General features: G+C 45.6%; 3 protein-coding genes across 4 annotated transcripts; 1 reads left to right on the top strand and 2 right to left on the bottom strand.

Annotated features, from left to right (window-relative positions):
• Positions 1-18,796: 18,796 nt before the first annotated feature.
• On the bottom strand, positions 18,797-43,648 carry LOC142295523 (transmembrane 4 L6 family member 4-like). The gene is made up of 5 exons (XM_075338622.1): positions 43,475-43,648; positions 28,620-28,709; positions 26,906-27,042; positions 21,272-21,461; positions 18,797-18,814 (listed from the first exon to the last, which is right to left on the bottom strand). The coding sequence occupies exons 1-5, from the start codon at positions 43,646-43,648 to the stop codon at positions 18,797-18,799; spliced, it is 609 nt and encodes a 202-aa protein (XP_075194737.1).
• A 19,360-nt stretch (positions 43,649-63,008) lies between these two features.
• Positions 63,009-90,205, bottom strand: LOC142295522 (transmembrane 4 L6 family member 4-like). Its single transcript, XM_075338621.1, has 5 exons — positions 89,954-90,205; positions 81,945-82,034; positions 80,829-80,965; positions 66,246-66,465; positions 63,009-63,157 (listed from the first exon to the last, which is right to left on the bottom strand). Exons 1-5 carry the CDS (start codon positions 90,125-90,127, stop codon positions 63,140-63,142), a joined length of 639 nt encoding a protein of 212 aa, XP_075194736.1. The 5' UTR covers positions 90,128-90,205; the 3' UTR covers positions 63,009-63,139.
• Positions 90,206-123,829: 33,624 nt separating this feature from the next.
• Positions 123,830-260,486, top strand: LOC142296799 (glutathione hydrolase-like YwrD proenzyme). Of its 2 annotated transcripts, none has more exons than XM_075340808.1 (12): positions 123,830-124,152; positions 143,668-143,802; positions 153,200-153,353; positions 160,703-160,856; positions 162,963-163,169; positions 179,353-179,505; positions 201,245-201,332; positions 203,198-203,369; positions 228,123-228,285; positions 246,803-246,973; positions 252,091-252,175; positions 259,196-260,486. In XM_075340808.1, exons 2-12 carry the CDS (start codon positions 143,703-143,705, stop codon positions 259,450-259,452), a joined length of 1,704 nt encoding a protein of 567 aa, XP_075196923.1. In that variant the 5' UTR covers positions 123,830-124,152; positions 143,668-143,702; the 3' UTR covers positions 259,453-260,486. The 2 variants fall into 2 exon arrangements, with proteins under 2 accessions (XP_075196923.1, XP_075196924.1); XM_075340809.1 differs by lacking the exon at positions 123,830-124,152 and adding an exon at positions 124,798-124,879.
• Positions 260,487-288,358: the final 27,872 nt, after the last annotated feature.

The following is a 288,358-nucleotide window of genomic DNA, read 5'->3' as shown; positions in this document are numbered from 1 at the left end:
CACTCGTTAGTCTCGTCACTGGTTTTCCCAGGGGTCTGATGCTGCACGATTTCTTTATCTTTCCTGCAACAGCGTCGTGGACTCAGCTTGGGGTTAGTAGTCAGACTCTTGATGGGTACCGGGACTCCTCTTAATTAGGATCCCAGGTTAACAGTCAATGGTTTGGGGATAAAACTGACAAACCTCCTTGGTTCCGTTATACCGGTGTCGACCTGAACTCTTCAGCCAGCTCTCGCCAGACCTAAAGCATCCCCTTTCCGTCTGGGTTACCCCTTTTCCTGTGCCTTTCTTTTCTTTCGGGGTACCCTCGCTCAGGATGTCGGGCCTATGTTATTTCTAGCCCTTCTTTCAGTCATCAATTTTACTCTTGTCTCTGCTTGTCACTCTTTACTGACTGACTGCTAACTGACTAACTGTCATCCAGTCGTCCTGGCAACCACGTTGTGTCTCACGCTCAGCTTGGCTCCACCCCCCTATAGACCTACTATATAAACAGTCCAAGGAATATGAAGGTAGGGGCTGCTGAGTCAATGTTACTCAATCTAATATAAGACTCTGCATTTCTTCTCTCTTTCACCTGTGACCAAAGAGCACTGCACCTTGATGTTAAGGTGCTGCATTCCCCTGTAGCGCCTAACCACAGGGGCGCCACACATGGTTAAGAGAAGAGACACAAAAGATCATTATAGAAAGATGAATGGCAAAAGCAAAAGGTCACGGACAACATTTGCAAAGGAAGAATGGGCAAGTATTTAATTCTCTCGATGTACAAAACTAATAGAGACATACCCCAAGCGACTTGCAGCTGTAATCGCAGCAAAAGGTGGTGCTACACAGTATTAACTTAAAGGTGACAAATAATATTGCACGCCCCAATTTTCAGTTATTTATATTTTTAAAAAGTTTAAAATAAGCAATAAATTTCGTTCTACTTCACAATTGTGTCCCACTTGTTGATTCTTCACCATTACATTAAAATTTTTATCATTTTGTTTGAAGCCTAAAATGTGGGAAAAGGTTGAAAAGTTCAAGGGAGCTGAATACTTTCGCAAGGCACTGTAAATCACTTGTAAGACCCCATCTAGAATATGGGATCCAGTTTTGGGCTTCACATTTAAAAAAGGATATTCAAAACTTAATTCAAAGGTGAATAACTAGACTACTACAAGGAATGGAAGGCCTCCCATATGATGAGAGGTTGAAAAGTTTGTATTTGTTTATCTTAGAAAAAAGAGATCTCATTTATATGTAGAAATACATGTGTGATTAAAACAAAGGATGGAGCATGACTTATTCCTTCCAAAGACAATACTAAGGACCAGGAGGCACTCACTACAGGTGGAAGAAAAGCGATTCCTGCAGCTAATTAGGAAAGGATAGGTAGGAAAGAGCAGTCAGACTGTGGAATGCCCTACCACAAGAGGTAATAATGGCAGACGCTATAACAACTTTTAAAAAGGGCTCGATGATTTCCTTAGTATTAACCTTTTCCAGAACTTTCTTTAGTAGGTCACGTGTGAGGGACATTTTTTGTAACAATCTCAGTTTTGGCAGGCAAACTACAGCTATTTAAAACTTCTGTGTTCCGGTTTCCTATGTTGTGTGAGAGAAGATTTCTTCAGAGGATCATCGTCCCACCGTCCTTCCTTTCAGTTTGTGCCATGTCGCGGTATTTGTCTGTGGGTGGTCGCCCAGCCAATGCTAAGTGGACAGTGTTTTTAATTATATTTCCTATTTTATTTAATGATATTCTTATGGTGGTTTATAATATAATATATTTATTTGTTAACCCAAAATAAACACAGTGGCCTTTTATTCCAAATTCTGGTATCTTGGTCTTTATTGTTAAGTATTTATTTGGTGGTTGGGGGTGGGCAGCTGTGATGCAATGCGACTGTTCCACATTTTTTCATGTTACACCCACAAATTTAAATGTATTTTATTGGGATTTTATGTGGTATACCAACACCAAGTGGCAAGTATTTGTGAGTAGAGTTGAGTGAACCTCAGGCTCGAGGCTTGTGGTTTGCGCTTGGAAAATTACGTAAAAATCCCCGTGGTGAGTATCATGCTGTGCTTGTGTGTGAGTGATTACCTGCTCTGTGCGCGTTTGCTGCAAGTGTTTGTTCGTGGCAAATTAGGCAATCATTCAGCGTACTGAGCTGTTTTCTTCATGGAGAATTAATTAAAAAAAACACTGCTCACCCATCTCCAGAAGTTTTTGCTTTAGGCCCATAGCAAAACACTTTCAGAGCACTCAGACACAAGCACAGCGCGATACCACAGGGATTGTTACGTCATGTTCCAAGCCCAAACCCCGAGCCTTGAGTCTGAGGTTTCTCAACTTTATTTTGGCAGCATTATGCTTTCGGGGCTGTAAATGGTATGGATAGTTCCAAATATCAGTCAATTTTGCATCAAATCCTTGAGACCTCTGCTAAAAATCTAACTATGAAGAGGATGATAGCATGACTACGACTCTAAGCATACCTTGAAATCAGCAAAAGAATGGCTCCATCAGAAAAAGATCACAGTTTGGAATGGCTCAGCCAAGGCCCAAGCCTGAAAATTTGAAACTCTGTGTGTTGATGTGGCGCCCTGTGCCTAGTTACAAATAATATCATACAAGTACATGTGTATTTCCATCCTTATAACATATATTGTAAGTCTTAGTGAGAGTTTGGTTTTCTCTGCTGCTCACAACAAAACATACAATTGCCCACACTCCCTTACTGGGGTTGTCACTTGAAAAAAAAACAACTCAAGAGTGATGAGCCCTAGAAGGAGAAAGGGAAGGAGCTTAGTTGTGAGGTAAATTTGAGTTGGAGGCAGTTAGTCTGAGTCGGTGTGAGGTGAAGTGAAGAGCGTACTGAGGAAAGGTCCTGCTCTGAGGTGATTTTCTAGAAACCTCTGGAGGGGCCAGCTATACACTTGTCAGGGTATCAGTCCCTAGTTTATTGATGCCTTCAAGGTCAATGACAAAACTGAGATACTGCAGCCTTTTTACAAGGGGCAGTGACATTTGCCTGGGAGCACAGTGGCACGTGTGAGTCTGGAAGCTTCTAGAAGAAGTAGAGGGTTTTCCTTCAGGATTCCAGTCTCCTGCTCGCCAGAAGGGATCAAAAGCCTAGATTGTTCTTGTCTTGGTAGACCAAGGTTACTAAGATACCTACTCCCAGGTAGGGACATAGTAGCAGGAGAAGTACACTACCACCACACAGCAAAGAAACCAAACTCCAATCGGGGCAGGGAAAATCACCATCATTGTAAGGCTGTACAGAACGTTCCAGACTGTTATACAGAGCTTCAGTAAAAGGTAAACGCTCCTTGTCCTGTCTCTGGCTCATTTATTCCCTGCTGCGCCATCCCTACCTCAACATATACCCAAGAGTCTGCCCTAGTTGGGGGGTCAAGAGGACAACCCTCTGGCACTGTGCATCACCACCTAACTCCTGGGGCCCACCAGCAGTGCCCGGCCATACCACAGCCAAACATCACAATTGGCGTCACAAACTCTTTATTTATTTTATTTTTTTTTCTCTCCTTTAAATATTATTTTTTACTCCAATTCTAGATGTGCCAGTCTGAATACTGTCATAAAGTCAAAGGGTACTTTAATAAAGTATTTGTTTCAGTGTGTGCACATTGATGCAACCACGCTGTTAGTTATTGTTCTATTTCCTCCAGAAAAGATTTTAGTTTATTTTTCAGTTTTACAGGTAGGTGACATTAAAGGTTCTGAACAAGTTTTGAAATGATAATTCTTGGCTTGATTTTTTTCCAAGACAAAAACTTGGCACTTTAGCAGGAGCATGTAGACATGTCATATCCACTGTATAAATATGGATTTCTGCTGTCTGCTCTTTATGCACAGTGACTGGACGAGTCTGCACTAAATTTGGCACATAGGTAAAATCAAGAACTTCTGAAGATTTTAGATAAAGGGGTTCTCAACATATTGGCAAAAAATTAGAAATTGCCATGAGAGGACTGTAGATGTTTCATAGCCAACAACGAGCTGATGTAACGCACCAGCAGACTGAGGCACGAGTGCAGTCTCAGCAAGACAGATGAAAAGTGACCACTTCTACCTGTTGCATGGCCGCCTCCAGGCTGACCAGGTGCAATATACTAATCGATGACCTACCTGCATAATACACAGATAAACGGGTGAACAAAACAGACTTGTGTGAAAACGGATAATTACGTGATATCACAATTATGGCATCAATAACCTGCATCCGTCACTAGAGGGAGCTTGCTTCATAGAAATTTAGAAACAGCTAGTATTAATTTGAATGGAAGTATGTGAGTGAATTATAGAGGCATATCTAAAGGTCCAGCACAAGAATATGGGGAGATCCTGAGTGGTTCCTTAGGGGTACTTTGCACACTACGACATCGCAGGTGCGATGTCGGTGGGGTCAAATTGAAAATGACGCACTTCCGGCATCGCATGCGACATCGTAATGTGTAAAGGCTTGATGATACGATTAACGAGCGCAAAAGCGTCGTAATCGTATCATCGGTGCAGCGTCGGCGTAATCCATGATTAAGCTGACGCGACAGTCTGATGTTGTTCCTCGCTCCTGCGGCAGCATGCATTGCTGTGTGTGAAGTCGCAGGAGCGAGGAACATCTCCTACCGGCATCACTGCGGCTTCCGTAGGATATGCGGAAGGAAGGAGGGGGGCGGGATGTTTACATCCCGCTCATCTCCGCCCCTCCGCTCCTATTGGCCGCCTGCCGTGTGACGTCGCAGTGACGCCGTACGACCCGCCCCCTTAATAAGGAGGCAGGTCGCCGGCCAGAGCGACGGTCGCAGGACAGGTGAGTCCATGTGAAGCTGCCGTAGCGATAATGTTCGCTACGGCAGCTATCACAAGGATATCGCAGTTGCGACTGGGGCGGGCACTATCGCGCTCGGCATCGCAGCATCGGCCTGCGATGTTGCAGCGTGCAAAGTGCCCCTTAGTCTAGGAATACACCGTATGCAGAATTATTAGGCAAGTTGTATTTTAGTGGAATTTTTTTTATTATTGATCAACAACTATGTTCTCAATCAACCCAAAAGACTCATAAATATCAAAGCTTAATATTTTTGGAAGTTGGAGTGGGTTTTTTTTTTAGATTTGGCTATCTTAGGAGGATATCTGTTTTTGCAGGTAACTATTACTGTGCAGAATTATTAGGCAACTGAATAAAAACCAAATATATTCCCATCTCACTTGTTTATTTTCACCAGGTAAACCAATATAACTGCACAAAATTTAGAAATAAACTTTTCTGACATGCAAAAACAAAACCCCAAAAAATTTGTGACCAATATAGCCACCTTTCTTTATGATGACACTCAGCAGCCTACCATCCATAGATTCTGTCAGTTGCTTGATCTGTTTACATTGCGTGCAGCAGCCACCACAGCCTCCAGACACTGCTCCGAGAGGTGTACTGTTTTCCCTCCCTGTAGATCTTACATTTTATGAGGGACCACAGGTTCACTATGGGGTTCAGATCAAGTGAACAAGGGGGCCATGTCATTATTTTTTCATCTTTTAGACCTTTACTGTCCAGCCACGCTGTGGAGTAGATGGATGCATGTGATGGAGCATTGTCCTGCATGAAAATCATGTTTTTCTTGAACGATACCGACTTTTTCTTATACCACTGCTTGAAGACGTTGTCTTCCAAAAACTGGCAGTAGGTCTAGGAGTTGAGCTTCACTCCATCCTCAACCCGAAAAGGTCCCACAAGTTCATCTTTGATGATACCAGCCCATACCAATACCTCACTTCCACCTTGCTGGCGTCTGAGTCGGAGTGGAGCTCTCTGCCCTTTACTGATCTAGCCTCTGGCCCATCTATGCCACCCCCACGCCAGCAGTCGGGCTGCTCGGATCCGGATCCGCAGTGGCTCGAGGGGTTTCCGGACCTGGGGGTCGCGCGGACACTCAAATAAAAGGGGACGTATATGTACGGGGATTGCTGTAGATACTTCGTGACGCCACCCACGGTGTGTGGTAATATGGAGTACCACCGCTGCTGTTGGGAAGCACCCAGGGGCGATGGAGTGGCAGCTGGTTGTTTAACCCCTCCGGGGGTAGGGGTGGATTCCCCGGGGCTCAATGTCCAGGACACGGGGAGTGATGTAGGCCAGAGGTGGCGCGCCAGGCCGGACTGGGGAATGTTGGTGTACTCACTGTGGAATATTTGCATATGAGTTTGTTGGTAAACCAAGGTGTCAGGGGCCAGCTGCCGTGTCCGGGTGTACTCGGGTCACACACCCAGCTGGTGTACCGATGTCCCTTCCTTCGGCACTCTGTAATTTTGCTCCCTTCTGGACAACTCCGTATGGAACGGGGAAGTCTTCTCCGGGTATTTTCTGGTTGGGAGACGTGCCCGCGAAAACTGACCCTTGGGATCTCAGTGGGTGTTTGTGGATACCCTATCCCCCGTGGTGGGCTGCCGTTTTGCACTATCTGGGCTAACACTTCTGGTGCAATGTCTGGAACCTTGCTCCCGGCTGGTGAATTAGAGAAGGGGCTTGCAACCATCTTCTAACTAGGGTCCAGGTACCCCGCCTATGCACGGTTTCTGGACTGGATCTCCGCTGTCGGTACCGGCGGACTCCAACCCTGCCCCGGTCCATTTTGGATTTCCCGCGACCGGACTCCCATCGCCTTTGGACACGGTCCACTGCTTGCCACCTAGCCAGTAGACCAGGGCCACTACCCTGGCTACCCTCCACTAGGCTCAGCCTTGACATCCACAGTCTGTCACTGTCACAGACCCCTCTCCACTTGACCTCCAACTTCAATTCCAAACTAGAAACTACTGTGTTCCCGCCCCCGGATCCTCAAGACCCCTAGGTGGGCGCTCCCAATCCACTTGGTCCTGCCCACTGGTGTGTCCTTCCTACCCTGAGGGGGGTGGCTAGGATTTTGTGGCAGATGGTACCTAGTGTGGGATGGTGTTATGTTGGGTGAATTATTCTTCTGTGACCACCTGGCGGCGCCAGGCCGTCACACATCCATCTGGCCCATCAAGATTCACTCTGATTTCATCAGTCCATAAAACCTTTGAAAAATCAGTCTTAAGATATTTCTTGGCCCAGTCTTGACGTTTTATCTTATGTTTCTTGTTCAAAGGTGGTCGTTTTTCAGTCTTCCTTACCTTGGTCATGTCCCTGAGTATGGCATACCTTGTGCTTTTTGATACTCAAGTAACGTTGCAGCTCTGAAATATGGCCAGACTGGTGGCAAATGGCAACTTGGCAGCTTCACGCTTGATTTTCCTCAATTCATGGGCAGTTATTTTGCACCTTTTTTGCCCAACACGCTTCTTGCAACCCTGTTGGCTATTTGCCATGAAACGCTTGATTGTTTGGTGATCACGCTTCAAAAGTTTGGCAATTTTAAGACTGCTGCATGCTCTGCAGGACATCTCACAATTTTTGACTTTTCAGAGCCCGTCAAATCTCTTTTCTGACCCATTTTGCCAAAGGAAAGGAAGTTACCTAATAAGTATGCACCCCCTATATAGGGTGTTGATGTCATTACACCATACCCCTCCTCATTACAGAGATGCACATCACCTGATTTACTTAATTGGTAGTTGGCTCTCAAGCCTATACAGCTTAGAGTAGGACAACATGTATAAAAATTATCATGTGATCAAAATACTCATTTGCCTAACAAGTCTGCACACAGTGTATATGTCTGAAAACCCTTGTCATGAGACCACGCCTCCCTTGATAAAGCATCTCGCGAAACCTGCGTTGGGCTGCATGTGGGGACTTCCACATGGGTGAGTTGTGCACTATATGGTTGCATTAGACGATAAATATATGGATTTCTTGTGCCTGATATATTATATTGATTACTTGCATTGAAACATTTATTCAGTCACTTGTCAATTCATTTTTTGACCGGCAGTACATGTATTTTGAATCACCACTGTCATTTGGTTGGTCCCCCGCTTGGGGTGTACTTATGTACTCCTTGTGGCCTCTATTATATTTATTGTTTGTCATGTGTTTTTTTAACATATCCCAATAAAAATTGGATATATTTTATTCATTTTAGGTCATTTGATCTGGTTGCTCTGGCCGCACATATTGTTTTCTAGTTAACCCATTTAATGATGTGGTGAAAAGGATCAGGCAGGATGCTTTTGATCCTTTTGTTCTTCCAGAGGATAAACTACTGCCACAATTGTGTGACAGTAGCTTACTCATCTTTCTCTATTGAAAACTCACGTATGTTTGGGTGTGAAGAGTGTCCGTATGCATGATGGAATGGTAGCTGAAGGTCAAACAAACTGCTATCTCAAAACTATGTATCATATATGACATTGTGTTTCATGGAAGCGGCTGTGTTGAAATCTCCAAGACATACTCATAAATAACGCATGTACTTATTAATGCACAGCTGCAGTTATTGTGTATTTATTAGATTGTACTACATGTACAATCTTTATTTATTACTATTTTTTTGTACAGGATGTACTGGTGTGACTCAAAGGGAAACTTAATGACAGAAAATCCAAGAAAGACGAAGCAACAAGGTTGTGACTATTTATATAAAAACAAAAAAATATTACTCCAGATGTTCTAATGAGTTTCCCATGTAGAAGACCTCTAGAGAGAGACGTAATAAAGTATCAGCACTGTAAACGATAGATTGGAGTACCAAGGTCACTGTCAGTCAAGCTCAAGCAACTTATTAACAAGCCACTTAGGAAGAAGAACAGTGGACAGATTGTATTCTGCAGCACAGTGTAAGATATAGGCGACTTATCAAATTCCCAATAGACTACAATTGTTTGTGGCTGGCAATGATATGCAGAAGTAGCAGAGCCGGGATTGTTATAACTCACTGGCATATTATAGTGTGTTAAGCAAAATTCATATTTACAGTATTTAATACAATCAGTGGGACAGTTTGCAATGTTTTAAACTAATTTTATACCCAAATACATGTAACTATATGCCTATATAAATGTAGTTGTGAATCTTTGTAGTAGGGTGACCTACGATCTCGTACCCCCACAGGACATCATTGATTTTATGTGTAATGGGTGACATCTTGTATTTGCATGAATAGTTGTGGCAACTTGGTTAAAGGGAAATTGTCACTAGCTTTGTTCCTTATAAGCTTCGGCCACCACCAGTGAACCCTTATATACAGCATTCTAGAATATTGTATATAAGAGCCCAGGCTGCTCTGTAGAACATAAAAAACACCTTTATTATACTCACCTATGGGGCGGTTCGTTCCGATGGGCGTCACAGCTCTTGGTCCAGCGATTCCTCTATCCTGTGCGTTGCCATCCTTCTTCGTAGCCCAGTGTGGATGACGCATCTGTCGCGGGCGGAGGGGACACGCTCGCCACGTTTGGGTCCGGGTTTTCTGCTGATGCTGCTCGGTGGCTCGAGCGGTGGGCCGGACCCGGGGACTCGAGCAGCGCTCCTCACCCATGAGTGAAAAGGGATGGCTTGGTTGGGGAGATTGTTCGTGACGCCACCCACGGGACGTGGTGATGATGGCACCACCGCTGCTGGTAATGGGTATCCCGGGAGAGATGGTAGGGAGCAGCTAGGATGTTGTCCCCTCCGTGGGTAGGGGGGTTGGTGATCCCGGGGCCCGGTGGTGTAACGGGGAGGCTGGATGGCTGGGGTGCAGGGTTGCAGGACAGCGCGGCGCGGTGTCGGACGGCACTGGTGTACTCACTCAGACAATCAATGATAGAGTCTCTGGTAAACCAAACAGCCGGATGGACGGGTCCCGCAGCCGGCTGCAGTGTTGTTGCTGTGCTCTCCCCGGATGGCTGATGGTGGCTGTCTTTCCCTGCACCTTTTAGAATGTTCTGACTCCTGTGGTTGCCCACCGGTAGTCCGCTCCCCGGCGTATAGGTGCCGTAGGAGCCCGTTTTGCCCGCAGGCGCTGGCCCTTGGATCTCTAGCCTGTGGCGGTGGCTGTATATCCTCACGGTGTGAGCGGTTGCCTTCTGTCGGGACTTGGTTGTTGGGAAACCCCTGGGGTCCCTGTCACACTCGGATTTGACTATTGACGGCGGCTCCAAGCCTGGTCGGGGTCCGATGGCCCTGCCTGTGTGCTTAGCTTCACTCTGCTCCCTGGTTCGGTACCGGCGGGCTAACGCCCGACCCCAGTCCTTACGGCTTTGCAGAGTTCTACCAACTCCTGCAGATGGCCACCACCATCTGCCAACCTTGCTGTCAGTGCCTGGGCTCCTACCCAGGCACACGCAGACGTTTCACTCGTCTCACTTTCACCTCCAAAACTAGACTGGCTGCTTTTCCCGCCTCCAGACCTGTGAACTCCTCGATGGGTGGGGCCAACCGCCTGGCTCCGCCCCACCTGGTGTGGACATCAGGCTCTGGAGGGAGGCAACAAGGGTTTTTTGTCTGACTGTTGTTACTGTCTAGGGTGGGGTGTGTGTATGTTGGTATGTCTGTGACTACCTGGCTAGTCCAGGGCGTCACACATCTTACGCCATCAACAGGGGTTGGTATTGCACTCCTGCGCAGGCACACTTTGATCTGCCCTATGAGGACCGATCAAAGTATTGTAGTGCGGGCGGTCTTTGACCTTTCCTCGAGTCTGCGCTTTACAGTACTTGGATTTGCTCTCAGCAGGACAGATCAAAGTGCACCTGTGCAGGATTGTGTGGATAACGTAGGATGCACCATACACACTCGGCTAGAAAATAAGAGGACGGTGATTGCAGCAGAGAGGAGGCGCTGCACCTGCAAGCAGCGACACACATCGGACTGGAGTGCCCCCTAGCTGAGTATAATAAAGGTGTTTTTACGTTATGCAGAGCTGCCTGGGCACTTATATACAGTATTCTGGAATGCTGTATATAAGGGCTCACTGGTGGTAGCTGCAGCTCAAAAGGGAAAAACCTGGCGAAAGGTCCTCTTTAATCCTCTGGCTATGAACGCAGTGCTTCCAGTCACCACTAGATGTCACCAGTTTTCCATTTGTAGGTGAAAGTTGAAAATCATCCCAGCAACAGTCAGTGAGCAAGGACTCACAGGGTTAACTATGTAGACAGCAACAGTGGAGAATAGGTTGAGGAGAGACATGTTCTGGTAGAGTTAGTGTGAAGTATAGCAACCAGAACCAAAAAAATCAACCTATTACGAGGGGCTGCTGATAAGTCTTTGGCTTTGTGATCTTTTTTTGTTTCTATGGTAACAAATTTTACATCACATGAAAGCCTTATGTGTAGGGATGGGCGATCCCGAACTATAAAGATCCGGGATCATACCGATCACATAGTGATTGTGTACACGAGCCCGATCACATAGTGATTGTGTACACGAGCCCGATCACGAGCTTTCCTGAGAAGCTCGTGTTACAGATCGGGTCCAGGGACTGAAAAAAAGCACATTATTAAAAAACATGTTGATCATACTTACAGGTCCCACGATGCGTCCTGCAGACTCTGCCTCCCGGCACTCCTTCTTTCGCGTCCATTCGATCATTGCTGTGCGACCCGGTAACCAGCACTGACTACTAAAGGACCTTCAATGACGTCATAGATATGTGACCCAGTCACGTGTGAATGCTGTATTACCTCATTGGCTACAAACTGGTCACATGACTATGACGTCTCGAAGGTCCTGGTAACTGAACTTTTACAGTTACTGCGCGAGCGTCGCATCGACATTACCTGGTACGGCGGCACACTCTCCTGACAGGAGCAGTCGGCGCTCGTGTCCAGAGAGTGTCAGTTCGTTCGGGGAGATGCCCATGCGAGACTGCACGAGTAACATGTAAGTGGAACTCCGGCCTCAATGTCAGCCTGCATCTCACTCTGTATAGCTGCTGCTGTACAGAGTGATGTAGCAGAGTTGACTTTGTTCATTGCTCTCTCTGCTTCTCACACTGTATAGACTGTCTGTACAGAGTGATGAAGCAGAGTTGACATTGCTACCCTTGTGGATTACGGCGGACTAAGGATTTTTTTTATAATAAAGATGAAGTCTTTAAATTTTTTTTTGTTTTAGTTCTAATAAAAAAAAAAATTCTCTGTGTTGTGTGTTTCTTTTACTAGAAATTCATGGTGGCCATGTCTAATTTGGTGTGACATCATGAATTTCGGGCTTAGTACCATCTGAGAATACAAAGCTGGTATTAACCCCTTTATTACCCAAAGTGCCACCTGGCTCCGGGGCCGCTGGACGAGCTGGGTAAAGCGCCTGGAAATGACGCTAAAAAACGATGCGCCATTTCCAGGGGCAGCTTCGGGCTGCCGAGAATCCCAGCCACCAGCTGCCTGGCTTTACCGGACTGGCGATCAAAATACAGCGGGAGCACACGTATTTATTTTTATTATTTTTTTAAATAAAAAAAATTAATGGGCTTCCCTGTATTTTGATTGGCAACCAAGGTAAAGCCAGGCAGATGGGGGTGGCAGCCCGTAGCCGTCCGCTTTATCTGCGCTGAGAATCAAAAATAGTACTACGTCATTTTTTTTAATTATTTATTTTTATATAACTATATATTGTGTGTGTCTGTGCATATATATATATATATATATATATATATATATATATACACTGTATATATACAGCTCTGGCCAAAATTAAGGGACCACTGCAAAATTTTCAGTTTTTCCGATTTTTCTCTTTATAGGTATATTTTTTGGAGTAAAATGTAAATTGTTCTTTTATTCTATAAAATAATATTTTCAGAGAAAAAATACAAAATATATTGCTTGGAAATTCAGAGACATGTTGTCAGTAGTTTATAGAATAAAAGAACAATCTACATTTTACTCAAAAATATAAAGAGAAAAATGAGAAAAACTGAAAATTTTGCAGTGGTCTCTTAACTATTTCCAGAACTGTATATATTCACACACAATATATCGTTGTATAAAAATAAATAGATCATTTCAGAAAATGGCGTAGCACTCTGCAGTGTTTTTGATTCTCAGCGCACATAAAGCAGACGTCTAGGGGCTGCCACCCCCACTCCCATCTGCCTTGCTTTACCTTGGCTGGCAATCAACACACAGGGAAGCCCATTTTTTTTTTATTTTTTTTTTTTAGTTTAAAAAAAAAAAAAATTAAAAAAAATATGTGTGGGCTCCTGCTGCATTTTCTATTGCTACCTAAGGGTAATCCAAGCAGCTACCTTAAAGAGGGGAGGCTTTGATGGGAAAGTCCGGCCTCAGATGAGATGACCGCATCAGGGAGGAGTCCAGTGGAAAAAGAAAGGCGTGGCTATGAGTGTGATCAGTGTGTCAGACGGGTGATGTGATAGCGCCCGACTGCCGGAAAAGGCGGGGCTAGTGCCGTGCCCCGAGGCAGCCTAGCTGCTCGTATCCGGGCGGTCCGTGGCTCGAGGGATCCCGGACCCAGGGGCACCGTCGAACAGTTTTAAATGAAAAATGAAAAAGAAAAATAAAGTCCAACTACGCCACTCGCGGTTTGGGGCCAGGGATATGAGTTCCAGTGTCTCTGCCGTGGGCCGTCTTCTTACATTCTGGACACTCCCAAGGGGTGGGGAGTTCAGGTTTCGCGCCCTTTTACTGATGGCGCAGCATTTTTACAGTCCAGAAAATGGCAGAAAGTTTAAATTTGGGTGGTAAAGTCCAAAAAGGTGCGCTGTCACCCATTTAGGCAGATCTAGTCTGAATCCTGCCGACTACGCCAGTTTTTAAAAGCTCTCGTGCCCCAGGGCAGCAAAGCTGCTCGGATCCGGGCGATCCGTGGTTCGAGGGGTCCCGGACCCGGGGGCACTGTCAAACAGTTTTAAATGAAAAATGAAAAATAAAAATAAAGTCCTTGCAGATTGCGGCCAGGGATAGGAGGGCCGCCACTGCGGGTTCCCACTGAGGATGATGGATGGGGGCAGCGTGGATGGTGGAGCCCTCCGCAAGCAGGGCTTTTCCCCAGGGGTAGGTGAAGGGTTAACGTGGAGGCGCGCGGCAATGCAGCAGTCCAGACAAAGAGGGCAGTTTGATTGTTGTTACTCACTGGATTCATGCCCTGGGGACATACTGGATCCCAGGTGCGCCCGTGTCCCTGATGGCTGTGCCTACCGACCTGGTGCCACTCTCAACCTTTGCACTCTGGTGTATGTGGGTCCTCCCTGGCGTGGAGCACTTGGAGGTCCTCCTGGTGCCTGGGTCCTGCCGCAGGCAGCTTGGACTATTTAAGGGAATATGTCCCGGTCCCCTCTTTGCTGCTGATGCCTAGGACATTAGTGGTGGCAGATGAGTCCTGAAAACCCAACCGCCTGCCAGAGTTAACAGATGGCTTGAAGTCCTGGTCTGTTCTGGCATCTGCAACCTGTGCGTGCAAAGTACTGTGAGCCCTGAATGTCCACCCCACAGGAGCCCTCTGTCCTTCGAGCTTGCTCTCTCGCTCTGCAGCTACTTTCCTCCTCTGAGTAGCAGATCCTTCTCCTCAGGTCTTTGCAGTGTCTTTACTACCACTCCATCGACTTTCTTACTCCTCACTTTCCTTTCTGGTTCCTTCCACTTTCTCTCTGTGTCTCAAGAGTCTCTGGTCTGTCTTGACACCTTTCTTACAACTCCTCTCCCCACTCACAACCTTCTACTTCCTCATCCTAAACTCAACTTCTCCCCTTCACTTCCTAAATTCTTCTGACTGACTCACTGTCTAACCACACTCCCCAGGTCACTATCTCCTCTCCCAGGTCTGGTCTCTTCCTCCCATTTGGCTCCCTGTTATCTAACAGTGCCCTGTCATCTGGCTAGGTGAGGCTCCCAGCCGGGTCCAGCGATTGTAAATGTCCTGGTGTGTTTATATTGAAAATCATCTATAAAACCCATCCTACGTGATAATATACAGTGTGTCCACCCATATCCTGTCCACCGCCATTAACTTGAGAACGGCGGCAGCTATAGACATAGAAGTGGTGTCTAGGTATAGTAAAGTAGCCATGCACTACGCAATGAAACCACCTGGTGGAAAACAACGGAGTTAGCATTTTCATCTCGAAAATGGAATGAGATAGAGAAAAAAAGTGAATTTAAAAATTGTACGGCATCATCAATTCAGTACGACTCGACACCTTGCATGCAGAAATGCTATGATATGAAACCCATAACCCCCAAAACATTGAATGCTGGTCACGCATATGGCTCTCATTTAACTTTGATGCTCAAAGTGGCCACCGTCAGCTTTAATGCACATCTGGACTCTGGACAGCATACTGTACCTTTCTGCACGTTGTGCAATATGGTAGGTGACACGTTTGCACAAGCATCATTGATACGTCGTCGTAGGTTATGCAATGTTGGTGGGGGGTCGCATACACCTGCTGTTTGATGTGACCTCACAGAAAGGAGTCCAATGGGGTCAGGTCAGGTGAGCGTGGAGGCCACTCCACGCAGCCACCATACCCAATGACTTGTAGGAAGGTCTCCATGAGGTATCGCTTCACATCCGCAGCCTTGTGAGTTTTACACGTTCTAATCATAGCATTTCTGTATGCAAGGTGTCGATTCGTATTGAATTGATGATGCCGTACAATTTTTAAATTCACTTTTTTTCTCTATCTCATTCCGTTTTCGAGATGAAAATGCTAACTCCGTTGTTTTCCACTAGGTGGCACTATAGGTGGTTTCATTGCGTAGCGCATGGCTACTTTACTATACCTAGACACCACTTCTATTCCTATAGCTGCCGCCGTTCTCAAGTTAATGGTGGTGGATAGGATATGGGTGGACACACTGTATGTGAGGCTAATGAAAATGCCTAAGGGTATAGATTAGGAGAGGAAGAACAAATAATAAAATACTGATGGGGATTGTTCTAAATCTCTAAATATAATTGAAATGGCAGAAAATATCCTCAGAAACCAAATAGATGAGGCAATGAATCTGGAGAAGTCATTATTATGGGGGACTTCAAATACCCTGAAATTAATTAGGGAGCAGATACCAGCAAGTCCAGCAAAGAAAACAGTTTTTTGTCAACAATGAAAGACAATTACCTTTCACAACTGGTTCAAGACTCAACAAGAAGTGGGACACAGCTAATCCTAATAATAACCAATACGCCAGACCACATATCAAATATATGGGTTTGGGGTCACTTAAGTAAAAGTAATCACAAAATAATATGTTTTCATGTAGGTTTTAATAAGATGTATGGTAGAGGGGCTGCAAGGAAACTAAATATCAGGAAGACGAATTTCCAACATATAAGAAATGAACTTAGTGCCATAAACTAGGACAATGTCCCGATAAATAAAATTACTAAAAACAAATAGAACACTTTTATAAGCATCCTGAATATGATCTGTGGACAACATATACTTTATGGGAATAAACAAACAAGCAAGAAATAGGAGGAATCCAGTATGGCTACAAAAAGCTGTACGAGTAGCAATAAATGACAAAAAGAAAGAATTTAGAGAATTAAAGCAAAAGGAGGCATTAAATACTTATAGAAAATTAAATAAATTCTGTAAAAAGCAAATCAAAGCAGCCAAGCTTGAGACAGAGAGACTTATTACTAGAGAAAGTAAAAATAATCCAAAATTATTCTTCAACTACATAAACAGTAAGAAACTCAAAAATGACAGCATTGGCCCCCTCAAAAATAGTCAGGGTGAAATGGAGGAAGAGGATGAAGGAAAAAAAGCCAATCTGCTAAACGCATTTTTCTCTACAGTATTTATACAAGAAAATCCCATGACAGATGACATAATCAGGGATACTATAAATTCTCCATTAAATAACACCTTCTTAAACCAGCAGGAAGTATGGCACTACTTCAAAATCACTCTAGTAGATAAATCCCCAGGCCCAGAAGGCATACACACCTGAGTACTGCAGGAATTAAGTACGGTGATAGACAAACTATCATTTTTATTTTTCACTGATTCCATAATAACAGGAACTGTTCAGCAGGACTGGCGCATAGCAAATGTGGTGCCAATATGCAAAAGAGGAAAAAATCAGAGTGTAGAAATTATAGGCAGGCAAATTTAACCTCTACTGGGTGTAAAATCCTTGAGGGTTTCCTAAGAGATGCTATCCTGGAGTATCTCAAGAAAAATAACTTCATGACCCATTCAACATGGGTTTATGAGGAATCGGTCCTGTCAAATTTATCTCATCAGCTTCTAGGTAAGTTCCATACTAGACCAGGGAAATGCAATGGATGTTGTTTATATGGACTTTTCAAATTTTCAAAGGTGTTTAACATAGTGCCACACAAGAGGTTTGTACATAAAATCAAAATAATGAGAATAGATGAAAATATGTGTAACTGGGTTAAAGACTAGCTCAGTGATAGGAAACAAAGGCTGGTTATTATTGGAACACACTCGGACTAGGTCAATTAACAGTGAGGTATTTCAGGTGTGAGTATTGGGTCCTCTTCTTTTTGATGAATTTATTAATTAACTTTTAGGGAACATAGAGAGTAGAATTTCAATATTTGCAGATGATACTCTGCAAGGTAATCAATAAAGAGGAGGATAATTTAAAATTAGACCAACCAATCACAGACGTCGGTGGGCGGGTGAAGCAGTAAATATGCATGAGCCTAATGACTGGCTACGGAAGAAGAATGAGCAGTTGCAGGAGCAGTGTACAGCTGTGTAGGTGACTTGGTAAGTAAATCGTGCTAGCGGTATTATTTTTTTTCTTTAGTTTTACTTTATTTATTTTTTATTTCTCGAGTGTCTGACCCCAGCAGGTGCCTTTGAACACGCAGGGGTAGGACTTCACTGACTGGTCCACCCATCACTATTTTTTCACAAAAAAACGCATCAAATTCAGAATTAACAAAGACATCAAAAACGCACCAAAAATACACCATCATTACAAGTGTTTTGGTTTTTTTTTTACATTTCCAGGCTGTCTTGGACAAGGTGCAGTTTTCATTGCAGTTTTGGTTGCAGTTTGGGTGCAGATAAAACTGCAGCGTGCGCATACCTGTATACCCTATCTTGGCACAGACAGGAACATTTTTTAACACATTCAATTGTGGAGATCTATTACTAAAGATCTATTAATTAAGATGTACTTTGTTTCTTGGACAACCCCTTTAATTCAGGCTGGTATTGGCTTTCTTCACTCTGATTTTTTTTTACTTTCTTATTTGCTAATTTTTATTACTTATGGTATAAATTGAGCCTTATCTGTAATTTTCCCCAGAACTACAGCTACAAACTGAGCTATCTTATCTTACTGGGATATCAGGATGTACAAATATTGCAGCCTCAAAAAATGGCAATGACCACTGAACCGTAGACCTGATATACAGAATCTACTTGTATAACTAAAGCTGGTCATATAAATGTCACAGAAATGAATCACAACCGTAATAACTAACAGTGGTATCACAATAAGGTGTGGGAAATGCAATACCCACTTTATGTATCTCTTCTCTTTCACATTTCTACATCCTGCACACTATCAGTCCTGGATCCTTGTAATTTCACAGGGAATCTTCTTGCATATCACAAAATGTCTTTATTATTAATAGATTAAAGGTACACTTTACAAACACAGTGATAAAATTGCAAATATGTCAAGTCAAGGTCTTACTTTTTATGCAAATAAATACAACAGAGGATGACAGTCTGCCCTTCTGCCAGTTACTTTCTGCCTTTGTAACTGTAATACATTTATACTTTTACAGGAGAATAGTGGGGGTCATATTCTACTGTCTGGGGAGAAAGTACATAAGACATTCAGTCAGAGCGGTGACTATGCTCTTCATCCTTTGATATCCTTGTAATAGAGGTACACGGTTCCTACAGTTATTCTGGAGGTTTAGACCGTTCCTTCTCCCTGCATATTAAAAAAGAAAAAGATAAAACTTATTAGTAAGACAGTGTGGTGTATAGATTGGCCATATTTGGAGACGCTTCTCTTATAGTCATGTTTGCTAGGTATACCAGGAATAAGTACTTAGAATACTGACACCATGAAACGTGGAAGCTCTGGTTACTTGGACTGTCCAGTGTATCATTTGGTGCAATGTTACCTGGGTTATTTCTTACTATAGCAGCTGTTCCAGAAGAACATAATAAGGATTAGGCTGGTCTTACATGTCTATGAAACACACATTCTGCTCAGATCTAAATATCTGTCCTGATTCAAGCGAACTACTTTATATGCGAGGCAGTTGGCTTAGGTCAGGAGGACCAGCATTCAGGCAGGTATTCCGATCCGAGCTCTGTTGATATTTTACAGAAGTGGGAAATGAGCCTATATAGTGCCTGCAATTTATCTGGGTCATGGATGATACCATAACCTACTGAACAATGACTTAACCTTAGAGATGAGCAAACCCGAGATTCAGTGTTCGGTGTTTGTACCAAACACAGACTTCCTAAAAAAAATCAGAGTTCTGGTGCTTTACTGATGAACACTACTTGCTTGAGCATCGCTGTGCATGGTACACTCGGTGCTCAGCCCAGTGCGAGCAGCTTGCAGTGTTTAATCAACTCTCACTAGGGGCAACAACAGCATGATCGGATGTGTGCCGCCCCTGCAGCAGTCGAACTGCTTGGATCCGGGTGTACTGTGGCTTAAGGGTCTCTGGACCCGGGGGCTTGCGGCCACTTCAAATGTAAGGGGTATTTAAAGGGGATAAATGTTCGTGACACCACCTGCGGGTTGCGGTAAGGGGAGTACCGCTGTTGCCAAAGGGAGTACCGGAGCTGATGGTCTGGGGGCAGCAAGGAGTCAGTCCCTCCGCAGGTAGGGAAGGCCCCGGAAAGTGGGGGTTATTGGTACACGGGTGCCTTGGCCTTGGGGAGCAGGGTGCAGGGTCCAGGTTACTCACTGTGGTCGTCGTGGTGTTGGATGTTGTAGAATAAGCAGACACTCACACAGATGGTAAACCAAGTCTCTAGGCACCGCAGTCTTTCCGTGGGGGGGGCCCGTCCAGGTCCCGCTCCCACCAGTGTCACCTGTTATGTCCGGGGCCCTGCCTCCGTGCACAATCAGATTTTTCCAGTGTGGCCCCTCGGCTTGAACCTTTCGGGGCCCTGCTACCCGTGTATGTGGTAGCTGTGCTCTTGGTGGCTGGTACTTGGGATTTTAGTGGGTTGTGTATTTTAGAGCACCCTATCCCCCGCTTTGTGCTGACGCCTCAAATATCTGAGCTCTTGGGGAAAGTTCATAGAGAGACTATCCTCCACAGGTTAATTATCAGGTTGCGTGAAGTTATTCCCCGATCTAAGGTCCTGTACCGCGCCGTGCTCTGTAGTGGTAAGGTAGCTGGGCTTTCTGGTGCCAACAGTTGTCCTAAACTGTGTCCGTTACACTCCTCTCCAGTGTTCCTAATACCGGTCCCTGACTCCTGTCGTCCCGGACCACCATCTGCGACCCAATCGGTCACCTCCCTGGGAGCTCCAACTCCCTCGCTCCTCACTCTCTGATGGCTACCACTGAACTTCCTCTCCCTTTGAGAGCTGACTCCAAACTGACTTGATCCCCTCCCACCAGTCTGTCTGACCCCTAGGTGGGCAGCTGTGCTCCAACTTGACCAACCCACTGGGGTGTCTGTCCAGTTCTGGTGTGAGGTGTGATTGGGATTTGTAGTGCGGATGTTGTGACACTGTTGATGGGAACCTGGAACCATGGGGGGTAGGCCCTGCGCCATGGGGTACAGGATGCAGTTCCCTGTAGCACCCTGATGCAGTCAGAGGCACTACAGATGTAGTGTGCTCCAAACAAAAACACATGGAAAAACCCTGCCCACCCACCCCTAGAAGGGATTAGTTTATGGCTGTTTGCATATGGGTGGGGACCCGAACTACCTAATTAGTGACTTCCATTGGGGTACAGGTCAAGTTCAGGTCCCAAACCGATCTTAATTTAAAGTTCAGTTGCACCCGCCAAACCGAACTTCCACGGGTCCGCTCATCTCTACTTACAAAAAAGAGAAGGGGTTGAAAATGTTTGGTCCAGTTTTCTATTTAAGAACTTCACATTCCCCCTTTACAAGTGGATGGATGCTGCTATGCCTGAAAGCTGGCACTCCCAGGAAGAAATAACTTCATTTTCTCCCGATAGCCACACTTTCAGTAGGCTGGCCGGGCAGCATTGTCACACAATTTACCTGTAGATTTACCCTATATCTGCAGGTAAAATATTTTATAAGGTAACAAGTTCCCTTTAATGTCAGCTGCAAAGAAAGATTCTCCTTCTGAGTTGACTATATACAAACCTTTTCTGAAAATTAACCCAATATAGTTGTCTTTAATATGTAGAAGTGATTTTGTATCCTCCACTTACCCCACAGCATGAAGAACACTTGCAGTCTCCACAAAATGTCCCAATTAGACCATTAATGGCTTGAATGGCACACAGAACAGCCTGCACTGCGCTCATTATCAGAAGCAAGCAGAAGAGTGTCAGGTTCCATGGGACTATGTCCTTAGGGGCTTCACATGTACTCCAGATACTGGGGTTTCCTAAGTAATTTCTGGAAAACAAGAGTAACACAAAATATTTAAGTACCAAAGTGAGTTATTGTTTCTAAGACAATTAATAAAATTCAAAATTCTAAATTAATGGGCTGTTCCAAGAATCAATAGGTTTGGGATAACTTACTGAGTGATTGGGTTTTGACCACTGGGATTTCAAGAGACCAAAGAATGGGTCTCTAGATCCTAAGAATGTGGAGTCCAGTCTTGACTGGAGCACAGGTGCACATTTCGACTTCAGCTCCATTCACTGTCTATTGCACTGCTGGAGAAAGCCGATAATGTTATCCAGCACTCCAATAAATGGAGCTGTAGTTGAGCATTTGCACTTTTTCTCCATTAAAGTCAGGGCTTAGCAGAGCCCCATCCTTGAGATTGATGGCGGCCCAGCAGTTTCACCCCCAGTGATTAGTTAGGTATTTATAGTCGTGTGAAAAAATGTTTGGCCCTTCCTGATTTCTTATTCTTTTGCCTGCTTGTCCCACTTAAATGTTTCAGACATTAAACAAATTTAAATATCAGACAAAGATAACACAAGTAAACACAAAATGCAGTTTATAATTGAAGATCTTTATTACTTCATAATTAAGGGATACAAAAAATCCAAACCTACAGGACCCTATGTGAAAAAGTAATAGCCAGCCTTAAAACATAAATTAACGGTGGTTATCACATCTTTGTGAAGCTGAGTTGAATTTCCCTAGCCACACCCAGGCTGGATTACTGCCACACCTGTTCTCAATCAAGAAAACACAAATATAGGACCTGCCTGACAAACCAAAGTAAACCAAAAGATGCTCAAAAGCTAGAGCTCATGCTGCGATCCAAAGAAATTCAGGAACAAATGGAAAACAAAGTAATTGAGATCTATCAGTCTGAACAAAAGTTATCAAGCCATTTCTAAAGCTTTGGGACTCCAGCAAACCACAGTGAGAGCCATTATCCACAAAAGGTGAAAATATGGAACAGTGGTGAACCTTCCCAAGAATGGTCGGCCGACCAAAATTACCCCAAGAACGTAGCAAGGACTCATCAAAAAGTCACAATAGATGCCACAACAACATCTAAAGTACTGCAGGCCTTACTTGCCTCAGTTAAGGGATGTGTTCATTACTCCACCATAAGAAAGAGACTGAGAAAAAATGACCTGCATGGGAGAGGTCCAAGAAGAAAACCACAGCTGAGCAAAAAGAACATAAAGGCTAGTCTTAGTTTTTCCAGAAAACATATTGATGATCCCTAAGACCTTTGGAAGAATACTCTATGGACTGATAAGACAAAAAATTAACTTGGTGGAAGGTGTATTATGTGCCGCCCCCATGCCAGCAGGCAGCGCTGCTCGAATCCGGGCCTTCTGAGGGGGTGGCTCGAAGGTCTCCGGCCCCGGGGGTCTCGCGGACGCGCCAAATGAAAAGGGGGACATAGATGTACGGGCTAGGCCGTATTAAGTTCATGACGCCACCCACGGTGTGTGGTGAAGTGGGACACAACCGCTGCTGTTGTGGGGCACCCGGAGGAGATCTTGTAGCAGCTAGATGTTAACCCCTCCGTGGGTAGGGATGACCGCCCCGGGACCCAGTGTCTTTGTGCAGGGTATAGCGACGGCAAGGGGATGCTTGATTACTCACAGTCAATGAATCACACGAGTCTTTGGTAAACCAAGATGCTGGTGGCCGGTGTCGCGGCCGGTTGCATTCGGATCCCCTACCCGGGCTGGTAGTCTCTATCCTTTTCCTCTGCACTGACTTTGTGTAAGGTGGACTTCCTAGTCTGAAACTCAGGAGTCCGCTCCCGGCTGGATGTGGCCTAAGGAGCAGTGCCCGCACATGCTGGCCCGTGGGATCTATGGGCCCTGGTGGTGACCTCCTATCCCTATCGGTGGACTGTTGTCTTCTTTGAGAGACCCCTTTGTGCTCCGGTTTCCGGGTTGGTTCCCCGTGTCAGTACTGGCGGGCTACAACCCTGTCCCGGTCGACCTCGGCTCTGCCGAGCCGTCTTCCCGTCTCCCACTGACAGAGACCACCGTCTGCCTCCTAGCCAAAGGCACCAGGGCTCCTACCCTGGCACCGTTCAACCTGAATTTCCTCTGCTGGAGCTACACTTAGCTCCAGCCAACACTGATCTCAACTTGAACTACCAAACTTGTCTTCTATTTTTCCCACCCTGGGCTGCCTAGAGCCCTGGGTGGGCGTGTCCAACCGCCTGGTCCCGCCCACTGGTGTGACTGTCTTTCCCTAAGGGGGGTGACTAGGGTTTCAGGTCGGCTGTGTGTTTCCTAAGTGAGGGAAGGTGTTGTGCAGGGGCCTATCTGTGACAACCTGATTTTGCCAGGGTGTCACATATTACATCTGGAGTAGATGTTACACAGCATTTCACAAAAGGAACATTATACCAATAGTAAAATTTGGTGGTGGTAGTGTGATGATCTTGGACCATTTTGCTGCTTCAGGGCCTGAAAGACTTGCTGTGGTAAATGGAACCATGAATTCTGCTGTCTACCAAATAATCCTGAAGGAGAATGTCTGGTCATCTGTTTGTAACCTCCAGCTGAAGCGCACTTGGATTATGCAGCAGGACAATGATCCAAAACACATCAGCAAATCCACCTCTGACTGGCTTAAGAAAAACAAAATTAAGACTTGAGTGGCCTAGTCAAAGTTCTAACCTTATGCGGGCATCACACAAGACGATCCATCGTGCGATATGTCGTTGGGGTCACAATTTTCGTGACGCACATCCGGCTTCGTTGGCGAGGTCGTCCCGTGTGACACCTACGAGTGACTCCGAACGATTGCAAATCGGTTACAAATCGTGTATCGTGTACTCGTCGTTTATTTTTAAAAAATTGTTTATTCTTCCATGCGCCGGTTGTTCATCGTACCCGGGGTAGTACACATTGTTCCGTGTGACACCTCGGGAACGATGAACTGCAGCTTACCTGCGGCCACCGGCAATACAGAAGGAAGAAGGTGGGCGGGATGTTTACGTCCTGCTCATCTCCGCCCCTCCGCTTCTATTGGCCGGCAGCTGTGTGACGTCGCTGTGACGCTGAACGTCCCACCCCCTTCAGGAAGTGGATGTTCGCCACCCACAGTGACGTCGCTCAGCAGGTAAGTACGTGTGAAGGCGGTTTAACGACTTTGTGCGCCACAGGCAGCGATTTGCCTGTGATGCACAAACGACGGGGGTGGGTACGATCGCTCGTGCGATCGAACGATAGATCGTATCGTGTGACGCCCACATTAGGCCGATTGAGATGCTGTGGCATGACCTAAAAAGGCGGTTCAAATTCGGAAACCCTCCAATGTGGCTGAAGTACAACAATTCTGCAAAGAAGAGTGGGCCAAAATTCCTCAAGAGCGTTGTAAAAGACTTCCAGTTATCACAAACACTTGATTGCAGTTGTTGTTGCTAAGGGTGGTCCAACCAGTTATTAGGTTTAGGGGGCAATTACTTTTTCACAAAGGGCTCTGTAGGTTTGGATTCATTTTTCCATTAATAAGGAAGACCTTCATTTATAAACTGCATTTTGTGTTTACTTGGTTTATCATTGTCTAATATTTAAATTTGTTTGGTGATCCGAAACATTTAAATGTGACAAACATTCAAAAGAATAAGAAATCAGGAAGGGCCAAACACTTTTTCACACCTCTGTAATTAGAAAGCAGTATAAATTTCATTTGTACTGTTTCTGTTTTATAAAGTGCCACTTTTACTAATTCACTAATATAAATAAATTGCTTTGATATTTCAGTGTCTGGCACTACCCATCCATTCAAACAAGAGAATTTGGGACCTTCAGTCTTGCGATCAGTGGGGACCCTTATGGTTAGACCCCTAGCAATCATACATTTATCAGCTATTCTTACGTTAATCCCTTCAATTCTGTCTACTACCAGTGATCTTTTTATTAACCTCTTTACAACCCTAGATTGCCAGGATTACTGATATTAAACCCCTTCCCTAACTTAAGGCCCAGTCACACTAAACAACTTACCAGCAATCCCAACAACGATACAACCTGATAGGGATCGCTGGTAAGTTGCTAGGAGGTCGCTGGTGATATGTCACACTAAGCGACGCTCCAGCGATCCCACCAGCAACCTGACCTGGCAGGGATCGCTGGAGCGTCGCTACATGGGTTGCTGGTGAGCTGTCACACAGGCAGATCTCACCAACAACCCGTGACCAGCCCCCAGCGCTGCGTGGAAGCGATGCTGCGCTTGGTAACTAAGGTAAATTTCGGGTAACCAACCCGATATTTACCTTGGTTACCAGCGCACACCGCTTAGCGCTGGCTCCCTGCACACCTAGCCACAGTACACATCGGGTTAATTACCCGATGTGTACTCTGCTACGTGTGCAGGCAGGAGGGAGCCGGCTTCTGCGGACGCTGGTAACCACGGTAAACATCGGGTAACCAAGAAGCCCTTACCTTGGTTACCTGATATTTACCTTCGTTACCAGCGTCCGCCGCTCTCAGCTGTCAGTGCCGGCTCCTGTTCTCTGCACTCCTAGCCACAGTACACATCGGGTTAATTACCCCATGTGTACTCCAGCTACGTGTGCAGAGAACAGGAACCGGCACTGACAGCTGAGAGCGGCGGACGCTGGTAACGAAGGTAAACATCGGGTAACCAAGGAAAGGGCTTCTTGGTTACCTGATATTTACATTGCTTACCAGCGTCCGCAGAAGCCGGCTCCTGCTGCCTGCACATTTAGTTGTTGCTCTGTCGCTGTCACACACAGCGATCTGTGCTTCACAGCGCGAGAGCAACAACTAAAAAATTGCCAGGACATTCAGCAACAGCCAGCGACCTCACAGCAGGGGCCGGGTTGTTGCTGGATGTCACACACAGCAACATCGCTAGCAACGTCACAAAAGTTGTTCCTTAGCAGTGATGTTGCTAGCGATGTTGCTTAGTGTGACGTGGCCTTTAGACCACCAGAGTGCCTTACATTAACCCCTCCATGGCCATAGACCAGCAGCTCTTCTGCCATTAACTTTTTATAGTCTTAAGTTATTATGGGTAAGGATATTAGCTCTCTTACTGTCGTAGACCACCATAGATGCAGACACTGTGGTAGACTTGCATGCTGTTTAACACTATTTGCTTGGAGGCTATATATAAGGTAATATTTATTTCAAGTGGTTTGGTATTTTTTGACATGATGCTACAAAAGTTAGAGGACCATTCCTTTTGTCTCCTGCTGGCTTTCTCAATGCCATACATAGGACTAATCATGGTTTATAAAATGGGTATTTTGTGGAATACTGAATGTTATTGGATGTAAATAGAGGATATTATCACTTTCATTTGGCTGCTGTATGTTTAGTTTGTTAATTACATTTAGTGGTCTTGTAGAGCAAATCTCTATAATCTGCCTTCTTTAGGCTGTATATACTGTATCCGGGATCTATTGCATGCCTCTATGTACTTACCCCCCATGAAAAGCATATGTCCAGTTTCCATATCCTACATCACACTTTGGACCATTTTGTATTCCAACTATAGAGATGATAAAACTGTATCCAGCGCCAACAAATCCAATGGCGGCAAACAGTATAGAAGATAACATCTTCAAAATCAACAAATACAGAAAAAAAAAAGTGAGTGTCATATCCATATTAAACTGAACTCTGGAGGCAGAATCTTTTATAACTATGCATATATGGATCATGCACACAACACATACAGTGGTTGAAATAAGTATTGAACACGTCACCAATTTTCTAAGTAAATGTATTTCTATAGGTGGTGTTTATCGAATCGAATTGCTACCATGTGTCTAATATGATCCACATCCGAATGTTTCAATTTTTTTATATTTTTTTCATTAAAGTTTGGATTTTATTCATAACATTTTTTTCTGGAAGCTGGATCAATTATTCTCTTTACATAAATTAAATTACACTGACAAGCAAATGGGAAAAAATGTTTGGAAATTTTGACATTTAGACTTCATATCTCACCATCCACCACAGCTTCCACCATGAGATTACCTTCATTTGATAGACATTCATCTTGGCTATCTCATACATAAATTTGAAGTGCAAATATTTACCATATAATTAGTTATACAGATTCTTGGTATGTCACTCCATTGTTACCGTTTTGCTGCTAAAAATCCAAATTAACATTTTAAATATTTTGTTAGTATTTTGTAAATCCACCTTTGGCTTTCATCACTGCTTGAATCCTTCTGGGCATGCTCTCAATCAGATTCAAGCTTGTCTGGACTGAAATCTGATCCCAGGTTTCTTCTACAGTACATGGTCTAAATGTTGATGCATACTGGTCGACTCACTTGGGTTTATATACAGCTTTTTCTTCAACTCTACCCACAAGTGTTCAATTAGATTGAGGTCTGGGGACTGTGGTGGCCACTCCAGCACATCTACTTCATTGTCATTGAATCTTGACGTATGCTTTGGGTCATTGTTTTACTGGATCACTATGTTGTCCTTTTCATACCCATAGTTCTCGAGTTCATGAAATAATTAGTCTCTAAGGATACTCACATAAAGCCCAGCATTGAGACCACCATCGATCCTGGTCTAGTATCCAATGCTTTTGACTGTGAAAACACCCCCATATCATCAGCCTTCCTTCACCGAAATTGACAATTTTTTCAATTTCTCGATCCATTAGCTTTTTTCCCTTTCTTCCATTTGCACCCAACAGACTAGTCTATTGATTTTTGTCTCTTCCCTCTAAATCACCTGTTTCCAGTTTTCTTCTGTGTACTTTTTATATTTCTTTGCAAACTCGAGCTAACATTTCTTATGATAATATTGAACAATGCCAAAGAGCATCATGTGAGTGCCATGCCAGTTGGAAGAATACAAAATGAAGACAATCCATCCATTCAAAAGCCAAGAGGTGGATTGAATTTACTTAGAAAGTTGTTGACACGTTCAATAATTATTTCACCTGCTTATTGAGACTTTTTCATTTCTCTTGTACAGGTATCTCCATATTGTTTCACTTTTAGGAGATCAACTGTCTCATAATACGTAGTACATCATGGAGTGGGAAAGGATTACCGTAATAGGGTATAATTATACACATCACATTTTGATAAAAATCATCAAGTAGGATTGTTAGATTTCCATTAATTTCTAGATGACGTTTAAACAAGATTTTTTTTCTTACAGCAAATCTCTTTCCACATTTTTCATTTCCACAACATCCACAGCAGTCATTATTTTTTAACCCGAGAAATACAAGAGCTGGGAACACCATCTAAAAAGAAATAATTTGATATTTAGCATAGCAGTAGTGAATTAATTGAACAAAAGTGCAAAATGTAACAAAGCACATAGATTGCTAAAGTTATTTTTTTTTTTTCACTTTTTTATGGACAAGTTTTAGAATATACTGGTGGCAACAATAAACTATGAGGAATTTTAGTTTATTATTGAAGGTATTGCTAGGGATGATCTAGGAAGGAAGGTAGGATGGAGATTTTATTATTAATGCATGGGGTAACACCTCAGGACAAAGTAAATCAGTCCTTCTAGACCATCTACGTTCAGTTTCAAAATATAAGGCTATGTGCGCACTAGTGCGTTTTACCCGCGGATTTACCCGCGGATTTGCCGCGGAAATTTCTTGAGAAATGTCTGCAATCTTTGTGCAGACATTTCCCAGCAAATCCTATGGTAAAAAAAAATAGCTGTGCGCACTGGTGCAGATTTTTCTCAAGAAATTTCCTTGAGAAGAATTTCTCGAGAAACTTTCTTGAGAAAATGAACATGTCCATTATTTCCGCAGGTACCCTGCGGATTTCGGCAGTACAGCCTGCAAAAATCCGCAGGGAACCACCCGCGGGAAAATCGCGGCAATTCCGCGGCTATTCCGCGGCTAATCCGCGGCAAATCCGCATGCGGATTTGGTGCGGATTTTTTCCGGAGGTCCGGAAATCTTTCACTCCCAGAAGTTTCTCAAGAAATTTTCTTGAGAAACTTCTCATTTCTAGTGCGCACATAGCCTTAGATTTGATTTTCAAATGACCCTCATCTCTTTAAAAAATGTGAGCATACATTTCTAATGTAGTTATTATACCTAATGATGTCTACTCTGACGCTGCTTCTTCCCTTTCTGAGGTCGATGCCCTGTTCTCTTCATGTCCAAAATGGCAACCTATCTTTCCATTCTTGTGGTACGGACAATTGCTGATGAGGCACTTGTGTAGACTCCAAAGCATAGAATGGTAGGCGAAGAATGATTCAGACTTAATAGTGCTCCCGATGGTACTGCTATTTGGGACATAGAGAAAATGGGGCACTGACCTCAGACATGGAGGGAGCATAGCAAAGTCTATAAGGTATAGTGACTATATATCAGAAATGAATAGTCCTATTTACTATGGCTGGGTGAAGAGTCATTTCAACTAATGATTTAAAAATGTACCTGACATTCTAGGTTACGGTCTAAGTATCATCCTCCATGAAACTTCATTGTCTGGTTTTGAAAACCAAGTCCAATGCCCTATTACAGAATGCTGAGTTAATTCAGAGTGGTTGTTTGAAGCATCTCTAAAGGGTACTTTGCATGTTGCAACATCGCTAGCCGATGCTAGCGATGCTGAGCGCAATAGTACCCGCCCCCGTCACACATGCGATATTTTGTGATAGCTGCCATAGCGAACATTATCGCTACAGCAGCTTCACACGCACATACCTGCCATGCCTTCCTAAGGGGGCGGGTCGTGCGGCGTCACAGCGACGTCACACGGCAGACGGCCAATAGAAGCAGAGGGGCAGAGATGAGCAGGATGTAAACATCCCACCCACCTCCTTCCTTCCGCATAGCTGGTGGAGGCAGGTAAGGAGATGTTCCTCGCTCCTGCGGCTTCACACACAGTGATGTGTGCTGCCACAGGAACGAGGAACAACATCGTATCTCCTATTGGTGCGACATTATAAAAATGACCGACGCTACACAGATCACCAATTTTCGACGCTTTTGCGATCGTTTATCGGCGCATCTAGGCTTTACACGCTGTAACGTCGTTACCGGCGCCGGATGTGGGTCAATTTCGATTTGACCCCGACGATATCGCAGTAGCGATGTCACAGCGTGCAAAGTACCCCTTACTCTGAACGTCTTGCATGAGCATAAATCATAAAATTAGCCATCCGATTCTAATATGAAGGGTGTAATGCCTTATTTCCCCTGTGGTGGTGCTGCAGAACAACTTAATATTTGCTGCCAGATTCTTCTACAGATAGCACCTTATTTCTATGGTCCTTGCAGTGCAATATAGCGATCAACTTATCAACACGGTCCTATCTAATAAGAAAGAGATGTTAAAAGTTGACACCATTTAATGATACTAATATTTTACTGTTTTCAGTTAGCTTCTTCTAACTAAAATGAAGGGATGTGATATTTTGGAAAATATGTATTATTATGCTTGTTTATAACGCACCAACATATTGCATAGTAATAGAAATAAAAGCAATAGTGAAAAAAATCTTCCACACTACTTTACAAACACTGCCATCAGAGTCCACTCTGGGGCTCACAATATAAATTCTCTATTCTGACAACTAAGGGAATTTTTATGTGGGAGATGAACTGTTCTTAATTAGGCCAGACTTATTGTTCCTTTGTTTGGTAAATCAAGAGAAGTTAGCCAATGTTTCATGTCAGACTGACCAGAGCCCTACTGTCTTTTAAGTGTGGTTTGACTCAGCTCCTTTGACTATATCAATCAGTGGAAGATTATGAAGTTAGATTGAACTAGCGACCAATGAGAGAACAGCCATCTCCCAGCAATCCTGTAAGACCCAATACCCTAAAATGAGAACTGAGTATTAAAAGGATCTTGCTCATGTTACCATATTCATTCTACAGGACTTCAGTCTACGATCCACAGTTCCAGTTGGAGGATCACAGAACTGCTTCACTGCTCAATGCTGAGCCCAAAAATTTGCTTGGAGAACCCAGGTTGAGACAATTCGGTAGTCTGACTACATATTTTGCTGTGTGCTGCTAGCTTCCTAATCTTGCCGTTACCTCCTCTCAGTGGATGCCCAACCAAAAGCGTGGTGCTGAAGTCACAAAGAGTCTTATCTATGGTGAGCCAGTAGAAGGGTGAGACTCTGTCACTTTTACCATCTTGTGTTCTTGCTGGGAGTGTACAATATGTTTTTGCTGGTTAGGGAATCAATAAAGTCTTACCAAGGTGTGGTTCTCTCATCCTGTGTTGCCTGAGAAGTGTTCTGCCCACAATGAAGGACTGCGTTCATTCGGTGGGATGAGCTTTGGTCTGAGTAGACTTTGTGAAGACAACCAAGCTAGTAAACAAGAGCACCCACTGACTCTTATGTCTTCACAACTGGTGGCAGCCGTGGGATACTACTCAACCAGGCTGATCCGGGAGAGCTGAGGGGACTGGTGTTCTTGGACATTGCCTAAGTGCTCCACAACCAGGAAGGCATATAGGCATACACATCAGCCTATAGGTGAGGCATACAGGTTTTGGATGCATTCATATCCAAACCCACCAGCTCAGCCTTGGGAAAAAGATCAGTGTGGATGTACAGGCTGAAAAGGAAATGACCATTACAGGAGCTGTGCCAGATTCGACATATTGACTACAAGAACACCAACAGCTGATCAGATTTGATCCAGGAATTGGTCCATTGGGATGCCCAGAACATCATGGAGGATGATGAAGATCCAGGTGAGGATGACACAGAGGACTTAGGGGTACTTTGCACGCTGCGACATCGCTATCCGATTGTACCGATGCTGAACGCGATAGTGCCCGCCCCCGTTGCACATTCGATATCTTGTAATAGCTGCCGTAGCGAACATTATCGCTACGGCAGCCTCACACGCACTTACCTGCCCTGCGACGTCGCTCTGGCCGGCGACCCGCCTCCTTCCTAAGGGGGCGGGTCATGTGGATTTTTATTATGATTATTATTATTATTATTAAGAATAAAGGATTTTTGTGTGTTTGTGTTTTTTTACTTGAGGGTTGGTTTTGGGAGTCTCATAGACTTCTCTCCATTACTAACCCAGATCTTGATGGCAGCTGTGATATTTCACAGCTGACATCAACCCCATATATTGACCTGATTGCTACCATACAAGGGCAATCAGGAGGAGCTGGGTAAAGCGCCACAATTGGCACATCTAATGGATGTGGCAATAGTGAGGCAGCTGCAGGCTGCTATCTTTAGGCTGCGGCCTGCTATTTTTAGACTTTCCCAGATTGAAAATACAATACCCAGCTGTCTGCTTTATCTGCGCTGGTCCTAAAAAATGGGCAGGCTCCCTTTTTTATTATTATTGACTGATTTTTTTTAAAAAGTTGTCTCTATTTTTGATAACCAGCCAATATAAAGAACACAGATGGAGCTGCAGCCCACAACTGTTTACTTTACCTGTGCTGGATATCACAAATGGACTGGTTACCGCACATCAAAACGGCATAATACTCTGACAACATTGTTCCCAGAAGTGACTTGCGTTTCAGAGGAGCATCAATGCATCTGTGTCGCCCCCGTGTCAGCAGCCGGGCTGTTCGGATCCGGATCCGCGGTGGCTCGAGGAGCATCCGGACCCGGGGGTCGTGCGGCCACTCAAATAAAAGGGGGATTATTTACAGGGGATAGTATTTAGAGTTCGTGACGCCACCCGTGGTGTGTGGTAATATAAAGTACCACCGCTGCAGTTGGGAGTACCCAGGGCGATGGAGTGGGGCAGCCAGATCTTGAAACCCTCCACGGGTAGGAGGGATACCCCAGGACTCGGTGATGGTGTTTGGGGAGTGCCGGGGGCCACTTGCGTACTCACTCAGTCAAAAAAGCTGTTACCAACAACTGGATAAACCAAAGTTCTGGACACCACTGCTGCTGAGAGGAGCTAGTTTGGATCCTGTCCCTGATGGTGTTGCCTGGTGATCTGTGACCTTCCTCCTGGCACTAAGTTCTCTCTTCTTTTAGTCCCATTGGCATAAAACTAATCGGGTCCCGCTCCCCAGTGTGGCTAACTGTGGGAGCTTGCTCTCAGGGTTCACGCTTGGGATTTTCTGGACCGTTTTGGTGGAAAGTCCTATCAGCCTCATTGCACTAGTACCCCGATTATGGAGCGGGTGGAGAGCGGATCTTGAAAGCTCCGTTCTCGTCGGGTAAATTGTCAGGTTGCCTGAAGCTATTCCCTGACCTAGGGTCCACGTACCCTGTCGTGCCCTGGTTCCAGCACAGTGATGGTACCAGGCCACCAGCTGTCCTTCTCGACAGTTTCGTGCCCCTTGTCATGATCACCTGCAACCGGGAGTCTAGCTCCTACTAAGCCCAGACCACTGTCTGCCACCTAGTTGCTTCCAAGGAGCCCGGCTACTGACCTCCTCTCCTCTCTCCTTCACTTCCTACACTTCACGACTCACTGACTGACTGACTGACAGTCCTGACCTCCCCTTAACCAACCCCCCAAGTGGGCTACCCTATTGCACTCAGGCCATCCACTGGTGTGTCTGGTGAGTGTGGTGCAGAGTGTTCCAAGGACTTTAATTGACTGATGTTGGCAACACCAAGTAGTTGGGGACCCGTAACCAAGGAGGAGGTGGATATTGCACAGAAGGGCAGCTTGCACAATACCCTTTGACGACCCGATAGTCCAGGGGCGTCACACATCTTCCCCATGCTGTTCCCATTAAATTTCATCATTTTTCCATCTATTTCAGCATTTTTACAGCCCCGTCAGACATCCTGGGAGGGTTCACCAAAAAATGATTAGTTTCCCATTGACTTGCAGTAAACTTATACATGACGAATACATGAGTAATACGAAATATTCGAAACAAGTAATCTGAACCCGATTATTTTGTATTTGCCCATCACTACTCATTAGAAGAAATACCTGTTGTCAAACAAGACAGAAAACGTGTCTAAAACTTAAAATAACTCATGTACAAGAATTTTGAGAGCAATCAGAGACGGACTTCTTGCACATCTTGCTTCATAAATCTATCTCAATTGTAATGTATGAACTGTGGTAACAATTAAAATATAACCTTTATTGGTTAATAGTTAAAAATATCAAACCACACAACAGTTACGGTTGTAGAAAACAACCCAATAAAAAAGGAGCAGATGTAGAGCTCCTAGAATCACCAAGGAAGTACAAACTTCACACGGGGGGAGGGGGGAAAAGACTCCTCCCACCGCGTTGATAAAGTAGAAGACAACAATCAACAAGTTGTCAGACACATTAAACAAATCTATGTACCATAGACAATAGAGTCATATAGAGAACACTCACTGTAGACTTATTCAAAAATATTAAGAAATCACAGTTGTCCAAAATATAGAGGGGGGGGGGCAAACCATTACAGCCTCACAATACCCCTCAATTGGCAACCATCTGACCTGATATGCTCTAAGACCTTCCAACGCGTTTCATAATATGCTTATTCCTCAGGGGATTATGGTCAAAGGAGAGCTGCAAAAATAAACAAGAGGGGGGTCAGGATGCTATTCAAATGCAAATAAACCAGAAGAAAATCGTATATTTCCAAAGAATCCACATGTTTTTACCTTCAGTATAGTAGACCTCCAGCATGTTGTGTCTGGGCCTTGGCATATAGCACCAGACTTTCAAACCTCCCACCCTTAAATATCCTGTGGGTGTATAGGGGGACGCCCCACTTAAGTTAATGAAACTAGTGACAAACACAAGGAGAGGAAGGGGACTACCCGTGGGATCTTCAGGTATACAGAAAACTGGACCAATTAAAGAAAGGAAAAGAGGTATACCAAACAAGGGATCACCACATTATCAAACAATTAAGAGTAAATTTTATTGTACACAAAAAGCCACATGTCCGCACCGGAGGTGTGGCACACACAAAAGGTAATAAAAACACTTAAAAGCCCATGGCATAAACCAATCACATTGGGAAACAATATATATAGTATATAATGTATATAACAAATAACTATATAGATACAATATGCATAACCTCTCCTTAGTGCAACAGACATATATTATAGATAATATCTACACATTGCATAGCTACAACAATAGTCCTAAATATTGGATCAGTTGGATATACCGCAGATAATAATACAACAGTTTACAACACTATATGCAGTTTGAAGAGGCCTAGGCCTCCAAATATCCAGAAGAAAAAGATGCTAAATGAACATCAGGCTGCGATATTGACTCTTAGTGTGACTGGCTAAAGAATCTTATTTATATGGGGACAACATCACCAAACACCAGTGTAGCCCAAGAAATCAGGGCAGTTCATCTACACCAAGCCTTCAGGGTCCCTTGGGTCTATACTCACTATCGGTGAGAAGCCAGAAAAATACCAAAAGAACATGCAAATGGAAGTCGCATCAGGAGAGGGTTTCCCAAGGGATAACCCCACGCGTATCGCCACCTCTAAGGGTGGCTTCCTCAGGGGAAAAAGAGAAAGCTTTGTCATAAAGCTTTCTCTTTTTCCCCTGAGGAAGCCACCCTTAGAGGTGGCGATACGCGTGGGGTTATCCCTTGGGAAACCCTCTCCTGATGCGACTTCCATTTGCATGTTCTTTTGGTATTTTTCTGGCTTCTCACCGATAGTGAGTATAGACCCAAGGGACCCTGAAGGCTTGGTGTAGATGAACTGCCCTGATTTCTTGGGCTACACTGGTGTTTGGTGATGTTGTCCCCATATAAATAAGATTCTTTAGCCAGTCACACTAAGAGTCAATATCGCAGCCTGATGTTCATTTAGCATCTTTTTCTTCTGGATATTTGGAGGCCTAGGCCTCTTCAAACTGCATATAGTGTTGTAAACTGTTGTATTATTATCTGCGGTATATCCAACTGATCCAATATTTAGGACTATTGTTGTAGCTATGCAATGTGTAGATATTATCTATAATATATGTCTGTTGCACTAAGGAGAGGTTATGCATATTGTATCTATATAGTTATTTGTTATATACATTATATACTATATATATTGTTTCCCAATGTGATTGGTTTATGCCATGGGCTTTTAAGTGTTTTTATTACCTTTTGTGTGTGCCACACCTCCGGTGCGGACATGTGGCTTTTTGTGTACAATAAAATTTACTCTTAATTGTTTGATAATGTGGTGATCCCTTGTTTGGTATACCTCTTTTCCTTTCTTTAATTGAAACTAGTGACAATTATCCACCATATGCAGGGGGACGATCCTACCATTGAAATGTGAACACCCCTAGGGTGTGTGGGAGGAGGTGCATATTATTCCCCTATCATTTCCATTATGGAGAGCAAAGCCCTCCCCGCGATCGCGTCATAGGGGCACTAAATACCCCTGACGCGGTCGCGCCAACATGGGAGAAACACCCACAACGCGGCCGCGTCACAAGGCCTGCAAGCCGAGGGCGTCGCCGGAACTCCGCCCACCGCACTGACGCTCAGACAGCCGCTTGTTGCTAAGCGACGTGCCTGTTGTGCAACACCCATACGGTCGCCTCATATGACCTCATATCCATACCAGCAGGTCACATGTGCGGTCAGCGCAATATCCGGTCACATGATCGCACAGATGATCCGGTGACCATGGAAGCGCCGGACGCACATCGGGTCCCACCTACCCATGATGTGTACAGCCCCACAATAGTCACGTGGCCAAACAAGGAGGCCACGTGATACTCCAGAAGGCATAGGATACATAGGGGGTGCCGCCCCCAGCAGTGACCCGTAACTAACAACGTGGAAACCTGTTAGTACATGTAAGGGATGCCCATGGTTACCGAAAAGGGTAGTTTACAAAATGCTTGGCCACTATCAATGGCCCATGCTAGGTGTAAAACGCACATTTGTGCTACACAGCAGGACACATCCATAACTATATGTAGCACACAAATACATTAATATGGTAAATGGCTATGGTTGTATATATCAATAAATCTTCCAACCAGTGCAGAACACCCCAGGTGTGAATGGTAACGGCCCATGATTACGGCAATAGGTAGTTTGCATGGCCACTATCAATGGCCCATGCCAGGTGTAAAACCGCACATTTGTGCTAGAGAACAGGACGCAACCATGACTATATATAGCACAGAAATAGCGCCATTGTCCATTAGTATAGTAAATGGCTATAGTTCTATATATTAATAAATCTACCAACCAGGGCAGTAAACCCCAAACATGAATAGTAATGGTAAATGGGGTCAGAGGAGGGTGGGGGTGGGGTAGAGGTAAAGTGGGGGGAGAGGGGGGGGGCAATATCTAACAAGCCCCATGTTGTAGAGGCTAGAGGGGGTACAAATCCCAAAACGGGGAGAAGGTAAAAAACGCTAACTAAGGTTGTCCAACCAACAACACCCATATAGGGTAGACACGTAAAATCGGATTAAGGCAGGCATCCCCAAGAATACCGCAACCAAGGGCACGGGGAAAGAGGCTAAGGAAAGTTGAAAGTGAACACAAAAAATCAATGGGTAAGGAAGGCCATGATTCCTAAAGATGTCCCTATGTGACCCTGCGAGGCTCCTACCTACCGACGGAGTGTAACAACACCTTAAAGTACCGGGTGCCCCCGTTCCACGGTGGCTGTCCCTGGAGTCCCTAAAGGACCCTAAAAAACTATAAAAAACATCCGAAAGTAAGAATCTCATTAAGGCCTAATGGAGTCTGTGTCTTGAGAGTATGGATCCATCTACATTCCCGTTGAAGAATCCTACGATCCCAATCCCCACCCCGGGCCGGATAATTAACGAGATCAATGCCCATAAATGTAAGGCCGGAGATATCCCCATTGTGTACTGTTTCTACATGTTTGGCCAAAGGGGTGTCTCTTTTGTTGGCTATGTCACGAAGATGTCCCCCGACACGCCTCCTAAGCTCTCCCCCCGTGTGAAGTTTGTCCTTCCTTGGTGATTCTAGGAGCTCTACATCTGCTCCTTTTTTATTGGGTTGTTTACTACAACCGTAACTGTTGTGTGGTTTGATATTTTTAACTATTAACCAATAAAGGTTATATTTTAATTGTTACCACAGTTCATACATTACAATTGCTTGGCTGTATATACATATTTGTGAAGCAAACGACACTTCTTAACATAAATCTATCTCATTTGCATTTATTATAATGAAAAATTTCCCTTGAAGGTATTCAAGGAGAGAACAAAAAGTCAAATACCCTTTTAAAAAACAAGGTTTTTTTTTTTCTTATAGCCTTAACAAACTATTCAGGGTTATTACGTACTGTACCTATTTGTCTTCTTGAATTAGCTGATTTTTTTTTTTATAATATATACAGTACTTCTAGATATCTACATCTTACAGAATCTATTCTGCATGAGAGGGAATATTGCTCGTTGTATGGTAACAATAGCGCTAGAGAAACATACAACTCCAACAGTTTTAGTAGCACTGTAGATAGAAGTGTTAGAGAAATAAACCTAAAAATTCTCATGACCCTGCTTCAACCATCTGGTAAAAATGTGCGATATGAAAAGAATTGATAACTATTTCCTACTCCAGATTTTTTACCTGTGTCTTCTAAACATATAGGTAAGGTCAATAACCTTCAGTATGTACCAAAGAAGAGGTCATTACTACTGAGTAGAATGACCTGAGTATTTTTGCTGATGGTACAGAAATTTGGATGCTTATCTCACATGGCCTTTGTGAAATAATATGGGTTTGCTTACAAACTGTGCTAATTTAATTTTAGCTAATGCTGTCTGTAATCTTTACGATGGATAGACCCTGTTGACGTGTATGTGGCAGCCGGACTGTGGTTTCCCTTGTGATCATGCTACCGTAGGTCAAAGATCTGATCCAAGGACCAATATGATCATTAAACAGTCTACTACTTCAACAACATATTGTTTGAAATGTAGTAATACTTACTATGTGTAAACCCAGGAAAGCCAAAAGTAATTGAGAGACACTGAAAACCTATTAATACCAGCTAATTTTTCCAATCTAGACAACCCCAAATTTAAGCCTCCTCAGCAATCAACTTATCTACTGGTCAAGCTTCGCCAACCATGGCTATAATGGCCATTTAGGAACCTCTATGTGGTTTCTCATTTCCCCTGCATCAGGCACTGTAAGGCAAATATATTACATTTTTCTCGATCTCATCTATGACAACCTAGCAGGGCAAATAAAAAGAGGATCTTGAGCTTCTTGAGTCTTAATTCTTAAAGGGTTTTTCCTTTAAAAACATTTTATTTCCTATCCCCAAGTTGATTGGTGGTGGTGCAACTGCTCGGACCCACAGCATTTGATAGAATGGGGAGCTTTTTTCCCTGTTAGAATATAGCGGCAGTGCATATGTGGAACCGCTGGTCTATTAATTTCCTATAAGGCAGCAGAGTGCTGCTCTTGGCTTTTTTCAGCAGCCTCAAAGACAATGAATGTTGCCAGGAATCTGACCTCCCCATTATGTAGACGGGATAAAAGGACGCATCTGGGATAACAATTCTCCCTTACCAATTAGTTTTACTATGTAAGCAAATATACTAACTGACAGCATTTTGTTTATGTTAGGTGTAGAGTCCAACAACTTTATATTCACGGACCTTTTAAAGGGAACTGACATGTGAAAAAATGCTATTAATCGGCAGATATGGGGTTAATCTGCAGGTTAATAGCATTCTAAACCTGCCCAGCGGCTGCACATTAAACCCAGCTGCTGGGAAGAAATTAACTTTATTCCTCCTGGCAACTTTCGGATTTCAGTCCTGGGGCGGCGCCGGCATAGGTTCAGTTACTGCTCTGTATATCAAGAGCGGCAGCTCTAACCACGCCCCTTGCACTGACTGACAACCAGTTCTAATGCTTAACAGCTGTCAGTCAGTGTGGGGGGTGTGGTTACAGCCGCCTCTCTTGATATACAGAGCATTGATTGAAGCCGCTTCTGCGCCGCATCCATAACTGAAACTCAAATGCTGCCAGGAGGATTAAAGTTAATTTCCTCCTGGTAGCGGGGTTTAATGTGCAGGCACAGGGCAGGTTCAGAATGCTATTAACTTACAGATTAACCCCATTGATTAGAGGACAGAAGGCCTGAGACATTAGTGCACAATTATATTGGAGATGTTTATGCAACTTTTTTCTGAGAAAAGTACAATAGTGTTTGTGCAATTGATGTTATTATATAGAGTTATTATATAGATTGGGTGTTATATCTATGCCTTCTCATGGTATTTATATCATTTTCTGTCATTCCTACAAGTAAAAACGGGGCAAATTTATTATATGATGTTTTGTTTTCTTATAAATGTGGCCCTAATAACCCCAATATTACTATGTAAGGAATAAAACAGTAGTGTTACTTAATTTGGGACATCGCCTCTAATGATACATAACATACAGTACATAGTGATTGTTCCTGTGGGTCTATTATCAAGACTCAAGCTAAAGCCAGCCATAAACAACACATAACTGTCAGACAAATCCTCCCACCCCTTAGCCTTTCCCGACCTGCTGATTTTCCATTTTTGCATGCTCATTTTCCCCTCCCTTTATTCCAAGAGCCATAACCTTTTTCATCCCTCCGTTGCCATTCCTGTGTGGGCTTTTTTTTTTTACCAAGACGAGTTGTGCTTTTGAATTGCAGCATACATTTTATTGGGTGATGTACTGGATAGTGGGAAAAAAAATTCCAAGAGTTGCGAAATAATGTAAAAAGCACAATTACGCTAATGGTTTTTTTTATATATTAAGCAGGTTCAATATAAAGTAAAACTGAACATACACTATGATTCTCCAGGCCAGTATGAAAATGCAAATACAAAACATATATAGTTTTTGTTTTATTTAAGTGGTGAAAAAAATTCAGAAATTTGTAAAAAAAAAAATTTCACTTGTGTCCCCATGTTCCATTAGCTGTAACGTTTAGAATTTTTGTGATTTGTAGCTGTGTGAGGACTTGTTTTTTGCACCCCAAGCTGATGTTTTTATTGATATCACTTTGGGATAGATACAATGCTTCACATTTCATTACATTTTTTTTGTGTTGCTGTGGTGTCTAAAAAACTTGCAATTCTGGAGCTTCAATGTGTTTTTTCGTTACACCGGATTAATTTATTTTATATTTTGACAGATTGGAGATTTATAAACACAGCAATACGAAACCTGTATTTTGTATATTTCTTAATTTTTATGGGGGAAATGGGGGTCATTTCAACTTTTTTTTCCATTTTTGTCAGGGACTGACATGACCATTTAACAAGTTACCAGCTGCCGGCAGATGTCCGCTCCACCCAGAGCTGTTAGAGGCAGATGATGGCTCGATAACACAGCCATTATCTGCCAGCAAAGTTGCGGGCTTGCGTGCAAATTCAGGGAGCTGGCCTATGTCTGTAAAGCATTATGTTTACTCTGTCTGATCCTTCTCTCTCCTGACATCATCTGTCAGGGGAGATTGTGCAGCTCCAGTAGCAATTGTCAGGTTTGGACAAATTTATTTAAAGTGAATGGGGAACTTTAGAATATTGTTAACGGTAGCCTGTCAGGTCCCATATGCACCCAGTACCACAAGCAGTTCTGGGTGCAATTTCCTAATCTCTGCCTAACTGTCCCAGCCTATACTAGCATATATAAAGGGATCTTTAGAAAAAGTATTTCTAAAGATCCCTTTATGAGTGCAGGGACTAGTTGCAAAGACAATTATTTGCTCTGACTAGCTAGTCCTCTTAGCATGTTAGCACATGCTAACATGCTATTCAATGCCCAGTGTCATTGGCATGGACGCGCATACCTATCTGTTGTCCCCGCCTCCGATGCTGGGTTTAGGCACATGATCAGAAATCACGGCACAACGCCCTTGCAACTAGTCCCTGTGCTCATTAGCATCTCATAAAGGATCTTTAGAAATAGTTTTTCTAAAGATCTATTTATGTATGCTTATATATCCAGGGACAGTTAGGCAGGGATTAGCATTATGCACCCAGAACTGCTCGTGGTTCTGGGTGCATATGGGGCCTGACAGGTTCCCTTTAAAACACAAGTCCTGATGTAGTCTATAAAGAAACATTTGCGTACTTATTTGGAGGCAACAATAAGCCAATAAGCTAGGTTTTAGTTTTTAAAGGAATTTTTCTTTTCCTGAACAATTTCTTGGAGATATTTTATGAGGTTTTGAAGAGGCTTTTGAAGCATTTTTTTTTACCAAACAATTTTTTTTGAGCTTATTGAATTGACAATGTCCAATTTGGAGTAGATTTCCACAAGGAATTAATGTACCAATTTTTTACTCCAAGGCATGGTTGTCAAAATCTCGTATGAGCAACAAAGTGAATTTTCCAATAAAATTAATAGGAAGAGCATTGAAGGAGCATATGAAGCGTTTTTCAATGCGGATTTTGGAGAGGATCTGCTTCAAAATACACCACAAAAACTCTGAACCAGATTGAAGGTAAAAGTTAATAGCTTCATATTGTACATTGTATTCCTAAAGGAACCCTGCTGTCCCATGAGAGACATAATAACGTAAAACTAGAGATTTCAATAAACATTAAAAAAGACAATATTTCCATACTGAAGTGTGAAAGTGTTTGACTTACAAATATTTTAATACAATTCATAGTTTTGAGATGTTTCATACCATATTCTGTGCTGTTAAAGGGGTTGTCGGGTGAAAAAAATTGTGATAAGATAGGTGATAACTTGTAGATCGGTGCGGATCAGACTTCTAGGACCCGTACAGGTCGGCAGAGAGGGGCAATTTTATCCCATTTAGAATGGAGGGGCTGTGTGAGTGTGCCTGTTTGACTGCCACTCCATTAATTCTCTATGGGATTGCCAGTAAAAGGAAAGCATGGCACTCAGTAATCTCCTAAAGAATGAATGATGCAGCTGTTGGGGCATTGCAGCTCCATTCGAAAGGGAAAAAAGTGCCTTAATCAGCCGATGAGTTGAGTTCTCATCAGTCTGATCCAGTGGAGAGGTGATAATAATTTTTTACTAGACAACCCCTTTAAGGTAACATAGACAAATAGATATGTAAGTTATTTTTAAATTCCATAAGAGTTGTTACTCACCAGAACCCCAGACCCCAATATTCCACCAAAATACCAGACTTCATCTGAGATGTGTCCATTGTTCTTTGCAACCTTCCCTCCAGGAAAAAACAGCAGGGTGTTTGCGAGAATGCACAGGATAGCTAAGGGGATTAGAGCAATGCCCAGGCACTTTGCGCAGCCCCCAGAACACATGATGGGAAAGTACAAATGTTCTGCTCGTTACTGGAGTGTCTTGAGTGGATCTTGTGATTTCAGTACCAGAATAATCCTGGCTGGTCTGATGCTCCCCTCAAAGTGATCTCACAGTCGCCTAGTCATTTGTATGACCACAGTCAATGGAATTCCATTAAATACATTACGCATGTGACAGCCTTAAATTTTGCCATGTCGACTAATATTCTCTGTTAATATTCTACTTGGAAGAACAGGATGCTTTCATTGATCGGTCTTTCTTGCACTGAAACAGATATTAAAATACCTCCCATGTTTCAGCCCAAAATTTCAACATACAAAACCTTCACTTACCTTTCACTCTTCTAATGATTAACTATTGATTGGACCTTGAAAGGGGTTATCCTTTCTCTAATGAAAGTTAAATCATCACTGGTGTTGATTCTGGGATTTTTTAATTTTTGGATAATGGTAGTTTATTCTTCCCTGAATATCAATATGGCCATGACAAGCATGTCATCCTTCTGTGTTTCAGGTTATAAGACATTGACCTCGATTTCAGGCTATTTTCTGTTCAGATATGTGCCACATTCAAGAATATGCTGCTTTCATATTATTTTGTTTTATATGTTACAATGGGTGATAAAGTAAGGATATAGTGGCAAAAGATCAGCACTTTCCACATTTAGCTTTAGTTATACTGTAGTAGGGTTATAAGTTGCTCAAGTGCCTGCTAAGGTGCCCCATTTCTACTTATACATAGACTTAAGGCCCCTTTACACACTGAGACTTTCTAGCGATCCCACCAGCGATCTCGACCTGTCCAGAATAGCTGTAAAGTCTCTAAAAGTTCCTGGTGAGCTGTCCAACTGGCAGATCTGGCCAACGACGCAGTAGCGATACGGACCTGCAGAACGACCTCGCTGGAAAGGGAACGCTAGCACGCCTATGGGCTGGGTCGCTAACGATGTTGTTGTAACGGTGTCAAACACACCAATACATGCTGCGCAGCGGGAAACAAAGGACCAGAGAATGGTCCTGATCCTGAACGACTTGTAGCGATCAGCAACTTCACAGTGGGGGCCAGGTCACTGATGCGTTTCACACACTCAATGTCGCTGGGGAGGTTGCTATTGCGTCACAAAACTGGTGATGTTACAGCGATATCGCTAGTGATGTTGCAGTGTGTAAAGGGGCCTTTAGTTATTAAATACTTTGTGTTTTGGAAGGGGAGGGGATGTGGATACTATAGAGCCCCATTGGTATCACAGCAGCATGCATACTACTTTTTCAGCTGCATTATATTACTTTTTGCATTATTTCTGTCCAGGGCCAGCTGGGACTAAAATTCAGCCCTGGTATTTGAAGGTACACAGGCCTATTTTTCGTGTGGTGAATGTGTAATATATTTGTGCACTTGTAGGTTACAAAAAGTGAAGTAAGTTTAACACGACCATGTAACATGTGGCCACAGCTACATCTAGTATTACAGCTATGTCCTATTTCCTTTAGACATCATTTGCTATTTATATTGATTATACTCTCCTTTAGTATATGGTACTGACATCCTGAGACCATTATTATACACTAGACTAGCTCTACATATTTCCCCTCCCCTTCTTTGGATATTTCATCATTAATCCTTGCTGGTTACACAGCCTATAGTGGCCACATAAGCTGTTTACATTTTATTATATTGTATCCATCATATTATTGTATCCTTCAGAATTTCAGATTTTTTACATATGGTTGTTACATTTATCATCTGCATGGGAATTGTGTGTCTTTTTTTGACTATTATGTTGTCACATTATCCCCACATTCCTCACCTAGCATAAAAAAGTTCACCTTTTTGCATCAAGGATGTCTGATCGCTTCTTTTTCCTTTGTTGTATTTTTACCACAAAGTATAACGAAGCTGCTACAATGCAGAAGAGACCTCTTAGTATACAGCATATGTGGGGCATACACTAGGAATTTCAGGGCCCCATATTAACAAAATTTTGGGCCTCCTTGAGACTCCGCCCAGGCTCCACCCCATCTCCGCCTCCACCCCGCAAACCTTTCACACGCTCTCTGCCATTCTTGGAAAAATGTATATATATATATATATATATATATATATGTATACTGTGTATGTATATATATATATATATATATATATATATATATATAGATATATATATCTATATATATATATATATATATACACACAGTCATGGCCAAAAGTGTTTGCACCCTTGAAGTTGTTCCAGAAAATGAAGTATTTCCCTCGGAAAATTAATAATACACCACCTACATCGCCCCTCTCCATAATACACCCTCCACACCTCCCCTCTCAATAATATCTCTTCCACACTTCCCCATGTATAATATCCACCCCATACACACTGCCCCTCTTTATAACATACTCCCACACAATGCCCCTGTGTATAATATTCCTAAACACACTGACCCTCTGTATAATATCTCTCCCACATACACTGCTCCTCTATATAATATCTCCCCATATACTGCTACTCTGTATAATATGCCCCACACACATACTGCTCCTCTGTATAATATCCCCCACACACTGCTTCTTTGTATAATATTCCCACATGCACACTGCTCCTCTGTATAATATTCCCCTCACACACTGCCTCTCTAAATAATATCCCCACACACTACCACTCTATATAATATACCCACACACACTGCCCCTCTGTATAATATTCCTCAAGTACACTGCCACTTTGTATAATATCCCCCACACAAGCTGCCCCTCTTCTATACTGTATATATCCTCATACACTGCCCATCTGTATACTATCCTTCCCCTCCCCCCCACACATTTCCCCTCTGTATAATATCTTCCTTGTATATATATGTCCTCCTCTTAGTATACATTTCCACTTCCTGATATATATGTGCCCATCCTGGTATAAATATCCCCATGCTGGTCCCTTCCTGGAATGTATGTCCCCATCCTGGGCCCTTCCTGGTATATATGTCCCTGGTTTATTGCCCCCTTCTTAGCATATACGTCCTCCTCCTAGTATATATGTCCCAATCCTAGGACCCTCCTTGTATATATGTCCCCATTCTGGTTTATTTGTGACCCATCCTGGTATGTATATCCCCTCCTGGGCAGATTCTGGTATATATGTCCCCATCCTGGTTTTTGTCCCCTTCTTGATATATATGTCTACCTTCTTGTATACATGTCCCCTTTCAGGACTCCTCCTAATGTACCCTCCTGGGTACATTTTGGTATAATGTGCCCATCCTGGTTTTTGTCCCCTTCCTGGTATATATGTCCTGCTTCCTGTATATGTCCCCTTCCCGGTCCCCTCCTGGTTTATATACTGTATATCCCCCTCCTGGGCACATTCTGGTATATATGTCCCCATCCTGGTTTTTGTCCCCTTCCTAGTATATATGTCATCTATATATATATATATCCCTTCTGGGCACATTCTGATATAATGTCCTCATTCTGGAGCTCGACTGCAAGAATCATACAATAGCTGAGCTACTGCAGCCATACATATTTTACTCTGAAACGATGCAGCATTTCAGAGAGACATACTTTTAAAAGCTGGTTCTGGACTATGTCGGGTAAGTAGTACCAGAGGCGTGTGCCTGGTGGCACCTCCTTTTTCCACTTTGCGAGGGTGAAATGTCTCTCCCCACTGTATGTGTGTATAGGAAGAGACCAGTTAGTCTAGGTTAGTGGGACAGGGACATACCAGGGACCTCCCCCTTGGACCAGTCACCCAAGATAGATAATCCATAGCTGGTTGCAGCATTTCAGAGTAAAACACAACACAGCCAGTATCTAATTCATGCTGTCTGCAGTTTGGGGAGCATGAATCTTCTGTCGAATTCCCTTTAAAAGATCCCTGTGTATAGTGATAGCTTGCAGATCACTAGGGGACCGACCATTGAGACATCCACAGATGCTAAGAATATGATCTGCAAAGCCTCGACTGTATAAAATTGTGGCCGCTCATTCACACCACAGCTTCATTCATTCCATATGGAACTGTTTGAGATAAAATACCCAAGTACAGGCCTCAGCTTCTACCAATCAACTGGGCACTGTAGACAACAGACAGTTCTAGGATCAGTGGTAGTCCCAGTGGTTGAACCCCCACTGATCAGCAAGATATCACCTATATATCTTCTAGAGGTGGGAATAACCTTTGAATGTATTATACAGTAGCATTCCTGGGATGTGTTACAAGCCTGGAGTTGGATTCATGTACAGTACAGACCAAGAGTTTGGACACACCTTCTCATTCAAAAAGTTTTCTTTATTTTCAGGACTCTAAAAATTGTAGATTTACTTTGAAGGCATCACAACTATGAATTAAAACATGTGGAATGAAATACTTAAAAAAGTGTGAAATAACTGAAAATATGTCTTATATTCTAGGTTCTTCAAAGTAGCCACCTTTTGCTTTCATTACTACTTTGCACACTCTTGGCATTCTCTTGATGAGCTTCAAGATGTAGTCACCGGAAATGGTTTTCCAACAGTCTTGAAGGAGTTCCCAGAGATGCTTAGCACTTGCTGGCCCTTTGCCTTCACTCTGCGGTCCAGCTCACCCCAAACCATCTTGATTGGGTTCAGGTCTGGTGACTGTGGAGACCAGGCCATCTGGCGTAGCACCCCATCACTCTCCCTCTTAGTCAAATAGCCCTTACACAGCCTGGAGGCGTGTTTGGGGTCATTTTCCTGTTGAAAAATAAATGATGGTCCAACTAAACGCAAACCGGATGGAATAGCACGCTGCTGCAAGATGCTGTCGTAGGAATGCTGGTTCTTTATGCCTTTAATTTTGAATAAATCCCCAACAGTGTCGCCAGCAAAGCACCCCTACACCATCACACCTCCTCCTCCATGCTTCACGGTGGGAACCAGCCATGTAGAGTCCATCCGTTCACCTTTTCTACAAAGATACGGTGGTTGGATCCAAAGATCTCAAATTTGGACTCATCAGACCAAAGATAGCAACAAAAAGAGGAGATAAAAACTCCCCCAAAAATGTATTATAAAATATACTCACAGCAGAAAACAGGGCAACCCGACCAGCCAGCCCAGGCCAACACATCTAATGCACAAACAGGATGCAGACAAACCTCTCAACATGATGGACACTTCACAGGTGCAAGGTAAATTGCACATTAGTGGCGTGCATAGGGCGCTGTTTACACTTGTATGCGCATGGTGTCCAGCCAGCAACCTATTACCATGCCTTACTATTAGATTAGGCGGGTTACTCGGACACTACTCACTGCAGCACACAAGGGACAGAGATTCCACTATGCACGGCCGTATTAAGAGACCTGGCTTCACCCCATATAAAAAAGTGCAAAAAACACATCAGATGCAGTATTTTCGTTCCATTATTTTGGAACATGTCCTATTCTGTTCCGTAATTGCGGACCGTGGCTCAATACAAGTCAATGGGTCCGCAAAATCCCTGGAATCTGCATGGAAGCATTTCCGTGTGACCTCCGTTGGGTGCCCGTGCAGTCTGTGTCCCGCTCCCTGCCAGCTCCGCAGCTGCTCGCACTGCAGTGTGTCAATGTCTGCCCGCACTGCAGTATTAGCAGCTTCTCACACTGCAGTGTGGGCAGCCGCGGGGATGACGAGCGCTGCTGTCAGGAAGTTAGATGAGATAATTACCTGCTGTGATGATCTCCTGCACTCCTTTCGTCAGCACTGTCACTGCCTTCCATTGTCCGCCGTGTTCTCATATCACGTCTCGCGGGTGGCCCGAGACTGTCACTAGCGGTGACGTCACGGGCTCCTGCGATTCTTCGCTGTGAACGCGGTGGACAATGGAAGTCAGTGACAGTGCTGACGAAAGGAGTGCAAGAGATTGTCAGAGCAAGTAATGATCTCATCTAGCCTCCTGGCAGCAGCGCTCATTATCCTCTGCAGTGACCTGGGATGACCTATTGATGTTAGCTCAGGTTACTGCACTACTCTCCCAGCCAATGGGGAACATTCTGTTCTTCATTGACTGGGACAGTGACTATGGTATGGATTGTCGTGGGACCCCCTTATTGGATTACGCCGGACCCGGATTTGATTGTTCTTTTCAATAAATAGGTGAAAGAGGGAATGTTTTGGGGAGTATTTTTTCAAATAAAACATTTTTGTTTTCTATTTTTTTTAATTACTGACTGGGTTGGTGATGTTAGGTATCTGATAGACGCATGACATCACTAACTCCACGGCTTGATGCCAGGTGACATTACACATCTGGCATCAACCCCATATATTACCCCACCATATTTGCCACCACACCAGGGCAACGGGATGAGTTGGGGTGAATCGCCAGGATTGGCACATCTAATGGATGCGCCACTTCTGGGGTGGCTGTGGCCTGTTATATTTAGGCTGGGGAGTGTCCAATAACTGTGGACCTCCCTAGTCTGAGAATACCAGACCACAGCTGTCCGCTTTACCTTGGCTGGTGATCCAATTTGGGGGGACCCCACATTTTTTTATTTAAATTATTTATTTAATTTAAAATAACAGTCTGGGGTGCCCTCTATTTTGGATTATCAGCCAAGGTTAAGCTGCCAGCTGTGGTTTGCAGGCTGCAGCCATCTGCTTTACCCTAGCTGGCTACAAAAGATAGGGGGAACCCCACGTCGTGTTTTTTGCAAGATGCTGTGGTAGGCATGCTGGTTCTGTATGCCTTCATTTTTTAATAAATCCCCAACAGTGTCACCAGCAAAGCACCCCCACACCATCACACCTCCTCCTCCATGCTTCACGGTGGGAACCAGCCATGTAGAGTCCATCCGTTCACCTTTTCTACAAAGACACGGTGGTTGGATCCAAAGATCTCAAATTTGGACTCATCAGACCAAAGCACAAATTTCCACTGGTCTAATGTCCATTCCTTGTGTTCTTTACCCAAACAGGTCTCTTCTGCTTGTTGCCTGTTCTTAGCAGTGGTCTCCTAGCAGCTATTTTACCATGAAAGCCTGCTGCACAAAGTCTCCTCTTAACAGTTGTTCTAGAGATGAGAAGGTGTGTCCAAACTTTTGGTCTGTACTGTATAAAGTCAGTATTACAATTCTTATGAGCTACAATGCCTAACTAATATCATTGTATGTTTGTCTTTACATGACCCATAATTATCAATCTCTTATTATTTGGAGGTTTATAATCAGGTAAAATCTATTATATGATTGGTAAATATTTACTATACTGTGAGAACATACTGTTCTCCAACCTGCGGCTCCCCAGTGGTTATGAAAATGACAACTCCCAGCATGACATGGAAACCTCAGTTATTACAACAGCGCAAAAGCAATAAAAAAAACAATGGTGTTTTATACTGTTCTAGTTGTGACTTTGCCCCAATTGTGGTCACATTATAAAATAGGTCCTTTTGCTTCTCAAACAGCAACTTCAATGTGGCAAAACAGTGGCACATACATCATGTGCACACGTGGTCAAAATTGTTGGTACCCCTCGTTTAATGAAAGAAAAATTCACATTAGTAACAGAAATAACTTGAATCTGACAAAAGTAATAATAGATTGTTTTTTAATCTATGAAAATGAACAAATGAAAGTCAGACGTTGCTTTTCAACAATGCTTCCACAGAATTTAAAAAAAAACACTAAAAACTCAGAAATGATGGTACCCCTGAAAATAATGTGACAAAAGGGACATGTTAAATCAAGTTATGACCACTAATTAGCATCACAGGTGTCTACAATCTTGTAATCAGTAAGTGGGCCTGTATATAGGGCTACAGATACTCACTGTACTGTTTGGTGACATTGTGTGTACCACACTCAACATGGACCAGAGAAAGTGAAGGAAAGAGTTGTCTCAGGAGATTAGAAAGAAAATTATAGACAATCATGTTAAAAATGAAAGTTATAAAAAGTTATAAGACCATTTCCAAGCAGTTTGATGTTCCTGTGACTACAGTTGCACATATTATTCAGAAATTTAAGATCCATGGGACTGAAGACAACTTCCCTGGATGTGGCCGCAGGAGGAAAATTGATGACAATTTAAAGAGACAGATAATACGAATAATAACAAGAGAGACAAGAGAAACCTCTGAAGAGTTTAATGCTGAGCTTCAAGCTCAAGTAACATCAGTGTCAGATCGCACCATCCGTCGTTTTTTTGAGCCAAAGTGGATTTCATGGGAGACAACCAAGGAGGACACCCTTGTTGAGAAAAAAAAAAGAAGCCAGACTGGAATTTGCTAAACTACATGTTGACAAGCCACAAAGCTTTTGGGAGAATGTCCTATGGACAGAGGAGACAAAAATGGAACGTTTTTGCAAGGCACATCAGCTCTATGCTCACAGATGGAAAAATGGATCATATTAAGAAAAGACCACTGTCTCTACTGTGAAACATGGAGGAAGCTCTGTTATGTTCTAGGGCTGCTTTACTGCATCTGGCACAGGGGGTCTTGAATCTGTGCAGGGTACAATGAAATATCTAGACTATCAAGGGGTTCTAGAGAGAAATGTGCTGCACAGAGTCAGAAAGCTTGGTCATAGTCGCAGGTAATGGGTCTTGCAACAGGATAATGACCCAAAACTCACAGCTAAAAACATCCATGAATGGCTAAGAGGAAAACATTGGACTATTCTGAAGTGGCCTTGTATGAGCCCTGACCTAAATCCTATTGAGCATCTTTGGAAAGAGCTGAAACATGTCTGGAAAAGGCGACCTTCAAACACCAGACAACTGGAGCAGTTTGCACTTGAGAAGTGAGCCAAAATACCTGTCGAGAGGTGCAGAAGTCTCATTGACAGTTACAGGAATCGTGTGATTGCAGTGGTTGCCTCAAAAGGTTGTGCAACAAAATATTAAGTTACAGAACCATCATTTCTGTCCAGGCAGATTTCATGAGTTTTTTTAATCAATTATTTTTTATTGATTTTCATTTAAACACGGTTGAAAAGCAATGTCTGACTTTCATTTGTTCATTTTCATAGATTTTTTATTTATTATTACTTTTGTCAGATTCAAGTTATTTCTGTGACCATTGTGGGTTTTTCTTTCATTAAACGAGGGGTACCAACAAATTTGACCACGTATGTATATAGATGCGTTTTGTTTGGTTTTTGCTATGTTGTAATGGTGCAGATTTAGGTCTCCCTAATACTACAATATATCCATATACTTTTAATCAACCTAAAATTTCTGTTCACAGAAGCTGAAAAACTCTTTATACCGAATTAACTTTTCCACATTTTTTTCATGTTACTGACACGCCCACCGGGGCCTGGGGCACTCGTTACCGGGCCGTGGTTCTCTTTGGGAAGATCACTGCGGTAGGGTCCGGTTCTGTGACCCCGACAGTATTGTTTTAAGATGATGGGGGAATATTTACAAGGGAAGATGTCGTGACGCCACCTGTGGTATGCGGCATGATAGGTGCCGCCGCTGCTATTTAGTTCACTTGGGGTCGGTGATGATGCAGCTGAGTTGGTGCTGAGTTGGTATAGCTCTCCACAGGTAGAGGTGGGTCCCAGGGGCTGTTGTGAGTAGTAGTCTTTACAAATGATGACGAGGTAAAGGCGGGGTGCAGGACCGGAGGCGCAAGCAAATAACTGGGCAACACAGGGATGCAATCTCAACATTTTATTCACTGTTGAAAGATCCTGGTTTACATGACCGGTCAAATGTCGCCCCCAGAGTGCTGAGTCCTGCTGTGATGGGCTCCAGCCAATCCCTGGATAGTTCAGAGACACAACCCGGCACACCCTTCTGTGTTTCTTCCCTGGTCGTCTTTCTGCGCTGGCCTCTCCCGCCTGCCTGCGCCTACATACACAGAGCCCTGAGCCGGTGTCCGCGGACACTTTCGGGTGGCTTGAAGCTTTATCCCTTGGCCCTATGTGATCACCTTTTCACTGGATGTGTGTGGATGTGGCTTTGGTATTTGCAGTATCCTTAGCCTCCAGTTTGCTATCTGAGCCTTGTAGTTTTCCACTAGTTGAGGGGAGGTCTCCTTTGCGGCCAAGTCCCTCCACTCCGGTATGCCGTTCGTGCAATGAGACCACGGGTGTATGGCGCACTTCCCGCAGACTCTAGGACCCCTTCTCTCCTGATTCTGGGCTGAGCTGCTCCAGCTCCAGACCACAGGTCTTCACTCCTCCGCTCCTACTTTCTGACTAACGTTCTACAGTGTGCTCCCACTAACTAAACCCCACCTCTCAGCTGGCCGCCATAACCCTGGTCTGATGGAGTGTCGCTAAATAAGAGTGTGTCTGTGTTTGTGTGTATACCGATTTCTGACCTCCTCCTTACCCGGGAATGGGATACCACACCTCTGGCTGAGGTGCAGTACCTCTGTGGCAACTGGAGTCTCAAGGGACCCACATTACAACTAGAGATGAGCGGACCTGTGGAAGTTTGGGTTCACTGGGTTCAGATGGACGTTAGATAAAGTTCAGTTCAGGACTCAGATTTGACCTGAACCACAATGGAAGTCAATGATTGGACAGTTCATCTCTCTGCCCACGAGAGGAGGGAAAGGCTTTGTTTTTTTTTGTACAGACTACATCTAAAAACGCTTTTATCTCTAGTAAAAGCCATTCAGAGACTGCAAGCGGCTTTCACTGGGCTGAGCACCGAGCCTACCCGAGCAACCCAATGCTAGATTCAGTGGTTAGCATACGTAAAGCACCCAAACTCAGACACTGAGGTGTTTTTAAAAGCCTGTGTTCAGTACAAACCCCGAATTTTACAGTCTGGGTTCGCTCATCTCTAGTGACAAGCACAAACTTAAATGTCTTTTATTGGGAATTCAGATGATATAGCAACACTAACAACACTAATGCCGGCGTTACACAGGACGATCTATCATGCGATCGCACGAGCGATCGTACCCGCCCCAGTCATTTGTGTATCACGGGCAATTAGTTGCTCGTGGCGCACAAAGTCGTTTTCCCCCGTCACACTCACTTACCTCCCGGACGACCTCGCTGTGGGCGGCGAACATCCACTTCCTGAAGGGGGAGGGACGTTCGGCGTAACAGCGACGTCACACAGCGGCCGCCCAATAGAAGCGGAGGAGCGGAGATGAGCGGGACGTAAACATCCCGCCCACCTCCTTCCTTCTTTATTGCCGGCGGGACGCATGTAAGCTGTGTTCATCGTTCCCAGGGTGTCACACAGAGCGATGTGTGCTGCCCCGGGTACGATGAACAACCGGCACAGAGAAGAAATGAGGGACGTGTCAACGAGCAACGATAAGGTGAGTTTTTTTTGCTCGTTCACTGTCGCTCGTAGCTGTCACACACTACGATATATCAAACGATGCCGGATGTGCGTCACTTACGACGTGACCCCGCTGACATATCGCCCGATATATCGTACCGTGTGACGCCAGCATAAGTAGCAAATACTTGTGAAGTGTAAAGGAAATGATGCATGGTTTTCTAAATGTTTTAAAACTATAAATCTGAAAATTGTGACGTGCATTTGTGTTCAGCCCCCGAGTCAATACTTTGTAGGACCAATGAAATTTTTGCCCATTCTTCTTTGCAAAAAAGCTCTAGTTTATTGAGATTGGATGGAGACATCAATGAAGAATAATTTTCAAGTCTTATCACAGATTTTCCATGGGATTTAGGTCTGGACTGTGACTGGACCATTCGCACACATGAATATGTTTTGATCTAAACCATCCATTGTAGCTCCTGCAGTATGTTTAGAGTCATTGTCCTGCTGGAAGGTGAACCTCTGCCCAAGCCTGTGGGGATGCTTTTGTGACGCCCCGGACTAGCCAGGTAGTCACAGGTAGACCCCCGGCACAAACAGCAGCCCCTAAAAAGGTGTAACCAGCCAACCTAAAAACCCTGAGTCACCCCTCTGAGGTCTTGACGTTCACAACCGGGGGCGGAGTCAGGCGGTTGGCCATGCCTTCCGAGGAGTTCGGATAGCCTGAGGCGGGAAAAACAGAGAGGAGTTGAGTTTTAGAGGTGAAGGAGAGTAGTAGCAGTGTGTTAACGTCTGTCAGGGATCTGGGTAGGAACCCAGATCCCTGCCACCCTGTGACCAGGAGGCAGACGGTGGTTGCCGCCTGCAGGAGCCGTGAAGATGGCTGGTGGAACCGTAAGGAACCGGGACAGGGTAGTGGCCTGCCGGTACCGAACCGGGGAACCAACTGGAAACTGGAGCACCAGGAAGGGTACTCAGACCCAGAACGATGTCCAGAAGCCACTGGACCACGTCAAATTCACTGATTGAGGTCTGGACCTTAGGTCCTTTCCCGTCCCAAGACCCGAAAGATGGAAACAGCCCACCGAGGGGGATAGAAAGCCACCACACAGGCAGATAGATCTCACGGGCCAGCGCCTGCAAGCAAACGGGTTCCCTGACACATATAAAGCCGGAGAGCGGACTACCGTTGCTGATGCATAGGCAGTCAAGTTCTACCACAGAGGTGCATGAGAAAGGCGGGAGCCACCAACCTGAAAAAGGGGCAAAGCGCAGCCGGCTGCGGGCACCGACCACCGTCCTTTTTGGTTTACCAGAGACTCCGGTGTATCTGTCATAGTGAGTACAACAGTGCCCTCGGGCCGCGCACCGCACCACACTACCCGCACCTCGCAACCACCGGGCCCCGGGACCATCACCCCCTGCCCACGGAGGGGTCAACACCAGGCTGCATAACACCATCCCCGGGAGCCTAGTTAATGGCAGCGGTGGTGTCCACATTCACCACAACCCGTGGGTGGCGTCACGAACTTACACCCCTAAACTCCACGGCCTCGGCCGTGAACCTTCCCCACCGAAATTCCTACACGTAGCGCCAGCTTCCCTTCAGAGCGACATGACCTCCGGGTCCGGGAGGAGCTCGAGCCACCCACCGACGAGCACGGACCTGAACGACTCGGCAGCCGGCCGAGCCCCGGGGCGGTACACTTTTCTTCAGCAGGGGCAGGGTAGCTGGTCAGAATTAATGGTAAGATGGATGGCGCTAAATACAGGTCAATCTTGGAGAAAAAACTATTAGGTCATGTGCATGTGTTATTTTTTGGTCTCGTTTTTTGATGCATTTTTCAGTGCAGATTTGTCTCAAAACCTGAAGGGAATCCTGATGCCAGCAAAGTCAATGAGAATCCATAGTGCACACGTTGAGCATTTTCTGTTTGCAGATTTGGTGCAGAAAATAAACTGCAGCATGTTAACTCTTTCAGCATTTTTGCATTTGCTTCGCCCATTAACCTCAATAGATTAGCATAAAAAAACGCTATAAAAATCCGGTTAACAAAATAATTGTGGATTTGCTGCAACTTGGTAGTGTTTTTCCTTGTGGGGTTTTTTTTGCACGATTTTTTTTAATATAGATTTAGACAGACAGACAGACATATAGACAGTCAGACATATAGACAGACATATCAACATATAATTGCAACCTGCACAGCTTATTGGACAACTTTTTATAAATAAATAAAAACAACCTGAGGTCCTCCCATTTTTGGTAATCAGCAAAGTTAAAGCAAACAACTGTGAGCTGATATTATCAGACTGGGAAAATCAATGGTTCTTAGGGCTCTTCCCACCATAAAAATAGCAGCCCGCAGCCGCCCCAAAAGTGGCGCATTACATTAGATGCTCCAATTCTGGCGCTTTTCCTGATTCCCCTAGTGCATTGGTAATCAGTGTAATGGTATTTGGGGTTGATGTCAGCTGTGAATTGTTCCATAAAAGAGCTGAAATCAAATCCTGGTCTAGTAATGGAGAGGTGTTTCACCGTTAATAATTAACACATGTATCTTCAAAATCTTTGTCATTCAACGTCTGTACTGAATAGGAGTATTAAATTATAATTTAACTTTTAATATAGTCATCTAAAATTCCTATAGTGTCCAATCTGTGAACACTACTAGTGATAAAATGTGTCTAACCAAACATGAATAATAAAATATGAGCAAAAATCTGATACCGGCCACAATCTATAGAAATAAAGGGGGTATAAAAAAAAGCCACGCAGGTGCAATGTAGTCCAGGGATTATGACATAGTCCCCAAATGGAAACCTGCACCTCACTGCTTGCGAGACCAGGCGCCTCTGCTGAGCGGTGACGTCAGCTCTTCAGACGTTCCTTGCTCACTCTTTGCTCTGTGTAACAGGTTGCACAGTGCTGCAAATGCTGACATTCCTGTGTGTGTGACTTCTTGTGTGTGGAGAGAGCTGTGGGAGCTAGAGGACCTGAGAAACTCCTCCCTGACAAACATAGGGGCCAGATTATGAAGGAGGATAGTCTCTGTGCTGAGAAGAGGGACGCGCAGGAAACAGAGCAGGAGGTTTTCCCGTAAGGCTGCTTCCACACTACGTTTTTTTAACATGCGTCATGAACGTTTTTTTGCTGTAAAAGCGGATCCTGCTTTTACAGCAAAAAAACGCATGCAAACGCATGTGTTATTTTGCAGGATCCTGTCACTTTAGGTTTATGGGCGGGTATTGGAGTCATGTGATCGGGAGTCAGTGGAACTGAACGTGATAGACTGGGAGCCGGCTTCTGACAGCTGCGGAGGCTCGTAACCAAGGTAAACATTGGGTAACTTGCTTGGATACCCGATATTTACGTTGGTTACGAGCATCTGCAGGTGCTAGGAGCCGGGCTGCCTGCTCCCTGCACACGTAACCAACGTAAACATCGGGTAACTAAGAGAAGCGCTTTGCTTGGTTACCCGATATTTATCTTGGTTACAAGTGTCCGCAGCTCTCAGGCGGGGAAGAGAGAGGAGAGGGAGAGGGAGGGAGAGGCAGAGAGGGAGGGGGAGAGAGATAGAGAGGAAGGGGGAGAGAGGGAGGGGGAGAGAGGGACTGATCACCCGAGGCTGGTTTCTGTGCATGCTCAGTAGAGCAAGCAGGATCCTGTCTATCAGCAGGCCAGCGTTCACATGCGTTTGCATGAAGTATAGTCAGGATCCAGCAATTTGCAGTATTTGGACGAAGCTCAACAACGCTACAAGTAGCGTTTTTGAAAAATGTTAAAAAACTGCAACTCGCTGGATCCTTACTATAATGCACGCAAACGCAGGTGAACGCATGTTGATGCGAGTCCATTGCAAATGCATTGAAATGAAAACGCATTTGCACTGGATCCGTTTTTGCGTTAAAAAAACATTCATGACGGATGTTAAAAAAACGTAGTGTGAAAGCAGCCTAAGGCGGGCTTTGGCCACTACGACATCACAGGTGCGATGTCGGTGGGGTCAAATTGAAAGTGAAGCACATCCGGCATCGCATGCGACATCGCAGTGTGTAAAGCCTAGATGATACGATTAACGAGCGCAAAAGCGTCGTAATCGTATCATCGGTGCAGCGTCGGCGTAATCCATAATTACACTGACGCGATGGTCTGATGTTGTTCCTCGCTCCTGCAGCAGCACACATCGCTGTGTGTGAAGCTGCAGGAGCGAGGAACATCTCCTACCGGCGTCACCGCGGCTCCCGTAGGTTATGCGGAATGAGGTGGGCGGGATGTTTACATCCTGCTCATCTCCGCCCCTCCGCTCCTATTGGCCGCCTGCCGTGTGACGTCGCAGTGACGCCGCACGACCCACCCCCTTAATAAGGAGGCGGGTCGCCAGCCAGAGCGACGGTCGCAGGGCAGGTGAGTGCATGTGAAGCCGGCGTAGCGATAATTTTCGCTACGCCAGCTTTCACAAGATATTGTACCTGCGACGGGGGCGGGGACTATCGCGTTCGACATCGCATCATCGGCTTGCGATGTCGCAACGTGCAAAGCCCGCCTAAGCCTAAGGGACAGTCTCTTGTTTTTACTTCTCTCTTTTTATGTTTTTCAGGTATCCATTTGTGAACTATGTCGTAATCCGTGGACTATATCATAGTTGCATGTTTTTTTTTTATATAAATTAGTGAACCAGTAAAAAAGTCGGGGAATGCTTTTTGAAATAAACTATTTTGTGTGTTTTTTTTTCTTTTTACTTACTGGGTTAGTAATGAAGGAGTCTGATACTTGCCTCTCCATTACTAACCACTGGGCATGATGACACCTGACATTACAGAGCTGACATCAACCTTTCAAAAAGGTACCCCAATTGCCACCGCTCCAGGGCAATTGGGAAGAGCCAAGTCAAAGTTCCAGAATTGTTGCATCTAAAGTGATGCACCACTGGGACAGCTGTGGGCTTTTATTTTTAGGTTGAAAAGGGCCCAAGAACCTTGGACCTTCCCTGCCTGATAATATCTGCTTGCAGCTCTCTGCATTACCTTTTCTTGTGACAAAAAAATTGTGGGGAAAGAGAGAGACCCCATGTTTTTTTTTATTTATTTTTTTATTTAGTTATTTAAAAGTAAACTGTCAGGTCCCCTAGGCTCTCCAACCCATCAGTATTTATACCTGTATGGGCAAATTCCCTGTCTAATCAGCCTTGTATGACAATGTTCACTAATATGAATGTTTAAAAGATGAAGTTATAAACTGTGCTGTTACCATGCTAATTAAGTCTTTAGCTACTCATAGGGGCGTTGTTTCCCCAGGGTAGTCAGCACTTTTTCCGTTTTATCCCACCCCCAGCTCATGTAAATTTTGTGCATATGCGTGGCTCATTTTAGTCACGTCAGTGCACCTTTGAAGCCAGGCATATGCTTCCCTGCTTCAGTAGGTGCATGGCTGGAAGTTCAGAAGACATGAGCCCTCTTCTGAAGTTCTGATCCTGCGCGGTGGGCCTAATGAAGCCAGGAAGCATACACCCAGCTTCAAAAGTACACTGATGCGGCCGAAATGAGCCACACGTGTGTGCGAGATTTCCATGAGCTAGGGGTGATTCCGGTTGTGGAAATCATGTTTTCATGCCCACACTTATATTTCCTTTACACTTCACAAATACTTTCGTCTTAGTCTTGGTATATCATATGAAATCCCAAAAAAATACATTTAAGTTTGTGGGTGTAATGTGAAAAAATATGGAGACGTTTTGGGTTATGAATACTTTTGAAGGCAAATTGAATTTTAAGGGGAAATTTAGCAAATTTGAATTTCAAATGCCTGCGCATTGGGATTTGCTTGTAGCAGGGCCAGGGCCGGCTCCAGGTTTTTGTGGACGAAAGAGTTTCAGTGGGCCCCGTCCAAAGATAGACATGCACAGATACATACACATACAGGCATACGTACACATACATATTTAAAGAGAAATTAAAACCCCCCCACATATAAATAGACATAAATCTAGGCACAGTCATATACACTGACATACATAGATATACACATCATACACGCACGCACAGACACATTAGAGATATTTCTAATATTGGGTAGCCGGCAACAGCCTCATTCACCTCCCCCACTTGTCTCCATCCAGCTTCTCCAGGGCATGTGTCTGTGCCACGCGGATTGGTGGCCGTCACTAATAGACATGGCCCACACATAGAGCACACTGACACTGCTGTAAATACATCACAAGAGAGGCTGGGGACACACACATTACTGGGGGGCATACATATTACTGAGGAAAGGGGTATACAGCAATGGGGGGCAGACAGCTCCAGAGGTGGGCATACAGCTCTAGAGGGGGGCAGTGGCTCTCGTGTGTGGGAACAAACAGCTCTGAGGTGGGGAGATGACATGCAGGTCTGGGGGTATACAGCTCTTGGGTGGGGGGGGGGATATACAGCTCTGAGGGGGTACATAACACTGGGGTAGAGGGAACATACAACTCTGGGGGTATAGTAGTATGCAGCCCCCATATTCCTCTATATAGTGTTATGAAGCCAATATAGTCATCCATATAGTATTATGTAGCCCCCATGTAGTATAATGCAGCCCCCATATGGCATTATGCAGCCCTCATATGGCACTATGCAGCCCCCATATGCCACTATTCAACCCCCATATGGCACTATGCAACCACCATATAACATTAAGCAGCCCCCATATAGCACAATGCAGACCCATATAGCATTAGTTACTCTCATGTAGTATACAGCCCCCATATGGCAGAATGCGGAACCAGATAGCATTAGGCACCCTCATGTAGTATACAGTCTGCATATAGCACAATGCAGACCCAGATAGCATTAGGCACCCTGATGTAATTTAAGCCCACATATAGCACAATGCAGACCCAGATAGCATTAGGCACCTTCATGTAGCATACAGCCCGCATATAGCTCAATGCAGACCCAGATAGCATTAAGCATCCTCATGTAGTATACAGCCCGAATATAGCACAATGCAGACCCAAATAGCATTAGGCATCCATATGTAGTATACAGCCCCCATATAGCACAATGCAGACCCAGATAGCATTAGGCACCCTCATGTAGTATACAGCCGCATATAGCACAATGCAGACCCAGATAGCATTAGGCATCCTTATTTAGTATACAGCCCGAATATAGCACAATGCAGACCCAGACAGCGTTAGGCATCCTCTTGTAGTATACAGCCCACATATAGCACGATGCAGACCCAGATAGCATTAGGCATCCTCATGTAATATACAGAACCCATATAGCACAACGCAGACCCAGATAGCATCAGGCATCCTTATGTAGTATACAGCCCATATATCGCACAATTCAGACCCAGATAGCTTTAGGCACCCTCATGTTGTATACAGCCCACATATCGCACAATGCAGACCCACGTACAATTAGGCACCTTCATGTAGTATACAGCCCGCATATAGCATAGTGCAGACCCAGATAGCATTAGGCACCTTCATGTAGTATACAGCCTGTATATAGCACAGTGCAGACCCAGATAACATTAGGCATCCTCATGTAGTATATAGCCCCCATATCATTTAATGCACCCCCATAGTTGTCTGGCCACCGTGATTGAATACATACTCACTTCTCCTCGTTCCCCCGCTGCTTCGATCTCCTCAGCACGTCCACTGCTGTTGCTCTGACCTCACTGCAGGCACGCAGTGTTGACGTCACCGCGCTCCGCTGTCAAAGCGCCGACAGACACAAAGGGAGAATGATGAGAGAGGGAGCGCGCCGCTCCATCTCATCATTGCTTTCAATTGTATCGGCAACTGCGATACCGATACAATTGAAAGTGCGATCCTCGGCGAGGGAAGGGGCCGGTGACAGCTCGGGCACCGGACCCACCTGGCCTGCCACTGCGAGTGCGCCCCCCCAGCAGCCCAGGGCCCCGTCATTTGATCGGGTTTGCCGGGTGCTGACGCCGGCCCTGAGCGGGGCACCCATTTATTAGCCAGAGCAGATAACCAGCAGAAAGTCGCTCTTGTTTAGAGGAATGAGCACAGCTTTGTATTATCCAGACGCTCATTCACTTTGAGTTTTACCTCTAATGCAGGTTCTGCAAAGAAAAGATAATGCCATCTGCAGCCAACATTGCTTATGCAAAAGAAGAAACTTGTGTTTTTGTTTGTTTTACTTTTTTTTATTTTGATTTTATTTATTTTTTTACAAAAAGAAAGCACAGTCAAAGTTATCTGAACTCTTCATTCATCTTCCTTTTGGTGGGTCATGTTTTTTTTTTTTCGGAGTGATGAAATATAATTATGTTACACAGGTCCATCATTCTGTGAAAAGAACAGACAAAGTTAATATATAAAACTTTAGTGCTATATAGCTCAATAAAATCTGCAGCATTTAGGGCACATGTATCTAATCTGCAGTCATAGCCTTAACCAAAAAATTAGCGTTTCAGATTTCCCAAATGTCAAGGAACAGTCAATGGAGAGTATGTTCTACACTTACGGTAACCAGTATGGCTCGTATTTAGCATACTTGACGTGGCTAATATTCTTGCATGGGATCAGTGGACAAGTCTATGGACATCATGTAAGTGCTCTGTACAATCCATTGCTGTATTATGATCATGTATATATAGCCTGAAGCAATTTCACACTTTACATGCAACTGTAGGGCAGCAGGTTAGCTCGGTGGTTAGCGCTGTTGCTTTTCAGTGCAGAAGTCCTGGCATCAAAGGCAACATAGATGGATTTTGTATACTTAGCCCTTGTTTATGTATTTTGTTTTTTTTTACCACTCTGCAAAGACCTAGTGATAGGGAATTTTGATTATCACTGTCCCTATTGGGGCTCACAATGTCGGTAAAGAGCTGCAAATAAACCGTAGCCTGAAACACCTTACTTTATACCTGCACTGGCTGGGAAAATGAGAGCTGCAGCTGTACATCCTACATGTTCTTAAGCGGGCTTTACACGCTACGATATTGCTACCAATTGCTAGCGATATCGTACCCAAAAGCACCCGCCCCCGTCGTGCATGCAATATCGTGTGATCGCTGCCGCAGCGAACATTATCGCTACAGCAGCGTCACACGTACTTACCTGGTCGGCGCCGTTGCTGTGACTGCCGAACAATCCCTCCCTCAAGGAGGAGGGACGTTCGGCATCACAGCGACGTCACCGCGACGTCACTAAGCGACTGGCCAATCAAAGCGGAGGGGCGGAGATGAGTGGGACGTAACATCCCGCCCACCTCCTTCCTTCCGCATTGCAGCCGGCGGCAGGTAAGAAGATGTTCCTCGCTCCTGCGGAGTCACACACAGCGATGTGTGCTGCCGCAGGAGCGACGAACAACATCGATAATCAACCATTACCGATTTTTGGTTTTGGGACGACCTCTCCATGGTGAACGATTTTCACCATTTTTGAGGTCGCTGGTCAGTGTCACACAATGCGATATCGTTAATGACGCCGGATGTGCGTCACTAACAACGTGACCCCGACGATAAAACATTAATGATATCGTAGCGTGTAAAGCCCCCTTTACTGTGGTTGTAATAGTCCTTCTCTTTTGAAAAGTAAGCTTCATATTTTCAAGATTTAATTTAAATACTAATTTTGGAGACTCAAAGTATGGTGCTATATGTTTAGACCATGAAAAAAAACCTTAATTGCAATCACATATCACATATACATATATATATATATATATATATATATATATATATATATACAGTTAGGTCCAGAAATATTTGGACAGTGACACAAGTTTTGTTATTTTAGCTGTTTACAAAAACATGTTCAGAAATACAATTATATATATAATATAGGCTGAAAGTGCACACTCCCAGCTGCAATATGAGAGTTTTCACATCCAAATCGGAGAAAGGGTTTAGGAATCATAGCTCTGTAATGCATAGTCTCCTCTTTTTCAAGGGACCAAAAGTAATTGGACAAGGGACTCTAAAGGCTGCAATTAACTCTGAAGGCGTTTCCCTCGTTAACCTGTAATCAATAAAGTAGTTAAAAGGTCTGGGGTTGATTACAGGTGTGTGGTTTTGCATTTGGAAGCTGTTGCTGTGACCGGACAACATGCGGTCTAAGGAACTCTCAATTGAGGTGAAGCAGAACATCCTGAGGCTGAAAAAGAGAAAAAATCCATCAGAGAGATAGCAGACATGCTTGGAGTAGCAAAATCAACAGTCGGGTACATTCTGAGAAAAAAGGAATTGACTGGTGAGCTTGGGAACTCAAAAAGGCCAGAACACTCTCAGTGAAGTAGGTGTATCTGTCTCTAAGTCAACAGTAAAGAGAAGACTCCATGAAAGTAAATACAAAGGGTTCACATCTAGATGCAAACCATTCATCAATTCCAAAAATAAACAGGCCAGAGTTAAATTTGCTGGAAAACACCTCATGAAGCCAGCTCAGTTCTGAAAAAGTATTCTATGGACAGATGAGACAAAGATCAACCTGTACCAGAATGATGGGAAGAAAAAAGTTTGGAGAAGTTTGGAGAAGTTTGGAGAAGAAAGGGAACGGCACATGATCCATGGCACACCACATCCTCTGTAAAACATGGTGGAGGCAACGTGATGGCATGGGCATGCATGGCTTTCAATGGCACTGGGTCACTTGTGTTTATTGATGACATAACAGCAGACAAGAGTAGCCGGATGAATTCTGAAGTGTACCGGGATATACTTTCAGCCCAGATTCAGCCAAATGCCGCAAAGTTGATCGGACGGCGCTTCATAGTACAGATGGACAATGACCCCAAGCATACAGCCAAAGCTACCCAGGAGTTCATGAGTGCAAAAAAGTGGAACATTCTGCAATGGCCAAGTCAATCACCAGATCTTAACCCAATTGAGCATGCATTTCACTTGCTCAAATCCAGACTTAAGACGGAAAGACCCACAAACAAGCAAGACCTGAAGGCTGCGGCCGTAAAGGCCTGGCAAAGCATTAAGAAGGAGGAAACCCAGCGTTTGGTGATGTCCATGGGTTACAGACTTAAGGCAGTGATTGCCTCCAAAGGATTCGCAACAAAATATTGAAAATAAAAATATTTTGTTTGGGGTTTGGTTTATTTGTCCAATTACTTTTGACCTCCTAAAATGTGGAGTGTTTGTAAAGAAATGTGTACAATTCCTACAATTTCTATCAGATATTTTTGTTCAAACCTTCAAATTAAACGTTACAATCTGCACTTGAATTCTGTTGTAGAGATTTCTTTTCAAATCCAATGTGGTGGCATGCAGAGCCCAACTCGCGAAAATTGTGTCTCTGTCCAAATATTTCTGGACCTAACTGTATATATATATATATATATATATATATATATATATATATATATATAGTGCTTAAGGATGTCCTCTACAACCATGGACATAATTGTACTATATCATCTTACCCCACAGCATCCACAGCACTTGCAATCCCCGCAGATTGTCCCGATCAGGCCATTGATAGCTTGAATTGCACAGAGAACACCTTGTGCCAGACCCAATATTAGGAGAATGCAGAAGAGGGTCAGATTCCAGGTGATGATAACTTCTGTGTCAAACTCATTTTTAGCACCGGGATTCAATATTGTACAGTTCTTCCAAAAGTCATGATTTCCTAGATAGTTTCTAAAAGAAATAAAATGGATATATAATTTTATTATTAATTTGTATTTAGATAATAACTATCTGCATTTCAGTTTTAACCATCTGCATGTAAAAGGTTGTGGCATGCACTGCTCTGATTGATCTGTGTTTCAGATCACACTCGCCCATTAAACTAAACAAGTATGAAAAAACCCAGATGTCATATGGATACCATCCATATTTAATGGATTCACTGTAATTATTATAAGGAAATTATATTTGTCCTTGTAAATGTTTTCAATTGTTCATTTAGAAAATGGCTGCCATGGGGAGGACAAGATACAGATAACATATTGATGGTAAACGGGTTACTATACAAATGGGAAATCTGACAGGCCCCCTAGTAGGCCTCACCTGTGGGAAGGGTTCGGATAGATGATACTGAAAAGACAAAAAGGCCCAAACCTGGCGTCTTATCCTGGTGGAACCAGTATAAGGGGGTACAGGAATCATTCACCGGGGTAATTTGTGCAAGTCACAACTACTATAGTGCGTTTAATTAGTGTACATCCAGCAAACCCATGAGTTGAAGTGTTGATCATTATAGTAGAAGTGAAGGGATTCAATGCCACACTGTCGGATAAACTCAGGAGGAATATCAATGATGAGCAGCAAATTTTATTGTTCACAGTTCTAGGCGTTTCGGAGCCAACATGCTCCTTCTTCATGAGGTATTGTTGTTGTTATTGTTGGGTCTTGAAGAAGGAGCCTGTTGGCTCCGAAACGTGTAGAACTATGAACAATAAAATTTGCTGATCATCATTGATATCCCTCCTGAGTTTGTCCGGTAGCGCGGCATTGAAACCCTTCTTTTCTGCTATATTGATCAACACTGTGGGAAGGGTTGTAATGAATGTAGTTAAATGGGCAGATATAGAGTTCATTCTGCCCTGTGCTGCCATATCAACTCATTGGTACTCTGTGAAGTGGTGAATGAGGAATCACCTTCCCACCATAAACGAATTAGATACTAAGATATTGACAATGACATCTAAATCCTTGAATAGACAGGATCAGAGTTTTCTCTCATCCTGGCTGTTGCAGCAAGAGCAGATGCAGTGGTGCAGTTTTTGAACCTGTGTCATGGCAATACTGTAAATGTATGACAGTTGTCCATAAGAAAAAGGCCCATCTAATCTAAAGGTTTGGTGTTAAGGGGTAATAGAGCAATTATATGTAATATTCAATAATCTCATATATCAGTGAAATTATCTATATAAGGCCTGTTTCACACGTCAGTGATTCTGGCACGTTTGTGCTTTTTTATATATATATATATATATATATACATACCAGAATCACTGACATACGCAGACCCATTATAATCAATGGGTCTGCTCACACATCAGTGATTTTTCACTGAACGTGTCTCCGTGCGGCGTACCTGCGTGTCCGTGATTGCCACACGGAGACATGTCCATTTTTTTCTGGCATCACTGATGTCCCACGGACCACGCAGTGGTGTGATCCGTGAAACACGTGCCAGAAAAAAACGTGCATATAAAATAAAAATCCTTTTTACTCACCCGGCTCCAGCGACGCTCTCTGCAGCCTGTTCTGCCTGCTGCTTCTGAGCCGGCTCATTACTGTCGTGCATATTCATGAATGCACGACACAGCCGACCCGGAAGCAGCTGCTGCGGGGGGTCAGCGCCGGCCGGATGCTGCACCGCGGGAGCGTTCAGCACCATGGAGAGCGGGAGCGGGCACAGGTGAGTTAATCTCTAAGTGCAATCACGGACCACGGAGAACGGAGCCCGGATTGCACTTAGACAACCCACGTGTGCTGTGAATCACGGCACACGGAGGGACATGGGCGTGTTTTACACGTCAGTGAAGAACGTCTGTGTTTTTCACTGACATGTGAAACGGGCCTAAAATGTAACAATTTAACTGAAACTAAAAGTTTAAGAAAACACTTTGTTTAAACTAAATTTTATAACAAATGAATGAATTACATATATATAGTGCCAGATCATGTATATGAAACTTTGTGGTAACTATACAGTCATGGCCGAAAGTGTTAGCACCCTTGAAATGAAATTTTCCAGAAAATGAAGTATTTCTCCCAGAAAATTCTTGCAATTACACATGTTTTGTTATACACATATGTTTTTTCTTTGTGTATATTGAAGCAACAAAAACAAAGAAAAAAATACATATTTTCATAGAAAACCCCGATAATGGTCTGGACAAAATTGTTGACACTGTTAGGCTGGCTCACTGAATGTATTGGGGGACACTCACTTGGCTGCTATAACTGAGTAACAGAGGAACACACAGTATATTAACAATCCAAACAGTTTATTACATCCTCCATAAACCGCAGTTTAAAAACATAATGTGAGCCTCTTCCGACTTTACTGGCAAAATAAACAAAACAATCATGGAATACAGTCCGTTACCTTCACGGTTCGCCCGCACAGGTTTTGGATACAGTCCTACAGTATCCCACTGACCCCAGTCTGCATATATACTGTTTTCCAGTCCATTATATTGTGGACTCACTCACAGTGATCACACTGACCCCGGTCAGGGTTAGTCCACGGAATCCAAATCCGTTATCCTCAGGAGATTTAGCAGTCTCCTCACACATTGACTCCTTTCAGTGTATGCACTGCTCTCAGAGTCATCTCCCAGCCACAGCCTCTTTAGAGTCAACACACTTTGACATGTGCCAAACAACAGACTCCATTAAAAAACCATGTGGCCAGTCAGCAACATGTCAAACACACCCATGGGTGGGGTATGTAGGTGACCAGACCCACCCATTTCTTTAGCCACCTGTGAACCTGCCTTGTAAACACTATACAACATTTGTGGCACTACAAATACCAGAACGGAACTCCAGGTTCACACCACTTATGTGGCACATACCGGCCATTAGCAATGTAGCCGGTCGCAATCTTACATCACATTTCACAAAATTGTGAGTAAACAACTTTGTTTCAAGCATGTGATGCTCATCCAAATTTACTGTGGCAAGTAACAGGTGCTGGCAATATGTAAATCACACCTGAAACTAGATAAAAAGGGGAGAAGTTGACTCAATCTTTGCATTCTGTGTCTGTGTGTACCACACTAAGCATGGAAAAGCGGAAAAAAGAATTTGAGAACTTGAAAACTAAAATTGTTGAAAAATATCAACAATCTAAAGGATACAAGTCCTTCTCCAGAGATTTTGATGTTACTTTGTCCATCTTGCGGAACATATTCAAGAAGTTTACATTCCATGGCACTATAGCTTATCTCCCTGGCCGAGGACAGCAGGGAAAAATTTATGAAAAGTGGCACCACAGAATTGTTTGGATGTGAATAAGCAGCCCCAATCAAGTCCCAAAGAAATTCAGGATGTCCTACAGTCTCAGGTTACATCAGTGTCAGCACCGCGAACAATCCATTGACATTTGAATGAAATGTAAAGCTATGGCAAGATACCCAGGAGGATCCCACTGCTGACACAGAGACATAAAAAAAGCTAGACTGCAATTTGTCAAAATGTACATGAGTAAGCCAAAACCCTTCTGGGAAAGTGTCTTGTGGACAGATGTGACCAAGCTTTTTGGTAAAGTACATCATTCTACCATTTTCGAAAACGGAAAGAGGCCAACAGAGAAAAAAGACAGTACCTATATTCTAATATGGTGGAGGTTAAAAGATGTTTTGGGGTTGTTTTGCTGCCTCTGGCACTGAGTCCCTTGATTGTGTTTAAAGCTTCACGAAATCGGAAGATTACCAAACGAATTTGGGTGGCAATATGGTGCCCAGTGTCAGAAAGATGGGTTTACACCCTAGGTCATGGGTCTTCCAGTAGGACAATGACCCAAAACATACTACAAGAAGCACCCAGAAATGGATGGAAACAAAGCACTGGAGAGTTCTGAAGTGGAAAGCAATCAGTCTGGATCTAAATCCCATTGAACAAGTGTGGAGAGATCTTAAAATTGCAGTTGGGAGAAGGTGCCCATCAAATGGGAGAGACCTGGAGCAGTTTGCAAAAGAAAAGTGGTCCAAAATTCCAGATGAGAGGTGTAAGAAGCTTGTTGATGGTTATAGGAAGTGATTGATTGTAGTTATCTATTTTAAAGGTTGAGCAACCAAATATTAATTTGAAGGTGGCAACAATTTTGTCCGGACCATTTTTGGAGTTTTGTATGAAAATATATCGATTTTGCTGTTTCTTTGTGTTGTTCCAATACACAAGAAGGAAATAATTATGTATATAACAAAACATGTGTAATTGCAAAAAATTTCTTTTGAGAAATACTTCATTTTCTCGAACAATTTCAATGGTGCAAACACTTTTGCCATAAAGCCATGTGCGCACGTTACATTCTATTCCGCAGCGTGTAAGTTACTGCCTGTGCATCTCAGAATGCAGCCGAAAAAGCTGCGTTCTGAGACGCATTCGGCAGAACGCAACGTGCGCACATTCCTGTAGAATTCATGCATTCTGGATGCTTTCTCTGCCATAGACAGAGCATCCAGAGCGCACATTTTTGACAGTGCGATCCTACTCGGCTCTGCAGCATCCCCATAGACTTGCAGCAGAGCCGAGTGGGACCGCACTGTCAAAAACAGCATGGCTGGCTGCAAGACAGAGCCGCGCGATCAGTATGGACTCGGATGAACTTCACCCAACTTCATTGTGATCGCGCGGCTCTGTGCGTGTGCCGTGGCTTGATTTGCGGTCACACGTGAAGGACTCACCGCTCCTAGAAACCACTATAGATATTCAATAAGGTGATATTACTAACAAAACCTGACCAAACAACACCTTATATCAAAAATGTCTTTATTAAGATTCACTAAAATAGCATGAATAAAAGGTTCATATAAGCTAATCAACAAAGTGCAAGTGTCAATTAACATACATTCCAATTAGTGGAGCACCCAGGACAGTAGTTGGTTATAGATTAAAGACATATATATATGACGACAGTGAGAGGGGGATGGGGGAGTCAAATGTGCCTTAATGACTAGTTCTCCACCCTTACTGTCCCTTCCTAACAACGGAGGAATCGTAATTTAATGGATAACCCCTGTTCCTCGACGGCTGTTCCTGATTAATTATATTATGATAATCAGGCACAGCAGTCGAGGAACGGGGGTTATCCATTAAATTACAATTCCTCTGTTGTTAGGAAGGGACAGTAAGGGTGGAGAACTAGACATTAAGGCACATCTGACTCCCCCCTCCCCCTCTCACTGTCGTCATATATATAAATGTCTTTAATCTATAACCAACTACTGTCCTGGGTGCTCCACTAGTTGGAATGTATGTTAATTGACACTTTCAGTTTGTTGATGAGCTTATATGAACCTTTTATTCATGTTATTTTAGTGAATCTTAATAAAGACATTTTTGATATAAGGTGTTGTTTGATCAGGTTTTGTTGGACTCACCGCTCCTGTCAGCTTCCGAAGTAGCAGAGGTGAAAGCGTTATGGGACCTTGCGTGGATTACGTCAGACCTGGAGGTGCTTTTGAGAGGTTAATAAAGTGGTCAAAGAGGGTGTTTTTTTGTCTTTCATTCCAAATAAAGGATTTTTTGGATGTGTGTCTTTATTTTCTTTAACTTACAGGTTAATCATGGAAGGTATCTCGAGGAGATGCCTGCCATGATTAACCTAGGACTTAGTGGCAGCTATAGGCTGCTGCCATTAACTCCTTATTACCCCATTTGCCACCGCACCCCTGCAATTCGGGATGAGCCGGGTAGAGTCCCGGGATTGTCGCATCTAATGGATGCGGCAATTCCGGGCGGCTGCTGGCTGATATTGTTAGGCTGGGGGGCTCCCCATAACGTGGAGTTCCCCATCCTGAGAATACCAGCCTTTAGCCGTGTGGCTTTACCCTGGCTGGTATCCAAATTGGGGGGGACTGCACGTTGTTTTTGTTTAATTATTTATTCATTTTTTTAACTGCTGGATATAAACACGCCCACCGGCGGCTGTGATTGGTTGCAGTGAGACAGCTGTCACTCAGCGTGGGGGCGTGTCTAACTGCAACCAATCATAGCCGTCGGTGGGCGGGGGAAGCATGGAATACAAGATGGATTAATGAGCGGCCGGCATTTTCAAAAGAGGAGAAGCCGCCACAGTGTGAACGCCGGGCAGCGCCGCGCCGGTGATTGTGGATCGGTGAGTATGAGAGAGGGGGTGGGAGGGAGAGACCGACATGGACAGAGAGAGAGATAGAGACATAGAGAGAGAGAGACCGACCGACAGACCGACCGACAGAGAGAGAGAGACGTCATACCTGCCTTTGTTATGTAAAAAAACCATGTGGATCGCAACAAAAATGCTGTGCAAATGCACTGCTTAACATTTTGGCAGCGTTTTTCTACAACTCATTGATTTCAATGGGTGTAGAACGCTGCCAAAATGGACAGAATAATTGACATGCTGCTTTTCTAAACGCAGAGATTTTGTCAAATTTTTGACAATCAAAACGCTGCGTTTCAAAAAGCATCATGCGCACAGATTTTGCATGATTCTCATAGACTTTGCTGTGGAAGCAGAACGCATGCTTTTTGTCAATGACACAGTGCAGTTGTAAACGCAGCCAAAACGCAGAAAAAAACGCAACGTGCGCACATGGCCTAAATGTATGTACCTGTGTGGCAACCTACTGACTCTGTTCTATGGAGCTGTATTTTGCAAACTTTGGACTCTGCCTTAATATGTGCAAAGGCTCCATCAAAAGAACCATCTGAATTACATTTTTCAGGGATTCAGATGCAACACCAAAAGGTACATGGACGTGCAGCCAAATATTTATGTGCACCCATGAATGTATATGCTTTGCCAAAAATCCACATCAAAGTCAAACTACAGGAGAAATCTGCAGCAAAATAGAGAAATAGGCTGTGATCCATCATTGCCTTCGCATCTGATTTTGTTTAGATTTGTGTGTTTTGTGCAACCAAAACAAGAAGAAAAGGAAAGTGACTTAAAAAACCCAAATTATGAATTGAGGCCGCATTTTTAAAATGTGCTAATTCATTGCAGTTTTACAAGTTTGGCAGCTAATAAAAGAAAAATGGCAACGTAAGATCCCATCTTTATACTTTTTGTTTTAGGGGTTTTTTCTCTATCTGTTCTCATTTTAGTCCCCCTATACGTCCGTATAAAAACATGTATGTGTGGCATGGTCCTTTTTGACCATCTGTATTTTATTTTTAATAACCCATCTGTGTGTATGTTTTTAACCCCTTCAGCCCCCGGGCGCTTTCCGTTTTTGCGTTTTTGTATTTTGCTCCCCTTCTTCCGAGAGGCGTAACTTTTTTATTTTTCCATCAATCTTGCCATATGAGGGCTTGTTTTTTGCGGGACGAGTTTTACTTTTAAATGAAACCATAATTTTTATCATATAGTGTACTGGAAAACGGCAAAAAAATTCCAAGTGCGGAAAAATTGCAAAAAAAGTGTGATCGTACAATAGTTTTTGGGATATTTTATTCACTGTGTTCACTATATGGTAAAACTGAGATATCTATGTGATGCCTCAGGTCGGTGCGAGTTTGTAGACACCAAACATGTATAGGTCTACTTGTATCTAAGGGGTTAAAAAAAATTCACAAGCTTGTCCAAAAAACGTGGCGCACGTTTTGCGCCATTGTCCAAAACCCGTAGCGTTGTCATTTTTCAGGATCTGAGGCTCAGTGATGGCTTATTTTTTGCGTCTCGACCTGACGTTTTTAACGGTACCATTTTTGCGCAGATGCTACGTTTTGATCGCCTGTTATTGCATTTTGCGCAAAATTTGCGGCGACCAAAAAACGTAATTTTGGCGTTTGGAATTTTTTTGCCGCTACGCCGTTTACTGATCAGATTCATTGATTTTATATTTTGATAGATCGGGCATTTCTGAACGTGGCGATACCAAATTTGTGTGTATTTTTTATTTTTTTAACCCTTTAATTTTCAATGGGGTGAAATTGGGGTGATTTGAACTTTTAGGTTTTTTTATTTTTTTTTTAATTTTTTAAAACTTTTTTTTTTTATTTTACTAGTCCCCCTAGGGGGCTATAGCGATCAGCAATCCGATCGCTCTGCACTATCTGCAGATCTCAGCTACAGAGCTGAGAACTGCAGATTTGCTGCTTCACTTTCAATGCCGGCTGTATTCCGGCATTGAGAGGAAGTGAGTCATGTTAGCTACAGGCGTCATCACATGACCCTGTGCTACCATGGCAACCACCGAAAGTCACGTGATCATGTCACGTGACTTCCGGTGGGGGCGGGGTAAGTGACTGTCATGGCGGCGCCCATATACATATCGCTGCCAAGATTTTGGCAGCGAAATGTAAGGGGTTAATGGCCGCGGGTGGAAGCGATTCCACCCGCGGCTAGCAGGCACACATGTCAGCTGTTGATAACAGCTGATATGTGCGCGGCAGTCGGCGGGGCTTACCGGCACACGATCCATGACGTACCCAGTACGTCATGGGTCGTTAAGGGGTTAAAAATGTGTGTCATGCTTGTTTTTCTGGTATGAATATAGTAAATGAAATTACAAAGCTCCTCCTATACTTTCAATGTTAAACGAGTACAGCAGGCAGACGGCACGCAGATGACATCCATGTGCTGTACTTGTTTTTCATGGACCCATAGACCTTGTACTGTCAGAATAAAACAGACATGTGAAGATCACCAGAGGTTATAATTGGTATGTGTGGTATCTCAATTCATAGGTAAAATCTGTTTTCAGTGCATACAGACTTTCCTCTTTAAGTGAAAAAATAAATTTGAAAACTTGTGTGAACTAGGCATCACAGTTATTGACTTTTGTTTAAGTTTTACAATATTTTTATTCCAGTATACCATGTTGGCTTTTGTTAAGTATCAGCTTGCTTATTTGCTTACACAATGAATTTTAGGAAGGCACATACAGAAAAACGGTTAATCAGAAAAAAAAGAGTAGTTGTTGAGTATGCATTTTTTTTCTACATATTTGTGGTTAGCAAATCTAAAACATAACTAAATAGTAGAGTTGAGCGATGTTTGAGTCGAACGGTTCGCCAAATTCTTGTTCGCGTGATTTTGGGGGGTGTTCGAGTCGTTTGACGAACTCGAACGATTTGCTTAAAGTTCGGCAGTTTGAGTTCCGTTCGAGAACGGTTCAATCACCAAAAGCGTGGCTTTTCACAGTAAGTATGTGCGCACGTTGCGTATCTGCATTCGTCCTGCGTCCCCAGCACAATCCCTCTCTCTTTCCTACTCACCGATCACGGGCGCCTCGCTGCACAGCTGTCACAAATCTCCGGCAGCTTTTCCTGTTTTGAAAATGGCTGCCGCTTCATTATTCAATCAGGTATTCCGTGCCTTCCCCGCCCACCGGCGCCCATGATTGGTTGCAGTCAGACACGCCCCCATGATGAGTGACAGCTGTCTAACTGCAACCAATCACAGCCGCTGGTGGGCGAGTCTATATCGTGCAGTAAAATAAATAAATAATTTAAAAAAAATGCGGTTCCCCCCAATTTTGATACCAGCCAGGATAAAGCCACATGGCTGGAGGCTGGTATTGTCAGGATGGGGAGTGCTACGTTATGGGAAGCCCACCACTCTAACAATATCACCCAGCAGCCGCCCGGAATTACCGCATCCATTAGATGCGGCAGTCCCGGGACTTTACCCAGCTCATCCCGAATTGCCCTGGTACGGTGGCAATTGAGGTAATAACTGGGTTAACCATGATCATCAAGCGTCTCCCCGAGACACCTTCCATGATTAACCTGTAAGTGAAAGTAAAGAAACACACAGCGAAAAATCCTTTATTTGGAATAAAAGACAAAAAAACCCTCAGTTACCTCTTTATTAATCCCCAAACAACAATCCAGGTCCGGCGTAATCCACACGACACTGTCAGCTCTGTTATATGAAGATGACAAGGAGCGCTCTGTGTCCTCTCCACACAGCACCTGAAGTGAGCTGCGCTGTCACCAGAGACTTCACTCTGCAATGCAGAGGTCAAGATAACCAAATCGTCCTATGGTTCTCATTAGAGGCAGTCGCTCAATGGTTAGAGCTACTGCCTAGGGAGCATTAGTTCACGAGTTCAAGTCAATTTATTTTTAATTTTAAATTATAATTATTATTTATTTATAAATTTAATTTAATTTAATTATGCACTGAGGGGAGGAGCCGGACATCAGCTGTGAGCCGCAGGCCACACCTCTAAAATCGGAGCAGTTCACGGAATGAGGCTGCATTGCTCTCTCCTCTCTATCTTCTCTCTTTCGCTCTCTTGTTCTCTCTCTCTTGTTCTCTCTCTTGCTCTCTCTTTCTCTCTTTCTCCCTCTCTCTCCTCTCTCTCTTCTCGCTCTCTCTTCTCTCCTCTTCTCTATCTCCTCTCTCCTCTTCTCTCTCTTCTCTCTCTCTTCTCTCCTCTCTCTCTTCTCTCTCCTCTCTTCTCTCTCTCCTCTCTCTCTTCTCTCCTCTTCGCTCTCTCTTTTCTCTCTCCTATCTTTTCTCTCTCTCCCTCTCTCTCTTCTCTTTTCTGTCTCTTTTCTCTCTTCTCTCTCCTCTCTCTCTCTTCTCTCTCTTTTCTCTTCTCTCTCTTCTCTTTCTTCTCTCTCTTCTCTCGCTCTCCTCTCTCTCTTCTCTCTCCTCTCTCTTCTGTCTCCTCTTTCTTCTCTCTCTCTTTTCTCTCTCTCAGACCTGGCGATGATCAGCTGATGCGGTCACCTGATGGAATCAGCTGACACTATAAGTCGAGCGGTGATGCCGACTTTTTACCGCCTGGCTGGCTAAACTATCAGCTGCTGCTGTTGGACAGGAGACTGCACAGAAGTGTGTAGTTTGTTTGGGTTTTTTTTGCACTGATGTATCAGCTGATTGTATAAAAGCCATTTATACAATCAGCTGCTGTGTCATGTGATTCAGGCCCTTGAACCTGACACATCATCTGATCGCTTTGCCTTCCAGCAAACCGATCAGATGATATTGGATCCGGATTGGACGGCACAGGACCCTTGACCCAGGATTACTGCGGAGGGGGGTTCTTTATTTCAATACAGATGGAGTCACTAATTGTGTTGTGTTTTATTTCTAATAAAAATATTTTTCTGTGTGTTGTTTTTTTTTATCTGTACTAGAAATTCATGGTGGAAATGTCTAATATTGGCGTGACACTATGAATTTCGGCCTTAGGGCCAGTTGATAATATACAGCTATCCCTAACCCCATTATTACCCAGCTAGCCACCCGTCATCAGGGCAGCTGGAAGAGTTGGATACAGCGCCAGAAGATGGCGCTTCTATGAAAACGCCATTTTCTGCGGCGGCTGCAGACTGCAATTCGTAGCAGGGGTGCCCAGAAAGCTTGGGCACCATGCGCTGTGGATTCCAATCCCCAGCTGCCTAGTTGTACCTGGCTGGACACAAAAATTGGGCGAAGCCCACGTCATTTTTTTTTTTAATTATTTCATGAAATTCATGAAATAAAAAAAAAAAGGACTTCCCTATATTTTTGGTTCCCAGCCAGGTAGAAATAGGCAGCTGGGGTTTGGGGGCAGCCCATAGCTGCCTGCTGTACCTGGCTAGCATACAAAAACATGGCGAAGCCCATGCAATTTTTATGGTGGGGCAAAACACTCCTGCATACAGTCCTGGATGGAGTATGCTGAGCCTTGTAGTTCTGCAGCTGCTGTCTGCTGTCTGTTTGTATGGAGGAGAGCAGACAGCAGCTGCAGAACTACAAGGCTCAGCATGCTCCATTCACTAGTGTATGCAGGAGAGCAGACAGCAGCTGCAGAACTACAAGGCTCAGCATACTCCATCCAGGACTGTATGCAGGAGTTTTTTGCCCCCCAAAAAAATGACGTGGGCTTCGCCATATTTTTGTATGCTAGCCAGGTACAGCAGGCAGGTATGGCTGCCCTCAACCCCCAGCTGCCTATTTGTACCTTGTGAGCAAGGATGGTTGACCTTAGGGAGATCAACATCCACCACTGCGGAGACACCATCACGTGTTTCTCAACGCAGTGATTCTAGAGCAATGCCCCCTGGGAAATATTCAAAGCAAGAAGGCCTGCGGAGACACCATCACATGTTTCTCAACGCTGGCAGGAAACTAGCCAGGTCTTTCACCGGGAAGGAACAACCACGGGAAGGGCAGTCTCCAGTCAAGGAGACCACCTATGCCAAACATGGTATCCATCCACAGACAGCCGTTTCGGGTACCAAAACGGCTGTCTGTGGATGGATACCATGTTTGGCATAGGTGGTCTCCTTGACTGGAGACTGCCCTTCCCGTGGTTGTTCCTTCCCGGTGAAAGACCTGGCTAGTTTCCTGCCAGCGTTGAGAAACATGTGATGGTGTCTCCGCAGGCCTTCTTGCTTTGAATATTTCCCAGGGGGCATTGCTCTAGAATCACTGCGTTGAGAAACACGTGATGGTGTCTCCGCAGTGGTGGATGTTGATCTCCCTAAGGTCAACCATCCTTGCTCACATAGTCTTTTACTAGGCAATGTCCCACTAGCCAGATTCCTACTCCACACTGATGAGGGGCTAATACCCCGAAACAGCTGTCTGTGGATGGATACCATGTTTGGCATAGGTGGTCTCCTTGACTGGAGACTGCCCTTCCCGTGGTTGTTCCTTCCCGGTGAAAGACCTGGCTAGTTTCCTGCCAGCGTTGAGAAACATGTGATGGTGTCTCCGCAGGCCTTCTTGCTTTGAATATTTTCCAGGGGGCATTGCTCTAGAATCACTGCGTTGAGAAACACGTGATGGTGTCTCCGCAGTGGTGGATGTTGATCTCCCTAAGGTCAACCATCCTTGCTCACATAGTCTTTTAATAGGCAATGTCCCACTAGCCAGATTCCTACTCCACACTGATGAGGGGCAAATACCCCGAAACGGCTGTCTGTGGATGGATACCATGTTTGGCATAGGTGGTCTCCTTGACTGGAGACTGCCCTTCCCGTGGTTGTTCCTTCCCGGTGAAAGACCTGGCTAGTTTCCTCCCAGCGTTGAGAAACATGTGATGGTGTCTCCGCAGGCCTTCTTGCTTTGCCTATTTGTACCTGGCTGGGAACTAAAAAAATAGGGAAGCCCTTTTTTTAATTATTTCATGAATTTCATGAAATAATTAAAAAAAAATCGACATGGGCTTCGCCCCATTTTTGTGTCCAGCCAGGTACAACTAGGCAGCTGGGGATTGGAATCTTCAGCACAGGTTGGCCCGAGCTTTCTGGGCCCCTCTGCTGCGAATTGCAGTCGGCAGCCGCCCCAGAAAATGGCGCTTTCATAGAAGCGCCATCATCTGGCGCTGTATCCAACTCTTCCAGCAGCCCTGAAGGCTTGCTGGGTAATAATGGGTTAATACTAGCTTTGTTTTACTAGCTAGTATTAAGCCAGAGATTCTTAATGTCAGGCAAGTTTGACCCGGCCATTAAGAATCTCCAATAAAGGGTTAAAAAAAAAAAGACACCACACAGAGAAAAAATACTTTAATAGAAATAAATACACAGACACACTTAGAGACTCCATGTTTGTTACTCCCTCTCATCCCTCCACGATCCTGGTCTTCTGTCTTCTTTCTCCTTCAACCCATGCAGCTCTGCTACATTAGACAGCACTGCATGGGAGGAAGACGCTGCTGCTCCCCGTGCAGTCTAATCACTCAGTGAGAGTGAGCAGAGGCTGCGGGCTGAAAGTGGTGATGTCACCGCTGGCACTGTTGCTAAAGTAATCTGACAGGCGGTTACTATAGCAACGGTGCTCCGATCACGTGATTCCCGGTGCCGCAATTCACCGGCTGTGGCAGCCAGTCCTTGCATGTGGGCTGACTCTGTAAAGAGCGCCCACATGCAGGAACGGGGAAGCCAACCATGTGCCAGAGCATCTCGCCAGTACATGGAGATGCTGGAACGAGCACCGCGTACCGGAGAGATGCACTGACAGGACCAAGCATGACGTCTAGCCATGTTACCAGTCTGTAGCCAATGAGATAATAGACACGTGACTGGTCACATGCTATTTTGACGTCACGGAAGGTCCTATCATCAGTGCTGGTTACCGGGAGGACGCAGCGATTATCGGAAGGAAAAGCGGCGAGAGAGACAGAGTGCAGGACGCGTCGCGGAGACCTGTAAGTTTAATAACAATGTTTATTAACTATATGTGTACATGTATAATGTGTTTTTATGTGTTTGTGTTTGCCTGCCATTGTTTTCAATAGGGTTCAAAGGGGTTTGTCGAACGTTCGCCGAACGGAGCGTCCGTTCGATGAACCGAACCAAACTCGAACTCTAGGGGGGTGGCTCATCTCTACTAAATAGCCCAAATTAAACGCTATCTTCAGATTTATGTTTGTAAAATAATTTACACCTACCCATCACTGAAAGGATAGGTCCAAGTTCCGTTAGTCAAAAGACATATTGGCCCCTTATTTATAGCAACTGCAGAAATAATGAAATTATATGCAGCTCCAGCGAATCCAATGGCAGCAAAAATGATAGAAGAAAACATCTGTAACAAAAAGCCACAATTACTTGCAAATTTAGTATAACATTTTATGTTTGCCTGAGTAGCCACAATGTATAAAACTAAGGTATGTGTGGTCTTGTAAAAAATCAAGGTGCAGATAAAGAATCAGTACAGGGTGGGTAACAGATCTACACTCAAAATTTGGCAGAATTCTCTTCTGCTTTCTTTTTTTTGTTATATTGACTCATCAGACCACAGGACATCGTTCCAGTAATCCATGTCCTTAGTCTGCTTGTCTTCAGCAAAGCTTTCTTGTTAATCTTTAGAAAAGGCTTCCTTTTGGGATGACAGTTATGCAGACCAATTTGATGCAGTGTGCGGGATATGGTCTGAAAACTGACCTGCTGACCCCAACTCTTTAACTTCTGCATCAGTGCTGGCAGCACTCATATGTCGTTAACTCATATGTGCACTCAACTTCTTTAGTCGACCATGGTGAGCTCAGTTCTGAGTGGAACCTGTCTTGTTATACCGCTGTATTGTCTTGGCTACTGTGCTGCAGCTCAGTTTCAGGGTGTTGGCAAACTTCTAATTGCCTAGGCCATCTTCATGTAGAGGAACAATTTTTTTTTTCAGATTCTCAGAGAATTCTTTGCCATGAGATGCCATGTTGAACTTCCAGTGACCAGTATGAGAGAGTGTGTGTGAGTGATAACACCAAAATGAATAAGACACATGACACGGGGTTGGCTAATTGGGCACAATTTGGCCATTTTCACTTAGGGGTGTACTCCCTTTTTGTTGACTGTGGTTTTGACATTAATGGCTCTATGTTGAGTTATTTAGGGGACACAACAAATTTACACTATTGCACAAGGTGCACACTGATCTTACATTGTATCAATATGTCATATCTTCAGTGTTGTCCCATGAAAAGATATAATAAAACATTTATATAACTGTCAGGGGTTTACTCACTTTTGTGACATACTGTATCTACTGCTTCCATTTGTATACTTACAGCAAATCTCTTTCCACAACTTTCGTTACCACAGCACCCGCAACAGTCATTTTGCTTCATGCCCAGAAACACTAGAGCTGGAAAAATCATCTACATAAATGAAAAAAAAAACATGTTCTTTATTATTGTCCATTTTGTCAAACTGTGAATTTAGATTAAGTGGTTTAAAGAATTTGCGCTTTCATCGGTTAAGTGCAAATCAAAAAAGTCCGTGGAGCCTCTGTTAGGAGTCTCAACATAGAAAACAGACAGATATCCCTCCGGGAAGGGCCCAGTCATCGGTTAAGTGACAGTATTCATCCATATTATTTCTTCACACATCACACAAAGAAAACTAAACACTAGTTTTCATTGCTCTTAGAAGGTCAGAATAGTCCAGCCTGTAATCCTTCCATACAATAAAAGTGATTGGAAACCTGGCCAAACTATTCCAAGTCAATGGGATCCATTGTGTAAAACTAAAGCCATGACATTAGAGGGCAACGAGTTTTACATTTCCCATATTTTTCGTTTTATAAGATGCACCGGATTATAAAATGCACCCCAAATTTAGAGATAAAAAAATGTAAAAAAAAATATGGGGTCCGTTTTATAATCTGGTGGTGTCTTGCCAGGAAGGTTGGGCGGTGGTGGAGCAGGGTCAGAGGAGGCAGGGGCGGTGCTGGAGTAAGGTGATGCTGCGGGCAGTGCAGAGGGAGGCCCAGATGCGGGCGCTGCTCTGTGCTGGGGCATCCGGCGCTGCCCTGTCCTGGGTCATCTGGCGCTACTCTGTGCTGGTGCTCGCTGCGGGTGGTGAGGCACTGGCCGTTCTGAAGATGTCAGCTGTGCGAGCTTCAAAGAAATGGTGGCCGGAGGCGACATGTGTTCAGATGACAGCTTGAGCCAAGAGCTCCATCTGCACACGCGCCGAATCTGGGCGCCATTATTTGAAGCCCTTACCACCGACATCTGCAGAATGGCCTGTGCCTTGCTGCTCGCCGCAGAGAGCTGTACAGAGCAGAGCTGCCCACCGCACAGAACCGCACAGAGCAGGGCTGCCCACCGCACAGAGCCGCACAGAGCAGGGCCGCCCGTCGCACAGAGCAGCACCGCAGAGAGCAGTGCCCGCAGCACAGCACACAACATTTCCCTGCCTCCTGTGACCCCTCTCCAGCACCCCCCGAAGCTACATTCAGATTTTAAGACGCACCGCTCATTTTCCTCCCAACTTTTTGGGAGGAAAAGTGCATGTTATACTCCGAAAAATACAGTATTTAGTATTCCCTAAAAAGAAAACAGCAGCACTTGACATGCTTTATTAATTGTTCACAAATTGCAAAAAAATGAGGATAATGGCACATTCAAAAACATTTTTATTAACCCTTGTCTGATACCATAAAAAAAAATCACTAGTTGTATCAATATGCATGGAAAGACTATGTTTGGCAGTCTCATACAAAATGAATTGAGCTCAGGAGCACATCGCAGCCACTGTTTTTTTCTGACGGGCAATTTAGAGCAATGTTCTCAGGATCTGTTGGGGTTCCAGTAGTCCCCCATTTATCCCCGGAATAAACAAAAAAAACCCCTGCATCTTCACATAGCATTTCTTTATTGGAGATGTAGACAGCCTCCTATTCTGACCGTGCCCTCCGCCCATCAGCCACAGGGTGGTTTTAATTAGTGCCAGATCCTATCTGCCCACATCTTTGCCGACTTTTGGTCCAGAAGAGGCTTGACACTAGGATAAAAATAAAAAGCTCACCTTGCCGTGGTTGATGGGTATACAAGAATTGGCAAATTTTTGAGCAAAGAAACTTCATTTTTCTAAGTATATTCCATATCATATACCATTAATGCAGTTTAAATTTCATATACTTGTATTCTATGTCTGAATATTTCTTGGCGCTTACAGAGTGTTACTGTATCCCTTTGTGTTCTCGACTAAACAACCAAATAAAAGGATAAATGCATAAATGCAACATAATTTCAATTATAATAGTTGCACCCTGCATACCCTGTGTCACACCACTTAAAATTGTCCCTAGGTTAAGGTCCTAAGGTTTAGATTCTGTAAATATACAGTCTCCACGCCTGTCTGACCACCACATGGTAAACATTTCTGTATAAGATATACACAGGTACATTGAAAAGCTCATTTGAATTTTCAGTACCGTGTGGGTTGCACAATCTGGATATATCCTCACAAATGTAAAGAACGGTATGACAAAATTAATTATCTTTACCCTATTAAAATATAGGGGAACATCAGCATGTATGTTGGGAAATTTAACTTTTATGCCAACAATGCTACACAAGTATTGTGTGAATCTAGCCTCATGTGGATTGTCACACTGAGATGAGCCATGCCATATGTCCTGCTTGAGCATAAAGATGTCATATAAGGGTCAGAGAGCAACGTTTATACTGGATTTCCATTTCAGGCACATTTTTATATATATATATATATATATATACATGTATATATATATATATATATATATATATATATACATCAGATACAATTTAATAAGAGCTAATTCTTTTTTTACTGTTAATTTTACTAAACTGTCAATTTTTTCTTATAATGTATAGTGTCATGTACACATAGAATACTCCACAAGTATCGAAGAATGGTTCTTGGGCTTTTGTAAGTCCCACGGCTGTGTTAAAAGAAAAACTTCCAACCTAGGGATTGAAGTGGCAGGGCAATAAGTGGGGTGAACCTCATTAGTTGATGTTTTGATTTCTATTTTGTAACTTGCATGATTACAAATATCTATGAAAGTATTCCAAACAATTCTTTATTAAAGCTCATGAAAAGAATGAGAAAAATAAATGATTAATAGGGACTCCTCTGCTGGGACCAAATCGATCAGCAGAATGGGGACCCTGAGTCTCCATCGTGATGTATATGGGCTTGATGATTAATGAGGACTCCTCTGCTGGGACCTGATAGACCTGATAGACCAGTAGAATGAGGATCCTGTTTCTCCATCGTGGTGTATAAGGGCTTTATGATTAATGGGGACTCTATTGCTGGGACCTGATAAATCATTAGAATGAGCATCCTGAGTCTCCATCGTGTTGTATATGGGCTTGATGTTTAATGGGGACTCCTCTGCTGGGACCAGATAGATCAGCAGAATGGGGACCCTGAGTCTCCATCGGGGTGTATAAGGGCTTGATGTTTAATGGGGACTCCTCTGCTGGGACCAGATAGATCAGCAGAATGGTGACCCTGAGTCTCCATCGTGGTATATATGGGCTTGAATGGAGTTATAGTTGAGCATCAATATTGTTGCTCAACTCAAATCTTTGGGGTCGACGACATCTGGCAACCTAAACATGACTGATGCAGTAGAGCAAAAATACTGCAGCTTCATTCATGATCTACGGTTCTGCCAGAACAATCCAAACATTATCTCAGCAAATTTTGTCATCTTTACAAGTTTTGAACAGACTCACAGTACACATCCACTCCATTCATGACCTCCTTATTTCCACTCCTCCTCAGTGCAGTCGTCTGGTGAGGAGGAACAGGGAATTTTGTTCTAGTTATTTCAATATAATAAATAAGTCAATGGAAATATCATATGTCCAGTTTGCTGTAAGCATCCAGTTACAGCACCATGATATACATGAAACTGTAGCTGTTGCTATAGGACGAGTTCATTGTCGGCAAAATTGCTGCAAACTTGTTTTTGCATGTGCTCATTAAAATGTGAGCTAAATCTATGCCAATTACCATAGTAAAAAGACATTTACGGGCTTGTTCATGCGGTACAACCTTTAAATCCACAGCATGTCAATTATTTTTCACAATGGATTTCTCCTATTCCAATATAAAGGGACAATAAAATCCACATGTATTACATTCTGCTGTGAATCTGTAACAAAATCCGCAACGGATTGTTTCTGTGTAGACATATTCTATAAGGACACAGACAATTTTCATTTTTGCCCTTTTTCCTTTCCACCATTTTTTCAAACTTTTATTTTTACATGGACGTAGATGTATGAGGGCTCATTCTTTGCTGGGCAAGTTAAGACACCGTTCATTTTACAATATACGGAACAATGGGAAAAACAAAAAGTGTAGCGAGACGATGAAAATAAAAAAATGCAATTTCGACATTATTTTCTGAGACTCATACATTTTTTTTATTTTTCTGTCATTGAGGTCTTTTTTGTGTGATGAGCCGGTGTTTTCATTGATACTACTTTCGGGTACATAATATATTTACTATACATGTTTTGTGGGATGTGCGGCAGCAGAAAAAGGTTATTTTAATATTTCAATTTATTTTCTTATGACATTTACCGTGGGCAATAACCAGTTTTATATTCTCAAAGATCAGATTTTTTAAAATACTGTCTTTCCAAATATGTGTATTTTTTACACTTCTTTATTTTTAACTGAGGAAAAGGGTCGATTACATTTTTTTTTACTAATTTTTGATTTTCACTTTAATTTTCAATCCCCAAAGGGGACTTGAATCTACAATCATTTGATCACTTGCACTATATACTAGACAACAACGCTCCAATATTACAGCATATTTTAAAAATCGCAGTCGCCTATGAAGCCCAGCCTGTGTGTAAATTTAACAGAAGAATAAACACGTCGACTGCCATAAAAACCCATCGGCACCTTGCGATCACATTGTGAGGGGGCTAATCAGTGCCTGCAGAAACACCACAGCTGGAATGCATCTTTTAAATGCTGTTGTCAGTGATTGACAGCTGCATTTAAGGGGTTAATAGCAGCAATTGGAGGTAGCTCTGGTTGCTGCTGTGAGGGTACGGTTCCACTTGCGTACAAATAATCACTCTGATACTCATCCCAAAAAGTGGGATGAGTGTCATGGGTATGGTCTTGTGTATGTCATGCGAGTGCATGTTTTTTTTTCTCGTCTAGCATCCGTATGTCATGTGAGTGCTGTGCAAGTGATGTGCAAGTGCTATGCGAGTGTGTAGGTTTTTCTCACCTAGCATCTGTATGACATCCGTATGACAGCTGTATAACATCTGTATGCCATCCATATGACATCCGTATGTAATGCCGTGCAATATTTTTCTGGCACCCATAGACTTGCATTAGCAAGTCAGGTGCGATCTATGCAGCCATACGCAGCATGCTGCAATTTGATCTTCAGCACGATTTGAGCTGAGGAAAAAATAGTAGGAGGATACTGCCTGATTGATTAACACTGGTGCGAGTGTAATCTGATGTTTTATCGGATTGCACTCATCCGTGAAAATCGCAAGTAGAACCGAAGCCTTAGATAGAGATGCCGGTTATCAAACACAGCCAGCATCTGCCCTGTGTGAAGTGGGTTCAGCCTTCCTCCTTGACTTATTTATCTGTTATAGAGCTTTAAAGGGTAAGCATACAGGACATACTATATTTTGTAATACATTTTGGTTACATTTGTAGAATTTGCACACACCCAATGATGATGAATATCCTACAGTCCAATAGGCTCATTATTAACCCCTTAATGCTGCACGTTAATTAGTGCTCCATGACGGATATGTACATCATGGTGATTGATGGCTACTGCTTGAACTAGAGCAATCAGCTGCCGGATCCCGACCGACATACAGACCGATCATGACTGTGTCACATCAAGAGTTTGACGGAATGAGAGTGCTCCCTATGGCAGCCCATGAGCCAAACTGCAGTGCAATTATGAGTTGCAAGTGGATTGGTATGAGAACAAAAAGGCTAACAATCCAAAGGCTATTGGTTCCCGCCAGAGGCAGACAAGTTTATTACGCATGCATTCAAGGGATCAAGTGTCCTTTGCGGGAATAATTAATATTGAATAAACAAAATAGAGGCATTTTTAAGTGTTTAAAACAAAAAAGGTAAAAGAGAAACCTAACTTTAGTCAACAAAAAATGGTTTATTTGTGAAAATACTGTATATTTATTGTTCAAAAGTAATAAAACTATATGAATTTGGTATTTCCATAATCGTACTGACCCACAGAATAAAGTAAACACTTTTTTTGTTCAGCACATGAATACCATAAGGATTAAAATATTAAAACACAATTGCTACCTTTTCTCCCTGTAAAGAGTAAAGGCCCTATCACATACACAGATAAATCTTTGGCAGATCTGTGGTTGCAGTGAAATCATGGACATATTGTTCCATTTGTACACAGCCACAAACCTGGCACTGATTGTCCACAATTTCACTACAACCACAGATTTATCTGTGTGTGTGACAGGGCCTTTAGGCTCTGTGCCCACGTTGCGTATTTGCATGCAGTTATGCTGCGTATTGCACTGCAGCATAACTGCATGCGTCCTGCGTCCCCAGCACAATCTATGAAGATTGTGCATAATCCATGCGCATGTTGCGTTTTAGAACACAGTGATTTATATGCTGCCAAATCGCTGCGTTCTAAAAAGCAACATGTCACTTATTCCGTGCGCTTTGGATGCAGCTCCCACTCTGTCTATGTTGGGGGCTGCATCCAGAGCGCATGAAATCGGCTTTTTTCACTGCACTGTTTCTGCAGCGATTTGAAGCGCACATGTGCTGTCAAATCGCTGCAGAAATTTCTGCAGGGGCACTACGCAACGTGGGCACATAGCCTTAATTACATTTAAGTAATACTTATATGCCCCCCAACATGGTACAAATACAACTGGTCTTGGAAAAAACAAGATGTAGTACAGTTATATAAAAAACACAAGAATACTTTGACACTTGGAATGCAACCATAATGGTTTAGAATGACTCAGCTTAGGAACGCTTGCACTGTAGTATAACTGCCTAACATAGATGGCACCAAAGCAAAGATTTAATCACCTTCAAAATTAAACTTTTTGTTTGTGGGGTGTAATTAACCCCTTGGATCATATGGATGAAGCAGTATGTCCTCGCCAGGGTGCACATATATAGAGTTGGCTTATACAGCCGTCATCTTTTTATAACAGCAGCAAGCAAAAAGCTAGCTCTGATCGCTGCTCTTTACCATTTAGTTGCCACTGTCAATCACTGACTTGATTGCCAGTGCGAATGTGCAGAAGCTCTCATACCCCTCACACCAGTGATGGTATTTCAGGTTGCCGATGGTCGGCCATGGCCACAGTTGCTGTCAATTTGCTTTTCCTATAAAACCTAGCTTACATCAATTTCATTATAAACGATATACCGGAACATTACAGTTTATAGAACCAGTAATCAAACTGCTGTAAGTTCAAGTTAAAAGTAAATTTGTTTTTAAAAAAATGAGAAAAAAAGTCACTCGAATTAACCTTCCTTAACTACTATAAAAGTAAAGAAATAAAAAGAAGCATATCAGTGTCATCATATCCGAAAAAGTCAGATCTTGGAAAATATTAAATTATTTAACTTGTATGGCAAATGCCGTAAAGTAAAAACAATAACATAGAAACATCAGAAATGCCATTTTTCAGTCCCTACATATTCCGCCAAAAAAATGCAATAAAGAGACATAAATGGCATAAATAAAAACTACAAGTCACTACACAAAAAACAAGTCTCTAAAAACTGATTTCACAGAAAAATTAAAAAGTCACGAGTCTCTGAAAATGGCAACACAAATCGATTTTTTATTTTACAAGTTTCTCCGTTTTTTTCTCACTACTTATAAAAAGTCTATATTAGCTTAGTGTCGTCTCAATCATCACACCCGAACAATCAGGTTTCGAAGTTGTTTTCACTACAAAATGAATGTAACTATTAGGAGTATTTAGTAGTGGAAGCCATATATCCTATTACTTCTATTCTTTAAGATTCATTTTGAGTTATTCATTTTTTCCATAATAATATTGACTGAGTGGGATTTTAATCCAAATTCCAGAAAAAAAGAGAGAAATAAAAAAGTTGCATGTTAATATTTTGAGGACCCAAAATTATTGAGAATTATTAATATTTATTCTCACAATGCTATTCCGAGGACAATGCATATTTAACAGATGATCATGAATGGCAAATGTCCATATAAATTTTAGGATTCACATACACTCATAGATTGTGCACTCACCAAAACACCAGAACCCAAGAGTCCCCCGAGGTAAAAGACTTCTCTTGAGATGTGATCATTGCTCGCTGCAACTTTACCAGCTGGGAAAAAAAGCAAAATATTTGCCAAAACTGACAGAATAGCGAGAGGGATGAGGGTAATGCCCAAGCACTTTGCACAGCCTCCTGAACACATCTTTGGTTACTCCTTCACCGATGGTCGTGAGAATTGAATGTAATGTAATCCCTCGGAGGTACGACTACTTTGTGTGGTTTTATGGTGACCAGAGCATTTATATGATGCATCCTTAGTCTAAAAATCTATGAGATAATGTTTAGGGTAATAATTTGTCATGACAACTAATAACCCTGTTAATATTCTACTCAAGCACACAGGACACTGGGAAGGAGTTCCTTATTCACCAGATGAATATGTGATAATATTAACTCTACAGATCCATATAACGTTGATGTAACTTTCATAAAGGAATCGTTTTGGAGTATTTTTATGGAAAATTGTCTTAGCGTTCTCTAAATTAAATAGTTTTGTTCTGATGCATTTCCAAATATTTTACCAAAATGTAAAAATCTAAGAGCCTATTTTTAAGTAAACAACACAGGAAAATATGAGTTTTTCGTCACAACAAGATCCGGTCATTTTCACTTTAAAGCCCCTGTCACACATGGCGATGTCGTTAGCGAGATTGCTGAAACGTCACAGGTTTTGTGACGCAACAGCGACATCGCTAGCAATCTCGCTACCTGAGACTCATAGCAGCGACCGGCCCACCGCTGCGATATCGCTGATCATACCTGAACGTCCTGGTTCATTTTTTGATCATTGTTGTCCCGCTGGGTGGCATGTACTGTTGTGTTTGACACCATAACAACAAGTGACCTCATTGGCGACTCAGAACTCAACGTTCTATCGAGGTCTGAGTCCTCAGAATAGCTGCTGTGTGACAGGGTCCCAACGACCGCTGAGGTCGTTATACGGATCGCCATATCGTTGCTGCGTCGCTAATTAGATCTGCCAGTTTGACAGTTCACTAGCGACGTACCAGCGATCCTGACCAGGTCGTATCGTTGTCGGGATCACTGGAACCTGGCTACATGTAACAGGACCCTTAGTCCTTCATTATCAGGAATAATCAGACAGTTTTAGATGTAAATTTTATACTCTGTCCAATTGACTGACCGAGTTTTGCTCCAACAGGGGCCAAATAAAAGGTTTGGAAGAACATTCTTTGAATTTTTGGATGCATTTCAGTTTTTCTCCTTTATAATTTTAAGAAATAACAGACCACTGAGGGGTTGTTAAAATTAGATTAATAAAATTTAACATGAATTTTTAAAAAAAGTTTTAATTTCATCTCCTAGATTGCATAAAATATCTATATTTTAATTAGTATAGCTTTTTTTTAGTACTTTATGTAGTGTATTTCATATCATTATCTGAGTTTATCATATTTAAGAAACTTCAATAAATAGTGTTTTATATATATATATACATATATATATATATATATTGATTCAAATTTAATATGGGTAATGGAGGTGAAATATTTGAGTCTAAATAATTATATATACAGTGTTTTAATGAGTTATTTCAGAAGTGTGAATAAAGGCAATGGCTGGTATGGGTTTAGAAGGTAGGTTAATTGTGGGGAAAGGATGGAAGGCAAGTGACAGAGGAGGCCTGGCTGGGTGAGCGGACGTTTTTTGTGTTGAAAATCAGCACATCACACTGCAGAACATAGGATAAGAGCATTGACCATCTCCCTCACACTCTTTGTACCTTCAGAACTTAGAGGAACATAAGACACTTCCGATATATGCCGACATCTCCTTCAATGCCTTATTGCAAGTAAACAGAGACTGTTAGTGATTAGTGCTGGAGAATCAGGGGAGTCAACCTTTGCTTATTCTCCCCATGTATGTGTGGGTTTCCTTCAGGTTCTCTGGATTCGTCCCACACTACAAAGACATGCTGATAAGGAATTCAGATTGTGAGCCCTGATGGGGTCAGTGATGATGATGTCTGTAAAGCCCCATGGAATTAATAGCGCTACACAAGTGAATAAAATAAATAAATCTATAAAGTTAATGACACATTCAGATAAAAGTTAAAAAAAAATCTCACATGTGAGTGTACATGGGGAAAAACAGTATTTTTGGCCAGTATATCCTTTTCATCCTATTTTGTGTACACTGCCTTTTTTCTCCCTCCATCTTCTCCACCCTCCCCTTTTTATAGATTTATAGGCAAATAATGTGCACTTCAAAAAAATATATTGACCCTCCCAAAGCAGTATAATAAAAAGCTGTTTATTGTCTTTGCATGGTCAAGAGGTATGGTCAAGGACATTATTCAGAAGGGCAGCGACTAATGATCGTTTCAGCGCTTTCCCAAAGTACCATGAGAAATTTTCCAGCTATTGTGCACCACACATGTGAATGCCACCTCTATCCCAGCACGTTTATCCTGTTTCTGGGAGTAGTGTGAAACTTATTTTCTACTGTACTCTATGGTGTCATTTTATTCCTCATTGAAGACAGATTTGTAGACAGATTTAGGGTATGTGCGCACGTTGCTTTTTACCTGCTTTTTACCTGCTTTTTTTGCTGCTTTTTCTTCTGCGCTGTTTAATGCCAAAATGGATGTGTTCTTCTATTCAAGCAAAGTCTATGGGAATTTGGGTTTCTTGTTCACACTATGTTGTTCAAAATGATGTCTTTTTGTGGCAGAACTTTGGTCAAAAACTCAGCTTTTCAAAGAAGCAACATGTCAATTGTTTTTGCCATTTGGGTTTTGCACTGCAAAGCTGAGTTTTTGACCAAAGTTCTGCCACAAAAAGGCAGCATTTTGAACAACATAGTGTGAACAAGAAACCCAAATTCCCATAGACTTTGCTTGAATAGAAGAACACATCCATTTTGGCATTAAACAGCGCAGAAGAAAAAGCAGCAAAAAAGCAGGTAAAAAGCAGGTAAAAAGCAACGTGCGCACATACCCTTAAGCAGTTTTTGAGAATTAACGATCAGCATAGGAGACTAGAAGTAACTGATAAGTGGGGAGGTAAGTATATTTATATATTTGGTATTACAAAATTCCTTACTTTCGTTTGTACTATTGATTTATGCAAGAAATAAAAGGTGGTTACTGTTTAAATTTTTGCCTAAGTAAGTTGACAATTGATTGTTTGAATGGGAGTGAGACATTTATCTATGAGTCATCAAAAATTGATCAACGCACAGTTCAACAAAGTAAAAGATTAACTTAATTTGTTTATCATAATAATAGTGGTGAGAATATAAAAATTCTGTTAGCAAATTTGTATCACGCAAGAAGTTGAGATTGTACCATTGTGGTGGACAATGGGCAGGGACTAGAAACTCACAGTAGTGGTAAGCATGTGCTACAGTCGTAGGGGAAAGGAAGGTGTGATGGCGTTCAGTGAGGAAAATTGAAGATATTTAACATATGTTAGGAAAAAAAGTCTATATAAATGACAACCTGAAACTTAATCCAACCTATGGTTTACCAGCCATGCATACAGAACTATTTCCTAAAGCACAAATTTTAGGCCTTGTGCCCACGGGACTTTTTTTCTTGCTTTTTTCCTTGCTTATTTTAACCGATAAAAGGCAAGGAAAATGCATTCCAGCAAAGTCTATGAGAATCGTGACGTGCTGTGGCCACAGTGCTTCTGTTCTCCTTGCTTTTTTGTTGCTGAAAAAAGAAGCGACATGTCAGTTGTTTCTGCTTTTTTTCATCTCAATACATAAGAAAAAGCATGAAAAGAAGTGTGCAAACATGAAAAAAAGCATGAAAAGAAGCATAAAAAAAGCATGAAAGCATGTAAACAAGCAGCTTTTTTTGTGCTGAAAAAAGCACTGTGGGCACACAGCCTTAAGTTTCACTAGCATAAACAAAGAGTTTTCCATCAAGATAAAAGTGTGTGGCTTCATTACTTTACTTGACGTTCTCAAAGTAGCACGAAGGTCATTGATCATATAATACATGATCTATATCAAAATCTTGATAAGAGGAACTTGTGACATAGGAGGCTGATGCGACCAGGCACCTGTTAATATAAAACATTATATTGTCTTATCATGCATGAAATGTGAACCAAAGAACAAAGTAAGATTCTGGGCTATCATTATTCTTATTAGCATTATTATTATTATTATTATTACTATTATTATTATTTGAATATTACTTGCCATCTGAGGAGTTTCATGAATGCATTTTGGATACAAAAAATAAAACTTAAAGTCAATAAAAATAATGAGGATGAACTCAAATTTACAAATGCACATATGAACTGGGGCAAAGGAGAACCATCAAGGGTGTTTGAATCCCCACCAAGCAAGATGGTGGCTGTTCATTACCCATTTTGACTTCGTCCTCCATTTCCAGCAGGAAAATAAGGATGTCATGGTGGAAGGACTTTCAAGGTCCTTTCTTCCCACCGATCAAGAGGAGGAACCTCAGCACATCATCAATCCTTGCAAGATGATAACTGTGGCTCCGCTGAACTTGGCTCAGATTTCCCCCCAATAGTACCTTTAGGCTATGTGCGCACGTGTGCGTATTACATGCAGTTACGCTGCGTTCTGCACCGCAGCGTAACTGCATGCATCCTGCGTCCCCTGCACAATCTATGGAGATTGTGCAGGGGCCGTGCGCACGTGGCATGTTAGAACGCAGCGATTCGGCTGCTTGCCGAATCGCTGCATTCTAAGAAGTGACATGTCACTTCTTTCGTGCGTTCTGCATGCTGTATGTATGGAGGGGCAGCATGCAGAGCGCACGAATCTGCCGGCACCATGCGCTTCAGAACGGAGCTTTTCAGCTGCGCTCTGAAGCGCACATTTTCGGTGCGGTGCAGAGCGCACACGTGCGCACATAGCCTTAGAATCATATTTACTTAGAAAATGGGTGACATGTTCAAAGGTTATTTCACCCGCTGTATAAAACAAAAGTAAGCACTGTTTACACTGCAACGTAAAAATAAAAGGAGAATGACTGGAGACACAATATGATAGATCATAATGAGCATTTATGCATAATAAGAATGTCATAAATACGTAAAATATGCATTATGCTATGGAATAAGGGCAAACCCTATGAAGCCTGTAAGATCTAATAATACTCAGCAAAATCCATTCCATTCTTTCTTTGGAGAACATCTGTAGGGACAAAATAGTTTGTAGATGAATTCTAAGGGTGCAATTTCCAATATGGTCTTATTTTGAATTTTTTGCTGTAAAAATTTGTAGCTATTGGAATATTTTAATGGAAGAAATGCAATTTTTCATTTCAACAACCCAATGTATAAAATTCTGTGCAGCACCTGTAAGTTCAAAATACTCACTACGCTTCAAGATGCATTCCTTAAGGGGAGCAGTTTCCAAAATGGGGTCACATGTCGCAGATTTCTGCTGCTTTGCCACCTCAGGAGCCATGCAGGCATGACATTGCATCCACATTGTATTCCAGCCAAAATTGCATTCCAAAAGTCAAATAGTGGTTTAAACCTTCCAAACTCTGCTATATGATCAAACAGTAGTATCCAACCATGTATTAGTATAACAATGAAAGAGGTGTTTGGAAGAAATTGTGTAACAAATGGAAGCATAATTTTCACCTATCTTATTTGAATAAAAAATTTGACAGTAGAGTAACATTTTAGCAGAAAAAAAACTAATTTTTGGTATTCAAGGGTCAATTTTACAAACTTATCTGAATCACCTCTAAGTTAAAAATGCACACTACACCCCTAGATGATTTCCTTAAAGAATTTAGTTTCCAAAATGGAGTCACTTCCAAGTGTCTTTTTTATTAGCACCTCAGGAGCTCTGCAAATCTAACATGTCATCCGCAATCTGTTTCAGATAGATTTATGCTTCGACGTCCTGCCATGTGCTCAAACAGTGGTTTTCAGTAGGGATGATCGAATACCTCAAATATTCGGCCTCGCGAATTTTTGCCGAATAGGTCGCCACTATTTGACTTTTCGCGAATATTCGATGCACAATTTAAGTCTATGGGAAACACGAATAACAACTATTCAGAACTATTCGGGCTTCATATAGACTTACATTGCACATCGAATATTACCTATTCGTTGGATATTCGCGAAGCTGAATATTTGAGGTATTCGATCATCCCTAGTTTTCTACAAGAAAAAAATGTGAAGCACCTGAAGGGTAAACAAACTTTTTGATAAGAGTAATTTGAGGCTTGCAATGTTTAATATTTATATTTTTATTGAGAGGTTTCAATACATAGGCTCTTTACAGTCTCTTCAGAACAGAATAGGTTGGTTAAACAAAATAGGTTTTGCATCTTTCCTTGAAAAAAAATGACTGCCAAACTTCTAACATTGTAACAATATAAATGGGCATTTGACAAATGATGCTGATATAAAATAGACATATGGGAAATGTTACTTATCAACTTTTTGTGTGGAAGCATTGCAGAGTTATTCGCACATAAAGTGACACATCAGAATTCAAAAATTGTGCTTGGTTTCGAATGCAAAATTGGCGGCATCACTAAGTTACTCCTTAGTTACTCCTGAAGCATTCTTATACTTTACACAAAACTTGTGAAAAACACAGAGACCCCGATTTATCAAAGTGTTTCTGCCATAAAACTGGAGTAACATTTTTGGCAAGGCGGAAGGAGGCTGATAATGCACCTCCTAATCAATATGGCATAACCAACCTCAAAACGCTCATCATTAAGACTGACATGTACATCATCAGTCTTAATGGATTGAGGCCATATTCTTGCTGCCTTTTAATCCACAAGAAGTTAAAATTGCTTCTGATGCAATGGTTGTCTCTATTCATGAGATAACAATTCTTGGGAGTCCTCAAACACCTATAAACAAAAACCAGTACTCAAATCTAAAAAATAACTTTTACTAATTCCTCTAAGGCTACATGCGCACGCTGCTTCTTTTTCGTGTTCACAAACTGCAGCCAAAACTGCAGCCAAAACTGCAGCCAAAACTGCACCTTGTCAGAGAGAGCCTGGAAATGTCACAAAAAATGTAGGTGCTTTTTTGGTGCATTTTTGCTGCTTTTTTGGTGCGTTTTTGGCTGCAGTTTTGTCAACAATTGTTCATGTATTTTTCAGTTCAAACAAGCCCATAAAGCTTGTTGAATTGGAAAAAAAAAAAATTAGAAATAAATAAATAATTAAAAAAAACTGGCGTGCGGTCCCCCCCAATTTTAATGCCAGCCAGATAAAGCCATACGGCTGAAGGCTGGTATTCTCAGGATGGGGAGCTCCACGTTATGGGGAGCCCCCCAGCCTAACAATATCAGTCAGCAGCCGCCCAGAATTGCCGCATACATTGTATGCGACAGTTCTGGGACTGTACCCGGCTCTTCCCGATTTGCCCTGGTGCGTTGGCAAATCGGGGTAATAAGGAGTTATTAGCAGCCCATAGAGGCCACTAAATCCTAGATTAATCATATCAGGCGTCACCCCGAGATACCTTCCATGATTAATCTGTAAATTACAGTAAATAAACACACACACCCGAAAAATCCTTTATTAGAAATAAAAAACACAAACACATTCCCTCATTACCAATTTATTAACCCCGACAAAGCCCTCCATGTCCGGCGTAATCCAGCATGCTCCAGCGTCGCTTCCAGCTCTGCTGCATGGAGGTGACCGGAGAAGCAGCAGACACCGCCGCTCCGGTCACCTCCATGCAGCTAATGAAGAGTGCCGCGCGATCAGCTGAGCTGTCACTGAGGTTACCCGCGGCCACCGCCGAATCCAGCGGTGGCCGCGAGTAACCTCTGACAGCTCAGCTGATCACGCTACAGCGTGGAGCCGGCGGCAGGAGCGTGGAGCCGGCCGGCGGCAGGAGCGCGGAGCCGGCCGGCGGCAGGAGCGTGGAGCCGGCGGCAGGAGCGTGGAGCCGGCCGGCGGCAGGAGCGTGGAGCCGGCCGGCGGCAGGAGCGTGGAGCCGGCCGGCGGCAGGAGCGTGGAGCCGGCCGGCGGCAGGAGCGTGGAGCCGGCGGCAGGAGCGTGGAGCCGGCCGGCGGCAGGAGCGTGGAGCCGGCCGGCGGCAGGAGCGTGGAGCCGGCGGCAGGAGCGTGGAGCCGGCCGGCGGCAGGAGCGTGGAGCCCGGGACTTTCAGCGGCGGCGGCGGTGGCGGTGAGAGGGGTCCATCATCTCCCCTGTGCGGGGACCGCGGTACTTCGGGGAACACGGGGAGGACAGCGGCAGCAGCGAGAGGGGGATGGACGTTGGCAGCTGAAAACATTGATTTTTCCCTCTCGCTGCCGCCGCTGCTGATTGTCCCGTCCTCCACATCATCTCCCCTGTGTGTGCACGCTGGGTACAGTGGTACTTCGGGGAACACGTGGAGGACGGGACTACCAGCGGCGGCGGCAGCAGCAAGAGGGAAAAATCAATGTTTTCAGCTGCCAATGTCCATCCCCCTCTCGCTGCCGCTGCTGATAGTCCCGTCCTCCACATCATCTCCCCTGGGGACAGCGGTACTTCGGGGAACACGTGGAGGACGGGACGGGACGGGACCACTTGCCTGACCTCACTTCCTGACAAATCACCTGCGTTTTTGCTAGCAAAAACGCAGGTAAAAGGCAGGTAAAATGCACCACTTTTGATTAGCATGCATTTTTCCTGCGTTTTTGATGCCCTCATTGATTTCAATGGGTGACAAATGTTGACAAAAACGCAGGAAGAATGAACATGGTGCATTTTTTTTGTCACAAACTTTTGACAAAAAAAACGCTGACAAATAAACTGCAATGTGCGCATGACAAATCTGACTTCTCATAGACTTTGCTGGGAAGTCAGATGTCAGAAAGTTCTGCTGACAAAACTGCAGCTAAAAAAGCAGCAAAAAAGCAGCAAAAAAAGCAGCGTGCGCATGTAGCCTAAAAGAATACACCTCAGTGATATCTATAAAAATATTTAAATATAGTACATGCAATCATAGCACGGATGATTGTACACATACAGTGCCTTGCGAAAGTATTCGGCTCCCTTGAATTTTTCAACCTTTCCCACATTTCAGGATTCAAACATAAAGATAAAAAATTTAATGTTATGGTGAAATATCAACAAGTGGGACAGAATTGTGAAGTTGAATGAAATTTATTGCTTAGTTTAAACTTTTTAAAAAATAAATAACTGAAAATTGGGGCGGGCAATATTATTCGTCCCCTTTAAGTTAGTGCTTTGTAGTGCCACCTTTTGCTGCGATTACAGCTGCAAGTCGCTTGGGGTATGTCTCTATCAGTTTTGCACATCGAGAGACTGAAATTCTTGCCCATTCTTCCTTTGCAAATAGTTCGAGCTGAGTGAGGTTGGATGGAGAGCGTTTGTGAACACCAGTTTTCAGCTCTTTCCACAGATTCTCGATTGGATTCAGGTCTGGACTTTGACTTGGCCATTCTAACACCTGGATACGTTTATTTGTGAACCATTCCATTGTAGATTTTGCTTTATGTTTGGGATCATTGTCTTGTTGGAAGACAAATCTCCGTCCCAGTCTCAGGTCTTTTGCAGACTCCAACAGATTTTCTTCAAGAATGGTCCTGTATTTGGCTCCATAAATTTTAACCATCTTCCTTGTCCCTGCTGAAGAAAAGCAGGCCCAAACCATGATGCTGCCAACACCATGTTTGACAGTGGGGATGGTGTGTTCAGGGTGATGAGCTGTGGTGCTTTTACGCCAAACATAGCGTTTGGCATTGTGCCCAAATAGTTCGATTTTTGTTTCATCTGACCAGAGCACCTTCTTCCACATGTTTGGTGTGTCTCCCAGGTGGCTTGTGGCAAACTTTAAACAACAGTTTTTATGGATATCTTTGAGAAATGGCTTTCTGCTTGCCACTCTTCCATAAAGGCCAGATTTGTGCAGTGTACGACTGATTGTTATCCTATGGACAGACTCTCTCTCTCACTTGTCGATCTCTGCAGTTCATCCAGAGTGATCATGGGCCTCTTGGCTGCATCTCTGATCAGTCTTCTCCTTGTTTGAGATGAAAGTTTGGATGGACGGCTAGGTCTTGGTAGATTTGCAGTGGTATGCTACTCCTTCCATTTCAATATGATCGCTTGCACAGTGCTCCTTGGGATGTTTAAAGTTTTGGAAATTTTTTTGTAACCAAATCCAGCTTTAAACTTCTCCACAACAGTATCACAGACCTGCCTGTTGTGTTCCTTGGTCTTCATGATGCTCTCTGTGCTTTCAACAGAACACTGAGACAATCACAGAGCAGGTGCATTTATATGGAGACTTTATTATACACAGGTGGCTTATACTTATCATCATCAGTCATTTAGGACAACATTGGATCATTCAGAGATCCTCCCTGAACTTCTGGAGTGAGTTTGCTGCACTGAAAGTAAAGGGGATGAATAATATTGCCCGCCCCACTTTTCAGTTATTTATTTTTTAAAAAAGTTTAAAATAAGCAATAAATTTCGTTCAACTTCACAATTGTGTTCCACTTGTTGTTGATTCTTCACCATAACATTAAAATTTTTATCTTTATGTTTGAAGCCTGAAATGTGGGAAAAGGTTGAAAAATTCAAGGGGGCTGAATACTTTTGCAAAGCACTGTATATGTATACAGCAAGATGTGTAATAAATAATACAAATAAGCTTGCCTCTCCCTGGAATATTCCTAAGGCAGAATACCTTCCTGTCAGCGGAGGTGACCCTAGGGTTCTTTTCGCCTGCCCCCCCCTTTCCGAAGAATGGTGGCTGACCCTAATCTCACCCTATTAAGCCCGATACAACTAACCTGGATGAAAGGTCTAAAAGGAATTGGTTATAGACTTGTCGGTTTTATTAAGTCAAAATGGGAGTCAAAAGACAGGATAGTCAATCCCAAGCTGTCAAGTGAGGGTCACATTTTCATTTGTCATATAATGTCCGTAGTCTGGGGATTGCAAATATAGATTATAAAAAATCAGACTTCTGTCAAAATGCAATGATAAGTTCATTATTCCCCATTCAGGGTGACAGAATAAATTGAAACCATATTCCTCAAATAGTTACTTTAAAGCTATAAAAATACAAGGAAAGAGGTTATGTATACATAAATGACCACAGGTAACATATGGCCCTATCCTCAATTTCTTCGGGTGCAAAGAGCCACATTAGGGTAAAAAAAGAGACAATCTGCCACAAATGTCCAGAGATACTATACTTACAAGCTGGAGGACATCAGGGGGTATTGTTCTGTGACGCCCTGGTCAGGCCAGGTAGTCACAGATAAGGCCCCGCATTACACCTGTGCCTCATAGGTAACACACAGCCAAACATATAAAACCCTAGTCACCCCCCTCAGAGCTTGATGGACACAGCAGGGGGCGGAACCAGGCAGTTGGAAGACGCCCATCGAGGAGTTCAGATGGCCTGGGGCGGGAATGTAGAGAGTTCGAGTCTAGAGTTCGAGTGGAGAGGTGTGTGGGCTGGAGCTGTGTGCAGCTCCAGCGTAGGCAAGAACCCAAACTGAGCAGGTGCCGAGGTAGGAGCCCTGGTACCTATGGCTAGGAGGCAGACGGCAGTCTCCGTCTGCAGGAGCCGGGAAGACGACTTGGTGGAACCGTGGTGGACCGGGACAGGGTAGTGGCCCACCGGTACCGACCCGGGGAACCGACTCGGAAACCGGAGCACAAAGGGGGGTACTCAGAGACTGAAGCTAGGTCTAGAAGCTACTGGGAGCTAGCTAATTAACTGATTGCAGCCAGGACTAGAGGTCCTGTCCCACCCAAAGTCCCGACTGAAGGCAACAGCCCAACAAGGGGGATAGAAATCCACCGCCACGGCTCAGAGATCCCATGGGCCAGCGTCTCCGGGCAAAGGTCTCCTCAGGCAACCACAAGCCGGGAGCGGACTCTTGAAGTTGCAAGTGCAGGTAGTCCACCATCACAAACAGGTGCGGGAGAAAGACAGAGACTACCAGCCGGGTGGAGTACCAGACTGCAGCCGGCTTCTGGCATCGACCACCATCACCTTGGTTTACTAGACACTCGTGTGTTTACTAATAGTGACTACATCAGTGCCCTCCGGCCGCCCATCTCCCTGCACCGCCAAACACCATAACGGGTCCCGGGGACAACATCCCAGCCCATGGAGGGGTTAACAACTTGCTGCGCAACATCTCCCCGGGTGCCCCGTAACTACAGCGGTGGTGTCCACCTTCACCAAATCCCGTGGGTGGCGTCACGAACTTAACACGGCTCCGGCCGTACAACTACATCCCCAAACCACAAACCCCCTTTTGATTGGAGTGACCGCAGGACCCCCGGGTCCGGAGACCCTCGAGCCACCCACTGAAGGTCCGGATCCGAGCGGCTCGGCTGCCGAGCACAGGGCGGTACACCTCCACTAATCAAGCTGCATTTTCTATATCAACAGAATGCTTGGTATTTCTTGTCGTGGTTTTTATGATCCCATCATCATCTCATCCCAGAAAGCAGAATGCCTCAATGCCTCGACACGTTTCCCCCCTGAAATGGGGTTCATCAGGAAGCTTCCAATCTCAAAAGAGGTTCAGAAAATATTAATTTCCATAAGTGGATAAATATTATCTCTTCATATAGGTTCCAGGGTCTACCATAAGTCATTTGATATGATACATCCTTATACTAAGGCGGGCTTTGCACACTACGACATCGCAGGTGCAATGTCGGTGGGGTCAAATTGAAAATGACGCACTTCTGGCATCGCAGGCGACATCGTAGTGTGTAAAGGCTCGATGATACGATTAATGAGCGCAAAAGCATCGTAATCATATCATCGGTGCAGCGTCGGCGTAATCCATGATTACGCTGACGCGACAGTCCGATGTTGTTCCTCGCTCCTGCGGCAGCACACATCGCTGTGTGTGAAGCCGCAGGAGCGAGGAACATCTCCTACCGGCGTCACTGCGGCTTCCGTAGGATATGCGGAAGGAAGGAGATGGGCGGGATGTTTACATCCCACTCATCTCCGCCCCTCCGCTCCGATTGGCCGCCTGGCGTGTGACGTCGCTATGACGCCGCACGACCCGCCCCCTTAACAAGGAGGCGGGTCGCCGGCCAGAGCGACGGTCGCAGGACAGGTGAAGTCCATGTGAAGCTGCCGTAGCGATAATGTTCGCTACGGCAGCTATCACAAGGAAATCGCTGCTGCGACGGGGGCGGGGACTATCGCGCTCGGCATAGCAGCATCGGCCTGCGATGTCGCAGCGTGCAAAGTACCCCTAAGGCTTGTGGCGATGTCCAGGTGCTAAGAAGCTCTTTAATGTCCCATAAGTCCTCCAAAAACGCTACACCCTTGTACCAGAGCCTACGGCAATGTCCAGATGCTGTGAGGTAAGCTTATTTGTATTATTTAATACACACCATGTTGTATACCTACGAGGGGCTGCTGATAAGTTTTTGGCTTTGTGATCTTTTTTTGTTTCTATGGTAACGAATGTTACATCACATGAAAGCCTTATGTGTTTAATATATGTTTTCAAAATTTTGGTTTTGTTGCTTATTATAACAGTGTTCTACGCACGCGGGGAAGCAAAATGGCGGAGTCTAATACGATATTCACAGCAACTGAGAGCAGAGGAGTGATAAAATTCTTGTTTCTGCAAGGAAAGTCCACGAAGGATATTCATGAGGATATGTCGCAGACATTGGGGGATCAATGCCTTTCGTATTCCACAGTTAAGACCTGAGTTGCCAAATTTAAAATGGGCCACTTCAGCTGCAATGATGAGGAATGTCCTGGATAACCGAGAGTGGTTGTTGTTCCGGAGACCGTCGGTGCTGTGCACAACCTCATACTGGAGAATCGACTAATTTCAAATCAATAGCAGACATCATGGGGATTTCCCGTGAACGTGTTTGTGTCATTATTCATGAACATTTGGACATGAGGAAACTATCTGCAAAGTGAGTTCCCAAATGTTTAACAACAGATCACAGAAACATGCGAATGAAAACTTCCCGGTCCATTTGTCAGCGTTTTCGTACTGATAAGAACTTCCTGGATCAACTGGTTACTGTGGATGAGACCTAGATTTATTTGTATGACCTTGAAAACAAGGAGCAGTCAAAAGAGTGGAGACACAGTGGTTGCCCTTGTCCAAAGAAGTTCAGGGTGCAAAAATCAGCCACTAAGATGATGGCATCTGTGTTATGGGATAAGGAGGGCATGCTGCTAGTGGACTACCTTCAAAAGGGTTCCACCATCAATGCAAGGTATTACATTGAACTTTTGGACCAATTGAAGGCAGCTCCAAGGGCAAAAAGGTGTGACAAGCTGTCCAAAGGAATCTTGTTCCTGCAAGACAACGCCTCCGCTCACACTGCACAAGCAACCACGTCAAAATCGTTGACCACCCACCTTATTCATCAGATCTAGCTCCCTTCGACTGTCAACTATTTCAAAACCTGAGGAAACACCAGAAGGGTACCAAATTTTACACCATTTCTGATGCCATGGCTGCTACAGATGCCTGGTTTGAGGCACAACCGAAATCCTTCTTTTTGCTAGACTTCCAGAACTTGGAATATCACTGTAAGAAATGTGTTGACATCGGTGGGGAGTATGTGGAATAAATGTAAAGTTTCATCATCTTATATCGTTTGTTTCTGGGTAACGCCAAAGACTTATCAGCAGCCCCTCGTATATGTGTACAATCATCCACGCTATGATTGTGTGACGCCCCTGAACTAGTCAGGGTGTCACAGGGTACTGCACCCTCTTTATTCTGTGGTGCAGGATTCAACCCCTCTTGGTTTTGAGTTCCCAACCTATGCTACTGCCTCCATCCGCATCCAAATCCCAACCACACCTCCCACCACACCCTGTCAGACACACCAGTGGGCTGCTTAGCTGGAATAGGGCCGCCCAGAGGAGTCGGAGACCCAGTCGCAGGGTATTGAGGCTGGGTGCCTAGACCCGGTCTTGCAGGACGGACAGCGGCTCAAGCCTAATAACCGGTCCGGGAACGAAAGCATGGCGGGGTACAGGACCCTAGGTTGGGGAGTAGCTTTAGGCAACCCGGCAATTAGCCTGTAGAGGATAGTGTCTTCACGTACTGTCCCCAAGAAACTCAGAGATCGGGGGCACTAGCGCAACGAGGGGGAGAGGGCTTTCCAACCCATGCAGCTTGCAAAAATCCTAAGCGTGAGCCCCTGAGAGCACAGCTCCACTACTAACAAGTAGGGAGCGAGACCCGGACAGCTTTACGCCAACGGGCCACCAAAGCATTCTAAAATTAGTTCACGGAGGCAGGCTCCAGACCATCCGGCAGTACCAAAGGAGACGGACACCCGGACTGGCTCTCCCAAGAGGGCAGCGGCACGCAGAGGCTTGGTTTACCTTTGTGTCTGAGTTTGCTTTGCGGGCGCAGCACTGCCAACACTACCTGAGTAAGTACACTGTCCTACCCTGCTTCCAATCTGCACCACGCTCCCCACCTCCTCCATCATCCAGAGTCCCAGGGCCTCCCCTACCCATGAAGGGAACGTCATCTGGCTGCCCCACTCCATCTGCCCCGGGTACTCCCATCAGCAGCGGCGGTACTCCACTTACCGCAAACCACAGGTGGCGTCACAAACTCTTATCCCCGTAAATACCCCATTTTCATTTGAAGTGGCCGGGAGCCCCCGGGTCCGGAGACCCTCGAGTCACAGCAGCAACCCCCGGATCCGAACAGTTCAACCGCTGCAGGGGAGGCACACCTCAAATTTCTGGCGTCACAAACAGGATTCGGACTGGGCCCACTAACCTGGGTGACGTGCGCCTTGAAAATCCAAGCTGCGGTGTTAAAATTCCATTCCTGCCATTTTCCTCCATCTTTGGCGCCAAAAACGCTATCTTCCTGACCAAAAGAGCGCGAAACTGAAGCTCCGCCACTCGTCCAGAGAGCGCAGCCGTAAGCTAGAGAGCTGGCTGCTGAAAACCAAAGGGGTGTGATGGGATGCAGCAGCGGAAGTGGAGCAGGGACGCCAGGACTCTGCCCATAAAGTTCCTGGACACCGCCGAGGCAAGATGGCGGCAGCAAGAGACTGATCACCGGAGCGCGCTGCTCTTGGGATCGCGACCTGGATTGAACAAGAGACTGAGCAACTCAGCAGGAGGATGCGGACACAGTTCCTGTACATCCTGGACCATTGGAGAGAGGAGATGAGGAGTCTGGCAGTGGTGGTGCGGGCCCGTGAGATGGAGGTCCCATGCGAGGAGCAGGTAAGCATCTTCCCAGTCCCGGTTGACCCAGCCTACCCGGCCATGGGATCCGGTCTGCCCCCGGCCATCGCAAAACCCCAGCCAGCACCAGCCCTGCCCTCAGTGGACGCCGAGCCACTACCCCTGACACCGGCAGTGGAACCTCCAGTCCCAGTCTATAGAGCGCACGCTGCAACATCTCCAGCTTCACCACCGGCCAGACCAGACCAGGCCGCTACACAGCTAGTCCCAGCACCGCCCCGACCAGACCCAGCCGCATCATCGGGTCCGTACCTCGGTACGGAGCACCCCGGCTCTGCAACCCCGGCTGCGGAACAGCCGGTTCCTGTACCCATCATAGCGGAGGCGGAGCCTGAGATGCCGATTCCGCCGCCGTGTGGCATCCCAGTGGCTGCCGGGGCCGTAGGAGTCTACTTGCAACCAGAACCTGTAGGGGAGGCGAGGTCGGACGCTGACGCCCCCTATTGGGAAAGACAACAGCAAAAGCTGCACCTGGAAATTACTACCCGAGAACAGCGACAACGGGAGATTGCTGCCCACACCAATTGAGAAAAAGATCACCTGAGGAATGCCACTTACCGGGTCAGAGGGCTGCGGTACCGTTGCCTAGTGGATCGATTTGACCCCGTTAAGGGATGGGGTTTACTGCAGAAGCAGGCTTCCCAGCTGGGGTGTTCATCTCCCGGAGAGATGTGGAAGAACACCTCCCAAAGGGACACCTGGGCCATAACCTAGAGCCAAGAGACATGGTGTCCTATTGCCGGCACTGTGGGGAGCGGGGCTGGTATGCCCTGAAGGTAAAGCGGCACGTCATGATCGATGAGAAGGTCATGCCAGCCTCCGCAGTGAATTACCAGCAGTGATGGTAGCAGAACTCGGCTATCATAGTTAAATGTTGTGTTTTTCTAATGTTTCCTAATGTTTCATCAGCTGCTATCAATGACAAGAAAAAAGTTTACAAAAATGCTGATTTATATGTTTACTAATTGGCCGAATACCTAACCTGATTAATGTTTACATTCAGTGAATGGACCTGGTTTTATCTTTATTTTGTGCTAATTAATATGGACCATGGCTGCGGGACTGGCAGCAGCCAGCACGAACTTGTGCTCTTGTACATAGTTGCGCCTCGTGTGCCAACCAGAGTCGTCTTTTACACCTCCAGGACTTCAACCCCGTCACAGACCCCAATAGGAAGCGGCGTGTTATAGGTTGCTTGGGTGGCGGGTTGAAGGGAGAGGGACAATGGGAATGGACTGTTGCAGGAAGGGGCTACAGCAGAGTAGGCTGAGCCACCGGCTACCGCTACAACCGGTAGCATTCCCCGCTCTTTTTTCAGTTAAACAAAAAGAAATCTCTGGGTGTCCTGTAGCTTGGGGATGAGCTACATTTAACCAAGGGGGAATGTGACGCCCCTGAACTAGTCAGGGTGTCACAGGGTACTGCACCCTCTTTATTCTGTGGTGCAGGACTCAACCCCTCTTGGTTCTGGGTACCCAACGTATGGTACTGCCTCCATCTGCATCCAAATCCCAACTTCACCTCACACTACACCCTGTCAGACACACCAGTGGGCTGCTTAGCGGAATAGAGCCGCTCACCTAGGAGTCAGGTAGGCTGGTGGGAGGGAAGTGAGAGAAAAGTGTGTTAGCCCTCGATAAGTGAGGGGCTGAGGGAGTAATGGCTCCCTGTAGGTACTTGGTTGGGTCGCAAACAGTGATCTGGGCCCGAAGGAGTCGGAGACCCGGTCGCAGGGTATTGAGGCTGGGTGCCTAGACCCGGTCTTGGAGGACGGACAGCAGCTCAAGCCTAATAACCGGTCCGGGAACGAAAGTACAGCGGGGTACAGGACCCTAGGTTGGGGAGTAGCTTCAGGCAACCCGGCAATTAGCCTGTGGAGGATAGTGTCTTCATGTACTGTCCCCAAGAAACTCAGAGATCGGGGGCACTAGCGCAACGAGGGGGAGAGGGCTTTCCAATCCATGCAGCTTGCAAAAATCCTAAGCGTGAGCCCCTGAGCGCACAGCTCCACTACCAACAAGTAGGACAGCTTTACGCCAACGGGCCACCAAAGCATTCTAAAATTAGTGCACGGAAGCAGGTTCCAGACCATCCGGCAGTACCAAAGGAGACAGACACCCGGACGGGCTCCCACAAGAGGGCAGCGGCACCCAGAGACTTGGTTTACCTTTGTGTCAGAGTCTGCTTTGCGGTTGCAGCACTGCCAACACTACCTGAGTGAGTACGCTGTCCTCCCCTGCTTCCAATCTGCACCACGCTCCTCACCACCCAGGGGGGGGGATTCAGCCGGTTCTGTCCGGTTCGGGAGAACCGGTTGTTAAAATAGCAGCCAATTCCCCAAACCGGCAAGAAACAGCTCCGGCGATCCGGTTCACTGTATTCATTTGTGTTAGTGTCTCTTTAAGAGTCTAACACAAAAGAATCTCCGTTCCTCCGCGCCACACTTCCGGGTTCGGTGGAGCCTGTTTGCTCCCTGACCCAGCGTGCAGCGACACGCTGACGCTACAGAGTTCACGGCAGTGTGAGGAGGTAGCTCCTCCTACTGCCGTCTGTCAGCGTCAGTGTGCCTGCAGAGTGCCGCGGAGGATGGAAGACGGAGGAGAAGCTGCCGGTGCTTGCATCAGGTAAGCGCTCAGTGAGCTGAAGATGCAGGGGGAAAGAGGCCATAATGGGATGGGATCTGCAGGGGAAAGAGGACACATGGGATGGGATCTGCAGGGGAAAGAGGCCACATGGGATGGGATCTGCAGGGGAAAGAGGCCACATGAGATGGGATCTGCAGGGGAAAGAGGCCACATGGGATGCGATCTGCTGGGGCAAAGAGGCCATAATGGGATGGGATCTGCAGGGGGAAAAGGAGCACATGGGATGAGATCTGCTGGGGAAAGAGGCCATAATGGGATGGGATATGCAGGGAGAAAGAGGCCATAATGGGATGGGATCTGCAGGGAGAAAGAGGCCATAATGAGATGGGATCTGCAGGGGAAAGAGGCCATAATGGGATGGGATCTGCAGGGGGAAAAAGGCCATAATGGGATGGGATCTGCAGGGGGAAAAATGCCATAATGGGATGGGATCTGCAGGGGGAAAAAGGCTATAATGGGATGGGATCTGCAGGGGGAAAAAGGCTATAATGGGATGGGATCTGCAGGGGAAAGAGGCCATAATGGGATGGGATCTGCATGGGGAAAAAAGCTATAATGGGATCGCATCTGCACGGGGAAAAGGCCATAATGGCATGGGATCTGCAGGGGAAAGAGGCCATAATGGGATGGGATCTGTAGGGGGGGAGAGACCACATGGGATGGGATCTGTAGGGGGAAAGCAGCCACATGGGATGAGATCTGTATGGGGAAGGTTGTCCGTTTCAATTTTAGCAGGGCTCCTTTAGTAATAATTTTTAAAAATTGTAGAAAAACTGTTTAATACATTATGACTGACAGTGACTGGAACAACTGGTAATGGACTGGGGAGTGAAGATAGAGGAGGGTAAGAAGGGGAAAGAGATTATAGTTTAAATTACTTGGATTTTTGGTTGAGGAAAGTGCGTGAAAATGGGTGTGGCTAACAAAATGGGTGTGGTTTTCAAATGGGCGGTGTTTACAGAGAACCTGTTGTTAAAAATTTGAATCCCACCCCTGCCACCACTGTGACGCCCTGGACCCCAGGGGTCACAGGTTACAACATCATACACACCTTCCCTGGACAGGTCACACCAGTCACACATTAAACCTTTGTTGCCACCATCCAGGGTTGATGTCCACACCAGGTGGGGCGGAGCCAGGTGGTTAGCCCTGCCCACCAAGGAGTTCACAGACCTGGAGGCGGGAAAACACAGCAGTTGAGTTGAGTTGAGTTCAGGGCAGTGGAGAGTAAGGAGCAGAACTGTTGGTGTCTGGGTTGGAGCCCAAGCACTTCCAGCAAGGTCGGCAGATGGTGGTGGCCATCTGCAGGAGTTGGTGAAGGTCAGCGGAACCGTAGGACCGGGGTCGAGCGGTGGCCCGCCGGTACCGAACCGGGGAGCCGATTGGAGCCAAGCACCAGGCTGGGTACTCAGACCCCGACTAGGCTTAAAGCCAACCTTTAGTCAAATTTTCTGATTGCGGTCTGGACCTCAGGGGTTCATTCCCACCCAAGTCCTGATTGAAGGCAACAGCCCAACCATTCCGGATAAGTGCCACCGCCAAGGGCCAGAGATTCAAAGGGCCTGCGTCTGTGGGCAAATGAGCTCCTCCGGCACGTATACGTCAGGGAGCGGACTCCCGGTGCCCAGGCATCGGAGTCAAGACACAAAACACAGGTGCAGGGAAACGACAGTCACCATCAACCCATCCAGGGAGAACACCGCAGCCGGCTGCAGGCCCCGTCCATCCAGCCGTTTGGTTTACCAGAGACTCTGTCCATCTGTGTCTGAGTGAGTACACCAGTGCCATTAGGCACCGCGCTGCGCTGCACCGCAACCCTGCACCCTGCCAAAACCCATCCTGCGGAACCCCACCTCCTACCGGGCCCCGGGACCAACAGCCCCTAACCACGGAGGGGTCGACAACTAGATGCTCCCCGCCATCGCTCCCGGGAACCCCGTCACCAGCAGCGGTGGTGCCCATCATCACCACAACCCATGGGTGGCCTCACGAACACTCTCTCCATTCCAAAAAAATCCAACTCCCCTCCCCCCTTTTCACTCGTGGGCGAGGAGCGCTACTCGAGCCCCGGGTCCGGCCCACTCGAGCCACCAAGGAGGAGGCACCGTATCCGAGCGCGATCTCTCCGAGCAGCCCCCGCGATGGGGAAACCGGCCCCCGCCCTCGCCACCACCTCCATCATCCAGAGTCCCAGGGCCTCCCCTACCCATGGAGGGAACGTCATCTGACTGCCCCACTCCATCTCCCATGGGTACTCCCATGGGCAGCGGCAGTACTCCCCTTACCGTGAACCACGGGTGATGTCAATCTCATCCCCTGTAAATACCCTCTTTTCATTTGAATTGGCCGTGAACTCCTGGGTCCGAAGACCCTCGAGCCACAGCAGCAACCCCCGGATCCGAGCGGTTCGACCACTGCATAGGCGGCACAATTTCATGTTCTATATTTAAATATTTTTATAGATATCACTGATGTGTATTCTTTTAGAGGAATTATTAGAAGTTATTCTTTAAATTGGAGTATTGGTTTTTGCTTATAGGTGATGCAATGGTTGTCTTATATCCCGGAGCTGTCCCAACTCTCATGCTCAGTAACTTGCCATCCACTCTTTTACAGTGGGTGGTTTATTTTCATCAGCATTCTGCCAGCACGATAGATGATGGAACCACCTTTCGTTCACATCCCAGCATGCATTTCTCCTACCATTATCCAATAGCTGGCCTGCCAGAACAGAAAGCCAGCCTCTCTTTTTCCTATTATGGTATGGTTAAGAGAGACAAAAAGCTACACCAATGTTACTTTATCTGTCTCGGCTTCTCTGCCGCTAGAGACCACATCACTTGACAACAGGCAGATAACAGCAAGTTAGACAGATGGAAAACACCTAGCATTTTACAACTTTATAAGTCACCAGATGAGTCCAAGTTTGTTAAAATGACAATGATCATTTAAAAGGGTTTCCTGGGGATACCAAGTTGTGATCAGGCCACAGGATAGGTGATAACTTATAGATCGGGGAAGTCCAGATTACAGAATGAGGAATTTTTATCCCTAAAAGAGCACTTTTACCAGCCTCTCTGCTGCTCCATTCATTTACTATGGGGCTACTGGAAAAACCTAAATGCAGTGCCTGGCTGCCCCAAAGAAAATGACTAGAGCAGCAGTTAGGCATGTTCCTTGCCGCCCATTCTAAAAGGCGATAAAGGGCCCCAATCTGCCGGTCAGTGGGCTCCTATAGTCAGAGCCCCACTGATCCATAAATAACCTCTAAGTGCCTCACCTGCCTGTTTCACGATTTGAGAATGAACTGTAATAAACAGACTGATTGTTGGTCTTCTGGCCTGAAGGCGACACCCTTATATATGGAACTGTCCAGTATGGATCAGGAGAACCCGTGTCCTATTCATACATTGCAGTTCATACTTAGGCAAGATTCATACATATGTCGCGGGTGGAGAGGGGTTTTTGGGGGAACGCTGCTCGCCTGGGGAATCTTTGGCGCTCGGGTCCGGTGCTTCTGCTCCTCGGTGGCTCGAGCACGGGGCTGGACCTGGGGGCTCGAGCAGCGCCTCCTCGCCCACGAGTGAAAAGGGGGGAGGTTTGGTGGTGGGATGTCGGTTGTGACGCCACCCACGGGGTTGTGGTGATGGTGGCCACCACCGCTGCTGGTGACAGGGGTTCCCGGGAGCGATGGCGGGGAGCAGCTGAGGTGTTGGCCCCTCCGTGGGTAGGGGCGGTTGGTCCCGGGGCCCCGGTTGGGGGTTTGGATGGATGTATGTTGGTGGGTAGGGGCTAGATGCAGGTGCCGATGCGGGGAGGCAGCGCGGATGCGGGGCAGCAGTGCAGCGCTGTGCCGGATGGCACTGGTGTAGTCACTCAGGTAGTCAATGACAGAGTCTCTGTTAAACCAAACGGCTGGATGGACGGGGCCCGCAGTCGGCTGCGGTTTCTTCACCTTTCCCCGGACGGTTTGATGGCGGCTGTCTTTCCCTGCACCTGTGTGTAAGTGCTTGACCCCTATGGATTCCCATGGGTGGTCCGCTCCCCGGCTTGTACGTGTCGGGAGAGCCCGTTTTGCCCGCAGGCGCTGGCCCTTGGATCTCTGGTCGTTGGCGGTGGCTTTTATCCGGACGGGTTGGGTTGTTGCCTTCTGACAGGACTTGGATGGGAATGAACCCCTGAGGTCCAGACTGCAATCAGAGAATTTGACCGTTACGGCAGCTTCCGAGCCTAGTCGGGGTCTGAGTACCCTGCCTTGGTGCTTAGCTTCAATCCGCACCCCGATTCGGTACCGGCGGGCCACCGCCCGACACCGGTCCTACGGTTCCGCAGACGTCCACTAACTCCTGCAGACGGCCACCACCGTCTGCCGACCTTGCTGACTGTGCCTGGGCTCCGACCCAGACACACACAGTCTCTCCACTTCAACCTCCTGAGCTCCACTCCTCCACTCTCCTCCTTCACCCAACGCTCTCCAAACTCCAAACTGAACTACTATTCCCGCCTCCAAGCCTGTGAACTCCTCGGTGGGTGGGGCCAACCGCCTGGCTCCGCTCCACCTGGTGTGGACATCAGACACTGGAGGAGACAACAAGGGTTTTGTTTGACGGGTGTTCCCTACCAGGGGAGGGGGTGTGTGTGTATGTGGTGTTATTCTGTGACCCCTGGGGTCCAGGGTGTCACACTCCCCCTTGGTAAAATGCAGACTGTCCGCGGGCTGCCCGTCCACCACCGGTTTTATTTTTCTGAAAAATGTAAATAACAAAAACACTATGCATTTTCAAAACTTCCCTTACGGGAGGCATGTCACTTAAATGTTGCAAACATGAATAAAAAACATTTTTAATAATAACGGACGGGTCCCATTTCTTCCGCTTCCCCACCCAAACAACCTAAACCTTGATGCTGCCCCTAAGAAACGGGCAGCACCCCTTTTCCCCAGTCCGGAAAACAGAACCTGGTTCAGGTTGTCCAAGTGGGAACGGGTACGGTATCTCGCACCCGACTGTCATTCAGGGGGCTCCACGTCCAGGGGGACTCCTGACCCCGGAGGATGGTCACCGGTCCTGGTGGTGACCGGACCCCAGCCTACTCTGCTGCGGGACCCTCCTCCAACCTGCCTCTCCGGAGGCGGTCAACGGGACACCTGCCCACAATTATTTACAAACCCACTAGTTCGCGGGTGGCCTGCGAGTTCTCGGCCATGTTTATGAGTAGTTTCTCATGTGGGCATGGTATCTAAAGAGACACGTGACTTAAGGTCCCAACGGGGGCCAAATTCTTCATAGCCAACAGGCTACCAAACTGTGGGTCCCAACAGGGACTTTTCGCTGATTATTTGAGGATGCCATCGTTGTACTCCTCCTCTAGCTCAACCTCGGGACTGTACGGCGGGGGAGGAGACTGGGGCCGCTCAAGACTGCTGTGGCTCACCCTTCTCTGGATGTCTAGGGAGAACCAGCCTCTCTCCCCATAGTGGCAGGTGTAAGTGACCAACTCACCAGCACGTAGGTCACGTTCCGGGTATCCCAGGGGCAGCTGGCTGTGCACGTCCCTCCTGGAAAAGAAGGCCTCGACCTCTAGGCTTGGCTCATAAATGAACCCCCATCCCCGGCGGGGGCAGAACTGCCGGACCTGGCCTGCGTAAGTCGGGCCCCGGGCTTCAGGGGGGGCCTTCCGGAGGGCGTCCTTCGCCTCAATAGTGCGCGCCAGTGTTGCAGCCTTTTCTTTCTCCCGGGCCTCTATCTCCCGGCCCATCGGGTTTGGCTGCCGCTCCCAGAATGGCAGCTCCTTTTGTGCGGGGGTTAGGCCCAGCAGGCACTCCCTGGTGCTGGCCACGACCGGCACCATCTGGGTCGGGGAGCGCCGCTGTGTCTCGGCCTGTCCCGCTGCCCTGCAGTGGCAACCCACCGCAGCCTCAGCCGAGGCCTGGAGCTTGGGGGCGATCAGCATCACCTTTCGGGCCTTAGACGGGTCGGCGCTCACCTCCGTGCTGGCCGGGCGGATTGCCGGGGCCTCTTCGGGCGTGGCCGCCTCTGGGTTTGATGGCTGCCCTTTGGGAGCGGGCACCTTCCAAGGGAGTAGGATCGGTGCTGGCCGGGCAAGCTGTCGTTCACGGGCAGCGTCTGTGGACGGATCTTCGCGGGCGGGGATGATGTCATCTGTTGCCGGGTTCGGGAGCAACGGGCCGGCTGGCGGGGCGGCGATGACCGACACGGGCGGCGGGGGACGCAGCAGGGTGAGCGAGGGCAGGCCGGGCCCCTCAGCCGCAGCAACTGGTCCCTCCGAGACACAGGGGCGTGGGTCACTCACCCGCTCCTCCAATTCTGCCTCCTCCTCAAGGGCCCGCACGGCCGCCACCACTTCCACCATACTAGCCTCCCATTCTTGCATGAGGAGCTAAAGCCGGACTTTCAGCCTGTGGCTTAATTGCGCCACCCGGGCTTCCACCCACGCCGCTGTTCCGGGCGTGGGCCTGCTTGACGGAACGGACATCTTGCCTGCTCGGCCTCCAGGAACAATACGGGTGGCAGGGTCCTGGCATCCCTGCCTTTTATCCCTTCAGTTACATCAGGCAGGCTTCCACCCGCCTCCCCCCCCTTGGTTCTCTCCTGCACTTTCTTCTCCTGGGGCGGGGTTTCACTTTCGCGCCTTCCCTCTTCGGGGTAGATGGCTTGAGCAGGAACTTTTCACGCCCAAGATGGCGGAATGTCAACTTTTTCGGACGGACACCGCCGGTGGGGACTGCAAGGCGCACTTCTACTGGTAAGTAGATGGGTAGGATCCTGTTTGTGACGCCAAGTTGTCGACGGCGGAGAGGGGTCTTTGGGGGAACGCCGCTCACCTGGGGAATCTCTGGCGCTCAGGACCGGTGCTTCTGCTCCTCAGTGGCTCGAGCACGGGGCCGGACCCGGGGGCTCGCGCAGCACCTCCTCGCCCACGAGTGAAAAGGGGGGAGGTTTGGTGGTGGGATGTCGGTTGTGACGCCACCCACGGGGTTGTGGTGATGGTGGGCACCACCGCTGCTGGTGACAGGGGTTCCCGGGAGCGATAGCAGGGAGCAGCTGAGGTGTTGGCCCCTCCGTGGGTAGGGGCGGTTGGTCCCGGGGCCCCGGTTGGGGGTTTGGATGGATGTAAGTTGGTGGGTAGGGGCTAGGTGCAGGTACCGATGCGGGGAGGCAGCGCGGATGCGGGGCAGCAGTGCAGCGCTGTGCCGGATGGCACTGGTGTACTCACTCAGGTAGTCAATGACAAAGTCTCTGGTAAACCAAATGGCTGGATGGACGGGGCCCGCAGTTGGCTGCGGTTTCTTCACCTTTCCCCGGACGGGTTGATGGCAGCTGTCTTTCCCTGCACCTGTGTGTAAGTGCTTGACCCCTATGGATTCCCACGGGTGGTCCGCTCCCCAGCTTGTACGTGTTGGGAGAGCCCGTTTTGCCCGCAGGCGCTGGCCCTTGGATCTCTGGTCGTTGGCGGTGGCTTTTATCCGGACGGGTTGGGTTGTTGCCTTCTGACGGGACTTGGGTGGGAATGAACCCCTGAGGTCCAGACTGCAATCAGAGAATTTGACCGTTACGGCGGCTTCCGAGCCTAGTCGGGGTCTGAGTACCCTGCCTTGGTGCTTAGCTTCAATCCGCTTCCCTGTTCGGTACCGGTGGGCCACCGCCCGACCCTGGTCCTACGGTTCCGCAGACGTCCACTAACTCCTGCAGACGGCCACCACCGTCTGCTGAACTTGCTGACTGTGCCTGGGCTCCGACTCAGACACACACAGTCTCTCCACTTCAATCTCCTGAGCTCCACTCCTCCACTCCACTCCTTCACCCAACTCTCTTCAAACTACAAACTGAACTACTTTTCCCGCCTCCAGGCCTGTGAACTCCTCGGTGGGTGGGGCCAACCACCTGGCTCCGCCCCACCTGGTGTGGACATCAGACCCTGGAGGAGGCAACAAGGGTTTTGTTTGACGGGTGTTCCCTACCAGGGGAGGGGGTGTGTGTGTGTATGTGGTGTTATTCTGTGACCCCTGGGGTCCAGGGCGTCACACATACGTGTGTTACCATCTGTGCAAAAGGGACCTATTTTTCTCAGGTGTCATCCTACTAACATTATTTTTTTTTCTTATTTTTCACTGAAGTAGGTAGACTCTGAGCTTTTTTACCTGTAGACTCTTAATAATATATCAGTTAAAAACTGATGAAACTCGGACGTAACTCTGAAGTAGAAAGCCTGTCTTTGTAGATTCATTCGTGTCTTACAGATCCACATAGAGTTTATTGGCCAAGTCACAAAAGTGATGGGAATAGGACATATTTTGAGTATTATGGGCCAGAAACATGGATCCAGTTTTAAAACTTACGTAAGTATGCATGTTTCAATGAAACTGTATGGGGCCGATTCATCAAAAATGGCGTAGCTCAAAGTGGCTCTACACCAGTCTTGAGAGAATACACAGAGCCAAATTAATAAATTGAGCACCTCTTCTAAGTAGTGCGCGCCTCTAAGGCTAGTTTCACACTTGCGCTGGGTGAAATCCGATGGGTCCGTTGCTGCATCGTTTTGACGCATCCGTTATTTTTGTGGTGTCAACGGATGCGTTATTTCACAGGAATCCGTTAGCTGATTCCTGTGAAATAACGGACCCGTTGCATCCGTTTGGCGTCCGTTAGGCGTCCGTCTAATGGAATGCGTCGGCTCCGTTTTTTGTTTTTTTTTTCCATTTTTTTCATTCTGGGCATGCTCAGTAGAAATTAGTGGAATCCAGTGGCGGATTCCGTTGTAAAGCCCTTTGCAACGGAATCCGCTACCATAGGGAGCCATTATAAATTTTAACGAAAGCAACGGAATCCGCTGCTCGGCGTCACTTAAACGCAAGCAATTAACGTTACATTCAGCGTTGCTTCCGCAGAGCGGAAGCAACGCAGCATCGGCCAGCGGAAGCAACGCAGGTACTTTTGGTACAATCCGTCATCCATACAAGTCTATGGGAAACAGCGGAGTCCGTTAACGGAGTCCGCTGTTTTCCAAAAGGTCGGATTGTGACGGAAGGTAAAAAACGCAAGTGTGAAAGTACCCTTACACATTTGACGGACTGCTGAAAACTACCATATTGGTACTTCTGTGAATACTGCCACAAACATAACGAGGCTGTAATGAAATTAGTGGCATAGTCTCCCCCATATGGCCATCACTGTCATTTACTATAGAGCTATTAATATTTGTATACAATGGCATGTAAAGGTTTGGGCACCCCTGGTAAAAATTAGTTATTGTGAATAGTTAAGCAAATTGAAGGTGAATTGATCTCTAAAATGTATAAAGTTAAAGATGACACATTTCCTTTGTATTTTAGGCAAAACAAATATATTTTCATCTTTTACATTTTAAAATGAACAAAAAAGGAAACTGGGCCAATACAAAAGTTTAGGCACCCTGCATGATTAGCACCTAATAGCACTCCCTATGGCAAGTATCACAGCTTGTAAACGCTTTTTGTAGTCAGCCCAAGAGTCTTTCAACTCGTATTTGAGAGATTTTAATCCATTCTATTTTAAAAAAGCCTTCCAGTTCTGTGAAATTCTTGGGTCGTCTTGCATGCACTGATCTTTTGAAGTCTAGCCACAGATTTTCAATGATGTGCAGATGTTCAAACCTTGACCTTGCATCTTTTGAGATAGTCTACTGTGGATTTTGACATGCATTTGGGATCATTATCTATTTGTAGAAGCCATCCTCTCTTCAACTTCAGCTTTATTATAGATGGTGTTATGTTTGCATCAAGCATTTGTTGAATTTCATTGAACCCATTCTTCTGTCTACCCGTGAAACGTTCCCCATGCCATTGGCTGCAACACAACCCCAAAGCATGAATGTTCAACCCCCCCTTGCTTAATAGTTGACAAGATATTTTTTTCCTGAAATTCTTTGCCCTTTTTTCTCCACACATACCTTTGATCATTGTGGCCAAAGAGTTCTCTATTTAAACCTCATTGGACCACAGGATTTATTTCCAAAATGCACCATTTTGTTCTTTTGCATACTTCTAATGCTGTATTTTATTTTGAGAACGCAGAAGAGGTTTTCTTCTGATGACTCTTCCATGAAGGCCATATTTGTGTAAGTGTCTCTGAGCATTAGAACAATGTACCACAACTCCAGAGTCTGCTAAATCTTTCTGAATGTCTTTTGCAGTCAAGTAGGTGTTCTGCTTTACCTCTCTAGCAAGCCTGCAAGCAGCTCTCACAGAATTCTGCTTGGTGTTCCAGACCTTATCTTGATCTCCACTGTTCCTGTTAACTGCCATTTCTTAATTACATTTTTAACTGAGGAAAAGGAAACTTGAAAATGCTTTGCTATCTTCTTATAGCCTTTTCCTGATTTGTGGGCCTTACTAATTCATTTCAGAGTGCTAGGCAGCGCTTAGAAGAACCTCTGGCTGCTGCTTTTCGGCACAAGGTTAAAAAAAGCTGGGTTGTCCTTTTTATAAAGCTGTAAAATCTGCATTACCTGGCTTTTCCTAATGATGAAAGTGAACAAGCCGTAACCCTATCAGCTCTACAGACAATTCCAGACACGCTGAGCAGCGGCAGAGACTCAGTGCTGGAAAAGGTGAACAAAGAACAGTTGGGGGGGTTGTTATAAACAAACTGGAGGTGGGTGAGAATCCCTTTAACATATTCACTGAAATGCAGTAACACTATTAGTCCTGTGTACATTGTTTAACCACTGACTCTCAGTTCTTTTAAACAATTTTTTTTTTACAGTATAGTTGTGAAAATACATTCCTGCTCACTCAAATTGCAATGTGCTCAGTCACATGCACTCTGCACATTCCTCTCAAATAGCAGGTTGAACCCCACTTCTAAGAGACTGGCCATACACATTACAGGGGAAATGGGAGATAATGTGCAAAACATTCATCCAGCTATTGACAAGGTGGGAGGGATAAATAGCTGGATGCACTTTTTGCACATAATCCACATAATCCCCTATTTCCCCTGTAATTTGCAAACTGTGCATCAAGCTATTTACGAGATGGTGGGGGAATAGCTGGATGCACGTTTTACACCCTTTATCCTGTAATGTGCACAGTTTACACATTACAAGGAGAAGGAAGGATAATGTGCAAAAAGTGCCTCCAGCTAGTTACCCCCCTCACCTAGTAAATACCTCGATGCATTTTTTGGACATTAGCCCCCGTTCCCCCTGTAACGTGCAAACTGTGCATCCAGATACTTACAAGGGGGAGGGGATAATGTACAAAACATGTCACTCCATGTCACATCATACCTGTATGCCTCATACAGTGAGGAAAAAAGTATTTAGTCAGCCACGAATTGTGCAAGTTCTCCCACTTAAAAAGATGAGATTTGCCTGTAATTGACATCATAGGTAGACCACAACTATGAGAGATAAAATGAGAAAAAAATTACAGAAAATCACCTTGTCTGATTTGGCAAGATTTTTTTGCAAATTATGGTGGAAAATAAGTATTTGATCAATAGCAAAAGTTCATCTCAATATTTTGTTATATATTCTTTGTTGGCAATGACAGAAGTCAAACGTTTTGTGTAAGTCTTCACAAGGTTGGCACACAGTTGGTGGTATGTTGTAGAGCAGTGATATTTTGGGCCTGTCGATGGGCAACATGGACGTTCAACTCCATCCAAAGGTTTTCTATGGGGTTGAGATCTGGAGACTGGCTAGGCCACTCCAGGACCCTTATATGCTTCTTACAAAGCCACTCCTTTATTGCCTTGGCAGTGAGCTTGGGATCATTATCATGCTGAAGACCCAGCCACTTCAATCTTCAAAGACCTTGCTGATATAAGGAGGTTTGCACTACTCAAACTCTCATGATACATTCATTCTTTCATGTACACGGATCAGTCGTCTTGGTCCCTTTGCAGAGAAACAGCCCCAAAGCATGATGTTGCCCCTCCCCATCCTTTCCTGTAGGTATGGTGTTCTTTGGATGCAACTCAGCATTCTGTCTCTTCGAAACATGATGAGTTGTATTTCTACCAAACCATTCTACTTTAGATTCATCAGACCATATGACATTCTCCCAATACTCTTCTGGATAATCCAAATGCTCTTTAGCAAACTTCAGACGGGCCCGAACATCTACTGTCTTCAGCAGGGGGACACGTCTGGCACTGCAGGATCTGAGTCCCTGGCAGCGTAGTGTGTTACTGATTCTAGCCTTTGTTATGGTGGTCCCAGCTCTATGCAGGTCATTCACTAGGTCCCCCCATGTGGTTCTGGGATTTTCCTCACCCTTCTTATGATCATTTTGACCCCACAGGGTGAGATATTGCGTGGAACCCCAGATCGAAGGAGATTATCAGTGGTCTTGTATGTCTTCCTTTTTCTTATTATTGCTCCCACAGTTCAAGCTGCTTGTCTATTGCAGATTCAGTCTTCCCAGCCTGTTGCAGGACTACAATTTTTTTCTGGTGTTATTCGACAGCTCTTTGGCCTTCACCATAGTGGAGTTTGGACTGTGACTGTTTGAAGTTGTGGACAGGTGTCTTTTATACTGATCTGATCAGTTCAAACAGGTGCCATTACTACAGGTAATGAGTGGAGGACAGAGGAGCCTCTTAAAAAAGAAGTTACAGGTCTGTGAGAGCCAGAAATGTTGCATGTTTTTAGGTGACTAAATACTCATTTTCCACCATAATTTGCAAATAAAATCTTGTAAAATCAGACAAGGTGATTTTCTGGATTTGTTTTCTCATTTTGTCTTTCAAAGTTGTGGTCTACCTATGATTTCAATTACAGGGCTCTCTCATCTTTTTTTTAAGTGGTAGAACTTGCACAATTGGTGGCTGACTAGATACTTTTTTTTCCCCTCTGTATCAGATGCCTTCTTGTGGAAAAATCATCTTTTATCCCTCTATGTATAAAAGGTCTTCCAGGCTATGGGGCAGATGCTGTATCCTTACTTCATTAGATTAGCTGTTGTCTCCTATCAGCATCACTCTATCCTTGTGGCGTCTAGTTGTGGTCCTGAAATCCTGTGCGTGCGCATTGCAATTGCTGAAGTTTTATTTGTATTCCGCCTTTCTATGGGCAATGGCTTTAGGTTTCATCTGCCAAGGCGTTGGATCACTGGAGCGGAAGTAGCAGTGACTCTCTGGCACCTTCGCAGAAGAAACAGGAAACCAATGCCAACAGAATGGGGAAACACACATGGAATATCGGCATTTTCGGTGTGCACACGCGGGATTTCAGGTTCACAACTAGACGTCACAGCGATACTTTGATGCTGATGGGAGACAGATACCCTTTAATGTAAAAGTATATATATGTGGCACCCCTGAGGTTCAGGTCGCCACAGGGTACTGCACCTCAATTAAGGTGTGGTATCTATCTCAGGTAAGGAGGGTGTTAATCACCGGTGTTCCACTTTTACACAGTACATATAGCTTAGGAGCCTTCACAAAGGGTGGGGTTGCTCAGGGTAGGCAGGGTGGTGGTCATACGGTCATGGGACTTCCTGGTCACTGAAGCCAGCCACCTGGGGGGCGGGTTCCACTTAGGGGTAGAGGAAGGCGCAACACACTCACACAGTTAGTAATGTCGGGACCATAGTTCTGGCAAGAAATCTCTGGAAAACTTGGACTTTCACTGGGCTCGGTAGCTTGGAGCGGGAGCTTAGCCAGGGTACCCAACTGCGGACGGGGACACCCTAGAAATAAGACACTCTCTCACTCTTTTCAAAACACCAATGGTGACCCCCTTACCGGATCTGGGATTAACCTGAGCCCATCACAGCAGTGACCAGTGTGACCGGGCTGGCAGCTGAAGTTGTGAGTAAACTACACCCTGAACACGCAGAGACTATGTTGGCTCGTCCATACTGGCGCCACCACCCAGCGCTTAGGCGCCAACTGCCATTACTACCCTCACAATCAACCTGGGGCCCGCTTCGCCTGTGGGGAGTGACACCATCCCGGCTGTCTTAGGCTATGTGTCCACGGTAGAATGTACCTGCGGACTTTTCTGCCTGAAAATCCGCGACTTTCGCGGCAAATCCGCACCTGCGGATTTGCCGCGGATTTGCAGCGGATTTTGATGCGGATTTTTTTTTTTTTTCCCCATTCTATACCTAAAATCCGCACCAAATCTGCAACAAACAATTGACATGCTGCAGATTTTTCCGGATCAAAATCCGCAGCGGAAAAATCCGCAGCATGGACACAGCATTTCCAAAATGCCATTGAAATGGCTTGGAAGTGCCGCTGCTGCAGATTTTCGGCAAATCCGCGGCAAAATCCGCGGTAAATCCGCAGCGTGGGCACATAGCCTTATACTCCTGCCCCAGAGAGGAACCCTGCAGCGGCGGCTACTACTGGCCGCATACCACAGGTGGCGTCACAAAAAACTTTCCCCATTACCTCGCTTCCATCACCATTAACTGTATGCCTTGGGGCAACGTTACTGGGCAAAGCCAGCCAGTGACATTGCCTGACCTGACCCGAAACGGCCTGGCGACAAGTAGGCTGACCGCCTGCCTCGTTGGGCGCTACACATATACCTGCCATACATCACCGGGCACCTTTACTCATTGGACCACATAGCAGTGTGGCCTGTCGCCATTGGCGGTACACCACTGGGCAAGCAGCGCGAACGGTGTCCCCGATGGCGAGTGGGCACTTTCCTTGGTGCATTGGATGGTGAATCCAGCCCTGGCCCATAGGAGCCCACGGGTCACAGACTGCATAGCCTCTGTATAATGTGTATGTGAGCAGCTTTTCGCAGCATATATTGGAAAGGGAGTCTGTGACCCTGAAAACTAAATGAAACGATTTTTAGATATATGTGCAGGGGAATTCACCTGTTTATAACTTCTACTCCTGTGTGAAAACCATTATATTAGATACCCAAATGAAGAGTCCCCAGAGCAGCGTCCTGCTGCTTATAATATAATCCCCCTCTCCGCCCTTACTGTGACTGACAGTTCCGGGCAAATGAACGCTGCCTGAGCTCAGTCACCCGCCTGCACGGCTAAAGGAAATCTACGATTCAGGAGCCATCTTTATAGGGGCAAGTCTCCTGTACGAACAGTGGGAGTTTTGGGGTGACGGACTCACTTTAAAAGGTTATTTAAAAACAAAAACAGATTCTTCCATGGACAGGGGATAACTCGATTGTTTGTGGGGTACAGCCCTCTAAATGGAGACAGAGCACTAGAAGTGTCCTGCACTATAAGGACGCGGCGGAGACGTCAGTCTGCAATACAGCGATAAGAAAGGCGGAAGTAGAGACCGTCCAGCGCCGCCCGCCCTCTGCAGGTACGTGCCCTCCGCCAGTGACCGCAAGCGGAATGGACGCGTCCACGTCTCTGTGCAGCTGACGTCACGCACCAGCTGACCTGGCGCCGCTCGGGTGACGTCACGCATGAGCTGGCTGGTCGCCGCACGGGTGACGTCAGCAGCAGCTGGCCTGTCGCCGCTCGGGTGACGTCACGCATCAGCTGACCTGTCGCCGCTCGGGTGACGTCACGCAGCAGCTGATTGCTGAGGCCGCGGTCTTGGTGCTCTGCAGTCCTGGAGGTCCTGGCCGCGTTACAGCGTTGTAATACGTCACTATTACCGCAGGGACTGGTGTTATCAGCCTGTGATAGAACCGCAGTGTGTGCATACAGTCCTGCCTCCAGTAGTCAGCCAGGTGTCCCAAGCTCATAGGCCCCGCCCAGGGATGTAATATTATCAGCAGTGTCTTGTGATTCTCTGTGGGGATAATAATGGAGGAATACAAGTATGTTTAGTAGAGAATTGTTCCTCCACCGTGTCAGTAGTGTGAGGCTGCAGTCCAGCATTGTGTGACCTCCTCGACCCCTGGTGCTTGATCTGGTCCCAGCGTGACGTCATAGTGCAATGATGACATCACACCCTCTTATCAGTAGAGGCCCTGGGACCCTTGCGGTTCGGAGAGTGTGCTCAGGGCCGCCGGCCACGGACTACCGACATGACGGCCGGACCAGGGTCCATGAATTGTTTGGATCATCTGTAATATTCGGTGAGGTTTTTTTGCACATCTCCATTTTCAGATAATCCGCTGCTGTTCCCATCACAGAGGGGGAAATCAGCGGGAACAATGCACAGCTGCGGCACATTCACTGTTCTGCTGGATTTCTCCAGTCTGCTGGATTTCGGCATGGAGCACACACGCCTACATGATTACAGATCACTGAATGTATAAGGAGCCATTGTATTCCCCACTGACTCCCAGGACTCAGTATAAGGGCTCGCTCACACCACCGTATAAGTCAGACAAATGCTACCCGATGTATTGTCAGCTCTGACCCATGTTATCCCATGTACCAGCCCCGATAAGTGTTTTTTAATCTCATCATGAGAATACAATGCAGCATAAATTGGAGGGCGCTCTCCCATTCGCCTGTATGGGTGCATGGAAATTATTGGACTGCACTCAGGTGACATCCGAGTGCCGTCTGATTTCCACGGACTCACAAAATGGAGAAGATGGAGAAATTTTGTTCTTCATCTTCTCATGACGTGCTGCAATTCTTTCATGCGAGAGAATCGGATCTCACTAAGCTGACACTGCGATCATACTCCAATCAGATCGTCATTACCATAACTGATCCGAATTGATCGCATGAGAGGATTAAAGCTCATGTGACCCCGGCCTAAGGCCTCATTCAGACATCCATGTGTCATGTCTGAGTTCTCTGTTTTTCAGGGATATAACTCGTATCCATTATTAGTCTATAGGGCTGTTCACATGATCGTCTTCTACCCGCAGACCGAATTTGAACAGTATTATCGATCAAACTTGCCAATGCATCTCTGAGTATGTGATAAAGACTCCGCACATGCTAACTCATCACTAATACTGACCAAACACTGATGGAAACTGGTCAGTTTTTTGCAGACAATAAAAAAATCACTGATGTCTGAATTCGCCTTAAGTCTGTAAAGTAAAAATGCAGATCAGCACTTTCCCATTGAATAACATTAGTCCGACTTCTAGCTGATAAAAAATTGGATAGCACTCGTCCGGTTTGTACAGTGCTGTGAGCGAGCCCTAATACTGCAAGGTGCAGGGGGTTCATGGGAATGGAATGTAGCTCACAGTGATCTAAGTGTTTTCCTTTAGAAAAAAAAAACCCTTAGGCTATGTGCCCACGCTGCGGAAAATGCGCGGATTTTGCTGCGGATGTCTCGTGGAAAAGCCGCGGATTTTCCGAAAATCTGCAGCAGCGGTACTTCCCAGCCATTTCTATGGATTTTTGGAAATGCTGTGCCCATGCTGCGGATTTTTCCGCGGCGGATTTGGTGCAGATTTTGATCCGGAAAAATCTGCAACATGTCATTTATTGTTGCGGATTTTGATCCGGATTTTGGCTTCAGAATTGGGAAAAAAAATCCGCGGCAATTCCGCGGTAAATCCGCACCTTTGAAAAGGTGCGGATTTTGCGGGAAAGCCGCGGATTTTCATGCAGAAAAATCCGCAGCAACATTCTACCGTGGACACATAGCCTAAGGCTCTGTGCGCACTAGTGCGATTTACCCACGGATTTACCCGCGGATTTGCCGCGGAAATTTCTTGAGAAATGTCTGCAATCTTTGTGCAGACATTTCCCAGCAAATTCTATGAGAAAAAAAAATAGCTGTGCGGATTTTTCTCAAGAAATTTCCTTGAGAAGAATTTCTCGAGAAAATTTCTTGAGAAAATGAGCATGTCAATTCTTTTCCGCAGGTACCCTGCGGATTTCGGCAGTACAGCCTGCAAAATCCGCAGGGAACCACCCGCGGGAAAATCGCGGCAAATCCGCATGCGGATTTGGTGCGGATTTTTTCCGGAGGTCCGGAAATCTTTCACTCCCAGAAGTTTCTCAAGAAATTTTCTTGAGAAACTTCACATTTCTAGTGCACACATAGCCTTATACTATCTTCAAGCAAGGAGTAAGAAACACGAGTCTTCATAAATCAGGGCCTATATGTTTGCCTGTTTTGTTGAAGTTAGGGCACACTCATACGAGCGTATAAATCAGACGAGTACAATGCGAGAAAATCTCACGTTGCACTCGGCCCCATGTAAGACAATGCTGAAGCTCAGGTCAGCAATTTTTTTCTCAGCCCTAAATGGACTGAGGAAAAAATCGCAGCATACTGCGATTTTCTGCGAGAGCCGTATTACTCGCGCCCATTCAAGTGAATGGGTGCGAGAGAAACATCGGACGGCACTCAGATGTTATCCCAGTGCAGTGCGATATACACACAGGCTGACAATGGAGGAGATGGGGGATTAACTCCTCCCTCTCCTCCTCAGCACCCACCCTCAGCTTCACAGCTGTGACCCTATCGCAAGATCCGGTCACAGTCGCATGACACTGGGCTCACGCTCGCAGCAGAGCCTGAGCCGGGGGTCATTAGAATATGGCATCCGATGCAGTCGCATCGGATGCCATACGCTAATATGTCTGCAGCCTAAGCAGGATAATCCAATGTTATTGGAATGTGTATTGCAACCTCATAGCCGACAACATGTGAAATTGGACAACGTGAATCCATAGGAAACGCTTGCATTGATGTTTTTTATATGAGCTGTATGTATCAGTTGAAATATAGTTAGTAACAAGTTGGGCTCTGTTCACATTAGTATTATAGATTTGATTCATAACATTTCTTTGACAGTTACAATTGATTCAATGTACAGTATATCATAAAGGTAAGTACACCTGTAAGCTCTCACGAGCAGGGTTGTATTTTTTTCCCCTCTAAATATTGTATTTCTATAACTGTTACTTGTTTGTATATGATCCTCCTGAATTGTAAAGCGCTACGGAATATGTTGGCGCTATAGAAATAAAGATTATTATTATTATTATTATTATTATTACACCTTTCACATTTTTAAAAATATTTTATTTTTTCATTGGACGACACTGAAGATATGACACTTTGATCCAATGTAGGCAGTGTACAGCTTGTATAACAGTGTAAAAATATTGTGTTCCCTCTAAGGCTACTTTCACACATCCGGTTTGAGCCGTGCGGCTCAATCCGGCTGTGAAACCTATGCAACGGATGTGGCGAAAACACCGCATCCTTTGCATAAGTTTTTACATGCGGCCCATCCGTTTTTTTCCGGATGTGGCACGCTACTGAGCATGTGCAGTGGAAGAAACCGCATGCGGCGTCCAGATGCGTTTTTTTCCGCATCGCGCCGCATCCGGCGTCCATAGGCATGCATTGAAAAATGCGCCGCAGCGGCCGCATGCGGCGCGATGCAGTTTTTTGCAACGTTCCATCCGGCCGCGGCATCAGATAAATCTGCCGCATGCGGCAAAAACCGGACCGAACGCAAGCCCATGCAGCACAATACGGCACTAATGTAAGTCTATGCAAAAAAACCCGCAACCGGCGGAAAAAAAAACGGTTGCGGTTTTTCTGCAGAGCGCCGTATTGTGCCGCAGAGCAAAAACCGGAGGTGTGAAAGTAGCCTTAATAACTCAAAACACAGCCATTAAAGGGGTAGTTCACGCCTTTTCATTACTGGCCACATCGATATTATGTTGAGAAACAATGTTTCTCTCAAATACCTTATGTTGCCAATAGTTCCTTTGTGTCTCATTATCAGGGTCCAGTCACCCCCTTCGTGTGACTCCCCCCCGGGCTCCGTGACCTCGGGGATCCGGTGACATCACATCAGCTGAGGCAGGCCACAGTGTCCATGAGTGACTGAGCTGTGGGTGGTATTTAATTGCTCAGCACAGTCCAGTGTCACAGCCCAGCATCTCCCTGCTCACTCCTCCTTCACTGCAGAGCACTGCAAGCAGGAGATACGCTGTACGGTAACGAGCGGTGAAACTCCGCCCACAGCCCAGTGACTCAGGGAGACTGGGGCCAGCTGCGGTCATATCACGTGATCAGGAAGTTGATGTGACATCAATAGATCGCCGAGGTCACGGGGCCCGGGGTCAGGAGATGGGGAAGAGTGGACTGCAATAGCGCCACTCACAGGCACTATTGGCAGCACAAGGTATTTGAGAGAAACATTGTTTCTCAATATAATATCGATGTGGCCAATAATGGATATGGATACTTCTTTATATATCAATACTGCTGTCAACAAAAGGGAGTACACGTCTAAGAGAAATGGACAAATCATTCCTAATTATAATAATATAATAATAATATTTATTCATTTATATAGTTCTATTAATTCCATAGCACTTTACATACATTGGCAACACTGTCCCCATTGGGGCTCACAATCTAAGGTCCCTATCTGTATGTCTTTGGAGTGTGGGAGGAAACCGGAGAACCGGAGGAAACCCACGCAAACACGGGGAGAACATACAAACTCCTTGCAGATGGTGTCCTTGGTGGGAATTGAACCCAGTACCCCAGTGCTGCAAGGCTGCAGTGTTAACCACTGAGCCACCGTGCCATCTTCTCTCTCCAATGTAATGTGACTCATTAGTATTAAAAGATCTCAGGTTTGAATGGGGAGCAAGTGTGGTAAATTTGGTGTTATCACTCACACACTTTCTCATACTGGTCACTGGATGTTCAACATGACGCCTCATGCAAATAATTGTCTGAGGGTCTGAAAAAAAGAATTGTTGGTCTACAACCAGCCTATAAGAAAATTGCCAACACCCTGAATGTGAGCTGCAATATGGCGGCCAAGACCATACAGCTGTTTAATAAGACAGGTTCCAATCAGAACAGGCCTCGCCATGGTCGATCAAAGAAGTTGAGTACACGTGCAAAGTGTCATATCCCGAGGTCGACTTTTCAGAATAGACATATGAATGCTGCTAGTGTTGCTACAGAGGTTACAGGAGTGGGGGGACAGCTCATATACCACACACTGACTATATACCGCACACTGCATCAAATTGGTATGCACGGCTGTCGTCCCAGAAGGAAGCCTCTTCTAAAGATAACTAGAAGGTGGCCCGATTCTAACGCATCGGGTATTCTAGAATTTATTGTGTAGTTAATGTATGATTTTTGTTTTATATATATATATATATATATATATATATATTAGATGTTATTGTGTGTAGTTGGCAAGTGTTTGTGTAGGGCGCTGTAAATGTTCTGGGTTTTGTCTGGGTGTGGGGGTTTTTGAGAGCCTTGTTGTTTGTGTGTTGCGCTGTGTGTGTTACGTTGTTTGTGGAGCGCTGTGTGAATGCAGCGTTGTGTGTGTGTGGTGCTGTGTGTGTGTTGCAGGGTTTGTGTGGGGTGCGTGTGTGTGTTTTGGGGGAGGTATGTTTTGTGCAGTGTGTATGTGTGTGTGTTGCGGTGTGTGTGCGTATATTTGTGTGTGCCACGGTGTTTGGGTGTTGTGTGTGTGTTTGGCGTTGTCTGTGTGTGTGGGTGTCTGTGTAGGTCGGTGTTTGTGGTTCCCAGTGTGTGTGTGGTGTGTTGTGCGGTGCGTGTGTGGCGGTGTGTGTGTGTTTTGGGGGGAGGTGTGCACCCCATCGTGCTCCATCCCCCATGCTGCGCACCCCCATCATGCTCCATTCGCCATGCTGCACACCCCTATCGTGCTTCACCATGCTGCGCACCCCCCATCGTGCTCCATCCCCCATGCTGCGCACCCCTCAGAGAGGACTATAATAGGAGGACTATAATAGGAGGAGTATAATAGGAGGAGTAGTCCTGGGGGAAGAAGAGTATAATAGGAGGAGTATTCCGGGGGGGAGAGGAGTATAATCGGAGGAGTTGTCCTGGGGGTTGAGGAGTATAATAGGAGGAGTAGTCCGGGGGGAGGTGTCTAATAGGTGGAGTAGTCCTGGGGGGAGGTGTCTAATAGGTGGAGTAGTCCTGGGGGGAGGTGTTTAATAGGTGGAGTAGTGCTGGGGGGGAGGTGTCTAATAGGTGGAGTAGTTCTGGGGGGAGGTGTATACGTGCCAAATGTGTGGCGCCAAGAGGCCAATGTGTGCAGGGGGCGGGGATGAGTGGCCAATGTGTGCGGGGGGCGGGGCTGAGCGGTTAACGTGTGCGGGGGCGGGGGCCGAGTGGCCAATGTGTGTGGGGGCGGGGCCAAGCAGAGCTGAGTGGCTAATTTGGGCGGGGCCGGGCCAAGCAAAGCGGCCAGTGCGGGGGGTGGGGCTGGGCCGAGCGGCCAATGCGTGCGGGGGGGCGGGGCTGGGCCGAGCCGAGAGGCCAATGCGACGGTTGTCACTGTAATGACGTCATTTTGCATTTTGGAGCAAGACAGACAGACAGAATAAGGCAATTATATATATAGATGCTCAAGAAAGTCCGCTAATAGTTTGCTGAAAACTAGGAGATTGAGGACATGAATTACTGAAATCACATCGTGTGCTCTGATGAGACCAAGATAAACGTATTTTGTTCAGATGGTGTCAAGCATGTGTGGTGGCAACCAAGTGAGGAGTACAAAGACAAGTGTGTCTTGCCTACAGGCAAACATGGTTGGAGTGTCATGATTTGGGACTGTATGAGTGCTTCTGGCTGTGGGGAACCACAAGGAAACCATGAATGCCATCATGCACTGTGACATACAGAATCAGAGCATGATCCCCTTCCTTTGGAAGCTGTGCGACAGGGCAGTATTCTAACATAATAATGGTCCCATACATACCTCTACGAAGACAACTGCCTTGTGAGTGAAATTGGGGGTAAAGTTGTGAGTGAAATTGGGGGTAAAGGTGCTGGACTGGCCAAGCATGTTTCCTGACCTAAACCCTATTGAGCATCTGTGAGGCATCCTCAAACAGAAGGTGGGGGAGCACAAGATCTCTAACATCCACCAGCTCCGTGATGTCGTCATGGAAGTGTGGCGCCCTGGACAAGCCAGGGGCCACAGAGCACAACACCCACACACCCCACACTACCAGCAGGCACACCAAAGCCGGAGCACAAAACCCTTGTTGCCTTCCTTCAGGGGCTGATGATCACACCAGGAGGTGGGCCAGGCGGTTGGTCCCGCCCACCGAGGAGTTCACAGTCCTAGAGGCGGGAAAACCAGGCAGATGAGTTTGAGAGGTGAAAGTGAGCAGAAGGAAGTAGTAGTTGAGCAGCCTGAAGTTGGTCCGGGTGTGTGGCCCGGACAGATCAGCAAGGTTGGCAGACGGTGGTGACCCGGTCTGAACCCTCTCGCCCTACTGCCTCCCTCGCCATCCGTCCCGGCTGCCGTGACCCCGCCACTAGGCCCGCTACCACCGCAACCGGTAGCGATACCCATCATGTCCGGTCGGGCGTACCGACCTGTAGCCGGAGCCCGTAGCCGACCGGAGGTTCTACCTTGGAAAGCCCCGAAACCCGAACTGGAGGCATCCCCCGAGAGATTCCCCGAGCTGGAGCCGATAGCCCACTTCGTGCCGAAGGCCCAGCGGAAGAAAACCCATGTGCCCATTCCCTACACCTCGGCTGAGGTTGCGCCGGGTTGCCGCTGCAAGGCGGCGCCCAAGGCCAAGTCACCGCGGGACCTTCCGCCCAGATCACCAGCAGTGGGCAGTGTTCAACAGGTCTCGCGGGGCCCGACCCGTGTGCCGGAGCTCGCAGCAGCACCGTACTGGGATAGGGAGCCGGTACCGTTGGGCCCAGAAATCGAGGAGAGGGAAAGGAAGAAGGCGGAGTTGGTGGCCCGTGCAATCCAGGAGAAAGAGAGCCTGACACAAGCGACCTTCCGTGTCCGGGGCCCGCTGTATGAAGGGCAGGTGAGGCGGTTTGATGTCCGCCGGGGCTTTGGCTTCATATATGAACCGGGCCTGGAGGCCGAAGTATTCATAGCCCGGCGGGATGTTAATGCCCACCTGCCGGAAGAGCACCCAGGCCGTAACCTGATGCCGGGCAACCTGGTGCAGTACACCAGGCACTGTGGGGAGAGGGGATGGTTTGCGCTGGATGCCAAGCTGAGGGGCAGCCAAGAGGCCCGGGTGTCCACCGCGTCCCCTCCCCCAGCAGACACCGAAGAGTCGGAGTAAAGGGCAGCGGAATGCCGTTGTCACCGTCCCCGTTGGGACCACAGTGTGTGTTTTAAAGTTTGAAAGTTTAAAAGAATGATAAGTAAATGATTAACTGAAGATTCACCTGATTTGCAACCTTGATTTGGAACCGGTCGTAGCCGGCAGCCCTTTACCACCTTTCATAAGAAACTACTTATGAACAAGCCCGAGAACTTGCAGGGCAACCACAAACTTAGTGGCATGTAAATAAAAATGTTGTTACAGCTTCCACCGTTACCGCCTCCGGAGAGGCAGATTGGAGGAAGGGCCCGCAGTGGAGTAGGCTGGGGCCCAGCCACCACCGGAACCGGTGGCAATCCTCTGGGGGTTTCAGGGGTTCCCCATGGACGTGGGTCCCCTGAAAAGGACAGAACCCGCTCGGGCAACTTGTGCAGGACTGGGGTCAAGGGGTGCTGCCTGTTTGCTTAGGGGCAGCATCAAGGCCAGGTTGCTTGGGTGGGAGAGAGCGGAAGCCGTAACCGTTTACAACCGTTAGTAACGTTTAAGTAAGAGTACCTCCCGATGTGGGAAGATGTTATTTTACTTGTAATCTGTGTCTGTTACCGTTTTTTATCTTTTTCAGTTGGTGAAAATAAAACCAGTGATGGACGGGCAGCCCGCGGACGGTCTGCATTTAACTAAGGGGGAATGTGGCGCCCTGGACAAGCCAGGGGCCACAGAGCACAACACCCACACACCCCACACTCCCAGCAGGCACACCAAAGCCAGAACACAAAACCCTTGTTGCCTTCCTCCAGGGGCTGATGATCACACCAGGGGGTGGGCCAGGCGGTTGGTCCCGCCCATCGAGGAGTTCACAGTCCTGGAGGCGGGAAAACCAGGCAGATGAGTTTGAGAGGTGAAAGTGAGCAGAAGGAAGTAGTAGTTGAGCAGCCTGAAGTTGGTCCGGGTGTGTGGCCTGGACACATCAGCAAGGTTGGCAGACGGTGGTGACCGTCTGCAGGAGTGGCCGATTGGAGTCTACCGTAAGGACCGTGGACGGGCGGTGGCCCGGCGGTACCGGACCGGTACACAAAGAGAAGCCAGCACCAACTGGCAGGGGCTTTTCGGACCCCGGCAAGGCTAGGAGTCGCCGTGAATTTGCCAAATCCGTTAGTGAAGGGGACCTCCTGGGTTTCCAAACAGTCAAGTCCCGACAGAAGGCAACCGTCCAACCGAGTGAGAGAGACACCTCCACCGCCAAGGCAACCGTTTCTCAGGGCCAGCGCCTGCGGGCAAAAGGGGCTCCTCCGGCCCATATGCAAGCCGGGGAGCGGGTTACCGGTGGGAACCCATTGGAACCATACCGATATCTTAGGTGCAGGGAAAGGCAGTTGCCACCAACCCGCTGGGAGCAACAACACCGCAGCCGTCTGTGGGACCCGTCCATCCAGCCGAGTGTTTTACCGAGAACTGTGTCTTCATCATTGGGCTGAGTGAGTACCACAGTGCCGTGCGGCACAGCGCTGCCCCCGCGACCCTGCACCTTCCCAGGCCCCCTAACCTGCCTGCCATCCATCCCTACCCCATCATCGGGCCCCGGGACAACCAACCCCCCTACCCACGGAGGGAAGAAATAACAACAAAGCTGCTCCCAGTCACCGCTCCCGGGATCCCCGTCTAGAGCAGCGGTGGTGTCACCAAAATCACCACAACCGTGGGTGGCGTCACGGACAATATCCATAATCAAAACCCCCACAACCAATCAACCCCCTTTTCACTCACGGGCGAGGAGCGCCGCTCGAGTCCCCGGGATCCGGCCCACCGCTCGAGCCACCACCGAGCAGCAGCCGCAGCAGCGGCGGCCGGACCCGAGCAGTGAGAGAGCACAGCGTCCCCTCCGCCCGCGACAGAAGAGTGGAAGAGGATCCAGTAGCTCCTTTGACACTCTTGCGAACTCCATGCCCAATAGAGTTAAGGCTTGAAAATAATGGCGGTCACACAAAATATTTACACTTTGGACACAATTTGGCCATTTTCACTTCAGGGTGTATTCACTTTTGTTGCCAACCGTTTAGACATTAATGGCTGTGTGTTGAGTTATTTAGAGGGCACTACAAATTTACACTGTTATACAAGCTGTACACTGACTACTTTACATTATATCCAAGTGTCGCGGGCGGAGGAGGGGACGCTGCGCTCTCCCTACTGCTCGGGTCCGGCTGCCGCTGCTGCTGCGGCCTCTGCTGCTTGGTTGCACGAGCGATGGGCCGGATCCCGGGGACTCGAGCGGCGCTCCTCACCCGTGAGTGAAAGGGGGTTTGGGTGTGGGGATAGTTTATTGTCCGTGACGCCACCCACGGTTGTGGTGATTAGGTGTACACCACCGCTGCTCTGGCTGGGGATCCCGGGAGTGATGGTATGGAGCAGCCAGTTGTTGTGTTGCCCCTCCGTGGGTATGGGTTGGTGATCCCGGGGCCCAGTGATGGGGTTGGATGGTGGACAGGCGGGTATGGGGCCTGTGGAGGTGCAGGGGCAGCGCTGTGCCGCACGGCACGGAGGTACTCACTCAGCCAGTAAACACAACACAGTTCTCGGTAAACAAACGACTGGTTGGACGGGTCCCTCAGACGGTTGCGCTGCTGATATCCCCTGCAGTTGACGGTGACGGTTTCTTCCCTGCACCTATGTGTTGTTGTTTGGTAGCGATGGGTTCCCACCGGTAACCCGCTCCCCAGCTTAGATATGAGCCGGAGGAGCTCCTCTCTTGCCCGCAGACGCTGGCCCTGGGAAACTGGTGCCTTGGCGGTGGCGGTGTCTCCCCTTAACGGTTGGACTGTTGCCTTCAAACGGGACTTGGTTGTTGGGAGACAGTCGTCCCCTTCACTGACGGATTTAGCAAATTCGGCGACTCCTAGCCTTGCCGGGATCCGAAAGGCCTCTGCTCTGGTGCTGACTAATCTTCGTATACCGCTCCGGTACCGCCGGGTCACCACCCGTCCACGGTCATTTCGACAACCTCCAATCAGTCTCGCCTGCAGACGGTCATCGCCGTCTGCCAACCTTGCTGTCTCAGTCCGGGGCACACACCCGGACTAACTTCAGGCTTCTTTCTGTCACTTTCTCTGTTGCTTTTCCTTTAGCTCCTCTACCACTTCCTCTCACTTTGAACTTCCACTTCTATCTCTAGCTCTGCCTGAGCTCAACTCCACTCTAGCCCTCAGCTAGACTTCAACTTCCACTCCTTCCACTTCCTCCTCCAAACCCTATCTCTCTCTGATCTGCCTGGTTTTCCCGCCTCCAGGACTGTGAACTCCTCGGTGGGAGGAGCCAACTGCCTGGCCCACCCCCTGGTGTGGACACCAGCCCCTGGAGGAAGGCAACAAGGATTTGTGTTTTGACCTAGTGTGTACCTGCAGGGAATGTGGGGTGCGTGTGGTGTTGTGACCTTTGACCCCTGGCTTGCCCAGGGCGTCACACAAGTGTCATACCCATATCCATTATATCATAGTGTTGTCCCATGAAAAGTTATAATAAAGAATTTACAAAAATGTGAGGGGTGTACTCACTTTTGTGATCTACTGTAAAATAAATGCCTGAATTGTCTCCTCGATCCAATAGATTTATGAATCCAAATATTTTCTGACAAGTAGAATAGTTTTGCAGATAACGTTATTTGTGGTGTCAAAACACAATGTAATGATTAAATCTACTAATTTAAACAGCCAAAGTATGGGTGCTATACTTGTTTCCACTTTGTTTTGGACATTGTTCCCCTATAAATTATTGCTTTTTGCTGATTACAAGCTCCCATATTCAACCCCTCCACGATAACCTGTTTTGGACGTACTGTACAATGCAGTAGAATATCACCCAAATTATAGGGCTTGTCCTAACCCGGACAGCCATCCCAGTGATCAGCTGATCCTCCTGGTCTACTCTTAAGGCCCCGTCACACTAAGCAACATCGCTAGCAACATCGCTGCTAACGAACAACTTTTGTGACGTAACAGCGATGTTGCTAGTGATGTCGCTGTGTGTGACATCCAGCAACAACCTGGCCCCTGCTGTGAGGTCGTTGGTTGTTGCTTAATGTCCTGGGCCATTTTTTAGTTGTTGCTGTCCCACTGTGAAGCAGAGATCGCTGTGTGTGACAGCGAGACAGCAACAACTAAATGTGCAGGCAGCAGGAGCCGGCTTCTGCTGAGGCTGGTAACCACAGTAAACATCGGGTAACCAAGAAGCCCTGTCCTTGGTTACCCGATATTTACCTTCGTTACCTGCCTCCGCCGCTCTCACTGTCAGTGCCGGCTCCTGCTCTGTGCACATGTAGCTGCAGGACACATAGGGTTAATTAACCTGATGTGTGCTGTAGTTAGGAGAGCAGGGAGCCAGCGCTAAGCAGTGTGCGCTGCTCCCTGCTCTGTGCACATGTACCTGCAGCACACATCGAGTAATTAACCCGATGTGTGCTGTAACTAGGAGAGCAGGGAGCCAGCGCTCAGTGTGCGCTGCTCCCTGCTCTCTGCAAGTGTAGCTGCGTGCGCTGATAACTAAGGTAAATATCGGGTTGGTTACCCGATATTTACCTTAGTTACCAAGCGCAGCATCTTCCACGCGGCGCTGGGGGCTGGGACACTGGTTGCTGGTGAGCTCACCAGCAACTCGTGTAGCGATGCTCCAGCGATCCCTGCCAGGTCAGGTTGCTGGTGGGATCGCTGGAGCGTCGCAGACTGACATCTCACCAGCAACCTCCTAGCAACTTACAGTCAGGGCCAGAAATATTTGGACAGTGACACAAGTTTTGTTATTTTAGCTGTTTACAAAAACATGTTCAGAAATACAATTATATATATAATATGGGCTGAAAGTGCACACTCCCAGCTGCAATATGAGAGTTTTCACATCCAAATCGGAGAAAGGGTTTAGGAATCATAGCTCTGTAATGCATAGCCTCCTCTTTTTCAAGGGACCAAAAGTAATTGGACAAGGGACTCTAAGGGCTGCAATTAACTCTGAAGGCGTCTCCCTCGTTAACCTGTAATCAATGAAGTAGTTAAAAGGTCTGGGGTTGATTACAGGTGTGTGGTTTTGCATTTGGAAGCTGTTGCTGTGACCAGACAACATGCGGTCTAAGGAACTCTCAATTGAGGTGAAGCAGAACATCCTGAGGCTGAAAAAAAAGAAAAAATCCATCAGAGAGATAGCAGACATGCTTGGAGTAGCAAAATCAACAGTCGGGTACATTCTGAGAAAAAAGAAATTGACTGGTGAGCTTGGGAACTCAAAAAGGCCTGGGCGTCCACGGATGACAACAGTGGTGGATGATCGTCGCATACTTTCTTTGGTGAAGAAGAACCCGTTCACAACATCAACTGAAGTCCAGAACACTCTCAGTGAAGTAGGTGTATCTGTCTCTAAGTCAACAGTAAAGAGAAGACTCCATGAAAGTAAATACAAAGGGTTCATATCTAGATGCAAACCATTCATCAATTCCAAAAATAGACAGGCCAGAGTTAAATTTGCTGAAAAACACCTCATGAAGCCAGCTCAGTTCTGGAAAAGTATTCTATGGACATATGAGACCAAGATCAACCTGTACCAGAATGATGGGAAGAAAAAAGTTTGGAGAAGAAAGGGAACGGCACATGATCCAAGGCACACCACATCCTCTGTAAAACATGGTGGAGGCAACATGATGGCATGGGCATGCATGGCTTTCAATGACATAACAACAGACAAGAGTAGCCGGATGAATTCTGAAGTGTACTGGGATATACTTTCAGCCCAGATTCAGCCAAATGCCGCAAAGTTGATCGGACGGCGCTTCATAGTACAGATGGACAATGACCCCAAGCATACAGCCAAAGCTACCCAGGAGTTCATGAGTGCTAAAAAGTGGAACATTCTGCAATGGCCAAGTCAATCACCAGATCTTAACCCAATTGAGCATGCATTTCACTTGCTCAAATCCAGACTTAAGACGGAAAGACCCACAAACAAGCAATACCTGAAGGCTGCGGCTGTAAAGGCCTGGCAAAGCATTAAGAAGGAGGAATCCCAGCGTTTGGTGATGTCCATGGGTTCCAGACTTAAGGCAGTGATTGCCTCCAAAGGATTCGCAACAAAATATTGAAAATAAAAATATTTTGTTTGGGTTTGGTTTATTTGTCCAATTACTTTTGACCTCCTAAAATGTGGAGTGTTTGTAAAGAAATGTGTACAATTCCTACAATTTCTATCAGATATTTTTGTTCAAACCTTCAAATTAAACGTTACAATCTGCACTTGAATTCTGTTGTAGAGGTTTCATTTCAAATCCAATGTGGTGGCATGCAGAGCCCAACTCGCGAAAATTGTGTCACTGTCCAAATATTTCTGGACCTAACTGTAGCAGCGATCCCTATCGTTGTTGGGATCTCTGGTAAGTTGTTTAGTGTGACTGGACCTTTAGTGATTGCTGATAGTACAGGGGGAAGTTGCAGATGGCTTTAAATATTGTAGGTAATGGCATGCTTGGCTTTCTTTGGTCACTTCTTTTGGAACTCCTGTGGAAGAGAGTGAAAAGAGACTAGAGCACGGGATGCCTCATTACTGTTTACAGTGGAAGGGATGAGACCCCTTTCATTATCTACCTGGGGCCTGAGACATTAGACATGTGAATGACATGATCATTGGGTGTTTATCGGACATAGTGGACTTGCTGGTCTTATCAGACCAAGATCAGCTGGGCTACTACAGGGAGGTGTTTTTTTTATGAATGCGGCTCCTACATTGCCTTGAAAAAGTATTCATACCTTTGTGATTTTTTTTTTTTTTTTTTCGCATTTCTCTCTCAAACTTAAATGTGTTTTATTGGGATTTTATGTGATATTCCAACACAAAGTAGCAAGTGAAGTGTAAAGGAAATTGTATGTGGTTTTTAGGGACGAGTGGACTTGTGGATGTTCGGGTTCGCCCAGACTTTGGTTAAAAGTTCGGCTTAGGACCCAAACGCCGAACCTCATATGTCTATTGGAACCTGAACTTTGGTGTTGTAAAATGGCTGAAAAATAGTCGTAGTAATGGCTAGGGGGCTGCAAAAGGAAGCAAAATGGTACTAAGAGCAGGACAATTGCCCTGTAAACAAATGTAAAAAGGGAATTTTTTTTTTTAAAAATGACGTGGGGTCCTCTCCTATTTTTGATAACCACTGTAGGTAAAGCAGACAGCTGGGGGCTGATCAGGCTGGGAACTTTGAGGATTTTTAAAAATTAATAAATTGTTTAATGAGGGAATATGAGGGAGTCTTTATTTTTTTTTAACTCTACACTTGCTGGGTTAGTAATGGTAGTGTCTGATAGACTCATATCCATTACTAACTCCTGGGCTGATGCCAGCTGTCAATTCAATTCACAGCTGACATCAACTCCTGGTGGACTGCGACTGAGCCATTCCCACACATGAATATGCTTTGATCTAAACCATCCATGGTAGCTCTGTGGTAGGTTAGGGTCAGTGTCCTGCTGGAAGGTGTTCCCAGATATGCTCCTTCCCAGTAATCCTCCAATGTGAATGCAAACTTAAGTTCACTAGTTGTCCCTTTGGTCAGTCCGTCTGTTTAATATCTAATCGATATCCCATCCATGTCTAAAATGGAAAATATTTAAAGCATAACTGTTGTTTTAATTTTTATTTCATAAATCAATAGTACACATGAAAATAAGCAACTTACAATTTATATCTTATGGCCAAATTGCAGGGTTTGGATTACTTTTATCAAATGAGTATGTAGAGGACTTAAACAGGTTGTCCGGGGAGCTCCTGAAGTAATAACATGAGATCATTCCTTCACAGGTTGTACTGTTAATACAAGGGATGACCTCTCCTTAGGCAAGGTGCTAATTTGCTTATTTGTGGATGTTTCACTGTTGGAGCTGCACTGATCGATGGATTGGGGAACTTTTATCCCTGACGGGACACTTTTATCTCCATTACAAAATGGAATGGCAGGTTGGACCGTCGCGCTATTCTTTTTCTATGGTGGAAAAAGCTAAGTGCAGGGTTCGGCAGCCCCATTGGGAATGAACTGGCTCAGGTCAGCCTTATACACTTCTGGTCCATTCTTAAGAATAGATAGGATTTTTAATAAGAAGGTAAATTACAAAGTTGTTTGTTTTTAAAATCACTTTACAATTTTAACCATTTAAGAATATAACGATCAGTCCAGAGGTGGATCCACGGGACTGTGAATCGGACTCCCCCAGAGAGACAACCAGGAGCGAGCCCCTATACAGGGACTGTCTGGCGGCCCCCCCAGGGGGCCTAGATGCACAGCAGCCGGGACACAAGTGAGTTTGGGTTTCGTGTCCTTCAGAAGTCCGTACAGGATACGGCTGTTAGTCCAAAGGTAGACGTGGGCAGGACAGATGACTGGAACCGGTGCCGAGTGGTAACAACAGACAGAGTCCGAGTCCAGTGAGGAGTGCAGGCTGATGTTGCGAGATGGAATCCAGAACCGGCGACGGGTACAGGCTGTCGGAGATGACAGGATTCACAGCTGATAGTCACCGGGGCAACTCCTGGGAAACCGGAAGGCTGGACACACTCAGGTTAGCAGTCGGACACTGGGCAGAGACAGGGTTAACCTGGGTATGAAGTACAGAGGGACCTGAACACCTAGCACAAGAGGCAAGCTACAAGAACATGTTGAACAGCACCGCCCACAAGAGAAAAAGGAAGTCTTATATACCCTGTACCTGTAATCAGCCATATCCTGTTTCAGCGATGCTGGCCCTTTAAGAAGAGGTGAGTGAGCACGCCCTAGTGCACATGCGCGAAACCCGAGCACCGGAGACTAGTGCAGGACGCAGAGGAGGAGGAGATGCAGGGGAGCCGGAAGCAGATTCCTGGACCGCAGAGGGATGCCGGGACCGACGGGCAGGGAGCACGGAGGACGCACAGGAGGGAGAGCGGGAGCAGCGGTCAGAGCGCCCGGGGACCAGATCGGTGAGTGACAGGTGGCGCCGGGAACCTGAGAGCGTGACAAAGAACTAGAGACAAAGCCTTTTCATCCTGAAGTGATTACATGGCTTTCCCTAACTTGGGTCAACAATGAAGTTTATGTACTATAACTACCAAGTCAGATTGATTTATTGCCGGCCAGTAACCAAACACATGCCCTCCCATCACCCTCCAACAGTAGCTATGCCCATGGATCTCTTCACCTTAGGGAAAAGCTTGTTTAGGCCAGAAAACAAAAAGTCACACACATGTGAAGCACAGGGCCTAGGTAGCGGCCTATTACACGCCCCTATTTGATTTGGTGGGCTGCCCGGCACTCTCTCACTGCGCCACAGAGGGACAGGCTGTTGGGCATTGTGCTTTACATATCTGTGACATGTGCCCTATTACAAGCTTGATCTATGTGCAATTCTAATTCTAGGCAATCACCCCCCATGGACTGGTGGGTTGTGAGTGGTTGTGCCATCAGTAGTTTGCATCTGTGTTACATCCATCTTTATTAAGGGGGTATGCTGCATCCAGCTTGTGCATTCATTTGTGTGACCTTGGCTGGTAAATTACCTGTGCCTTTTTTGTTATATTTATCATTGAATTCTTTGGGAATTTTTGAAAATTCTTTTTACTTTTTTGGCTATGCCTGTTTCTTTAGTGTAGGGACTTGCAAGACAGTGAGGACCCTTGACGTGGGTTGCGAGCTTGCATATTTTGCCCCAATTATTGACCATTACCTCATTTTTATATTCTATTTTTCTGCACATTTTATATATTCTTACAGTGTGCAGCCAGGCTCATCAATGTTGACCCTGTATACTAAGGGCCTGTCCCTCGGTGCTCCACTGAGAGAGTGTTGGGCAGTCTGCCTAATCTATTAATATGTGTGTGTAATTGGCTGGTAGCTGGGCATCATGCTTAACATGTCTGTGACTTGCGCCCTATTGAAGCTTCATCTATGTGCAAATCTAATCCTTGGCAGCTACCCCCTCCATGAACTGATAGGTTGTGAGTGGTTGTGTCATCAGTACTTTGCACCTCTGCTGCCTGCATCTTGACTAAGGGGCTGCTGCATCCAGTTTGTGCATTAGTTTCTGTAACATTGGCTGGTAAATACCATTATCTTTTTTGCTATATTTATAATTGAATTCTTTGGGAGCTTTTTAAAGTTCCTTTTATTAATTATTATTATTATAGCGCCATCTATTTCATGGTGCTTTACATGTGAAAAAGGGGCATATGTAGACAAGTACAATAATCATGAACATTTCAAGGCACAGACTGGTACAGGAGGAGAGAGGACCCTGCCCGCGAGGGCTCACAGTCTACAGGGGATGGGTGAGGGTAGAGCAGGTCGTGCGGTGCTATAGTGGACTGAAGGTTGGAGGCTTGTCGGAAGAGGTGGGTCTTCAGGTTCCTTTTGTTTCCACGATAGGTGAGAGTCTGATATTTTGGGGTAGAGAGTTCTAGAGTATGGGGGAGGCACGGGAGAAATCTTGTATGCGGTTGTGGGAAGTAGAGATAATCTTTATAACTTTTCCTATGTTTTTGTTAAAAAAAAACAAAACAAACAAACCCTCGACTACCTTATTGAGAACGATCAAACTGTCGGTGACATCTTCAAGCTGCTGCTTAGGTATTACAGCGAAGTATGCAAAAATTGTTCCACGCCAAGACCAGAGACAAAGTTGTATTCGTTCATTTACAAGAAATGTTAACACTGAGCCATGGCGCAAAGGACTCATAGCAAAATCATTGCTTCGAAATCGAGCCATTCTAAAACATTTTATATGATTGTGAGAATGCAGCATAAAGCAGATATTTTACAAATTCAATAACACCTTCATGTTCTGTGTGTAATGTGAGAGGATTTCTATTGTCTAACTTTAATAGTATGTTTTCTTTTCTTTAGGATTAAAACTTGACAAGACAGCGAACTGGCCAGAAATGACTAGCGTGTTGGACTTCATTTCCAGAAGATCACCCATTGTCTGCACCGGAGGATGTGTAGCCAGCAGCCAACCATTGGCCACGCAAATTGGCTTAGGTATTACTCGAAGATTTCAGTAAATATAAATTGTCAAATTGCCCTGTTGTGTCACGCTGTTAAAATTGTATTATAGGTGTCTCCACTACCTGGATAATCCGTTTTTAAATGAAAAATGAAGTAGGCTCCCATCTATATATATAATTGCCTTATTCTGTCTGTCTGTCTGTCTGTCTGTCTGTCTTGCTCCAAAATTGTGTTACGGTGACACAAAGCTGATTGGCCGCTGGGCTCGCCATGGCCCCGCCCCCCCGCACGGATTGGCCGCTCGCCTCGCCTCCGCCCCCCCCACGGATTGGTCGCTCGCCTCGGCCTGGCCCCGCCCTCCGCATGGATTGGCCACTCGCCCCGGCCCTCCGCACGCATCGCCAGACATAACCTTGCGATGCTGGGATCGTGACGGAGCCGGTGAACGCTGGTAACCATTATACACATCGGGTAACTAAGGTCCCTTAATTACCCGATGTGTATCATAGTTACCAGTGTACACCGGCTCCGTCACGATCCCAGCAGCGCCAGACATAACCTTGCGATGCTGGGATCTTGACGGAGCCGGTGAACGCTGGTAACCATTATACACATCGGGTAACTAAGGTCCCTATGTACCCGATGTGTATCATAGTTACCCGTGTACACTGGCTCCGTCAGGATCCCAGCAGCGCCAGACATAACCTTGCGATGCTGGGATCTTGACGGAGCCGGTGACCGCTGGTAACCATTATACACATCGGGTAACTAAGGTCCCTTGGTTACCCGATGTGTATCATAGTTACCAGTGTACACCGGCTCCGTCACGATCCCAGCAGCGCCAGACATAACCTTGCGATGCTGGGATCTTGACGTAGCCGGTGAACGCTGGTAACCATTATACACATCGGGTAACTAAGGTCCTTTAGTTACCCGATGTGTATCATAGTTACCAGCGTACACCGGCTCCCGGTACACATGTGCAGGGAGCCGGCATTATACTCCTCTCCCCCCAGGACTACTCCTCCTATTATAGTACTTCTATTATATTCCTCTCTGAGTATAATAGGAGAACTATTATAGCATGGGGGATGGAGCACGATGGGGTGCGCAGCATGGGGGATGTAGCACGATGGGGGGTGCGCAGCATGGGGAGTGCGCAGCATGGGGGATGTAGCATGATGGGGAGTGCGCAGCATGGAGGATGGAGCACGATGGGGGGTGCGCAGCATGGGGGATGTAGCACGATGGGGGGTGCGCAGCATGGGGGATGTAGCATGATGGGGAGTGCGCAGCATGGAGGATGGAGCACGATGGGGAGTGCGCAGCATGGGGGGTGGAGCACGATGGGGGGTGCGCAGCATCGGGGATGGAGCACGATGGGGAATGCGCAGCATAGGGGATGGAGCACGATGGGGTGCGCAGCATGGGGGATGTAGCACGATGGGGGGTGCGCAGCATGGGGGATGTAGCACGATGGGGAGTGCGCAGCATGGGGGATGTAGCACGATGGGGAGTGCGCAGCATGGGGGATGGAGCACGATGGGGAGTGCGCAGCATGGAGGATGGAGCACGATGGGGAGTGCGCAGCATGGGGGATGGAGCATGATGGGGAGTGCGCAGCATAGGGGATGGAGCACGATGGGGGGTGTGCAGCATCGGGGATGGAGCATGATGGGGAATGCACAGCATAGGGGATGGAGCACGATGGGGGGTGCGCAGCATGGGGGATGTAGCACGATGGGGGGTGCGCAGCATGGGGGATGGAGCACGATGGGAGATGCACACCTCCCCCCAACACACACACACAACACACCACACACACACTGGGAACCACAAACACCGCCATACACAGACACCCACACACACAGACAACGCCGCACACACACAACACCCAACACACAAACACCGCGGCATACATAAATATACGCACATACCGCGCAACACACACATTGCACAAAACATACCTCCCCCCAAAACACACCACACCCACACAAACCGCGCAACACACACACACACAACGCGACAGACACACAGCGCTCCACAAACAACGCAACAGCAGCTAATCAGTGGGCACTATTGGTGTGTTCCTACTCCTTCCGCTTTGCTAAAATTTGTTTGAAGGCATGACTACCTAATTTAAAAAGAGGTTATTGCTTACTTAAAGAGGAGCTACCACTATCACACATACTAGGATATATCACAGTACGGAGGCTCTATATAGAAATAAACAGTAGATTACCTGTGGAAGCATAATGGCTATAATTACAGGAATTTGTCATTCGAGAATCCCAGTTCATGTTAGCGGCAATCTTGAGATTGGCCTCCCAGCCTATGTTGTAATGAAATACCCTCAGATTCCAGGCTTGTTACTAGCCAAAGCTGAGCAAAGAACTACACAGTAGGAGTATGTGCACTCGGCATCTTTTTCAGGTGGATTTTGCCCCCATGAAATGAACATAGTGCACAGCAATGACAAAACAATATTGCTGTGCACATGCTCCGTCTTATGTCACTCTTTTTAACCTCTTCAGGGTTCAGAATCCCTGAATTTGTTAAAAAAAAAGTGACTTGCTCGTTCCTCGAGAGGCTTCCACCAGGAAATCACCCACTCTTAATGTACAGAGTGAAAGCCATTAGCAGCAGAGCCACCACAAGGACGACAAAATACTATGCATCTTGAGGAAATGACACAGGCAGATCAGGAGAGCATGGGAACGTCCAGGAAGCAGTTTCGCCCGAAGTTGGCTCAATTGCATGTTGTACTCAAGCCATGAAAAAGATTTTTTCTCAATCTTGGTATATCCTTTGCTAATGACTTTTTTGTTAAAGGGAACCTGTCAGCAGACATTTCGCACTAAAACTAAAAGATTCCCCCTCTGCAGCTCCTGGGCTGCATTCTGGAAAGGTTCCTGTTGCTATTGTGCCCCCTTTGAGACCTCAATAAAGACTTTATAAAGTCTTATCTTTTTGTATGCAAATCTTTTTTTATAGTCACGGGGGAGGGGTGTCTTGCGTCCGTTATTCTCCCTCCTGCCGCTTTACGCCGTCCCCCATTGCTCATTTCCATACCTGAGGATGCTGCCCAGTGCTCCCGAGGTCTCGCGCATGCCCAGTGCCACTCTCGCGGGACTGAGCACTGTGCACAGTGTGACCGCTGGTGATGTGATTGCGCAGGCGTGAGATTATGGGCGGCGCTGTGATTGGCATCAGCAAGTACCCGCCCATAATCTCGTGCCCGCGCTTCTCACTCTGTGCAAGCGCTGGCCATATGACCCCACGTCACTTCTTACCCATCTATTTCCTGCTCCAGGGAAAGATGGGTAAGAGATGACATGGGGTCATATGGCCAGCGCTTGCGCATAACGATGGAGGCAGAGTGAGAAGCGCGGGCACGAGATTATGGGCGGATACTTGCTGATGACAATCACAGCGCCGCCCATAATATCACGCCTGCACAATCACGTCACCAGAGGTCACACTGTGCACAGTGCTCAGTCCCGCGAGACTGGCCCTGGGCATGCGCGAGACCTCGGGAGCACTGGGCGGCGTCCTCAGGTATGGAAATGGGCAATGGGGGACGGCGAAATCCGGCAGGAGGGAGAATAACGGATGCAAGACAGCCCGCCCCCGTGACTATAAAAAAAGATTTGCATACAAAAAGGTAAGACTTTATAAAGTCTTTATTTAGGTCTCAAAGGGGGCACAATAACAACAGGAACCTTTCCAGAATGCAGCCCAGGAGCTGCAGAGGAGGAATCGTTTAGGTTTAGTGCGAAATTTCTGCTGACAGGTTCCCTTTAAATAAGGGGTGGGCATATCATTGGTGCAGCCTGTGCGGCTGCACAGGGGTCCAAGAGGTAAGGGGGCCCATTTCTACCTCCACCGCAGGTGGAATTGTGCATTTTGATGAGCTCTTGGACTGGAAAGGGCCCATATATTGTTCTTGCATAGGGGCTAACTTTTGTCTGTGTCCATCAGTGTGTTAAATCAATAATTTTATTACAGCTACCGTTAAAATAAATAATAAAACTTTTAGTGATTGGTCCTCTTGAAAGTTGCGTCATGATGGCCATAGTTAATGACTTTGGAATTACTCAACAATTTTGACAGAACTAGCCAGACATCTTATGTCTCCAGACTGCAGATTTCAGGGCAAAGTAGGATGATGCTGTTAGGGGTACTTTGCACGTTGCGACATCGCTACTGCGATATTGTCAGGGTCAAATCGAAAGTGACGTACCTCCGGCGCCGGTAACGACGTCACAACGTGTAAAGCCTAGAAGAGAAGAACAACGAGCGTGAAACAGTCAAAAATCGGTCATCTGTGTCACGTCGGTCATTTTCATAATGTCAGTGCGTCCGCAGGTACGATGTTGTTTGTTGTTCCTGCAGCTCCACACATCGCTGTGTGTGAAGCCGCAGGAGCGACAAACATCTCCTTACCTGCGCCCGCCGTCCACCGGCAATGCGGAAGGGAGAAGGTGGGCGGGATGTTTACATCCCGCTCATCTCCGCCCCTCCGCTTTTATTGGCCGGCTGATTAGTGACGTTGCGGCGACGTCGCAGGGACGCCGAACGCACCACCTCCTTGAAGGAGGGATTCTTCGGCAGTCACAGCGACATCGCCGAACAGGTAAGTGCGTGTGAAGCTGCCGTAGCGATAATGTTCGCTACGGCAGCTATCACAAGATATCGAATGTGCGACGGGAGCGGGACTATCGCGCTCAGCATCGCTATCATCAGCTAGCGATGTCGCAGCGTGCAAAGTACCCCTTAGAATTCAACATGCACCATACTATTGCTTTCAGGGAAGGTAAGCCTCAACCAGAGGTGTCTCGCCTTTCTCAGAATATACAGAATATATTAACGCTCCGCCATGTTTACTGTCATGCGCTTTCCTGAGACTATTCCTGAAACTCCTGAAAATATTACTGTAATACTCCTGCATAACTTCATATCTAAATGTCATAATTATAGTTGATAATTGATCTGATGATTATTAGACTATGCAGTGTAATGAAGTGACCTTTTCTTTTTTAACAACATTGCTCCAAATAACCAGCACTTGTATTTAGCTGGGTACTATTGTAGCAGATAATACTTTATGTTGTAGATTACCATAGTTAAAGCAGCCTTTCAAGAGATAGGAAATATCTATTAATCACATTCATGGTCAAATAGAGGAAGCCAAAACACAGATCCCTTGTCGAGCTGTTGTTAACATAGTTGTAAAATTTTCCTACCTCAGTTATGTATTGTATAATGATCACTTTAAGGGGCTGTTAGACTGCATGAAAAAAAGAGAAACGGAAGATGCTCCAAAGAAAACCAAAAGGGAAATAAAAAAATCACTCTGTAGCATCTGTTGTAGGTCAGTAAATAATTGAAGATTGGAGTGCTGTTTTGTTTTTTTTGCTTTAGGGCATGTGCGCGCGTGTGTTTGTAATTTCATGCATTTACGCTGCGCCTAGCACTGCAACGTAAAGGCATGCGTCCTGCGTCCCCTGCACAATCTATGAAGATTGTGCATAATCCGTGTGCACGTTGCTTTTTTGAGTGCAGCCATTTGAGTGTCAAAAATTTGACAAAATCACTGCGTTTAAAAATGCAGCATGTCACTTCTTTCATGCGTTTTGGATGCAGCTCCCACTCTGTCTATGGAAGAGGCGGCATCCCGAGCGCATGAAATCGGCATCTATTCTGCAGACACACTGCATCCATTACGCAGTGTTTCTGCAGCGATTTGAAGCGCACATGAGCTGTCAAATCACTTCAGAATTTTCTGCAGTGACACGACGCAACGTGCGCACATAGCCTAATAGTAGTTACCATTCGTTGTGTCATTAGATAAGCATCAAGCTGACTGCTATCAATCCGAGATCTTGGGCTGCGGCAGTTCATAGATTCTCTACCCCAATTTAAAGAACTCCTTCTTAGGCCTCATTCCAAAATCGTTTTTTTTCTCATCTTTGATTTCCATCACTCTACTGGAACAGATTTGTGTCATCTGTTTTTGGTCAGTGTTTCAGTTTTTAGCATCGGTGTTTATTTTTACAGATGAAAAAAATGGATAGATGTTTCTCAAGCACACAGTCAGTTCACGTGTCCTGTAATCATTCGTTAGAATGGATCCGGTTGGCAAATTTCTTCCAGATTCTTTTTTTTTTTAACGTGGGAGTCTATAGAGGACAAGTCCGTTAACGGATTGCGATTTATCTTTCATTGGTAACAGATCCTGTAAGAAAAAAATGGATCCGTTACAAATACAAGTAAAACGGACGGCTAAATAATAATCCGGTAATGGATCCGTCCTCCATAGACTCTCATGTTAAAAAAAAGAAAAAAAAAACAGATCCGGCAGACATCAGTTATTTAACAATGGACAAAAAAGTTGTGTTTGCAGAAGTTTTTTGCCAATGGAACTTCTAATGGCTGATTATATTGGACATATGAACTTAGACAGATAGCGCTAGTGATCAGTCAGGATGCCATGTGTGTGCTGAACAAGTGTTTCACAGATCCATAGACTTGCATTGGCAAAATTGAACCGTGACCATGGTCCGAAGTAGAGAATATAATTGCAATTGTCCTTTCCAGAATGTGAACTGTTTTCTTGAACTAAGAAGACAATTCAATCAATTATGTATACATTGAAAATCCTATATACTTTGTCTCTGCTCAATATCATCAATGATGGAAGCGTTCGGTTATAGGTTGTATAGAGTAGTACAGAGATGCTTCTAAGGATCTCAGGAGGATATTGATTAGGTCCGAATGTCAGAATGGGGGTAACAGTCTGTATATACTTTAGTTAGTTAATAAAGTTAATAGTTTTCATGTTTGGGATTGGAACCAAGGTCACTATTCTGTGTTGTAGAGATTTGTGTCTGTAGATTACAATGGACATTTGTGGTCTGGGTAATAATTCTAGAGACGGGTATGTGGAAAAGCCCCATACAATGAGATCCTGTGTTACAAGAGAACAGATGGAACTTTCCTGTAGTTTCTGTAGCAGAGCCATGTGACAAGTCTTCTCTATACTTGTGTCACTTATCCTTTCTTGTATATTCTTCACATTCACGTTACTGTAGATATAACATATATGCATCTTTTTGAGATTTATGATTGTTGTTCTTTTTTGACAAATTCACAATAATAATCTTCTCTGGTTATTGCATTTTTGCTTTACTTTTTTTATGCCTTGATTCCTTATTTGATGTGTTTTGGTTCAGAAGTGAAGCAGCACTTTTAATGTATTTTTTATAGTGTTCCATCAAAGCTTTTTGGTACTGTTAAAAATCTGCTTCAAATCTGTATAGAAAATGCATCAAATTGGGAGGAAAAGGTATCAAAAACTCAATAGTCAGAGAAGATTGTTTTTGTCGTGCAGACACCGTCAGAAAACCTGCAGAAAAAACTTAGCCTTTATGGCTCATGTGAATATGGCCTCAGCAATACAGTTTTATTACATTTTTTTGTTTTGTCAAACAAAGGATCATACCGGGAGAAGTCATCCGAGACGTATGACCCCCAGCTTGCTGTGCAAAGTATCCCTGGCTGCAGAGTCCCGGCCAATGTCGGATTCATGCTGCTCATTGTTCGGGAGGCATGAATCTAATGACAGGTTCCCATTAATATGCTATCTGTATTATCAATTTATACAAGACCTGAAACTAAATCCTAGCCTGGGATAATAGTGCTACTTAATAATCAAGTTATATCATTAAATATTTTGTCAGCATTTCCTTTGAAGGTTTACCTTCCTTGCAAACAGGTCAAATATATCTTTTATAAATACAGCTCTGGCAAAAATGATGAGACCACTGCAAAATGTTCAGTTTTTCAGATTTTTTTTCTTTATAGGTAGATTTTTTTGAGTAAAATATAAATTCTTCTTTTATTTTATAAACTACTGACAACATGTCTTCGAATTTCCAAGCAATACATTTTATATTTATTTTCTGAAAATGAGAAATGGTCAAAATAACAAAAACATGCATTGCTTTCAGACCTCAAATAATGCGTCTTGGCGCCATGCCACACAGCTAGGAAAATCAATGTGAGGATGAAGGACCACCACATCAAAACCCTGTCATGGCCAGCCCAATCTCCAGACCTGAACCCCATTGACTTACTTAAGGGTATTTTACATGCTGCGACATCGATAGCGATCTCATTAGCGATGTGAAATTTTAGATCGCAAGTGCGATCTTTCGAGATCGCACATGTGTAAAATGACCTATGTGCGATCTCGAAAGAACGTACTTGCGATCTAGAATTTCACATCGCTAACGAGATCGCTAGCGATGTTGCAGCATGTAAAGTACCCTTTAGTGTCTCAGACGCACTGGTGAAAGTGGTGCTCATTGCTTAGTGCGGTTGTAGAGTTTACCCCTATTGTTCTGTAGTGTTCTTCCTGATCTTGTTTTTCCTCCTGAACCGCTTACTGTCTTTACCATTTGTGTATGCACGTGCTGGGTGACAGAGTTTTGTTTTTTCCCTTGTTTGTCTTTATCTGTGGGTCTCATCACAGTCCTGTCCTATCCCTCCCTGGGGGCAGGGGGAATCGGATCAGGACTGGTCAGGAACAGGGCCAGGAAAGAGACTCAGGCCTCTCCACCATCAGACGTATTTGTGAAATTAGGCTAGCTTGAGGGACAGCTTAGGAGCCCTGGTTCCCTGCTATCCCATAGTCATTGTGACCGTGACACATTGCTGAAATCAAGGTCTCTGCCCCTACATTATGCTGCTCTTCGCTTGGATGTCATAAACCTGGTGATAGTTTCCCTTTAACCCTTCAATTCAATAGCTTTGTTTGTTTTGTCGTTTTTGACTGTTAGTTTCTGTATACTCAAGAAAATTATCAAGTTCAGGTCACAGGAATGGGAATGTTTTAAAGGTCAGTATCGGGAAAGTGACCTACATGACAAATATACTGTAAATATGATAAGTGGACTGGTAAACCAGTATCCTCTATATACACCTTGTAACACAGTCACAAATTATTATCACCGCACAATAACTTTGGAAAGTGAACACAAATAAAACACCATATTGAACTACTACTGACAACTAAGGAGGATGCTCCAGTATAGTGAGTGGAGGTAATACGTGTGCTATTGTGCTACATTTTCGAGTACTTTGTGTGTAAGGAAATAATGCGATTTGATATAAAGCAGCTGGTGCTCCCGGAGCTTCACATGGAGCCTCATACATGGTGATTAGATCAATATCACTGTATTTGCTTTTCCAAAGGTCAGTGAGAAGCTGGATTTTCACCAGAAAATGTTTGCATAATTGTTTCTAAGTATGAAATGATGACTGAACACTGAGTCGTCTATTCTGTATTTGCGTTCTGAATAAATGATGTGTTCCCATTACTGTATTGTGGTTGTTAGTTATTAACCTTTGTGGTCTTTATTTGCAGATATTCTGAAGAAAGGTGGGAATGCGGCAGATGCAGCAGTGGCTGTGGCGGCTGCCCTTAATGTCACTGAACCCAACAGCACAGGGATCGGTGGGGATTGCTTCTGCTTGTTTTATAAAGCAGAAACTAAGAAAGTCTATGGACTGAATGGGAGGTATGATTTAGGTCAATATTTCTATTTTAAAATTAAAATTATATCCAAGTTTAAATAGGAGATTTCGGACATATCCTAAATATGCATAAAGCATCCAGAAAATGAATGAATTTGTTACCGTTTGCAAATTGTTTCTTGTACTAAAAAAAAAAAAAAAGGTTTATCAAGCTGCCTTTTTGCCTTTTAACTAATCATAAAATACCAGTTCTCACCGCTCTGCTATGACTGCTTGTAAACTTTTTTAACACTTAACCTATTACGAGGTATCCCTCTACTCATAGGCCCAGTGATCAGCCGTTATATGTAGGGAACATTGGCAATATGTACCATTTTCTTGTAGTACTTCCACTGGGGGCATGAACTATGACACAGCACCCATTGGAATACATTATAAGTACATCTTAATAAATTAGAATATCATCAAACGTTAATTTATTTCAGTAATTCAATACAAAAAGGGAAACGCAGATATTATATAGAGTCATTACAGAGTGATCTATTTCAAATGTTTATTTCTGTTAATGTTGATGATTATGGCTTACAGCCAATGAAAACCCAAAAGTCATTATCTCAGAAAATTAGAATAATTACCACAAAACACCTGAAAAGGCTTCCTAAGCATTTAAAATGGTCCCTTAGTCTGGTTCAGTAGGCTACACAATCATGGGGAAGACTGCTGACTTGATAGATGTCCAGAAGGCAGTCATGGACACACTCCACAAGGAGGGTAAGCCACAAAAGGTCATTGTTAAAGAAATTGGCTGTTCACAGAGTGCTGTATCCAAGCATATAAATGGCAAACTGAGTGGAAGGAAGAAGTGTGGTAGGAAAAGGTGCACAAGCAACTAGAATAACCGCAGACTTGATAGGATTGTAAGAAAAGGCCATTCAAAAATTTGGGGGAGATTCACAAGGAGTGGACTGCTGCTGGAGTCAGTGCTTCAAGAGCCACCACACACAGACGTATCCTGGTCATAGGCTACAACTGTCGCATTCCTTGTGTCAAGCCACTGATGACCAATAGACAGTGCCAGGAGCGTCTTACCTGGGCCAAGGAGAAAAAGAACTGGACTGTTGCTCAGTGGGCCAAGGTGTTGTTTTCAGATGACAGTAAATTTTGCATTTCATTAGGAAATCAAGGTCCCAGAGTCTGGAGGAAGAGTGGAGAGGCCACAATCCAAGCTGCTTGAGGTCTAGTGTGAAGTTTCCACAATCAGTGATGGTTTGGGGAGCCATGTCATCTGCTGGTGTAGGTCCACTGTGTTTTATCAAGACCAAAGTCAGCGCAGCCGTCTATCAGGAAATTTTAGGGCACTCCATGCTTCCCTCTGCTGACAAGCTTTTTGGAGATGGAAATTTAATTTTCCAGCAGACATGGCACCTGTCCACACTGCCAAAAGCACCAATACCTGGTTTAATAACCACAGTATCACTGTGCTTGATTGGCCAGCAAACTCGCCTGACCTAAACCCCATAGACAATCTATGGGATATTGTCAAGAGAAAGATGAGACACCAGACCCAACAATGCAGACGAGCTGAGGGCTGTTATCAAAGCAACCTGGGCTTCCATAACACCTCAGCAGTGCCACAGGCTGATCACCTCCATGCCACGCCGCATTGATGCAATATTTAATGCAAAAGGAGCCCTAACCAAGTATTGAGTACATTTACTGTACAGACTTTTCAGTAGGCGCCAACATTTCTGAGTGTAAAATCATTTTTTTTCAGTTGGTCTTATATAATATTCTAATTTTCTGTGATAATGACTTTTAGGTTTTTATTAGCTGTAAGCCATAATCATCAACATTAATAGAAGTAACACTTGAAATAGATCCCTCTGTGTGTAATGACTCTATATAATATATGTGTTTATCTTTTTTGTATTGAATTACTGAAATAAATTAGCTTTTTGATGATTTTCTAATTTATTGAGATGCACTTGTAGCTGCATGTGTAATGCACCAAGATACCATGTTCTGAATAGCAACTTATAGCTGAATGATGAACATTCTGAACTTTGGAATCCCAATAATTATTTAGAATTCAAAAGACGGGTAAATAGGTATGGGTTTACATTAAAATAAAAAAGACTGCCCCTTTAATTCACTAACTGGTATCTTCTAACATCAGACGTCTTAAAAGTTACATCTGTTTGCTGGCTGGGTTCACATTGGGTTTTTGACACACATCAGTAGCTGTGTGGTGGTGTCCATCAAAAGACCTGAAAAACAGGATTCAGGTGCTATCCTTGACCTGGGAATTTAATTTAATGAAGCAGGTGGGTCACTCTGTGCTCTGTCTATTCTCCATTTGGGCAGTGTCCACCTTCTTGCATAGGGCACAAAAGTTACAGTTGACTACATTTTTGTGCCCACCTCAAGAAGTTAGATACTGGCCAAATGGAGATCAGACAGATCACAGTGACTCCGCTTGCCTCATTAAAGTCAATGGCCCTGTCTGGAGGTTGCAGTTGAATTCTGTCTTGCAGGTCTTCAGATGGAGGCCCTGACAGAGCCACTGACATGAGACAGCAACACAATATCTGTATAGCCTCAGCTGTACCGATAGGACTACACAGACAGCTGTCCACACGTGGCTGCAGCTTCACCCGCCCTGGGATGTCTAAAGCTGCTTTCACACATCTGGTTTTTCCTGTGCGGCACAATCCGGCGCTTTGCAGAAAAAAACGCAACCTTTTTTTGTGCCGCTGGTTGCGTTTTTTTTGCATAGACCTACATTAGTGCCGTATTGTGCCACATGGGCTTGCGTTCCTTCCGTTTTTTGCCGAATGCGGCAGATTTAGCCGATGCGGCAGCCGGATGGAACGTTGCCTGGCACGTTTTTTTGTCCGGCAAAAAAAAACGCATCACGCTGCATCCGGCCGATGCGGCGCTATTTGCAATGCATGCCTATGGACGCATGCGTTTTTTTCCACTGCGCATGCTCAGTAGGCTGCCGCAAGCGGCAAAAACCGGACGAGCCGCATGTAAAAAAACTTATGCAAGGGATGCGGTATTGTCGCCGCATCCGTTGCATAGGTTTTAGAGCCGGATTGGCCGGCTCTGCTAAAATCGGAGGTATGAAAGCAGCCTAATACTGAATCATTTTAATGGTTACACACGTAGATACATGTTTGACACTATAGGATGGCCCTGTCCTAGAGTAAGAATTTCTGGATCAACTCTGTCATTTGAAATATTTTATACCTTGAGTGACCGGGTGGTATATTCATTGCGGAGCAGCTCCCTCTTAGTGTCGGGTTCACTTCTAAAAATACTGAGTATCTGCTTGAACTTTGTACGTTCACTTCCTAATCATTCAGGTTGCTGCTTTACTTTCCTAGTAAATGTCACACAGGCGATCGATTGTTATTTCCAGTGCTGTACACTTACTGTTACACGTCTCTTGCATTGTCAGAACATTGATTATAAATTAGCTAATACTAAACTCCCATACTGTATAGTTTTATGGGAATCAAACCGATGCCAAATTGAATAATCGGTTTCCATGTTTTGTATGGAAGACTTACATTTGTGGTAATTTAAGAATATGAAATTAAAATGTCATCTACTTTACTTCTACTCTATGTGACAGTGGATCATCCACCCTTAAAACAGGTAATCTGCCGCATTTTGGACTATGGAGACCATTGTTTTATATCTCATTCTAGGCACATTCCCACTTCAGAACTAAAAAATACTTATTTAAGGTCTCTTTCACATGTCAGTGATTCTGGTATATATGCGCTAATTTTTATAAGTACCAGAATCACGGACATACGCAGACCCATTAAAATCAATATGTCTGCACACACAGCAGGGATTTTTCACTGACCGTGTATCCATATGGCGTACACGCATGTTCGTGTGCTCCGAAAGGAGACATGTCCGTTTTTCTTCTGGCATCACTGATGTCTCACGGACCACACTATGGTGTGATCCGTGAAACACTTATCAGAAAAACACGTACATTGAAAATAAAATGATTTTTATACTCACCTTCTCCAGCGACACTGTCTCCAGCCTCTGCTGGCTGCTGCTTCCTGCCCAGCTAAATACTGTCATGCATATTCATTTATGCACGGCACAGCCGACCCAGAAGTAGCTGCAGAGGTGACACAGTGGCAGCCGGAGGCAGCATCCGGGAGAGTTCAGCACAACGGACAGCAGGAGCGGGGACAGATGAGTTTATCTCCATGTGTAATCACAGATTGCACATGGACAACCCACATGTGCTGTGAATCACGGCACATGGAGGGACATATGCGTTTTTTACATGTCAGTGAAAAACGTCTGTGTTTTTCACCGTTGTGTGAAACAGGTCTAAAGGGAATTTGTTAGCAGACTTTCACCTCCCCCTTAGACGATTTATATGTTCAGATAGTCTTTTCAAAGGCAAGTCCAGCAATAATTTTACATGGCCTGTCCATTGCAATGTTGCTAAGAAATTAGCATTTGAATTGATATGCAAATGAGGTTGTAGATCTGAAGGCTCTGTCACTCCAGCTCTATTCCCTACTCAATGCCGCCTCCTCCAGTCTCTATGCTGTGTGACTTCAGACAAAGGAGCTGTCAGTCAGTTAGGAGGAGGCGGCACTGGATGGAGAATAGAGCTGGAGTGACAGAGGTTTCAGGTCTACAAATAATTCTTTAGTTTCATTTGCATATCAATTCAAACACTGATTCCTAATTAACAGGGGAATGGACTGGCCATTTAAAAGTTTTGCTAGACTTGTCTTTGGAAGAGGTACATACATATATAAATAGTTTGTGGTGTGAAATCTTGCTGACAGATTCCCTTTAATTGCTGATGGTCACTGGCTGTCTCCCTTGCTGTCACTTTTCAGAGAATGTTGTTATTTCTGTAATGAAAAATGAGGACAGGTCCTCCAATAGTGATATACTGTTATTTTATGTATAATAAAATCCAACAGCAGAGAATTAATATACTCCCACCCTGATTCATAGTTTCACCATTTAGGCTTCTTCTGGAGCATCCAAGAGGAAGACAAGATTTTTATGAAAATTATAAAATTCTAGACACCTGATCTTTGAACTGTGCATGCGGCTTCTGCCTGATGCATCCACATTAAATGGACATAGGGCACCATGTTATACAGAAGCAGTTTCTGTGAATGCATTTATAAAATAGGATTTCTTCCCTCGACTTCTCAGAATGTGGGAGTAAAAAAGGAATTCTAATCTCTCTTGCGCAGAAATCATTACTTTTCGTCCTCATTCAAAAGTTTGGAATTAAGCAAGTATGTGAGAAAAATGGTCCTGGTGTCATCAGTGTTTTGCATCAGTGTGCGTTCCTTGTGTCCATTTTTATCATCAGTGTGTAACATTTTTATTTTTCACAGATGGCTAAATAAATGAATAAATTACACAGCTTCTCCTATGCTTTGCAGATTGCATCAGTGTGATGAACGTGTTTTTACTGACCCATAGACTTGTATTGGCACTTGTCATCTGCTGCCGGAAAAATAACGGGTGTCTCCATGTGTTTTGCACACCATTGTAATGGGTACATGTTGTATCTGTGAAAAAAATGGATACAACACATACATGCAAGACGGACGTTTGAATAAGGCCTTAAGTTGGGGAAATCCGTTATGACTTCAAGAGCTGAAATACACAAGCAAGTAGAAGCCACTTCTCGGCTGCCTTTTCTGAAAGACTAATTACACATTAGTGCAAAACTATGGGGCGGTGTCCATCTGCGATTAAGTTCTCATGCCATATCGACCTGTGAAATGAATCGCAGCATGCTGCATTTGGCAGCGAGTCTCATCAAACGCACCCCCATACAAGTCTATGGGAGCTTGTGAAGCATCGCACTGCACTCGCATGTCATCCGACCACAGTGCGATGTACGAAGGGACAAGCAGTGGAGAAAGTGCTTCCTCCCTCTTCTCCGCAGCTGTGACATGATTGCAATATCGCATCACAGTCGCATGACCCTCAGCTGATACCCGCAGCAGAGAGTCATTAGCATATCGCTTCCGATGCTCTCGCATCAGAAGCTATGCGCAAGTGGAACCATACCCTATGTGGGAGGCACAAGTGCTTCTGCTCTGCACCTTATGAATGAAGTGACAACAAAAAAAGGCTTAAGGCCATGTGCACACTAGAAAGTGCCTTTTTCTTAAGAAAAAAACGGACCCTCTGAAAGAATCCCGCACCTGCGGTATAAAATCGCGGGAAAACTGCTCCGCGTTTTTGCCGCAATTTTCTGCGGTTTTTCCGCGGATTTACCACGGATTTACAGCGGATTTTCCACAAATTGGTCCCCACGGTTTCTACCATTATCTATGGCAAAAACCGCAGGTACCTGCGGAAAAGAAGTGGCATGCTCACTAATTCCGTAGCGGAAAATCCGCAAGTAGATCCGTGAGTATGAAAAAACACAGTGTGCGCGCAGCATTTTTTCAAACCCATAGGATTTGCTGGGGAATGACTGCAGCAATGTTAGACACATTTTCTGCAGCAATTCCATGGCAAATCCGCAGCAAAATCCGCGGTAAATCCGCAGTGTGCACACAGGACCTAAGGCTATGTGTGCACGCTGCGGATTTACCGCGGATTTTACAGCGGATTTGCTGCAGAAAATGTGTCTAACATTTCTGCAGTCATTCCCCAGCAAAAACCTATGGGTATAAAAAAATGCTGTGCACACACTGCGTTTTTTTATACCTGCGGATTAAGCTGCGGAATTTCCGCTGCGGAATTAATGTGCATGTCACTTCTTTTCTGCAGGTACCTGCGGTTTTTACCATAGATAATGGTAAAAAACCACAGGGCTCAAACCGCCGCAAAAATGCTGCAAATTGCGGCAAAAAACGCGAGTGCGGTTTTACCGCAGTTTTTGCCGCGGGTGCGGTATTCTGCCAGAGGGTGCGGATTTTTCTTAAGAAAAGTCTATTTTCTAGTGCGCACATAGCTTAAAAGTGTTTTACTTTACAAAAGTAGTAAAACATGACAAATGCCATATGACTGGGCATCTTGGCTGTACCTGAACCTGCACAACAAAGTTCATTTTTCATTGAGATTGTACTGTGAAACAAATCTCAGCCAAAACACCTATGGTGGAATTTTTTTTTTTTTTCTCCACCCCACTCAGAAAAGTAAATCAATATGCGCTAACCCAAAATGGTGGTTTTAGAAACTCATCGAGGGGGGAAAAAAATTCTTGAGGAGGGAATAAAAACCTGCCAATGGAAAATTTTAAGGCTATAATTTGAACATTATAATGTGCTCATCTGTTGGTCATATTTCTTTTGCATCTTACTTATTATTGTCTTATTTAAAAATCTCTAAAATCAGAGATGTATATATCCCTTTGCAGCGGCAGATGTCCAGCGGCATTCAATTTGGAGCTGTTGAAACAACAAGGGTTTGATGAGGAAAACCCGCTGCCTCCCACACATGCTCACAATGTGACCGTGCCGGGGGCTGCCGCTGCGTGGGTGGACACAGTTACTCTGTTTGGAAGTAAGAAGGTAATCTACAATTGTATCTTATGTAATATTGAAATGCAGACGTATGGAGCGTTGCTCGGAGTGCTAATTTTACAGCAGCAGGAGCTGCGGCTACTTATTGAAGTACACTGTATTCAGCAGGTATTCTCTAAAGGCCACTTTACACACAGAGATAAATCTTTGGCAGATCTGTGGTTGCAGTGAAATTGTGGACAATCAGTGCCAGGTTTGTGGCTGTGTACAAATGGAACAATATGTCCATGATTTCACTGCAACCACAGATCTGCCAAAGATTTATCTCTGTGTGTGACGAGGCCTTAAGTGCAATGCCGGAATCAGAAATGGTGCAAGTCTAGGATTATAGAATTCGGTTCAGCAATCACATCACTAATCTGTTGCCCTGTGAACTGCCTCTTACCTGGTGGCATCCCCAGCTCTTTTTTGGATTAGTCAGCCTGGTGCGACATCATCGTTGCGAGGTTTCGCATATGTGATGTCACGCAAGGCTGGTTAATAAAAAGAAAAGCCATTGATGCTGTCAGATAAGCTGTTCACTGGGCACCTGTCCGGTGTCAACAGATGAATGACCTGACCTCTGGACCAGGTCCTGTAAATGAATTTGTGCCAACGCTACACATAGTATTCCTTCTGGTATTAGCCCACTGTTGCTGTGTAAAAAAAAGTTACCTAAGTTTGCTATTAAAATGCCTTACCACAATCTGTAGTGTGGGTCTAGGTACAGTGTTGCATTAAAGGGAACCAACCAACTGGATTTTCCCATACAAAAGTACAGGCAGTGCCATAGTGGCACTAGAGTGGAGAATCAAATCATACCTTCAATTTAGAGATTAGATGTTTGATTGACAAAAAAAACATTATCAAAGGTCCAGAAATGAGTGCATTGGTTGACTGGCATGTGCATTGGGCAGAACTTTGTGGGTCGGGTCTTCAGTAATGCTTCCTACCCTGGCTGCCTGCCACCAAGATTGCTCTCCTCTGCCGCCGCAATTTAAACTATGGCCGGCGAGTGCGCAGTATTATGTTCAAGTTTTTTTCCAACTCTTCAATTAAATGGCGTCAGAATCAGCACATGTGCGCACCACGATCTTCAGCGCCATTTTCTTGAAGACACTGTAAAGACGAATATGAGCAGCAGAGGCACATGTACAGATTTTTTTTTTTTTATCAGCGCATGCACCATCTCCGTTCATAGTCATCTCCACAGTGTCATCATTAAAATGGCACTGGAGAGTCCAGTGCACGCATGTGCTGATCGTGGCGACATTTTATTAAGGAGTTGGAGAAAAATGTGAACATAATACAGAGCACGTGATGGATATAGCACTAATCGCAGTGGCAGAAGAGAGAAGTTTAAACAGAGGGGAGGCAGGCAGCCAGGGGAGGAATCATTACTGAGGACCTGACTCATAAAGTCCCACCCTGATGCACACAGTCACTCAACCAATGCACTCGTTTCTGGACCTTTGATAAAGTTTTTTTCTGCTATCAAAAATCCAATCTCTAAGCTGATGGTATTATTTGATTCTCCATCCTAACACCAGTATGGCACTGCATACACTTTATATGGGGAAAATCCTGCTGGTTGGTCTCTTTTAACTCATCAGTCACCACTGTTATTCCTTTTGATACCTTCATGAATATATTCTTTTGAAGCACAAAGGTAAACTTTTACATAAAAGGTACAAAAATACAGAATCATATTGTAGCGCCTCTCCAAAATACATAAGTCACTTTATGTTAGTTTGCATAGACACTGAATGAACTAGTTATTTACTGTGGTTTTGCCACTTTCACTGGTATTGTATATGAGTGTATTATGAAAGCGCTCTCGCACTATCAGTGGAAACACTGGTATCGTGGGCACTCTGGGGGTGTCATTGAGAAGGTTTGTCTGGCTCTGTTAATAATGGCACCCTAGGACTTCCAAGTAGGGCATTCTGGCTGGCACTGTGATTGGGGGGCTTTGTCTTTCGTAGTTGATGGCAATGTTTCTGGTGGCACAGTGTCTTGTTATGGTACTGAGATCATTATATCAATTGGAGCTGATAAAGAAACAAAGCACTGAATTAATCATCTACCTTCCCTTATATCATAAACTTTTAATAGATGAGCCTCGGAGAAATTCTGCAACCAGCTATTGAATTAGCAGAGTCTGGATATCCTGTATCTGAAGTGACAGCTTTTCAGTGGAAAGTAAAAGCCCATAAGCTCCAGTGTCCCAATAACAAGTTTGGGGCAGACCTGCTGATCCATGGACAATCCCCACAACACGGGCAGCTATTCAGAAACCCATCACTGGCAAGCACATTTAAGGTACAGGCGGGCACGAAGTTATAGTAATCCTATACTAGTGCTATATGGTGTAAAATGTTTTATTACTTAAGATTTCCTTATAAAACCCAGAAGATGATTAATCACAGCATGGTATTGGAAAACCATACTCCTGAGCTTAATTGTACATATTGAAATCTTTCCTTACCTAATTAAGGAATATTGCAGCCATGACAGGTTGATATTCACTACAAGGGTTCTGAGCACCTTTTATAGTTTTAACATAATTAAATTAAAAATAATAAGGCTCTCATCATATCTGTTTTATGGCTTTAGTTTATAACGAACACTGTGCCAGATCCATTGTACAAAAGATCTCAGCAGTGTCTGACGGAGCATATTAACTAATGATTAGATGGAATACCACATTTGCACACTTTCTAGCTGGTGATATCCTGATTCTCATCATGGGGAACTTTTACATCCCTATTGATGATCCTCTCTCCATCTGTTGCTCATCTTTTATCTCTAACCTCCTAGAAATGAGGAAGTGATTATGCTGGATCTGATCTTCTCCCGATTCTCCTCAATGTATGATTTTACTAACTCCCCTCTCCCACTCTCTGACCACAACTTTCTTTCATTCTCTGTGAAGAACTATCGCCCCACTGAGGACACCCCAACTTGCACACATACAGGAATATATGTGCCATTAATACCAAGAAATTTAGGAAGAATTTGCAGTCATCATTGGCCCCAATCGCCTCCCTCTCATGTCCTACCTCTGCCCTGAAACATGATAACAAAACACTGGAAAGTGCCCTGGATGAAGCTACACCTCCTACACAGAGAACAACTCAAAACAGATGGCCGAAGTCCTGACACATGCTGCAAACATGTTTTCTCCAGCAATGTTCCAGGTGCACTGAATATCTGTGGAGAAAATTAAATTTCGCCAAAAATTTTAACCATTATAAGTTTATGATTAAAATTATTCAACTCTCCCCTTCACCTCAGCAAAGAAGCTTACTTCAACACCCTAATCACCTCACTATCCAACAATCCTAAACAACTCCTTGACACTTTTCATTTCCTCCTCGGTCTAAGAGCACAGGCCCCAACAACCAACCTAAACACTGACAATCTGGCCAATTATTTCAAAGGAAAAATTGACCATGCCAAACAGGAAATTTTCTCCCAATCTCCTCCCAACCATCAGTAGATTCGGTTTTCAACCCCATCTACAGTTAGGTCCAGAAATATTTGGACAGTGACACAAGTTTTGTTATTTTTAGCTGTTTACAAAAACATGTTCAGAAATACAATTATATATATAATATGGGCTGAAAGTGCACACTCCCAGCTGCAATATGAGAGTTTTCACATCCAAATCGGAGAAAGGGTTTAGGAATCATAGCTCTGTAATGCATAGCTTCCTCTTTTTCAAGGGACCAAAAGTAATTGGACAAGGGACTCTAAGGGCTGCAATTAACTCTGAAGGCGTCTCCCTCGTTAACCTGTAATCAATGAAGTAGTTAAAAGGTCTGGGGTTGATTACAGGTGTGTAGTTTTGTATTTGGAAGCTGTTGCTGTGACCAGACAACATGCGGTCTAAGGAACTCTCACTTGAGGTGAAGCAGAACATCCTGAGGCTGAAAAAAAAAAAAAAATCCATCAGAGAGATAGCAGACATGCTTGGAGTAGCAAAATTAACAGTCGGGTACATTCTGAGAAAAAAGGAATTGACTGGTGAGCTTGGGAACTCAAAAAGGCCTGGGCGTCCACGGATGACAACAGTGGTGGATGATCGCCGCATACTTTCTGTGGTGAAAAGAAGAACCCGTTCACAACATCAACTGAAGTCCAGAACACTCAGTGAAGTAGGTGTATCTGTCTCTAAGTCAACAGTAAAGAGAAGACTCCATGAAAGTAAATACAAAGGTTCACATCTAGATGCAAACCATTCATCAATTCCAAAAATAGACAGGCCAGAGTTAAATTTGCTGAAAAACACCTCATGAAGCCAGCTCAGTTCTGGAAAAGTATTCTATGGACAGATGAGACAAAGATCAACCTGTACCAGAATGATGGGAAGAAAAAAGTTTGGAGAAGAAAGGGAACGGCACATGATCCAAGGCACACCACATCCTCTGTAAAACATGGTGGAGGCAACGTGATGGCATGGGCATGCATGGCTTTCAATGGCACTGGGTCACTTGTGTTTATTGATGACATAACAGCAGACAAGAGTAGCCGGATGAATTCTGAAGTGTACCGGGATATACTTTCAGCCCAGATTCAGCCAAATGCCGCAAAGTTGATCGGACGGCGCTTCATAGTACAAATGGACAATGACCCCAAGCATACAGCCAAAGCTACCCAGGAGTTCATGAGTGCAAAAAAGTGGAACATTCTGCAATGGCCAAGTCAATCACCAGATCTTAACCCAATTGAGCATGCATTTCACTTGCTCAAATCCAGACTTAAGACGGAAAGACCCACAAACAAGCAAGACCTGAAGGCTGCGGCTGTAAAGGCCTGGCAAAGCATTAAGAAGGACGAAACCCAGCGTTTGGTGATGTCCATGGGTTCCAGACTTAAGGCAGTGATTGCCTCCAAAGGATTCGCAACAAAATATTGAAAATAAAAATATTTTGTTTGGGTTTAGTTTATTTGTCCAATTACTTTTGACCTCCTAAAATGTGGAGTGTTTGTAAAGAAATGTGTACAATTACTACAATTTCTATCAGATATTTTTGTTCAAACCTTCAAATTAAACGTTACAATCTGCACTTGAATTCTGTTGTAGAGGTTTCATTTCAAATCCAATGTGGTGGCATGCAGAGCCCAACTCGTGAAAATTGTGTCACTGTCCAAATATTTCTGGACCTAACTGTATATGCTGATGATACCCAATTATACATATCTCTCGACATCAGCCTTGCATTAGTACAAAATACCAGTGATTGTCTGTCTGTTGTCTCTAACATCATGTCCCTCATGTATCTAACACTGTATTTGTCAAAAACTTAACTTTTTGTGTTTCCTCCCTCTACTAGTTTTATTAAACCCAATATTGCCATTTCCATTTGTGGCTCAACATTACCTCCACAATATCACGCCCGCTGTCTTGGCGTTATATTTGATTCAGATTTCTCATTCACTCCCTACATCCGATCACTCGCTCGCTCATGTCACCTACACCTCAAAAACCTCTCTTGAATTCAATCTTTCTTACAGTTGACTCTCCAAAAACGCTTACTGTTGCCTTTATTCATTCTCATCTGGACTATTGCAACTCTCTAGTAATCGGTCTCTCTCTTACTAAACCCTCCCCTTTCCAATCCATCTTAAATGCTGCAGCTAGAATCATATTCCACTCCAACCGCTACACCAATGCCTTTGCCCTGCACCAGTCAATGCACTGGTTCCCCTTCCGCTACAGAGTCCAATATCAACTTATCACTCTCTCCCACAAAGCTCTCCACAATTGTACAGTGCCCTATATCTATTCTCTCATCTCTGTCTATCACTCTACCCATGTCCTCTGTCCACTAATAACCTAAGGCGGGCTTTGCACGTTGCGACACCGCAAGCCGATGCTGCGATGTCGCACGCGATAGTCCCCGCCCCCGTCGCAGGTACAATATCTTGTGAAAGCTGACGTAGCGAAAATTATCGCTACGCCGGCTTCACATGCACTCACCTGCCCTGCGACCGTCACTCTGGCCGGCGACCCGCCTTCTTATTAAGGGGGCGGGTCGTGCGGCGTCACTGCGACTACACAGCACGGCAGGCGGCCAATAGGAGCGGAGGGGCGGAGATGAGCAGGATGTAAACATCCCGCCCACCTCCTTCCTTCCGCATATCCTACGGAAGCCGCGGTGACGCCGGTAGGAGATGTTCCTCGCTCCTGCGACTTCACACACAGCGATGTGTGCTGCCGCAGGAGCGAGGAACAATATCGAACCGTCGCGTCAGCGTAATTATGGATTACGCCGACACTGCACCGATGATACGATTACGCCGCTTTTGCGCTCGTTAATCGTATCATCGAACCTTTACACACTACGACGTCGCATGCGATGCCAGAAGTACGTAATTTTCAATTTGACCCCACCGACATAGCACCTGCGATGTCGTAGTGTGCAAAGCCCACCTAAGACTAATATCCTCGATAATCCAAATATCACACTCAAGTCTCCAAGACTTCTTGCGAGCTACATCAATTCTTTGTAATGCACTACCCAGTACAATTCAATTAATTCCCAATACCCAGTTTTAAGCATGCCCTAAAAACGCATTATTTCGACTGGCCTGTCGCCTCACTTCACTTAAGTAAATGTTTATGCTTTGCCCTCACAAAATTTTCATCCAAACTGGTCACTTGTATCACCTGATAACACACCTTCCATGCACTTAATAGCACTGTGTATCTGTACTGTGCACATACTGGCTGGTGACCGGGTCATGCAGAGTTATTTGAATCCCCAATGTATTACATTGATGGCTGGACCCTACAATACAAGCTCTTTTTACCATTTACCTTTTGTGCCTCCCCTATTTCCTCATAGATTGTAGCTTGTGAGCAGGACCCTCACTCCTCTTGGTATTTGTTGAATTGTGTTCCTCTGTAATGTCTGATATTGTTTGCATATGTCTCCTCTAAATTGTAAAGTGATGCAGAATATGTTGGCACTTTAGAAATAAAAACAGATATTTTTATTATTATAAATGGGTTCCAAATGGAGCCTCTAACACAAGTGTGATCATAGCTGTTACTTACTGTATATTATATACCATACCATGAACTTCTTTGAGTTTTTGTATTCTTGAGTTGTAACTTTGCCTTGTTCCTCAATAGCATTTAAAGGGAAGCTGTCAACAGGTTTTCTGGATCTAAGGTGCTACCAACTTCTGTGTCGCTTTAAGGATCCTAATGATGCTTTCCTTACAGCCCTGCATCCCGACGTACCTGCAGAAATGTACCATATTTTTCGGATTTAAGACACACCGGATTATAAGACACACCCCAAATTCAGAACGAAGGAAGGTGAACAAAACAATGGGGTCCGTCTTATAATCCGGTGGTGTCTTGCTGGAGGGGGCAGCAGTGTTGGTGGAGTGGAGTCACAGGAGGCATATGCATTGGGTGTCCCAGAAATTCTGTCGGCTGTGCTTGGGCTCGGGCTTTGGCATCTGTGCTGGGGCTCGGGCTGCGGTGGCTAGGGTAGCTGTGCTGGTGCTGGGGCAGCCGTGCTGGGGCTGAAGCAGCTGTATTGGGGCTCGGGGTGTGGCAGCAGACAGTGTGAGCTTCAAAGAAATGGCACCTGTATTCAGCGCAGATTGAGCTCTCGACTCAATGGCAAGCCGAGATCTCACTTGTCAAAGCGCCACCTCTGGGCACCATTTTCCTTAAGTCTGCTACTGGGAAATTAATGGGCCGGAGGCGGCGCAGAAGAGAGCTTGAGCCGAGAGCTCCATCTGCGCATGCGCCGACTGCAGGTGGCATTATTTGAAGTCCTCACCACTCGCCCCACAGTGCCAGCCTAGCACCAGCCGCCACAGACCCCGCACAGCCACACCAGCTGCTGCAGAGCCTTCACAGCCGCCCCAGCACCAGACGCCGCACTAGCTCCCACACTGCCGCACTAGCAGCCACAGACCCCGCCCAGCCTCCGCAGCACTAACCCAGCCATAGAGCCTCTGCACAGCTGCCGCAGCATTCCCCTGGCCTCCTGAAACCCCCCTCTACCAATCCCAGTAAGCTACATTCAGATTATAAGACGCACCCTTCACTTAACTTCCACATTTTTGGAAGAAAAAGTGCGTCTTATAATCCGAAAAATACGGTACTTTATATACTTCTCTCCCTGGTAATTAGCACCAAGCGGTCTGATGGGTTTGTACAGACTAACCTGCGAAAAAGGAGGGGAATGACCCAGCACCAATTCACGGAAAAATAAAATCCAAAGCTTTATTAGGTCATCTTAAAAACAATAATTTTACAAAAGGCTCCATAATATACGCCAAAGCATGAAAACTTGACGCGCTTCGGACTAAAAAATAAAAACAAAGTCCTTAATTGATTAGCATATGAGTTGAAGATCAGATATCCCCCATTCAGGCTTAGGGTTAACTCTACACAGGTTGAGAAGCCTCCTGGGCCGTCAAACACCAGGTTTCTGTTCTGCAACTCTGTAAGGCAGCTATCTAGTCATCAGTTCACACCCTTTCTAAGTTTAACAGGGTTCATACCTTTGCATCAGCACATACAAGTCTTAGCAGGAAGGTGTTGCAGAGAGCAGTCCCCCAGGCGGCGGCCTAAGCGTGGATTATTCCTTCTGTGGTAATAGTATGATATATTTTTTTTTATCGCCACCCCTGGGACAGATTTAGAATATTCAGTGGTTCTTGTGTGTTCCAATAAAGTGACCAAGAAATGAAGATTTGTGGTACTCACTTAAAATCTCTTTTTCACAGCCTTCATAAGTGGAAGCCGCACCCTCCCTCAGTTGCCTGTTCGGATGTGCAATTAGGTTTTTTTTTTCCCATTCATTCTTTTACTTCTACTACCGTTTTATGACTAACTGACGTGTTTGGTAGATTAAGTATAGTTTGCTAGGGAGGAACCATGTTTTTTTGTTAAGGTGTATTGTTCCTGTCAGCCTCCAGGTGGCAGCAGACTTAATCCATGGTTCCTGCGTCCCCCAGTCACTTCTCTGAGAAAGAGAGAGATTTTACAGTGAGTACCAAAAATCTTCATTTCTCAGTTGCTTCATTGGAAGACACAAGAACCATTTCGGCTCAGTGGCTAGCACTGCAGTCTTGCAGCGCTGGGGTCCTGGGTTCAAATCCCACCAAGGACACCATCTGCAAGGAGTTTGTATGTTCTCCCCGTGTTTGCGTGGGTTTCCTCCGGGTACTCCGGTTTCCTCCCACATTCCAAAGACATACAGATAGGGACTCTAGATTGTGAGCCCCAATGGGGACAGTGTTGCCAATGTATGTAAAGTGCTATGGAATTAATAGCGCTATATAAATGAATAAAATTATTATTATTATTATTATTTTGTTGCAATGAAAAGCTACATTCTAAAACATTGACTTTTTTTTTCTTTTTTTGATGATTGTTGTTTATTTTCAACATTTTTAATCTGAGCACTTTCATAGGTTTCTTTGCACCCTTTCTCTCACGCTCCCATATTATTTACATGGTTCTTTCAAGGTCTCTTGAAAGTATAGGAATTCTTTCAAAGTTTTCTTTTCTGCCTTTGAATACATCTTCATTTTGAGCTCTTTTACTCTCAGTGTATGAACATTACTAAGCAATATGTAGAGTAAGTATCTTGGCTTCTAACAATGTAACAGGCTTATCAACAGAAAGAAATGAACACAAGTGACCGTCCCTTGACGCATGTAATGACTGTGGTAAGGTGATCATTTGTTATGTCATTGATTGCACAACAGAGCTAATCTTAGCTCAGCCTCGTGAACGGCTAATAAGCACTTCCTTGTGTTTCCTTTTTTGGCCTTCCACATTCTTAATATGCTGAAATCGATACTAAGAATTGCGCATACCGTGCATATACTGTATGTATGTATGTATGTATGTATATATATATATATATATTTATTTACAGTGCCTTGCGAAAGTATTTGGCCCCTTTGAATTTTTCAACCTTTTCCCACATTTCAGGCTTCAAACATAAAGATAAAAGTTTTCAGTTTTATGGTGAAGAATCAACAAAAATGGGACACAATTGTAAAGTTGAATGATATTTATTGCTTATTTTAAATGTTTTTAAAAAATAAATAACTGAAAAGTGGAGCGTGCAATATTATTCGTCCCCATTAAGTTAATACTTTGTAGCGCCACCTTTTGCTGCGATTACAGCTGCAAGTCGCTTGTGATATGTCTCTATCAGTTTTGCACATCAAGAGACTGAAATTCTTGCCCATTCTTCCTTTGTAAACAGCTGGAGCTGAGTGAGGTTGGATGGAGAGTGTTTGTGAACAGCAGTTTTCAGCTCTTTCCACAGATTCTCGATTGGATTAAGGTCTGGACTTTGACTTGGCCATTCTAACACCTGGATACATTTATTTGTGAACCATTCCATTGTTGGTTTTGCTTTATGTTTGGGATCATTGTCCTGTCAATTTTCGATTTTTTATTCTTTACAAAAAATTGAAAATAAGCAATAAATTTCGTTCACCTTTACAATTCTGTCCCACTTGTTGATTCTTTACCATAACATATATATAAAAAGTAAGTGCAGCCATGAAACAACCCAAAATCTGTTTTACTCTTCTTCTACTCTGATTTGCTTATAGTGTATAACCAATTATATGGCTAGTTAAAGTGGCCAGCCTGTAGTTAAAATGTGATGGCTAGATTGGTGGGGTTCAACACTCCCTAATGCAACTCCTTGAAACATTTGTCAGTGAGCCTGGTAATACATAGTATAGAAATAAGGTAATTCTCTTGGTAAGGTAGATGGCATAGAAATATAGTGCAGGATGTCAGAAGCAAAATAGAAACAAATTTAGGAAAATATAATGACTAATGAATTGAAATGTTAGAGAGTGGACTGTACCCAGTTTTTAAATAACTATTCACAATACAGTATGATCTCCAAACTGCTGGATCCATAATACTGGTATTAGGATATCTAGGCTGCTGTAGTTTTGTAAGAGGAAGGCGCTTCTGGAAAATGCCAGCAGTAATGTTTTATTTTTTTTACTAAAGCGTTGTCCAGTTTGTTGTTTTTTTTTAACATTATGCATACAATGGTGAGAGTCTTCCAAAGGGAAACTGCCAATTCTTTTAACTACTTTGCAGCTTTCAAAGCCTGAAGCAGTTAAAGGGGTTATCCGGCTTATTTTGCTTTTTTTTTAATTATTTACACTATTGGGCTACATTGGAGCAGGTAAGTAGATAGTGACCACTTACCTGCCCTGCTGTCAGCCCCTCTCCCCAGGCTCAGAGTGGTCATGTGACTGCTCCTGCTGTGATTTTGCTACTTCCGGTCATTTCATGGCAACATGGGCAGGACTATGTTGACTTGCAAATCTGCCACTGCATGTTGCCGCCCTGCTGGGCGGGTACAGTGCGATGAGCCCTGCCCCCCCTCCCTGTGCGCTGCTATCTGTGCTTTGTATGTGCTGGACAAATGTCGCGGGCGGAGGAGGGGACGCTGCGCTCACCCACTGCTCGGGTCCAGCTGCTGCTCGATGGTGGCTCGAGCGGTGGGCCGGATCCCGGGGTCTCGAGCGGCGTTCATCGCCCATGAGTGAAAGGGGGGATTGGTGTGTGGTTTGGGGAATATTGTCCGTGACGCCACCCACGGTTGTGGTGAGGTTGTGACACCACCGCTGCTCTGGACGGGGATCCCGGGAGCGATGACAGGGAGCAGCTTGAATGTTGGTTCTCCCCTCCGTGGGTAGGGGGGGTTGGTTGTCCCGGGGCCCCGGTGAGGGTGTTAGGGATGGCAGGCGGGTTACGGGGCCTGGTGAGGTGCAGGGTCGCGGGGGCAGCGCTGTGCCGCACGGCACGGTGGTACTCACTCAGCCAGTAATTCACACAGAGTCTCTGGTCAAACAAACGGCTGGATGGACGGGTCCCACAGGCGGCTGCGGTTGTTCTCCTCCCGGTAGGTTGATGGTGACTGCCTTTCCCTGCACCTGTGTTGTGTTTACGGTTCCAATGGCTTCCCACCAGTAACCCGCTCCCCAGCTTGGATGGATGCTGAGGGAGCCCCTTTTGCCCGCAGGCTCTGGCCCTGGGAATTGTAGCCTTGGCGGTGACTGTGTTTCCCTCTACGGTGTGAGCTGTTGCCTTCAATCGGGTCTTGGCTGCTGGGAAACCCCGGAGGTTCCCTTCGCTAACGGATTTGACCGGTTTTACGGCGACTCCTAGTCTGGTCAGGGTCCGTAGGCCCTGCCGAATGGTGCTGGCTTCTCTTCACTTCCCGATCCGGTACCGGCGGGCCACCGCCCGTCCCCGGTCCATACGGTTCACTTCAATCAACCTCCCCTGCAGACGGTCACCACCGTCTGCCAACCTTGCTGTATGTCTGGGCCACACACCCGGATACGGTCAGTCTCCTCTACTACCACTTCACACTCCAAAACTGATCTGAACTCTTTTCCCACCTCCAGGACTGTGAACTCCTCGGTGGGCGGGACCAACCGCCTGGCCCACCCCCTGGGGTGGACATCAGCCCCTGGAGGAAGGCAACAAGGATTTGTGTTTGACTTAGGTGTGCCTAGCCGGGGTGTAGGGTGTGTTGGTGTAGTACCTGTGACGTCCTGGCTTGTCCAGGGCGCCACACAAACACAGGGTTGCCCTCTCTGTCTAGGACACCATGAGCGCTGTTTTCCCAACAGTGTCCTCAGCTCCTTATGTTGTATGGTGTCTGGGCAACTGTGACCCCCCTCCCCTGTGCGCTGTCTCTGTGATGAATGCAGCCTCCCGTGCTCCTCGCTTCTGAATACAGTCAGAAGCAGGGATGTCACCTGACACCAGCGAACAACAGCACTGAGCTTTGTATCGCTCAGCTGTAAGGACACTGCAATCATCACAGCACGGAGGAGAAGAGACAGCATGCTGCATGGGTGAGAAGAGAGAGCGAGCAGGAGGGGGCAGAGAAGAGCGTGCACGGCTGACAGAGTTCATGGGGGTGAGAGACAGGGGAGTTCTGGGGGGCAGAGGAGACAGTGCAGTGGGAGAGAAGAGAGTGCATGAGGGGGCATCATGTATAATATATTATATAACTGTGTGTGTGTGTGTGTGTGTGTGTGTGTGTGTGTGTATCCTATAGACTTACATTAGGGGCTATATATAATTTTCATTACATAGTACTCATTTATCTGTCAGGTGCTGAGGCAGAATACTGACAGGGAATGTGTGTGCAGAGGGCGGGCAGAGGGTGTGGCTGGACACTGAGGACGGGCGGTGCCAGCTGTTACTGTGGGTTTGGCAGTCAAACATGTCATGTTAGGTTGTGCTGAATGTAAACAAAGAGCTGCAGAGAATAAAGTGAAAAATCAAGAGAAACAAAAGTTAGAAAACAAAAAAATAATGTAGGGGGTGTTTTATATGACAATACAGCACAGATTAACTTAAATTTTTTTTGGAGTTTATGTCGGACAACTCCTTTAAGTCATTTGACATTACGGTGCAGATGTTAATTCGTTTTTAGCATTTTTTTAAGCAATTATTTAAGCAGGTTACAGATCAAACCCCGTGGAATATACCTTGTGTGCATATGCAGTAATAGTGGCTGCCTCACTTTATGTCACCATTGGCCGCACATGTCACCAGTCAATCTCATATGCTGCCTGAATACAGATCTTTGCAGGTCCTTTCGCTAGATTACCAGTGACTGGGCCCCACCACAACTAAGGGGCACAGTGTCATTGAACTTATTGATAAAGTAACTAGGCATTGCCCATTGGATGTGCCAAGCACTGCTCATCAATCACCTATGCGTTGAGTGTAGTCCACATTTGAAACCCCAGACTATGTCAATTTGACCACCCCTGTCCTAGAGAAAGATCGTCTTTTAGAAATATCGGCCCCAATTCCGCAAATAGTTTCTTCTACTTTGCTGACATAAAACTCATTGAAGTGTCATACAGTTTTGCTTCAAAGTTGAATGCTGGTCCCAGCTATCGCTGCCAAAATGAGCAGCGCTGGGATACGAGATGGTGACTCCCGCCTGTCAAATTTATTGTAATTTGCATTACATTGGTGGTCAAAATTATGCTACAGATATGCACCAATGCCAGGCTGGAGTAACATTTCTGGTTTATAGAGATCTGAGAATTTGTATATCTGAGCAGATGAAACAGTGATTTTATCAAAACTGCTGCAAGCAGCCCAGTAAGTGACACATCGCTGCAGTCAGGGTCTCTGTCCCTATATAATTCTGTTCTCAGATGCACGGTTGCCAACTTGACTTTTTATTTTTTTCCATAATCAGCTTATGAAAAAATGACAGACAATATTTTTCCGGAAACATTGTGAAACCACAATAAATTATGATAATAAGTGATATTTATGTTCAGTCTAGAATTCTAATATGAAGACATTAGCTGCATTTACTGTAACACTGTAAAATATTGATAATTACAGTCCAAATAATCACATACTCTTTAAATTTTTTTTTTTTTACGGACAGGGCAAAAAAGTGCTGTATTTTTACATCTAATATATCAAGCTGAGTGTATGTATGTGTGTGTGTGTATGTCCGCTAAAGGAATCCACACTGTTGCATTTACAATTATGAAATTTTGCACAGCCACCACATTTAACTCTGGTAACGTCATAGACTACGTTTTGAGCATAAATGTTAACCCCTCGCTTTACAGTAACTAAAAAACCTGCTTACATTAAAGTCAATGGAGCTGGGAGCTACAGGTCATTAATAGGAGCTGTGATTGGTTGCTTTAGGCAACGAAGGACATTTTTAGTATCAGAAGCTTATGTGTGAGGTAATATGATATCGGTAGAGACAGAGACACGCAGAGACAGACACTAAAACACACACAGAGACAAAGATAAACAGAGACACACCCACACAGACAGACACACAGAGACTAATACAGAGACAGACACATAAAGAGAGACAGACAGAGACACACAGAGACAGACACACACAGACTAACGCACAGAGACAGAGTCAAGCAGAGACAGTCACGCAGAGACAGAGTCACACACACAGTGACAGTCACACAGAGACCGAGAGACACACAGACACACACAGAAACAGAGAGAAACAGACAGACACAGAGACTGATACAGAGGCACACACAGACACAACACAGAGACTAATACAGAGACATACATATAAAGAGAGACACACAGACAGAGACACTCAGAGACAGACACACAGACAGACAGAGGCACACAGAGACATAGACACACAGAGACATAGACACACAGAGACTAACGCACAGAGACAGAGTCAAGCAGAGACAGTCACGCACACAGTAACAGTCACACAGAGACCGAGAGACACACAGACACACACACAGAGACAGAGAGAAACAGACACACACAGAGACTGATACAGAGGCACACACAGAGACAGACACACAGAGACAGGCAGACACAAACACATAGACAGACACAGAGACAGAGACACACACAGAGAGACAGAGTCACATAGAGACCGAGACACACAGTTACCGAAAGACACACAGAGACAGACACAGACACACACATACAGAGACAGAGATACACAGAGACCAAGAGACGCACAGAGACCAAGAGACGCACAGAGACCAAGAGACGCACAGAGACCAAGAGACGCACAGAGACCAAGAGACGCACAGAGACCAAGAGACGCACAGAGACCAAGAGACGCACAGAGACCAAGAGACGCACAGAGACCAAGAGACGCACAGAGACCAAGAGACGCACAGAGACCAAGAGACGCACAGAGACCAAGAGACGCACAGAGACCAAGAGACGCACAGAGACCAAGAGACGCACAGAGACCAAGAGACGCACAGAGACCAAGAGACGCACAGAGACCAAGAGACGCACAGAGACCAAGAGACGCACAGAGACCAAGAGACGCACAGAGACCAAGAGACGCACAGAGACCAAGAGACGCACAGAGACCAAGAGACGCACAGAGACCAAGAGACGCACAGAGACCAAGAGACGCACAGAGACCAAGAGACGCACAGAGACCAAGAGACGCACAGAGACCAAGAGACGCACAGAGACCAAGAGACGCACAGAGACCAAGAGACGCACAGAGACCAAAAGACGCACAGAGACCAAGAGACGCACAGAGACCAAGAGACGCACAGAGACCAAGAGACGCACAGAGACCAAGAGACGCACAGAGACCAAGAGACGCACAGAGACCAAGAGACGCACAGAGACCAAGAGACGCACAGAGACCAAGAGACGCACAGAGACCAAGAGACGCACACAGAGACAGAGACACACACAGAGACAGAGACACACAGATACAGACAGAGAGGGAGATAGAGAGGGGAAACAGACAGACAGAGGGAGACAGACAGAGAGGGAGAGGGAGAGAGTGGGAGAGATGGAGAGTGAAAGAGACAGCGAGTGAAAGAGACAGAGAGACACTTAGTTTCTATCCCGTGCAACACCGGGTACTACAGCTAATTACTTGTAAGCATCCATTGCTAATCTCCTGCATACATCACATCAATTATTATAACCTGATTCATAAGCTTCTAGGAGCTTGATGAATAAGTGAAGTTGCTGATTATTTTTATGATATGTCATTTCAAAAGAGCAAGTCTGTCATGGTCATGTGAATGTGGTATTATCATTATACACCTCACTCAGAAGATGGACTGTGCGTGTTTAGGTTACTTTTATGTAGGAGTCCTTTATCTCAGAAGATGCCTAGTAAGATTACAGTAGACACCTGGAATTTATGACCGATAACACAGGCACAACAGTATAACTGGATTCTAGCTGAATTTCAGGAAACACTTTGTCTTCTGGCGTCAGGATGCATTGTATGCAATATAGCTAACGCATGATTGCTGGTAGATAACTCTTATCTGTTTCGACTTTTTATCAAGCAACCTATTATTTTCCACAATTTAAAAAAAATGTGTCTACGAAGTTCACTTGCCTAAAACATCAAATCAGATCAGTATATCTCTGAATATTTCCCATGGAATAATAATTCTGAAGGATATTGTCCCGCTCTTGGAAAACCTCTGGCGAGTCTGGGACTAGAAGGTCCCAACTCCTTATTTTGCTCAGGTCTACCACTTGTATTTGAATGAATATACTTTCTTTTAGTGCTGTAGGGGTTAAGGACGTTCCTCTCTAAGCTGTCCTTTGTAGCCTTAATCTGAAGTGCAGATTTTTTGTGACCACTCCCTTTTGCTATAAAAAGTCATGTGTCTTACCATCTGACATTGGTTATAGATTCTCATTCTATGCTGACCACTTCGGAAGCAGCCTGTCTCTGGAAGAATCTGAGGAGTCATAACTTTTGCAGCTGTGGTGTTTAGCTGCATTGAAGGAGTTTGTAATGTTTTGCTTTTTGTGTCTATTTTTCTTTTGTCTATCTCCCTTACCTTGTGTTGTATTATTGCAGTGGTGAGACTAGTGTTCTCGCCGGCCTTCTCACTAGTCAGGGTGAGTTCAGGGCAAGCGGGGGCCTAGGCATGTGAGGGCGACAGGGGAAAGGACCCATGTAGGGATGTTAGGAAGCGAAATGTACAGATTCAAGTGAGTTGCAAGAGGTGTCTTCTATTGCCAGGGCCTTCTTTCTATACCATTCCTTCCCTCCTAGAAGTGTAACAATAAATTGCCTTTCTATAATATGGAGGAAATTTTCTCTTCAATCAACTGGACATATACCACAGAATATTTCTGTGACATTTTGCTCTTTCTCTTTTGATGCTGGCCAATCAACACACAGCCTCCCCCACTGAGAAGTTCTGCATTATACGCCCAGTTTGTTAAAAGGAAATTTTGCACCATTATTACCGGGGACATAACTTTGGAACATATGGACAAGGAAGAAAAAAAATGGTTCCAGAATTAGTGGAACAGCAGCAATTGAAGGAGGTACTCTGATTAAATTAAAAATCCATTAAAAAAGATTCATTTTAAACTATGAAACGATACATGCTCATTGCCTAAGTTAGTATAGACATACGAAAAATAGCACCAAATTATCAATTTATTGTTACATTTCTAGAAGGCCTAACACAGCAAGGTGTCTTCAGGAGACTTATCAGGAATTAATACTTCTTGGGAATAAAGGATGCAAATTAGATCCAATTCAGGGGCAGGAAGCTGTCTCCTTTGCGTCTCTAGGTCTCACACCCACTCAACCAGGATCCTGCTTTTCCCTAACAAGGAGCAAGACCCCCAAAACAGCTGGCAGTGTATGGAGGGCTTTACTTTTTTTGGAGGTCTCTAAGTATTCTAAATTGTGGCAAGTCTTGTTAAACAGTCATACATTAATTTATATATAGGGCACCTATCTTTAATCCATAGCACTAAAGAGACAACTTTCTTCCATCAGTGGGGAAGATGCCTCCAGGAAAAGAGGAGCATATATTAGGGTCAGTTCCTCCTGGAAAAATGTGATTGTAATAGTTAAATTGTGCAAATATGTACTTAATATGCATAACTCTCACTCTTTGCTTTCTATTGACAACTATACCATATATTTTACTAATTCTCTTATTGTCACTGTAGGAGCTGTCTAAGTATGGTAAGAAAGGTTTCTATAAAGGGAAAATTGCCCAAGCCATTGTCAAAGTTGTACAGAATAATGGTGGACTTTTGGACCTAACTGACTTGTCCAATCATGTGACTGAAGAAGTACAACCAATTTGCACAACGTACAAGGTATGTATATGGCCAAATATTACACATTATGGCATTTGTGATCTTGAAGATCTGAAAGTCTTCAGGTTTTAGTGAAGAACAGCAGTGCCAAACACAGCCGAGGGACAGCAGTTGGGCTATTACTGGAAAAAGCAGACCCTTTTTTCTAAGTGTGAGTGTGTGTGTGTGTGTATGTCCGCTAAAGGAATCCGCATCGTCGCATTTACAATCACAAAATTTTGCACAGACACCCCATGTGACTCATGGAACATCATAGACTATGTTTTGATGGAAAAATGTAACCCCGCACATTATAGTTACTCTCCAAAAAACCTGTCTCCGTTAAAGTTAATGGAAATGCTACCTATAGGTTATTAATAGCAGCTGTGATTGGTTGCTATAGGAACAAAGCGCATTTTTAGTATAAGAAGCTTATGTGTGAGGTAATAAGATGTCGGTGGGGAGACGGATAGATAGAGACAGATAGACATAGGTACAGACAGAGAGAGAGACAGACAGTCAAAGACACAAACAGACACAGACAGACAAGGAAAGAGACATACAGAGACAGGGAAAGAGACAGAGACAGGGAAAGAGACAGAGACAAGGAAATAGACAGAGACAGACTGGAAAAGAGATAGGGACTGACGGGGAAAGAAACAGACCGGGAACGAAACAGACCGGGAACGAGACAGACCGGGAACGAGACAGACAGACACAGAAATAGAGAGAGAAAGACAGACACAGAGATAGATAGCGAGAGACAGACAGACACAGAGACTGATACAGAGACTGATACAGATACAGACACAGAGACTGATACAAAGCCAGACACAGAGACTGATACAGAGACAGAGACTGAGACAGACACAGACAGACAGACAGAGACACACATGGATAGAGACAGAGACAGACCCACAGAGACAGACACACAGAGACAGACAGACAGAGACAGACACACAGAGACAGACACAGACTAGGGGAGAGACAGAGAGACAGTTGCTCTAGCATATTGCTCTAGCATATAGGCAAAATATTTCTTTATTTTACTAGCTTATATAGTGCTATTAATTTCCACATCGCTTTACAGATATCCTCAAAATATATGATTATTACATACTGATTGTTGAAAGTCAGACCTTCAGGAAATCTCACCAGTCCTACAAATGATTGAACAGAGGACCCGTCTGCACTGTGCAACTCCTGACCAATCATTCACGTGGTTTTGGCTCTGCTTTAGTCCTCTGCACAGCAGATGGCGGGAAGTAGTCCTATGTAGGGAGACATTGTGAAGAAGTAGTGGTGCCTAAAAAGACCATCCACTCCTGAGGCTAGTAATGAATTAGTTAACATGTATATAAATGTACATTCTGTATTTAATCTCCGGTGTTATAGTTAACATTTGATATAGAACAAATAGTTTATCACCGCTTGCCATACCCACAATAACTAGTAGCAGCAGCCAAATCTAACCTTGGTATCCAGCCAAATGAGACAAACACACCTATCTTGATTGCTCTGAGAACAGAAAACCATTGGAATGTATGTGAACGCAACATAGCAACTAAGCGCCATTGAATAATATCCCAGGAGAATAACTCAAGGCCAGTACTGACCGGGAGAAAAAGACTCTGATTACAGATTTGGATTGGGTGCAAGTCATGTGAGTCACAGTATCACCTACCTCTACAAAACAAACTAATTAGTCACCAGTCATGTCTGTAAAATAGAATCTAAACAATTAGGACATGTTCTACAACTTTACTAAACTTAATTCTGCAGTATCATACTTCAATGTCATGTTGACAAGCCTTAAGGTGCATTTACATTGCATGATTATCAGGACCTAGCATTCATAGAAAGGCTCATTTTACGATAATCTTGTAGTATAAACTGGCTGCCAATCTCAAGATGTAGTAGCTATAATGAAATGATCTTGTGACAAGCCTGAAAACATCATCATTCTAGGCAGTGTATCATCCACTGTAAACAGGACCTGCCCTAACTGCAATAATGGCAGCGTAAGGGCACCGAGCAATCTAATATAGATCATTCAGTGCACATCTGAAGCAGGACTTTTTTTGCATTGCTTGTTTTTTTACGGCATGAATTCATTTAGTCTATCGAATAGTCTACAGAAAATTAATATGCCATACATAGGTTTTTTTTTTACTATTTTAATGACTTAAAATTTCAGAACTTTGTAAAAAAAAAAAAAATCCCTGCAGTTCAATCCCTGTGCTTCATGCAGAATGATTTTACCTGATGAAGCTCATCGCACTGTTTAGCAAATTTGACAGATTGGTTGTCTGGAAAAGAAAAGATGAGCACTACTGTGAGTAATGTGGCATGCAATCAGTAAAGCAAGTGTCCTGAGTAGAGATGAGCCACGCCCCTTGCGTTCGAGTTCAGTTCGTCGAACGGAGGCTCCGTTCAACGAACCGTTCGACGAACCATTCAAACCCCATTGAAAACAATGGGAGGCAAACACAAACACTTAAAAACACATTATACAAGTACAGTTAATAAACATTGCCATAACACTTACAGGTCCCCGCGACACGTCCTGCACTCTGTCTCCCGCTGCTTTTCCTTCCGATAATCGCTGCGTCCTCCCGGTAACCAGCACTGATGATAGGACCTTCCGTGATGTCAAAAAAAGCATGTGACCAGTCACGTGTCTATTATCTCATTGGCTACAGACTGGTCACATGACGTCATGCTAGGTCCTGTCAGTGCATCTTTCCGGTACGCGGTGATCGTTCCAGCATCTCTGTGTACCGGCGAAATGCTCTGGCACATGGTCGGCTTCCCCGTTCCTGCATGTGGGTGCTCTTTACAGAGTCAGCCCACATGCAAAAACTGGCTGTCACAGCTGGTAAATAGCGGCAACGGGAATCACGTGATCGGAGATTGCCGTTGCTATAGTAACAGTGGCAGTGGTGATGTCACTGCTTACAACCCGTAGCCTCTGCTCACTCACTGAGTGATTAGACTGCACGGAGCAGCAGCGTTCTTTCTCCCATGCAGTGCTGTCTGATGTAGCAGAGCTGCATGGGTTGAAGGAGAAAGAAGACAGAAGACCAGGATTGTGGAGGGCTGACGGGGAGTAATAAACATGGAGTCTCTAAGTGTGTCTGTGTATTTATTTTTATTAAAGTATTTTATCTCTGTATGGACTCTTTTTTTAACCCTTTATTGGAGATTCTTAATGGCCGGGTCAAACTTGCCTGACATTAAGAATCTCTGGCTAAATACTAGCTAGTAAAACAAAGCCCATTAACCCATTATTACCCAGCAAGCCACCTGGCTTCAGGGCTGCTGGAAGAGTTGGGTACAGCGCCAGATGATGGCGCTTCTATGAAAGCGCCATTTTCTGGGGCGGCTGCGGACTGCAATTCGCAGCAGAGGGGCCCAGAAAGCTCGGGCCAACCTTTGCTGCGGATTCCAATCCCAAGCTGCCTAGTTGTACCTGGCTGGATACAAAAATGGGGCGAAGCCTATGTCGATTTTTTTTTTTTTTTTTTTAATTATTTCATGAAATTCATGAAATAATTAAAAAAAGGGCTTCCCTATTTTTTAGTTCCCAGCCGGGTACAAATAGGCAGCTGGGGGTTGGGGGCAGCCGTACCTCTCTGCTGTACCTGGCTAGCATATAAAAATATGGTGAAGCCCATGTCATTTTTTTGGTGGGCAAAAAACTCCTGCATACAGTCCTGGACGAAGTATGGTGAGCCTTGTAGTTCTGCAGCTGCTGTCTGCTCTCCTCCATACAGACAGCAGACAGCAGCTGCAGAACTACAAGGCTCAGCATACTCCATCCAGGACTGTATGCAGGAGTTTTTTGCCCCCCAAAAAAATGTGGGCTTCGCCATGTTTTTGTATGCTAGCCAGGTACAGCAGGCAGCTACGGGCTGCCCCCAACCCCCAGCTGCCTATTTATACCCGGCTGGGAACCAAAAATATAGGGAAGCCCTTTTTTTTTTTAAGTTATTTCATGAATTTCATGAAATAATTAAAAAAAAAAAAATGACGTGGCCTTCGCCCAATTTTTGTGTCCAGTCAGGTACAACTAGGCAGCTGGGGATTGGAATCCGCATCTCAGGGTGCCCAAGCTTTCTGGGCACCCCTGCTGTGAATTGCAGTCCGCAGCTGCCCCATAAAATGGCGCTTTCATAGAAGCGCCATCTTCTGGCGCTGTATCCAACTATTCCAGCTGCCCTGGTGACGGGTGGCTCGCTGGGTAGTAATGGGGTTAGGGCTAGCTGTATATTATCAACTGGCCCTAAGCCTGAAATTCATGGTGTCACGCCAATATTAGACATAGCAACCATGAATTTCTAGTACAGATAAAAAAAACACAACACACAGAAAAATATTTTTATTAGAAATAAAACACAACACAATTAGTGACTCCATCTTTATTGAAATAAAGAACCCCCCTCCGCAGTAATCCTGGGTCAAGGGTCTCGCGCCGTTCAATCCGTATCCAATATCATCTGATCGATTTGCTGTAAGGCAAAGCGATCAGATGAGGTGTCAGGTTCAAGGGCCTGAATCACATGACACAGCAGCTGATTGTATAAACGGCTTTTATACAATCAGCTGATGCATCAGTGCAAAAAAATCCCAAAAAACTACACACTTCTGTGCAGACTCTTGTCCGACAGCATCAGCTGATAGTTTAGCCGGCTGGGCGGTAAAAAGCCGGCCTCACCGCTCAACTTATAGTGTCAGCTGATTCCGTCAAGTGACCGCATCAGCTGATTATCGTCAGGTCTGAGAGAGAGAGAGAAAGAAGAGAGATGAGAGAGAGAGGAGAGAGAGGAGAGAGAAGGAAAAAGAAAAAAAGCGCGAGAGAGAAAAAGAGAGAGGGTGAGAGTGAGAAAAAAGAGAGGAGAGAGCGAAAGAGAGAGAAAGAGAGGGAAAAAGAGAGAGAGAGAGGAGAGAAAGAGAGGGAGAGAGAAAGAAGAGAAAGAGAGAAAGAGAGAAAAAAAAGGGAGAGAGAGAGGGAAAAAGAGAAAAAGAGAGACTGAGAAAAAGGGAGAGAGAGAAAAAGAGAGAGAGAGGGAAAAAGAGAAAAAGAGAGACTGAGAAAAAGAGAGAGAAAACGAGAGAGACAGGAGGGGGAGAGAGAGAGAGAGAGAGAGAGAAGAGAGAGAAAAAGAGACGAGAGAGAGAGAGAGAGAGATAAGGAAGAGAGCAATGCAGCCTCATTCCGTGAGCTGCTCCGATTTTAGAGGTGTGTCCCGCAGCTCACAGCTGATGTCTGGCTCCACCCCTAAGTGCATAATTAAATTAAATTATAATTATAAATAAATAATAATTATTTAAAATTAAAAATAAATTAAATTCTTTACCGGCCGGGACTTGAACTCGTGAACTAATGCTTCTTAAGGGCGCTTTACATGCTACAATAAATCTTACGATGTGTCGGCGGGGTCACGTCGTAAGTGACACACATCCGGCATCGTAAGTATGATTGTAGCGTGTAAAACCTCCGTGCAATTGCGATTGAACGAAAATCCGTTCATCGCATGCACGTCGTTCATTCCTCAAAAATTGAACGTGCGGTTATGCAATGTTCCCAAGGCAGCACACATCACAGTGTGTGACACCCCGGGAACATTGAACGACAGCTTACCTCCGTCCGCGGCTCCCGCCGACAATGCGGAAGGAAGGAGGTGGGCGGGATGTTTACGTCCCGCTCATCTCCGCCCCTCCGCTTCTATTGGCCGGCTGCCGCGTGACGTCGATATGACGCCAAACGTCCCTCCCACTCCAGGAAGTGGACGTTCGCCGCCCACATCGAGGTCATATGGACGGGTAAGTACGTGTGACGGGGGTTAATCGTTTGTGCGGCACATTCAACAAATTGAACGTGCAGCACATACGATAGAGGCGGTTACGATCGCATACGATATCGTATGCGAAATCATAACATGTAAAGCAGGCTTTTAGGCGAGAGCTCTTACCACTCAGCCACTGTCTCTAATGAGAAACATAGGCAGATTTGGTAATCTTGACGTCTGCATTGCAGAGTGAAGTCTGGTGACAGTGCGGCTCACTTCAGGTGCTACGTGGAGAGGACACAGAGCGCTCCCTGTCATCTTCATGTAGCAAAGCTGACAGTGTTGTGTGAATTACTTCGGACCTGGATTGTTGTTTGGGGATTAATAAAGAGGTAAATGAGGTGTTTTTTGTCTTTTATTCCAAATAAAGGATTTTTCGCTATGTGTGTTTCTTTACTTTCACTTACAGTTTAATCATGGAAGGTATCTCGGGGAGACGCCTGCCATGATTAACTCCTTATTACCCCGATTGCCACCGCACCAGGGCAATTCGGGATGAGCTGGGTAGAGTCCCGGGACTGCCGCATCTAATGGATGCGGCAATTCTGGGCGGCTGCTAGCTGATATTGTTAGGGTGGTGGGCTCCCCATAATGTGGCGCACCCCATCCTGACAATACCAGCCTCCAGCCATGTGGCTTTATCCTGGCTGGTATCAAATATGGGGGGAACTGCATCTTTTTTTTTTATTTATTTATTTTACTGCAGTATATAAACCCGCCCGCTGGCGGCTGTGATTGGTTGGAGTGAGACAGCTGTCACTGATCGTGGTGGCGTGTCTGACTGCAACCAATCATGGGCGCCGGTGGGCGGGGAAAGCACGGAATAACTAATTGAATAATGAAGTGGCAGCCATTTTCAAAAGAGGAAATGCCGCTTGAGATTTGTGACAGCCGTGCAGCGAGACGCCCGTGATCGGTGAGTAGGAAAGAGAGAGGGATTGTGCTGGGGACGCAGGACGCATGCAGATACGCAACGTGCGCACATAATTACTGTGAAAAGCCACGCTTTTGGTGATCGAACCGTTCTCGAACATAACTCGAACTGCCGAACTTTTAGCAAATCGTTCGAGTTCGTCGAACGACTCGAACACCCCCCAAAATCACTCGAACATGAAATTGGCGAATCTCGATCATCGCTCATCTCTAGTCCTGAGACCATTCTTGCGTGGAGGGGCTTCTCATCCATGGAGGGGGCTCACTCACAGTATTGCCTAAGAACAATGCCATGAAAAACAATGGTATCTAAACATCCTTCTAGAGAAACTTCTCCCAGTAAACCCGAAACAGTTTGGTGATGAACAATGTTTTTAAAACTATAATGGAGCACCATGGCACAAGTCAAACGCAATAACTAAATGGCTCGGTAAACAAAACATTGAAATGTTAGGTCCATGGCCAGGAAACTCCCCAGATCTTAATACATTGAGAAGCTGTGGTCAATCCTTAAAGAGCAGGTAGAAGAAAACACAGAAATTTTGATAAACTCAAGGCACTGATTACGCAAGAATGCATTGCCATGAGCCAAGACTTGACCCAGAAAAAATTTAGTTTTTGGATCGATCACGGAAGAGTATAGCTCACATCTTTGCAGCCTTTCTTTCATTGCACCCATAAAGTGTGATGCCAACAAAAGTGCCCCTCAATCACGATCATCAATGTATGATCCCCCACAGTGAAATAACTCCACAATACCCTTCACGCACACAGTATGACGACCCCATTGTACCCCACCCCTCAACTACTCCAGCAAATTGTGGTGATCACGTGTTAACAAACGAGCAACGATAAGGTGAGTATTTTTGCTCGTTAACAGTCGCTCGTAGCTGTCACACGCTATGATACGGTATGTCAAACGATGCCGGATGTGCGTCATGGAATCCGTAACCCCGACGACATATCGCCCGATATATCGTAGCGTGTAAAACCCCCCTTAGTGTGCTTTATGCGCATTTTCCGAATTAGAATAAAAGTTACCAGACTGCAGTGCAAATAACAAAATGTCACCATGGACCAAACCAAATATCTCCTCTCTGAAAGAGCAACTTTGACCACCCATCTTTAATATCAGGATTGTAATAAAATAGCACGTACACTACTGTTCAAAAGTTTGGGATCACCCAGACAATTTTGTTTTTTTCCATGAAAAATCATACTTTTATTTATCAAATGAGTTGCATAATGAATAGAAATTATAGTCAAGACATTGACTAGGTTAGAAATAATGATTTTTACTTGAAATAATAATTTTCTCCTTCAAACTTTTGCTTTTGTCAAAGAATGCTCCCTTTGCAGCAATTACAGCTTTGCAGACCTTTGGCATTCTAGCTGTTAATTTGATGGGGTAATCTGAAGATATTTGACCCCATGCTTCCAGAAGCCCCTCTCACGAGTTGGATTGGCTTGACGGGCACTGTTTGCGTACCATACAGCCAAGCTGCTTCCACAACATGTAAATAGGGTTGAGATCTGGTGATTGGGCTGGCCACTCCATTACAGATAGAATACCAGCTGCCTGCTTCTTCCCTAAATAGTTCATGCATAATTTGGAGGTGTGCTTTGGGTCATTGTCCTGTTGTAGGATGAAATTGGCTCTTCATTCAAGCACTATCCACAGGGTATGGTGTTATGAACTGGTAACAGTGGACAATCACAAAAAATCCCATTAATCAGGAAAAAACAAAAAACACAAGAGTAGTTGGAAACTAAGCTGACCACAATCACCTATCTATTGGACAACACTAGACGTAGCAGTGGGATGTTCCTAACACACCTAATGTAATACTACTGTATGTTCTGAGGATTTCGATAGCGTAGGGCAATGACAACAGAGACGAGTTCTTGGTACAAGATGTTATATAATATGTACACACGGTAGATACACAACGGGAATAAACACAGTAAAACAAACACACAAAACACTTTTACGCAACGGAGCGAAGGGGATTCCCGGGGCCACGCACCGGACTCCCCCAGGGAGACCACCAGAGCGAACCCCTGGACAGGGACTGTCCGGCAATCAACCCCGGAAGGCCTAAATGCGCAGCAGCCGGTACACAAGGGGCAAGTGGTATAGTCCAGGAGTGTCCGTACGGGATGATTGTCCAGAGTGGTTACGAACCGGGCAGAGTGCTGATCAAGACGGCAGACGGAGTCCGGGCACAGCTTGACGAAAACCGGGTATGGTCCAGAGTCGGTCGGTAGATTTCCAGGAGAATCTAAGGCAATCAGGAAGTAGAAACAGCAAAGCAGGAGCACACAGCAAGCAGTATACTCAGGCACTGGACTGGGCTGAGAGGCGGCCTTTTAAGCAGCTGGACAGGAAGTAGGGCAACAGAACCTTAAACTCCATGTTAACTGAGGGCAAGCTCATTCAAAAGAGAACTGGAAAACCTGGAAACCTGACATGACTCCCCCCCCCCCAGAGACGGCCTCAGGACGGATCAGGGCCCGGCTTGTCCGGGAACCGTCGATGAAACTGAGCGATCTTCCGGGGTGCCCGAATGTTACCCACCGGTTCCCAGGAATCGTCCTCGGGGGCGTACCCCTGCCAACGTACCAGATATTGAAGCCGACGACGATGGAGCCGGGAGTCAATAATGTCCTCAACCACGAACTGCTCCTCGCCGTCGACCATCACAGGCGGAGGAGGAGGCACAACACGACCACGAAACGTATTAGGGGAGACAGGTTTGAGGAGAGACACATGAAAGACCGGGTGTACCTTTAGATGGTGCGGCAACCGTAGCCGACAGGCCACAGAGCTCACGATCCCGGTGATCTTAAACGGACCGATGAATTTTTGTCCCAGCTTCTGCGAAGGAACACCCAATCTCAGGTTTTTGGTGGATAACCATACAGAGTCCCCTACCTTATACATGGGTGCCGGTTTCCGGTGAGTGTCTGCCGACCTCTTGTAACGCTCCTGGGCCGTAGCCACAGTGTCCTTTAGAACCTCCAGATTCTGTCGAAGCTCTGTCAATCTGTCCTCCACCGCCGGCACCGAAACCGCAACCGGTGACCTAGGCAAAACATTCGGATGATAACCCAAGTTAGCAAAAAAGGTCGTTACCTTAGTGGAGCTGCTCTGAGTGTTGTTATAGGAGAACTCCGCCAACGGAAGCATCTTCAACCAATCGTCTTGGAGATGGCTGACATAACATCGAAGGTATTGTTCCAGGGTTTGATTCGTCCGTTCGGTTTGCCCATTTGTCTGAGGATGGTATGCAGAAGACAAACAGACATCAATCTGGAGTGCCGTACAAAAGCCCTTCCAGAACCTAGACGTGAACTGCACGCCCCGGTCAGAGATGATCTCGTCTGGTACCCCATGCAATCGGAATACGTTCTGGATAACCAAATCCACTGTCTCTGCGGCTGAGGGAAGACCGGTACACGGAATGAAGTGAGCAGCTTTAGTCAATCGATCCACCACCACTAAGATGGTATTGTGCCCGCCTGAGACTGGCAACTCCACAATAAAATCCATGGAGATAGACCCCCAAGGGCGAGATGGCACGGGTAACGGTTGGAGGAGTCCCGTAGGAGCCACACGAGGGACCTTGCACCGGGCACAAACCACGCATGAGTGGACATAGTCCTTCACATCCTTTAGACAGGTAGGCCACCAGAAAAAACGGCTCAGAAATTCCTGCGTCTTCTGTACCCCCCTATGACCAGCCAACACGGAGTCATGGACCAACTTGAGAACCCGAAGTCTTACGGTCTCCGGGACATAAATGCGTCGCTCTCTCAACCACACACCATTCCGAAGAACAAGAGTTACATCATTCGGGGGGGCAGCAAGAAATACGTCACCATCATAGGCCAGCTTGATGTCCTTCCACAAGTCCTGGTCCTGGATTACTCCAACGAAATTGGCATCCGATAACACGGTCTGAGACGGGGTTCCAGGCACGGAGTCCACGGCGTGGATTCGGGACAAGGCATCGGCTTTCCCATTACGTGAACCTGGACGGTATGTAACGATAAAATTGAATTGGTTAAGAAATAGGCTCCAACGGGCTTGCCGTGGAGACAGGCACCTGGCAGACTTAAGGAATTCCAAATTACGATGATCTGTGAGTACTATCACTTGCTGCGCGGCTCCCTGTAAGTGGTGTCTCCATTCCTTGAAAGCGGAAATAATCGCCAATAATTCCTTGTCCGCAATGTCATAGTTCCTTTCTGCAGGGGACAACCGTCGGGAAAAGAAAGCACACGGATGTAAGAGACTCTTGTCCCCAGTCCTTTGAGAAAGGATGGCCCCTAATGCGTAGTCGGAAGCGTCGACTTCCACGATAAAGAGAAGTGCGGGATTCGGATGTACCAATATAGGCGCTGAGGTAAAACAAACCTTGAGACGATGGAAGGCTTCCTGGGCCTGGGCGGACCACACAAACTTCTGTCCTTTCTTGGTTAACAGAGTGATGGGACGAACGATCTCTGAAAAATTACGGATAAAACGTCGGTAAAAGTTGGCAAAACCGACAAAGCGTTGTACCTCTTTGACGTTACCCGGTTCCGGCCAGTCCAGAATTGCTTGTATCTTGCCAGACTCCATGTTCAGTCCCTGAGGAGAGATGACATACCCTAAGAATTGTATCTGTGAGCAATGGAATTCGCATTTCTCCAGTTTAATGTACAGGTGATTTTCCCTCAGCCGGGTAAGTACGGTCTTGACGTGCTCCTGGTGTTCCTGTAGGGAATCAGAAAAGATTAGGATATCGTCCAGATAAATCACCATGAATAGGTCCATGATATCCCTAAAAATATCGTTAACTAGATGTTGGAAAGCCGCGGGAGCGTTACAAAGTCCAAAAGGCATCACTAGGTACTCAAAATGTCCATACCGACATCGGAACGCGGTCTTCCACTCGTCTCCGGGACGTATGCGAAGTAGATTATATGCCCCACGGAGATCCAATTTGGTGAATATTTTTGCCTGTTGGACCCTCTCCAATAGCTCAGGAATCAACGGTAACGGATACCGGTTCCGGATGGTTATTTTATTCAGTTCCCGGTAGTCAATACAGGGTCTCAGAGTCCCCTCTTTCTTTTTCACGAAAAAGATGGGTGCCCCTGCTGGTGAGGTAGACGGGCGAATAAATCCCTTGGCTAGGCTCTCCTCAATGTATTCTTTTAGTGCTTCTAGCTCAGGTGCCGCCAACGGGTAGACATGGCCAAACGGAATCTCCGCCCCTGGGAGTAAGTCTATGGGGCAATCATACGGTCTATGCGGGGGAAGCCGATCGGCTTTTCTTTTGTCGCATATGTCAGCAAAGTCATCATAAACCGGGGGTAGAACAGGTACCTGTACAGTGCCCTCCGCATTCGGTGTTACTGGAACCGGAACAGTTGGACTAATGGTCGGACCACTCTGCGGTGGGAAGGATATTTCCTTAGTTTCCCAATCGATGACCGGATTCGTAGACCGTAGCCACGGAATACCTAAAATAATCGGAAAATGAGGAGAGGAAATTATCATGAAAACAAGGGTCTCCTGCTGACCTGGCTTCATCACGCATTCTAGTGGTACTGTTTCCCGATCCACTGGTCCAGAGATTAACGGAGATCCGTCTACCGTCTCCATGGTAACCGGTGAGGATCTTTGCTGAGTCCGGATACCGTGTTTCCTGGCAAAAGAGGAGTCCATGAAATTTCCCCCTGCCCCAGAATCTATCATTGCAGAGGTAGGTATTAGATGCCCCTCCCACCGGATCTGAATGGGGAGCGAGCAATGGGTATATTTCCCTTCTGAGTCCTTCGGTGAGGTTGACATTACAGTCAAGGGAAATACCGCATCCAAGTGCCCACTTGCCTCAGAGATATCGGACTCTGCGTCCGTGTTGTCACACTCTGCCATGGCTGCCAATACCTTATTTGGGCGATTCGGACGTTTCGGGCAGTCGATCAAGAAATGATCCGATTGACCGCAATAGAAACACAAACGCTCACGGAGCCGGTGTTCGCGACGTTCGTTGGTCTCTCGCTTTTGCAGAGAGTCCACTTGCATAGGAACGTCCTCGGCCTCCCGTGGTGTCCTGAGAGCGGGTTCTCTAGAAGGAAACGCAAAGTTGTTTACACGGTTTACAGCTGCCCATTTTTCCTGTCTACGCTCCGTCAAGCGGGTATCAATACGCACACAGTGCTGGAGAAACAGTTCAAAATCCCCTGGAGATTCGGAACGAGCTAACTCGTCCTTGATGGTACCGGACAAACCTTTTCTGAAAACAGACAATAATGCATTGTTTCCCCAATCGGTGTCTACCACTAACCTCTGGAACTCAGTGGCGTATTCAACGACAGAACGCTTTCCCTGACGTAAGGAAAGGAGAGCCGATTCAGCGGTAGCACGGCGATTCGGATCATCAAACATTTGCGCCATTGCGTTCAGAAAGTCATCCAGGTGATTTAAATGGATGTCCCGATTCTCTATCATAGGATTAGCCCAAGCCAGTGCTCGTGAGGTTAATAACATGATTATACATAACACTTTGGACCGGTCAGAACGGTAATAATCAGCATGTACATCAAAAAACAGTATACATTGGTTCACAAATCCACGAAACTGACTACGATCACCATTGAAACGGAATGGGGGTAACCTAGGCATACCGGCAGCTGATACGGACGTAGTGGGGACGGCTTCCTGAGCCTCCACTCTGACTTGCAAATCCTGAATAGCCGGACCCAGTACCTGGTGATCATGGCCCAGCTGTGCCTCCACATCTCTGAGTTTAGTTTGCACCGCCTCCATCTCCTGCTGCAAGGAGTTGATCATGGAAAAGAGCTGATCTACTCGTGTCTCAGTCATTGCCCCAGCGAAATCCTCTTATGGCCTGAGTATAATGTAATACTACTGTATGTTCTGAGGATTTCGATAGCGTAGGGCAATGACAACAGAGACGAGTTCTTGGTACAAGATGTTATATAATATGTACACACGGTAGATACACAACGGGAATAAACACAGTAAAACAAACACACAAAACACTTTTACGCAACGGAGTGAAGGGGATTCCCGGGGCCACGCACCGGACTCCCCCAGGGAGACCACCAGAGCGAACCCCTGGACAGGGACTGTCCGGCAATCAACCCCGGAAGGCCTAAATGCGCAGCAGCCGGTACACAAGGGGCAAGTGGTATAGTCCAGGAGTGTCCGTACGGGATGATTGTCCAGAGTGGTTACGAACCGGGCAGAGTGCTGATCAAGACGGCAGACGGAGTCTGGGCACAGCTTGACGAAAACCGGGTATGGTCCAGAGTCGGTCGGTAGATTTCCAGGAGAATCCAAGGCAATCAGGAAGTAGAAACAGCAAAGCAGGAGCACACAGCAAGCAGTATACTCAGGCACTGGACTGGGCTGAGAGGCGGCCTTTTAAGCAGCTGGACAGGAAGTAGGGCAACAGAACCTTAAACTCCATGTTAACTGAGGGCAAGCTCATTCAAAAGAGAACTGGAAAACCTGGAAACCTGACACCTAAACTCCTTGTCACTGACGGAGAAACTTGCTACACCTCAAAGATAGAAATGAGGAATCCTAACTTGCCTCGGAGCAGTCCCCAAAGGAATAGCAAGCCCCCAACATGTAACGACGGTGATGTAAGAAAACACAATACACAGAAAATATAGATTAGCAAAGGTGAGGCCCGAATTACTAGATACAACAGGAGAGGAAAGATAACTGATTGCGGCCAGCAAAAAGCCCTGCAAAAAATACCAAACTCCTGATAGAAAAAAGGCCCTAAGACCACATGGTCTTTCCTCCACTATATCAGGTACTCTTGTGCCAGACACTTTAAAAAGAACTGCAGATATAATGAGAAGAAACAAAATCACAGAACAAATAATATAAAGTGCAAATAATCCAAATCAGAACAGGGAGAAACTCCCTATCTTGCTGAAGGAACTGCCCTCCCAAAGTAGCAGGGAGCCAGATCCTCACATACAAGAAAACAAACCCAGAACAAAATGGAGAAAAACCCCAGAAACACCCATTAGGTGCAAAACCAGCAATTAGGCAAAGATAACCTGAAGACTTATCTGGAGTGAATTCTGGCGCAGGTAAGTTGAGGAAACTGAAGGACAAACTTCAAGCCATCTTCATAGTCGGAAGGAAACATTTATCACCGGCGGCAGCTAAGCAAGAACTGCTCTCTTATATACACCAGGCTGGTCAGCAATAGAATTTCCTGGATTCCCAATTAATACCAACACCTGTTTGAGTCACAGATTCAGACTCTGCTTCATTATCATTCCTGGCCACCAGAGGGAGCTCCAAGCCAGCACCCACTCGGATGACATTCACAACAGTATGGCATTGCATTGCAAAATGGAGTGGTAGCCTTCCTTATTCAAAATCCCTTTTACCTTGTACAAATGTCACTCTGGTTTCTTTCCAGTGAGACTCGTCCTCATTTAATTGGATGTTTTTTCCTTTTAGCATCTGAGGGGTTAATGCTTCTCTTGCAAGTCTGCTTAGAGGCATTCCCTCAGGTGCTCTAAGTTATTCATTAGGCTGGAACTTTAAGGCTATGTGTCCACGGGAGAATGTAGCTGCGGATTTTTCTGCATCAAAATCCGCAGCTTTCCCGCAAAATCCACACCTTTTCAAGGGTGCGGATTTGCCGCGGATTTACCGCGGAATTGCCGCGGATTTGATGCGGATTTTGGTGCGGATTTTTTTTTTTTCCCCAATTTTAAAGCCAAAATCCGGATGAAAATCCGCAACAATAATTGACATGTTGCAGATTTTTCCGGATCAAAATCCGCACGAAATCCGCTGCGGAAAAATCCGCAGCGTGGGCACAGCATTTCCAAAATGCCATAGAAATGGCTGGGAAGTGCCTGAGCTGCAGATTTTCGGGAAATCCGCGGCTTTTCCGCGAGAAATCCGCGGCAAAATCCGTGCATTTTCCGCAGCGTGGGCACATAGCCTAAAAGGTTCCAGCATCCTTCACACAGTGCTGGTTATTTTCGCTCCACAGTTGATAGAGACAGCCTGTCTGTTTGGTCGTGTTATATGCTAGTTCCTTTAGCCTTCTGCAGACTAGGTGAAGTTTGCAGAAGCTACATTATTTTGTTGTTTTTCTTTATTTTATTTTTTTGTGCTGTTCCTTGGAGTTGTCCCGTTGAACAGGTAGGGGGTCTCTAGACCAGGGTACGTGTAGGAGACAAGGACAGGTCGGAGGGTCACGCCCCGCTATCTTCAAGTGTACCCGTGGCTTGAGGGCAAGTCAGGGTTCTTCAGCTTACAGGGTCAGAGCAGCCCCTGGCCCTAAATAGCGGTCTATACGCGTGACATAATAACCAGCCCACCATTTTTTTTCCTTGGTTCCATTATAGATCCTGCTACACCTGCTTTTGCTGACCTTGTGCTGGTGGTGATCTCCCTGCGCACAGCATTTGTGCAGCAAATGCAGCTCATCTCAGGGCACTTAGTAGTCGAGCCCCAGATGGCACTCCCTGACAGGTTTTCGGGGGGTCGGGACAAATTTTTTCGTGTTTTGGGAGTCTTGTAAATTGTATTTTAGACTCCGTCCCCGATCGTCAGGGAGTGAAGCCCAGCAGGTTGGGGTGATAATCTCCCTGTTGCAAGGGGATCCCCAAGCCTGGGCTCTCTCTCTGCCAGCCGATTCCCCGACTTTGCGGATGGTAGAGGAGTTTTTCATGGCTCTGGGGTTGGTGTATGGCAATCCGGAGGGCGTCTCTTTGGTGGAGTCTAAGCTCCACCAACTCCACCAGGGAGTGCGACCAGCGGAGGAGTACTGCTCAGAGTTCCGGAGATGGGCCACAGACACCCACTGGAATGACCCAGCGTTGAGGAGTTATTTCTGCCGTGGGTTGTCTGGTAGGCTCCTGGACTCCATGGCGCAGTACTCCGTCCCTGAGTCTTTGGAAGCAGCCATGTCGCCTGCCATTTGGATCGACAGGCGCTTTAGGGAGCATCGGACCCCTTCCCTGCTCCCTGTACTCCCTATGGAGGAGGCCCCGCAGGTGGAGGAGGACGAACCCATACAGTTGAGGGGGATGTCCTCTCGTACTCCACCTTTAGTCCAGCATAGGTCTGGAGGTTGTTTCTTCTGTGGGAGCAGTGGGCATTACATCGGGTCATGTCCTGCCATCTCCGCTCTGTTACCATCTAGAGAGACGTGTCCCCCTGGTCGTGTGGGAGGTAGCAACCAGGGCATCCATTTGTCCTCCGTGCTTCCCTCTCTCCCGGTTCATTCCCCACCGGGGCGGAGTAGGGTTGGTGATCCCACTTCTCGGAGTAAGGTCCGCCTCCCCGACAGTGCGGTTCCCAGGCCGGTTTTGCCTAGTGTTCCCCTGGCTGGAAGACCACCCCCTCCTGGTCGTGTGGAGGATGGCATCCAAGGAGTGTGTTTGCCCTCCATCTTTCCCTCTCTCCCGGCTGCTTCCCCTCCGGGACACAGAGGGGGTAAGATTCCCTCAGGCTCCTGTCCGCCTGCCTGAGTGTACGGTCCCTATGACAAGTTTCCCTGGTGCGCCTTGCTCCTTTGCGTCTATGGTGGATTCGTCTCCCTCAGGTCCAAGGGAGGTGGGTGGCCTGAGTGTAAGGGGCACTTTGCACACTACGACATCGCAAGCCGATGCTTGCGATGCCGAGCGCGATAGTCCCCGCCCCCGTCGCAGCTGTGATATCATGGTGATAGCTGCCGTAGCGAACATTATCGCTACGGCAGCTTCACATGCACTCACCTGCCCTGCGACGTCTCTCTGGCCGGCGAACTGCCTTCTTATTAAGGGGGTGGGTCGTGCGGCGTCATAGCGACGTCACACGGCAGGCGGCCAATAGAAGCGGAGGGGCGGACATGAGCGGGACGTAAAGATCCCGCCTACCTCCGTCCTTCCGCATAGCCGGCGTGAGCCGCAGGTAGATGTTCCTCGCTCCTGCGGCTTCACACACAGCGATGTGTGCTGCTGCAGGAAAGAGGAACAACATCATAACATCGGTCCTTCCGAAATTGTGGAAATGACTGACGCTACACCGATGATACGATTTGGACGTTTTTGCGCTCCTTAATCGTATCAAAAAGGATTTACACACTGCGATATCGACTGCGACGCCGGACGTGCGTCACTTTCGATTTGATCCCACCGACATCCCAGCTGCGATGTTGTAGTGTGCAAAGTGCCCCTAACTTTCTCCTCTGGTGCTCCTTCACTTCCGGGTAGTGAGTTTATGGGGATGCCTGTGAGTATTGTGTCTGTGAGTCGTATGTGCCGTTGCAGACACCGTGGCCGTACTATTAAACGGACAGGTCCAGCCCTGAATATGGGTAACTGTGTGTGGCTGCCCGCTAGTGCCATCCAGTGGCGTGGTCAGGTTGGGGAGGTTGGCTCGGGGTTTCTGTGTCCATATTGTGTGGGTGATGTGTTGTGCCCCCCAACGGTCCGGTTGGAGTTGCCCCCTATGCTTGGTTCCCGTGCGGTTTTTCCGGTCTCCCGAAGGTTTTTGTCTCTTCAGAGTCTCCATTTTCTTCTGGTCCTCTCTAGTCCTCCCCTTCTTGGTCGGGTGGTTGTGCCTGATCTTGAGTGTCAGGTGACCACTCATTACTCATTATAGGGGGGAATACTGTCAGGCTGGTTTCTTTCCAGCGAGACACGCCCTCATTTAATTGGACGTTTTTTCCTTTTAGCACCTGAGGGGTTAATGCTTCTTTTGCAAGTCTGCATCCTTCACACAGTGCTGGTTATTTTCTCTCCACAGTTGATGGAGACAGCCTGTGTGTTTGGTCGTGTTATATGCTAGTTCCTGTAGCCTTCTGCAAACTAGGTGAAGTTTGCAGAAGCGACATTATTTTGTTGTTTTTCTTTATTTCATTTTTTTTCTGCCGTTCCCTGGAGTTGACCCATTGAACAGGTCTCTAGACCAGAGTCCGTGTAGGAGACAAGGACAGGTCAGAGGGTCACGCCTCCCTACCTTCAAGTGTACCCGTGGCTTGAGGGAAAGTAAGGGTTCTCTAGTTTACAGAGTCAGAGAAGCCCCTGTCCCTGGGTAGCGGTCCATACGCGTGACAACAAATCTCCCACTTCACCAGCACCGAAGCAACCCCAGACCATCACATTACCTCCACAATGCTTGACAGATGGCGTCAGGCACTCTTCCAGCATCTTTTTAGTTGTTCTGTATCTCACAAATGTTCTTCTGTGTGATCCAAACACCTCAAACTTTGATTCGTCTGTTCATAACACTTTTTTCCAATCTTCCTCTGTCCAATGTCTGTGTTCTTTTGCCCATATTAAACTTTTCCTTTTATTAGCCAGTCTCAGATATGGCTTTTTCTTTGCCACTCTGCTTTGAAGGCCAGCATCCCGGAGTCACCTCTTCACTGTAGACATTGATACTGGCGTTTTGCGGGTACTATTTAATGAAGCTGCCAGTTGAGGACCTGTGAGGCGTCAATATCTCAAACTAGAGACTCTAATGTACTTGTCTTTTTGCTCAGTTGTGCAGCGGGGCCTCCACTTCTCTTTTTACTTTGGTTAGAGCCTGTTTGTGCTCTCCTCTGAAAGGAGTAGTACACGCCGTTGTAGGAAATCTTCAGTTTCTTGGCAATTTCTCGCATGGAATATCCTTCATTTCTAAGAACAAGAATATACTATCGAGTTTCTTTTTCTGGCCATTTTGAGAGTTTAATGGAACCAATAACAAATGTAATGCTCCAGATTTTCAACTAGCTGAAAGGAAGGCCAGTTTCACAGCTTCTCTAATCAGCAAAACTGTTTTCAGCTGTACTACTGCAGTACCCCACTGGGCAGGTGGTTAACCTATTCGTTGCCGGGTTGTTGCGGGTCGGGTCAGGCGGTGTCACGGGTGGCCTTGCCCGGTTCCGTTGCTGCGAGGCGTGCAGTAAAAGGAAGGGAAAGCGGGGGGATTGGGAAAGTTTGTTGTGATGCCACCTGTGGTACCTGACCAGGGAGTAGCTGCCGCTGCAGAATTCCTCACCGGGGCAGGTGTTATGGCAGCTGGGATGGTGTCGCTCCCCACAGGTGGAGCAGGCCCCGGGTGTATGACGAGGGAGATAATGGCCATTGGCGCCCAAAGCACCGGTCGGCAATGCGAGTATGGAACCCCGGCTGAGCTCCCGCTCCAAGCCCTAGGCCCTGTGTAGATCGAAGAGTTCCAAGGGTGTCTTGTCAGAACTATGGTCCCGACTCATCTGCTTTGTGTGAGTGCATTGCGCCTAATTCTACCCCAATGGTGCCCACCCCCGGCGGTTGCCCTAGCGACTGGAAAGTCCCGTGACTCTATATGGCCACCCTACATCTGCCCCAAGACAGCTCCCCAGTGGGAAGCACCTGACTGTATGTGAGATGAAATATGGTGACACCGATGGTTAGCCACCCTTACCTGAGATGGATACCACACCTTAACTGAGGTGCAGTACTCTGTGGCGACCAGAGCCTCAGGGGTGTCACATTAACATACTTGCACATGGGTTTTCAAGGGATTTGTTTTCTAAACAACCATAAGCCTTCTAACACAGTTTACAAACACAATGTACCATTAGAACACTGGAGTGGTGGTTGTCGTAAATGGGCTTCTACACACCTATGTAGATATTGCATTAAAAACCAGACATTTGCAGCTACAATAGTCATTTACCACATTAACAATGTATAGAGTGTATTTCTGTTTAATTTAATGTTAGCTTCATTGAAGAAAAAAAAAAAAAGAAAAGTGCTTTTCTTTCAAAAATAAAGAAATATCTAAGCAACCCTAAACTTTTGAACTGTAGTGTAATAACCAAGAAAAGGTTTTTCTCAATGATTGTGGAAGCATCATTACATGTCTGGGTAAGAATATGTTCAGAACCATTTTACGCTATTAGCAAACTATTTATTTTATTTTCTTGTACCTCTTGTATTCTTGTTACTTTAGCTTTCAGAGGTGATTGATTTACCGAGACACTATCACACTATATGGTGACAGAGTATGGATAAAAATATCTTTAAAACGAGAATTCTCATACTGTTATCTATAGACCTTTAGGCTATGTGCGCACGTTGCGCAAATACATGCAGTTACGCTGCGCTTTGTAGCGCAGCGTAACTGCATGCGTCCTGCGTCCCCTGCACAGTCTATGGAGACTGTGCAGGGGCCGTGCGCACGTGGCGTTTAAGAGCGCAGCGCTTCGACTACTGCCGAAGCGCTGCGTAAAAAGAAGTGACATGTCACTTCTTTCCTGCGCTTTGCCGGCAGCTCCTGCTCTGTCTATGGCAGGAGCTGCAGGCAGAGCGCATGGAATCGGCGCTCACTACGGACATTTCTGCAGCGATCTAAAGCGCACATGTGCTCTTCAGATCGCTGCAGAAATTTCTGCACGGCTAGTACGCACGGTGCGCACATAGCCTTAGAATGTATTACAGCCATGTTTGTTCTAATCTATAGGGGTATTCTATTCTCTGATAGTATAGATTATCAGAAAACTACCATAAAGATAAAATATCACAGGAAGAATGTTGTAGTCATCAGAAATGACAACGACATAATAACAAATCTTCACACGATATTTCTTACTGGAAAACCTAGCTTTATAGCAATATATTAGAATTGTTAAAGGAGTAAATGTCACATAGAGATATTCTTACATACTGGCTTATATATGGTTTTTGTATGGAAAGATTTTACAGATTTGTCATAGGAAAGAGATAAAAGTGACTTACACTACAACTGCATGGGGCTGTAATGGACCCTGATGAACAACACCTTGTAGATAACATGGTACTAAGCCAATATCCATTTTAATTGGAATACCATGACTACATTATTCAGTCCTCTTAGTTTTCACTGTGTGACCTGTTTAGTATATCTATCTGTCTAATTATTGTAATTCCATTTTGTAATATTTACTTCTTTTTTTTCTTTCTTTACATTTCACTAGAGTGTAAGAGTTTGGGAAATCCCACCCAACAGTCAAGGAATTATTGTCCTCATGGCTTTAAATATGTTGGAAAGTATCTCTATGAAAGGTAGGTCATAGGTAAATATATCCTCTGTCTATATTTATATGTACAAAAAGCAATGGCCCAGATAAGTGACTTGATGTGGCTTATACTAGCCTTCTTGTCTGCAGGCATTAAATGGACTGTCTGCACAAAATGACTGTTCAAACCAAGCACAGACACTCAGTGGAACATGGCAGGGCCAAGCCTATAAGTGCATCTTCCCACATACTTGTTTTCCTTCAATTTCCACACTCTTTTTAGATTGACAGTGCTGGTGTCATGTGTGCCATGTTCTGATGTCACCTCTGGAGGACCTGGCGTCTGGAGGTCTCAGCATCTCAATCAATTGCAGTCCTTCTGTACAGCTCACTTGACTGTTTTCCTGCATATGTACTTTTCCTTCTGTGCTGAAGGGGATAAGCACCCTTTCCCTGCTGGTTGAGTATTATCTTAACCTTCAGTTCAGCTGCAGCCTGTGATTTTTTTTTCTCCTTTCTGCTATAACTACTTGCCCTTGGCTTCACTCCATGCCGGATATAGAATCTATTTCTGACCGCAGTGGAGGAGCTCGATTCTTTTAGCAGCAGCTCAACGTCCAACTGGAGAAGATCTTGGAGCCCTTTCATACCTGTTGCCTTGCCAGAATTGCCTGTGTTTCATTGCTCGTTTGCTCCTTTACTTCCTTGGGTAAGGGGGGACATTTGGGTGAGTCGCATTCAGAAGTATAGCAAGGTACGAAACTCAGGCATCTCCACCTTCAGAACTAATCCCGAGGACAGGGATTAGCCTAGTGACTCAAAGCTTGAGTGACCGCTCAGGTTCACTGTCCCTGCTTCCTTACCGTCACTGAATTCACATTTGGCTTGATAGAGGATGGAGATGGAAGGAATTACATTCACAAAGGACTTTTGCACAGCAGAACATCAGCAGTGAAATAGTCTCAGGAAATTTGCACGACAGAGGGTGAAATCTGCTGTGACGTCCACATTGTAAATAAACATTCGGTGCATGTTAAGTGGGCAGCGCTGGTCCATTTACTCTGCAGCTTTGCTTTGCAGCATGCTCATAACTATTTGTGAAATATAATGGGAAATAATGGTAATGTGTAACAGGCTTTTAGCTTGCAAATCCGCTGAAAAAAAAAATCATCTGCATATATACCCTAAGGGAACATACTCTACAAATAGTGAAATGGTGACAGCCTAACATATGAATCTTTCTCATTTCCAAAACTAGATGTGCTCCAGTCATTTAAGGTGAGTTAGGTATATTCATGCAATAAAGTAAATAGCATTCATTAGGATATCAGGCACTGGCTAGATACAGGCCTAGGTGTAATTCACACGACCTTATAGCGGCTATATTTTCTGATCCATATTACAATGGGATTTTGCGGCCTGATTATGGGTCTCAAGTCCTAAGCTATCCACATCGGGTCATTTATGACTCTTAGGTTGCATATATGATGCTGTTAGTTCAGGTCTTTTTGCGCTAGGTCATTCCCATACCGAACACAGCTCCTGATTGTTAATATTCAGTATCAATATCACAATAGCTTTGCAAACATGAAAGATTGTTTTCCCTATATTTGTTGGACTCAGTGGAGCATAATCTGCACTTCTGATAATGAATGTGGCGCAGATACTAAGCTACATGTGGTTTCCCTGGTCTTACCTCCACTAATCTGAGGGAAAATTGGAAATATTTTTATAGTGTTTGGGGCTTATATAATATTCAGCCTGACCTATTGTTTTCATTGTATTTGTTCCACTACGATTGAACAATTACATCTATTATTAATAGGAATCAATGTGTCAGACTAATATGGCTTTATTTTTCGTGCTACTACCTATAATATTGCCTAATTTTTACATAATTTTGTCATGCAGTTATGGGTCATAACAAAGCAGATTACATCCATACTGTTACTGAGGTCCTGAAACGCTGCATAGCAGACGCGAGCTGGTTTTGTGCGGACAGTGCAATTGTTCCTGTACCCACAGAAGAACTGCTTAGTAATGTGTACTGTGCTCAGCGAGGCAGCGATATTGATATGAAGAGGTAAGGGTTAACTGAGTCATAGGTAATATCGTATATAAAAAGTAATTGTGACACTTAATCTAATCTGTGCCCAGATTAGTACCACAACGTATAATGTAAGACAGGAAGAGGAATGTCAGGTGAAACGTGAATCATACAAGATGATGCAAACCAGTTTACACTCAATATCACTAATTGGTGCATAGTCTTAAATTAATCAGTTTTGTGGTAGTCAGGATTATATGTACATGAGACATATTCAGTGACTGCATATCACTGTGAATATTTGAGAATACAGAAGGGGAAGTTGGAAGGAGCCTTTGAGTAGACTTGGAGAATTACTTTATGAGAAGAGCAATCTGATGGGTGATTGTGGTTATACTATCCCAAAGCGTAAATGGAAATAATGTACATTCTCCATCTCTCCAGATTTGTGAGCTTCTCCTCTACAGTGCCTTGAACGACAAGGGATCTGTGGGTTATCTTCCGATATATGACCATGTCCAGTGCCTTGCAAAAGCGTTCACACCCTGTGAACTTTTACATGTTACACTCACAAACATTAAGGCTGTGTGCGCACGTTACGTTTTTTCCTGCGTTTCCACAGCGTTTTGAGCTGCAGCGTTTTCATGCCAAATTGCATGCGTTTTGATTTCCAGGCATAGTCTATGGAAAGTAGGGCTTTCTTGAGCACACAATGCTTTTAAAAACGCAGCGTTTTAGGTACGTAAAATTTGTCAAAATCTCTGCGTTTGAAGAAGCAACATGTCAATTGTTTTTGCCATTTTGGCAGCGTTCTACACCGATTGAAATCAATGAGTTGTAGAAAAACCCTGCCAAAATGTTGAGCAGTGCATTTGCATTGCATTATTGTTGCGATCCGCATGTTTTTTTAACATACCAAAGGCAGGTATTTCGTGTTTCTCTCTCTGTCGGTTGGTCTGTCGGTCAGTCTCTCTCTCTCTCTCTCTATGTCTCTATCTTTCTCTCTGTCCATGTCGGTCTCTCCCTCCCACCCCCTCTCTCATACTCATCGATCCACGATCACGGGCGCGGCGCTGCACAGCGTTCACACTGTGGCGGCTTCTCTTTTGAAAATGTCGGCTGCATATTAATCCATGACGTATTTCCTGCTTCCCCTGCCCACGGATGCCTATGATTAGTTGCAGTCACACTCCCCCACAGTGAGTGACCGCTATCTCACTGCAACCAATCACAGCCGCCGGTGGGCGTGTCTATATCGAGCAGTAAAAAAATAAATAAGTAATTGAAAAATAAACGACGTGCGGTCGCACCAATTTGGATACCAGCCAGGGTAAAGCCACACGGCTGAAGGTTGGTATTCTCAAGATGGGGAGCTCCACGTTATTGGGAGCCCCCCAGCCTAACAATATCAGCCAGCAGCTGCCCGGAATTGCCGCATCCATTAGATGCGAAAGTCCCGGGACTTTACCCGGCTCATCCCGAATTGCCCTAGTGCGGTGGCAAACGGGGTAATAAGGAGTTAATGGCAGCAGCCCATAGCTGCCACTAAGTTCTAGGTTAATCATGACAGGCGTCTCCCCGAGATACCTTCCATTATTAACCTGTAAGTTAAAGAAAATAAACACACACATCCAACAAATCCTTTATTTGGACTGAAAGACAAAAAAACCCCTCTTTCACCACTTTATTAACCCCTCAAAAACAACTCCAGGTCCGACGTAATCCACGCAAGGTCCCATGATGATTTCAGCTCTGCTACAGCTGACAGGAGCAGCCGTAGAACACCGCCGCTCCTGTGAGCTCCATGCAGCAACGGAAGTGAGTCGTGCAATCAGCTATACTGTCACTGAGGTTACTCGCGGACACTGCTCTCAGGTGGAGGACTGCAGCTGTGGCCGCGAGTAACCTGAGTGAGAGCACAGCTGATCGCGTGGCTCACTGCAGTCACTCAGGGGATTTGTGATCACAGGTGAGTCCTTCACGTGTGGCCGCAAATCAAGCCGTGGCACACACACAGAGCCGCGCGATCACAATGAAGTAGGGTAAAGTTCATCCAAGTTCATTCTGATCGTGCGACACTGTCTCGCAGCCAGCCATGCTCTTTTTGACAGTGCGGTCCCACTCGGCTCTGCTGCAAGTCTATGGGGATGCTGCAGAGCCAAGTGGGACCGCACTGTGAAAAATGTGCGTTCTGGGTGCTTTTCCCACTCTGTCTATGGCAGAGAAAGCATTCAGAATGCATGAATTCTCCAGGAATGTGTGCACGTTGCGTTCTGCCGAATGCGTCTCAGAACGCAGCTTTTTCGGCTGCGTTCTGAGATGCACAGGCAGTGACTTACACGCTGCGGAATAGAATGCAATGTGCGCACATGGCCTAATGGATATTATTGGGATTTTATGGGATATAGCAACTCTAAGTGGCAAGTATTTCTGAAGTGTAAAGGAAATACTTAAAAAATATAAAACCGAAAATTGTGACGTGCATTTGTATTCAGCCCTCTGTAGTTTATGCTTAAATAAAAATTAATTAGTAAATTGAGTCTGGCCTTTATGGAAGAATGGCAAGAAGAAATACAATTTTGAAAGTAAGACATAAGAAGTCCTGTTTGCAGTTTATAAAAGCCCATGTAGTGGACACAGTTAGCATGAGAAAGAAGGTGCGCTGGTCAGATGCAACCAAATTAGAACTTTTGGGCTAAATGGAAATTTCTGTGTGTGGCGGAATGCTAACACTGAGCATCACCCTGAAAACATCATCCCCACCATCAAACATGTTAGTGGCAGTAGCATACTGTGGGGATGCTTTCCTGCAGCAGGAACAGGAGAGCTGGTCAGAGTTCATGGGAAGATGGATGGAGCTAAATGCAGGGCAATACTGGAGGAAAATCTGTTAGAGGCTACAAAAAACTTGAGGCTGAGGACAGCAGGATAACAACTCTAAACATACTTCCAGAGCTACAATGGAATTGTTCAGATCAAAGCACATTCGTGTGTGAATGGCCCAGTCACAGTCCAAACCTAAACCCCATTAGGAATCTGTGGCAAAACTTGAAAACTGCTGTTCAGAAGTCTCCATCCAATCTCACTGAGCTAGAGATATTTTGCAAAGAGGAATGTGGAAATATTTCAGCTTCTAGATGTATAAAGCTGAAAGAGACATCCCCCACAGACTTATAGCAATAATTGCAGCACAAGGTGGTCCTATAAAGTATTGACATAGCGGGGATGAATACAAATGCATGTCACAATTTCCAGATTTATATTTTTAAAATATTTAAAATACGTTGTATCATTTCCTTTCCACTTCACAAATATTTGCAACTTATTGTTGTTATATCACATAAATGCCTAATAAAATACATTTAGGTTTGTGGGTGTAGCATGAAATAATGTTCATAAGTTCCTGGGGTGTGAATAATTTTGACTCTGCGTGTTTTTACTGTGTAAAAAATGCAGCGTCTTACAGATTTGCTAAGTGTGGATGGGATTTATATCTCCTGCCGACTGCGCTTCTTTTTTACTCTGTGTAATCTGACCTGCTGTGCGTGTTTCAAATCCACAACATGTCAATTTCTCTTGCGGATATGACTCGCCCACCCCAGGGCTATGGGACACCCGGTGCCGGGCCGGACTAGTCCGGGGGTCGTCAGTGGTGGCGGGGCCCAGCTCCGTGGCCCTGGTGGGTGTCAATTAAAGGAGTTATCCGACATACACTCCAAAAAAAATTGTAAGCTAATCTGTGCTGTATTGTCATATAAATCACCCCTACATTGTTATTTTTAGTTTTCTAACTTTTGTTCCTCTTGAATTCACCCTTTATTCTCTGCAGCTCCTTGTTTACATTCAGCTCCAACAAACATGACAATTTCCTGTATTCTTGGTTGCCAAACCTCAGTCAGAGCTGGCACCACCCAGCCTCACTGTCCAGAAACGCCCCCTGCCCAGCCTCACTGTCCAGAAACGCCCCCTGCCCGGCCTCAGTGTCCAGAAACGCCCCCTGTCCTCCCTCTGCACATTCAATGGCTGTCAGTATTCTGCCCAGCACCTGACCTCTCAGCATGTGACAGAGCAGAGATCCAGCTTCTCTCATCTGTGACTCAGCAATCAGCTCACATCCCATCCACAATGGTAACAGAAAGAGTTGTTACATGTTCCTCACCCCTTATAGATAAATGAATACTGTGTAAGGCCCCTTCACACGTCAGTGATTCTGGGACGTTTGTGCTTTTTTTAAACGTACCAGAATCACTAACATACGTAGACCCATTATAATGAATGGGTCTGCTCACACGTCAGTGATTTTTCACTGCACGTGTCTCCGTGCGGCGTACCCGCGTGTCCGTGATTGCCGCACGGAGACATGTCCATTTTTTTCTGGCATCACTGATGTGTCACGGACCACGCAGTGGTGTGGTCCATGAAACACGTGCCAGAAAAAAAACGTGCTTTTAAAATAAAATAAAAAACATTTTTACTCACCCGGCTCCAGCGATGTCCTCTGCAGCCCGTGCAGCCTGCTGCTTCTGAGCCAGCTCATTATTGTCGCGCATATTCATGATGCGCGACACAGCCGACCCGGAAGCAGCTGCTGCGGGGGTCAGCGCCGGCCGGATGCTGCACCGCGGGAGGATTCAGCACCATGGAGAGCGGGAGCGGGCGCAGGTTTGTTGATTACTAAGTGCAATCACGGGCCACGGAGAACGGAGCCCGGATTGCACTTAGACAACCCACGTGTGCCGTGAATCACGGCACACACAGGGACATGTGTGTGTGTTACACGCCAGTGAAAAACATCACTGTTTTTCACTGACGTGTGAAACGGGCCTAAGGCAGACTGTATATAGATATAGTAGATATATACGCCATGTATGTATGGTACATGTGTGTGTGTGCGTGGTTTGTGTCATATAGTTATATGTATATATATATATATATATATATATATATATATATATATATGCACATAGATTCTCCAGGCTTATCCCTCTATGTGTCACTATATGAATTGACACATTGGGCTCCGAATGTAGAGTGTGCAGATTGCATACGAGTGGTCACATGACCATTCATTCTGACTGTCGACAACTGTGTCTGCTGCATGTGATGTGAGGATTCCCATATCTACACTGTGTAGCAGCAAGCAAGAAATAGTGCGATAATAATAATAATCATCATCATCTACAATAAAATATAGTTAGGCTATGTGTGCACGTGTGCGCTCTGCACCGCACCGTAAATGTGCGCTTCAGAGCGCAGCTGAAAAGCTGCGTTCTGAAGCGCATGGTGCCGGCAGATTCGTGCGCTCTGCATGCTGCCTCTCCCTATAGACAGCATGCAGAACGCAGGAAAGAAGTGACATGTCACTTCTTAGAACGCAGCAATTCGGCAAGCAGCCGAATCGCTGCGTTCTAACATGCCACATGCGCACGGCCCCTGCACAATCTCCATAGATTGTGCAGGGGACGCAGGACGCATGCAGTTACGCTGCGGTGCAGAACGCAGCGTGACTGCATGTAATACGCACACGTGCGCACATACCCTAACTGCAGATTTTTGTGAAAAATCTTGACCACTATTTCTTTTCTTGGGCTACATGATATTTTGGTCATGCTGTCATACATCACAGCATGCCTATGTCACTACTAGCATGATGCAGGTCTGTGAGGTGGCTTTCATTTCCACACTGTCTCGTTCACCGTCTGTCTCGTTCACCGTCTGTCTCTGTCTGTCTCTAGCTTTCCGTCTCTTTTCCTTCCCTGTCTGTCTCTCTCTATCCGTCTCCCCACTGACATCTTATTACCTCTTATACTAACACTGTCCTTTGTTACTATAGTAACCAATCACAGCTGAGATTAATAAACTGTAGTTCCAGGCTCCATTCACTTTAATGGAGTCATGTTTTTTGGAGAGTAACTGTAAAGCGCAGGGTTAAATTTTCCTGTGAAACCGTAGTCTACGACGTTCCCTGGGTCACATGGGTCATCTGTGCAAAAAAACGTTATTGTAAATGAGATCTTTAGCGGACTCACACACACACACACACACACACACTCAGCTTTATATATTAGATTTTATATATATATATATATATATATATATATAAATAATATTTATTTAAAATTGAAAGATATATACAGTTGTGTACCGCTCATGGCGGCAGACCACGTTGCTACTAAGGGACCTGTGAGTCAGGGGGCCAGTTCCAGGGTCTGCACTGGACCCTCCTCCGTCCTGTATTGCACGTTCAACTGAACGATAAATGCCAATATAATTGAAAGCAATGATCTGACGGCTCCCTCCTCCATTATTCTCCCTGTGCTTCTGAGCTTTGATGTCTCAGTGCAGAGGGCACAATGATGTCACTTCAACGCACCCTCTGCAGACCAGTGCCGAACATTCAGGACACCTGCTGCGAAGATTGGAGCAGCGGGAGAATGGGGAGAGATGAGTAATTTTTTTAATCATTAGGTGGGGCAGCCATTATACTGTTTTGATCTGTGTAGGGGCCACAATATAGTTTGCTGGGCTGTATGAGGGGGACATTATAGTATTTGGATGTCTATGTGAAGCGCATTATACTGTGTGTGAGCCATTATAAAATGTGGTGGGTTGTGTCGGGGCTATCATACTGTGTTGATGAAACTGTACTTTGTGGGTTGTTGAAAATGGAGGTTCACGAAACTTTGCGTCATCTTTTCAGAGTAGCTACTGAAAAAACTCGTTCTATCAGTCAGCGTAGGGGTAAACAGCACTCTTTTCAGAGTATCAGAGGCTATTGTTGGGCAGAACCAGGACCTGGATTCCGGATGTGTGATCAGGATCAGGCACTTGTGAAATTGAAAATTAATAGTAAAGTAAAAAAAAAAAAAAGAAGAAAGCTCTTCATACTGACCGAGGCTCCGTTGCAGCTGTACACTGCTCCCGCGGCTTCTCCTTCACTTGCTGGGCCGCTAATTACTGCTCATTCATATGCACTGCTTTCCCCGTCCTCCGGCTGTCCTGTCTCCTGTGATTGGTTGCAGTCAGGCGCACCCTTAGCGTATGTGACAGCATCTGCCTACAACCAATCACGGGCGCCAAGACGGTTGATGAGCGGGAAAGCAATTCAACTCTGCGGATCACTATTGTGGTATAAAACGCATAAAATTTTTCACTGTGTTTTTCTCCCATATTATGACACCAAGAACAGAAAAAGCATATGGCTACAGTATGCAGCCCCCAGCCGTGCGCGTATCTTGGCTGTGTATCCAAATAAGAGGAACTGCATGCGGCTTTTTTCTTGATTTACAAAAATAATTTAAAAATAAACGAAATTCAGTCCCCCCGAATTTTGGTACCCAGGCATGATAAACCACAAAAGCTGGGGGCTGGTATTGTCAGGCTGGGGAGACCCCTATTTATTGAGCCGCCCCGTGCCTAAAAATAGCAGCCTGCAGCCACTCAGGATTGTCACATCCATTAGATGTGACAATCCCAGCACTTTACCTGGCTCTTCCTGGTTGCTCTGGGGCGGTGGCAATCAGGCTAATATGAAGTTAATCACAGCCCACAGCTGCCTCTAAGCCAGATATTAATCGTCAGGGTCTATGAGACCCCCCCCCCCTTAGTAATCTGTAAGTGACAGTAAATAAACACATACACCAAGAAAAAACAGTTTTTTGTAATTAAATACATCACCCTCATAAGCCTCTTGATTAGGCTACATTCACAGGACTGCCCCGTTTTTGTGGTCTGCAAAAAAAATGGTCATGTTTTTTCACGGATGCAACTGTGTGGCATCCGTTCCGTTCTGTATATGGTCCGTGTGTCATCTGCGTACCTTCCTATTTTTTTCATACTGCAAAAAAACGGAAGCAGCTAGATAGATACAGTACCTACAAGTAGTATTCAACCCCCTGCAGATTTAGCAGGTTTACACATTCGGAATTAACTTGGCATTGTGACATTTGGACTGTAGATCAGCCTGGAAGTGTGAAATGCACTGCAGCAAAAAAGAATGTTATTTCTTTTTTTTTTTTTTTTTTAAATTGTGAAAAGTTTATTCAGAGTGTCATTTATTATTCAACCCCTCAATCCACCAGAATTCTGTTTGGTTCCCCTAAAGTATTAAGAAGTATTTCAGGCACAAAGAACAATGAGCTTCACATGTTTGGATTAATTATCTCTTTTTCCAGCCTTTTCTGACTAATTAAGACCCTCCCCAAACTTGTGAACAGCACTCATACTTGGTCAACATGGGAAAGACAAAGGAGCATTCCAAGGCCATCAGAGACAAGATCGTGGAGGGTCACAAGGCTGGCAAGGGGTACAAAACCCTTTCCAAGGAGTTGGGCCTACCTGTCTCCACTGTTGGAAGCATCATCCGGAAGTGGAAGGCTTATGGAACTACTGTTAGCCTTCCATGGCCTGGACAGCCTTTGAAAGTTTCCACCCATGCCGAGGCCAGGCTTGTCCGAAGAGTCAAGGCTAACCCAAGGACAACAAGGAAGGAGCTCCGGGAAGATCTCATGGCAGTGGGGACATTGGTTTCAGTCAATACTATAAGTAACGTACTCCACCGCAATGGTCTCTGTTCCAGACGAGCCCGTAAGGTACCTTTACTTTCAAAGCGTCATGTCAAGGCTCGTCTACAGTTTGCTCATGATCACTTGGAGGACTCTGAGACAGACTGGTTCAAGGTTCTCTGGTCTGATGAGACCAAGATCGAGATCTTTGGTGCCAACCACACACGTGACGTTTGGAGACTGGATGGCACTGCATACGACCCCAAGAATACCATCCCTACAGTCAAGCATGGTGGTGGCAGCATCATGCTGTGGGGCTGTTTCTCAGCCAAGGGGCCTGGCCATCTGGTCCGCATCCATGGGAAGATGGATAGCACGGCCTACCTGGAGATTTTGGCCAAGAACCTCCGCTCCTCCATCAAGGATCTTAAGATGGGTCGTCATTTCATCTTCCGACAAGACAACGACCCAAAGCACACAGCCAAGAAAACCAAGGCCTGGTTCAAGAGGGAAAAAATCAAGGTGTTGCAGTGGCCTAGTCAGTCTCCTGACCTTAACCCAATTGAAAACTTGTGGAAGGAGCTCAAGATTAAAGTCCACATGAGACACCCAAAGAACCTAGATAACTTGGAGAAGATCTGCATGGAGGAGTGGGCCAAGATAACTCCAGAGACCTGTGCCGGCCTGATCAGGTCTTATAAAAGACGATTATTAGCTGTAATTGCAAACAAGGGTTATTCTACAAAATATTAAACCTAGGGGTTGAATAATAATTGACCCACAGTTTTATGTTGAAAATGTATTAAAATTTAACTGAGCAACATAACTTTTTGGTTTGTAAGATTTATGCATCTGTTAATAAATCCTGCTCTTGTTTGAAGTTTGCAGGCTCTAACTTATTTGCATCTTATCAAACCTGCTAAATCTGCAGGGGGTTGAATACTACTTGTAGGCACTGAAGAGGGATAGAGACAGATAGCTAGAGGGATAAATAGAGGGATGGATGAATGAATCAAGGGATAGATAGAGGGATAGATAATAGATGAGAAAGACCAATATAATGTCCTACCCCCCCCCCCCCCCCGCATATTCTAAGCTGGCACCCTTTAGTGCCTTTCATGTGGCACTAAAGGGTGCCTAGCCTTGTATTTAGCAAATAAATAAATAAATAATTAAAAAAAAAAACGACGTGAGGTCCCCCCATCTTTTGTAGCCAGCTAGGGTAAAGCAGATGGCTGCAGCCTGCAGACCACAGCTGGCAGCTTCACCTTGGCTGGTAATCCAAAACAGAGGGCACCCCACGCTATTTAAAATTAAATAAATAATTTAAAACAAAAAACGTGGGGTCCCCCCCAAATTGCATCACCAGCCAAGGTAAAGCGGACAGCTGTGGTCTGGTATTCTCAGACTAGGGAGGTCCACCGTTATTGGACACTCCCCAGCCTAAAAATAGCAGGCTACAGCTGCCCCAGAAGTGGCGCATCCATTGGATGTGCCAATCCTGGCGCTTTGCCCCAACTCATCCCGTTGCCCTGGTGCGTTGGCAAACGGGGTAATATATGGGGTTGATGCCAGATGTGTAATGTCACCTGGCATCAAGCCCTGGGGTTGGTGAGGTCAGGCGTCTATCAGATACCCGACATCACCAACCCAGTCAGTAAGAAATAAAAAATAGACAACAAAAAAAGTTTTATTTGAAAAAACACTCCCCACATTCCCTCTTTCAACAATTTATTGACAAGAACAATCCAATCCGGGTCCGGCGTAATCCAATAAGGGGGTCGCACAGCGATCCATACCATAGTCAATGAGACTCCCAGTCAATGAAGAACAAAATGTTCCCCATTGGCTGGGAGAGCCGTGCAGGGACCTGAGCAAACATCAATAGGTCAGCCCAGGTCACTGCAGGGGATGCCGAGCGCTGCCATCAGGAGGTTAGATGAGATCATTACCTGCAGTAACGATCTCCTGCTCTCCTGACGTCAGCGCTGTCACTGACTTCTATGCCCGCCGCGTTCTACGCAGTATCGCGAGAGCCCGTGACGTCACTGCTAGTGACAGTCTCGGGCCGCCCGCGAGACGGGCAGAGAAGGCAGTAACCGCGGTGACGTCAGGAGGCAGGAGATCGTCACAGCAGGTAATGATCTCATCTAATCTAACCTGCAGCTACATGTGCAGAGAGCAGGGAGCCGCGCACACTGAGCGCTGGCTCCCTGCTCTCCTAGCTACAGTACACATCGGGTTAATTAACCCGATGTGTACTGCAGCTACATGTCACAGTGCAGAGAGCAGGGAGCCACGCACACTGAGCGCTGGCTCCCTGCTCTCCTAGCTACAGTACACATCGGGTTAATTAACCCGATGTGTACTGCAGCTACATGTCACAGTGCAGAGAGCAGGGAGCCGCGCACACTGCTTAGCGCTGGCTCCTTGCTCTCCTAGCTACAGTACACATCGGGTTAATTAACCCGATGTGTACTGCAGCTACATGTCACAGTGCAGAGAGCAGGGAGCCGCGCACACTGCTTAGCGCTGGCTCCTTGCTCTCCTAGCTACAGTACACATCGGGTTAATTAACCCGATGTGTACTGCAGCTACATGTCACAGTGCAGAGAGCAGGGAGCCACGCACACTGAGCGCTGGCTCCCTGCTCTCCTAGCTACAGTACACATCGGGTTAATTAACCCGATGTGTACTGCAGCTACATGTCACAGTGCAGAGAGCAGGGAGCCGCGCACACTGCTTAGCGCTGGCTCCTTGCTCTCCTAGCTACAGTACACATCGGGTTAATTAACCCGATGTGTACTGCAGCTACATGTCACAGTGCAGAGAGCAGGGAGCCGCGCACACTGCTTAGCGCTGGCTCCTTGCTCTCCTAGCTACAGTACACATCGGGTTAATTAACCCGATGTGTACTGCAGCTACATGTCACAGTGCAAAGAGCAGGGAGCCGTGCACACTGAGCGCTGGCTCCCTGCTCTCCTAGCTACAGTACACATCGGGTTAATTAACCCGATGTATACTGCAGCTACATGTCACAGGGCAGAGAGCAGGGAGCCGCGCACACTGAGCGCTGGCTCCCTGCTCTCCTAGCTACAGTACACATCGGGTTAATTAACCCGATGTGTACTGCAGCTACATGTCACAGTGCAGAGAGCAGGGAGCCGTGCACACTGAGCGCTGGCTCCCTGCTCTCCTAGCTACAGTACACATCGGGTTAATTAACCCGATGTGTACTGCAGCTACATGTCACAGTGTGGAGAGCAGGGAGCCGCGCACACTGCTTAGCGCTGGCTCCTTGCTCTCCTAGCTACAGTACACATCGGGTTAATTACACGATGTGTACTGCAGCTACATGTGCACAGAGCAGGAGCCGGCGCTGGCAGCGTGAGAGCGGCGGAGGCTGGTAACGAAGGTAAATATCGGGTAACCACCTTGGTTACCTGATGTTTACCTTGGCTACAGCTTACCGCAGCTGCCAGATGCCGGCTCCTGCTCCCTGCTCGCTTCATTTCGTCGCTCTCTCGCTGTCACACACAGCGATCTGTGCGTCACAGCGGGAGAGCGACGACCAAAAAATGAAGCTGGACATTCAGCAACGAGCGGCGACCTCACAGCAGGGGCCAGCTCATTGCTGGATGTCACACACAGCGACAGCGACGGGACGTCGCTGCAACGTCACAGAAAATGGTGACATAGCAGTGACGTCGTTGTCGTTGTCGCTGTGTGTGACACCACCTTTAGCAGTCAGTGTCCCGCTCCCTGCCAGCCCCGCGGCGTGAGAAGCTGCTGATACTGCGGGCAGACACTGACATTGCAATGCGGGCAGCTGCGGGGCTGGCAGGGAGCGGGACACAGACTGCACGGGCAGTGATGACAAGCAGCGCTCGTCATCCCCGCGGCTGCACGCACTGCAGGGTGAGAAGCAGCTTATACTGCAAAGGGGGGCAAACACTGACACACTGCAGTGCGGGCATCCGCGGGGCTGGCGCGGGACACAGACTGATGCACATACACAGGTGACCCATGATGACACAGACAGCGCGCACGGGGGAGGGGGGAGGAGACAGTTCCCAGGGCGTCAGGCAGTAAACATGATAAAGCGCTGGGGACACAGCGCTGACAGTGTATCTGACAGCACGTGTTCCTTGCCTTATTGAACTGGACACTGAATCGGCTGGAATTCAGGGCGCACGTAGCTGGGCACAGGAGGTGGGGGAGGGAGACTACGGAGTGCGTGGGAGGTTGTGGGCAGAGTACGGGGTGCAGGGGAATGTGTGGGAGGGTGCAGGGAAGGGGGCGGTTACTCCACGCACTGTACAGCCCAGCAGGGAGGCGACATGCTGTTTCCAGATTTGCATGTCAACATGGCCCTGCCCATGTTGACATGAAATGACCGGAAGCAGCAAAATCACGGCAGGAGCGGTCACATGACCACTCTGAGCCGGGGGAGAGGGGCTGACAACAGGGCAGGTAAGTGCTCACTATCTACTTACCTGCCCCAATGTAGCCCAATAGGGAAATAATGAAAAAAAGTCAAAAGAAGCTGGATAACCCCTTTAAATATGGCTGGTGACTTGGGGTGAATAAAGTTTGTATTCGTGACTCCACCTGTGGTATGCGGCTATTAAGCCGCCGCTGCTGTATGAGGCCTCCGGGGTGATGGAATGGCAGCAATGATGGTACTGCTCCCCACAGGTGGAGTGGTACCCCGGGGCACAGTTGGTGCTTGTGAGAGTCTATGGTGTGATGGAAGTCTATGCAGGCGACAATAACTGAGACAACACCAGAGGGTGCAATTCCAAGGTCTTTGCTCACACTTCCTGGGCTTAAGCACACTGGTGCCTCTGGACTGCTGAGACCCACTGTCAGGGACCTCCGTCGATCCTGGGTAATTTCTGGAATGAAAGCCAGTACCCTTCTCTCAGGTGTCTCTGTCTGCAGCTGTCTCCTTAAACCTTGCCTTTGTAGGATGAACCTGGCTCGGCCTCCACAACAGCCTCCGGGCTGGGAGCTCGCCTGTCGGTTATTTGCCCCCTTTCTAGAGGTTCTGCTGTGGGCTGTGGCCCTGGGAGTTTCCAACTTTCCCTGGGCCTCGGTTTTTACTGTTGGAGATGATTTTTCACTCCTCCGGTTTCTAGGGACCGTCCCCTGTTGCAGCTTGATCCCTCCACCGATGTTCCTGTGGAACAGGCCACCAGCTCAAAAGCTATCTGTGGCCCTGGAATCCCTTCTCTTCCTCTGCTTGGTGTCACCTGGACCATCTGAGTCCCAGGGTCTTCACCAGGAAGCGTCACTCTCTTCTCTTAGCTCCTGTCTGACTAGAGCTTTCTTTCTGCTTCTCCTTCTCGTCTGCCTCCCGCAGACCTCCTCCTCCTTCCTCTCTCTCCAACTTCAACTTTCTCACTCCCTAAACTTGACCTTCCTTTCCCTGTCTGCTCTCTGGTGGCTCCTCCCACCTCCCCAGTTGCTAAGCTGTACCCTATAGGAGCAGGGATGGGTCTTACGGCCCCTCCCAGCATGCAGCATGGGAGGGTTACTGCCACTGTCCCTGGTCCCAGTGTGTACCTAACAATGGGTGTTGTGTAGATTTGCCTGGGGACCGGCGTTCACTCCTTTCCTTACCCAGAATGGGACATCACACCGCTGGATGGGGTGCAATGTTCCTGTGGCGACGGAAGCCTCAGGGGCGCCACAGATATGCTGAGATTTAGGTGCAGTTTTCCCATAGAATTGCATTAGATATGGCAAATCTGCAGGTAAAAAATGCATATGCAGAAATACTACAGTAAAAACACGTGTGATCCACACATAACCATATTAATAGTTTTGTCAAAGCCAAATAATAGTAAGTTTAGAAAAGAAAGCAGCTTTATTTAAAGGGTGACATACAGTTAGGTCCAGAAATATTTGGACAGTGACACAATTTTCGCGAGTTGGGCTCTGCATGCCACCACATTGGATTTGAAATGAAACCTCTACAACAGAATTCAAGTGCAGATTGTAACGTTTAATTTGAAGGTTTGAACAAAAATATCTGATAGAAATTGTAGGAATTGTACACATTTCTTTACAAACACTCCACATTTTAGGAGGTCAAAAGTAATTGGACAAATAAACCAAACCCAAACAAAATATTTTTATTTTCAATATTTTGTTGCGAATCCTTTGGAGGCAATCACTGCCTTAAGTCTGGAACCCATGGACATCACCAAACGCTGGGTTTCCTCCTTCTTAATGCTTTGCAAGGCCTTTACAGCCGCAGCCTTCAGGTCTTGCTTGTTTGTGGGTCTTTCCGTCTTAAGTCTGGATTTGAGCAAGTGAAATGCATGCTCAATTGGGTTAAGATCTGGTGATTGACTTGGCCATTGCAGAATGTTCCACTTTTTTTCACTCATGAACTCCTGGGTAGCTTTGGCTGTATGCTTGGGGTCATTGTCCATCTGTACTATGAAGCGCCGTCCGATCAACTTTGTGGCATTTGGCTGAATCTGGGCTGAAAGTATATCCTGGTACACTTCAGAATTCATCCGGCTACTCTTGTCTGCTGTTATGTTATCAATAAACACAAGTGACCCAGTGCCATTGAAAGCCATGCATGCCCATGCCATCACGTTGCCTCCACCATGTTTTACAGAGGATGTGGTGTGGCTTGGATCATGTGCCGTTCCCTTTCTTCTCCAAACTTTTTTCTTCCCATCATTCTGGTACAGGTTGATCTTTGTCTCTTCTGTCCATAGAATACTTTTCCAGAACTGAGCTGGCTTCATGAGGTGTTTTTCAGCAAATTTAACTCTGGCCTGTCTATTTTTGGAATTGATGAATGGTTTGCATCTAGATGTGAACCCTTTGTATTTACTTTCATGGAGTCTTCTCTTTACTGTTGACTTAGAGACAGATACACCTACTTCACTGAGAGTGTTCTGGACTTCAGTTGATGTTGTGAACGGGTTCTTCTTCACCAAAGAAAGTATGCGGCGATCATCCACCACTGTTGTCATCCGTGGACGCCCAGGCCTTTTTGAGTTCCCAAGCTCACCAGTCAATTCCTTTTTTCTCAGAATGTACCCGACTGTTGATTTTGCTACTCCAAGCATGTCTGCTATCTCTCTGATGGATTTTTTCTTTTTTTTCAGCCTCAGGATGTTCTCCTTCACCACAATTGAGAGTTCCTTAGACCGCATGTTGTCTGGTCACAGCAACAGCTTCCAAATGCAAAACCACACACCTGTAATCAACCCCAGACCTTTTAACTACTTCATTGATTACAGGTTTGCAGCCCTTAGAGTCCCTTGTCCAATTACTTTTGGTCCCTTGAAAAAGAGGAGGCTATGCATTACAGAGCTATGATTCCTAAACCCTTTCTCCGATTTGGATGTGAAAACTCTCATATTGCAGCTGGGAGTGTGCACTTTCAGCCCATATTATATATATAATTGTATTTCTGAACATGTTTTTGTAAACAGCTAAAATAACAAAACTTGTGTCACTGTCCAAATATTTCTGGCCCTGACTGTATCAAAAAGAGACGAAAACTGCAGCATCAAAAATGAGATCAAAAGTCATGCAAATAAATGCAGTGGAAAAAAATGCTTAATTTGTTTCATTTACATAGTAAGTGCAAAAAAGCTGTGGAAAAAATTGAAACATCATAAACTCACCAAATACTCGTAATGGGAATGTAACCTAAAGCCTGCTTTACACCTTTCAATTCTGCATACGATATCGTATGTGATCGTACCCGCCCCCATCGTATGTGCGAAACGTTCAATTTTGTTGCCCGTGTCGCACAAATGATTATTTCCCGTCACACGTACTTACCCGTCCATACGACCTCGCTCTGGGCGGCGAACATCCACTTCCTGGAGTGGGGGGGATGTTCGGCGTCACAGCGACGTCACGCGGCATCCGGCCAATAAATGCGGAGGGGCGGAGATGAGCAGGACGTAAACATCCCGCCCACCTCCTTCCTTCCGCATTGCCGGCGGGAGCCGTGGGACGCAGGTCAGATCTGATCATCGTTCCCGGGGTGTCACACACTGCGATGTGTGCTGCCCCGGGTACCATGAACAACCCAACGTGCAATTTTTAGGAAATTAACGACGTGCATGCGATGAACGGTTTTACGTTCAATCGCAGTCGAACGTAGCTGTCACACGCTACAACACCACTAACGATGCCGGATGTGCGTCACTTACGACGTGACCCCGCCGACACATCGTTAGATTTGTTGTAGCGTGTAAAGCCCGCTTTAGGCTATGTGCGCATGTTGAGTATTTGGTTGCAGAAATTTCTGCACCATTTCTGCATCTCTTGGCAGGAAAAACGCAGCTCGAAAAAGTTCTTTTTTTATGTGTTTTTGATGCATTTTTTGCTGCTTTCAATGCTAAAGAATTGACACGCTGCAAATTATTTCCTGCACCAAATCTGCAAGGAAAAAATCATAACGTGCACAACACTTCAGGTTTCTCATTGACTTTGCTCGCATAAAGATTTGCTTGCAGTTTTGTGACAAAACTGCACCAAAAAAACACAATAAAAATGCATTGTGTGCATACAGCCTTAAGGTATTTTTATGTACAGTGTTTTGGGTTTTTTTTTTGCAAAAAATGCCATATTCTGAATGTTATTTTACTGCTTTTTTTGGCTGAGCGTTAAAGGGATTGTTATTGTTACTGTATATTTCTATACTACAGTATTCCAGTACGTAGAATAAATGACAACAGGTTTATGTCCCGTATTGGGGCTAAAAAATAAAGTACTAAAAATACAAAGTTTTTTAAAAAATAGTTTAAAAACGAGTTTAAAATGAAAAAAAATATATAAATATAAAACTAAGCATAGTTATTGCCGTGACTATAAACGTTTGAGCTCTCAAAATATAAAATTATATAAACTACAGTAAACGCAATGCAATTGCTGTTTTTCGGTCCCCGAATCTCTCCAAAGAACAATCAAAATGTTGTATATATACCCTAAAAGGATATCAATAAAAACTAAAGCTTGACATTCCAAAAATAAAGCGTTCACAAAGCTCCATCAGTGGAAAAGTATAAAAGTTATTTCAAGTTTTTTTTCAAGCCATTAACACGATAAAAAATGATACAAGTTTGGGAATTGTACTGAATTGAAGAATCATATTTCCAGGTCAATATTACTGGTGAGTGAATGCCATAAAAACAAAACTCCTCGAAAATGGCAGCATTTTAATTTTTTCATTATTTTGCCCTACTTGGAATTTTTTTTTCTGTTTTTCACTACATTGAATGGATTATAAAAAAAAAAGTAAAGTGAAAGGTGTCATTCAAAACTACATCTTGTCCAACAAGTTTTCATACATCTGTGTCAACTGAATAATGGAACGTATGGCTCTTAGAAGAATAGGAGGGAAAAAAATAAAACATAAAAACAAAAATTGGTTGCTTCCAATATAGATCCAGATATACTTTCTACTATTTAGAGACATACTGTAGTTAGAAGTGTGGGGGAAAGCCAGTGTGGACACACCATTGATTCATGTGCATATGGGGCACAGGGGCCAGAGAGGTTAGAGGGGCCCATTTTGACCTCCAAAGTAGGTGGAATTTTGCATTATGATGTGTTTTTGGACCGCAAAGGGCCTCTTCTGTCTGTGTCCCCCGGAGGGGGGAGAGTGCATGGACCATGGAGGTAGCCTCAACGGCCAAACACAAAGTGTAGAAAAACTAGACCTAAATGAATTCACAGGTGTAAATGCACTGGGGCTGTACTACAGAACAAAAAGATCCAAAAACATTTGTAATAAAACACAAGAAAATCATAGCTTTTTTTAGAAATGGGGAAAAAAACACTGCAAAAAATCCTCAGTGTGAATGAAGCCTAAAGACGACAATTTTGGTTGATAGTAATAATGTGCTTGTAGCCCCTACTCTGTCATATTGGACCTGTGCTGCGTGTCTGCTATTAGAAACAGTGAACTATAACAGAACATGTCTATTGTATATACTGCTGTGTAACTGTGTCTCATATTATTTATCAATTAATGTAATATGGTCATGGCAGCGTCACTTGTTATTAAAGAGGATCTGTCACCAGGACAAATGTAGCTACTAAATGCTCTTATTTTATTCTTCCTGCTCACCTGAGTATTCAGGTTTTTCTTCTTCAAAAATCCACCATACGGTTTTAGTGATATGGGCCTTTTTTGTTTAGCGCTAATACTTGTGGTCTTTACTAACGGGGCGAGGCTCGCCGAATACTATGGGTAAAGATGAGCGAACCTTTGGAGGTTCAGTTCCCTTGCAGCAATTGTACCGAATCTCCACTGGTTTGTACATTACCAAACCTGGTTCAGAATCACTGATTGGCAATTTGAGTCTCTGCCCACATACAGCCAGCCATAAGCAGATCACTTCCAAAGGGAGGGTGGGCAGGTTTTTTCAATTTTTTTTCTTTTTGTTACACACTACATCAGATCACGCTGTTACCCCCAGTGTGAGTTGTTCAAACACTGCAAGCGGCTCGCATAGGGCTGAACTCTGAGCGTACCAGAGCACAACACTGCTCGCACAAGTCAAGTTCGCACATTAAGCATCCAAACTACGAACCCGAACTCTGATTTTTAAAGTCGGTGGTCAGTTCGAAAATTGAACCTCGGGTTCGCTCATCTCTAAATATGGTGTTGTGTCTTTGGGCTGGTCTCCATTACTACCGTATGAGCCATGCCACTTCATAAAGACCATAAAAATAAGCACTAAATAAAACATGGAACCATGTGGTAGATTATAAAAGAAAACAAAACACAGGGGAGCAGCAGAAATAAAATAAGAGCAAATGGTGGCCACTTTTGTCCTGGTGACAGGTCCTTTTAAATTTCTTTCATATAAATAATGCTGTGATCTTCAATTGCCGATGTCAGTGGCGTACTGTCAATAGAGGCAGACCATGCCACTGCTACAGGGCCCATGAGCTGGAAGGGCCTGAGGCGGCTGCCCGCGGTGTCTGCTTTTCACTTTCATGCATCATGCCCCCGGGGTCATCACCAATCAGCTGATTAACACCACTGGGTGCCGGCACTGCTTGTATAGCTGCAGGCTGGCTAACGCAGAGATGCAGACGCTCCCACACTTCACATAGTGCGGGGCCTGTGCTGAAGAGGAGGGAGTGGCCCGGCAGTAGATTCTTCCAGTCAGAGAGCAGTGAAAGATGCCAGGAGGAGAACAGCCAATCAGGAGAGGGGACGGAGCTTGTTCAGTACAGCTGTGGGAGAATGAAATGATGAAAAGGAAAGCAGTGATGGAGTGGAGGAGGAGTAGAGACCACAGAAAAGACAAAAAAGCAAACAGAGCAGAAAAAACAGTGAGCAGCGGAGAACAGAAGGAATAGAAAGAAAAAGCAGAAGACAGGAGGAGGAGCCAGGAGGACTGACAGTGCAGCAGAGAAGCCGGAGCCAGTAATTATCTCTCGCATCGCAGGAGCAGGTGAGTATTATAATGTACAAATATCTGCCTGTAACACTACAGAAAAACTGCCATGTGCTGTGCCATCACTGTGTGTGTGTGTGTGTGTGGTGTGTGTGTGTGTGTGTGTGTGTGTGTGTGTGTGTGTGTGTGTGTTGCCCCTGTGCTGTGCCATCACTGTGTGTGTTGCGCCTGTGCCGTGCTATCATTGTGTGTGTTGCCCATGTGCTGTGACATCACTGTGTGTGTGTTGCCCATGTGCTGTACCTTCACTGTGTGTGTGTGTGTGTTTGTTGCCCATGTGCTGTGCCATCACTGTGTGTGTATTGCCCATGTGCTGTGCCATCACTGTGTGTGTGTTGCCCATGTGCTGTGCCTTCACTGTGTGTGTGTGTGTGTGTGTTTCCCATGTGCTGTGCCATCACTGTGTGTGTATTGCCCATGTGCTGTGCCATCACTGTGTGTGTGTTGCCCATGTGCTGTGCCATCACTGTGTGTGTGTTGCCCATGTGCTGTGCCATCACTGTGTGTGTGTGTGTGTGTGTGTGTGTGTGTTGCCCATGTGCTGTGCCATCACTGTGTGTGTGTGTTGCCCATGTGCTGTGCCATCACTGTGTGTATGTTGCCCGTGTGCTGTGCCATAACTGTGTGTGTGTTGCGCCTGTGCTGTGCTATCACTGTGTGTGTGTTGTGCCTGTGCTGCGCCATCACTGTGTGTGTTGTGTGTGTTATCCCTGTACTTTCCAGAGTTTTACTATAGATCCTAATGCTATAAAGAGGTCATAATCGTTACCATTATATGGGGGAGACAGTAGTGAAAATGTATATTGTGTGTGCGGTGAGGGGCACGAAGAAGGACATCGCTACTTTAGGCCAAGTTCACATATTGCAGATTTTTGGGGGATTTGTGGTGTGACCCCACTGGTCTTGGTGTAGTGGCCTTTGCTCAGTAACAGTACGGTTGATATAATCAGACTCTATGTGGTGATATTTGGTCATGGAGTGGTGGTATTATTTTGCAATGTATTATAACATGTATGATGATTATGTTTAATATTTTATTGGGGTTTTTTTTGTTGTTTTTTTTTATCAGGGAGGGGGGTGGTCTCATTCAGACGTTTGCTATGGGGCCCCATGATTTCTATGTACGCCCCTGGCCGATGTAATTCATAGAAGTGTACACAAGTTAACTTAGTCTCATTAATGATGGCTATAGTCATGCCCGTTCTAAGCTTTTCTATTTCTTTTGGGGCTAGTTAATGAATAGGGTTGATTTTCTAATAAAGAGTTATTCCGTGCTTGATTTATAAAGAGCATTTGGAGCGAAGTCCTCGCATATTATCCTAGAGTCAATTGTTAGTGAAGCTTTTGCCCTTAGGGCTGTAAAGTGATGATTTCATATCCACAGTGGGGTGTGAGACTGGTACCAGTGTGTGTAAGGTTGCTTTGTGTGCTTTAGATAAAACTGTTTACTTAACTTGCTGGCTGCTCCATGGATATTATGGCCATAAATCTATTGCAGACTTTGGAACCTTCTCCTGTTTTGGGATGAGACACAAGGTGAGATAGCAGTGCCACCTAGGAAACCCCTACACATATATCTTTTTTTTCCACTGTCCTTGCCCTTAATACTATGATAAAAAAAAAAGTTAATGTGTGTTACAATGTACTGATTTCTAGTGTCATGGTATGAGAACATACATACAAGTACTCCTTGCACATGTTGTCCTTAGTGGAATTTAAAATCAGGACCCGAGTGCTACAAAGCAACATTGCTAACCACTGAGCCACCATGCTGCTCTCATTACCATTCTCTCTACATTATTTAGACTAAGGGGTACTTCACACACAGCGAGATCGCTACTGAGATCGCTGCTGAGTCACGTTTTTTGTGACCTCATTAGCGATCTCGCTGTGTGTGACACTGAGCAGCGATCTGGCCCCTGCTGTGAGATCGCTGCTAAACACACAGCCCTGGTTCGTTTTTTTATTGTTGCTCTCCCGCTGATAAGCACACATCGCTGTGTGTGACAGCGAGAGAGCAACAATCCTGAATGTGCAGGGAGCAGGAGCCGGCATCTGACAGCCTGCGGTAAGCTGTAACCAAGGTAAACATCGGGTAACCATATTTACTTTCGTTACCAGCCTCCGCAGCTAAGCTAAGCGGTGTGCGCTGGTAACTAAGGTAAACATCGGGTAACCATACCCGATGTTTACCTTAGTTAACAGTGTCCACAGCATCCAGACGCCGGCTCCGTGCAAGCGCAGCGTCGCTTGCACGTCGCTGCTGGCTGGGGGCTGGTCACTGGTCGCTGGTGAGATCTGCCTGTTTGACAGCTCACCAGCGACCATGTAGCGATGCAGCAGCGATCCTGACCAGGTCAGATCGCTGGTGGGATCGCTGCTGCGTCGCTAAAGTGTGACGGTACCTTAAGATAGAACAAGAATCCCAGGAACAACTTGTCAATAAGGCTATGTGCGCACGTTGCATTTTTTCCCACATTAACACTGCGTTTTGAACTGCAGCGTTTCAGTGCCAAATTGCATGCGTTCTGCTTCCCCAGCAAAGTCTATGAGAAGTTCCGAAAATTCAATGCGCATGCTGCGTTTTTAAACGGAGCGTTTTGGATGCCAAAAATTGTTGCGGAAAAAAAAGCAGCATGTCACTTCTTTTGTGCGTTGTAGCTGCGTTCACCACCCATTGAAATCAATGATGTGGGTCAAAACGCAACCAAATTACACTTGGGCTGCATTTTTGTTGCGTTTCGCATGCTTTTTTGACAAGCAAAACTCAGGTCTTTTCAGTCTCTCCCTGTGGATGTCGGTCAATCTCCCTCTGTCTGTCGGTCGGTCTCTTTCTCTGTCAGTTAGTCGCTCTGTCTGTCTGTCTCTCTCTCTCTGTCCATCGGTCCCTCTCTCTGTCCGTCGGTCGGTCTCTCCCCTCTCTCATACTCACTGATCCCCGATCACCAGCGCGGCACTGCACAGCTGTCACACTGCTCCGGAGGCTTTTCCTCTTTTGAAAATGCCGGACGCTCATTATTCAATCTCGTATTCCCTGCTTTCCCCGCCCACCGGCGCCTATGATTGGTTGCAGTCAGACACGCCCCCACTCTGAGAGACAGCTATCTCATTGCAACCAATCACAGCCGCCGGTGGGCAGGTCTATATCGTGCAGTAAAATAAATAAATAAATATTTTTAAAAAATGACGTGCGGTCCCCCCCAATTATGATATCAGCCAGGGTAAAGCCACACGGCTGAAGGCTGGTAGTCTCAGGATGGGGAGCTCCACGTTATGGTGAGCCCCCCAGCCTAAAAATATCAGCCAGCAGCTGCCCGGAATTGGCGCATCCATTACATGCGACAGTCCCGGGACTCTACCCGGCTCATCCCAAATTGCCCTGGTGCAGTGGCAATCGGGGTAATAATAAGGAGTTAATGGCAGCAGCCCATAGCTGCCACTAAGTCCTAGGTTAATCATGGCAGGTGTCTCCCCGAGATACTTCCATGATTAACCTGGAAGTTAAAGAAAATAAACACATACACCCAAAAAAATCCTTTATTTGGAATAAAAGACAAAAAAACCACCCTCTTTCACCACTTTATTAACCCCCAAATACCCATCCAGGTCCGGCGTAATCCACCATACATCCCACGAGACTCTCAGCTCTGCTACATGAAGCTCACAGATGCGGTCACAGACCAGACCACTCTCTGTCAGCTCCACACAGCAACTGAAGTGAGCCGCACGATCAGCGATGACGTCAGTCAGGTTACCCGCGGCCACCGCTGGATCCTCCAACTGTGACAGCAAGTCGCCCGAGTGACTGAAGTCAGCTGCGCGATCAGCGATGACGTCACAGGTGAGTTGTGGTCTCGGGTGGAGGACTCCAGCTGATTGCGGTTAACCTGAGTGGCGGCAGTGTTGATCGTGTGATTAGCGGTAACCGGTGAGTCCTTCATGGGTGACCGCTAATAAGGACGCGACACACAGACAAAGCAGCGGAATGACAATGAATTTGGGTGAGGTTCATCCGAGTTCATTCTCATCAAGCGACTGTCTGTGTCTGCTGTCAGCGGGCATGTAGCAGAGCTCAATTGCCGTGGGACCGCACTGCAGAATACATGCAAAATGCATCCAAAATGCATGTGTTTTGGATGCATTTTTTTGACAAACGCAGTGTTTACAATTTAGAGGGTGCGTTCTTTTCCACACTGTTATGAACACAACGTGCGCACATACCCCAAGATCACCACAGATTCCAAGAACAGGGCCCTCTTCACTTTCTGCTTGCTTCCAAGTCTAGGTGCGATATAGAGAATTACAGCCTACACCTATCCAAATAAATGCCGTTCCATACATGCATTCACTGCCTCATGTTCAGTGCTCACTTCCCATCAGCCCCTAGTACTGGATCCTATCTGCCCATACAGTTGTAGACTTTAGGTCCAAGAGAGGCATGAAATAAATTTGAGTCCCAACAAAGAAGGTTCTCCTTGTCGCGGTTGCTGGGCTCACATAAATTTACCAATTTATGCACTAAGTACATTCATTTTTCTTAGTATATTCCATATCATACAGCATTAATGCAGTTTACATTCCATATATTCTATGTTTGTATCTATCTTAACAGTTACAGAGTGCAGCTGTATTCTTTTATTTGTGTTCCATTCTATACATAGTTTCCTATAAATTTAAGCCTGTATTCACCAATCACATCTAAAGATTCAGCATTAATATCTAGATAATCTGACTTTTCTATTGATTTCCTTAATCTAGGTTTTCTAATAATAAAGCCCTTGTCCTCTTAGCATTTTTCGATTGCAATCTTCTTTTTTCTTAAGGGCCTCAGAAGCTAATATCCATGGCAATCCTTTTGAAATGGGAAGTGACACCGTTTACTTCACTGTTGTGGACGAACACGGCAATGCCTGTTCATTTATTAATAGCAATTACATGGATTTTGGCACAGGACTTGTACCAGAAGGTTGTGGGTTCACGTTGCAGGTTAGTAATTATTTTATTATATCTTTCACTTTGGAAAAAGTCCTTATAGTTGACATTATGTTGACTGTTAGTCCTTAGTCCAATTTGCCAGTGTTCTTTGAGACAGATTAATACAGCAAAGTACTTACAAAAGCAGCAAATCAAGTTAATTATTACTATATTATTACTTCTTTAGCTGGCCATACACATCCAATACTGGGTATCACCCAAACAAATTAGGTGGTCGGCCAATCCCGCCAATATTCTGATGTGTATGGGGCCTTAAAGCCATATTCCCATCTCACCCTGTTTCCCCAAAAATAAGACCTACCCCAAAAATAAGCCCTAATAGGATTTTTGGGGCCTTTTGAGTATGCTTAAAATATAATCCCTACTCCAAAAATAAGCCCTAATTGATGTTCCATAAGGAAGTGTCCACGCAGCTAAAAAAGTTAAAGAATACAGCAGAACTCTTCATCAAAGAAAGTAGACACCCCCAAAAGAAACCAGAACCCCCATGCACCCCACAAAAAAATGCACTCACCAGACCGCAAACATTCAAACATTTACCAGTGGCAAGTACCGATGGTGGATAGGCTCTCACACAGAGATCTGCATCGCTATGAGGTCCCTCGTCATTCCAACTGCATTGCACTGCAGCTCTCACAAACAGATCGAGTACCAGTATTACTCCACGTGAGTGATATGGCCTCCAATCACCACGCGGTGCCAGCTGCTATAAAACGCAGTGGGACCTGACAGCAAAGCAGATTTGTATGTGAGAGCTTATTCACATGCCAATTATTTAGGGTCTGGTAAATCTGATTCTTTTTGGGGGTCTGCTTTCTTTTGGTGGTAAACTTCGCAGTTTATAGAGAATAGTACATTTAAGCATCTAATTTAAACCATGGTAAATACGGTATGTACCCACCACTATTGAACTGGTTCTGCACCATAAGAATAGCAGATCAAATAAGAAAACATGCATCTGAACCAGTAATAGGTTTAACATAAAATGCTGATGTTCCAGAATGTAATGACATGATTGTATTTGAATAAATTTAGATTTATTTTTTTTTGTTCAATAATAAATATGGATTGTTGTTCATGAGAAAATATAAGATATCCCCTGAAAATATTCCCTAGTGCATCTTTCAGAGCAAAAAATAATATAAGACCCTGTCTTATTTTTGGGGGAAACTCGGTAGTAGATGGGTGTGTTCAATTAGTGCACTTAACCCCTTCACGACCTTGGACGGATCTATCCGTCAAGGATCGTGTCCCGTTAAGCCCCCCCTGGGCAGGCGGCGGCTGTCGGCACACATATCAGCTGTTTTCAACAGCTGACATGTGTGCCTGCATGTTGCGAGTGGAATCGCTTCCACTCGCAACATTTAACCCCTTAAATCTCACTGCCAAAGTCTGGCAGCGAGATCTATATACGCGCGGCCATATTTTTTACTTACGTGACTTCCTGTGGGGGCGGCGGTGAGTGATCACGTGACGATCGGTGGTTTCCATCGTAGCACAGGGTCATGTGATGACGCCTTCAGCTACGAAGTTTCACTTTCGTTTTTCCTCGGCACGCAGCAAAGGGAAACCGGAAGTGACTGTATCTGCTGTTTACAGCTGTATAGCTGTGATCAGCAGATAGATAATAGCGATCGGATTGCTGATCGCTATAGCCCCCTAGGGGGACTAGTAAAATAAAAAAAAAAAGTAAAAAAAAGTTTTAAAAAATAAAAAAAACAAAAAACCTAAAAGTTCAAATCACCCCCCTTTCACCCCATTGAAAATTAAAGGGTTAAAAAATAAATAAATATACACATATTTGGTATCACCGCGTTCAGAAATGCCCGATCTATCAAAATATAAAATCAATTAATCTGATTGGTAAACGGCGTAGTGGCAAAAAAATTCCAAACGCCAAAATTACGTTTTTTGGTCGCCGTATGTTTTATGCAAAATGCAATAACAGGCGATCAAAACGTAGCATCTGCGCAAAAATGGTACCATTAAAAATGTTAGCTCGAGATGCAAAAAATAAGCCGTCACTGAGCCATAGATCCCGAAAAATGAGAATGCTACGTGTTTTGGAAAATGGCGCAAAACGTACGCCACTTTTATTGGACAAACTTGTGAAATTTTTTTAACCCCTTAGATACAAGTAAACCTATACATGTTTGGTGTCTACAAACTCGCACCGACATGAGGCATCACATAGATACATCAGTTTTACCATATAGTGAACACTGTGAATAAAACATCCCAAAAACTATTGTGCGATCACACTTTTTTTGCAGTTTTTCCACACTTGGAATTTTTTTGCTGTTTTCCAGTACAATATATGGTAAAACCTATGGTTTCATTTAAAAGTACAACTCGTCCCACAAAAAACAAGCCCTCATATGGCAAGATTGACGGAATAATAAAAAAGTCACGGCTCTCGGAAGAAAAGGAGCAAAAAACAAAAACGCAAAAACGGAAAGTGCCCGGGGGCTGAAGGGGTTAAAGCAAAGCAACTTTGCAACTGACTCTTATTAAAATTTGCCCCTGTTCTCCTGTTAGCTTTGTTTTTCTAGAATATTATTTACTCCTTTGTGTGCAGTGCTTACAAGCTCTTACCTGCTGTGCTTGCAAGCACTGTAAATAATAAATGACAATATAAAAAAGGTAATGGTCACATTATGTAAGCGTATTGCATATTCTGCAGTTAGTAATCCACAGCAAAGCTTTGTTAAGTTACCTTAATATAATAAAGTTAACTTAATATAATAATGGTTAACAAATAACAATATCCAAGGCCGTTTTGAAGTACAGTGCCACCACCATGCACCACAAGTAAGATTTATGGAGTTGTTGCACTATATAAGGAAACTTTATATACAACTATAATAACAATACATTTCTTTATGAGCCAGAAGTGATATAAAAATTGAATAGAAAAGTCGGGGTAAATCCCAGGAAAATATGGATATCACGTTGTCTATTGTGCCGTAACCATAATTCATGCTGTTGGAAACTACAGACCATCCCAATGGCAAGATTCTACTCTGTTTTAAAATGGCAGCTTGTACATGATGATTAATGATGAATTGTCCTTCTGGTTCACATTGACGGTGTAGTGAAATATTGAAAAGTATAAATGTTTCTTAAAGCTTTATTCCAATCTCATAAAGCAATGGCACATCACTAGGCTGTGCTGTAACAATAGGATTTGTTGGAGTCTGCCCTCTGATACCCCTCGAGCTGCAGCACAGATTCAGCACTGTGGCTCCTTCAAGGTACATGCACATAGTGTTATTTGGATACCAGCAATTGTTTTCCTGATTTAGCTTCGCCAGCACCTTTGCCAATGTTTTTCCAGTTGCTCCGCTGCCGACTTTCACTTTATGTTGCTAAGTATAGAGAGTGGGCAATGTCCGAGCAGAAGCCCCCCAAAAATGAGCATGTCACTTCTTTTAAATACTCCCAGGTTTCCAAACCCTGAAGCGGTTAAAGAAGTGACATAAGATAGAACATGTCCACAGCAATGTTGTTTTGTCATTTCTGTGCACTATGTTCATTTAATGTTGCCTTTTTCCTTGTATCAGTGTTTCTGTCACCTGCTGTGCAGCAGAACTGCAACGGTGCTCAAGTGAATGTGGTTGTTCCGTAAATTGCGGGAGTCTGGGGTGCAACCGTGGGGAGAAATATAGCGAAGGAGCCGCAACACTCAGTCAGCACTGCAGCCTCATCTCTCATGACCTTTTTACCCACATTGATCATAAAATGAGGGGCTAGCCTAGAGATATACCGTGACTCTATAAGGTGGGAATACAGTACATGTGTAAGAGTCTTGGACTTGTTCAGATGTGGCAAGATCTACTTCTCTTTATTCCAGTGCAAAGGGGTCTAAATATCCTCATCAAACCTGCAAAATCGAATCTGACCCCTCTTTCTCCCTATCCATTTGCTCTGTAAATTAGATATCCCCTTAGAAAAACATGTTTATTGTGATTAGAAAAAACTAAAATAATCTTTGTAAAATTTCTTGTAGAATACACTGCACTATACTGCCTTATTTCTTATAGAATACTAGCTGTACTACCCGGCTTCGTCCGGGTTAATAACTGTGTACCGCCCCGGGGCCCGGTGGTTGTGAGGTGCGGGCGGGATGGTGCGGTGCGGCGCGCGGCCCGAGGGCACTGTTGTACTCACTATGACAGATACACCGGAGTCTCTGGTAAACCAAAAAAGATGGTGGTCGGTGCCCACAGCCGGCTGCTCTTTTCCCCTTACTCAGGTTGGTGGTTCCCGCCTTTCTCCTGCACCTCCGTGGTAGAACTTGACTGCCTATGCTTCAGCAACGATAGTCCGCTCCCCGGCTTTATATGTGTTGGGGAACCCGTTTGCCCACAGGCGCGGGCCCGTGGGATCTCTGCCTGGGCGGTGGCTTTCTATCCTCCTCGGTGGGCTGTTGCCGTCTTTTGGGTCTTGGGACGGGAAAGGACCTAAGGTCCAGACCTCAATCAGTGAATTCGATGTGGTCCAGTGGCTTCTGGACCTCGTTCTGGGTCTGAGTACCCTTCCTGGTGCTCAGGTTTCCAGTTGTTCCCCGGTTCGGTACCGGCGGGCCACTACCCTGTCCCGGTCCCTTACGGTTCCACTAGCCGTCTTCCAGGCTCCTGCAGGCGGCAACCACCGTCTGCCTCCTGGTCACAGGGTATCTTGGCTCCTACCCAGATCCCTGACAGACGTTGACACACTGCTACTACTCTCCTTCACCTCTAAAACTGATCTGTTTGTGTTTTTCCCACCTCAGGCTATCCGAACTCCTCGGTGGGCGTGGCCAACTGCCTGGCTCCGCCCCCTGGTGTGAACGTCAAGACCTGAGAGGGGTGACTCAGGGTTTTTAGGTTGGCTGGTTACACCTTTTTAGGGGCTGGTGTTTGTGCAGGGGGTCTACCTGTGACTACCTGGCTAGTCCAGGGCGTCACAACTGCTGTTAACAAAATAGAATGTATTAACAAAAATGTATTCTGCATACAAAAACCACAAAACAAATAGATAGAAATGTAATTATTAAAAGGCAAAAACTAAGCTAACAGAAGCATTTCACAACATATATTTCAACACCACAGATATTCCACACAGATTTAACTAAATTGGCCAAGTAATGAGCTCCGTTTGTCTTTTTTCAGGTCTGTCTCTTCCAGGTCTGTCTCTTTCCCCATCTGTCTCTGTCTGTCTCCTTCCCCATCTGTCTCTTTTCAGGTGTCTCTTTCCTTGTCTGTCTCTTCCCCCATCTGTCTCTTTCCCTGTCTGTCTCTGTCTGTCTCTTTCCCCATCTGTCTCTTTTCAGGTGTCTCTTTCCAGGTCTGTCTCTTTCCCCGTCTGTCTCTTTTCAGGTGTCTCTTTCCAGGTCTGCTTCTTTCCAGCTGTCTCTTTCCCCGTCTGTCTCTTTCCCTGTCTGCCTGTCTCTGTCTGTCTCTTTCTTTGTCTGTCTCTATCTCTCTGTTTCTTTCCCCATCTGTCTTTTTCCAGGTCTGCCTCTTTCCCAGGTCTGTCTCTTTCCCCATCTGTCTCACCGTCTTTTTGTCTGTGTCTTTTCCTGTCTGCCTCTTTCCCTGTCTGCCTGTCTCGGTCTGTCTCTTTCCTTGTCTGTCTCTATTTCGCTGTCTCTTTCCCTGTCTGTCTCTATCAAGGTCTGTGTTTTTCCCCATCTATCTTTGTCTCTCTGGCTGTCTCCTTCTTCCCTGTCTGCCTGTCTCTGTCCCTGTCTGCATGTCTGTCTGTCTCTTTCCCCATCTGTCTCTTTCACCGTCTGTCTCTTTCCCTGTCTGTCTCTATCTGTCGCTCTCTCTGTCTGTCTCTCTCTGTCCGTCTTCCCACCGACATCTTATTACCTCACATATAAGCTTCTTATACTATGAATGTCTTTTGTTCCTATAGCAACCAATCACAGCTCCTACTAATAACCTGTAATTCCAGGCTCCATTTACTTTAATGGAGGCATGTTTTTTGGAGAGTAACTGTAAAGTGCGGGGTTACATTTTCCTGTCAAAACATAGTCTACGACGTTCCCTGGGTCACATGAGGTGTCTGTGCAAAATTTCGTGATTGTAAATGCAACGGTATGGATACACTTTTTGTTTCACTATTTCCCCATTATGTAGATAGGGGCAAAATTGATTGGTAAATTGGAATGCGCGGGGTTAAAATTTCACCTCACACTATAGCCTATGACGCTCTCGGGGTTCAGACGTGTGAGTGTGCAACATTTTGTGGCTGTAGCTGTGACGGTGCAAATGCCAATCCCGGACATACATAGACACATTCAGCTTTATATATTAGATGTGGCACCCCTGAGGCTACCGTCGCCACAGAGGTACTGCACCTAAGCCAGAGGTGTGGTGCCCCATCCTGGGTAAGAAAGAGGCCATCTACCGGTTCACACACCAAAAACCTGCAGACACCCAATTGTTACCCCACACACTAGATCAGAGCCGGGGCAGGTCCCATTAATGCTTAGGGACCAGTAGTCTGGTTATGGCACTTAAGCCCCATGCACTGTCTCTAGAACCAGCTAGGGGTTGGAGCTTGGTGGGTGAACTGTTTGAGGTAAAATGGGTGGAGCTAAGTTTGAAAGTTGACCGTTGACAGAGTCAGTCAGTCAGTAAGGAGCGGGGAGGAGACCAACTAGGGGTCCGGACCCTGGGGGTTCTTCCTCAACCCTGGTGACGTTGAAGGGAGAATCCTATAGAATTAGGGCATGGGTGTCAGACTCCCCTAAAGTCTTGTTCCACAAGCAACATCTCCCGGTGGAGGGATTTGATCGCAAACTGGGTCCCAGTCCACAGGCTAGGAAGAGACTTCAGGACTTTCTAGTAACACCGGTGGCCAGGGTGGCTGTACGCACCTTTCAGGCTACAAGCAGCACACAAATCCGCTGAAAGGGGGTCACAGAGGATCAGGGAGCCAAGCAAGCAGAATTCCCTTTGAGGGTCCGCAACCCCTGGATCAGGGCACTGTGTGTGGAGGTGCAGGACCAGCGGGGGAGAGTCAGCGCAGACAAGACGACCATGAAAGACAAACAAAGGAGAACCGGTACTGGCCTCAGACTTACTCGGGATCAGCGGATGCCCATCACTGGGGAACCCAACGTTCCGTGGTTGACTAAAATGGCTGTCAACTTGGAACCGGTACAGTGAGTAAAGACTTCTATTGCAAAGCCCCTGGTGTGGTCTCCATTCCTCCTGCGTCACAACCTGCCCTCATAGACTCTTCATATTTCCAATGGTCGCCCCGGGGTCTCACTCCACCTGTGGGGAGCAAGATTACCTCAGCTGCACCCTCATCACCTGCATCGGGGAACACAGCGCAGCGGCGGCCCATATAGCCGCAAAACCACAGGTGGCATCACAAACTGTAAAATCTCTATAAATATAACTCCCATCATCATCCCCTTTATTACTGAACAGACACCGCCAGGGCCACAGAGCCAGACCCCACCACCGCTGACAACCCTGGACTAGTCCAGCCCAATTACGAGTAACCCCGGCCCTGGAGTTGGGCGTGTCAAATACACTGCACTATACGGTCTTATTTCTTATAGAATACACTGCACTATACAGCCTTTTTTCTTGTAGTATACACTGCACTATACAGCCTTATTTCTTGTAGAATACACTGCACTATACAGCCTAATTTCCTGTAGAATATACTGCACTATACAGGCTTATTTCTTGTACAATACACTGCACTTTACAGCCTTATTTCTTGTACAATACACTGCACTATACAGCCTTATTTCTTGTACAATACACTGCACTATACAGCCTTATTTCTTGTAGAATACACTGCACTATACAGCCTAATTTCTTGTACAATACACTGCACTATACAGCCTTATTTCTTGTACAATACACTGCACTATACAGCCTTATTTCTTGTACAATACACTGCATTATACAGCCTAATTTCTTGTAGAATACACTGCACTATACAGCCTTATTTCTTGTACAATACACTGCACTATACAGCCTAATTTCTTGTACAATACACTGCACTATACAGCCTTATTTCTTGTAGAATCATTTTACTATCACCTGAAGTCTGGTCTATTTTACATATTTATCATGAAGCGCTGAACTTTCTCAGGAGACTGTTAGTCTATCCAAGTCCTGTAGGAATATTGATAAAACATTATGAAAGCTAAGTAAGCACGATAAGCTCGGACCTGGGAGCGGTCTGATAATATCTAGCTGCTCTACCTTGTGATGTCACTGAACACGCCCTAAAAAGAACACACACAGCTTCTTTGTTCAGTCATCCTATTGCGTTTATTTCACGCATTATATAAACTTTGCATGACATTTAAGTGAATCTGACATCAGGACTGACCCCTGTATCTGCCCTGTTTTCTACATAATAAAAAAAAAAATAAGCCGATAGGAGAACAGACTCATGAAATGAGAAATATAAGAAGATTACTATCTCTGACCCTTCTAGTTCATATCTAATTCTAGAGCCACATTATGAATGGCGGATGTTATGGGATCACTGAGCCTCATAGCAACTATTTGGCAGTTTTCTTTTTTCTAGCTGATAAAATTGTATTTGCCGTATGCACCCGACCAACACAGCAATTACTGTGCACTGGGTCAAGCCTAGACCAACCCCAATGAACTAAAAATAACACAAAGTAGTTCTAATGTATCAAACACGTGCTTCTACTTCTTAAAGAAAAACTATAACTGGTAAATAGAAAGGTATACAAACACTAAAAATGTGGAAGGCTCCCAGGTTACAGCCATTGCATGCAGTGCCCCAAGTAAATACAGCATACAGAATCTAACCACGGGGACATCCCACTGACTGCACAATGCCTAAAAGCTAAAATTGCTTGATGGCAGTGCCTCTCCATTCACTTTCTATGGGACAAACCTCTTCAGAGTGGAAGAGAACGGGAACACTAGTGCCACCTATTAGATGTACCAATCCAAAAAGTTAAAATTAAGCCTTTAAAAGGGCCTTACCACTTGACTTAGGATAAGAAACCAAACCATAATTTACAATTGCAGACATGTTTTTCGAGGAGTTTGTACCTCATCAGTTTAAAGCAGGAGATTTGGTTTGGCTGGGTGAGAGGCCTCTAAGTATTACATGGCCTATATAACTCTCTCCACTAAGTTGTCTCTCTCCAAAAGGTGAATTTTCCCCCTTGGATCCTATGGCACTGATGCTAATAATGTATTTTACTTGGCTGCATACACATCCCCACAGACTTTGAATAAAGCAGCACCACTAAGTTAGGAGGTACCTGCGGATGGACTCTTAGTAATTTATATCTGTTGTGGAAATATCTAATAGGCTTATACTGGGGGTTCAGACATAAGCCACTGAACATAGTAGCAAATGCAGTGTGAACCCAGCCTAAGGATTTGCATAATTTTTAGATATTTTGTGTTTTTTAGCATTACAATGTCAGTATCTAGGTCTTAGGTTTTGTACTTTCATTTTTTTCAACCTAAAACGTCAAGCATGTTTTTGTTGCAGTTTTGTTTTATCTTCATTGTAGGTCTACAATACTAAATCATGTGTTTTTGTGATGTATAACGTGAATACCTTTATATTACTGCTTATCGGTCAATGTTTCCCCAAATATTTGGTCTTTTGACAAAGTCAGTGCATGTCTATGGTTTAAGTCGAGGGTACGCAAATAGCCTTTTCAAACAGGAAAAGAGAACAAGATCTCTGGTGCCACCTATTGGAACTAACAATTCTAGAAGCCAATATTGACCATTTAAATAGCCTTGCAACATGACGATATACTGTTATGGACAAAAGTGTTGGCACCCTTGAAATTGTTCCAGAAAATGAAGTATTTCTCCAAGAAAATTACTGCAGTTACACATGTTTTGTCATACACGTGTTTTTTTTTTCCTTATGTGCGTATTGGAACAACACAAAAAACTAAGGGAAAAAAAAAAATAGGACATAATTTCACACAAAACCTCCAAAATGGGCCAGACAAAATTTCTGGCACCTTTCCAAAATTGTGGGTAAACAACTTTGTTTCAAGCATATGATGTTCGTTGAAACTCACCTGTGGCAAGTAACAGATGTGGGCAATATGAAAATCAAGCTTGAAACCAGATAACAAGGGGAGAAGTTGACTCAATCTTTGCATTGTGTGTCTCTGTGTGTCACACAAAACACGGAGAACAGAGAGAGGAGAAGATAACGTTCTGAGGACTTGAGAACTGAAATTGTTGAAAAATATCAACAATTTCAAGGTTACAAATCCATCTCCAGAAATCTTGAGGTTCCTTTGTCCGTGGTCCACGACATAATCAAGAAGTTTACAACCCATGGCACTGTAGCTAATCTCCCTGGACATGGACGGCAGAGAAAAATTGATGACTGGTTGCAACGCAGGATAGTCCAGATGGTGGATAAGCATCCCCAATCAAGTTCCAAAGAAATTCAAGCTTTCCTCCAGGCTCAAGGTGTATCAATGTCAGTGTAAATTATCTGTCGGCATTTGAATTACATGAAACGCTAAGACAGGAGGCCCAGGAGGACCCCACTGCTGACACAAGACATAAAAAGTTAGACTGCAGTTTGCCCAAATGTACTTTAGTTAGTCAAGATCCTTCTGGTTTAGTGTCTGGTGGACAGATGAGAGCAAGATAGAACTTTTTAGTAAAACACATCATTCTACTATTTGCCAAAAATAGAATGAGGCCTACAAAGAACAGAACACATTAGCTACAGTGAAATATGGTAAAGGTTCAAAGTTGATTTGGGGTAGTTTTGTTACACTGTATGCATAAGACATCATGAAATGTGAAGATTACCAAAGTTACCAAAGGATTTTCGGTTGCAATGTAGTACCCAAGGTCAGAAAGCTGGATTTGCATCCTAGGTCATGGGTCTTCCAGTAGGACAATGATCCCAAACATACTTTAAGAAGCCCCCAGAAATGGATGGAAAGAAAGTTCTGGAGAGTTCTGAAGTGGTTAGAAATTAGTCCAGATCCCATTGAACACCTGTGAAGAGATCTTAAAATTTGATGTTGGGAGAAGGCATCCTTCAAATATGAGACCTGGAGCAGTTTGCAAAAGAAGATTGGTCCATAATTCCAGTTGAGGAGTGTAAGAAGCTTGTTGATGGTTTAAAGAAGCAATTGATTGCAGTTATTTATTTCAAAGGGTGTTCAACCAAATATAAAGTTGAGGGTGCTAACAATTTTGAAATGCCCATTTTCTGTGAAATTATGTCCAATGTACCTTTTTTCTCTGTTTTTTTTTTGTGTTGTTCCAATACACACAAAGGAAATAAACATGTATGATAAACGTGTGTGATGAACATGTATTACTGTGTCGCGGGCGGGGAGGAGGGTGCCGGCACCGCGCTCACCCCTCTGCTCGGGTCCGGCTGCTGCTGCTGCTCAGTGGTGGCTCGAGCGGTGGGCCGGATCCCGGGGGTTCTCGAGCGGCACTCCTCGCCCGTGAGTGAAAAGGGGATTTTGTTGGGGAAGATTGTCCGTGACGCCACCCACGGTTGTGGTGATTTGTAGCACCACCGCTGCTCAATATGGGGATCCCAGGAGTGGTGATGCGGAGCAGCCAGGTGTTGTGTTGCCCCTCCGTGGGTAGGGGTTGGTGATCCCGGGGCCCGGTGATGGTGTGGAAGGGTGCAGGGCCTAGTGGGCGCAGGGACGCGGGGGCAGCGCTGTGCCTTGCGGCACTGTGGTACTCACTCAGCCTGAGACGTTGACACAGTTTTACGGTAAACCACACGGCTGGAAAGACGGTTCCCACGGACGGCTGCACTTGCTCTCCCAGCAGGTAACGGTGATGTCCCTCTGACCTGCACCTGATGTTTCTAAGTTGGTAGCGATGGGTTCCCACCGGTAACCCGCTCCCCGGCTTGGATATGGGCCGGAGGAGCCCTACTTTGCCCGCAGACGCTGGCCCTGAGGAGCTGGTGCCCTGGCGGTGGCGGTGTTCCTCACTAATGGTTGGACAGTTGTCTTCAATCGGGACTTGGTTGTTGGGGGATCGACGTCCCCTTCACTGACGGATTCGGCAAATTATGGCGACTCCTAGACTTGCCGGGGTCCGAGAGGCCCCTGCCCTGGTGCTGACTGTCCTTCGTATACTGCTCCAGACCGCCGGCCACTACTCGACCGCGGTCCTTCCAGCAACCTCCGAGCAGTCCCCCTCCAGACGATCACCGCTGTTGCCGACCTTGCTGACCTGTCCTGCACTTAGCTGGACTCACTTCAGGCCTTTCCACGCTCCCTTTTGTTCCTTTTCTCCTTTACTCACTACTACTTCACTTTCACTTAGCTCCTTTACCACTTCCTTCTACTTGCACTTCCCTCACTTGACTGCCTGGTTTCTCCCGCCTCCAGGGCTGTGTACTCCTCGGTGGGCGGAGCCAACCGCCTGGCCCACCCCCTGGTGTGAACATCAGCCCCTGGAGGAAGGCAACAAGGATTTTGGTAGCCTTGGTGTTCCTGACTGGGATGTAGGGTGTGGTGGTGTGATGACCTGTGACCCCTGGCTTGCCCAGGGTGTCACATTCCCCCTTAGCAAAATGCAGACCGTCCGTGGGCTGCCGTCCAACACCGGTTTTATTTTTCTGTAAAATGTAAAAAGATAACATAACATAAAAAATATAACATCTTCCCACAACGGGAGGCACATTTCTTAAACGTTACTAAACGGTTTTACGGGTACGGTTTCCGCTCTCTCCCACCCAAGCAACCTGGCCCTGATGCTGCCCTTAAAGCACAGGCAGCACCCCTTGACCCACAGTCCAGCACAAGTTACCCGAGCGGGATCTGTCCTTCCCCTCCAGAGGGTAGCCACCGGCTCCTTTGGTGGCTGGGCCCCAGCCTGCTCTGCTGAGGGCCCTCCCTCCAACCTGCCTCTCCGGAGTCGGCAACTGCGGAAAACGGTACTGTAAAACAACATATTTACAAGCCAATTAACGTTTGTGGTTGCCCTGCAAGTTCACGGGCTTGTCCATGGATAGTTCCCATGCAAAACAACTTTTTTTTTTTTTTTAAACGGTCCCCACGAGGACAACGGTGCCGGCTCCGGCCGGTTCAATCACAAAGATAATCTGGTGAAGTACTCGGTAATCATCATTTTTGCAAACTTAAACTTTTTCAACTTTCAAACAACACAAAGGTGGTCCCAACGGGGACTGCTGCAACGGGCATCCGCTGCCCTACTCGTACTTTTCTGCTGAAGCGGACCCATCCTCTGCCACCAGCACATCAAACATGCACTGACATGCCTGCGGTGACAGGGGCACCCGGTACCCATTTCCACCGGTACTTGGGGTATGGACAACCACGGGGTCTCCTACATAGCGGGAACGCTCACTTGCCTCTTCAAACTCAGCAGCAGACCCGGGACTGGGGCAGGAGTCGTCACCTCTTGTTTCTGCGTCAGGCGGGTTGCCGCCAGCTGCCGCAGCCTCCCGGCCTCCAGCATCCATCACTTCAGCCCCTTCTGCGGTAGCACGGAGCAGCAGATCAGGCGAGCCTACACTGAGGCGCCCCATAAGTAACGGCAAGGGTGATGCATAGGCCGAGACTAGGCCGGGCCCCTCAGCCGCAGCGGCCGGTCCTGGTAGGACATAGGGACGTGGGTCACCAGTCGACTCTGCTACATCCATTTCCCCTCCGTACATCGGGGCAGTTGTAATCAGCTCCTCCACCTTGTTGGTCCACTGCTCCATCATCCGGAAGATCTGATCCTGCTGACGCCGGTGGAATTGAATCACCCGGGCCTTCATCCAGGCCACGGTTCCAGGCTCAGGGTCTGGCACAGTCACTGCCGGGTCTTCTGGCACCATGCTGTTAAGGGGCCGCGGTCCTAGCGGTTCCCCCTGGTGTACTTCAGGGACGTCCCGGACGTCTGCAGCCGGCTGGTCCGCCGGAGCGGCTGGGCAGGGTATCGCTACCAATTGGGTAGGTAGCGGGCCTAATGGCGGAGCGGCAGTAGCCATCACGGGTAGCGGGGAGAGAGGCAGGGTGAGCGGAAGCCGGCCGGGCCCCTCAGCTCCAATGGCCGATCCCTCAGGAATACAGGGGCGTGGGTCGCTTACCCACTCTTCCAAATCCTCTTCTGCCTCGCGTCTCCACATAGCAGCCACCACGTCCGCCATGTCTGTCTCCCACTCCTCCAGGAGGAGTTGCATATGGGCCTGCAGACGATTACTCAGCGGGACGATCCGGTCCCTCAACCACGTCGCCGTGCCGGGCGCGGGGGTCTCGCTGTTATTGACTGGAGCGGACATCTCGGCAATCGTGCCTTCCAGGAACCCGATATTGCTGCAGAGTCCTGGTGTCTCTGCTTTTATAGCTGCTTTCACATGCAGCCAGCCGCCATCGCGTCCCCCTTAGCTTCTTTCCGGCCACTCCTCTATTGGGGCGGAGTTTTGGCGTTCGCGCCTCTGCTACTCGAGAAGACGCTCGAGCGGGAACTTTTCGCGCCAAAGATGGCGACTTCTGGAAATTTTCAGCCGGATACCTCCGGCGGTCACAAGGCGCACCTCTACCCAACGGCAGAGCGGTAACATCCTGTTCGTGACGCCAAGTTGTCGCGGGCGGGGAGGAGGGTGCCGGCACCGCGCTCACCCCTCTGCTCGGGTCCGGCTGCTGCTGCTCAGTGGTGGCTCGAGCGGTGGGCCGGATCCCGGGGGTTCTCGAGCGGCACTCCTCGCCCGTGAGTGAAAAGGGGATTTTGTTGGGGAAGATTGTCCGTGACGCCACCCACGGTTGTGGTGATTCGTAGCACCACCGCTGCTCAATATGGGGATCCCAGGAGTGGTGATGCGGAGCAGCCAGGTGTTGTGTTGCCCCTCCGTGGGTAGGGGTTGGTGATCCCGGGGCCCGGTGATGGTGTGGAAGGGTGCAGGGCCTGGTGGGCGCAGGGACGCGGGGGCAGCGCTGTTCCTTGCGGCACTGTGGTACTCACTCAGCCTGAGACGTTGACACAGTTTTACGGTAAACCACACGGCTGGAAAGACGGTTCCCACGGACGGCTGCACTTGCTCTCCCAGCAGGTAACGGTGATGTCCCTCTGACCTGCACCTGATGTTTCTAAGTTGGTAGCGATGGGTTCCCACCGGTAACCCGCTCCCCGGCTTGGATATGGGCCGGAGGAGCCCTACTTTGCCCGCAGACGCTGGCCCTGAGGAGCTAGTGCCCTGGCGGTGGCGGTGTTCCTCACTAATGGTTGGACGGTTGTCTTCAATCGGGACTTGGTTGTTGGGGGATCGACGTCCCCTTCACTGACGGATTCGGCAAATTATGGCGACTCCTAGCCTTGCCGGGGTCCGAGAGGCCCCTGCCCTGGTGCTGACTGTCCTTCGTATACTGCTCCAGACCGCCGGCCACTACTCGACCGCGGTCCTTCCAGCAACCTCCGAGCAGTCCCCCTCCAGACGATCACCGCTGTTGCCGACCTTGCTGACCTGTCCTGCACTTAGCTGGACTCACTTCAGGCCTTTCCACGCTCCCTTTTGTTCCTTTTCTCCTTTACTCACTACTACTTCACTTTCACTTAGCTCCTTTACCACTTCCTTCTACTTCCACTTCCCTCACTTGACTGCCTGGTTTCTCCCGCCTCCAGGGCTGTGTACTCCTTGGTGGGCGGAGCCAACCGCCTGGCCCACCCCCTGGTGTGAACATCAGCCCCTGGAGGAAGGCAACAAGGATTTTGGTAGCCTTGGTGTTCCTGACTGGGATGTAGGGTGTGGTGGTGTGATGACCTGTGACCCCTGGCTTGCCCAGGGCGTCACAATTGCAATAATTGTCTTGGAGAAATAAGCATTCTCTGGAACAATTTCAAGGTTGTCAACACTTTCAGCCATGACTATAAAAGCTTTCTACTTTGCTCTGATGAGAGGCATGAACCCGAGACAGCTCTCAAATTCTTTCCTTTTGGAGAAAAATGTGAGTTGGCTCTATGTCCTAAGTGATGTGGAAAGGCTCTTTATAGAAAACAAAAGAAAAATTAACTGGAATATAAGCTTGTATACACGCAATGTGTAGGAGCATGTTCAGACTGGCCATTAAACAGCAACTCTCAAGAAAAAAGAAAAACCATGAGCAAAAGCTCTAAGTTAAGTAAATAAATAGCAAAGTGCATTTAAATAAAATAGGGTACTTAATTCAAAAAATGAATAAAAAAAATGTAAATGCCATCCCACCACGTCAATGTGTCCATGTTGGGCCCCAGGTTCTGCTCAGTCCTTGTCCACATTCACATAACTAGACATATGGTAAAGTTTTAAATATTAGAGTTAGGACCATCCCAATATGGGTCACCTTGATGTGGTGAGGTGGCTTTTACGTTTTTTTTTTGTTTATCAAAATAATGTTAACTAAGTAAGTACCCTATTTCATTGACATGCACTTTGCTGTTTATTTACTTGCTAGCTGTAGTACCTAGCATTACCCGGGATAGTAACCAAGTCTTTCTCTGTCTCTCCCTCTCCTCCACTCTCCCTGTCTCCCACTTTCCCTCTCACCACCGAAATGGGATTAACGGACACATAAGACATCTTATCTTAAGAATGCCATTTATTGCCTATAGCAACCAGTCAGAGCTTCTATAAGGGTAGTTTCACAAATGCGTTGTTTTCCTTCCATTACAATCCGCCCTTTTGGAAAACAGCGGAATCCGTTAACGGATTCCGCTGTTTCCCATAGACTTGTATGGATGACGGATTGTGCCAAAAGGACCTGCGTTGCTTCCGCTGGACGACGCTCTGTTGCTTCCGCCCAGCGGGAGGAACGCAACATGTAACGTTGTTTTGTTGTTTTGAGCAGCGGAATCCTCAGGATTTCACTGCGCATGCGCTCTTTTTTTTTTTTTTTTTTTTTTTTTTTTAAATCACAAATTTTATTTTGTCTCGCGGTGGCCGAACGTTCAGCTGAGCGCCCGCCCGCCGGCATGCCCGGCCGCCGGCAAGTGACAGCGCTCAGCTGAGCGACCGGCCGCCGGCTATTGAGATTCAGCTGATCGTTCACAATAGTCTGCTGCCGGTAATTAAACTGTAAAGAAGAAAAAAATAAAAAAAAATAAAAAGCTTTCCGTTGTTTTGTACGATCCGTAGCATCCGTTGTGCCACTATATGCAACGCATTCGTTGCATCCGTCACACAACGCAATGCTACGGAAGCCGTCCAACGCAAGTGTGAAACTACCCTTAATGACCTGTAGCAAAATAGAAGCAGGGTTGTGATTGGTTGCTATAGGCCACCTGATAAATACCCAGGCTGTCAAAACAGCCAATTTATTACCTCACACATCCAAACAGTAAAGGCCCTGTCACACACAGAGATAAATCTTTGGCAGATCAGTGGTTGCAGTGAAATCATGGACATATTGTTCCATTTGTACACAGCCAGAAACCTGGCACTGATTGTCCACAATTTCACTGCAACCACAGATCTGCCAAAGATTTATCTCTGTGTGTGACAGGGCCTTAAGTAAGTGGTTTTTTTGGCGAATAACTAAACTGTAAATTTTTCCTCAAAACATAATCTATGATGTTCCCTGAGTGAAATGAGGCGGCTGTGCAAAATTTTGTGATTGTAAGGCTATGTGCGCACGTGTGCGCTCTGCAACGCACCTTAAAGGTGCGCTTCGGAGCTCAGCTGAAAAGCTCCGTTCTGAAGCGCATGGTGCCGGCAGAGAACGTGCGCTCTGCATGCAGCTCCTGCCATAGACAGAGCAGGGGCTGCCGGCAAAGCGCACGGAAGAAGTGACATGTCACTTCTTAGAACGCGTGCTTTGGGCAGCAGCCGAAGCGCTGCGCTCTAAGACGCCACGTGCGCACAGCCCCTGCACAATCTCCATAGATTATGCAGGGGACGCAGGACGCATGCAGTTACGCAGCGCTACAAAGTGCAGCGTAACTGCATGTAATTACGCAACGTGCGCACATAGCCTTAATGTGAGGGTGCGGATTCCTTTAGTGGATATACACACCTACATACACTCAGCTTAATATATTAGATTTTAGGGTATTTGCTCATCATTTTTGCTTTTTTTTCTTAGGCTCAATATTGACTTCCAGGATTGTTACCTTCAATAGATGGCCCTGCTCTCTTCTTCTGTGTAGAGGCTATTGTTATACCATCTACCTAGGGAGGATTGCCTGGGCTACAAGTTTCCGTATGCCAGCTTGGCACTCTTCTCAAGGAGAAATGTTATGCCACATACCGGGTTTCGGATAAGCATTTGTATACCCGCACAGTTACAGTATATACCGTGTAGGGATGGAGTAGTGGCCATAAGCGGAGATCTATTATGGTGTTCAGAAATATTGACCACTTTCTGCTGATTGGATATGACAACGCTTTTTGACACAACTGCATCTTATTGTTTGTTTCTGCTTCATTATCTGTGCTCCTAATGTAATTTTACATCTCATAGTTTACTGCGTATTATGTGCAGTGAGCTAAAAACAAAAAGTAAAAGTATAAATCATACTGATATGTGGTTTGACTATTTCAGAACCGAGGGAACAATTTCTCCCTTTTCTCTGGACATCCCAACTGTTTGGCACCTGGAAAACGTCCTTTCCAAACAATCATCCCAGCTATGGCCACCGATGCTCACACTGAAGATTTGCTTTGCAGTTTTGGTGTTATGGGAGGATTCATGCAACCTCAAGGACATGTGCAGGTAAATATGGAAACACAAACACAACATCACCAGATTAAAAAGAATAAAAGTACATGAACCTAAGGTCATCCTTCTTGAAGACACAAGTGCAGCACAGTGTCATAGTTCACAAAGAGGAATGAGATCTTCTTTGTAAACCTTCTTATATAGATGTTAGTGTAAGGCGGGCTTTGCACGTTGCGACATCGCAAGCCGATGCTGCGATGTCGCACGCGATAGTCCCCCCCCCCGTCGCAGCAGCGATATCTTGTGATTCCTGGCGTAGCGAACATTATTGCTACGCCAGCTTCACATGCACTCACCTGTCCTGCGACGTCGCTCTGGCCGGCGTCCTGCCTCCTTCCTAAGCGGGCGGGTCGTACAACGTCAGAGCGACGTCACACGGCAGGTGGCCAATCAAAGTGGAGGGGCGGAGATGAGCAGGATGTAAACATCCCGCCCACCTTCTTCCTTCCGTATAGCCGCCGGCGGCAGGTAAGGTGATGTTCCTCGCTCCTGCGGCTTCATACACAGCGATGTGTGCTGCCGCAGGAACGAGGAACAACATCGTACCTGTCGCGGCAGCGTAATTTTGAAAAAGTCGGAGCCTACACCGATTATACGATAACGACGCTTTTGCGCTCATTAATCGTATCATCTAGGATTTACACACTACGATGTTGAAAGTGACGCCGGATGTGCTCCACTTTCGATTTGACCCCACCGACATCGCACGTGCGCCCTTAGGCTATGTGCGCACTTTGCGTCGAGGTAGTTTGAGTTCTAAAAGCATCCTCTGGCAGAAATTGTCTTTGTCAAATTTTGTTTTGACCACAAAAACGCTAAAAATACGCTTGCGTTTTTACCGCGTTTTGGCCGCGTTTTACCGCGATTTACATGCTTTTTCATTGCTGAAAGTCAGATGCGTTTTGAATACAAATACACTACTAAATAAAGTTTAAACATTCAAACACTATGAAAAAAAGGAAAAAAAATGATTACAAATACAGTATCATGATTAATATCATAAACAAAATAGCTAATTTTATTAAAATGATAACTGTGTTCTAATATTTATGTATAAAATAACGTTAAATTAATGATTTTCATTAATTTAATTGTTGGACTATGTGTGTGTGTGTAAAGGGACATATCATGCCCTTAACTCCTTCATGACCATGGACGGATATATCCGTCATGGAGCGTGTCCCATTAAGCCCCGCCCCCTGCCGCGGGCAGGCGGCGGCGGTCGGCACACATATCAGCTGTTTTCAACAGCTGACATGTGTGCCTGCTAGCCGCGGGTGGAATCGCTTCCACCCGCGGCCATTAACCCCTTAAATCTTGCTGCCAAAGTCTGGCAGCAAGATCTAAATGCGCGCGGCCATGTTTTTTACTTACCGCCGCCCCCACCGGAAGTCACGTGCGTGATCACGTGACTATCGGTGGTTGCCATCGTAGCACAGGGTCATGTGATGACGCCTGCAGCTATGATGTTTCACTTTCGTTTTCCCTCGGTACAGAGCAGAGGGAAAAAGAAAGTGACTGTATCTGCTGTTTACAGCTGTATAGCTGTGATCAGCAGATAGATAATAGCGATCGGATTGCTGATCGCTATAGCCCCCTAGGGGGACTAGTAAAATAAAAAAAAAAGTTAAAAAAAGTTTAAAAAAAAACCCCCAAAAAACCTAAAAGTTCAAATCACTCCCCTTTCCCCCCCATTGAAAATTAAAGGGTTAAAAAATAAATAAATATACACATATTTGGTATCGCCGCGTTCAGAAATGCCCGATCTATCAAAATATAAAATCAATTAATTTGATTGGTAAACGGCGTTGTAGCAAAAAAATTCCAAACGCCAAAATTACGTTTTTTGGTCGCCGCAAGTTTTACGCAAAGTGCAATAACAGGCGATCAAAACATAGCATCTGCGCAAAAATGATACCATTAGAAACGTCAGCTCGAGACGCAAAAAATAAGCCATCACTGAGCCATAGATTCTAAAAAATAAGAACGCTACGTGTTTCGGAAAATGGCGCAAAACGTGCACCTTTTTTATTGGACCAACTTGTGAATTTGTTTTAACCCCTTAGATACAAGTAAACCTATACATGTTTGGTGTCTCCAAACTCGCACCGACCTCAGGCATCATACCCATACATTAGTTTTACCATATAGTGAACACGGTGAATAAAACATCCCAAAAACTATTGTGCCATCACACTTTTTTTGCAATTTTTCCGCATTTGGAATTTTTTTGCTGTTTTCCAGTACACCATATGGTAAAACTTATGGTTTCATTTAAAAGTACAACTTGTCCCGCAAAAAACAAGCCCTCATATGGCAAGATTGACGGACAAATAAAAAAGTTACGGCTCTCGGAAGAAGGGGAGCAAAAACAAAAACGCAAAAACGGAAAGTGCCCCGGGGCTGAAGGGGTTAATAAAATGTCAAAAACGCATGCGTTTATTTTGTCAAAAATACAAGCTTTCTGCATCAAAAAAGCATGTAAAATGCTAGAATTTTGATTTTGGATACGTTTGGAAAATTCTCATTGACTCTAATGTTAGCAAAACGCTGCCAAAATGGCAAAAACACTTGACATGTTGCTTCTTTAAACGCTGAGATTTTGACAAATTTTCTGCAACTGAAACTCTGCTTTTTTAACAGCATTGTGTGCACAAGAAAGCACTATTTCCCATAGACTTGGCTTGAAAATCATGGCATTAAAACGCTGCAGATCAAAACGTTGCGGAAACGCATGAAAAAACGCTAAGTGCGCACATAGCCTAAAATGTTCATGCTGCCATCATCCTATTTTTCAGTTTAAAAAACACTATTAAAAGCAGCACACAAACAGGGAGATATATTAGGCAACTTGTGTCAGTTTTCTGGCAGAAAGTGACATATCTTCATCTTGGCACATGCTTTTCAGGAAAGCCAAGTTACCCTACCTTAATCCATACATCTAGTCCAACAGGTATGGAGTAAGGCTGGTTTCACGTTAGCTTTTTTTTGAGGACGCAAAAAAATGCAAACTGCATGTGACTGGATCCTGTTGATTAAGTGTTTAACGCATGCAAACGCAAGTGTTATGTGATCGGGAGGAGAGGGGAGAGAGAGAGGGAGAGTGACTGACTGGCTGATTTTGGGTGGTTTCTGGGCATGCTCACTAGAGGAAACAGGATCCTTTCTATCTCCATACCACCGTTCACATGCGCTTGCATGCGGTACAGTGAGGATCCCGTGACATGCACTATTTGGATGCAGGTAAAAAGCGCTACAAGTAGCGTTTTTGAAAGAAGGTAACAAAACGCAAAAGAACGGATCCGGTATATAACGCATGCATCGCACGTGAACGCATCTTAACGTGATTCCATTGAAAATGCATTGCAATGCAAACATATGTCTAGAATCCAGTCAGATACGTTTTGTGTTTTTTAACGTCCTTCAAAAAAAACGCTGATGTGAAAGCAGCCTAAGTCATAAAATATAGGAGGGGTATTTGTTCTTTTTTTTTCCCCCCTACACAAGTTCAGCTCTAAACAGAGTCTGTCAACTTAAACTGAAGTATAAGCTACCGTAAGCACATGACTGTGTGACTTTGTACGAGGTATGGACCAAGAGGTGCAATGCATTATTCTGCCAACTGGATTTGCATGCCTCCACCCGCACTGGTGATTGACAGCACTGGCTTGTCTTGCATTGTCTGAAGAGAAAGCTCAGGCAAGTCAGTGCTGTCATTCACCAGTGGGGGAGCTGGTAGTGTGCAAAACCAATGGGCAGATCCGGAACGGTTTGCTGAGTCTCATGGACACCCCAAGGGTGCACGAAGCACTATAATCAGCATATTTGGTTAAACTTCAGTTTCAGCAGCGATTAGAACACTAAGCCCGGGGTCACACGAGTGTAGATTCTCTCATCCAAGGGAATTAAATCATTTATACAAATAACACTGGGATCAAACTCTGATAAGAAGTTGATCCAAGTGTCAGCTCAATGGCATCCGATTCTCTCGGATGAGAGAATCATAGCACACTGTCAGGGGAACACAATGCCTCCATCTTCTATTTTCTCTATTGTGGGAGTCCATGAAAATCGTTATGCGGGTGTATTCCGATGAGATTGAATAAGTACGTGTCATCCGATTTGAGCAACACAATCGCATCATGCTGTAATTTTCTTTCTTATGCCAAATCGGCATAAGAAAAAAGATGTTGATCGGCACTGCCCGAGTGCTATCGATAGCACGTTGTATAGCACTCATCCAATGTATACGCTTGTGTGAGTGAGCTCTTAGGCCCGTTTCACACATCAGTGAAAAACACTGACGTTCTTCACTGACGTGTAAAACACTCACATGTCCCTCCGTGTTCCGTGATTCACGGAAAATGTGGGTTGTCCATGTGCAATCCGTGATCCGTGATTGCATATGGACATTACTCACCTGCCTTCGCTCCTGCTGTCCATGGTGCTGAACTCCTCGGCTCTGCAACGTCTGCCCACCGCTCTCTGCAGCTACTTCCGGGTCGGCTGTTCCTGCTTTCATGAATATTCATGAGCCGGGCAGGAGCTGCATAGAGCGGAGGCTGCACAACGCGTCGCTGGCAAGGTGAGTGGAAAATGTTTATTATTTTATATGTCAGTATTTTTCTGGTACGTGTTTCACGGATCACACACGGATCACACCATAGTGTGGTCCGTGGGTCATCAGTGATGCCAGAAAAAAACTGACTTGTCTCCGTGCAGAATCACGGACACGCGTGTACGCTGCACGGAGACACATTCAGTGAAAAATCACTGATGTGTGAGCAGACCCATTGATTATAATGGGTCTGCGTATGTCAGTCATTCTGGTACGTATAAAAATAAGCACATACGTACCAGAATCACTGACATGTGAAGGGGGCCTTAATGTGAGATTTTTATAGCAGGTATTTCACATACAAAGCTTTGTGCTGGGTATACACAGACAGTTTTGGCTGACAGACTCCCTTTCACTCTGGCGCATTTAGCTTGATAAATCTTGCCTAATGATTGATTATATGTAATTACTGTACTAAGAACAGACCACTCCTATAAACAAATCTTAAATTTAAGGCTTATTTTACCATAAACTTTGTTTTTTTTTTACTAAGGTTCTTTTAAACATGGTAGAATTTGGAATGAACCCTCAGCAAGCACTGGACGCCCCTCGGTTCTATGTGGAATATATTAAGAAAGGTAAAAGTCGTTACTGGTATAATGTGCCATAAATTACTACTAAAGTGAGTTTATCAATAGATCATGTGCTAGTAAAGCTAATTTCACTGGTGATTCAGCCCTTTTTTCTGTCAGAAGGCGCAATAATGATCATAAGTATGCTCAGAATTATTTCCTATTATAAAGGACCTCAGGACTAAATTCACAAGTGCAGTTTTTTCAACCAAAAACAGGATTAGATCCAAATTAAAAAAAGGTATAACGTGTTTTTACATCTCCTTTCTGTTGTATCTACTACTAACTTAATTTTATTAAAAACTGCATAAAAAATGCTTGAAAAACTATATGTGTAATTCCATTTGGTTGAAACTGAATTTTGATAAGGATTTCGGAGCAGATTTTGTTCCAAAATACACATAAAAATGCTTAAAATACACTTAGAACAACCTTCCTATTTGACCTGAGTGCACATGCTGGTATTTTTTTCCCCACATCTTTTCAGAGTGGGAAAAATGCAATAATATGCAGAAAAAAATATTACTTGATTAATTCTTGACCGCCACTAAACTTTAATTGCCCGGGCTGTCTGTGTTCTAAAACGTCTCTGTATAGTAGAGAATCTGGCTGTCAAACACAGCCAAGCTTCCCATAGAGAAGCCATAGACATGTTATTATTGTATTTACCATATATACAGTGATCAAGTGCTCTGTGTACAGCAAAGGAAGGCACTAACTGCTTCCTCCTCCAGAACCAGCAGTAATGTGATTGATGTGTATAGGGGAGCACTGACAGACACAGACAGTATATGGGCCCTTTTCAGTCAAATAAATTAAAATACACAATTCCACCTGCTTTGGAGATAGAAATGAGCCCACTAAAGGGTACTTTACACTCTGCGATATCGCTAGCCCCCGTCGGTTGTGCGTCACGGGCAAATCGCTGCCCGTGGCGCACAACATCGCTAAAACCCGTCACACGGACTTGCCTTCCCTGCGACGTTGTTCTGGCCGGCGATCCGCCTCCTTTCTAAGGGGGCGGTTCGTACGGCGTTACAGCGACATCACACGGCAGCTGTCCAATAGCAGAGGAGGGGCGGAGATGAGCGGCCGGAACATGCCACCCACCTCCTTCCTTCCTAATTGCTGGTGGATGCAGGTATGGAGATGTTCGTCGTTCCAGCGGTGTCACACATAGCGATGTGTGCTGCCTCAGGAACGACGAACAACATCGTACCTGCAGCGGCAACGATATTTGGAAAAGGAGTGACGTGTCAACGAGCAACTATTTTTCACGTTTTTGCGCTCGTTGATCGTCGCTCCTTGGTGTCACACGCTGCGATGTCGCTAACGGCGCCGGATGTGCGTCACTAACGATGTGACCCCGACGATATATCGTTAGCAATGTCGCAGCATGTAAAGCACACTTAACCCCATGGGGCCCTGTGTGGCTACACAAGTTTCACCAGTGATATGTCCGCCCCTGTAGGGGAGGGAGCGGGAGCTACTGGGCTAAGCTAGGAGCCTGCATTTCCAATGTAACTTATGCGGGCGTCACACGGGACAATAAATCGTGCGATCGCATAAGCGATCGCACCCGCCCCCGTCGTTTGTGCGTCCCGGGCAATTAGTTGCCCGTGGCGCACAAAGTCGTTAACAACCCGTCAAACGTACTTACCTCCCGGGCGACGTCGCTGTGGGCGGCGAACATCCTCTTCCTGAAGGGGGAGGGACGTTTGGCGTCACAGCGACGTCACACGGCAGCCGGCCAATAGAAGTGTAGGGGCGGAGATGAGCGAGACGTAAACATCCCGCCCACCTCTTTCCTTCCGCATTGCCGGCGGGACGCAGGTAACCTGTGTTCGTCGCTCCCGGGGTGTCACATGGAGCGATGTGTGCTGCCACGGGAGCGACGAACAACCAGAGCACAGAAGGAGGAACGAGATTATGAAAATGAACGACGTGTCAACGATGAACGAGAAGGTGAGTATTTCTGCTCATTCATAGGTGACACACGGTACGATATCTCTGACGATGCCGGATGTGCGTCACTAACGACGTGACCCCGACGACATTTCGCCAGATATATCGTACCGCGTGACGCCCGCATAAGCTTAATATACTGGCCCCGTATATAGGGGTAATCAGATAAAAAAAAAATACATTTTTTATGACCTTATAGGGGGCACACTAAGGAAAAAAAAATAAATAATCCAAATCGTCATTTGTTGCCCCCTTTGAAATTTTGTCCAATATATCAAAATGATTGATACAGAGAGAGGAACAAGTTATTCAATGTATTTCTTTAGTTCTATGTGCCCAGAAAAAAAATCCCAAGAAATTTGAAAAATTGACACATATTACATTTATGTCCTTCTTTCCTTTATTTTATTTTCCCACCAATATCAGCAAAAAAATTAAATAAAAAAGTATGATAATGACATCAAAAATTAAGTTCCATGAAAAAAATAAAATAACGCTCTTTTGAATATCCAAGAAAAAAATTGTACAGCTTTTTCAAACACATGTGCAAAAAACCCTGAACAAATTTTTTTACTCAAAAAATCTGTAAATATATTCACAATGTAAAATCTGTAAAAATTGTTCACAGTGGGTCACACACAGACCAATGACTGTCTGTGTACAATGGCCCACACACAGACCAACTATTGTCTGTGCACAATTGATCACACACTGACCAACTATGGGCACAATGGACCAGACCCTGACCAACTATTTGCACAATGGACCACACACTGACCAACTATGTGCACAATGGACCAGACCCTGACCAACTATTTGCACAATGGAACACACACTGACCATCTGTGTGCACAATAGACCACAGACTGACCGACTATGTGCAATATGGACAAGACCCTGACCAACTATGGGCACAATGAACCACACCCTGACCAAGTATGTGCACAATGGACCACACCCTGACCAACTATGTGTACAATGAACCACACACTGACCAACTATGTGCAAAATGGACCACACCCTGACCAACTATGTGCACAATGGACCAGACCCTGACCAACTATGTGCACAATGGAACACACACTGACCAACTGTGTGCGCAATAGACCACAGACTGACCAACTATGTGAAATATGGACAAGACCCTGACCAACTATGTGCACAATGGACCACACACTAGCCAACTATGTGCACAATGAACCACACACTGGCAATTATGTGCACAATGGATCACACATTGGTCTACTGTTCACATACAGGGTGGGCCATTTATTTGGATACACCTAAATAAAATGGGAATGGGTGGTGATATCAACTTCCTGTTTGTGGCTCATTAGTATATGTGAGGGGGGGACATTTTCAAGATCGGTGGTGACCATGGCGGCCATTTTTGATCCACCTTTTTATTTTTCGAATGGGAAGAGGGTTATGGGTGTCAGGTCCGAGCATTCCTACATAAATAGTGTCCTGGAAAGTGGATTGGTCATCGTGGGCCAGTTGAATGGCCACCAAGGTCTCCTGATCTGACCCCTTTAGACTTTTATTTTTGTGGTCATCTGAAAGCAGTTGTCTATGCTGTGAAGATACAAGATGTGCAGCATCTGAAAGAACGGTTACTGGAAGCCTGTGCTAGCATTTCTTCTGAGGTGTTGCTATCAGTGTGTCAAGAGTGGTAGAAGAGGGTTGCATTGACAATCCAACACAATGGGCAGCACTTTATAAGTGGTCATAAAATTGTAAATAACTAATGAACAAATAAAGTTACGGTAAAACTAAGCTCACCATTGTTTTTCTTGTGAAATTATCAATAAGTTTGATGTGTTACATGACCCTCTTTCAATTGGAAAAAAAGAAGTTGGATCCAAAATGGCTGACTTCAAAATGGCCGCCATGGTCACCACCCATCTTGAAAAGCTTTTCCCCCTCCCATATACTTATGAACCACAAACAGGAAGTTGATATCCCCAACCATTCCCATTTTATTTAGGTGGCCCACCCTGTAGTTAGTCACACATAGACCAACTGATGTCTATATAGCAATTTTTCTCACATATCTGTTGTCTATTTGGGAAAAAATGTCCGCAAGCCCTATTTTGATCTAGTTTTTGGACCAAGCTAGTGCATGTAAATATCAGCCTTAACGCATCCATTATGCAGACAAGTGCTCGGAGCTACACACTGAGATGGTCACATCCACAATGTGCTGACATGATTGGTCTACTGTATTTAGCACTCATCTAAACTGAGGTTAAGGGTAAAGAAAACACCATCACCCTCTTGAGACACCAAATGACCCTTTCTCGGAGTGGTTGAGGTGCAGTATTTTTCACTTTGGAGCAGTTTGTTGGTGGCACTGCTATTTCTGCATTATGAAGCTGGCTAAACACTTGAGATAAAATTCTGTCAACCATCTCCACGGGGACTTCTGTCTCTGACCACCCCTCTTCTCTCCCGAGAGCAGATGTAGAGAAAAACGTTGATTAAATAGTTGGAATATATTTATGCTTTGTACCCAGGTGCATAAAGTCACTGCCAGAGGTGTCATCCTTTTGAAATGAGCAGGCATATTGTTCTGGGCTTAGTGCCAAAGTTTAGATTGTATAATTGGAAAATTTTAAGTTGTAAAATCAATTCAGACTATGTCCCAGTCTTGGGTACAACAAGAGATTAAAGTCGTCTAAACATGCTGATTGCAACTGATGAAGATGTTGTTGGGAAGAGAGGAATAAATGTAACCTCTTTAGTTCCCGGGAGGAGAAGCAGCCTCCAGAGGTGTCTATTGCCTGTTTGTTCCCAAATCTCCCTTTAAAACAAATAACACTCAGGTGTACGGAGGAGCCGAGAAAGATGGCTGTTCATCCGGTCCACAGCTCACTCGTGTATGGACAACTTTGGACTGTTAAGGCAGCGTTACACGTTACGATTTATCTGACGATATATCGTCGGGGTCAAGGATTCCGTGAAGCACATCCGGCATCGTTAGCGACGTCGTTGCATGTGACACCTACGCGCGACTCCGAACGATCGCAAATAGGTTGAAAATCGTTGATCGTTGACACGTCGTTCACTTTGAAAATATTGTTCATCGTTTGGAACGCAGCAGACATACTGTATTGGTACGTTTAAAATCCTGCAAACGACGAATAACATCCACACGATCGCCTTGGTCAAACAATATATCGCTGAACGATTTTGCGTCGCTTGTGAGATTGTTACGTGTAACCGCTAATAAACGACCTACAGTTAGGTCCAGAAATATTTGGACAGTGACACAATTTTCGCGAGTTGGGCTCTGCATGCCACCACATTGGATTTGAAATGAAACCTCTACAACAAAATTCAAGTGCAGATTGTAACGTTTAATTTGAAGGTTTGAACAAAAATATCTGATAGAAATTGTAGGAATTGTACACATATCTTTACAAACACTCCACATTTTAGGAGGTCAAAAGTAATTGGACAAATAAACCAAACCCAAACAAAATATTTTTATTTTCAATATTTTGTTGCGAATCCTTTGGAGGCAATCACTGCCTTAAGTCTGGAACCCATGGACATCACCAAACGCTGGGTTTCCTCCTTCTTAATGCTTTGCCAGGCCTTTACAGCCGCAGCCTTCAGGTCTTGCTTGTTTGTGGGTCTTTCTGTCTTAAGTCTGGATTTGAGCAAGTGAAATGCATGCTCAATTGGTTTAAGATCTGGTGATTGACTTGGCCATTGCAGAATGTTCCACTTTTTTGCACTCATGAACTCCTGGGTAGCTTTGGCTGTATGCTTGGGGTCATTGTCCATCTGTACTATGAAGCGCCGTCCGATCAACTTTGCGGCATTTGGCTGAATCTGGGCTGAAAGTATATCCCGGTACACTTCAGAATTCATCCGGCTACTCTTGTCTGCTGTTATGTCATCAATAAACACAAGTGACCCAGTGCCATTGAAAGCCATGCATGCCCATGCCATCACGTTGCCTCCACCATGTTTTACAGAGGATGTGGTGTGCCTTGGATCATGTGCCGTTCCCTTTCTTCTCCAAACTTTTTTCTTCCCATCATTCTGGTACAGGTTGATCTTTGTCTCATCTGTCCATAGAATACTTTTCCAGAACTGAGCTGGCTTCATGAGGTGTTTTTCAGCAAATTTAACTCTTGCCTGTCTATTTTTGGAATTGATGAATGGTTTGCATCTAGATGTGAACCCTTTGTATTTACTTTCATGGAGTCTTCTCTTTACTGTTGACTTAGAGACAGATACACCTACTTCACTGAGAGTGTTCTGGACTTCAGTTGATGTTGTGAACGGGTTCTTCTTCACCAAAGAAAATATGCGGCGATCATCCACCACTGTTGTCATCCGTGGACGCCCAGGCCTTTTTGAGTTCCCAAGCTCACCAGTCAATTCCTTTATTCTCAGAATGTACCCGACTGTTGATTTTGCTACTCCAAGCATGTCTGCTATCTCTCTGATGGATTTTTTCTTTTTTTTCAGCCTCAGGATGTTCTGCTTCACCTCAATTGAGAGTTCCTTAGACCGCATGTTGTCTGGTCACAGCAACAGCTTCCAAATGCAAAACCACACACCTGTAATCAACCCCAGACCTTTTAACTACTTCATTGATTACAGGTTAACGAGGGAGACGCCTTCAGAGTTAATTGCAACCCTTAGAGTCCCTTGTCCAATTACTTTTGGTCCCTTGAAAAAGAGGAGGCTATGCATTACAGAGCTATGATTCCTAAACCCTTTCTCCGATTTGGATGTGAAAACTCTCATATTGCAGCTGGGAGTGTGCACTTTCAGCCCATATTATATATATAATTGTATTTCTGAACATGTTTTTGTAAACAGCTAAAATAACAAAACTTGTGTCACTGTCCAAATATTTCTGGCCCTGACTGTATGTGCGATTTCGGCAAATCGTAACTATGATCTGGGTGTGTCACATCGCTACTGAGATCGTCAGATAAATTGTAACGGGGCCTTTACTCTTCCAAATAATTTTCTGCGTTTTAGACTTCGTATGCATGTTATTTGTATATTTCTTGTTTGACTTTTGTTCACATACAGATCAGAAATGGCACCTGTATCTAGAGGACGGCTTTCCAGACAACATTGCAGACGACTTACAAGCAAGAGGTCACCTGGTACACTGGCCTATCACTGGTCACGACAGGAAAATTTTTGGACATGGACAAATTATTACTAAAGGCGATTGGTGGAAATCATGTGATACCTTCTCTGACGGCAGCAAGGTGTGGTGGGCTGGCTCTGACCCCAGAGCGGATGGATGTGCAATGGGCTATTGCAGTGTAAATGGCCTCTAATCATCACAGGCAAAGGGTATCATAGCTACTGAAAGCATCACGCCAGCATTTTTCATTATTTCAGCACTGGAGTGGTGCTTGAGATCTAATTCTCTGACCCCTGTCTAATACTCGCCCTCCAGTGCCTTTCCCTGTTTTCAACATTGCTCTTGTCAGTCCTGCACTTTATGACCTACCAGTAGCTCCAGTGTTTCATTGATTGAGCTGGAGGTCACAACTCAATACATGTCTATGAGAGCATCATTCTGGCTTTCATTGGTCTCGTTCTGGATCTCAATACAAGTCAATCAGATTTTTTAATTGCAGCATTTTAGCAAGGATTTAAAGGGTTTTTACCATCTTATAAAGTGGTGGTATTTTATGATCAATGGGGGTCTACCCATTGAGCACCTCACAAATCTTGACAGTAAAGCCACCCCAGTGCTGGTTTAATGCCGTGTCCCCTAGTTCCCCTGCACAGCATAAGACGGGTATTGTCTTGAATAAGCCTGGGCTGCAGTTCCCTGCCCAGCAGCAGCATCCTAAACAGTGAAGGGAATGCAGAGCTGCAGAGTATTCATTCTCCAAATAGTGAATGTTCCAAAGCCAGACCAGCACCTATAAAACAATGTGTATCCTGCCAATATGCCCCAAAACATCTGATGAGCACTGACATTGATGCATTCTCACTTTGATACCAGCTTTTCTGACTGCACATTAAACTGCAATCACAGGAGTAAATGTTTTCACTGTTTACACTCATTTAGAAGAAAAGTCCTATTGTGGAGTATTGTGCTTACCTTTACTACATGCAATCATTTGTAATTGTATATATATGGGTCCAAAAATTGTGTCCATAAAGCAAAGATGGCGACAGTACAGTGATTACATTTATTATTACAAGATGGAAGGCATTGTGACTAGCACCAGTCAGACCACTGCTCCATGGTGTAATCTGAGAGCAGGAATCTGCTTGCTGTGGACAGCGCCTCAATGTTTTGTATATAAGACCATCTTTGTATATGAAATAAAAGGGGTTTAGTTTCTAAGTTACACGCCAAGTGACTTCCAACTTTGTCTTTCTGTTCTTTTCGCCATTTCTTCTGTGTTATGGAAGACTGTACTGTGCCCACTAGCAGTATACCAGTCTCGCCACCTTTTCATTTCTACTGTACTTTATGCTTCAATGAGGCTGGTTGGGCTTAATATAATGTGAATATTGTCTGATATTCCTATTTCACTCCCTGGTGATTAGTTTATACTCGTTCTGTTTCCTGTGATGAAAATAAGCTTTTTGTGCTTGTGATCGGCTTACATCCAGCAGTCAATCTGAACTGGCCGTATTGAGAGTTACAGCTAGGATCAGAGAAATCTCCAATCCTGGCCTCTAAAAAGGTAGATGGCCACAATTAGGCCATAATGGTATAATGGTGGGAGGGGGATTTATAGATTTACTGTTTTGGAAGAGGATAATTGCTGTTAGACGGTGTCTATGATAGCGGTAATATAGGGTTGAGGAGTACAATGTGGGATTAACACTAGAAGTCCCAGAGAGGGGTCATTTAACATTTCTACCTTTAGAACCCAGAGACGGGTCGAATGACCTGAAGGATTTTAGCTAACATCCTATAATTACCGTCTTTTGTTCTGTAATTAAGGCCATTACTGTCGCACCACAGGAGGTTGTTGTTTTCATTGAGTTTAGCCATTTAGTTTCTAGTTAGTTCTATTCAGTTTGGACTAAGGGTCATTTGACCCTCTTTCGGGACTTCAGAGGGGAGCTGGAAATTTCTGGGACTTCTAGTGTTATGTAATGTCAGAGGAAAGAAACAGAGTGACTTGATAGAAAAAGGCACATCGAGTACTTCTATTCAATACATCCAATGTATTACATGAAATTACATGGTGCCAAACCTGTGCTCTGCAGTCTGGTTAGTTATATGGGAACTTTCCCTGCTGAATACGACCGCTCCTACATATACTGCAATTATACGTCCAAGGGAGTTACCGAAATGACTCAGCGTAGTGCAAACTTCCCTGAATCACATGCCTGTACAATGTGATGTGGACGCAAGGTATTAAATCTCCATTAATATGATGTGAGCTGAAAACAATTAGCATGTCGCGTCACTCTATATGATTAATGGCACAGTAGTATCCCAGCCAACTCACAATGTCACTGCTATCTGCTGACAGAACCAGTCAGCCAGTACAGAAACCAAAGGTACACCGCTCTGCATGATGACGAAAACACAAGGGCAGGAATCCTGACGGCGCCTTCATTTTGTTTTGTTGATTTTATGTTTGCTTCTTCACTCTCATCTAGATGACTTGATGAGTCATTGAACTTCGACATATTAATTGTAGGGGTTATCCACCCATTTAAGATTAACAGCATATCCATAGGATAATTATTATTAGTGGGGGCCCAACTATTGGCACCCCCGATCAGATGTTTGAAGGATGTGACTCGTACAGCGGCATGCAGGCGTATCAGTATTTGCCTGTGGTGTACTATTCACAGCAGAGGGGGAAGGTATTACTGAAGATCTCTAATTCACTTCAATGGAAAATCACTGTAATCTATTACATGGCTGCAAAAAAAGTACAATAAAAGCTAGTAAAATTTAGCCGGTAAGCAGCTATAAACTTGAATTCACACGCGCTGCAACGACTTCAACTAATCGGAGGTTAAACCAGTGGTTGGACTCCCACTAATCTACTATTGATGAATGATCTATCGTAGCGATTTGCAGCCATTTTTATTTTGCTGGATAACCCCATTGAGGTGGCCTTACAACGCAGATAAATGCCAATATACAGTGGTAATGTGATGTGTATGGTGGTGATGCAGGAGGTAAGGGAAAGTCGGGAGACTGGCAACACTTCACTCCATTATCCCTATGGGGAGCATGTGAGCAAAAATATTTCCTGTTTAGAAGTATGATTATCGTTAGTGTATTCCTCTTTTTCTAAATTTTGTATGGGCATACCACATTTGTGCATATGAGGAATCAGGAGGAACGGTTCTTGTTGACAGCAATCAAAGCTGTATGCAACTGTTTACTTACAGTTAGGTCCAGAAATATTTGGACAGTGACACAATTTTCGCGAGTTGGGCTCTGCATGCCACCACATTGGATTTGAAATGAAATCTCTACAACAGAATTCAAGTGCAGATTGTAACGTTTAATTTGAAGGTTTGAACAAAAATATCTGATAGAAATTGTAGGAATTGTACACATTTCTTTACAAACACTCTACATTTTAGGAGGTCAAAAGTAATTGGACAAATAAACCAAAACCAAACAAAATATTTTTATTTTCAATATTTTGTTGCGAATCCTTTGGAGGCAATCACTGCCTTAAGTCTGGAACCCATGGACATCACCAAACGCTGGGTTTCCTCCTTCTTAATGCTTTGCAAGGCCTTTACAGCCGCAGCCTTCAGGTCTTGCTTGTTTGTGGGTCTTTCCGTCGTAAGTCTGGATTTGAGCAAGTGAAATGCATGCTCAATTGGGTTAAGATCTGGTAATTGACTTGGCCATTGCAGAATGTTGCACTTTTTTGCACTCATGAACTCCTGGGTAGCTTTGGCTGTATGCTTGGGGTCATTGTCCATCTGTACTATGAAGCGCCGTCCGATCAACTTTGCGGCATTTGGCTGAATCTGGGCTGAAAGTATATCCCGGTACACTTCAGAATTCATCCGGCTACTCTTGTCTGCTGTTATGTCATCAATAAACACAAGTGACCCAGTGCCATTGAAAGCCATGCATGCCCATGCCATCACGTTGCCTCCACCATGTCTTACAGAGGATGTGGTGTGCCTTGGATCATGTGCCGTTCCCTTTCTTCTCCAAACTTTTTTCTTCCCATCATTCTGGTACAGGTTGATCTTTGTCTCATCTGTCCATAGAATACTTTTCCAGAACTGAGCTGGCTTCATGAGGTGTTTTTCAGCAAATTTAACTCTGGCCTGTCTATTTTTGGAATTGATGAATGGTTTGCATCTAGATGTGAACCCTTTGTATTTACTTTCATGGAGTCTTCTCTTTACTGTTGACTTAGAGACAGATACACCTACTTCACTGAGAATGTTCTGGACTTCAGTTGATGTTGGGAACGGGTTCTTCTTCACCAAAGAAAGTATGCGGCGATCATCCACCACTGTTGTTATCCATTGACGCCCAAGCCTTTTTGAGTTCCCAAGCTCACCAGTCAATTCCTTTATTCTCAGAATGTACCCGACTGTTGATTTTGCTACTCCAAGCATGTCTGCTATCTCTCTGATGGATTTTTTTCTTTTTTTTCAGCCTCAGGATGTTCTGCTTCACCTCAATTGAGAGTTCCTTAGACCGCATGTTGTCTGGTCACAGCAACAGCTTCCAAATGCAAAACCACACACCTGTAATCAACCCCAGACCTTTTAACTACTTCATTGATTACAGGTTAACGAGGGAGACGCCTTCAGAGTTAATTGCAGCCCTTAGAGTCCCTTGTCCAATTACTTTTGGTCCCTTTAAAAAGAGGAGGCTATGCATTACAGAGCTATGATTCCTAAACCCTTTCTCCGATTTGGATGTGAAAACTCTCATATTGCAGCTGGGAGTGTGCACTTTCAGCCCATATTATATATATAATTGTATTTCTGAACATGTTTTTGTAAACAGCTAAAATAACAAAACTTGTGTCACTGTCCAAATATTTCTGGACCTAACTGTATATATATATATATATATATATATATATATATATATATATATATATATATATATATATATATATATATATATATATACACACACTGTATTTAGATTTTTTTTTTTAGAAAGAATCATAACTAAAAAAATACAGAAGTTTTGGCATAGATCAATAGAGTGTGATAAGTAAGTAAACAGTTGTATACAGCTTTGGTAGCTATCAACAGGAACCGTTCCTCCTGATTCCTCATATGCACAAATGTGGTATGCCCATGCAAAATGTACAAATGGTCAGGATTTCCCAATATTGATGTTTGTCTACAGTGGTGGCCATACACTTAAAGTGATAGTCAACTGTACCTTGCAATTTTTTCAAGATCAGATTGTTTCCCTGGTTGCAAATATCAGGAGAAAGAGGGATTCTTGTGTATTGGCATCTTTAAGGAGATTTTCACCTGTAGAGAAAGTTATGATGAGATATTCCAGCTTTGTGCCATGAATATTCTGCATAACAATACCATTTTTTTTTAATAGGGTCATAAAGAAATCAGTCCTTAGCCACCAGTCTTTATCATATTACCATGGTCCTTAGCACAAGGCAGAATTGTTAATATCGTACGCAGGTAGTTTTAGCAGAATCTATGGCATATGCAACACTATTATACATACTGGAGTCCTCCACATACAGCCAAATTTAGCAATGACCCATCTTGATATGAATAGGATAGTCCTTCAACCTGGGACAAATTTTTCAAATCATAGGAACCTAAGAAGGTAATGTATTTTGGGTGATTTACCCAATGCTGCAATGGTGATTTTAGTTTCACTGTATTAGTAATTAGCATTTTTTTGAGGGGGTCCTAAAGTGCATCTGCATTTCTCTGAAAGTATTGCTGTAGACGGGAGAGTGCTTGATTCGTTGTAGCACCTCCATAACTATTGTCTTCACTATTTTGTCCTAAATCACAATTGCAATAGTTGACACATATTTTCAACATTCATAGTGTTGTTCTGCATAGGACTAGATAGCGCACAAACATCCTAGACTCTGGTTGTCACTTTGCAGTCCTAGTCATAGCTATCTGTGCTCGACTATTGTAACTAGAGGTGCGCGAATCGGAGGTTCAGTGTTCGCACCGAACACAAACTTTACAAAAAAAAAAAAGTTCGGGTGCATTATGTATGCAAACCACTCGCGTGGCTGGATGAAAGCCAGGCTGGGTGACAAACATACAGGGTTATACTACATTTAGGAAGGACAGGAAAGACAAAAAAGGTGGTGGGGTGTGTATATTTATCAAATCTAACCTAAAACCTGTGTTATATGATGACATTGGGGGAACTGCAACAATGTAGAGTCAGTATGGGTAAATGTACATGGGTAGGGGAATAATGGAAAAATGCTAATTGGAGTTTGCTATAAGCCTCCTAACATACCTGAACAAATAGAGGGTGAAATGCTGGAACAAATTGAAAAAGCAGCTAATAATAATAATAATCGGGTTCTTATTATGGCGGATTTCAACTATCCAGACATTCAGTGGGACATAGAATCTTCTGATTGTGCTAAAAGCTGTAAGTTCTTATATACAATAAAAGACAATTTCCTCTCTCAGATGGTAGATGAACTGACCAGGGGAGATAATTTGCTAGATCTGGTCCTGTCAAATAGACCGGATACAATTTCAGATCTACAGGTCCGGGAGCACTTGGGCACCAGTGATCATAATATGGTAAGCTTCAAAATAATATTCAATAGAACATTTCAAAGGGGAAATGCTAAAACCTGGAATTTTAGGAAAGCTGACTTCAACAAATTAAGGGAAGAGCTTAAACGTGTAGATTGGGACAGAGTCATGGTAACTGGGGATACCGAACATAAATGGGGTAAGTTTAAGGATATACTGCTAGAGTCCTGTAAAAAACTTATACCCTCTGGTAATAAAATGTCCAGGAATAAAAAGAAACCACTATGGATAAATAAGACAGTACAAAGTATAATAAAACAAAAACAAAGGGCGTTTAAAATCTTAAAGGCTGAAAATACAGAAATAGCATTTCAGAAGTATAAAGATATCAATAGGAAATGTAAAAAAGAAATCAAGCAAGCAAAATTAGCTACTGAAACAAAAATCGCCAAGGACATTAAAATAAATCCCCAAATCTTTTATAAATACATTAATGCCAAAAGGAAAACAAAGGATAGTATTGGCCCCTTAAAATATAATAACAAGTTAGTTAGTTATAGAGGACAAACAAAAGACTGAGATATTAAATAGGCATTTCTCATCTGTGTTCACCAAGTAACTAACTGTACCAGAGATCATTCAACAAGTGAAAAATCAAAGTTCACCACCTGATATAATTAATTTAACACAAGAAGAAGTACACCTACGTCTGAGTAAATTAAACAGTGACAAATCCCCAGGGCCAGATGGCATTCATCCACGAATATTGAGGGAATTGAGCTCCGTAATCAACAGACCGCTGTATCTCATCTTTTTAGACTCGCTTGTAACAGGGTTGGTGCCTCAGGATTGGAGGATTGCTGATGTGGTACCGATATTTAAGAAATGTAAGAGGGTAGATCCAGGCAACTACTGTCCAGTAAACCTGACATCAGTAGTATGCAAAGTTTTTGAGGGAATTTTAAGGGATGACATGCAAAAATATATTGCAGAAAATAATATAATAACAGACAGACAGCATGGATTCATGAAAGCTAAGTCTAACCAACCTGTTGGGGTTCTAGGAGGGGTAAGTGCAAATCTGGATATTGGTAATGCAGCTGATGTGATTTATTTGGACTTTGCAAAGGCATTTGATACTGTACCACATAATAGCCTTATACTAAAGCTCCAGAAGCAAGGACTAGGGGAAACTATATGCAACTGGGTAAGGAATTGGCTAAAAGATAGGAAACTAAGAGTTGTCATAAATCGTACATTCTCTAAATGCCGCAGGATCTGTGCTAGGACCGATTCTTTTTAATCTCTTTATTAATGACCTTGTGGATGGGATTGATAGTAAAGTGTCAGTCTTTGCTGATGACACCAAACTATGTTGGATATTAAAAACTGACCTTGATAGTACAATATTACAAAAAGATCTGGATAAGATGTCAGAATGGGCAGATACTTGGCAAATGAGATTTAATGTTGATAAATGTAAAGTAATGCACCTAGGACAGAGTAATCCTATAGCTGCGTATACAGTAAATGGAAGTAAACTCAGGACTACAGAACAGAAGGACTTGGGTATTCTCATTACAAATAAGCTGAGCAGCAGTACTCAAAGTCAAGCAGCAGCTGCTAAAGCAAACAAGATTTTAGGGTGTATAAAAAGAGAGATTAGATCCCGTGATCCCAACGTATTGTTACCCCTCTATAAATCACTTGTAAGGCCACATCTGGAATATGGGATCCAGTTTTGGGCTCCACATTTTAAAAACGACATTCAGAAGTTAGGGTCAGTTCAAAGGCGGGCAACTAGACTACTACAAGGAATGGAAGGCCTCTCCCATATGATGACAGGTTGAAAAAGTTAGATATGTTTAGCTTAGAAAAAAGACGTCTTAGAGGAGATCTCATTTATTTGTATAAATACATGTATGGTCAATATAAAAGGACTGGCACATGACTTATTTCTTCCAAAGACAATACTAAGGACCAGGGGGCATACACTGCGAGTGGAAGAAAAGCGATTCCAGCAGCTAAATAGGAAAGGGATCTTTACAGTTAGAGCAGTCAGACTGTAGAATGCCCTACCACAAAAGGTAGTAATGGCATATACTATAACAGCTTTTAAAAAAGGGCTGGATGATTTCCTCAGTACACACAACATTGTTCGTTATAAATGACTTGGTGACCAAATGTAGAACTGGTGGAGGAAAGTTGAACTAGATGGACCTAGGTCTTTTTTCAACCTAAGTAACTATATAACTATGTAACCAGTCTTTTCCAACATCACACTCGGGTGCCGGTTCTCGCCGTCGTAGCCTCTGGTCGGTCCCGGGCAGGTCGGAGGCAGGATCTGGTAAGGTTACCTGAGGGTCTCTCTGTCTCGTGTGTTTGGTTGCCGTCCCCGTGGCATGAAGCTTCTTGGGGACTCGCCGCCTCTCTGTCTCTTTCCCCTACCCCGGCAGTGCCCCCTAATAGAATCAGGCCTTTCTCTTAGGCACCACCAGGTACATTCTCCACAATCCCCAGTACCTGTCCCCATTCCCTTCCTCCAGGTGTTACTAGCCCTGGTCTGGCTCGTTCCCCTCTACAGGACCTGTCCCTGCAGAGGTCTGTTTTCTTTTACATTCCAGACGGTTCTGATTAGACTTCCTGCCTTCTCTCCAGCTCACTCCTAGCTCAGGCAAACAAACCTACCAGGACGTGGTCATGGTGACCTGTCTGTGTGAAGCCACCTGCTTCCTGCTCATTTAGGAGACAGAATGAGTTATGCAAACCTGACCTACATGCTGAAAATCTATTAACCCCTTCCTGGTGATGTGATGTGTCTGTGAACCTCCTCCTGCCCGGGAAAGGATATTATACAATACCCTGTAACGATCACGCTACAGGGGCATTACATTGTCACTACCTACCTAACTAAAATGTTTAACCTCTCTCTTCTGGTGTATTTCCCTCCTCATTTACACATGCCATCATAAACCCTTTTAATAAAAAAAAAAATCACTTTACCAGAAAAGCTCTGTTAAACTACTGCAGACCTGTCTCTAATATCCCCGACATCTCTAAACTCCTGGATCGCTTGGTCCACTTTTGTCTAATCTGCACTTACAGATCACTCTCTTCTTGACCCTTTACAATCTGGTTTCTGTTCTCTATACTCTACAGAAACTACCCTCATTAAAGTCTCTATCTATTAACAGCAAAAGCTCCTACTCCCTACTGATTCTCCTGGATCTCTCTGCTGCATTTGACATAGTGGTTCACCAGCTTTTCCTAATCATGCTCCACTCATCGGGCTTCAATGAAGCTGCTCTTTGTTGGTTCTCCTCCTACCTCTCTGACCACTCAGTGTATTATTTACCGACTCTTTTTCCTCTGTTCTTCCCTTTACTGTCGGGGTTCCTCAAGGCTCAGTCCTAGACCCCATCCTCTTCTCCCTATTTACTGCCTCTATCTACTCACCTACATATAACCGATGGTGCAATTTGCTTTTGTGGTTTAACCATAAGTCCAAACCAGCACCCCTGCTGTCATGGGGTCATATTTGGAACATTCCGTATTTTTCAGACTATAAGACAGACCAAACCATAAGACGCACCCTGGTTTTAGAGAAGGAAAATAGGAAAATAAAATTCTAAGCAAAAAATGTGGTCATGACGGTTATGGGGCGAGGATCTGCAGCTGACACTGTTATGGGAGTAATGTCCCCAAATTCTCTACTAAGGTACCCCATCCTCGTAATGATCCTCCTGCCTTATATGTGATCCTTCTGCCTTGTATATATATGTCCCTCATCCTGGTATAGCCCCCATCCTGCTATATACTGCCATCCTGGTATGTGCTCCCATCCTGCTATATACCCCAACCTGGCATATGGCCTCATCCTGCTATATACCCCGTCCTGGCCGCATCCTGCTATATACCCCATCCTGGTGTATGGCCGCATCCCGTGGCACACAAAAAAAAGAAACGTTCATACTCACCTTTCCTCGCTCCACGCAGCATTGCTTCTCCTCCCATCTGTGCCAGCAGCAGCGCTGCTGACCTGTGTGGAGCCAGCCACGATCCCTGCAGCATCGCTCGTCTTCCTGTCTGTGCCGGCCGTGGCTGTGTGTGGAGACTAGCGGTGCGCACAGTGATGACATCATCGCTGTGCGCATGTGTCCAAACACAGCCGCGGCCATGGGTGATCATGCGGGCAGGCTGTTTAGTATGCGCGCATCCCCCTCCCATCATCCCGCCCACCTCTCAGCGCCGGCTTCAGTGCTGAGAGATGATGGACGGGAGGATGGGTGTGCATATGAAATGAGCGGGCCCACGTGGTCACGACAGGCGCTGCTGTAGCCTGCTCATGCCGCCGATGACCCACGCCACCGCAGCACCCTCATTGCCCGCAACCCTACATTCAGACTATAAGACGCACCCCCCACTTTCCCCCAACATTTGGGGGGGGGAAAGTGCGTCTTATAGTCCGAAAAATACGGTAACTTTCCTTTATTCCCTATAGCCAATCACATACTCATGTCACCTGCATCTTAAAACTGATGCAAATTTATTCGACTAACTACTAGTCGAAGTAACAGCAATCAGATATTTTGTGGGAGAAACTAGAGTTTAGTAGACATATACAGGAATAATACATATCAATGGAAAAAACGAGCCTTATACTAAGATGGCATTTATACCAGAGAGAGAAATTTCAAAACAAGAAACAGATAAGATACACTACATATTAAGCATCAACAGCTAGAACAGCGCCATCTACTGACAGTGCAATAAGACTCCTCCAACATATAATAAGTCTATAGCGTGTTGCATTTATTTCAACACCCTTTCTCATCAGTGAAGACTTACTCCATCATCTCTAACTTCTTTATCATTCTTTGATGCCTTTCAGCAGTTAGTGCCTTTGTAAATATATATGCGGTCATGTCATCAGTTGGACAGTATTCTAAATTCAGAAGACCTTCTTCTTGGTGATCCTTCAGAAAATGAAATTTAACATCAGTATGCTTTGTTCTTGGGTTAACTCCTTTCTATCTGAGTTAAAGCAAGACATCCTTGATTGCCTTCAAATATTCTTGTAAATATACTTTCCCTACTAATCTTGTCTTGTATCGTTCAACTGTGCCATTGGTATTGCATTTGATTTTAAAAATCCATTTATATCTTATGGCCTATCTCCCTGTTGGCAGTTCTGTTAATGTTCAAGTTCTTGAATCATTCAAAGATTTCATTTCTGTTTCTTCTGCCTTTATCCATTTACTGACTTTCCTTTCTGAGAGATGAGATATTTCCTCTCATGATGTGGGTTCATATGCAGTAGTTGTTCTCACTTGATATAAGAAACCTACTGGTGGTTTACCTCTGCTTTCTCTTATTGAACCTTTTGGTTCTGTATCTGAGTGTGGTAGTATTTGTTCTGCTTATGTATTTGGGTTTACAGTAATTTCAACCATTTGCTCCTTGGGTGTTACCATAATCTTTCCATTATTTGTTTTCTCTTTTAACACTTCAATTGTTGTCATTGTGTGGCTGTTTAGATCCTCAATGAAGGTTAAAATGTTACTTACAATATTTCTGTCTTTTTTTGGATTGAGTATTCTGTACACTTTGCAGTTGTCATTGTATCCAACAAAGATTCCTTCTATGGCTCTGTTTTTGAAGTTTGGAACGCTTCTCTTGTGGAATAAATGCAAATGCTTTGCAACCAAAAACTCTTAGGCTGTGTGCACACGTTGCGTTTTTTACCGCGGAAACGCTGCGTTTTGAACCGCAGCGTTTCAGTGGCAAATTGCATGCGTTCAGCTTTCCCAGCAAAGTGTATGGGAAAGCTGAAAAATCAGTGCACACGCTGCGTTTCTTTCCGCAGCGTTTTGGATGCCAAAAATCGGTGCGGAAAGAAAAGCAGCATGTCACTTCTTTTGTGCGTTGTGGCTGCGTTCTCTCCCCCATTGAAATCAATGATGTGGGGTCAGAACGCAGCTACACCGCATGGACCTGCTTTTTTGTTGCGGTCCGCGGGCTTTGTCGGCACACAGAACGCAGGCATTTACCTGGAAGTGAGGTCAAGAGGTTTCCTGTTGACCTCACTTCCAGGCAAGCCCCCGGTGTCACCAAAGTGCCCGCCCCGACCCCCGACCCCCCTCCCGAAAATCCAACATGGCCGCGCGCACAGTAGCGCACCGGCCGCCCTGCTCCTATGATTTCTGTCGCATGTGCAATAACACATGCGACAGAAAAATGCCCCCCAGGCCCTGCCCGGTCACCCCCTATTCCCCCCGGTATTCCCCCTCACCTGTCCGGTCGCAGCGCTGATCCCCCGCGGCCCCCTCCTCCTTCACAGCAGACGCCGGCCGGTCACATGAGCAGAGCAGCTGACAGCCAGCACTGTCAGTGTGAGCTGTGCTGGCTGCTCGGCAGTCTGCAGCTGTGACCCGGGGAGAGTGGGTGCAGATTTTTGCACCCACTCTCCTCAAATGGAGGGTCTGCCCTCCTAGAAAATGGGGGATACGTTTCCTGAACGTGCCCCCATATTCTAGAAGGTCCAGAGGCGACGTGGGACATCCAAATGGATTTCTGCGGACCCATTTTTTTTATTAAATTGGAGAACAAGGGAATGATTTGGGGAGTGTTTTTTCTAATAAAAAATTTTTTGTTGTCTTTTTTTGCTTTTGTTTACTGTCAATTAGTTATGTCGGGTGTCTGATAGACGCCGTGACATCACTAATTGCTGGGCTTGATGCCAGGTGACATTACACATCTGGTATCAACCCCATTTATTACCCCGTTAGCCAACGCACCAGGGCGCGGGATGAGTTGGGGCGAAGCGCCAGGATTGGCGCATCTAATGGATGCGCCACTTCTGGGGCGGCTGTGGCCTGCTATTTTTAGGCTGGGAAGAGTCCAATAACCATGGCTCTTCCCACCCTGAGAATACCAGACCTCAGCTGTCAGCTTCACCTTGGCTGGTGATCTAATTTGGGGGGACCCCATGTTATTTTTTTTTTATTATTTTTATTTATAAATAAAAAAAAAAACCTGGGGAGCCCTCCAAATTGATCACCAGACAAGATGAAGCTGCCAGCTGTGGTTTGCAGGCTACAGCTGTCTGCTTTACCCTGACTGGCTATCAAAAATAGGGGGGACCCCACGCCATTTTTTTTTGTTTTTGTGATAAAAACTAGGCTAGGCACCCTTTAGTGCCACATGAAAGGTTCTAAAGGTGCCATCTTAGAATATGCAGGGGGGGGGTGGGACGTTGTATATATATTTGACCTCCATTGACGCTTTTTAGGCTGGATGCCCACAATCGGGGTTTGCAGCGTTTTGGGCGCAGAGTGTTTTCCCTGCGTCCATGACGCTGCGTTGTGCAGTAGAAGCACAGTGGAAGGATTTTTAGAAATCTCATGCCCACTGTGCTTCTTTTCTCCGCAGCATAAACCGACCGGTGGCGCAGCTTCCCGAGCCTCAGCATGTCAATTTATGCTGCGTAGATGAGTGTTCTCTGCAGGTAGCATAGAGCTCCACAGCAGCCTGAACTCAAATCGTGGGCATGGGCAGCTGCGTTCTCCCGTGGGAAACACTCACATCTCTGCAGGAAGGCTGACACTGTGTACTAGATGGCGTGTCGCTGGATCATGGCCACATAGCCCAACAGTGAGAATATTGTTGCTACAGCTACATTTTGGGGGAAGTAGCTGTGGATTCAAAATGATTAATATACTCCTGAATAAAATCCTTGAGGGGTGCAGATTCCAAAATGGGGTCACTTGTGGGGGTTTTCTGACGTATAGGTACCCAAGTCTTAAAAAACGCACCTAAAAAAACGCATGAAAAACGCATGAAAAACGCATGCGTTTTCGATGCGTTGTTTCTCAAAAAGCATTGTTTACTTTTCTCCCCTCTGCCAGAGGGTGCGTTTTTTTCCGCGCGGAAAAAAAAGCAACGTGTGCACATACCCTTAAGTGTTTCACACTCGGTTTCTCAACATGCCACATATAGGGTCTTCACCGCCTTTCTTGAAAAGAGTTTATTCCATAGATATGTGACTGTTATTGCAGCTTCACCCCAATATTTTTCAGGATGATTGGAATCTCTTAGCATACATCTAATCATTTCAGCCAAGGTTTTATTCTTTCTTTTTGCTACACCATTCTGTTCAGGTGTGTATGGGACTTTTCTTTGATGTTCTATTCCATTCTGTCTATTTGATGTCCTGTGAATTCACCACCATTAACACTTCAAATACTACTTGGCTTTCTCTGAAACTTGTTACCTGACTTTGTCATATAAATGTCACCCTTGGGGTAAGTAGTGTCCAAATATACTGCGTGACAGCTGCGCTCAGACTCACGGACGTCTAGTGCACTACACAATACAAAACAAACAAGGGGGGACGATGGGGGCACTATTCCAATGGTGGGCCCTGCAGCTAGGAAAGGGGGGAAGGGTCACCTCCTGGACTCACCTCAAGCTGTTTCCTGAGCTCCCTAGTGTCCCTATATGGGGTGTTTCAACCCGTGGCCGAGACAGATACCTAATCCCTCACTAGCCCTGCAAACATGCTGGCTGGCGAGAGACACTAGTCTCACCGCTGTACTAATCAACAGGAAGGGAAAGGTAGACAGACGAGGGAAAATGGCGCAACACAAACTTGATAGCTGCTACGACATGACTCCAACAACTGGAAAAGCAGCAGAAAGTCCAGCAGCTCCTAGAGACATGCAGTCACCTAGGTGGTCAGGAACAGAAGATTCTATTTCTGGCGGAAGCTGAAGGAGGGAGAGGCTACTTAAAGGAGATGGGAGGGGTAACACATCGGCTGCACATAAGGTGATTAGCTAGGAGCTGCTATCAGGAAAAACTGACATTAACTCCTTAAGTGCAAACAGAAAGCAAATACATTTAATATGCTGAGCCACCCAATAATGAGTGAAGCTCAGATCACAAGACCGTCACACATCTCTAAACCATGAGAGACAATCGTGACAGTACCCGCCTTTCTACGAGAGGTCTCAGGACACTCAAGACCAGACCTGGCCGGATACGACCCACGGAAAGAATGCACCATCACACTAGTATTTCCCTCTGCTGTCACCTAATCATCAAGGTCATTACAAACGCAAACCGGAGGTGATGATAATAATCTGGGCTCCAGAGATGCGACAAATCTCCTGAGCAAAGATCTATGGAACACATCATGGGTATTAAATGTAGGGGGTAGCTCCAGCCGATCGGCTGTGGGGTTAATAATGTCCACTACTCTATATGGACCGATAAACCCTGAGCCTAGAGCCCCACATACACCCCTCCACCTGAAGTTTTTAGTGGATACCCATACATATTCATTCAAACACATGTCCAGATCTGCCCGTTTATTAGCATGCATGCATTTTTTGGCAGAAGAGAAACCCCTTGAAGGACCGACAACAGAGGCGTCCCCCTGTGTCACAAAAACTTTACTCTCCAGTGAAAGACATTTAGAGGGGATGACTACCCTCACTTGACCACCTCTACAAGGTGAGCATAGATGCCTTCTATTAACCTGGGGTGAGGGTAGCATAGTGCCCCTTTTCTTAGAAAACACCGTAGTCACCTCTGGTTTGCAAGAGGGCATGTCTTTTATAGGAACGACGGAGATGGTCGTACCCAGGCAATGGTTTTCACAAAAATTGCCCTAACTAACCACTTCTCTTGTCTGCCAGTCTATTAACAGATTGTGTTTTTTAAGTCAGGGAAGGCCCAAGACAATGGGCATTGGCAAAACCTCCAAGATGTAGCAAGATAGACACTCCTTGTGAAGAGACCCTATCCACATGTTTACCTCACGTATGGCTTGGGTAAACTCCCTCTGGCCAAAGGGGAGCAGAATCGATGGCTAATATAGGGATAGATCGCACTAACGCACTACAAGATAGACCCTGAGTCTGAGCAAAGTGAGAATCCACTATGTAAGCGCCTGCTTTACTCTCCACAAGAACAGAAATTGTATCAGTTTTTTCACCAAGAACCACTTCAGCCATTATGGTGAACTGAGACATGTATATGGATTAAATGTATACTCGCTGGTCGCCTCCTTCCACATGACCAAGGGAGGGCAGTTTTTTAGGTGGTGTAACCATCTTTGGTATCGAGGGACAAACCCCAATCTGATGATCCTTGAGACCGCAATAGAAACATGACCCCATCCCGCAACGAATCGCAAGCGAGCCAGTATGATACGAGGTTCCCCCCAACTGCATGGGTTCATCCACCTGCACAATTGGGATCTCCTCCCTAGGGAGGAAAATGGGTGGCAGGGTCTTAGTGGATCTCTCCCTTAAACACCTATCCACCCTGATAGCGAGGGACATTGTGATTTCCAATGATTGGGGAGCAGAATATTGCACTAGAGAGTCCCTCAGCCTATCTGACAACCCATGGCAGAAATGACTCCTGAGTGCAGGATCATTCCAAAGAGTTTTAGTGGCTCATTTCTGGAATTCCGAGCAGTACTCCTCCGCCTGCTGGAACCTATGGAGTTTAGACTTCGCCAGGGAAACGCTATCAGGGTCTCTGTAAACAAGGTCCAAAGACACAAAGAACTTGTCCACCGACGGTAACAACTGTGAGTCGGTCGGCAGCGAGAAAGCCCAGGACTGGAGCTCTCTCTGCAACAAAGAGACAATCATCCCCACTCGCTGTTCCTCACTCCCCGAGGAACGAGGGCAAAGCTTGAAATACAGCTTGCAAGCCACCCTAAATGTAACAAACTTGCCCCCCCCCAAAAAAAAACTATCCGGGAGGGCTATCTTGGGTTCTGGCTGAGCCTGGACGTGAGCTACAGCCAGAAGACCTGGGATATGTTACAGCTGCTACACCACTTGTGATCGCAGATCTGTAATATCCTGCAAAAGGGTCTGCATAAGTTGTGCAAAAGCAGCTGCTTGAGCCATGTTGACCCAGGCAAAGTATTATGGGTCGGAAATAATATCATGCTTGGAGTGGGTAGTGTCCGAATATACTGCGTGACAGCTGCACTCAGACTCACGGACGTCTAGCACACTACACAACACAAAACAATATAGAAGAGAAGGAAGACCCACAGGGTAAGGAGTTGTATATTTAGTGTAAATTTGACAAATAAGTCACCATTATACTTCATAGATATCTGCAACCCAATTTGACTACATATTTCTTACTGGACAAGTCGCTATGCTAGACAATTACAACAAAGAAAAAAAAAAAGGAACCACGACCAGATGTCCTGATTGCAGGTGAAAAATATATACTTTATTGATCAGAAGGTGAACTTACCATGTGAACTAAAATCAATATACACAAAAAGGAGTCCCAAGACATACTGCAATAATGGCATAGTATGGCCATATAGGGTGCTATCAATAGGCAGACAGATGGTAGGCACAAACTACAGTTAATGCCTATAAAAATTACAGTACAAAGATCAGTGAGATGTCACATTAGTCAGTAATCCACACAAATAATTTAGATACTTTTCTCATAGTCAGGATATCGCATAGATCCTTAATAGTATTTACCTGTGTGAAACAACTAAAATTAGAGATGGATTATTCTGAGAGCACTACTTAACCATTATTATTATTATATACTTAATGATAGCCCAAATATATTTATATGACTAGCAATCATGATATTTATAATATAACAACACAATGATAGTACTTATAAATCAAGTCTGTATTCACTAGATCAATCAATGACTACCATCTGGTAACAATAATAACACATATTGTGGACAACCACACCTCAGAGGGTTAACTCAACTAGTATTGTATGCAGTACACTGACCAGGTACACCCCACTGTGACAGGATACATCTGCATACCAGTCACAGCAACAGCTAACTTGGGGGATATTGAAACCGAGCATAAACATCCACTGCAGGTTAAAGTCCCATCATCACACTGTCTCAAGATAGCATACCGTGCATGTGTAGTGGGTGAGCATATCCCTACAAAAGAAAGTTTAGTGACCGGAAATGTTATTAATAAAAATGTTTTATTTGTATATGCATGTATATTGTGTTAGGGCACCCCCAGTGGCCGGGTGAGACGGCTGTCACCACAGTGGGGAGGAGGAGCCGGCAGAAATCAGGGGGGAGGAAAAGAGAAGTGTATGTGTGTGTGTAAGAAAGGCAGTTGGATCCGGGACGTGAGAGAGTGAAGATCAAGGGGCAGAGTGTGGGGGCTGAATTAAGAGGGGACGCCGGAGAGAACGGGAGTGTACGGAACCTCGGAGAGTGAAGCAACCGGTGTGGGTCCGGTTTGTGTGTAACCGACAGTGGGAGCCCGGCGAAGTGGAATAACCAGGGCACATCCCCACGTGAGGGTATGTCAGGGCAGGTTGTCCCCCAGCCCCAGAAGGTGTTTGTTTTTCTGCAACAGCCGGATTGTGACTTCGTGTGTGAATAAAGATGTCTTTTGTTTTCACCACATCCTGCCTGAAGACTGTTTGTACAACGACTGACGACATCACCACACTCTGCCCCACCAAGTTAGTCCCCGTCCTTGAAGAAGTGATGGAGCCAGGGGAGAGCCTTGAATCTACCAAGGCCACGACTACAAGGCCGGAGGCCCCCCTGGCACCTCACTTCATGTGGCGTAGTCGGCAGGATGCGAATTCCCTGCCAGGGACCCAAGAAGCCGGAGACCAAGTGGTGCCTAGGGCACAGGATCCGGACTATGAGAGAAGATTTCCAGTCCCATGGTGGGAAGAAGAAACAGTGCCTGCAGCGTTGGACCGGGCACAAGATGGCGGCAAGATGGCCGTCGTCTGTGAAGATAAAGAAAGCGCGCGAAAAGTTGGCGCCAAAAGAAGAGCCTGGGGCTGGCCGGTGCCGAAGAAGAAGTTCGGAGTACTCCGCCCAAAGAGGGGAGGCGCCAGTCCCAGGGCACACAGAAAGACATGTGAAGTGGGCAGTGATTTGAAGAAAAAGAAGAACCGCCGCGGAGGGGTCAATATGATGTGTGAGGCTGGGGGTGGAGTATGCTCAAGAGCGGGAAAAATAGACCCGCCTCCACTTCCTCCAGTATCTCCACTGACCTCACCGCCATTGCCAGAGCTACCAAGCGCTTACACAATGGAGACCTTCAGGCAGCAGCAGGAGATAGCATCAGTGATGGCGCTCACCCATCTGGGCAGAGGACGCCCCAAGCAGTCTGCGGCTGCAGCTGCGAATGTGTCATCGCTTGCGTTACCGGCCGCTCCTGGGGGACATGGACGCCCGTCTATAATTTCATGGATCACCACGTGGGACGCCAAGACCGGGGGAACCACAACGGAGGTCTGGGCGACCTATGAAAATCCGCTGCCGGTGGGGAATCAGCCTCCGGGAACCCTCCCAGACTCGGAAACACCTCCGCCCGTCGCGGTGGAACTGCCGACCCCTGCTCCTGTGCCCGCTCCAGAGGACTCACCTACCCGGAAGCTGGAGCAAGATAGTTGGGGTTTTTTCTGGGACCCGGTAGAGCCGTCTTCCATACCTTACAGGAAGTCGCCGTCCCCAGAGCCGGATCCCGTACAGGAGAGGCTGCTGGCTGAAACAGTCGCCCGGGAGATGATGTCCGGTCCCCGGGGTGAAGAGTTAGAGTTGCAATTCACCACAGGCATAGTGGTGAAATTTAACCAACAAGAGGGCTACGGCTTTATCCGGGAGGAGACGACCGGTGACGAGTACTTTTATAATCGGGTACATTTGGACGTCGAGGGGTTACCTCAGCGACTGCATACGCTTTACCCGGGAGAGAAAGTCCGCTTCATACCTGAGGTAGGATGCCGCGGTCTCTTTGCGGTCAGCGTCTCTCGTATGCCCACCTCCCAAGAAGCTATACAGTGGCAGCAGGAGTTGGAGTGGGAGGAACACCAAAGCCGGCGGCGAGCGCAGTCAAGGCCGGTACTGGCTGAAGCCTCCCATTCCCGGCGCACTTTAGCTGTCGCACCCGAAGTGAAGCCCGGACCGCCTACCGTCTCGGAGAGGGGAACCCCGGCTGTTACGGGGGGACCGGCAGATTAGGACCAGGGGGTATATATCCTAATCGCCAGTCGGGGCCCACCGTGCTCCAGATGACAAAGGAGCTGCTGGCACCTGAGGGTTAGGCGGAGACTATAGAGCTGGATGGCTCTGAGATAACCCAGGAACTCTGGGAACCGGTCACGTGTGTTGGGACACGTCAGACCGGACGACAACCCGATTAGCGTTTTGGTGCACCTAGCGCTACACCAACCACGTGTGCAGGAAACACGTCAGGCCGGGTGGTAACCAGGTAGCGTTGACCGGAAGACCGCCATGAAAGCGCCCTGTCGACCACGTGTGTAGGACACGTCAGGCCGAGCGGTCCTCCGATTAGCGTTTCTGGCCACCTCTCAACTGGCCACGTGTGTAGGACACGTCAGGCCAGATGGGTACACCAGTAGCGTTGACCAGGAAGCCGAGGAGGATAAGGGACACCCTGTTAACTCCACAGGGGTCCTGTGGTACACTGTCCGTGTGCGTAGGGGGCACAATCGGACAGGTGGCGCAGCAGGTGCGTTGTCCGTGTGCGTAGGGGGCACAATCGGACAGGTGGCGCAGCAGGTGCGTTGTCCGTGTGCGTAGGGGGCACAATCAGACAGGAAGCACAGCAGCCGCAACCCAGTTAACGCCACTGGGCTGCTACAGCAAGACTGGAACGGCAGGAGGGAAGCACGGCGCCTGACCCTGATGTGCGGAGCCACGAATCTTGGCGTGACAGGCACCGTTCGCCTAACCCTACCTACTGCTTCCCAACATAGGCTTATGCCGCAATGAGGCTCTAACATGGAGGTGTGCTCTGACTGAGCAAATGTGAAGACTGCGCACCTCCATGTTGTCTCCAGCCCCTTTTATAACCTGGGTCCGCCCCAAACCCAGGGTGGAACCACCAAGGTCCAATAGCAGAGTGCCATGTCATCAGTGACGTCACATGCGACCTATCCGGAATCGCCACGTCATTGATGACCTCATGGCAGCCACGCCCCAAACACTTCACCAGTCATCGTCTGACGACCAATACTGAGGTGCCAGATCATAGGAGCGGGCCTCTGCGAGCCAGTCCGGAGTTGCCACGTCATCAGGACACCTGACACCCTCTGCCCTATCAGGGCCTGCCACCTCACGGACATGCTCAGTGAGGTCCTTACCGGACCTAGCCTCTGGTGCACTAAGTGCCTGAGCATGCCCAGTAGCCTGAGCAACAGGCTCAGAAAGCAGACTATCAGTTTGAGCATGCTCAGTAGGCACATCCCAGCACTTAGACACAGCACGCAGTCCAAGTACCTGTGCAAAGAGGCTGTTAGGGTTAATTGTGGGAGCATGCTCAGTAGCCTGAATTGAGGACTTAGTCTCAGACATAACACAAACAGGCTGAGCATGCTCACTAGGCAAAACACCGGGCTTAAACTCTGGCTGGGGTAAATCGGCGCACGCATGCGCACTAGCCGCCTCTCCACACTTAGACGTGGTGGAAGGAACAGCCAACTGGACGACCCGAGGCACGGCCAAGAACGGCAGCCGGCGCCTGGGCGCAACAGGAACCGCAGCAGGCTGCTTGCGGCTATGGCGGCGCCGGTTCGTAACAGTACCCCCCCTCTAGCGGCCCTCCCACTCGAATGGTCTATAGTCGCCACAGATACCACTGAGCGACGGGCGGAAGATGGAGACATGCAGTGGGAGCTACAAGACTCGCTCCACCATGTAATCACCCCAGACGACCAGTCGATATGTGGGGAATGTTGCTTCAACCAAGGAATACCCAGCAGAATATCATCTGCACCCTTAGGGAGAACCAGAAATGAAATGGTCTCCCTATGCCCAGATGACATGGTAAGAGTAATGGGCACTGTCCGCTGGTGAATTACCTTGGGCAACAAGGACCCATCCAATACACGGACTCTCACTGGCCTTGGCATTTGCACCAGTGGGATGGCATGCCGCCGGGCAAAAGAGGAGGAGATGAAACTATCCCCAGCACCTGTGTCCACACTTGCCCTTGTGGACCATGTTGACCCCTTAAAGGAAATGGACGTGGGAAACGTCACCCTAATGGATGATGCAGAGTCCAGTCTACCTCCAGCTATGGTCACCAATCGTGGTCGCTTATCCTGACGCTTTGGGCAACGGTTGGCATAATGACCATACTGCCCACAAGCGAAACAGGAAATGCCCTTGCGACTCGAAGACCTAGCAACACCAACCCTAGAGATGTCCATAGGGACAGAGATGTCCTCTAAGGGAGGTGCAGTAGGAGAGACCACTACAGCGGCTGAACGACCCTCTGACCTGCGCTCCAGCTGACGTTCGGAGGTCCGCAGGTCAGTGCGGGTAGCCAGAGTCATGAGGCCCTCAAGGGTAGTTGGTACCTCACGCGACGCTAATGCGTCCTTCACGTGCGAGGCTAATCCCCTCCAGAGACCTCACTCTAGCATCAAGCTGCAGCATGAACTGACGTAGCTGCTCCATCTCCACCATGCCAGCCAGACCCTGGCGCAGGTCTTACTGTTACGGGGGGACCGGCAGATTAGGACCAGGGGGTATATATCCTAATCGCCAGTCGGGGCCCACCGTGCTCCAGATGACAAAGGAGCTGCTGGCACCTGAGGGTTAGGCGGAGACTATAGAGCTGGATGGCTCTGAGATAACCCAGGAACTCTGGGAACCGGTCACGTGTGTTGGGACACGTCAGACCGGATGACAACCCGATTAGCGTTTTGGTGCACCTAGCGCTACACCAACCACGTGTGCAGGAAACACGTCAGGCCGGGTGGTAACCAGGTAGCGTTGACCGGAAGACCGCCACGAAAGCGCCCTGTCGACCACGTGTGTAGGACACGTCAGGCCGAGCGGTCCTCCGATTAGCGTTTCTGGCCACCTCTCGACTGGCCACGTGTGTAGGACACGTCAGGCCAGATGGGTACACCAGTAGCGTTGACCAGGAAGCCGAGGAGGATAAGGAACACCCTGTTAACTCCACAGGGGTCCTGTGGTACACTGTCCGTGCGCGTAGGGGGCACAACCGGACAGGTGGCACAGCAGGTGCGTTGTCCGTGTGCGTAGGGGGCACAATCGGACAGGTGGCGCAGCAGGTGCGTTGTCCGTGTGCGTAGGGGGCACAATCGGACAGGTGGCGCAGCAGGTGCGTTGTCCGTGTGCGTAGGGGGCACAATCAGACAGGAAGCACAGCAGCCGCAACCCAGTTAACGCCACTGGGCTGCTACAGCAAGACTGGAACGGCAGGAGGGAAGCACGGCGCCTGACCCTGATGTGCCGAGCCACGAATCTTGGCGTGACAGGCACCGTTCGCCTAACCCTACCTACTGCTTCCCAACATAGGCTTATGCCGCAATGAGGCTCTAACATGGAGGTGTGCTCTGACTGAGCAAATGTGAAGACTGCGCACCTCCATGTTGTCTCCAGCCCCTTTTATAACCTGGGTCCGCCCCAAACCCAGGGTGGAACCACCAAGGTCCAATAGCAGAGTGCCATGTCATCAGTGACGTCACATGCGACCTATCCGGAATCGCCACGTCATTGATGACCTCATGGCAGCCACGCCCCAAACACTTCACCAGTCATCGTCTGACGACCAATACTGAGGTGCCAGATCATAGGAGCGGGCCTCTGCGAGCCAGTCCGGAGTTGCCACGTCATCAGGACACCTGACACCCTCTGCCCTATCAGGGCCTGCCACCTCACGGACATGCTCAGTGAGGTCCTTACCGGACCTAGCCTCTGGTGCACTAAGTGTCTGAGCATGCCCAGTAGCCTGAGCAACAGGCTCAGAAAGCAGACTATCAGTTTGAGCATGCTCAGTAGGCACATCCCAGCACTTAGACACAGCACGCAGTCCAAGTACCTGTGCAAAGAGGCTGTTAGGGTTAATTGTGGGAGCATGCTCAGTAGCCTGAATTGAGGACTTAGTCTCAGACATAACACAAACAGGCTGAGCATGCTCACTAGGCAAAACACCGGGCTTAAACTCTGGCTGGGGTAAATCGGCGCACGCATGCGCACTAGCCGCCTCTCCACACTTAGACGTGGTGGAAGGAACAGCCAACTGGACGACCCGAGGCACGGCCAAGAACGGCAGCCGGCGCCTGGGCGCAACAGGAACCGCAGCAGGCTGCTTGCGGCTATGGCGGCGCCGGTTCGTAACACCGGCGGTGCTGGCTATCAGCCAGAGCCTTAACAGCAATCCGGTCATCGTTTTAGATATACCACCACCGCCTAGGGTAGCGACCCCATCGCCTCCATCGGGGACTGAGGAGGCCATGACACCAAAGCCTGCCGTGGCCTATGAGCCTTTTCAGCGGCTGCGCCGACAGCCCGGGCAATCTCTGTCCGATTATATCAGGGCTCAGAGAGCCGAGTGGAAGCGGGTGTTACACCCCGAATAGAACATTTTGACCGGTTGATTGGAAGACCGGGTTTTCGTTTAAAGTTGAAGTTCAGCAACGTTTAAGTGACTGAGCCCGGAGAGAGGCTGCTGCCGGACTGGGCCAGGGGCTCCTCCGCGTCCTGCAGCATGAGAAGTTTTGTGTTCCTGTTATTCACAACAAAGACCGGGAGCGCTGCTCAGCCTCCGGGCACCACCAAAGACCGGGAGCGCTGCTCAGCCTCCGGGCACCACCAAAGACCGGGAGCTCCCAGTTGGAACTCCGGGCACTGGACTGGTTCGTAGTTATTTCACCATGTGTGCCTAGTTTTAAATATGTGTGTTATTTTATGTTGGAGCCGTGCCGGGAGGCTCGGGTTTTAAGAGGGGAGGTGTGTAGTGGGTGAGCATACCCCTACAAAAGAAAGTTTAGTGACCGGAAATGTTATTAATAAAAATGTTTTATTTGTATATGCATGTATATTGTGTTAGGGCACCCCCAGTGGCCGGGTGGGACGGCTGTCACCACAGTGGGGAGGAGGAGCCGGCAGAAATCAGGGGGGAGGAAAAGAGAAGTGTATGTGTGTGTGTGAGAAAGGCAGTTGGATCCGGGACGTGAGAGAGTGAAGATCAAGGGGCAGAGTGTGGGGGCTGAATTAAGAGGGGACACCGGAGAGAACGGGAGTTTACGGAACCTCGGAGAGTGAAGCAACCGGTGTGGGTCCGGTTTGTGTGTAACCGACAGTGGGAGCCCGGCGAAGTGGAATAACCAGGGCACATCCCCACGTGAGGGTACGTCAGGGCAGGTTGTCCCCCAGCCCCAGAAGGTGTTTGTTTTTCTGCAACAGCCGGATTGTGACTTCGTGTGTGAATAAAGATGTCTTTTGTTTTCACCACATCCTGCCTGAAGACTGTTTGTACAACGACTGACGACATCACCACACTCTGCCCCACCAAGTTAGTCCCCGTCCTTGAAGTAGTGATGGAGCCAAGGGAGAGCCTTGAATCTACCAAGGCCACGACTACAAGGCCGGAGGCCCCCCTGGCACCTCACTTCACATAGATAATGCCAAGTGCAGTACGCTGGGAGCTCATCCTGCCCGACGTATGTTTCGGCTTACACCTTCGTAACACGGACGTCTGGTGCACTACACAATACAAAAAAAAACAAAGGGGGGCAAAGGGGGTACTTTTACAATGGTGGGCCCTGCAGCTAGGGAAAGGGGTGAAGGGTCACCTCCTAGACTCGCGTCAAGCTGTTTCCTGAGCTCCCTAGTGTCCCTTTATGGGGTGTTTCAATCTGTGGCCGAGACAGATACCTAATCCCTCACTAGCCCTGTAAACATTCTGGCTAGTTAGATGGCCGGCGATAGACACTAGCCTCACCACTGTAATAATCAACAGGAAGGGAAAGGTAGACAGACAGGGGAAAACGGAACAACACAAACTTGATAGCGGCTACAACACGACCCCAACAACTGGAAAAGCGACACAAAGTCCAGCAGCTCCTTGAGACGTGCAGTTAACTAGGTGGTCAGGAACTGAAGATTCCATTTTTAGCAGAATCTGAAAGATGGAGAAGCTACTTAAAGGAGATGAGAGGGGTAACACACTGGCTGCACATAAGGTGATTAGCTAGGAGCTGCTAGCAGGAAAAAACTGACATTACCGTAACTGCTGAAGTGCCAATAGAAAGCAAATACATTTAATATGCTGAGCCAACCAATAATGAGTGAAGCTCAGATCACAGGACTGTCTCTAAACCGTGAGAGACACTCGTGACAATAATCTTCTAGTTTACTGAAAACTTCACTCTTATTCTTTATTAGAAATGTGTCTGTGTATCGTGAATAGTCATCTATGAAAATCACCATATAATTGTTCCATCCAGGTGTATGCACTTTTATAGGTGCACATACATCAGTATGTAGTAGGTCACGTGGTCATGTTGCTCTTGTTGGACCTTCTTTTGGAAGAGTTGAACTTGTAGCTTTGAATTTTATGCAACATTCACAACTCATGGTAATTAGACACATAGGCATTATTAGATCCTTGTCAGATTTCGGTTTGTTTATGTCGCGGGCGGAGGGGACATGCTCGCCACGCTCGGGTCCAGGGCTTCTGCTGCCGCTGCTCGGTGGCTCGAGCGGTGGACCTGACCCGGGGACTCGAGCAACGCTCCTCACCCGTGAGTGAAATGGGGATGGTATGTTTAGGGAGATTGTTCGTGACGCCACCCACAGGTCGTGGTGATAATGGCACCACCGCTGCTGGTAACGGGGATCCCGGGAGAAATGGTAGGGTGCAGCTGAGATGTTGTCCCCTCCGTGGGCAGGGGTTGGTGATCCCGGGGCCTGATGGTGTAACGGGGAGGCCGGATGGCTGAGGTGAAGGGACTGCGCGGCGCGGTGCCGGACGGCACTAGTGTACTCACTCAGACAATCACTGACAGAGTCATAGGTAAACCAAAACGGCCGGATGGACGGGTCCCGCAGCCGGCTGCAGTGTTGTTGTTGTGCTCTCCCCAGACGGCTGATGGTGGATGTCTTTCCCTGCATTTTTGAGAATGTTCTTGACTCCTGTGGTTCCCACCGGTAGTCCGCTCCCCGGCATATAGGTGCCGTAGGAGCCCGGTTTGCCTGCAGGCGCTGGCCCTTGGATCTCTAGCCTGTGGCGGTGGCTGTATATCCTCTCTGGGTGGACGGTTGCCTTCAATCGGGACTTAGTAGTTGGGAAACCCCTGGGGTTCCTGTCACATTCGGATTTGACTATTGACGGCGGCTCCAAGCCTGGTCGGGGTCCGATGGCCCTGCCTGTGTGCTTAGCTTCACTCCGTTCCCCGGTCCGGTACCGGCGGGCAGACGCCCGAACCCGGTCCATACGGCTCTGCGGAGTTCCACCAACTCCTGCAGACGGCCACCACTGTCTGCCAACCTTGCTGTCAGTGTCTGGGCTCCAACCCAGACACCTCAAGTGTTCACTCCTCTCACTTTCACCTCCAGGACTGAACTGACACTTTTCCCGCCTCCAGGCCTGTGAACTCCTCGGTGGGTGTGGCCAACCGCCTGGCTCCGCCCCACCTGGTGTGGACATCAGACTCTGGAGGGAAGCAACAAGGGTTTTTGATTGACTGTTGTAACTGCCTAGGGTGGGGGTGTGTGTGTTGGTATGTATGTGACTACCTGGCTAGTCCAGGGCGTCACATTTAGCAATTCCTTTATACTTTCTGGATGCCTACGGCCTAATGATCTAAGCCACATGTGTATACAGTCATTGTGTCCCATGTGCACATAATTTCATCGGTTCCTTCATTGTGTTGAGATAATGCAAAATCTCAGTCACGTTTGCACTGGTTATTACCTTGTTTCTATCCAGGATAATACATTCATCATCTTTAAATGTGACAGTGAGTCCTTTTAGCAGTCATGTGTTTTATGGATATAGCAATCCTCCTTCTATACTGGGAGCATACAAAACATCCTTTACTGATATGGCTAAGATTTGCCCATTTTTATCAGGACAGACTAGGATTCCATGTCTAATTCCTTCTGCATTTATTTTTCTTCCATCTGCAAGGTATATTGTTTCCTTGTTTCTTAAATCAAGTTGTGTGAAAAAACTTTTAGCACTTGTCATGTGACTTGTAGCTCCTGAGTCAGTGCACCAGCCATGCACTGTGTGATTATTTGTCACTTTAAATGTTTCTTTCCAATGATCTGCGCATGGCTCAGAGATTGTGCTTTTCACCTTTTCTTTACTGCCTTTCAGAGCTAGCTTCTGGTGTTTTGCTCTCCATATTGTACAGTCTTTAAATGTCCCTGTTTCTTACATCTGAAACATGTTCTTGGATTATCTGGTCATTCTCCATTAGTAGGCTGATAGTAGCCCTTGCCTGTCTTTTTTTCTTCTCCAATTCCTGATTACCCTGTGGTCTGTCTGTAGTAATCACCTCCCACAAGTTATCTTTGGATAGTAACATCTACACTGTAAACTTCCATAACTGGTAGTTATCGTTATTCAGTTTGGCCACTGTAAATTTCCGCTCTGAACTGCCACCATTTTCACTTGGGTTTTTGAAAAAAATGAACATTCTGAAAGATTCCTTGTATTCACCAAGTCCTGCTGTCTTCTA

Source organism: Anomaloglossus baeobatrachus, chromosome 3 (assembly GCF_048569485.1).
Source record: "Anomaloglossus baeobatrachus isolate aAnoBae1 chromosome 3, aAnoBae1.hap1, whole genome shotgun sequence".
In the NCBI taxonomy this organism is placed as follows: domain Eukaryota; kingdom Metazoa; phylum Chordata; class Amphibia; order Anura; family Aromobatidae; genus Anomaloglossus; species Anomaloglossus baeobatrachus.
The sequence above is the reverse complement of the archived record's forward strand: the minus strand, read 5'-3'. Positions and strand labels throughout refer to the sequence as shown.

Bases quoted from the DNA above. Each gene is read 5' to 3' on its own strand.
- LOC142295523 (XM_075338622.1), bottom strand. From the start codon at position 43,648: ATGTGTTCTGGGGGCTGCGCAAAGTGCCTGGGCATTGCTCTAATCCCC. The intron at 28,710-43,474 runs GTGAGTAACAAC...ATTTCTTTTTAG, and splicing joins TATTGGGGTCTGGGGTTCTG to ATGGTGTTCCCAGCTCTTGT. The intron at 27,043-28,619 runs GTAAGAAAAAAA...TTGATTTTGAAG, and splicing joins AATGTGGAAAGAGATTTGCT to ATGTTATCTTCTATACTGTT.
- LOC142295522 (XM_075338621.1), bottom strand. From the start codon at position 90,127: ATGTGTTCAGGAGGCTGTGCAAAGTGCTTGGGCATTACCCTCATCCCT. The intron at 82,035-89,953 runs GTGAGTGCACAA...TCATTTATGTAG, and splicing joins TCTTGGGTTCTGGTGTTTTG to ATGATTTTTCCAGCTCTAGT. The intron at 66,466-80,828 runs GTAGGTGTAAAT...TATTTCTTTTAG, and splicing joins ACCTATCCTTTCAGTGATGG to AAACTATCTAGGAAATCATG.
- LOC142296799 (XM_075340808.1), top strand. From the start codon at position 143,703: ATGACTAGCGTGTTGGACTTCATTTCCAGAAGATCACCCATTGTCTGC. The intron at 143,803-153,199 runs GTATTACTCGAA...CTTTATTTGCAG, and splicing joins GGCCACGCAAATTGGCTTAG to ATATTCTGAAGAAAGGTGGG. The intron at 252,176-259,195 runs GTAAAAGTCGTT...GTTCACATACAG, and splicing joins TGTGGAATATATTAAGAAAG to ATCAGAAATGGCACCTGTAT.